General features: G+C 46.9%; 8 protein-coding genes and 1 long non-coding RNA gene across 55 annotated transcripts; 4 read left to right on the top strand and 5 right to left on the bottom strand.

The window, feature by feature from the left end:
• Nucleotides 1-3,954: 3,954 nt before the first annotated feature.
• On the top strand, nucleotides 3,955-8,733 carry LIF (LIF interleukin 6 family cytokine). 2 transcript variants are annotated; one of them, XM_026108136.2, is made up of 3 exons: nucleotides 3,955-4,310; nucleotides 6,179-6,363; nucleotides 6,678-8,733. In XM_026108136.2, the coding sequence occupies exons 1-3, from the start codon at nucleotides 4,292-4,294 to the stop codon at nucleotides 7,110-7,112; spliced, it is 639 nt and encodes a 212-aa protein (XP_025963921.1). In that variant the 5' UTR covers nucleotides 3,955-4,291; the 3' UTR covers nucleotides 7,113-8,733. The 2 variants fall into 2 exon arrangements, with proteins under 2 accessions (XP_025963921.1, XP_064378468.1); XM_064522398.1 differs by lacking the exon at nucleotides 3,955-4,310 and adding an exon at nucleotides 4,603-5,114.
• Nucleotides 8,734-17,091: 8,358 nt separating this feature from the next.
• HORMAD2 (HORMA domain containing 2) lies at nucleotides 17,092-49,423 on the bottom strand. 9 transcript variants are annotated; one of them, XM_064522402.1, is made up of 14 exons: nucleotides 49,361-49,423; nucleotides 47,303-47,391; nucleotides 46,106-46,250; nucleotides 44,685-44,748; nucleotides 43,573-43,609; nucleotides 42,168-42,188; nucleotides 41,329-41,355; nucleotides 39,865-39,932; nucleotides 36,798-36,949; nucleotides 35,773-36,026; nucleotides 34,808-34,916; nucleotides 33,623-33,687; nucleotides 24,769-24,831; nucleotides 17,092-18,296 (listed from the first exon to the last, which is right to left on the bottom strand). In XM_064522402.1, the coding sequence occupies exons 2-14, from the start codon at nucleotides 47,354-47,356 to the stop codon at nucleotides 18,189-18,191; spliced, it is 1,167 nt and encodes a 388-aa protein (XP_064378472.1). In that variant the 5' UTR covers nucleotides 47,357-47,391; nucleotides 49,361-49,423; the 3' UTR covers nucleotides 17,092-18,188. The 9 variants fall into 9 exon arrangements, 7 of the variants coding, with proteins under 7 accessions (XP_064378472.1, XP_064378471.1, XP_064378469.1 ...); XM_064522401.1 differs by lacking the exon at nucleotides 49,361-49,423 and adding an exon at nucleotides 49,036-49,178; XM_064522399.1 differs by lacking the exon at nucleotides 49,361-49,423 and having other exon boundaries at nucleotides 47,303-47,576.
• Nucleotides 49,424-50,063: 640 nt separating this feature from the next.
• Nucleotides 50,064-70,159, top strand: LOC112987979 (acyl-CoA dehydrogenase family member 11-like). Its single transcript, XM_026108148.2, has 14 exons — nucleotides 50,064-50,446; nucleotides 53,897-54,129; nucleotides 54,811-54,910; nucleotides 55,262-55,379; nucleotides 56,247-56,389; nucleotides 56,490-56,639; nucleotides 57,214-57,308; nucleotides 57,585-57,684; nucleotides 59,088-59,228; nucleotides 59,663-59,755; nucleotides 60,185-60,292; nucleotides 66,104-66,275; nucleotides 66,460-66,526; nucleotides 66,836-70,159. The coding sequence occupies exons 1-14, from the start codon at nucleotides 50,330-50,332 to the stop codon at nucleotides 66,960-66,962; spliced, it is 1,764 nt and encodes a 587-aa protein (XP_025963933.2). The 5' UTR covers nucleotides 50,064-50,329; the 3' UTR covers nucleotides 66,963-70,159.
• Nucleotides 70,160-73,926: 3,767 nt separating this feature from the next.
• MTMR3 (myotubularin related protein 3) lies at nucleotides 73,927-157,052 on the bottom strand. Of its 17 annotated transcripts, XM_064522413.1 has the most exons (25): nucleotides 156,873-157,052; nucleotides 132,202-132,310; nucleotides 130,661-130,737; nucleotides 126,004-126,114; nucleotides 123,631-123,711; nucleotides 118,760-118,847; nucleotides 116,820-116,897; nucleotides 116,343-116,432; nucleotides 115,620-115,736; nucleotides 108,510-108,592; nucleotides 105,937-106,103; nucleotides 102,904-103,000; nucleotides 100,769-100,882; nucleotides 93,860-94,065; nucleotides 93,508-93,639; nucleotides 91,406-91,517; nucleotides 90,109-90,304; nucleotides 88,573-88,758; nucleotides 87,002-87,172; nucleotides 84,644-84,789; nucleotides 82,539-83,955; nucleotides 79,997-80,107; nucleotides 79,376-79,464; nucleotides 77,742-77,768; nucleotides 73,927-75,304 (listed from the first exon to the last, which is right to left on the bottom strand). In XM_064522413.1, exons 7-25 carry the CDS (start codon nucleotides 116,820-116,822, stop codon nucleotides 75,133-75,135), a joined length of 3,636 nt encoding a protein of 1,211 aa, XP_064378483.1. In that variant the 5' UTR covers nucleotides 116,823-116,897; nucleotides 118,760-118,847; nucleotides 123,631-123,711; nucleotides 126,004-126,114; nucleotides 130,661-130,737; nucleotides 132,202-132,310; nucleotides 156,873-157,052; the 3' UTR covers nucleotides 73,927-75,132. The 17 variants fall into 17 exon arrangements, with proteins under 17 accessions (XP_064378483.1, XP_064378475.1, XP_064378479.1 ...); XM_064522405.1 differs by lacking the exon at nucleotides 118,760-118,847; XM_064522409.1 differs by lacking the exons at nucleotides 118,760-118,847; nucleotides 156,873-157,052 and adding an exon at nucleotides 156,252-156,436.
• A 6,330-nt stretch (nucleotides 157,053-163,382) lies between these two features.
• LOC135330225 (uncharacterized) lies at nucleotides 163,383-167,551 on the bottom strand. The gene is made up of 2 exons (XR_010392104.1): nucleotides 167,056-167,551; nucleotides 163,383-166,964 (listed from the first exon to the last, which is right to left on the bottom strand). It is a non-coding gene; the product is annotated as an uncharacterized LOC135330225 (long non-coding RNA).
• Nucleotides 167,552-167,620: 69 nt separating this feature from the next.
• Nucleotides 167,621-197,711, top strand: ASCC2 (activating signal cointegrator 1 complex subunit 2). Of its 7 annotated transcripts, none has more exons than XM_026108118.2 (19): nucleotides 167,621-167,765; nucleotides 170,585-170,680; nucleotides 171,830-171,988; nucleotides 172,379-172,549; nucleotides 174,341-174,470; nucleotides 176,427-176,494; nucleotides 178,235-178,345; nucleotides 179,268-179,380; nucleotides 181,131-181,205; nucleotides 181,784-181,891; nucleotides 183,497-183,565; nucleotides 184,302-184,376; nucleotides 184,653-184,839; nucleotides 186,451-186,665; nucleotides 188,353-188,472; nucleotides 192,093-192,317; nucleotides 194,168-194,279; nucleotides 194,842-194,921; nucleotides 195,447-197,711. In XM_026108118.2, exons 2-19 carry the CDS (start codon nucleotides 170,600-170,602, stop codon nucleotides 195,613-195,615), a joined length of 2,268 nt encoding a protein of 755 aa, XP_025963903.2. In that variant the 5' UTR covers nucleotides 167,621-167,765; nucleotides 170,585-170,599; the 3' UTR covers nucleotides 195,616-197,711. The 7 variants fall into 7 exon arrangements, with proteins under 7 accessions (XP_025963903.2, XP_025963909.2, XP_064378491.1 ...); XM_026108124.2 differs by having other exon boundaries at nucleotides 194,845-194,921; XM_026108119.2 differs by having other exon boundaries at nucleotides 167,628-167,711.
• Nucleotides 197,712-200,435: 2,724 nt separating this feature from the next.
• On the top strand, nucleotides 200,436-218,033 carry ZMAT5 (zinc finger matrin-type 5). 5 transcript variants are annotated; one of them, XM_064522422.1, is made up of 7 exons: nucleotides 200,436-200,539; nucleotides 200,847-201,087; nucleotides 204,800-205,050; nucleotides 206,855-206,917; nucleotides 207,051-207,131; nucleotides 214,119-214,230; nucleotides 217,801-218,033. In XM_064522422.1, the coding sequence occupies exons 3-7, from the start codon at nucleotides 204,924-204,926 to the stop codon at nucleotides 217,928-217,930; spliced, it is 513 nt and encodes a 170-aa protein (XP_064378492.1). In that variant the 5' UTR covers nucleotides 200,436-200,539; nucleotides 200,847-201,087; nucleotides 204,800-204,923; the 3' UTR covers nucleotides 217,931-218,033. The 5 variants fall into 5 exon arrangements, with proteins under 5 accessions (XP_064378492.1, XP_025963926.1, XP_025963928.1 ...); XM_026108141.2 differs by having other exon boundaries at nucleotides 204,803-205,050; XM_064522424.1 differs by having other exon boundaries at nucleotides 200,492-200,619.
• Nucleotides 218,034-225,533: 7,500 nt separating this feature from the next.
• Nucleotides 225,534-230,493, bottom strand: CABP7 (calcium binding protein 7). Of its 3 annotated transcripts, none has more exons than XM_026108117.2 (5): nucleotides 229,903-230,493; nucleotides 227,643-227,786; nucleotides 227,447-227,559; nucleotides 226,501-226,642; nucleotides 225,534-226,379 (listed from the first exon to the last, which is right to left on the bottom strand). In XM_026108117.2, the coding sequence occupies exons 1-5, from the start codon at nucleotides 230,009-230,011 to the stop codon at nucleotides 226,252-226,254; spliced, it is 636 nt and encodes a 211-aa protein (XP_025963902.1). In that variant the 5' UTR covers nucleotides 230,012-230,493; the 3' UTR covers nucleotides 225,534-226,251. The 3 variants fall into 3 exon arrangements, with proteins under 3 accessions (XP_025963902.1, XP_025963901.1, XP_025963900.1); XM_026108116.2 differs by having other exon boundaries at nucleotides 226,501-226,654; XM_026108115.2 differs by having other exon boundaries at nucleotides 226,501-226,720.
• Nucleotides 230,494-236,987: 6,494 nt separating this feature from the next.
• Nucleotides 236,988-276,061, bottom strand: NF2 (NF2, moesin-ezrin-radixin like (MERLIN) tumor suppressor). Of its 10 annotated transcripts, none has more exons than XM_064522429.1 (17): nucleotides 275,710-276,060; nucleotides 266,996-267,121; nucleotides 265,765-265,887; nucleotides 263,502-263,585; nucleotides 259,689-259,757; nucleotides 259,192-259,274; nucleotides 258,225-258,300; nucleotides 257,780-257,914; nucleotides 255,445-255,519; nucleotides 254,212-254,325; nucleotides 252,076-252,198; nucleotides 251,508-251,725; nucleotides 250,431-250,536; nucleotides 245,724-245,851; nucleotides 243,995-244,154; nucleotides 242,207-242,266; nucleotides 236,988-237,686 (listed from the first exon to the last, which is right to left on the bottom strand). In XM_064522429.1, exons 1-16 carry the CDS (start codon nucleotides 275,821-275,823, stop codon nucleotides 242,231-242,233), a joined length of 1,770 nt encoding a protein of 589 aa, XP_064378499.1. In that variant the 5' UTR covers nucleotides 275,824-276,060; the 3' UTR covers nucleotides 236,988-237,686; nucleotides 242,207-242,230. The 10 variants fall into 10 exon arrangements, 8 of the variants coding, with proteins under 8 accessions (XP_064378499.1, XP_064378498.1, XP_064378497.1 ...); XM_064522428.1 differs by having other exon boundaries at nucleotides 245,724-245,854; XR_010392105.1 differs by lacking the exon at nucleotides 242,207-242,266 and having other exon boundaries at nucleotides 245,662-245,854; nucleotides 275,710-276,061.
• Nucleotides 276,062-283,023: the final 6,962 nt, after the last annotated feature.

Genomic DNA, 283,023 nt, shown 5'->3' on the forward strand with positions numbered 1-283,023 from the left:
GGGGTGGCCCCGGTGCTAGCGGCTCTCTGGCTGCCACTGCGTGGCGCAGGGAGGGGGGATGGCCAGGCTTTTGGGGTGCCCCGCTGCGGAGGCTGGTCCCGATGAGCGGGCAAGCCTTGCACCGCGGTCAAGGAGCGCTGGCCACCCGCAGCAGAGCTTTTGATAGGTTCTTGGATGTAAAATGCAATTGCAAATCCAAAATCCTCATGGCTCTGCTCTCCTGGGCACGAGTGCCGGACCCCAGCGGGGGCATTGCATCCTCCTGCCGAAGCCCCTGGCTTTGGGCTGCCGCCGGCCGGCTGCTGAGGAGGAGGAGGGCTGCTGAGTCAAAAAAGCCAGGGCATGGGCCGGGCGGTCACGCGGAGCCGCGGAGTCAGTTGTTCCCTCCCGTGCGCCGGCTCCCGGCGCTGCTCCCGGCCCGCAGCAGGCCGCGCGGCCCCAGTGAGTCAGTTGCGGGCAGCATCGCCGCAGGCAGCATCGCTGCGGGCAGCATCGTTGCAGGCAGCATTGCCGTGGGGAGCATCACCGAACCCCGGGCGCTGCCACCTCTCCTGCCACCCGCTCCCCGGGGAAGCGTCGGCCTCCCCGGGTCGCGCGCCGCAGCCCCGGCCGCAGGAAGATGTCAGCATGACGCAGCCCCTGCCGGCCTGCTGCGCCACCACTGACTGCACCACGTCCCGCGGGCGGCTGGCGTCCCTGTGCTTCCACCGCTTGCATGGGCTTCGAAGGCAAGGGCTGAGGTAGGTGACCATGGCAAGCGGGATGGGCGCTTTGGGGGATGGCATGGGGGAACAGCTGCAAACCCACTCCGGGAGCTGCCCTCTGGCTCCCAGGGCTTTGCACCGCAGCACCTAAGCCAAGGTTGCAACCTGGGGCCACCCGCGCTTGCAAAACGGCCGGAAACCAAATCGCTTGTTGGAAACCCGCTCTGTGTGAGAGGGGAGCAATTCATTCGCAGCCAACAGGGCTGGTTCTCCAACCGCTCATCTCGAAAACCAGCCCTGGCTGCGCTTTTTGCCACGTGCAGCCGGGGTGCGCGCTGCGAGACCAGTGGTCCCGCTGCATCGTGCCGGCTGTTATGCCCGGAGGGAAGCTGATGTCAGGAAAGAAATGTGGCTTTGCCATGGGTGCCCTGGCGCTCCGAGCGCCCATCGGTGCCACCGTGGAGCAGTGCCTGTGCTTGGGGCTGTGGCAGGCAGGAGGGTGCCAGCCCACGGCCTCGCCACCCCAGACATGGAAAAATTGCTCCGTGAGTCAAAGGGGAATTCATTCCCCGGACTTATTCAATCCCGGGCTTCCCCCGCCCATGGGTCAGCTCCCTGGAGCCTTACTCAGGCTATCCTCGGCCCCCCCGGGGCGCAGCCCCCCAGCCGCGCGGTGCCCGGGCTGCTCCAGGAGCTGGCTCCGGCACGCCGGCCTCTCCGGAGGCCATGGCCGGGATGCTCCCGGTCCCCGCCGGCGGCTGCTGCCCCCGCGGCCAGAGCCCGACCACCCAAAGAGCTGGCGGCTGCACTGGGGACAGCTGCTGAAAGCGGCCGCCGGCTCCTGCCAGATCCTCCTTCCCGCTCGGGGCCCTGGCGCAGGATGGGGCCTCCAAAAACATCGATCCTGGGTGGCAGGGGGGCAGCAAGCACCGTCTCCTCCCCAAAGCGTAAATCGAGCCTTAAGGCTCCCGGGGCAGCCGGGGCTGAGCCACACCAGCCGGCGGTGGCTCGCCAGCCCCCCGGGCGGCGCGCGGGTGAGTCAGGCGGCGCGGGAGGCCGTGCATTCCTGCTTCCGCCGACCTGCGCGCCCGGCATGACTTCACCGCCCTGTCGGCCGCCACGTCTCCTGGCTGAGCCAGTGAAGGGAACAAGGCGACGAGGCTCGGGGGTTTCTCGCTCCGCCAGCTCGGAACTGGGGAGCCTCGGCAGCAGGACGGGGAGCCCGACGCCCAGAAAGCGAGCGCGGGCGGTGGGCTGGCAGTCGACGGCTCCGTCCTCCGTATGCTGTACCAGAGCCAACTGCATCCCCGGAGCTGCCCACGGAGCTTTGTGCTCCCTCTCACCCCTGTCCTGCCCTGGGCGGGGGGGTTGGCAATGGCAGAGCCCGTGGGGGGCATCCCCAGGGCGTTATGGGTGTATGAGTGAGGGCCTCTGCTGCGCTTGGCACAGCCATTCCCGAAGCTGCTGCTTTGCAAGGCAAAAGCAGACCCCCGGCAAGTGCACCCCATATTTCGATATAAGGCAGCACCAGTTACAAAGAAAAAAAAAAATCCGTGGTAAAAAATGCAGCACAGGCGAGGAAGCGCGGGGCTTTGCCCGGCGGAGGGGCTGCGAGGGCAGTGGCGTTCGTGGCACCTGCTCAGTGCCGACGGCCATGGGCGGCCCAGGCGGCGGCAGAGGGGTGCCCGTGGGGCGTCTGTCCCCCCCCCCCCCCGGTCGCCGCATGGCGCTGAGCCTCGCGAGCGCACTGGTAACGCGTGCGGACAGCAGAGAGCAGTGTTCAGCAGGGCAGCGGCGGCCGCCGCGGGCCCCGACGGCGGCAGGGCCCCGTGGGCCTCGCCGGGGCGGCCCAGCGCCTCCCGCCATGCTGCCCAGGCCCGTGGCTGCCCTGCGCCGGGGGCGAGCGGGGCTCCTGCCCCCCCTCATGGCGACCGGCAGCGCTCGCCCCTCGCCGCTGTCCTCTTAACCGTCGCCTTCCCACCCCGGGGAAGCCGAGGCGCGCGGTGGGTTGGCAGCTCGGACGCCGCAGCTGCCAGCCGCCCTCGTGGGCTGGGGGGGATGCGGCACCGTGGCCAGCCCTGTCAGGGCCTGCGCGGCGGCGGCGGCACCATGCGAAGGCCGCACGCCCTGGGGCCGTGAGCCGGCAGGGAGGACGAGACCCCCCAAGGGCACAGGCTGCTCGGGGGGCGACTGTGAAGGTGGGCGAAGGGGCAAGAGCCTGTGGCCCCGTCCCCCCCACCCGCCCCGGCAGCCCCCAGGGCGCTGCCGGCCCCTCGCCCGCGGCCCTGGTGGCTTTCGCGCTGCCAGCGCAAACAGGGCGCAAACTTGTCAAACCTGATCGAAACGTTCAGCCCGGCGTTCCCCAAAAGGGGGGGTGGTTAAAAAGAAAGGAAAAAAAAAAAAAAAAGGACGCCGTTTTGGAGAAAAACGAAAGTCGCTGTAACCTGGTTCTGGCCCGGCAGGGCCCCGCAGCAGGGGTTACGGGCTCCTTTCGCCCTGGGTTTTCGGCACCTTTTAGACGAGCGCAGCATCCTCCCAGGCTCGGGGCGACGGGGGCCGGAGGGGGCTGACAACCCCGCAGCGCAAAGGGTTAAGGCGCGCGCTGGGCCTGGGGGCCGGTCCGGCCTTGCCCACTGATGCTGGGTGGGTTTGTCTTTTTTTTTTTTTTCTTTTTTTTCCAAGCGGAAAACAGGACTTTTTTTCCTTCTTTTTGCCCCAACCGCAGCTTCGCGAGGGTGCAAAGCGCCCGCTTTGGTCGCTTGGAAAAGGATCCCCCCCCCCCGACACCCTGCTGCACAGGGGCACCCTGCCGCGGGGTCCCCAACATCCGCTCCGCAGCACCCATCGCCTCCCGCCTCCCTGCGGGGGGGGGGGGGGAGGTTATTCCAGAAAAACCTGAAAACCTGATTTAGGGGGGATTTTTGGGGGGATTTGTTTTCTCCGCTGGGGTGCCGCTCACTGAAGTGGGCAGCCCGCGGGGTGGCCGGGCCCGGCTCAGCTGAGGGGAATCACCGGGCTTGGGGGGGGACCCGGGTTGGGGGGGGGTGAAAGTGCTTTCGGAAACATGAGTCACGGCGTGAGCGCTCGGCAGCACCACGCGCGCCGTCGAGCCGCTGGCCGTCCCGTCCCCCCGTGCACCGCCCCCCGGGACGCTCGGAGGTTGAGCTGTAGAGCGGGGCGGGGGGGGGGGGGGGAAGGAAAAAAAAAAAGGAAAAAAAAATCCGTGCAGCTTCTCTCTTTTTTTTTTTAAATCTGCCCACTTAACCGACCCCCCCCCCCCCGCAGCCCCATGCGTGAAAAAAAACCACAATCCCGGTGACATCAACTTTATCAGAAGTTTATTTCTAAGAATCATTCACGATTTCCAAAGCCCTTTACTTCCTGATTTACAGTTTCAATACAAGTAATGATAGTGTTTCTCTGTTTCTCCCCCCTCGCCCCCCCCTCCTCCCCTTTCTTACAACACAGGCTCACTGGAGGACCGGTATATAAACCAAGAGGAGTCCCCCAGTATGAACATGAATTTCTGAAAACCTCTTCTGCCAGCATCAATCTCTATTAAAGTTGCTCCCGGGACACAGCTCACAATGAAGTTCATGCCGGCAGGTAAAAAATACCATCTTTGTCGAACCTATTTCGTCCTTTCCCCCTTCTCCCCCCCCCTCGCTTTTTAACTTCGGTGATGTTGAAATGAACACACGCACACTTTGTCTCCGGCGCTGCCGCTCGCCGCCGAGAGCGAACCCTCCCGAAACTTTGCTTTTGCCCGGGGTTAGCATCTCTGGGAATTGGCAGTAGGGAGCAAAAAATGCCTTTCTGGCGCGGTTCAGCCAACATCTGGACACTTATATAACTCGAAATATGTCCAAAAAGGAGGGGGGGGATCTTGCTTCTTCTTCTTTTTTTTTTTTTTCCCCTTTTTCTTTTCCTCCTCCCGGGTCTCTGGATGCTGCAAAAGGCAGGCGATTCTTGCTTAATTAGAGGCAACTAAGAAATGCGAGAAATGAGGAAGCTGCCAAGTGCAGACGGGGCTTTGGATGGAGCTGTGCCGACCCCGGCGGCGCCGCCGCTGAGGGAGTCGCCCAGGGCGGGCTGGGTGCCCGGGGAGGGGGGGCAGCGCCTGCCCCGAGGCCGTGGGAGGGGGCCCGTTGCCCGCCGGCGCCCCGCCGCGGCCGCTGGCACATGTGGCCGCTCCTGGCCTCGCTCTGCCCAGCTGTGAAATGGGCACAAGGAAGCGGGCGGGCCGGCGGGGAGGGTCGGCGAGGTCGAGGCCGCGCATGCCGTGGGCCTGGCTCCCCGGGGAGGACCCGGGTCGCCTCGCTGCCGTCACCACCGTCCGCGCCCTCCCTCCGCTCGCTGCGCCGCCACCGAGCGCGGGCAGGGGCGGGTAGGCGATTGCAACACAGCCAGGTAAGTCCTTCCCCAGCTGGGCACGGGCGTTGCTGCAGCGAGGGTAAATAAAGCGGTTATTGTGTTCGCTGGGACCTGCGGCAATGCGGCGGCTCTTACAAGTGCAGGCAATTTCGGCGCTCGCCAGAGCACGGGGCCGCTTTCGGCGCTGCGTGGGGGGGCTGGAGGGGCACAGGTCTCCCCGGCGGCACGCAGGTGTGATGTGCCAGCGGGCGCTGGCAGGGGGGCCGGTGGGAGGCCGGGATTGCAGCCAGTGCCGGAGCTCCGGGCTGGCACCCCGGGGCTGCCAGCTTGGGAGACCGCGCATTTTGGGGGGCAGTGCATCGCTCACACTCTGTCGACGGGAGAGACCCCCAGGGACGCCGGGCCGGGGTGACCCAGCTGCGCCCGGCTTGGCGCTCAACGGAGCGCTTGTTCGGCAGCCAGGGATTTGCTGGCCCGCGGCGCCGGCAGCTGCGCTGGCTCATCCCAGGGCTCCTTGGCGAGCGACCGCCGTGGTCATGTCGCTGCACTGGCTTCGTGGATGGGGAAACTGAGGCACGGCCCCCCCCAGCAGGGCCCCTGTGCGGCGCAGGGGATTAAAGCAAAAGCCCCGAGCAGGTTTCCTGGCTGGCACCTGGCTGAGTCAGCGGGTGCCAAAGCCGGGGTGGGGCCCCGCTCCCGCAGTGCCCGGCCGAGGATAACGGGGAGGAAATCGCTTTGCATATTCGATTCAATCTGACAGGCTGTCAGCAGGCGGTTGCGAAATGTGGGAATGCCAGCGGGTGCCCCACGGGGAAGGAGGGCAGGGGAATTCCTTCCGGGAGCAGAGCCGGCCCGCGGGCAGGTGAGGAAGCGGGGCCAAGCCGACAGAGCGGGCGGCAGCATGGGACCGCTGGGCGGCTGCGAGCACTTTCCCCGGGAACGGAGGGAAAGCAAAGTGGGAAGCAGAGGCTCCAGGCAAAGCCTGGCTTGGCGGCCCACCATCCGAGGTGCTCGGGGCTGGCGGCGCTGGCCGGGCGCCCAGGGTGCCCGTCACCAGGCCAGGGCCCTGCTGACCCTCCTCTCTCTCTCCCTGTGCCCAGGTGTCGTCCCCTTCATGGCCCTGCTGCTGCTGCACCGGAGGCTGGTGGCTGGCCGGGCCTTGCTGGTGAACGGCCCCGGCGCTGGCTGCCCCATCAACAGCTTGTGCCGCTCCAACGTCCATGAGCAGACCCGCAAGCAGGTCGCGCTGCTCAACGCCACGGCTCAGGACCTCTTCAGCCTCTATGTAAGTGCTTCTCGCTGCTTTGGCGCCCAGAGCAGCCTGCGAGCGGGGCTGCTGCAGGGGTCGGGGGAAAAAAACATGGAAGAAGGCAGTGGTGGGTCTTGGCGCGGGGGGACATGCTGGAGACATCCCAGGGACGCAAAGGTTGAAGCTGCTCAGCTGCAGCACCAGCCAGCCGGGACACTCCTGGGTGCTCAGAAAGCGGGTGCCCAAGCTGTGGCAGCACTGGGGGCAGGAGTTGCCATAGGGCAGTGACCTGAGGGACGGGGACAGGGCGAGCGGCCAGGACCCCTGGTGACGCTCGCCTGTCCCCCCAGCTGAAGTGCCAGGGAGAGCCTTTCAGCAGCGAGACAGACAAGCTCTGCAATCCCAACGGCGTCTACTTCCCCGCCTTCCGCGTGAACCGGACGAGCGAGAAGGAGGTCATGGTGGCCATGTACAAGCTCTTTGCCTTCCTCAACGCCTCTCTGGGGAACATCACACGGGACCAGGAGGAGCTCAACCCCACAGCCAAGGAGCTTCTCGACCGCCTCCACAACACCACCAAGACCACACGGGGCCTCATCTCCAACCTCACCTGCCTGCTCTGCAAGAACTACAACATCTTCCAGGTGGACGTGAGCTATGGGGAGAGCAGCAAGGGCAAGAGCGCCTTCAAGAAGAAGCAGCAGGGCTGCCAGGTGCTCCGGAAGTACGTGCAGGTCATCTCCCAGGCGGCTCGCATCCTGCTACCTCACCTGAGCCCTGCATGAGCGCCCAGCCCGCGGCACCTCTTGCCCCACCGCTGAGCCCACAAAGCCGCAAGAGGATTCAGAAAGGATGGTTGAGCCAAGACCCCTTCAAGAGAGACCTCGGTGCTGGCACCTGGCAGGGGGGACAGCTGACAGCAGGATGGGGACCGGGCATTCCTACATCCCCACCAGCCCCAAGCTTGCTGCGGGGCCACCACAGCGTTGCCTGGCCCCCAAAGGTCCTTCCCTTCCAACGGTCCCTCTCGCCTTCGTATTTATTATCTCCTCCTGCTCTCCCAGCCCTCCTGCCCTGGCACCAGCCCTCTCCACTGCTGCCGCACGCTTTAATTTATTTGATGCTCCACGGGGGCAGCCGCAGCAAGGGCGATGTCGCAGGGTATCCGTGACCGTGCTCTGGGCGCAGCAGCCGGGCGCAGGGCAGGTGTCCCGCGCCAGGCTGGATGGGCCGGTCCCCACGGGGTGGCCCTGTCCTTGCAAGGCCTGCACCGGCAGGAGGCTTTTTGGACCCTTCACTTTGGGGTCTTGTAAATTTTGTTAAAAACGGGGAGAATAGCAAGGGTGGGCCTCAATCGTGGGAGCCTCTTGGAGTCGGCGCACCGCCAGGAGCGGGTCGGCGAAGCAGAGAGTGACCGTCGGAAACACCTGAACCGCTTAGCCAAAAGCCTCCTCGTCCGAGGGATTCGCCCGCCAGAGGCCTGGATGTGAGTGCCAGCATCGCCAACGCACGGCACAAAGCAGCCACCGCTGGCGGCGTGAGGCCGTGCCGCGCTTAAGCCCCGCGTCTCGAGCGCCAGGTGCACGCTGAGAGGGAGCCCTGATCCGCTGCGCGGACGGGACCCCCCAGACCAGTGGCGAGCCGGGAGCAGGCAGCGGAGGCGCCTGGCACAGGACCACGGACTTCTGGGTGCCGGCACGGCCATGCCGCCACTTGCGCCTGGCTGAGAGCTGCCGGCCGCCTCCGGCGTGGGTCCGGAGCCAGCCGTCGTGGCCGTGGCAAGCCAAGCGGCTCTCCTGTGGAGCTAGGAAAAGCGCTTTTCCCCTCAAAAGGGGCTTGCGAAGGGAGTGCCGGCCTGTTTTGCGGGGCCGCGGCTGCGGGGCGGGAGTGCGGCCCCCAGCCCAGCGGTGCTCCTGCTGCCGCACGGTGCTGCGGAGCTCTTGGAGCTGGCACCGAGAGCCGCATCGGGGTGCCGAGGGTGGCTGGAGCCCCAGACGGCAGCCGGCAGCTCCCAGTGCTCCGGCTGACATGGCTGCAGCCTCGTCAGCAGGGCTCTCACCAGGCTTCGAAGCTGGGAATTTAGCCCGGGGCCTGGCGCTTTGGGCCGGCGCCCCACTCCTCTTCCTCGCTCTTCGTCCCAGCGCGGAGAGGGGCCGGCCGGGGGCCTGGCGACGCGGTCACAGGCTGGACTGCGAGTGCTTATTTATTTGCTCGGGGAGGCTGGCGCCACCGTGCGTGTGAAAAGCCCAGTGTCCCCCTACCCCCAGTGCTGTGACCTGGCTTTTAATAATGTTATTAATATAATAATTATGATAATAATAATTAATTAATAAGATTTGTGGTAATATATAGAGAGAAGTCTATTTAAATATTTATTTTTTTATACTTTTTTAAAAATAAACTCTCGGAAACACACTGTCTTGAGCTCTTCTTCGCCGGGGGTCACCCCATCACCCGGCAAGTGGCATCACCGCTGAAAAAGCCTTGGGGCCAAGCTCCATCCCCGGCCCGTGAGCACCTCCCAGGGCTGGGCACAGCCCACCAAGGCCGGTCCTTGCACCAGGGACTGTCTGGCCACCGGGAAATTTCCCCCCCGGGGCCAGAGCAGGAGCTGCGGGGTGCCGGGAGGTTGCGTGCGAGCGGAGCGGAGAGCGTTTTTGCAGTGCTCCGTAAATACTGGCGGTGCCAAAAGCTGCAGCACGGAGGAGCCCCGAGGCGCTAGCAAACCCCGGATCCCGGCGGGACGAGGCGAAGGGAAGTGGCTGTGTGTGTGTGGAGGGGGGCAGATAAAATTACAGCCACTTCCCAGACTCCCAGGCAGTCCTGGGAGAGGCTCGATGGAGTTTAGCCTGGGCCAAGACCACCTAACGGGCAGCGCGGGCCCTCGCAAGCGCCTCGCGTGGGGACGGACCGGTTAACAAGGGGCCGATTATCTGAGACGCCGGAGTGGGATGATGAAATTTTTTTCCTCCTCCTCCTCCTCCGGAGCCCTCGGGCCTCCCGCCAAGCCTCCCAGGCATGAGACAGCGAGCGGATGAGCTAAGATCCTGTGTGATCATCTCTCGTGTCTCGGAGGAGCCCCGGCAAAAAAAAAAAATCATTTAAAAAAAAAGGGGGAAAAGAAGAAAAAAGGAAAAAAGAAAAAAGGGAAAAAAGAGAAAAAGAAAAAAGGAAAAAAGAAAAAAAGAAAAAAAGGAAAGACAAAGAAAAAAGGAAAATAAAAAGGAAAATAAAAAGCCCCTCGTGCTTTCCCACTTTCCCGCGCGGCGCAGGACGGGGATACTGTGGGCACGGCACCAGCCCGCCCGGGGGCTGCGGCCACCCATTGCCGCCCGGCCCCGGCAAACCCGGGCAGCGCCGCTCGGAGCCGGTGGCTCGTGGCACTCACGGGCCAGCGCCCGCCACGGCCCATCTGGGTTTCTCACGATTGCTCCGAGCAGCCCGCCTCGAGCAGATGGCGAAAATAAATAAATGGGAGCAATCAGAGCCTGCTGACACGGGCCGGGCCCTCGCGCCAAAAAGGACGCTGGGTTCACTTCTCCCGGCGCTGGGTCATTCCCAGTTAAGGCTCATTAGCAGCCGCCTGGTGATTAACTCTTCCCCTCCCAAAAAACGCGGCTGCTGCTGAAGCGCGCGGGATCGGGAGCAAAACCGAGCAGCCGCACTCCCCGGCCAAATTCCCGCCAGGGTCAGGGCTGGATGCGGCCCTGGATGGAGGCAGGCCGGTACTGCGGAGCTGGGGCGCCGCGGCCGTGCTGAGCTCCAGGGAGGGGAGGGGGTGATGGAAGCGGCTTCCAATGACATCAACTAAGGCCGGATCCCACCCAGCTGGCGGTTCGGGAAATGGGGCCGGCGCTGCGCGCGGGATGTGGGGCTCGCGCAGGACCGGGTTGGGGGGGGGAATGGGTGCTGTGATTCCTCCGTGGGGACCAGCAGGCCATGATTAGTGGCTGCCCTTTGGACACGGGGCTGGGTGAAACTATTTTGGCAGGCACGGGAGCCAGCGGGGCTCCGGGGAGCTGGCCGTCCTGAGCAGAGTAAGGCCCTTGCGTCCCTGAGCAGCGCGGGCTCGGCAGCAGCGTACCGTCCCCCAGCCGCGGAGCCGCGCTCCGGCCCTGCCTTGGGGGAGCGCGGGACGTGCGGAGCCGCTCCTGCCCGCGGTGAAGTCAGTGCCGTTGCCTGGGTGTGACTAACTGACCTCAGCCCCCGGCCCCCGGGCTGCGTCATGTGCTTGCTGACTCTCGCCTAACCCGGCCAGCCGGGGCCGCACCGCTGCCCCGGGCCCCCGGCGAGACTGAACTCGCCCTCGGCAGGTGCCGGCTGCCTGGTGTGGGGGGCATCCTGCGCCCGCCTAGCGCCTGCATGCAAGCGCGCCGCTCAGCACGGGCTGCAGCCCCCCCCCCCGCGCCACTTGCCCACCCGCATGCATGCAGCAGCAGTGCCACGTGCTGCCAAGCACAGGCTGCAGCACCCCGCGCCGCTCGCCCGACCAGAGCCTGCATGCATGCACTGGCAGTGCCATGTGCTGCTGAGCACGGGCTGCAGCACCCCGTGCTGCTTGCCTGCCTGCATGCATGCATGCACTGGCAGTGCCACGTGCTGCTGAGCATGTGCTGCAGCATCCCGCACCACTCGCCTGCCCAGCGCCTGCATGCACTGACACTGCTGCACGCCGCTGAGCACGGGCTGCAACACCCCATGCCGCTTGCCCGCCCGTCACCCCGCTGTGGACAGGTCCCCTTGGTCTCTGCAGCAGCACCCGGGGAGCACCAGCACCCTGCATCAGGCTCTCCCTGCTCTCTCGCCACGCAGCCAGCCTGGGGGCAGTGTGTCGGACCTTGCCCTGCTCTTCCCCCAAAAGGTTCCCATGAGGAGTCAAGCTGCCCTTGTGTCCCCCCCCCAGGGTCAGGGCTGTCCCGGGCTAGCCGTGGGTGCAATGGTGATGGCAGCACCCAGTGACATCCCCCAGCATGCCAGGCCAGCAGGGCCGTCCCGGAGCGGACACCCCCAAGCCCAGGGCCGGGTCCTAGCAGCTCTCCGAGGAGGGAACGTGGTGTTCGCAGGGCTGGACCATGGCTGTTTCTCACCAGCTCAACTTGGCTGTCGGCCTGAGCACGGAAATGGGATCCAAGCCCGGCGGCGGCTGGGCGAGCACTCGGAGATGGGGCCGGGCTGCTCTGCCTCATCTTCCTCCCGCCGCCGGCGCTGATGGCAGGCGCTATCGCCCAGCGCAGCAGCGCTGCCGGATGGGATATCTGATCTCGGCAGCTATCTTCACACGGCTATCTCAGCCTGCCCCGAACCAGAAAACGTGGAAGCTGCTGCAGCTCCGGCTTCCCTCGCCGCTGATGGGGGAGCCCTGATAAAGCGCTCAGCGTGCAGAGGCTGATAAGACCCTGATAAGATGTACAGCATGCCAAGGCTCCCAGGCAGGCGCTGTCGGAAAAGGAGCAATCGTCCCAGCTCCTTTCGGCATGGCTGCAATAGCCGGGGAAGGAGAAGCCATAGGATCTCGTGCAACATCATACGTCCCTTACAGACCATTAGCCCGAAATGTTGCAGGACCTGCAAGCTTGAAGCTAGGTGAGGTGCATCTGCTTGATGGCATCATCTCAGGTGGCCTGTCCCGCCGTAGCCCCAGGCCGGGGCGGGGAGAAGGCAGGGCTCGGTGGGAGGATCTCGCCTGGGGAAAGGATTTGGAAGCTGGAGAGACTCAGCAGGGGCGAATGGTCAGGAGGCAGAAGCAGGGAGACACCCTGGCTGGATCCGGCCAGCCGACGGCAAGGGCTCCACCAGTGAGCTCCCGGCCCTGGGGACCGCACAGGCCCCAGGGCAGAGCGGACCAGCGGTGGCCTGAGGAGCCAGGGCCGCATCCAGGCCACGCGGGCACATCCTGCCAAAGCACCCAGGGCCTCTCCTGCTGCTGCGGCTTGCGGTCCTCAGTGCTGAGCAGCAAAGAGGGTCGTGACATCTTTGGCTGCACGCCAGCACTACTCTGAGGGAACACAAGACCCCACAGACATTTTTCATGCAGAAACAAAGAAGAGTCAGACAATTAGCGAACGAGGCGGAGATTTCTGGAGAAAGAAAGAAGACGGAAAATGGAAAGCAGGAATTTCTCTCTATGTTAAAGGGAGACGGCAGAAGAGACCAGCCGTGCGCGGAGCCCCACCTGCCCATCTCTGAAGTTTCCACCTGCTCTCCGTCCCCCCGAGGTTTCCAACCCCAGTGATTGGCAGGGTCTCCGGCTCAACCTGCGACACCACGCAAGGCCTGGCTGTGAAGCCAGGGACCCCCAAGCTGTGGGAGCCGGGGCTGGGCTGGGGCACCACACTGCCTCTTCCAGGTGCGCCAGGGACCAAACGCAGCAACGTATGGGGCAAGCCAGGCCACATGCGTGTCTCCCTGGCAAGCCAGGATTCGACCCGCAGTAAGGCCAGTCCATATTTTGGAGGCTGTCGGTTAACTCTAGCGAGGTCTGAGCCACACGCCAACCTCTAAGGACTTGGGAAGAGCCCGTTCAAGGTGGGAAGTGGGGCACGTCTTCGCCCCGCTGCCAGGGTGCGTCCCCCAGGGCCAACGTGGCCTGAGCTCGGCCCTGCCCGTGCCTCCTGCAGCTGAGCACTGGCTCTGCTGACCTCATACCGCGGATGCTGAGCATCCCCCCTCCCTGCGCCTGGGACACATTTGAGGGCCTGAGCAGCTGGCTCGTGTTAATTTGTGGTGCTACATGAAATACGTGCTTACTGGTCTACCAGATCTGGGTCTTGCTCTCTTCTCCCCCCAGACCAGCTCCTTCCATGTCGTTTCCCCGGAAAGCACCGTGCGTGCGCGATCGTGCTGCGCAAGCCTCTGCGCGTGCGGCGCTGCCAACCAGCTTTGACGAAGGGCCTGAGGCTGCGGAGGTGGGAAGCCTCCACACGCCCCACGAAGACAGGAGCTGGAGGGGGAGCGAGGCACGGAGGAGCACCCGCCCCGGCGGCGGGGTGGCAGCTGAGCTCAGCCTTTACTAGACATCTGAGACTCTACCTGCCGGCTGCTGCGGCCCCCCCGCCCGAGGCATAAACCTGTCGGCAGCGAGGCCTGACTCACTCCGCTGCTCCTAGAAAGATTTGTGCGCTGACACTGCTTTGGGCCCAGCCTCGCGTTGCCCGGCCCCACGGGGCGCCGTGGGGCGGGGCGCTGTGGGGCAGGGAGGGCGGCGTGGGGCCGCAGCGGAGCCCCTGCGGCCCCCTGGGGGCAAAGCAGCCTCCCCTTTGCTAATCCTGCTGCAAAGAGCCTTAAACCTCCCTTCAGTCCGGGCCTCCCAGGCCGCGGCCCTGCTCTGGCGGCGCTGGCGGAGCCGCCGGGAGTTGTGTGCGTGCTCGCCTGGCGGCCAAGAGGCAGCCGGGAAGGAAACGAGCCCCAGCTGCGCCTCTGCGCGGCTACCGTGACCGAGCTCTTCCCGTGCCGAGCTGCCCCGCTGGCCCGGAGCAGGGCCACTGCGAGCCGCGGCTTGACGGCTTAGAGACCCGCAGCGCCCCAGCCCCCCGCTCTGCTGCGCGGACCGTCGCAGTGCACGGCATTGCACGCATCCCCGTGCCGGCAGGGGAGCCAGGGGCGTCCTAGCGCTTGCGGCTCCGTTTATGCCTCTGCCTGCCTGCGCGCATCGGCGTTTGCGTGTGTGTGGCACTGCTTCGGGGCGCGCACGTGGGGGGCTCATCACAGCGGCCTTTCGCCTAAGCTCGCCGAAAATGAAAACGAGCCAGGAAGGGCGGCAGCAGTGGGACGAGGAGGCCTCGGCCCCAGCCGGAGTGGCCATTTTGCCCCGGTCGGGCTGGAGCTGCTGGATGTGCTGTGCGTGGGAGGTCGCGAGGACGAGGCCACACAGGCCGGGGTGCAGTGCGCGGCTCCGTCCCCACGGCCACGGGGCCCTCGGAGGCGCCTGGGCCGAGCAGGCCCCCCATGGCTGCCGCGAGCAGGCTCTGCGTGGGGCGGCCGCTCTCTGGGCCGGGCGGAGGCACCAGCCGCGTGGAAACGGCCAGCCCGAGGGCTTGAATTGAGGCAGCGGATTGGTTTTGGCAGTGTAAATCCCTTCCGGAGCAGGCAGGTTTTCCAGCTTCCTCATGGCAGTGGAGGTCCACGCCGTTGTGGGAGAGCGCCACGGCAGCTCGGCCTCTGCCGCAGGCTGCGGCTTGCGGAGAGCGTCTGGGGGGACAAATCGGTTTTGGCCCAAAAGCTGCTTTCCACAACCGCAGCAGAGGAAGCTGGGTGGAAAACAGGGTCAGGGCAGTCCCCTAGAAATATTGAAACTCCTCCAAAAAATAACCTGAGTTGACAGCTCCCTGCCCAGCCCTCCCCAGGCCCCATGCACACAGCGGGGCGGCAGCAGCCATCTTTGATCGTGGCAGTCCCCCTGCTCGCCTAGCTAAAAAGCCAGCACGACTCCTATAGTCTCCATTTCTGGAGGCAAATTCTGCCTGGGGGCATTCCCCTCCGCACCCCAAGGCCCCGAAAGGCAAGGCGGGAGCAGCTCGGTGCCCACGGTGCGGGGCAACCTCGGCGGGATGCCCCGGGTGCCGATGCGGCGCGGGCGGCTTCCCTTCCTGGGAGCTGGAGGGGAAGGAAACGCAGCCGCCGCGCGCCCCGGCGGGTGCCCGCAGGGCCGGCGGCAGGGCGCAGCACGCTGGCAGCCACTTCCGCCACTCTGTGTGGTGACGGGGCAGCCGTGCCGCCCCGATGGCGGGCACCGCGCTCCGCAATCCTGGGGTCGGTCCAGCCCTGGCTGCCGTGCGCCCTCCAGGGCTGGGAGAGGACGCGGCGGCCGTGGTACAAGCTCACGTCAGTGCCGTTACCTCCCAGGCCCCGAGCCCTGGAGCAGAGGCAGGATTTCGGGTGAAGTTGAGTGCATCTCTTGCGACAGGGCCCGGGAACGGCGAAGCAGCCAGCACCGAGCTGTGCCGGGCCAGGCAGGAGGGAGGAGAGCAGAGGCAGGACCCAAACGGGAAATCCTAGCTCCTTCTCCCTCTTTTCAGAACTATTGGTGCATTTATGTATTTTATACACATTAAAATGGGTTGCCAGCAAGCCCAGGGCATGGAGCCACCCCGTTCCCACCGCAGCAGGGACACCACTTGCCCCACAGCTGCCTGCTGCACGGCCGGGCCGGCTCTGCCCAACGTGCCGAGTCGAAGTGAGCTGGCCGTGGCCCCGAGGTCCTGCACGGGCTGACGATTTCCATATTCCCCTTCCTCATCCCCAGGTGCGTCTCGGGAAAGGAAGCTGCCACCAAGAACAGACTTGCCTTGCTCTCAGCACGGGGAATCTGCACCCTCGCTTTGCTAAAGAGTTGACTCTTACTCAGAAGGTATCAAGGCTTCTTTGTGAGCTGGTGCCTACTGGAGGGGCAGCTGTCGTGGCTGGCCTCCCTCTTCCTCCCTGCCCACGCAGACGGGTTAGTCCCTTGCAAAGAGCTGCCTGTTCATGTGTTTCCTCAGCAAAGGTATGTTCCTTGGCGCCGGGAATAGGCAAAATAGCAGGTGGGCCCCTGAGAACGAAGAGTATTTTTCCCCTCCTTCTTCTGCTTAAGTAGGTCAATCCAGCCCTCTCCATCTCCTGGAAGCAGGGACTAGGCCTGGGTGAATGTTATCACCGTTGTCCTTCCGTCCTCTCCAGAAAATGCCGGCAGAAGAGGCTAAAAATGCAGCCCCCATACACTACATATTCTACAGGTGCCTAGAGCTCCATAGGGAAGTGTCATCCCACAAATCCTCTACTAGCTATTTTTTCCAGCAGAAAAGTGGCTTTCCGAGGAATGGGCAAGTCACAAAAAAGACCTGAAACCCAGTCCCCTGAGTGACTCCTGTATGTTTTCACTCGCTCTTTTATCTGCTGTTACAGGCCAAAAACTCTTCTCGCCCAGCTCTCCCCAACTCTCACCTCCACACCTAAATCAGCCATCGTCCAGGCAAGCTGGGTTACGCACGGGGCCAGGAAGGCAGGGGATGGCCCATACACTTCCCTGGAATGCTGTATACGCTGAAGGATTTATAGGGATCAACCCTAATCTCCAGGATCACCAAATGCAAAGAAAGTGACTCTTTGTTTCTGGAGAAATACTGAACATCAGCAAAATTCTCCTCTCTCATAGCACCAAGAGGCGATGGATAAACCTTTTATTAGATCAAAGGAACACAGGACCTGCCAGATCAGACCTAAAGCCCATCTAGCCCAGCGTCTGCCTCTGGCCGTAACTAACACCAGATGTTCCAGAGGAAGGTGTAAAGCCTCCTGGCCACATGGATGCAAAATAATCTGCTCCATGCATGAGTTCTCTCATCCCATACAAAGGCACAGGAGCAAGTCCACGGAGAGGGAAAATAGATTAACATGCCCTGGATGGGTATTCACACCTCTCCTTCAAAGACCAGTGTTAGTGCGTAGGGTCCCTCTGCGGACAATGGAGAAACAGAGGAAAGATTTCCTTTAGCGTGATTCAGAAGAGTCCATCTCCACTCCGAATCACCCTGGAGAAGAGCTGCTCTCTGTTCATTGACCAAATAGGGAGTTTAGGGCTGATGATAGCCTTCAGCTAGACACCTCAAAGTACGAGTAGGTGAATGCTTCATCAGAAAGGGATTTGGCTTTCAGCTTTTGCTTCAGTGAAACATCCTTCTACAGGCACCTCTCTTAGATGCCTCCCTCAGATTTAAAATGTCACCAGAATATATGACTGAGATCCAGACCACAGACAAAAGTGAGACGGAGCCCAGTGCGGAATTTAGCAAAAAACCTCATTTATCAAAGCCCCGCTTCACAAGGCTCCCTAGTGATGTTCCAGATTAACAGACATAATTCTTAACAGAACTAAATATTTGCAATATTGGAAATTCCAGATAAGCATCTGATCACAGGACCTTGAAGATCTGAAACTGCTGCCACTGCAGGCTTGTGTGACCTCAGGTGAGTCACTTCCAGCTTAAATTTAAGCTTCTCCCTCCTGTCAAATGAGAATAAAAATGTCCAGCCTTCTTTGCAAAGAACCTTGTGATCTGCAGATGAAATAAGCAATTGATGGATTAATACAATTATTATTGGAAAGCAGATGAAATACCAGTTACAAAATCCCCAAAATCCCAAGGCTGCCCATGAGCAACGCTTCCTGCACCGGTGAGCCGCACGGCTCTGACGGCGACGTCGTAAAGCCCTCGTGACGTAATGAATCAACTGGCTGCCGTTGCCTCAGCGCTCCAGTAAACTAAGCGGCAGAGCGTTGGTAGAGAGCGACTTCAAAGGCATCCTTACATCAGCAAAGCCACCCGGAGCATTTCCGCCGACATGACCAGTAGCCTTGCAGGTTCGCGGAGTTTCACACACTGCGCTCCAGGAGCAATTATCACAGCACTTGAGTCATGAGAAGCCTCATTGACGGTTCCTGAGTACTTCCTTTGTCCAACGTGGAAGGATGCCCAGGCAGAAATATCTCACTTGCACATCTAACTCTCTTTCCTAACAGAGCGCTCTGTTGCTGGGCTATAGGGAATTTTTGTCCCGGGATTCTTGACGTGATCCTTTTCAGACAGAAAATCCTGACTCATGAAGCCATGACGTTGAATATACTGCTGTGTAAGGCCTGATACAATTAGAAATTTGGCACAGGTTTACTCCTAATCCAGCCAAGGAGAATATATGCATTTTTTTTGCTAACTAAATTTTTGCTACTAAATATTTTTATTTTCTACTTTTAAGTGAAAGGCATAGGAGGGAAGCCTTAGCAATGACTTCGAAATGAAGGTCACCCAAATACAGACAATGATGTCTCCCACTGGAGAGTTTAATAAGTCAAATGAAAAAATAACGGTTTTCCCTTTTTTCCTTTGCAATCAGTGGCCAAATATGCTGATTCTTTTCCGGAATGAGCAGCTGCCAATTTCAGAGAAGAAAAATCTCTTGTAGCCAAGTACCTCAGCTCTCACATCCTCTAGAACAGCCTGGGAAAAAGAAAATAGGCCAACCAATCAGCTATACGATTTCTGAACACGAGTAGGTAATGGCTCTCTGAACACCAACAACACGGGAAGCTTGCTTGCAAACTGGCATTTCTTTTAAAGCAGAAAATCAACACACCCATGTCAAAGCCTTGTTCACACTTGAACCTTCTTTACGGAAGTATTGGGGGGTTGACTGTGGGTCCGCTTTTGAAGTCATCCAAAGCTCTGAAGCACACAGAGCTTCCCCAAACTGTATGCAAACAGCAAGCATCTGTGGATGACCCCATCCGGCCTTATCCAGCAGCTAGAGAGAGGCTGAGAGCATTTGCTTTCAGGATACCTTTTTTTTTTTTTGGATATTCCTGGCCTAAAGCCTCATGTTAAGCTCTCTAGACAGTACTTTGAAAATGGAAAGAAATTGCTGTAGGGTGGCTGGCCCAATTCTTTTTTAACTTCAGTGTAATTCCACTACACCAGTAGGGAAACCAGGTAACAGCCAAGCAACCACATGCCAAAGGAAATACTTGGTTGTGTACAAGCAATTACGCTTCGTCTTGACAGCATGCTCACCAATACTTTCCATGTGTCTGGAATTTGGCCTGATTCAGGACCTCTTCACCATGGAGTAACACCATGATGCTTCAGGGAGCTTTGCCCTGTGCTGGTGCTGGGCTGAAGCTTTCTGCCCCGCTCAAAGTAAATCTAACTGGAGGTCACGGCCAAAAAGAGGTCCTCACCTCCTGCCAGAGTCTTCAAGGAACACAGCAGTTGTGAACTCCCTGTGCTTTCCATTCCTATTCTCTGCCTCCGACATGCAGCTAGGAATCTCCAAAGCCCTGCTGATTCCCAATTTTATGGCCTAATAGCAATGACCGATGGCATCTAATGCAGGATAGAGCTGACTCCACTGACTACGTTCCAGTCTTTTGCAGTTGTGTAGGTGGAGGGAAGATACTGGGACTGCCGAGCTGTGGCAGAGAGGAAAATCTTTTTTCCAGCTGAAGATATGCGAGAAGAAAAAAGCTCAGCAAAAATCTTGGATTCCAGGGTAGCTGAACTGGAACAGCAGAGAGAAAAAAAAAAAAAATCTTTTTGTGTATAAACAGAGCTCATTCGCTTTGGAAATGTTGCGCATTAATGCAACTGCAGCTTGAGATGCTGCTTTATTAATGCTGTGGAAGCATCTAGAGATGTCAGACAAGATTAAAGTGCTATAACAGTAGGTCTTGCAAGGGCTCATGAGACGTGGATCCTGCCCTGAAGGCCAGCACTCTGAGCTGGAGAAGGGGGGGGAGTCATTTAAGGTCACAAACAAGTGAAAGCCCCCACTGGGGCATGCACAGACCTCTCCTGAGTCCCAGTACTGTGCCTTACCCACTGGGGCATGCAGTTTCAATTTACTCTTTTGACTTAACTTTTAAGAAAAAAGTAGTCGGGGACAAAAAGCAACTGTCCTCCTTGTTCTCCTAACAATTCCCTAAACCATGTTTACATCTGTACCACCTGCTCTGGATGACATTCACGGTTTGGAGGCTGGCAAAGGCTTGGATAGATTGTAGCCAACTCAAAATGCCACTCTGTTTTCTAGAGACATCATTTTCCTGTGTTTTAGACAGTCCTACTCTCTCTTACTGAAAAAAGGTCTGTGTGTGATTCAAGGTCAATTTGCTGCACAAAGGACTTGGGTTTCCTGTTATCAAGCCTCGACTTTCATCAGAATAAACATCCCCTCGCTGCACGTCCTGTAAAGAAATACAAGTAATACGAACGGAATATATCATGAAATGTCTATAAAGGAAACCGCTACCTTATATCTGCCTACCACAGCTCCCTTCTCCCGTGAGCATGTGCTTTCCCAAAGTCCAGGGCAGGTCTCATGTGCTTTCTTCTAAATAGCAGTAATGGTCCTTAAACCTGCCTGCAATATGCTTAAGGGTATGTCTTCTCGGTAACAAGATCCCCTCCGTAAAAACATGTTAAATGCAGAGCTAAATCCACTAGCTAATGAGACAAGAAAATGTTTAGAACACATGTCGAGGGAATTATTAGCCCTTCCAAAATGAACCATGCAAACTAAGTGGTAGTATATTTAAATTAAGTTGTGCTATTTCTGTTACAGCTGGGCCATAGGATCCACTGAGATTGTGTTGAATCAATGGAAATTTTACAGCTAGTGTCTTAAGAGCTGTTTTTCTGGCGTCTAAATGATAAACTTCATAGCAAGATATTTAAAAAATGTCACCAGATGACCAATCGATTCACAGTTAGAACAGTATGTTACTGAGGCTCAGGGAAATGCCATGCAAGTATGTCTGGCACACAGATACGCAGGGTGGTGCTTCCTATGGAAAACTCCTATGAGACTTTGGAATCTTAGTCTCAGTTTAAAGGAAAGATATACATGCCCATTTGACTTAAATTAGCTTTGGAAACCACTTATGGAAAACGTGCCAGCTCAGATGCAAATCCCTTTTACTTACCTCGTGATGACAACAAAAACCTAATGAAACTTTACTCATCCATTACCAACGTCGACTTAGCGTAGCTACACGTGTGGGTGGGATGCCATTGGGGTGACTTTATGCTTTAAGTACAAAGATCTTGGCCCCCAAGAATGGCAACCTTGGGGCATGACAAATGCAGCCACTCCACTACGACAGGCCACAACTGCATACTTCACCTGCTGACTAACGGGGAAAAACGCAAAACCTTCGAAAAATTACCAGTCAAAATCCTGAGGTGGTAATCTCAAGGAATGGTTCTCCAGATAAAACGTTATTATTAGAATTATACTCATGAAAAGCACTAATTAACTTCTAATCACTTTCATAGCAAGGTATATCCAAAAAACGATCGCTTACTCGGAGAGTATAACAATATGATTTCTGTATTACCACCCCAGACAGAGGTCACTCCATTTTCCGCCGAAATCAAGGGCAAAACTCTAACTCTCTCGTTTCGAGTATGAAAGAATTTTCACTTCTCCTACTCATGTGTTATGTTTTGTTTCTTCTTTCTGCTTTCCTTACAAAACTGAAAGCAGCAGCGAGCAGATTAGATGATTTCCTAGACCACACGTAGCAGTGGAAACCCCTAAAGAATCATCAGTTTTCAGGTGAAAACTGAATATTGACACCTGTCCACAAGATTACTGTGCAGTACTAGAAGTCGGGGTTATTTTCTTGTTGAGGACATTATATTTAAGGATGTGGTTGAGACAATGGTAAACATTTTCCGTTTGACTTCGGCTTGACTTTCAGTTTGAAACACAGATACTACTGTTCTTGTTAAACACTATCCCAGAAATAAAGAACGATTTTTGGAAGCACTGCTAACCTGTATGCGGCTCAGCAGGTGTAAGGATATCCATATTGCATCAATTAAAAAGCCTGGGGTCATCAGAAATGAGAAAGGGTTCCTCTTCTCTGCTGATTTGCTGAAAACCCTGTGAAAGATTCACTTTCCCCTCACAGAACGTTCCCAATATTCTGGTTTTTAAAAATCGCTTGTAATCTTAATTGCTGTTCATATCTTTGACAGATCAAAGGGAGGATGTCTGTGATTCTTTGTATTACTCATTGTTATATTAGCACAAAGATCACATATTCATTTATTTTGGTTTAAGAGGTAACAGTCTCCTTTCACTGCACGCACATAATTACTGTAAGTATTCAAGGGACTTGCTGAATGATGCGTGGGGGGGAGGAGGAGAATCTTTGAAAAAAATTGTTCAAACGTAATTTAGTTCACTAATTGCCAAGGGACCGTTACTAACGAATTGCTTCTGTTTTATGTCAGTAGTGAATCAGGTTGACGATGTGTAACATACATTAAGTCAGTTAATGAGTATTAACTAGAAATGTGACTGAAACACAAGAAAAAGGTTTTTTACCTTTAGCTAGCCAAGCAGAATTGCTAATAAATAAAAGGATATGTGTAAGTGGCTTAGATGATTCCAATCTGCAGTGGAAAGACTTTTCTTAGAATCTGATGGTAACCACAAGCTTGTGGGAAAGAAAAATCAGACGCTTACTGTGGCAGTTCATCACAAGTTACTTTATTTCTAACCAAGCCTGAAATGAAAATGACTGAAAGTCATTACCGTAAAATAGCTGATTAGAAGCCAATGTGAACTGAGACAGTGAGTCTCTGGCCATGGGTATAAGACCAAGACACTTTGCAGTAAACTAAGCTGTGGATTTACTTCGTGGTAGCTGTGTGCACACTCTTACTATGCGGTAACACAAGATAGCTTACTTCACTTTCATTGCGGGACAAGACACTTTGCATTTTCCACTGTGCACAAAGCAAGTTAACGGACTAACTCGTTTGCGCAGCCATAATCACAGCCTTGTTTGTCTTTCTCATACGTGCACAACACAACAGTAGGACAAGCCTTTGGGGGTAGGCAGGAGGCAGTGGGCTGGAGAAGCATGGAGGTGAAACATTCTGGCAACACCAGGGCCATGGTTTCAGGTCAAGGCAGGTCCTGAGCTGCTGCTGTCCTGTGAAGAACACAGGCCTCCGGTGGATGTGCAGGCACGAGAACAAACATCATTACAAAATCTGGGCAGAGCGAAGATTTCTGGTTTGCTCTGGCATGTGAACAAACTGGCTTATTAGGCCACAGGTGCGAAAATGAGAACACAGGACTGAAAGTGAGGATAAAATGGGGAATTCTCATGTTCTACCTGTTTTGTGAAATAGGCATCAAGCCACAAAACCTGCCAGACACTGCTGCAGGCTCAGGGATAGTCAGTGGTCTGTCTGCCTTGGGCCAAGTAAGCACAGCTGTGGCACTGTCATTTGAATTGCAAGAAGTAACTCAGCCAGTTGCAAAATTCCATTGATCATTTAGGATTGTTCGACTTCAGAGTTCTCTCTACCCAGTCAGCCAGTCCTAGTCTGGCTTCTGATTCTTTCTTTGATGGCCAACTAGAGTAAAAGCACAAGAAAGGCAAGAAATCAGCAGCGGGGTTTACATGGAACTCAGCTAGTCAAGTAAGGTCAATCCACAGCTCCAGGGGCTTTTATCCAGTCAAGCAAAGTTTCACAGCTTCAGCAGTGAAGAGGATCCCAAATGCCTGGGGCCAATCACAGGGGCTGCCACAGCAGAAGACATCACCATATTAACAGTGATAGGGAACCCGGTATGTCCAGTGATGGCACTGGTGGCTGAGGTTCTTCAAGGATGTGCCTTAGACACTGTGGGTCAGATACTCAGCAAATAATCCTTACTGCCTTCTCTGCAGCTCTCTGACATACACCACAGAAGAAACACCTTACATCCAAAACCACAGCTGCTCTTCAAGCCCTATTCCTGCAATATCTTTGTTGCAACATCCCTGACATTTCAGATAGGCTACATTACTGGGCAGATTACTCTGTTGAATTCTCACACTTGTACTTCTCCATCACTGTAGGATCTGAACACTTTAGACAGTTGACACTGTGCTGGGAAGAGGGTGCATTTCATTACCTTCTCTGCAATTTCATATTTCAATATCTCTTTTGCTATGTGTCTAAAGTATTAGAAATGCTGTACCCTGAACAACTTTTAAAAAATGTGTAAGACCAGTTAAGACCATTTTGCTCCTCTCACTCCAATAATATCCCTTAGGTCTTGACAGAGTGCCAGGCAATCTACATGACACAAAACACAGTGCTCTTGCTCCAAAGTATATCTAAATCCCTTATTTTATTGCTGTGGATGTCCTTACCTGTATTTGCAGTCATAAGGTACCTTTATTAAAGCTAAGTTTTAAAAGTGCTGTATTTCAACATGATTTATATCGTGTAACTGTCTAAGCCCCTTGGTACGTGGTGGGTTGCTGCTTTAGAAATAAGCTGATAATATAGCCATAGCAACACTATTTGCAGAGTCAGAAAAAAACATTCAGCAACAGCAGAAAATGTGTATAGATTATTTTATCTCTGTGTTCAATATAGATAAAAACTCTTTTTCAAAAAAAATCTATGCTCCGGAAATAGTAGATAGGATGTCTAATGAATCATGAGACTTGTTGTTTGCAGGCATTAATTCCTCAGAGTTTATCTTGAAATGCTGCCATAATATTGATGACATATTGGCAAAGGACTGTCCAGCCACAGAGGAGCAAATTTAGCCAGTGTGGTGTGGAGGGTGTGGAGGGGGGTATGAGAAAGAGAGAAAAAGAAGCACACAGACACCATTCATATGGAATCATCAATCCTCAGCTTTAGAACATCAAACAAGTACTGTTGATCTACATTGTCATGACGATAACTATGCTTGCTGTCTCTTTGCAATCGAAAGTCCGTACTAGACAAATATGCAAAAATACATGTGGAATGTGGAGAGTTAAATATGAGAAGAGAGTAAAGGTCTTTACTAGTGAGATGACAATGAGAACTCGCACCTTCTAAAACGTATTGTGTGTCAGAACGAACATCATTTCCTGCCTTCCAGAAGCAGCTTCTCTGGTTCACTGACCTTCCTTTTCTTCTTGGGTCCTATTACCTCTTCCTGGCTAAACGCAAGGTTCAGGCAGCTTATCTGTAAGAACCATCAGAAACAGTGATTATTCTCACGGTACAGACTCCTGCTACATGAGTCAAGAAATACAACTTCCATAACTATAGTCTCTTTTTCTGGATGCTCTTGGGTTTGTCTAGTGTGATCCTGTTCTCCCCAAAAGCAATCAGGCAAGGAATCAAAACTGGAACCCTGAGAAATTAGGACTGTAAGATTTGTGAAAGCAACAGGTTCAGATCCAGGGAGTGGGAATGTTTTTGGTGGCACAAGGAACAGTATCTATCTCCCCACTGTTGAAAGAAATAAAAGAAGCAAGATCTTTGAGAAATATAACAGCTTATAACGCAAAAGCCCTTTTCACCAACTTCAGATAATCATACAAATATATAACAGAAGGGTGGCAAATTCCAGGTCTCTAGAAACAGCTTCACTGGAGGAGGCACATAAAGTACCTGTATTTGTACATTTAAGTCTGTGAAAAACAACTGAGCAAAGTAAGGTTTTATTCAAGAGGCTTAGCTTTTTTCTAGAAAAACATGAACCTCCCTCAAAAATATTTAGGGGCCTATGAATTAGAAAGGGCTAAAAAAGACTGATGTATATGTTAGAATACACATGGATGAGTGGCACAGCCAATTCAGACCGATGACAGATAGACAGACACCCAGATAAACAGGTGTTGGCTGCCCCATTCAATTGACAAACTCACTTATTCTCGTTATCACATTACATATTTGCGTTTTTACGGAAACAGTCTCGAGCTGTGGAGAGTAACCCGTGTTGCTGCCCTCCCAGCAAGGAGAAAGCACTCGGTCTGGCAAGGTGACCTGTTCTGCTCTGACTGGAACTAAACTAAAGGGATGCACCACAGCACATCACTTCAATTTTGCCTACAAAAGAAAGTTCATTTGGATTACAGTAAGGTGAGTAAAGAAGTAAATCAGTCCTAACAAAGTTCTTGTTCTAAAACAGGAGTACTTTATTCTGGTTTCACCAAAAACCAAGAGGAATCCTGTAAGTAAATCAGTATAAATGCAAGGAGTTAGTAACTCCTGTGCTATGCCGGAACACGTCTTGGATACAAGCACAAGGTCTCCAGATTGCAAAATGTGGTCATTATAGAACTCCACACTCACGTCATCAAGGCTTCCTTTCTATCTGTCCTTGGTATGAGGTTTTGGTAATCTCTACATAGCAATGGGCTTTCTAACGCGTGAAATAACACTGATAACAATTAACAGCAAAATAGTTTGAAACAGCCTCAGGTCTCCTCTCTATCATGTTTTAAACTGTTTTTCTTCCCCTTTCCCTCTCTTCCCTCCTCTTCACTATGAGCAACACGACAATATTGGTTAACACAGAAAGTACAACTTCCTTTCAATAAAAACAGAGAAAAATACAATCTGCCAAAGCGAGACAGGCAGATTCTGCTTCACATTGCAAATTCAATCTGCCAAATCTTCTAATGTCGTCCAAGCCATATTTGCTTGAGGAAACACTGATGAGTGGATCTCTGTGTTAGAGCTCCTGACCTGATATCCAGCTGCTGAAACTGGCATTTTAGGCAGTTATTTACTTTCCTCTCTTTGGCATCATTTTAACCGCCCTGCTTCCTTTTCTGAAGTCAACGGCACAGAGGGGAGAAACGCTGCATCCAAAAACTCTCCAGGGCTAACACAGCTGCGAGTTTTGTACACTGCCCTGCTGGCCACACAAGAAAGCAAAAGCAATGATCCCCAGTCTCTGGGCCCCAGTCACCTGAAAAAGATGACTCTCCTCCTATTTTAGTCTACACCGCATAGCTAGAGCTAGTGCTTTTATTACCTCTACTGAGGAACAGATCTTATGCAGCACAGCCAACTACCTGGTAAAGTAAAAAACAAGTAAAAAAGTAAGAAAAGTCTTGTCTTTACCAGGTAGTTGGCTGTGTTGCATAAGATCTGTCACCAACTGATCTAGGCAAGCACTATTTGTATATCGAAGGGATGTTGTTATACGTCAAATGCACAAGGTATTTCACTGAAGTCAACGTGTCCTGTCCTGCTCCTGCCAACTACAAGTTAGTGCAAATTCACATAGAAACGCAGAGCCGGGAACAGACCCCAAGTGCAACCTCCAGGTCCCATCCTTAAAACTACATGCTCAAGTTTCTTCCCCAGAACTGTGGCTCTAAATGGGATTATGTCAGATCCTATGCATGTTTATTTGCCTTTAACCAGAAAGTAAACCTCTTAAACAATGTGGTGAAAAGGAGGAAATCCCTCCCATTGATTAAACACACAAATCAAAGCCTCCAGAGGTTGATTAGTTCTAATTATTCACATGTACCGGGATGCCTGCCTTAGAATAACTGGTGGGAGAGCTTGGACTACATGAATGTTGTTTTTTTGTCTTACACAACCACCAAAAGTCCTCGGCTTCATGGAGGCCTGATTGAGCCAGATGCTGTAAAAGTACACAGGACCAGGCCCTGGTCCTCACAAGCTTACCCAGTAAAGGGACAATACTGACAACAGGATGGGGGGACAAGTCCAGATCAAGTAGCAAAGTCAGAAACAGACCTTCTACCTCCCGAGTCTCAGCCCAAGGCCTTGTCCTGGGTCTAGGCCATACCATGAACACATACCAAGTTTGAAACTCCTGTGTTTTATGATATTGTGATATGTGTAAAAATGTAATTTTTGCTATAGAAATTTTCAGTGAAATTACAGCTAACTTGTGAATCATACAAGTGTTACTAATTTCTGGCATAAAACTAACAGGACAGCTGCACATTGTCTGGAGAAGATATCAGGCTAAAAATAGATCAGACTTAGATTAAAGCCTTCCCAAGACAGACTGGTGGATGAAATAGTATGAGCAGACCACAGCTATATTGCTATTCTTAGATAGACAAAGTCAGGACCTAGTTTTGTGCTCTGCAGTTTTCTATCCCGTGTCCCCACGTATTCTGGCCAAAAATTTCCAGCATAAATTGAAGCAAATTTACAGCTCTTGTGACATGTGTTTTGCTTCCCATCCTATGCAGAAAAGCTAAAACAGCATAAGAGCATTTGACTGTGTCCCGTCTTTGTCCCTGGCCTGCCCCATGCTGAGGTTTGGCACTTTGCAAATTTTATGCCCTCAGCAGAGTTCCCTTTGCTGGGGATCTGGAGTTTTTAACTTGGTGAGGTACCTTGTAACTATCCTGACAAATTCGCAAGCACATTAATGTCAAAGGAAGTCCAGTTCCATCACCCAAGCCAGAAGAATAAGGGCAGTAAGAATAAAAGACTTGACTGGTGAAATAAGGCAAACTGATCCTCAGCTGTCACAGTAGCAAACAGTATCTGCAGGGGATGTTTATCATCATCAGGAAACTTTAATCAGGGAGAAAATGAATGCACGATGCATCCTGTGATTTCAGCTGCAGCTAACATTGACTTAACAGCACAGCAAATGCTTGCCACTTTCAAAAATCAAGCCAGTGGCTCTTTAAATTCAGTCTCCAAAACCTGAGGCATCCCTCATGAATGGCCTTTTCTGGCTAAAGGGCAATAATTGTTATCTACACACTGACAGAGTGCTGCTCCATGCTCACAAAACACAGCAAAATCAAGGTTCAGAAAGCTATTCTCAGTAGTGTCCAGCAAAAGGACAAGAAGAAATGGGCACAAACTGAAATACAAGAAATTCTGTTTAAACGTAAGACAAAACTTTTTTACTCTAAGGTGATCAATTATTGGAACAGGTTGCCCAGGGAGGCTGTGGATTCTCCATTCTTGGAGATATTCAAAACCTGACTGGACATGGTCCTGAGCAACCTCCTCCAGCCTACCCTGCTTTGAGCTCATGGGTTGGACTAAACCATCGCCAGTGGTCCCTTCCAACCTCAGCGATGCTGTGATTCTGCGAAGGCAGCGCAGAGGTTAAAAGCTCCAACGCAGGGCTCAGCACTTATCTCGTATCAGTTTCCAGAAAAGCTATTGCACTAACATCAGTGCAATGAATCCTGATTTTCATCTGCACAAGTGGAGGAGAATCATGCTGGTTAGCATGAAAGCCAATTTACGCAGGTGGAAGAATGAAAGGCACTCACTGTGGTGCTCCTGTGGAAACTTGCCACGTTCGTGTCCCCAGTAAGCCATGCCAAGACATCACTGCCTACGAATAGATGTGTTCCTTTTCCATAGCTCACTGTTAAAATCTCTGACATTCAACGTAATTTCCTTTCAGCAAACTGGAAGTCTCACAGACCTGCTCTCTATCTCACTGTGTTTCGTGTAGTGTTTAAAGTACTAAAGAACAGATTTTTACACAGAATGTAAAAAAAAAAAAAGAAAAAAAAACTTCAAAAATACCTAATGAAAAGCACACCAATCTCTCTCCTTTAAAACGTCCATCAGGGCCCTCAGTCAGACTGAGGGCTGTGTGCTAGCCATTCTGATTGCAGGACCACAACCCGATTTTCCCATATGCTTCCCAAAGCTGGAGGACTTCCCTTTATAAAGTTAAAGCATTGTAACTGAGGAGGTGAACAGCAATGGACACTCCTTCTGGCTATTAGGCTACTACCCAGCGTAGTCCCTCATGGGATATTACATCTGCCAATCTTAATTTATTAAGATTTCTCTAGAGGGGCTGGTTGCTAGCATGCACATTATGAACTTCATGTGAAGGCAGGCCGTGCAGAAGCTTTGGGTAATCCCATGGATGTGTCTGGGTAGCTGTCAGGGAATTAGAGGGCACAAGGGTTAAACCGCACCAGATCTGAACAAGGGAATGAGCTTCACCTTTGAATGAAGAGATCACTAGGAAACTGTTTCCTGTGCACTAGACAGGAATAACTCCTGCAAGGGATGAATGGCCCCAAGATACAGCTAAAGATCTGATGTGAATTGAGAGAAGCCAGGAATTTCCTGATCTCACTGTCTCACTCCTCCCAGAATGGCCTGAGCTAACAGGAAGGAGAGAGGCAAGCTCATCTCTGAATCTTTCTCTCTTCATTGTTTGAGTCTGTGTAGCCTCAGCTGTGTTGGAGGAGAAAATGTTCTGGGAACTTCTCATCAGATACAGTTCTCTTGATAGACAGTTAGAGATAAACCTTTCTTTTTTTTTCTTTTCTGCAAAAGTTCAAGATAATGACATTGCCACAGAAAAATGCTTTCCTATTGCTCTGCAAAAGGCAGACTTCACCCTTCTACTGCCTTCTGTCATGGCAATTTCAAAAGTGGTTTGCCTGGAAAAAATCAGACAACAAAGGTCTTGATCCTTAAGCTTATTGTGCAGTTGGATCCACTTGTGCTGACCTTTACAGTCAGACAGAAGCTACATACAATAGCAAAGCTCAGCAAGGGCATGAGAGTCTCCGTCAGGATGACCATGGCCCTGGGCACCAACAGGATGCTGACTGCTGGCAAACAGGACAGATGCTTCTCACAATGTGCTATCCATGAAAGACTGTGTTCACACCAGCTTCCATCCCTGACACAGTCCCTCAGAGGAAGAGGACATGGCCAGGTACTCAAGACACCTGCAATGGGGCTGGCTCTTTTGGGAGCACTAGCTGGAGGTCAGCCAAGCTATCCTCGGAGGTCTAAAGCTGCACTGATTTACAACATTTAGGCATCTGAATCACTCCCTAGACATCTAACTTTTAGACAGCTGCAGTTAAAGAGAGCTAATCTGTATGCTAGGAGTATGCCTACACCAGACAGCGAATTGCAGTGCAGAGACCCCTGAGCTACCCTCAATCAAAAATGTTATGTCCACACAAGGACAAGTGTCAACACAATTCCTTATGTCCCGAAGCAGTCTAGCAGCATAGGCATGGTCAGTCTAGCAGCATAAGCACGGTGTCTGGCCCTGGCTAAGGACGCCAGACGCTCAGCAGGGATAACTGACTTGCGCTGCGCTGATGCAGCCATACCACTTCCAGCTCTGGCAAAGGCTAAGTCAGAGGCAATTCAGAGCTCTCTGTATTCTGCTTCATCGGGCAGTGTGACCATGCCCTAAGGGCCACCCCAGAACTTCAACTCACAGCTTGTTGTGGGAGATAAAATCTGCAGAGGCATCCCCATGGTCAGCTTTTACTCATCTTCTAGTACTATTTCATTCCAAACTCTTTCCACTGGAACATGTTTGCTTACATGCAGACAAAGCTGACAAAAATCACTTTGCAGGACAAAAACATTAAAGGATTTACAAGAGGATAAAGGGGTGTGCCAAAATCTTCAAAAAGATATCTTCAGCTCAGTGCAGGACCCTATTCTCATCAGCAGACTTCTATAAACTAAATCAGTGGACAGCAGTTCCCTGTTTTACCCAGCTCTTCAGATTGCAACTCCTAGAATACCAGTGGAAACTAGCAGGACACATACAGATAGCATACTGGGCTAAATCCTTGGCTGATGCAATCAGAAAAACTCTACTGAAGTCAGCAGAGGTAGGCTAATTTACATGCTGGTGTCTAACTCTGGAAGATTAAGTACAGAGATGCTTTGCTGTGAAAGGGCAATCTCTCATTTGATCCTAAGTATCATCAATCATTAGATTGCAGATAACAAGCAAGTTGAGTACATGCAAATTCTTCCCCAATCTAAAAGGCCCTCTGTCAGAGTATCTCCATGGCCATTATTAAAGTCCAGTTACAGTTCTAACTGCACAGGAATGGCTTTTTCTCCTTTGGCAGATATGCGTCCTTTGTTTCTCCCATGTCCTACAGATAAAAATAAGCCTTTAATACATTAATTCCTGCTTTTTCTGAAGAGCTATAGGTCAGGAAGATAATGACCAATAAACTCAGTTCCAACAGTACAGTTTTTATTTTTGATGACCACGAAGCCAGGAAGAATAAAGCAGTTCACTTCAGACAAAGAGCAGTAACACGCTGGTCCAGATTTCCAAAAGCAACTTGGGACTGTGGCTACCACATTTTTTGAGTTCAGCACTTTCTGAATATCAGATCCCCACACAGGTCTCAAGTTATTGGACACTCCAAATTGCTTTAGTTACTTTTGGAAATCTTGGCCTCAACGTTTATGTTATGGCTCCAGAGAGCTTCTCTGAACACATTTACAGTCAGAAAATGGTATTGCTTTACTGCACTATAGTCTGGATATCAAGAAGATGTTCTGATTCACACTCCAAAAGGACTGCTTCTATTCATCTAACCTATATTTGACCCTGTCAGATAACACCTAACTTAGACTTCCCATCCACATTAGCCTGTCCTCATTTTTTAAGACAAACTACACACTCAACAGTTTGGCTTCCTGATTCAAGTGGAATACACAATGGTCATTTGTTCTACCTACTTCCTCAGAAAAGTAGAGAAAGTCCCTCTCATATGGAAAATAATGTTGAATTATAATTAGCAATGGCTTTACCATGATGTTCTGCACTTTCTACCTAGTAACCTGATTCAAATGAATCAAAATACTAGCCAACTTCTAAGCTGTACTGGTTTAAAAAATAGTATCAAAGAATCAATAGAGAAACCCTCTGCCGTGCAGAGGGCTTGGAATTTTTTTTTTAAAGTCTCTGGAAGCATACAATGGATAAAGTGACTCTTCCGTTTTTCAGTAACTAATACTGTTTCCACCACCTTCAGAAACTCTCACTATTGCTACCGTGTTCTAATGAAATTTGCATGCTGCAGGAGGGAGGTATCTGGTGCTCTGATTATAATCATGAGAGACCCAAAAGAATGTCAGAGCATGATTCAGTGGGACAACCATGAGTTACAAACAAAAAAGGCTCCTGTTTTCACACAGACGACAGAATAAACAATGATCAGAAGGAAACTGGAGGATGTGACAAAAAAAAATGTGGTTAAAGTTTGAAAAATACCAGCTTGGGCAGAGAAGTTCATTTCTAAGATCCACAGTCAAGGCAAATACTTCAGAGATGCCTTTTGAATGACACGTTAAGTTGCAGTCTCCAGTTGCTGTCTGGGTTAGACACCCCAGGATTCTTTTCAACAGAAGCAGGGAAAATTTTAGTAGGAATTTCCTACTCTCATTAACTTATCCTGTAGCGATGTCATTTCTGAACATCCAAGCTCACAAGATTTTCAACTAATTTGAATGGGAACAGGATCAAGTAGCAAGTCACTCCGGTGGGATTCAGAGATTTGCCCTGTCACTGAACAAACCTCTGCAAAAGCCCATGAATTTGAGCTCAGATTCTGACTCAGGGTTTGGCCTGGACAGTCTCAGGATGGAATTAATCTCACATAACTTTATTTATCTAAAGTTACATGTCTGGTCCATGCTAGTTTCCTGGGTTGCCTCAGTAACCACTGAAACAAGATCAACATCTCCAGGGGACGAGTCTTCCTACCCTACAGAGGTAGCCAAAAAGGGGTCAGATCCAATCGTACCTGTGACTCACACGTAAAGATAGTCTGGAAGCATGAGAGGAGAGGTGAAGACTATTTTAGGCAACAGATGTAACACAGCCCTCAACCCTTACATGCGGTGGTCATTTCAGAACCCTAATCCAAAAAGGCATACAGGTAAAACAGCCCGGTTGTGCCAATGATAAATTTAGTTTGCGTGCGTTATTCACAAGCGTCAACTCCAGAGAACAGTACAGAACTCTTGTACTGGATGTAAGAAGTAATTTGACCACAGAAAGTTTCTTCCTAAATGCTTCCGGTTTATATTTATGCCCCTATGCCATGACATTTCGTAGCCGTTATGTATTTTGGTACTGTGCAATAAATCTATGAATGTTATTTGAATCTTGTGCTGTCCTAGCTGACATAGTATCCCATGGCAATGAATACTACTTTACCTGGAGTATCTTAGAGCCACTATGACTTGCTCACCTGTGGAGATACCCCTGAGCAACACCTTTTGCCTGTCTCCTTTACTCTCGTCTTCTCCTCTCCACCTATAATCCAAACATCATATCAAAAATAGCTCTAAAGTTAAAACCCTACATTTAATCAAAACAAAATCCAGAAACATGAGTGAACCACTGTAGCAAAATCCCGTCCCTAATTTGAAATTATGTCACCTTTGTTATTAGACAGTGCAAACACTGGCATTTGATATATATTACACATATAATATACATATATTTACGTGTTTTACACAGGAATTTCAGAATAATGTCTCATCTGAATATGCAGCACATGAACTTGCAGCAACACCTATCTATTAAGTTGATACTTCAAATCAATTTTTAGCCTGGTTTCCTAAGAAAACATGGCATATGCCAGTACACACTCTGTGTAAGTGTGTGTGTCTGCACGTGTGCATATGGGGGAAGGAAGGGAGCTGTCCCCTGGCTGATAACTATTGACCTAATTAGGCCATTTTAACAAAATTTGATGGGGATCCCAAAGTCCCTAAGAGTTTCACGAAAGCAGGCAAGGCTTTAGAGGAGAGAGAACCCATAGTGGGATCTATACTCATAGTGGAAAATGTGGCAGTATGAGCTCGCTCCTTATTAGACATCAGATGATCTGCAGGAGAAAGACCTGAAAAGGTGACTCCATAGGTAGACCAGCTTCTTTATTCCACTGCTTGGGGATCCCAGGAATGCTATTTACCATTTTGTCACTAGATGGTATTGTTCCACAGGCTATATTTGAGCCTCAAAGGTCAAATGTAACATGGCATATCAGAAGCTAGATTTATTGAAGAGACAGAGAATGCTTTCTTCATGTATGTTTATGTTCATTTTCATATATAAATGGCATTAGAAAAATCAAACTGTAACAGCTAAAGGAAAAGAGCTTTGGTAAAAAGGTAGATAGTGTAACTCAGTACTGATGAACCATACATTTCCTTCATATCAGAAAAAACTGCTAACATAAAGAGGTGGAAAATTATTGATAAAAAATTGAATGTATCTGTTAAAACATACATGAGAGGCCTTTTATCATAGTTCAATCTGATCTGATACAAAATTAAAACAGCCTGACAAATTCTGTTCATCCATTTGCAAATATTATGCTAGGATGTTATGAGCACAAACTCCTTCACTTTCGAAACTGGGCCTTTACCTGTATCCCGAAGACAAAAAGAAGATGCTTCAGTTTTCCAGCCTGGATGCATGTCACTTTTGTCCTCTCCATGTTCACTTGAATATGCTCTGGCAGGGAGAGGGTTGTTCTGTAAAGCAAATGATGCTTCATCTTAATAGCCTGACCTAAAAAACATGCCTAAGTGGTAAATCCATGAACTCAGCACTAACAGAAATGAGATTTTCAAGACTCCTCAGCTCCCAGGTCTTTCTACAACCAAGCCAACAGAAGTCTTTCAGGAGAGAAATTTACTGAGAAAATTCAGAAAATTCTGACCTAAATGGCTTCCTATCTTGAGGAGTCAGTTACGCTGGGGTTTGTTCCCTGGCACTGACCACCTAAAATATCATTTTCAGATGTGAGCTACTGGTCCAATCGCTCTCTCTATCATTTTGAAGAAAGACACCACCAGGGGACAATTCATTCAAGCCTAACTTGATGTCTAAAGAAATGATCCTAACTGCCTGCTAGAGAGGCCTCCTCCACTAAGCACAGAGGGGGCCTAGAGAATTGTTTAGACATGTTTAGCTAAAGGCTAAAGGTAAGCGGAAGGAATCCCACCTAAATATACAGTGGAATGCCACTTAGCCCAGAGAAACGCCAAGTGGAAATGCAACACCCCTTGCAATTGTCTCCATTTTGCGCATGTCCGTGTCTCAGTGTGTATGCATGTCGTGTCTCTCTCTGTACAATCGCTGCCCCCTTCTGGGGAGAACATACTTGACTCACTAAGTCAGGGGAAATGCTGGGATGAAATTCACTTTATGTCTACGGATTTCCAGCCTCAGCATTCAATATGCTGTGGCACTGCTGCCCTATCACAAGCTGAAACCCTTATTAGGCAAGGCTACAACTTGGATTCTTAGAAAATGTTTCTTTTAAGGAGAGCTTTGTTAGATAAACTCTATTGCGCCAGTAAGAACTGAATGGAGCTATCTCCATACCTTGGGGCTCCCCTCCTCTTCCTCTTCATCGCAGTCTAACCCTTGATGGGAGATCTCAGTAGGGCCATTCTTCTGGAGCAGCCTGCTTTCAACTGTCCCCATTCTTTTGTTTTCAGTTGTTACCCTCACTTTCACGATGTGAAATCCAGTGGAGACTGACCCCACTTTCAGGTTGACAGGATCACCATCAAACAGCAGATTACTAGGGCTGCCATCTTCCTTAAAGCCAGGGGGCTGGTAACTGTCAGGAGTTACTACACAGGGAAGAAGAACCCACTGTTGTCAGAGAAACAAGTTCCATGTCTCTTTAATCTGCATACAGGACAAGTTTATACCTAGCTCAAGTAACGAGGCCAAATACTAAAAATATTCTGGTTTTTGGGGGAGGAAGAGGGAGAACGCAAAGGGAATTTTTACTAAAACAGATGGGGAATGCTCCATGTCTTTGTGGGGCTGTTATCTGGAAATGTGCTACAGTTTAGTGATCTTGCAGAAAGCGGCCTGTCTAGTGTTCAAAAGCTCAAGGGTTCCAGAGAGGGTTAAGGTCAAAGACTCCAACCTCTCTTAAGGAAAGGCTAGAAATTCTAGTCTACAGACTGTTAAGCAAGAAGTCAAATCATATCTCATAGTGACCCCTGTGTAGACTGAAAAAAAGAACTGAGCACATGTGGTCAAGAGCCTCAAAGAATTAATAACTTTAGGATGTTAAGACAGCATTAATGTTCTCAACTTTCTGGAGTAAAACCCATCTAACGCAGTATGCCTGTTCCTCACACTGCAGTGAAAGAGGGTATCTCCTTTTCCCGCTGCATGCCTGTACTCACACAGATGTTGAACCCTTTCTTAAAAAGCATCTGCCACCCCAGTTTGTCACCATTATTTCACACCATGTCTCACTGCATCAGCTAATACATCCTACGATTTCACCTTTCTATGTTTTATTTATTTTTACAGGGGCTTGGATTTATCATAGGAATTGATGGAAGGCGAAGTTTTCCCCACAGCACACACTGCTCTCCACCTACCATCATTGTAATAGAGGAGTTTCATGGTCAGGGTAACGTCATTGGGAAGCGGCCCGAGGTTTTGCATTAACAGGTACAGTTTACGGATCAGCAGGCTGCTGGCTTTTTTAACCTCCTCACTGCACACCCCATTCACAAAGTTCATTTTGTTGCTAAAAAAGAGTAACATAGTTGTTTGAAAAACCACCAACAGAGTTTTTTCCCCAGTCATGAATATTCAAGACCTAATTACAAACATAGGGCACCCACTGAATTGTCTGAAACCAACAGCAAAAAAAGGTACAATGCCTTTATGCAACTTCTAGATAAACAGGGAAGTGAAACAGGCTCCAATGATGGGGTGGCATCAGCAAAACAACAGCTCTAAACTAAGAGGCCCCGCATTTACATTTGAACAGACTTTGTAGCTGGGGCAATGTACCCCATTATACAAGCATCATGACTCACTTGTTTAAACATGATTAAATTGGATCAAAAGGACCATAAAACAAGTGCTTTTCACCTAAACAATTTGAGGAATGAGAGGAATGGGGTGAGAAGCCCATATAAAGCCAATTCATCACAGTGGCTGTTTTCAAGTCCATTTTGCAGTTTTAAGGGAAGTGAATTGCATGTCCTCACTTCAATTCCATATAAGAAAAACTAGTTCAGAAGCACATTTTTCAAAAGTGACTAAGGGGCATTCCTCTCACCTCCTTCGCCCATCCAAATGTCAGCTGGCTAGTCTAAGCAAGCAGTCTAGACTGAGATAAACGTACAACATGGTGGGATGAATCGCCCTCTGGAGGAGTTTGTTTCTCTTGACTACAGAGGGAAATTAAATGAGCAGCTTGTATCACACAGCTTTCAACAGTTGAAGCTGGACTAGATGAATCACTGAGTGACTAAAGAGCCTCAACTTCATTGACTTTCAATGAGAAAAGGCCTTAAAAATGTAGCTCCTCCATCACAAAAATGTCTTTGAAAAGCCATTGGCAGGTGGATGATACAGTATACAGGCCGGATGGACTCTAACACAATCATCCCAGTGATTATCCCAATAAGCAATCTAAGACAGCAGAAACAGAATCCTAGGGCTGAATATGACTAAGTCACTGGAAGGAACAACTTCATTAAGACTCATTTGCTCTTCTAGCTGAAGCTTTTAGGCTCATCATGAAAACTGAGTGGCTGTTGAGCAGCTTGTGTTTGCAGAGTAATAGGTTGTAGTTTGGTAGACTCCATACTGCCCAGAGCAAAACTCTTTGCTGAACCCACTGTGCTATTAAATGAAATCTTGTATGTTCAGAAATGGAGGAGAACTGCTGGTACATTAAGTGAGAGGACCAATGCTGGTTAACAACTAGGTCAGAGTAATGAGAAGAAACTAGGATTGTTTTTGACGCATCATCTTTGCAAGTCTTGAGAGCAGTGGGATGGGGATGGTAGGGGAAAAAGTATATGCAAAAACAGAGATGACACCTCCATAGGAATTAACAGGTGAGGTACTGTATCACTATGGGAAAAACATTGTGGATGTGTTGCAGGAATGGTGCCAAAAGGTAGAAGCTGGGGAACTGAACCTGGACTGCGATCCATGGTGAGGAACTCCTCAAAAAAAAAAAATATATATATATACAGCAGAAATCTTCTGGGAAAAATCTCCCTTTACCATGCAGACATGTGGATGTAGACAAACAAAACACAAAAAAGTGGAATGATTAACTCCAAGTTTTCATGTGGCAATAAACCTTGCAGGTATATCAAAGCAGTTTTATCAAACGAAGGCACTGATACCAACAACGACACAATCCTCTGATCAGCGGTACCAATGCCAAAATGTCAGTTCACTCATGAGTGCAGGTGCACACATGATACTGCAACAGCAGTGTCAGTCACTGAAGAAATGGACAGAGCCCCAGCAAAGAGGGCACAGCCCATTCTTGGTCAGTACTAGGGACATCAAGGGATACTGAGTTCCTTTTGGAGACTGTTGTTATTTCTAGGAGCAAATGACTGATCTGAATAAGATGGACCAAAAAAATATCAAAACACTCAAGAGTTATATATTATCTTTCAGATCCCAAAGCTCTCCTCTCTCCCTCTGTGTAGTAAGGACACTTGAAAGCAGCTTCAAAGCAGTAATAGAGAGTACGGTCAACAGGACACCTCAGATCCAGATACAATCCACACGTTTTTTCCGAAAAGAAAATCATTTTGATGGGTACAATGAACCATTTGGATGTGTTCAGAGAAAGAGTGGGAAATGGCACACTACAGAGGAATGTTACGGAGAAGTAGCTTCCTGATGAGCATTAAAGGCAGCAGTGCTCTCTTGCTGTACAGACAGGTTCCAAGGCCCAAAGATCCATCTTTTACCAATGACAAGTGCAGATGCAAACTAAAAACTGGCAAATTATTTTTCTTTGGTTATACCCAATGGCCATTGATAATATTTATTTTAAACTACACAGGGTTGAGGCTTACTAAACAGAGCTTTAAAGTATACAAAACGTACAGAGAGCCAGAAAGATGCAAAGAGCTGCAGCTTCCGGCCATACATTTTGCAGCTTCAGTTCAGACATGGCTGACTGAAGATCTCCCAGCTCACACAAACAAGACTGGTACAGCAGAATATGGATATGCAAATGCTCAAGGAAAAAATTCCTGGGTGTAGGATTTTGGCAAAAGTGATCAAACATGGAAAAGCTTCTTTTGAAAGCACAAGGCTCTCCTGACAAACTCAAAAAACACTCACTATTAGTTGAGACAGCAGCAAACTCAACTGTGCCAGTTTCTGCATCACTACACTGATTAGGCACAATTTCTATAAATTGTCCTTAATTCAGTTCTGATCTACTCTAAATTTCTTACTGTGCTATGTAACGGCATTTCTGTTCATCAGCTCAGGAGTTCATATCCTGTAGAGTGAATGTCCTCAACTCTGATGATATTTAAAGCTGCTTAGTGACTCAGACAGCTATGTGCTATATTCATAAAGGGCAGTTTCTTCTTCAAGTTTCAATAAAACTACGTTTTTAACTATGTTTTCACAGTGTAAATCTGAAAAATAAATCCAGACCATTACCTGATGATGTCCATCTGGGGCCCATCTGTTTTGTACTTGAATTTGAACTGATACAGTTCAGTCACTGTCTAGAGATTTCACAAGAAGAACAGGAAAAAAAGAAACAGGTCTCTTTCACTGACAAGTGTAAAAGACATGTATTGAACTTAGGAGTGTCTATCCTTTCTCGGCTTTATCAGATCACAGCATTAATTTAATGACATGACCAAAGCTTTAACCCAATTACTGCTTGCACAGCTTTTGGCAAATTTTCTTCACAAATACAACTTACCTAGCACTGAGAGAATCATGAAAAAATTACAAACTTCCTGCTTCCTCCTTCCACTTCCTCTGCGGGCTTCACTCCCTTACCTAAACCTCTAATGAGGCACTGGGGCCAGCTAATGATCACGATGTATGTGTCCTCCCTTACTAAAAGGAAAATGTGAGGCTTCATGGGTGGTGCAGCATCACAGGGAAGCCTGGCCTGGAGTCCTGTACAGAGGCAAGGGCCTGAAGGACTGTTCTTACTAGCAAATACAAAATTTCATAGTCAAAATATTGTAATTTTCTAAATTTCACAGAAATCTCAGCGTTTTCTGGGGGAGATAAAGAAAATTCTAAATGATTTTCCATTTAAAGGGAAAGGATTTGCTATGGCTTTAGAAAAGAAAGTAATTAGGAAGACTAATTCAACACAAGAGAAAGGATAGATCACAGTCCAATTCCATGCCTATGATTCACTTTTTTTCAGAGCCAATGAGGTTGATTAGTAGGAGCCGAGCTCTTAATTCTCCAGGTCCCCTTCACAAATCCCAGCCTCAGTAGCCATATTTTTGAGTTAAATTCTTTTGCTCCTTCCCCAGATGCTGAAGTAGGAAGCAGCAGAATCGTAATTAGGTAAGCAAAGATTCTGCAGCTGTTCTCTGTATCTGCTCTGTGAAGGCAGAACGGATGCAGAACCTCTGCTTATATATTACACTATCTAGTCTATCTTCCACAGGCTAAATGTAGACAAAATAGTAGAGAAAGAAACACACTGAAGAAGGGCACTGAAAGGCTAAGCACATGCACTATGTGACATATATATCCCAGTTCTGCAGTGCTTCATAAATTCTGTCCTAAACCTCCCTGCACCAAAAACGAGCTTAACTGCTGTTAAAAAGATGTTTCATAAAAGAATGATTTTGAACTTTCCATTTATTCTCTTCAGAAAAGAAACAAAATCTCGAACATGCCCATTAGCTGCCTGTTAACATCCCTGTCTGAGGCCCAAGATGGGCCCACAGCCTAGCGCCCAGTAGGAGTGTTTGATCACAATCCAGCTCACTGAATTGCCATTCATGAGTGAAAGCAGAAGAAGAGAAACAGGGTCACCAAGCAGCTATGTCAGGGTAGAATGTAAGCCTACAAGTCTATTCTGAATACAAATCTACTCACCCATGCCTTCTGCTGCCTCAAAGATTAATTAAAACTCTTTCTTACCTCCGGTTCCTTGGGATTGGTGTAAATCTGTTACAAAAAAACACAGTGAGTGCATTCTTCCCTTGGTTAACATGAACAGTGAGAAGCAATTAAACAATGCTATTTTCATCTTACAGCAGAGACTGTACTATCTGCTACACGTGATCAGAAAAAGGAATGGCTGAGAAATAGCCTTCTTCTATCAGCAGTCAATACTCACCACTTCAAAGAAAGGTAGAAGACACTCACCTGTGCAATTGTGAAGGAATGAGGTGAATTCCCATCCCAGTTCTCACAGGCAACTCTTCATGCCTGAGCTTTAACTACCCAGATTATGGCTCCCATACACAGAATACCTATCGGTGCTTTCCAAAGGACCGGGGCAAAAGACTGACAATGCAGTTGCTAATGTGTGGCTTCTTCAATATCAAAGACCCCAGGAACAACTTGCCCAAAACCTGCAGGCTGAAGAATTTGCTACAGAACTTCCTCAATGATGCCAGCAAACAGATTAATACAGAGGACTCTTATGGAGAGGGAAATGGAAAGGACGCATAACTCCCTTCTTCCAAGGATGGAGGCAAGAGCCTGCAGGAAGCAATGATGTGAAGCACGTGAAAGTGCTTCTAGGAGGTTAAGGATGCATGCAAGACCTCAGAGTCAGAAGTCTAACATACTCAGAAAACGTTCTCACACAGCCTCATATTTACCATATTTAAGAAAGGTCACTGTTCCATTAAAAAACACATACATTTTGACTTCCCTTTAAAAAAGACACAAATGGGTTGACACGACCTCGGCTCCATTATCTCTTTCAAGCACTGTGGACAAACAAAAATGACTTGTATTCATTTACTTACTGCTAGGACAGCAATATGTAACTAAGGAGAAAGAAGAAACAAAACACAAAGTTAAAATTAACCTCAGTGGCAAGGGGAAAAAAAGAGACATACCAAAATCTGTCTACATACAGTGAAGGAATAGATATATTCAACAAACCGGGAGTCAGAAAACTTCTTTATACAGATCCTTTATAGCACTGCATCAGCAACACCTAGTGGCCAGTTTGCTTGGCTTTACATGCAGTTTTGTAAGAAAATATAAAACAACTGCATGCTCACACTTACCTCTTGAGACTACTTCTAACAATCTCCAAAGGCCAATTTAAAAGGATTTTACAACAGCACCTATCCTTATTGAAGACTAATATAAGAGCCCTTCTGGTACCAGAAATCTCACTATGATGACTCTCACTTCCCTGCACCCTCCCCATTCTCTCTCAATCACCTATGGGTGTTCAGCTTTGGCTCTCAGGCATGAAACTCAGCAAAAGTATTTAATTTACACTATAGCAAGAAACTATGCTTGGGACTACACTTGAAAACCATCACAGAATAACCTCCACTAAATATCTCATTTTTTTCCCTTAATCCTTGTCAAATAACAATTGATTTATGTCTCTCAGAAATAGAGGAAGACTAAATCCCTCCGAGAACTGTCAGCAAGCAATAACCTGAGTTCACAACATTTCAAATTATCTCATCTAGAGCAACAGTTGTACTGATGTATAAGAGCCCATCTGATCATCAGTACTGAAACTAACACCACTTCATCTGATCTAGATGAGAGTCAGTTTGAGGAACAGTGCTGACAGAGATGACAACAATCAGCACTTTTTCTTCTACAGAGCAGTTTTTGTGTGAGATTCATCAAGGAATATGATTATTTACTAACTGATTCTGTCCTGAAGCTGGCTACATACATCATTTGATGAAATGCAGAAAAAGAATAAAATCTGAATGCAGCAGGGAAAGTCAAGAGGGTTGAAAAGGATGAGAAAATGAAAACAAGGGCAATGACTAAGGGAAAGGAGATGAAGGAAATCAGAAGCATGAAAGAACCTGTCTCAAGGAAAAAGGCATGGCGAGATATGTGCTCTGATTGGCAGTGCCTCCATCCAGACATTAAAGAATGCAAATGTAGAACACAGAACTAAGAGGGATCCCTTTCAGGCTGCAAATCACTTCATTCACTATGTAGGCAAGTCTGGAGAACAGCAGCAGCCATGATTCGGGCTCAGGGAATACAAACCCAAATCTTGGATGTATGAACTCAGGGCAGGCTCTTTTCCCTCAACCACAGTTGTAAATGTGTTTTGTGTGCATGCAAAATTACTGCAAAATACACAGCTGGAATGGAAATGCAGTTTTGTCCGTATTTTATGAGAAATCGGAAACTTCATTAAAGAACATGAAACAAACTTACATACTTCTTCTCCAAAGCATCAAAACAACCTTGAATCCTGCCAGGAAAAAACATGTTAATATTAACCAGCAATATTTATCTCCTGATCTGTAAACACAGACTCATTAGGTAGAGTTTAAAGTGCACATTTTCTGGAATTGAGGCTACAAAGCTAGTAACATCTTGGGCTTGCATAGTCCTTTCCAGTTCAATCATCAAGAATTCATTATCTTCCCTTTTGCATTTGTGCATTGTTTATATATCTAGGACCATATCCTGTCAGCCTAGAGCCCACTTAAATCCCAACAACAAGAAGGATCAAAGCCCTGCCAGTTGGCTCTAAGTGGCTCTCTGCTCAGTGCTCTATTTCAGCTCTCCAGACTGCTCTCCAAACGCTCTTCCCATTGGCTATGTAGAGAGCTTGACAGAAACTTCAGTCCGAACAGCCCCATGTGTCTGGCCTTGCAAATATTTATCTGACGTATTTTTTACAGCTGTGTGCCTTCTCAAAGTAGTAAATATTACAAGATGTAGAAATGGTCAGATATTTACTCTTAGAGTCAATGGATCCGCACCTGGATGTTTCCGGGGCGCAGCAACATCAGACAGTAACAAAGCAATATAAGTGCTATCTACCTTAGAAAAACGCTGTCTATGCTTCTTGTTGGGAATATGCTAACTCTCTGAAATACATTTTAATTATCACACAAGAAAGTTGTGATGTCTTAGATACACAATTTCCTGGGAGATAAAATACTGTACATAATAAAAAACATGTTAGAAGAATCACTACAAAAAAAAACCTAGAAAACATTAAACAAGAACAGAAACAATCTCAAGATTTTATTTAATCTCTCCCTACCTACACTGCCTGTGTGTGCTCTGGGGCCTGACCATGACCTCACTAAAGTCAACACTTAACAGACCTTGAACTCACATGATCTTTGTCGGCTAATTATGTCTTGCTTACGTACAAGGCCAAGCATACACGCTGCAGCAGTGGGAGTTGCACTGGCATATCCAATTGCACTACCGGGCACAATGTTTTCAAATTAAGGAAGAAGAAGAATGTGAAGGGTAGATGTCTTGCTACTCAGCACAATCTTGTCTTAGTTTCGCTGTTACTCACTTACCACTTGACTATCTGCAGTGATCCCAGACAGCTTTTATCTTCTCGGAGAATTTTTAGACAGAGGTCTGCAAAACCAAATTTAGCACATACTTAAAATCCTTATCACAGCTATTGGGCAAACACTGAAACTAAGCCAGCCACATCCTCCCTTTTTTGGATAAAAATGCTTTATCTGGAAGTTCTTCCTGAGCGGAAATGGTGGTTTTCCACTGAGTCCCAGGTGGGCTGACACAGGCTTACTGCTGCATTTGCAAATGTCAAAGACTTTCCTCAGATGCCCTGGGCTCTCCCAGAGAAAGTGCTAGAGTTATGGCTTAATTTCAAAATGCCAACAACTTCCGTTCTGTTCTCCTCCTCCCTTCTCCATTCCCATCCATTCTGGCATTTCCTAACAACACCTCTCACTTCTGCATTCAGTCTTCACCAACATCCGTAGGAGGTAAAGACTGTACTTAGAATAAACAATTTCTGTTAGTTTTTCCGTTGGATTCCTTCTGTTTTCAGACATTCAGAATTGCAAGTGGAAAACCCATCCTGCAACTGATAGAGCTTCCAAATGAAGAGATGATTTAATGACACCTTAGGATCCAACCAATGAGCCCTCAAAGGCCTGGACAGGCCAGATGTTAACATGCTTGCTAAAAAAGGCACTTGAAAGACCTGAAATTTGATTAGAAAGACTAATGGCCTTTCAGCTTAGGTGATCAAAAGCCAAGCTGAGGACATAGGATATCCCAAATAAGCCCACAATGTACATGTGACCAGGTTTCAGGATAACTAACTCCCTCAGTAAAAACATGGAAATGGACTGGGATGCATGGAGACACTTCGCACCCCACTAACGCATCTCACATGAACATAAAGACATGGAAAGCGTCATTAATTCTTGTGATCCTATGACAACAGAATCTTAATCTTAGAATAACTTTCTTTTTTTCTTAAAGCATTGACTCTCAAGCACATGCAGTTATGTGAGATACTCAGTTTTCAAGGAAAAAAGATTTAAAACATCTGCTCTTGATCTCTCAAAGAAAGCTGAAAACGTGAAAAGCAGTGGCTCAAAAATTCAAAGGCAAATAAAACATACCAACCACAAATATTTTTTAAAAACTACTTTTTTAACTCAGTCTACTGACTCTGGGGCCAGATGCATAGGATTGGCAACACTGAGAAATGATTATAAACCACTAGAAACACTAACAGAAAAGCCATGAGTTGCCAATAGCTTCAGGTTGTCTCCCATGCTTTCTCTCCGATGCAGAAGCATTGGCTGCTTCAAGAGTTGGAGAAGACCCATTAGCTGTCTTCCTACAATAAACTGAATTAAACATATACGAGCTTCTGGCAGCTAATCTGTAAAGCAGGTTACTGCTAAAAAATAGCAAGTGGGAACAAGAATTCAGCAAAAATTGAAAATGTTACCATCTAAATAGCGAGTTCCATATGAACTCTCTGGGAACAACCCTCTCAGGTATGTTATACAGGATACAGAGATAGCCAGAAGCTTTTTCATCAGCACCACAGACTGCTGCTCAGTAGTAATTTTGTTGGGGAACAACACTGATTCCTGAAAGAAAAGGGCAAAGTCAAAAATAGCACTGGTTTTAGTTCAGTACAGGGATCATACTTAGCAATGACGCTCAGCAGGTAGAAAGAGAGGGTAACTTAAAGAAGTAATTTTAACATTTCTCTGGTCTTCACATAATACACAGAGAGGATTCACGTCTAACATGGCTGGGATTAAATATTTTAAGGTCAGTTATCAAAAGATCTCACAAGATTTACCCAGATCCAGGCTGCTTTGGTCTCTCCCTCGCCCACTGTCACAGTGCTACATTCCCATCCCCTCCACTGCACTAATACAGGCACCTGTCAGAAAACCACCCATACAAAAAAAGCATATAGTTTTCTGCCAGCTTAGCTTCACAAAGTTAATTGGAGTCAAACAAGAGCCACAACTGGGACAGTGTTCACTGTTCATGCCAAAGCCCACTGCCTGCCACAGCTCTGGCTAGAGCTATTAGCATCTTGTTACAGGCATGAAAGACCTACTGCAACAGTGTCACTGGCACGGACAAAAAAATGCTTCTGAGAATTAGGGGTAAGAAGAAAAAGCACAATGCTAGACAGAAGCTTTAGACCTCAACAGCTTTGACATCTGACAGCAGACTCAGCCTGCTGACATCATGCATGGACTGAGTTCCCACAGCGGCTTTAACGCAGAATTGTACACAGTGCATGCTACAAACTGAAACAGTTAACCATGTCAAAGACTTGGCGGTTCCTGTAAGTACTAAACACTGTGTGATTTTTAACAGGGAAAATCTCAGCGGAAAGCATATTAAATTTAGCTCCTTTATTAGTCTGTTGTTTTTGTTCCTGCTAATAAAGCTCTGTGCACACCTAAAGAGCCCTCATTTATTTATTCAAATACACGTCAAAGCCGCAGGTCATATGCTGTATCTTCCTGGCTTCATTAAGTTGGAAATACCTGCTTTTTCATCCAACTAAGGGCAGTGCAGCCAACAGAAAGTGTTCTCAGCCCACAGGGCACAGACACGTCAGGCCCCAGCACCGAGCGCGATGCTGGTCAGCACCGTCCCATTTCAGGCTTTTTACCTTGGAGGATTTATTCTTTTGCCTCATCCGTAAAAGCTGGTGAGTGGCCATCATATATCGCAGACCTGCCTTCCACTTGCAATTAAAACCTGCAGAAAAACGGATGTGACACCTGGAAAACACACAGTCATTGAAATTTCTCATCTTCCTTAAAGAACCAGACTCTTCACTCCTATTCAGGTCTAAAAGCCGGCTGTCGGGCAGGAAAAGCTAAACCAAAGTAAAGCAAGGACACTCTGCGGTACTGCCTGAAAGCCTGTAGGGTGATAAAAATATATTCACGCGTAAACGATCAATAGTATTTTGAAATTCAGGGCCACATGTGAACCTGGTGTCAACTGGTGCCACTTTACAATGCATTTTTCATCTTCCAAACCACAAGTGCTACCTCCTACAACTACCAGAAAGCGTCAAGGGGGAATGAGAAGGAACTGGAAGTCTGCCAACGGGAGCCGGTATTTTAGCAAGGGTAAGCAGGATACACACTAACATCAATCTTGGCCAGAATAAAGGAATGGTTCTACCAAGATACCTTGAAAGAAAAAATGAGAAGCCCATATGGTTTTAATGAAAGCAGGCCTTGTTAAACATCCTGGATTAAAGAGGAAAATTTCCTCCTCGAGATTAGAAATCTGATCGGTAAAGGCAATGCTGTGGACATCACCTTTCTCCGCACTTCAGCAAGGTGCTCGATTTAGTCTGACATTGTGATTAAAAACTTCCATTAAATGGAATTAGCAAGGCACACATTAACTGCCTTGAAAAACGGTTCGGTGACAGATCTCAACGGGCAGTTGCTAATGGGGAGGCATTAATGAATAGAAACATCACTAACAGGCCCCCAGAGGAGCGCTTCCTTGCCCAAAGCCAGTCAATATTTCCGTCAACAATTAAAAGCATAAAACAAACGTGGCGGATTGATTTGAATAATGATCCCATGCACCGAACAGAGCGCGGTTATCCAAACAGTCAATTTAATCTCGTTTTGTATTTGTATGCGTTTAGCTTTTTTTCCCCCCTGAAAATCTCATTTCCATTTGTTGGCAGTCGTTAAAACATGTTGATCGGAACATTGTGACAGCTTTTATGCTAAATTTAGTACTTCATTTAGTAATGAGGATACATCATAGCTGTAAAAGCACATTTAAACAAATGCGCGGCACTAAGATTTTTAATATTTATATGTTAAGTATTTTAGAATTTTTTTTTCACTCATGATTGGTGAAGCACTCTCTGAACAGGACTGCAAGGAAACCGAAGTTATTATTCTAAAGTGAAGTTTTTAGCCAATGTAAGCGAGCCAGAAAGCTATGAAAATCTGCTTTCTCCAACACGCTACATTTAAAATTGGTTTGTTATACAGGGAAAACGATATCCCGGCTGGGCTGAGCTGTTTCTCGCACACGGCTTCGTGAAAGGCCCCAGAAGCACCAGCTCACCTCGCCACGCTCGCGGCTACCGGCGGCGGGGAGGAGCGGCGGGCGCGGCCCCCCCCGCCCCCCCGAGCGGCGCCGCGCGGCGCGGGCCGCCCTCTCCCGGCCCCGGCGGGCGGTGCCGCGCTCCCGCTGTTCGCCTCCCCGCCGCCGCGCGGTGGTAACCTGCGCTGCCTTCGCGGCCTGCTGCCACCGTCCCGACTGCAATATTACAGGCTTCTTTTTAACAATAATTAATTTTTAAATTGACGTTCAGCCCCAGCGGGGCCCCAGCCCTGGCCCCTCCCTGCCCTCACCCACCGGCACCCGCCGCCGCCCGCGCCGGGCCCCGAGCCACGGGGCGAGGACGCCTCGGAAGCGCGAGGAGCCCTGAGGCGCCGGTCCGACTCCTTGTGGCGCGGGGCCCCCCGAGGCGGCGGTCCGACGCCCCCTGAGGCGCGGGGCCCCCTGAGGCGCCGACCCGACCCCCCCCCCCCCGAGGCGGCGGTCCGACGCCCCCTGAGGCGCGGGGCCCCCCGAGGCGCCGGTCCGCCTCCCCCCCGCCGAGGCGCGAAGTCTCCCTGAGGCGCCGGTGCGACGCGGCCCGCCCGGTGTCCCGGGCCAGGCGGGGCGGCCCCGGCGGTACCTGAGGCGCCGGCCGCGCTCCGCCCGCCGCGGGCGCCGCCTGCCGGCGCGGCTCGGTGCCGCCCGGGCCCGGCAGCGCTTGGGCACGGCGCCTGCTTAAAACCGTGGCGCTGCCTTTATTGTCAGCGCGTCGCCCGGCGTTAGCTGCAGGCTTTTGATTACTCAGTGCCGAAAGGAGCATTCGCAGGCTGTTCCGGTGCTTCCCTAGGGAAAAGGAGCTATTTAATATCATCCTGACTGAAATTAAAGGCATTAGGGGTTTCATAAGAAGCAGATGCTTTCTGCATCTAGCACCGCAACCCCGGGCTCTAGCCCAGGAGGATGCATTCCTGTTTTGACCACTAACTTATTTACAGAATATCCTAGCAAAACCATTCCTTCCCTTTCCACGCATTTTGTCATCACGGAGGTGGGGAAATGTATTTTTCTCCTCTCTGCCAGTTTATTAATTGCCAAATTCATTGTCACAAGCAATTAAGTGGGGATCCCGGAGGGGACGCGGTACCCCAGCTCTGGAAAAGTCAAAATGGCTTCAGTGACTTGCCTGGCTGGTAGGAAGAGGCACTGTGTTCCTCCTACCTGTGTTTTTCCAGGCCTGTTTCTGATCTCTTTCCAAAGGCCTTTGGCCTAGTTCGCTGCCAAGAGCTGCTTCCAAACTCCTCCCAGGGGGAGGAGAAAAGACATAATTGATTTTCAAGGGTAACAACACTAAAACAAAAGGGGATTGGTGCTAACGTCAAGCCAGGGCTGGGCTGAAGGTGAAAGCGGCGAAGTGACCCCCTGAAATCCTTTGCGGAATCACGCTTGCCTGTCACTTCCCCCGGTGGAGGCCCAGCCGTGGCCGTTGGGTCGCTTTCTGCCTCCCGTCTGGGAGCGGTGCCAGACCCGGAGCTGTGAAGGGCTCGACGCACCCGCAGGGCAGGGACGGCAGGCTGGCATGTGGGACAAGTGAGCGTCCGGAGGTCTGGAAATGCCCTTTGCAACGAGAGAAACGGAGACCCTCTTTCGAGAGCAGCCCAAGATTGGGAACCAGTATTTGGAAGATGCTTTGCTTCAGAGTTACTTGAAAACACACCTTCCTCCCAAGGTCTGGCGTGTATGCTTGTGTTTGTGTGTGTGCACAGCAAAGCCTTGGCTGGTGTAGCTCTGTTGGGGTCTCCTTTTAAGACCATGAACAGAATGCTCTGCAGAAATTATCAGCATTCTTTAAAATTTGATTTATTTGAATCTGTGCCCAGGTGAAAACTCCTGTTGGGGCATGAACAGAATCAGAAAGGGCTCGGTAGACTCCTGGGACCGGTCTGGGTGTTGCAACAGGAGTGTTGTTTGGGGATTGTCGGTGCATGTGTTTGTGTGTTATCTGGTCACCCACAGGAAGAAATTCCAGAGAAAGGACTTCAAAGCGGGGATGCTTTCAAACTCCGCTATGGTCTTCCGCTTCTCTGCCCTGGGAAGAGGGGCTCTGGAGGAAGTTCCTCTCAGAAAGAATGGGGCATTGTCAGCTCAACGCTCAAGAGCATTTTGGTGTTTGCTCGTTCTCAACATCACTCATCAGCTTTTGGGGGTTGATTTGCGGACAGCGAGGGCTCTGTACAGGACTGCAAGGGTTGGGGCGAGACCCTGAGGTGCAGGTCTCTGTTCTGAGAGGTTCAGGTGGGTGCTCGTTTTGCCTGCTGTTCTCTGCTGTATCGGGTAGGTGAAGTCATCCCAGGGACTGCAATAAATTTTCAGTTTTCAAGGACCAGATCTCCTGGAGCTGAGTTTCACCTCTTTCTGAGATTTATTCCAGCAGAAGCACTACCATGACCTGTAAAGCCACCGGGTGAGTCAAGGGGGCTCTGAGTGATGTTCTTCCTGCCACTGCTCGGTCTCTGGGTGCGTGAGGCCTTGCAGTCTTGTGGCAGTAGTGGTGTGATGGCAGCTTTGGGAGCTTGTATTTTTCACAGCCATCACTAAAGACAGGAATGAGGCCTCCCTAAGCATCGCTGTGACCTTCTTGCCGGAAGATAGAAGAAAGAAGGATGCATTTGGGCGGCCAGGAAGATCTTCCCCCTAATCCGCACCTTTGCAGGAAGTGTGATTCAAATCTCTTGAAAAATGAAAAGATTGTTGATGTCTATCAGCAAGTCTGAGAGCTGCTCTCCACTCCTTCCCCATAGAGACAAGCTGTAAAATCTACCAGAAAATCAGCAAAATCTTCCTTACAGTTCTGTGTTTGGTCCCAGCGGGGCGGTGTTGCCTCGTCGTTGGAAGGAAGAGCCTTGTCTCTGCTCTCTGCCTCATGCAGCCCAGGTTTGTCTGCAGTCTGAGAGGTCCATGCGAATGCCCTCCCGTCCAGGAGAGCAACAACAGGTGAAGCTTTGTGTGTCCTGCTGAAGCAGACGCCTCACTGGAGGTTGATTCCTATCGTACTATTTGCCTGTGGCCAGTGGTAAACAAAAATATTTTCCTGGAATGGAGCAAAAGGTCTATTTTTTTTTAAGGTGTTCTCTGGATTACATAGAAGAAAGCGTCTGCTCTTTATGGGCACGGTTTATTGGTCTTTGATCCCTCAATAAATATGTTCTTCAATATAAAGGATCGTCTGTTTGCACTCTTGATGTATTTCGAATATACCCATCCCCAGGACATCAAAGCACTGATTAGGGTGAACAAGACCTCCCAGAAAATGCTGCTAGTTAATGGCTTGTGCCCCGAACCTGATGGTTTGCGGATGACCCTTCAGTATCCCGTTGTATGTTGCTTGGAGTGCCCAGGCTGCTGTGTGGGTCATTCAGTGGTACCAAACCTAGGAGCTCTGATTTTGTCCTCTGACCTCGGAAATAAACACATTAACCTGGGCAACACACTGCATTAAAAGGCTAAGTGCGGTCAGGGCAGGAACTCACAGACAGGCACAATATCTTTTTAGAAACTGTGTGTGTGGCAGTGAAGGGACTCTTGTAGCTTGAATTCACTGTAGTGTGCTGGTGGTTTCCTTGCGCTGTCTAGTTAGGAGCCTGGCACCATTTAGAGACCTCTTTGGTAAACTCATGTTCTTCTACCCAGCAAAAGCAAAGGTTCTTGCACTTCAGGGATTAGTGAAATCCATGTACCTTCGACTCTTAGACTGTGCCTCTAAAACAGCCTTTAGATTTTAGTCAAGGTGTGATAAGCATTGGAGGCATATCCATCCCAGTTGAATTGCAGCTAGAGCAAACAACAGGACTGCAGTATAAGCTACACCAGTTTGACAGGGAGCTCATGCATGTTTTTGGTTGTGTTGTGTTGTCTATGGCTGAGTATTTCACTGTTCACCTGAAAGGAAACTGCTTGGCCTGAGGTTTGAGACTTCTAAAGTACTAATCGGACAGTATGTGTTGGATCCTCATTACGCAGTTTGAGAGGCAGAGCGATGAAGGAATCAATCACACAGGATGTAATTTAGTGAAAAGTCAATACAGGGGGAAGCAGCGAAAGGAAAAAACAGTGTTTGTATTTCATCAACAGCAATTTAATGTGTTTTATATTTATGCTATTTGGGTATATCAACTAGGACATTCACCTCCACAATTGTTATACTTAGGAGGAAATGATCTTTTCTTGTGCGGATAGAGAACACCAAAAAGCATTCCTCTAATGAAAGCTAATCTAGATCAGCTAATCTAGATCAGGTACTTCTGTGACCCTCATTACAGTCTTGAATGTATTTACAAGGTCCAACAATGCTAGAGGTTGGATTCGTCTGACCTAATTTTAGTCGTCAGTAAGTCAGGTTATTTAAGTCTAGGCAAGTTCTCCAGGCTCTGGTCACAGTTAGGGAAGGGGAGCAGGTACCTGCAGAGGGCAATTCCTCTCCCACTAAAGCAGGGATCTAAGTCAGAATGAATCACTCTGCAGGTGCCCCTTTCTCTCCGTTAGCTATGGACAGGCTGCTCAGTCCCAGTCAGCCAGCCCTGGATAAAACAAAGGCAAATGAATTCTTATCCAGAGACATTAAGGAAGCTGGTTGCAGAGTGGAAACTTGAATCTAAACACCCAGGGAGCCAGGCTGAAACTCAAAGAGTTGAGCCATCCCTCCTCTTCTAATCTAATAAGCAGGTAACTACTGAGCCCCGGGGAAGTTTTCCTGTGTAGATGAGGGCTTTCCATTTTTGGCAGCTTTTCCCCCCAGAATTTGTATCCAGCAGTAAATCACAGAATCGCTGAGGCTGGAAGGGGCCTCGAGATCGTCTAGTCAAACCCCCCTGTTCATGAGTGTCTGTGTGACTCTGAGCCCTCTTACAAAAGCTCTTCTGACTTTTGTAAAATCTAGAGATGCTGCCCTTTCAGAAAAGGGATTCTGAAAAAAAAATGGTGACAGCTGAGCACAGCTGTCCCAGCAGAGGCTAAGGGACAAGCTGCTGTCCTGCTCATTACAGAACCACAGAAGGGCCAGGTGGCAGGAGATCATTAGCACCTCAAAACAATTGTGTCCCGTCTTTTGCCTTTCCAAATAAGACAGCAGGTGCCTTGCCTTCCAGGGATGTGCTGAAGGGCTCTTGTTGTGGCTTCGCAGGTACAGGAGGAGGTGAGTCAGGACCTGGAAAAATTTGGAAACCGTCTGCTAACGGAGATCAAACCTCTGGCACGGGAATGCGAGTTGAGTCCTCCTGTATTTCGGCAGTATGATGCCTGGGGGCAGCGGCTGGATCATATTATCACTTGCCCGGCCTGGAGGAGGATGAAAGAAATTGCAGCAGAAGAGGGGCTAATTGCTGAGGCTTACAAGAGAAGATACTCCAACTGGAGGTAACGGGGCGGTGGGAATGGGAGTGACTTGGTGAAGGCAAGTGACTTGCTGAATATCACTTGCTGGTTGTTCTTAGCAGGGTATATTCAGCATCTGGTAGGCATGGACTTCTTGTTGTATAATGGGTAACATATGATGCATGGATAAAGGCACACCTACTTCTGTATTGAACAGCAGTGTCTCTGTCCGCCGTAATGTTCCACGTCAGCAATGGTTAGTCATACCTAATGGCCTACAGTTGATCATCGTATTCTTTGATGTTGCTTTCCTGATTCTGGGGCCTGGCACTTCCCTGCACCATTCCAGCTTTACGTGCATTCATCGTAACACAACCACAGGTCTGGGCTTTTACTTGCAATTTCGTTGTATTCCAGCCTTCAGAGATAGCCCCAGATTTACTGTTCTTATGAACTGCCCTTAATGTGCACCAGCTGGCAAGCAGTGCCTTTCATTCAGCCCCTGCACTGGCAGTCCCACTGGGACTGAGAAGCTCTTCTGTTCCATTTCTTCCTGGTTGAAAGTTTCTGCCCTCTCAGAAATGAGTGGCCTGATTCTCACCCATGTTGCCTGTGTGCTTTCCCTCTCTCCCTAGTCAGGATATTTTATCCTCCTGCTGTTGAACTGCTGCAAAACTTCTCTGTTTTCAGTTGTCTTTTTTTTTTTTTTTTTTTTTTTCCTAGCCGTGTGCATCAGGCTATCAAACTGTACTTATTTTCAAACTCCTCTGGAGGTTTCAGCTGTCCTCTGGCCATGACGGATGGAGCAGCCAAAGTCATTGAGGTACGAGCTCCTCTGGTCTCTCAGGGCACAGCCCAGGCCCTGGCAGCGCTGGTTGGAGCCCAGGACACTGGCCAAGGCTCTGTCCCTGTCAGGACATGTGCCTTCCTTGTTCTGTGACTCAGTTCCATCTCCCACCCGCTGTGTTTCTCCTTCAGTTACAAAGTCCTTGTGCTTGCTTTTAGATTTACTTACAGCACTGAATACAACAATATTGTCCATTCTGAGCCTTGCAGGGATGCTTGTAGGATACACTGTTGTAAGTTAAGGGAACTGTTGTAATTTGGTCTGTGCAAGATACATCTACTGCAATAGGATCTTTCCTCTTGGTTTCTTTTCCCTCCCCCAAAACAGTCACTAGGTATTCCTGGATCTCTGAAAAATGCTTTTCACCATCTGACATCCCATGACCCCAAGAAGTTCTGGACTTCTGGCCAGTGGATGACAGAGCGCAGGGGAGGCTCTGATGTTGGTAAGGGTTCCTAGGTGGGAAATGACTGCAGTGGCAGCTGGCTGTGTAAGCGAGAACTGAGAAAATGAAAGGTGGGGGAAGCTTTCAAAGCCAGGTAGCTGATTTAGAATACCTCAGCAGAAGTCATGTAAATCTTCTAGATAGCTCTACCTTTTACCAACAAAAGACCCAACTCATTCTGTCCACCGATGCATGCAGTACACACACACACACATGCAGATGCAGAGCTGTGGTCCTTGCACAGATAACCCACGGATGTCTAGCTCTAGACAAGCAAGACATTCGGGCTCATCTCAGGTGGAACTCAGGACACATTCTTGGCCGCCAACTTCTGTTCCTTGGCAAGTATAGACCAGGATAGGCCAGGAATAGACGAGGAAATCTCAGAACTCCATTGCAGAGACAGAAGTGTGCAAAGGCAGTCACCTATATCTGATAAAACAGCAGTTGGTTTCCTGGTGGGAGAAGCAAAAGGGTCAGCTATGGAATAAAAGTTGGAGGGATGAGCATCATTGCAGGACTCGATTCCATAGGACCCTTTGTTGTTTTTGGCCATGGTAGCCCCTAAAAAATGGAGGAGCTAGATTATAAACCACTGTGCATTTTGCCTACAAAGTGCTGCCATTATCAGCTGTTAGCCTGGAACAACTGCTGGAAAGGCTCAGACTCAACAGAGTACGTTTTCTTTCTAGTACTTAACCCTGACTGCATCTTTTATCCAGGGTCAGTGAAAGAGATTAGCAGCTAATCCATATTTTGTCCTGATAGCAAGGGGTGATTTAAAAGAGCTTCTGCTTAAGCTAAAAATCAGCATTGATTGATACAAAAGTTCCCATAAAGCCAAGATCTCCTGCTCCTTTCTTGCAGCTAATGGCACAGAGACAGTGGCCAGAAAGCAGCCAGATGGTGCCTATCATCTCTATGGCTTTAAATGGTTTACATCAGCTGCTGATTCTGATGTGACATTGACCCTGGCGAGGATAGCGGATGCTCAAGGACATGTAAAACAGGTCTGTTTCATAGTGGAAAACTGAAGGAGCAGGGGTATGCTTTTACTTCCTTTTTTCATCGTAATAAAATCTTCTTTGCATGCCTTTTTAATGGCCCCAGGGTTCTGGAGGTCTGTCCCTGTTCTTCCTGAAGGTTCGAGATGAGGAGGGGAAGCTGAACAACATCAAAGTGCAAAGGCTGAAGGACAAGTTGGGTACACGCCAGATGGCAACAGCAGAGCTATGGCTAGATGGAGCTAAAGCAGAGCTGGTATGTAAGATTTCACCTTCTTGGGACTGGGCTGGCTTGGCATGGCAGACAACCCATGGGGATTTTGGCAATGATACCGACTGAGGAAGTCCCTCTCCCACTTCTGTGACTGGTTTTTCATTCCACAGAACCCTGCCCCAGCAGAGCAGTGTGTAGGACAGAGCTGTGAAGAGCTCAGGAAACTGATCTGAATTTAAAGTAATCCCAGGGGAGGGAAAACAAAACAAAAGAAAAAGTCATTTTAGGCTGGTTATTTCCCTAATCCAGTTGGGCCCAGCCACGGGACAGTTCTGTGTAGTGTGCAGGTGGGAACAAGCAGCCCAGGACCAGAACTGATCACGCTGATATTGTCTCCAAAGCCACCTGTCTGGTCATGCCAAAGACTTGGATAAAATGAGATGGCCATATTTTAAAGCAAGCACGTCTTTCTGGTGCCTGAGAACAGACAGAGACAGAGTGGGCAGCCTCTATCTATCTGCCTATTGACACATCTCTCACGAAGACAGATGTGCTTCAGCTTCCAAGGCCATGCAAAAGGACGTTTAGATCAGCCTTTGTTCCTTGATGCTTTCAGATCTCTGCAGAGGGTCGTGGAGTGGCCTCCATCTCCAGCATGCTGAACATAACTCGGATCCACAATGTCATTGCTGCAGTAGCTTCCATGAGAAGGTGAAGGCAGCATGGCTCCCTTGGGGCTGAAGGAGCAGCTATCAGGACAAGGGAACTTTGCAAGGCTTAGCATTGCAACTGATTGACGTGTTACGCTTTTGTGGGCACAGGTCTGGGATCCAGCAGTGCTGGAGAGAGTTGGCCTGTGGGTGATCTAGGCTGGCATGCTACAGCTGAGCAGGGTTCTTCCAATGGGAATGGCTGGAAGGGAAAGCTCAGGAGTGAAGAAGGAAGGTTGCTGGTCTAACTCCTTTTCGCTGGCTATATTCTCTCTAGGATGATCAATCTGAGCAGAGAGTATGCCCTTAGGCAAGTTGCCTTTGGGAAGCTCCTCAAGGACCATCCCCTCCACATGCAGACGATAGCCCGGATGGAGGTAAGGCTTCCTGGAGCTGAGCTGGATCTGTTGGTGAGGAAAGAGGACAGAGATTCATAGTTGCTAATGAGCGCAGCTGACCTGCCTCTGCATGGAACAGTTAGATGTAGCGGTCTCCTGCTACAGTGAGATGTATGCAACAAGAGATTGACATATTCAAGTGGGATTTGATCTGACAATTGACCTAGCTTCTCTGATGGATTTCAGATGATCTTAAATAACAATTACTTGGGAACTATTCTGAGAGGATTGCCAGAGTTCATGCATGCACTTACTATGCCACAACCTCTGAAGTTGGTCAGTAGCATCTGAGTCCAAACATTACAGCACAGTCTCCTAAGTTGGAGTTAACAGACTGTTTACTAAGACCATGGCAGACTCATCCAATTTGCCTGGTAGCCCATGCACCTGCAGATGGGCTATTCACTATTTGCAGCAGGCTTGAAGAATTCCTGAGGGGTCAAAACACACAGCCTAACTAGCCTTTGAGAGCAGTTCATGTTCACTGTGTGCCTGCACAGTGCTCAGTGCCACAAGATACTGAACCTGAGTACAGCCTCTAGGTGTGAATGTAAGACCATGAAGGACGGAGAGGTATGAATTGGCACTCTGGCTCAAAGAGGAATTTCATGTCTGGGCCTTAGATCACTGCAGAACATCTCACTGCTTTGCATCAACACTGAGCGGTAGCAGACCACTACTTCCACAGGACACAGGTGGCTTCCTACCCCTAACAAATCTTCAAAGAAAGGCACACAGTTCTGCACCTCTCCCCATCCAGGCGCTACTTCTTGGTTTAAGTAGTGTAATGCCAACACTTGTCCTTGGGCAGCAATAGGTCTGAGCAAATATTTAAACCCACATTTAAAAATCCTTTTGCAGAGTTGGAGGGTGTTGGGGGAAAGTAGTGTCACCCAAATATCTCAATATCCCCAAACTTCCCAAAGTTCAACTTGCCAGGGAAGTAAGTTGCTCAGCAAGGAATCTGCAAAAGACCTTACAGATCTGGTGCTCAGAGGCTGACATGCATGGTCTCATGTTCTTTATCCTTGGAAAGGATGTGGATTTGTGACCTGGATGCCTGGTGGGAGCTTTGATCTGGCTCCTGATAGGCCTAATGAAACGGTATTGTCTCTTTCCTGATACTGGACTGCAGTGACCAAGAGAGGCAGCTCCAGACTGCTGGTCTGCCTGGTCTATTTAGTATTTTATGCTTTGTGCTTTGGCTGCTGGGCAGTTTTGTCTCTGAAGTTGTGGGCCTGTAAAGGAGAGGTGGCCCTTTGCCCAGGTCTGAGTGTTGTGCATCCCTTCCAGATAGTGTCATGGCTCATCAGCAGATCAGGCTGGAATCAGTCCGAGTCAAAGGTCTTTGCCAGTGAAGGACCCCACTTCTCTGCCTGCAGGTGCAAACCCGAGGGGCATTTCTTCTGCTTATGGAGATAGTTGGACTGCTTGGACTTGTAGAAACCAACATGGCAAATGAGCAAGACCAGCTTCTCTTGAGACTGCTAATACCAGTAGCCAAACTTTACACTGGGAAGCAGGTAAGGAACAACCAGCTTAATCAGCCTGGAGTGGGTTTGTGTGGCACATTACTAACTTCAGAGCTGGAAAGAACTGTGATTAACGTAGGCAACATGAGGGATAGCAAGTGAAAGGTAAAAACTCTCCTGGAATATAGAATAAACATTTACTTCCATGCACAACCCAGGCTTTTCCTTACCTAGGATTGTACTGACAGAGAATCTCCTTGGATCTCCTCTCAAGATCCAACTGTTCATGCAGGTCCTCTCCCAGCGCTGCTCAGTCTTCATTCCCCAGCATGCTCCTCTCCTCATTTAATGAGCAACCTGCCTCAGCAAATCAATGGGATCCAGTTGGTCCCATCCCAGCAGGAACTGCCATGTGATATTGGATGTTTCTGGCTGCTTTCTCCTCTTGTGCAGTGTGGAACATATTAGCTCTCTGCATTTTGCAGGCTTCTGCTGTTGTTGTTGAGGCGATGGAGTGTTTTGGAGGGCAAGGTTACATGGAGGATACAGGCCTGCCAGTCATAGTCCGCGATACTCTGGTAAGAAAGCAGCAGGAGAAGCAGAGAAAGCTCCTTACTTGGAAGCCTTTGTGTGTCACATAATCCCTTCCAGAGTCCTCCAGAGCTGCTTGCTACATGCTCAAAGACACAGTCCTCCCCAGACTCACTCCAGCTGTGCCAGCTCTTTCCCAGTTGCCCTCCTGCTTAACCCAGTCAGCAGCACTGGAGGGGAGGAGACATGACTTGTTCCTGTCACAAGGGATTGTTTCTTAGCTCAGCAATGTAGCTGGGCCTCTAACACTGATCACTAATGCTCCTTTCCATTTGTGGTGAGGCAAGAAAACTCTAGAGATTTCCTCGATATCCCTTAACTCTGCCCCATATCTTTGTCGTCTCTCTTTCCCCTTTTATTGCAGTCACCTCAAGAGGCTCCTTCACGCTCTTTCCACAGTCTCTTCTACCCCACAGGTACTGTCCATATGGGAGGGAACAACAAATATTCTATCACTTGACGTCCTGCGATCCCTCACCAAGAGTCAAGGACAGGTGATGGCTGTGTTCTCCTCCACAGTGCAGGTGAGCCCACATCAGTAGCACCAGTCAGCCTGATTTGTCCCCTGTGAGAGTGTCATTTGCGATTAATACTCCCAGCTGAGACCGGTAGTGAATATGATCAAATTCAGTTTTAGACAAGTGTGCAGAAGGTGTCTCACAATTCTGCTCTTTAAATAGCACTTACAAAAGCAGAATGTAGGCAGTATCTGTTTTGGGATCCTTGTGTGCTGCAAAAAATGTGGATACTTTCATCTCAAACGGTGAAGTTTTGCATTATCAGAGTTCCTCATGACAGGTACCAATGTAAGTATATTTTTAACGTGAAAGGAGCTACCCTCCTAAATCCAGAATAATTTAGTGGTGTTGTTTCTTAACTGGAAAAACATTGTCTCTCCATGAATCTTGTTAAGGCCGTTAAAAATTGATGATCTCCCCCAAGACTGCTGAATTTTACAAGCATTTGCTAGGGCTACCCCTGCATGATGACTTGCTGCATTTATTCTACTGAAAAGATGGAAGGAGCCAGCCATCCATTGCTGCCTTTTTAGATATGCACTTCTCTGGCTTCACCTGCAGGCTGCTCTTTTATAGGTGCTCAGATGACAGTCATGAAGAGTTAATAGTCAGAGGAGCTCAGAATTTCATGAAAGTAGATGAGTATCAGCTGTCTTGATACATCCCTTAGTGGAACACAGGAACCAGTCTGAAAGGCATGAGCAGCATCTCAGAGGGTAGTCTCTCAATGCCTCCTTTGGGGGTTAGTTAATCCAGATATAGCAATTGAGATTACATTGGTGAGGAAAAGCAAGGAGATTCTGGGCATATGCAGTACTCGATTACCCTCTGCTTAGTCTTCATTTTTTTAATCCAAACAATGTGAGAAGTGAAAGGTCTGGGTCACCTCGCTCCCTTCAGCACTGACAACTGGCTGCTTGAAGATGATGGCATATGCAGCGATAGAGCAGAGATGATATCTTCACAGTAGGCGGGAGGGCTGTTTTGGCAGAAGCCTGTTGCAAGCCAGACTTCCCAGGGAAAGAAAGGAGACTTTGCTAAGGGTGAACGTAGGAGCAGATACAATGCAAAGCATGCCAGTAGTGCACAGTACAACAAAACACCAAATTCTTATTGTGGACTCTGGTACATGCAGTAGAAAGTTTTATCCATCCATCACATCTTTCAAGAACACAGTAGCAAGAACCTGACTCCTTTTCACAAGTGACTGCAATTGGCAACTTCTCTTGTGTTTCAAATCCACAAGTAAACTTTATTCTATACAGACCATCTCTCTTACCTTCGGAGATGAGTGTCATCTTACCATCCTCTCATACAACTTCTGTTAAAGGAAAAATACATGACACAATTTGTCTAACTGACAAAAAAAGCCAAATCCACTCATAAGCTAATGAGCATACCTGCTAATTAAAAAGCCAGCTGGTCCAGCTGTTGATAAAAAGTGGTTTACTCTGTCACTGAAGGTAATGGAGTGGGGCAGGAAAGGAGGGGGTGGTAGGCTCTAAAAATAACTTGGAAAGGAGCTGGCATCCACAGGCTTTCTCACTTACGCTAATTTAAGCTAAGTAAATACCCCACAAAGGTGCTATATTTCAGTCCTAGGAGCACTTTTTTGGTGTAACTCAGAGGGCCTCTTCAGACTCTGAACAACTGGGTAACTGGAGAAATGATAAAGAATTCAGCAACACGATTCAGAGCAAATAATTGAGCAGCTCTAACACCAAGTATAGACTTATTAATTAGCAAGCTCATAATGACTCTTGCTCTCCCATAAATCAAGCTGTACATGAGGCTGCAGGGTGAAGAAGCAAGCATCAATTTTAAAGTTCACCAAATTCCAGCAAGCACTGTGGCGTTTTCTGTTAATGTTGTGTTTAGACTGCCTCATTTCCACTGATTTTTGGCAACTGAGCAACCAGAATTAGCAGAGCTGGGAGGGCTGTGCTGATATATGTCATTCTGGATGTAACAGATCATACTTGGCAAGTTTGACTTGGACATAGAAGAAGCCTTTTCCCTTATGCCTTCAGCAGCCAGGCACAGGAAAGGCAGACTTGGAGGTATTTCTGCCTGCAATACCAGGGCACGCAGCAGCGTATCCCTGGCACTACTGAGCCAGCCCCACGCCGGTGAGAGCTGGGAGTGCCTCTGCAGCACGGGGCAGGAAGATGCTGAGTTTCTACACCAGAATCAGGGTTTCACTTACAGACGATACACAATCCCTTTCTGAGCTCTCGTTGTCCAAATTCTCTTGGCTTCTGGGAGCGTGGCTTTTTTTGAAACATCTTTACTATATCCATCTAGTGAGGAAATCATGTAGTCCTTCATAAACCTTATTATTACAGTCCCTTTCTTTTTTATTAATGCTTCTCAGAAAACTAGTACGGTTCCTTTTATCAAATTTCCGTCAAAGATCTGTCCGTAGGATTTGTAGCCAATGAGAGAGGTTTGTTTGGAGAAAGAAGCATTAGACTAGCACCTTGTTCTCTGAAAATCATTTCCTTCCCCTACCCCACTGCTACCAATTTCTGCTTTTATCTTCTGTCATTGGACTCTATTGACTGTGGGATAACAGAGGGCTGATGGTGCTGTGTCCACTTGGTTTTGTGATCTATGAGCAGTAATCCAGTGACGTGGTTATCTATCTTCAGAAAAAAGAAAATACAGAGAACTTCTCTGTCCTTTGCACAGTGTGGTTATGAGAAGCTGAATTTTTCTGGTTCTTGATACATAGGCAGGTTCATTGCAAGGAAGATAAACCATCCCATCCAGAGGTAATTAGCCTGCAACAACTCACAAGAACTCATGGCAAGAACAGGAAGGGTGAGAGACAGTCCTGGATTCTCATCAACCGTGCTGGGAGTTTCAGATGGATGCTGCACGGGGGCAGTAATTTCATGCTATGCTAAAATTGTATTAGATGGAATTTTGAGCCAGAGCAATGAGTGTACTTTAAAATTCAATTACAATCTCAAAAGGGACTCTAGAATAGCACCCATTTATTGCATTTTAGTGATTTCAGATTAAATTTGGTCACATCACAAATACAGTTTTCCTTCTGAATGCCAGTCTTGCAAACATCTTCCAGAGCTCAGAATCAACTGTCTCATGCATCAGCAACGACTATGTAGGGCTGAAACTCTATCTGTAAATTGGCTATATAATCCAAGCCACATGATAATGTTTTTAGGTCATTTTAAGAATATAACCACAGTTTTAACATAGCAGGAAACAAATCTAGGTTGTTAAAGTGAGACTACCTGTCTTCTTGAAATATTAATGTGAGGCTTGTGCTTCAAGTTCTGTTTTGGATGTTCTCCCTGTTGCTGTATTTTTAAATAGTCACAATTATTGTTTGTTCTAAGTAAAATGCGGTCTGTCTTGCTTGGTAGTCAACTTGTGAGAGCAAACAAATGAGTGACAGCTTAAATATTCCTGTGATAACCTGAAGGAATCAGAAATACTGAAGCTTTGAAGCTCAGTTGCTCTCTGATGACAATCAGAAAAGAACTGTACAATGAGCATGTTGATGCCATATGTATTTGCCTCCCCTCAGGAGGCAGGAATTGGAGCAGATCAACATGCAGGAGAGCAAAACAGGAGTTGCTTCTGCCTCGAACATCATCCCTGAAGCAGCTGTCTAGCCTCTCATTCTCAAATGCTTCCCCTCTCTCTCTTTGCAGTGGAGGATGTGGAAAAAAACAGCTTGATCTTTCAGAAGATTGAGTGCTTTCGGTTAGGAAAAGAATGCGTATAGTGTTAAAAAAGTGTCAATTATTGGAAAGAGAATATAGTCATTTTTGTTTCAGATTAAAACCGTGCTTTATACTACTTGATCTACACGGGCCAAGTCTTTAAACCTGGAAAAAACAAAGCAGTGTAAGATGTAGCAGCTCGTGCCCCAACCGTTAGCTCCGGGGTGCTGATAGAAGCACATATGTAGTCCCTGTGCTTTGCAAGGCCTGTCTGATGCTGGCTCCCACCCAACCTGCTGGGAACATGTTTATGCCTTTGGGGTCTTTGATCTTTGCTGGCAACAAGCTCCAAGCTACTTTTGAAACATCTTATTAGCATTCTGTGGGTTTGGAGAGTTCTTTGGACTTTATCTTGGCACTAGACCTAACTGCTTTAATGACGATGTTTTTGTATTCGTACAGCATATGCTGCGGGTATTTATTTACTGCTTTGCCTAGAGCACAGAATAGCATCCATTGAGTATTGTGTTTTTCTTGTATTAATAGTCAGAAAATACAGGGCAATGGTTAGGAAGGAGGTGTCAGGCATAGAAATATTACAGAAAACAAAACTGGATTCAGCTTTTGCAGTCTGACTCCCACTGTGCAAATAAGCTGTATTTTCTTGTACTAGCAAAAGGTTGCATGACCACTTAAGTACTGAAAGCCTCAAAAAAATCAAAAATTAGTTCTGTGCAGCAGATACTTATAGGCTTTAGCTTCATAAATAACCTGCAAATGAGACTAATTAACAAAAAGCACTTCCTACGATGTGCTACTTAAATATGTAACAGTTCAGTTTTTCTGTCCAAGGTAATCCTTTAGTCTTACTGTGTCCTGCAGAGAGACAGATTTGAATATTGTCTGGATGTCAGCACAGTGCATTAAGCTCCTGGATGAAGCCAGGGCCAATTCTGCACACCAGCAGCACTGGGACGTGCCGGGGCAGCCGAGGCTGGCAAACAGTCGTGGCCTACTTTGCTGCACCCTGGGAAGCCTGGTTGCTGCGACTGCTGCAGAGGGAGGACTCGGGTGCCGGAGGCTGGTGCCTGCTGCTCCGGTGAGAGCTGGCTGTTTCGCAGCAGTGGCAGTGGAAGCCCCTCTCTCTTATCTCTCCAGTTCCCCCCACGGCAGCAGGAGCGGCAAATCCTGCCAACCCACTGATCCCTCCTGTCAAAGCGTGTCTGAGCTCGGTGAGAGCAAGCTTTCACCTAAGACCAGAAGCTTTCCAGCTCCAAGAGAGCAGGCGTGCCATCGCTGCTCAGTGCGCGATGCTGCAGGGCTGCTCTGGGCAGGATGGCACACTGGTCTTGCTTGATCCCTCAAGAGAGGGCCTAATACTGCTACTGGGCAAACGCGGCTGGAAGGCTAACCTCTGCCCGTTGCATCCAGGCCGCTGTGGCCATGCTGTATGATTAAAGGGCAACTGTTTTGAGTCTCTTGGCAGACTGTCACTTGTGCTTTCACAAGATGTTTGAGACACTGGATAAACAAGCTGAACAGCAGCGTAGCTCAGTTGCGTGTGTGTGTGTGTGTGTATGTGTGTAAGCTTTTAAGCACAGTCAAGTTCCTGATTTCCTTCTATCAGGACAAAAGAATCGGTCTGATCAAATGAAAAGAGCCAGTCTCTTCTCTAAACACTCTTTTAAACCTGAATTTTCCTCTCTCAACGCAGCCCTAAGAACTTGGTGGAAGTGAAAATATCAGAATAGGGGAGGTCACATATAATTAAAACCTGACCCGGGTATTCAGTTACAGGATATTACACATACGATCTGGTCCCCAAGCAGAGCTGGAAAGGCAGCACGGTGATGGCCACATGCTGGGTCTGGCTTACAGGAATTTGCCATTCTTAAGGCAAGGTCGTGCGTTTCCTCTTGGCACGTCCTCTTCCGTGCTGCCAAGTGGTGCTCACGTTGCTCCATCTCTGGCAGCGCGAGTTAGAGCTGCCGTGATTTAAGTGTTTTCATTAGTATCTTGCTGCGTGCGCTCAGGATTTCATCAGCCTCATTTCCATGCAGAGGGTAAATATTCTGTAATTTTTCCCATGATTGGTTTTTGTTTTTTTTTTTTTTTCTCGCAGAGAAAACTGGAGTTGGCTTCTAGCACTCAAAAACTGGAACCTGCTGTGAAGCTCATGCGGGATGCCATCAGCAGTCTTGGGCGACTCGTTCAAAGAGCTGGCTCCAAAGGGGCAGTGACCATGGAGCTAGCAGCGAGAGACTTCTCCTACTCCCTAGCAAGGATCTATGCAGGTAGTGGGAACAGCCAGAATGATCGCTTTCAGTGTCCTGGTTTCCATGTTCCGGAGTGAAAAACTGAGTTTTAAAGAAAGCTCAGCCTGACAAACTGTTGAGAAGTAACAGCCAACCACTTTTCATTACCCTTTGCTGTTTTGGCTGCAGTCTGGCAATACTTACGTCTTACATTCTTTCACAGGAGCTCTTCTAATTGAACATGCAGCTCGGCCTGGTTCCTCCTCCACAGATGTCTCCACTGCTCGAAGGTAAGCAGAAGTCTTCTCTAGCCCTAGCCATTTTAGGCAATTCCTTGCGCAGTGCAGCCGGCTTTCTTTGCTCTGCATCGCTGAGAGAGCCAACCATCTGCCAGGGTGAGACCCCAAGCTTCAGTATCAGCTTTGAAGGAGACAAACAGCATCCTGAGTTGGTTACTACCAACATCGTTGCTTTTCCTTGCCATGGGGAATCTTTGTTCTGGCAGTGATGAGAAAGATCCCAAGTGGAAAGAACTCAAGCTGAAAGCGGCATTGTCTGTATTATGGGCCGTGGACAAATTGTTTGCATTCTCTGTACAGGTGGTGCAACCAAGAACTGTGTCCTGTAGCCACAGAATTAAAAAATGGCAGCTATGATGCTGAGGAAGCTTTCATGGACAGCTGCCTGGTGTACGATGGGAGCCCTGTCTCACCTAGCAAGCTGTGACTCGGCAGAGGTCCCTGGGAAAATCCATTCAAGCCTTTGCAAATGGAAAGCGTACGTTGTAGTGTTGCATCCAATGCAAGCTTTAATGACTGTGGTGAACCAATGATTTAGGATTAAGTGGAATAGAGAGAGAGAGTTCCCTCTTCAGGGCAGCAGTAGCTGTGTCTACATGAGTGTTTTGGTCCAGAGCAGGCAAACTATATTCCTTCTGGAGGAAACAAAACCGAAAGCTCTGCTATGGCTATGCACCAAGCATGCTCTGACAGAAGAGTGGAAACAGGAGGTCACAATCCAAAAATTGACACTTCAGAACAGCTTCAAATTACACGTATGGTGGGGATGCTTGATCCAAGAGCCAGAGCAAATCATTCTGAAGCAAACCACCAACTACATCAACTGCTTTGGGCTGAAATCCACTGCTTTTGAGCTGAATTACTTGCTAATGCAGACATAGCCACCGACATTCAGTCTGAGACACTGAAATGTTCTTTCCAAGTTTTAGGCAAAGACTGAGTGATCAAATGCAGATAATGACTTGAAGAAGCAGCTCTTCAAGTGCTAACTGGTGTTCATTTTAAGGAAAAGCAACCAAAATCAAACTGAAGCTGTTTAAATACAGAAAACTATAATTTTGTCATGTTCACTTTCTTGCTCTCCAATGCTGCTCCTACACGCTCTTTCACCCTGGCAGCTGCCCGGGGTCATTTTTTTCTTGACTAACCTCCATGGCTGTGGGAAGTTGGTCACAATTTGTGAATTTGGTATGTGCCATTTATACAGGCAGCCTCTGTGGGAAGTGTTGCACTTGGTTCAGAACCCCCAAACTCAGCGACTGCTCTTGGCAACTTGTTGGGTAAAACAGCAGCTTTGTAACCAAAATTTTCCGTTTTCTGAATCTTACCGAGCTATTGTTAAGCAAGCTAACTGGGCACTGCTTAGTCTAGCTGTGCTTTGGATTTTTCCTTTTACTTTCTACCTTGTCCCAAACCAACTTTGCTATGCTTTAAAATAAGCTGAAGTGAAGGCTTTACTTTGTAATGCCTGTCGTTAGGTGCCTCATCACTGTAAAAGCTGCTAACTCAGCTCTGTAGTCAGCTGAGACGGGTAACAAAACCGTTCTAAGCCTACTGCATTTAAAATACAGGATATGATAATTTGGTATTTACATCTTCATAAATGGTCGGCACCAACATCTCAACTCTACTGCACGAAGCTGCTCTGCAAAAGGTTGGGGGAGGAAGTAATTTCAATTCCATCGCACAAATTACATCAGAACTGTACGCATTGGTACTATAATTAAAGGAAAATAACTTTTGTCCTCCAGATAGCTTATTAATTTTCTATTTGTGTATCCTAATGATACAGCAATTCATACTGACATAAATTCTACTAACAATAAGTTCTAGATTGAAATCCAGTAATCCCCCATCAAAGCAAACACCTAGATACTGACTGCGTGCCTCTCCCCACGCTCAGCACTTCAGTCTACCTGCTTGATGTTATCCTGATGAGAAAAAGTTTAATTAGAAAGTTGCTAATAACAGAAGAAAAACACCGACAGAGGGAAGACAGTGGGAATATGTAACTGCAAAGAGCTATCAGCAACTAGGGTAAAGGGTGGGAAGAGACAAGAAAGGAGGCATCTTCTGAACACAAGTTATCCAACATTTTGCTGAGGCTAAAGCCCAGGGCTCCGAGAGAACCCAACTGATCACGAAGCCTGTCTCTGAGGAGGAGCATGAGCAAAAAGCAATGCCTGGAGAGGTATAGGAGCAGCAAGCGGATACTTGGTGGGCACTGTCTATTGCAGCTCAGGGGTCAGTGCCTGACCCAAGCGGAGCGTCCCTCAAATTGCACAAAGCATAGAGCTTTAGCAAGACCCAGCATTAATGGGCTTTTCATTGCTGCGTTTCTCTGTATTTGCTGGATGTGTTTTGGGGTGAAAAAATAATACTGGCTTTTGAAAAAATGTCTTACATTACTATAGCTGGTTGCTGTCAAAGAAAAAGGTCTTACAGGTGTCAAAACATAGAAACCCATCATGCTGTGAAAGATTAGTGAGAAGGAACAGGGAAGTTGCAGTTCACAAACCAGGCTAAGAATGGGAAAGTGAGAACCTTGTGGCTCTCACGCAGATGATGAAGTTAGCAAAATCCATCACCAGAAATGTATGTGGGAAGGGCAGAAGGGTCTAACGGTGTGTGACGGATACAACAGAAAATGAAAGTTATCCGAATTTAACCAGCACCTGAAATTGTTTGCAGAGCTGGCCATAGACCATCTGGAGCCTCCAGTCTTGCTAGGTGTTGGGCTTTGGCAAGAGCGATACCTTCCATGCTCGCTGTCAGTTTGGGCTTTCACGGCACCTCTTAAGTTTTACATACACTTTTTGAACACTGGAATTACTTTTTCCTACTATACAAGCTATGATTTGCCTAAAAATAAACCCCACAAACTGGGAGGCCTGCAAACGTACTGATACACAAAACACAAGGGACTGTAAACTTGTCACTGTGTAGGAAAATGACAAATTTATTAAGATCTAAATATTCACTCTGAGGCTACAGCAGAATAAATGCTGTTACAAACAAAGAAGCACTAGGGTCTAACACTTTATACTGCTGCTAAACAGCTCTCTGCTCTCATAGGTTTGCATGTTTTAAAACATTTAATGTTCTCAAAGTAATTAAGCAAGACTTCAGATGTCATTTTAATACAAATTCCACCAAAAAAATGTACAATCAAATGCATCACTGGTTGCCACTGCAAGATAAAAATCATTTAATAACATAACTATGGGAAATCAGTTTAAAAAACATATTTGTTAAATAGTAAGATAAAACTTTAGCAGCATTTAAAAAATTTGAAAGTCCAAAGAGTATGGTAATCTTAAATTGCGAAATGCAACACTCCGAGCTCCAATGCCTGTATGATGAGTGTAAAAGGAAAGGATGGAAGTTTATTATTCCTCTGCCTGGGAAATGGGATGTCTCCATAGTATATAGACAGTAAAACAGACAATGTTTGTACAGATGTGGCTGTATGTGAATCTTACATTTCTGCTTCCCTTTCCTTGCTCTTACGCTGGTGGATTCCCACTTTGACAAAGAACTGAGCTGAATTCTTAAAAAAGTGCAAACCCGAAATTACATGCTCCCTCGGCTAGATTTTGGCTGCCTTGGCAGACCTGATGTGCTCCTTCAGCCGTATATATGTCTGTAAAGGTACTGACTACCCCACAGGAGAATCACCAGTCTGTCCTTTAAAGAAAAAAAAAAGAAACCGACCGGGAGCAAACATAATTCCTAGCAGCACAGCTATAAAAACACCATCATGCGAGCGCTGCATGAACAAAAGCTGCATTCACTCACATTCCTTACTTGACTCAAAAAAAGAGCCTAAATTGCTGCTTTTGCTTTTTACTCAGAAAAGGTAATTCCACATAATCACTGAACAGTTTCTGAGTGATGCCAAGCAATGGGATCTGACTGAGGACAACTCCAAAGACTGCACAGACCCTGATCTGGATCCTGCATGTGGACAAATGTCAGAGAACCGACCTTCATCTAGCAGTGTCGGTATCTGCTCTTCTGCGTCTCCTTCCAGGGCAGCCTAGAATAACACTGCTTTTTACCTGACTCTCAACACTGCTACGTTCTCTCAATTCCTTGGATTGATATCCGGGAATAATTCAGGATCTACGAGATGGGCAAGTATAGAATAAGCATAAAATATCTGCATGCCCCATTTCCATTTAATGACCTCTGCATCAGCTCAGCTTTTTTGCACATGGTTGTTGCCCTTTGCAGCCTCGTAACGTAATTCAGAACGGTAGTTCAAAATCTCTCTCAACTTGGACTTTACCCCCTGGGGACAGTCTTTCCTGCTCAGCCAAGTGGTTCTTGACACCTTCTTCCCCTTCACCGCCAGATAACAATCCTTGCTAACTGGTGCCCTACAATGTCACTGCTTCTTAGCAGTTCCTGTTCCAATAGACGGCAGCAATGGGCCAGTCCCACCAGTAAGGAGCGGTTGAGGTTGCTGTTGTCCTACCCGAGGACGAGGGGGGTTTTCGGTTCTCAAAGATTGTCTTTCTCCCTCAGCCACTAATGTTTCTGAGACTCCTGATAAGCTGCACAAATTGCCTTTGTGTAAGGAGATCATTGCAAGAAAATCACAGTATTTAAGACAGCACAGAAGCTGCGTATTATGGCAACAGCACTACTGTCCTTTATGGACTTTTATGCTGCTTAAGAGCAAAGAGGAAAGGATGTTCGTTATGAAAAGCTGATCGCTGGGAAATGAATTTCTATGCAATAGCAGTTGTGCGCTCCTCTAGCAGAACTGCTAGACCGTCGGAAGGGCGATGCTTTTGACTTGCAGACCTGCACAATCACGGCTTTACGCGCTGTGGAAATTAAAAGTTCTCTAACTCCTTCTGACAACAGCGTGACAGAACCCTAGGGTTTCACTCAGTGGTTTCCAGGCGGAGAACATCCAAGAATTAAGTGCGAATGTCCAGGGCTGTGAGTAATGGTGTGCACATAAAGTCTATAGCCACTGCACTACAGAGTAATGAGTTACTGAAAAAGCACTTAGAAGTAACTCAGGTATGAAAGGAGCTATATAAAATCAGATTCTGGTGTATAATTGAAAGCCTGCTGTTCTCTTTGCATGTTCTTAACAGTGCACAACATTATATATGCTTTTTATTTTATTCTTGAAGCTGTAAATACTACCACCAGCTGTGATCACTGCTCTGTCCAAAACCTGCAGTATTATTTGATTAAATAAATACCTTAAGAGTATAAAGCAACTGTGTACCACATCTTGTGATTAGAACAGGCCTGTCCTAAAATAGCTCAGAGATGCTCAAGGAGTTCTTTAGTGCTCCAGAGAATTCAGGACAAATCCTTTCTCTTGACTTAAAATATGTAAGAAAAGAAACGACTGAAGGAGGATGAGCTTAGGTGATGGACATGCACGTGGTAGGCTGCTGAAACGAGCAAGCAATCCTAAGAAAATGAGAATAATCGGACCCTTGTGCAGGAGATTTTTGCAGGACAAACAGCAGTTGAGTTTTCCGTCTTCTGGGAAAAGATTAAAAGATATTAAACCTGAGTGAGTTTGGTTTGTTCCCAAAGAGCCACAGCTCCACCATCCAGCATTGAGAATAAGGCAGAAAGTGTGCAAATGAGAACTAAACTCCGATCTTCCCACCGTGCTGTCACTGCAGTGAACGCCAGCGCTTGCTCACTGCAGAGGATGGGAAATGTAGAGCTTCCTTTCCCAAACGTCACTGAAAGCAGGGGTGAATTCCCTGCTGACCTGGCCCACTTCTGCATTTGGGCTAGCATCATTGGATCAAGCTTTGACATATATGATGGTTAGTTAAGGGGAAGAAGAAAAACGAGGTACCAGGGAAGGTTAGATTCTCATACAGTTCTCCAGCCTCAAAGAAAACTGTGCTGATTGTACAGGACAGTACCTGATGGCGCATGTGGTTGGTGTCTTTTCCCTCTCCCTGGGATTGCTGCACCAGGGAAACCAAGCTTCGTATTTTTTCTTCTAAGTGTAGGAGCAACGGTTTGTTGTTCCTTGCAAAGACACACAGTGGAAAAAAAAGCAACAGGAGGACTGCCACAGCCTCCTTTTTCAAAGGCCTTGGTGTTTCTGCTGAACCTCAAATATATCCCCTATCAAGGACAGGAAAGAAAAATAAAAAATTAAAAAGTGTGTTAGCAAATGCTCCCATGCAAAATTCTAAACTTTATTCACTTTTATTTATATATTTAACAATTCTAAAGTATTTACTTCTTGCTTTGACAAAAATGAAAAATATAGGAGCACTTTACTCTCTTTAGGAGAGAAGGGTTATATATACAGCTATGGAGAGATACTGGTTCCTCCTTTACATACAAAGAAAAATAATATTAATAAAAAAGTGCTTCATTGATCAAAAAAAGACTAAGAGCTGCAAGCATTTATTCACACTGTACATCACAGACCCCAAAAACCCGTATCATACCCTCTTGGCACCTGTCGTTAGGAACTGCAGAATCTTAGACTTATTTTTGACTGTCCATTTGCACCACAAAACCACACAATGTTAGTGTGTAGAACTAGACCATGTCTCCTAAAATCAAACTTCTAATCACCCACCTCAGTGGAAAAGCCAGAGAGATAGGAGCTATATATTATCCTTTTCCTGTTCCAGCTGTCTCTGTTTTACCTGATACATTAATGCCTAAAGTTCTAGTCCAGGTATTTACTGCACTGTTTTAGGAACAAATACTTAGAGCTACAACTCCGTCTGCAGACCCTGTCATCGTCTTTGCTTTTCCTTCCTGATGATTTGAAAATGTTTTCAAAACATGTATCAGGGAAGATCCCAACATGCTCTATTACCAAATCCCCTTCCCAGAAGGACACAGGCCACTCTGCTAAACCAGCTTCCCGGACATTCATTTTTGTCTTGTAAATCTTCAGGTTACACTGCAGCAGTGTAATGATCCTCTCAAAGGGTGTGGGAAGTTTAAACATCAAAAATAAATTACCTGGACACTTCCTTCCCCATCCGATCGAACAAATATTCTACGATGGTTTTCTCTGTATGATACTCACTTTGGATTATATAATTCTGATATTCCACTGAAGGAAAGCACTCCTTTCCCAATACTTGTTAGATTTTTTTTGAGCTTTTCTATTTAAAACTTTCAAATACTCCAGCAGGATTCTTTGTTCTCAAGAGTATCACAAAAGAAGTTGTAACTTTGTCTCAGCAATAAATTGCGAAGCAGGATATTATCATATACATTTCTTCCTTGTCAGATTGCACTAAACAGGTTCTACCAAAAGGAAAAGGGGGTGAGTACCTAATGCTCTCATTTAGAAACATATATTCAAGATGTTTACACTTTAATGAGGTGACTTTATAAGCTTAGATGGGGGACAGACTTAGATGGGGACAGAAGGAAGAAGAGGAATCCATGATTTATTTTAGGTCTCTAATCCTCAGGCAGGATTTTCCTATCTGGAGTACACTGAATATAGATTAAAAAAGGAGGAAACATCCCAGGAGTATCGCAAACATCACTGCACTTCTCACAGACCGAGCCTGGTTAAAATACCAGCACAGCACAGTTGTTCTTCAGTTGCTTTGGATATTGTCATTAAGGTGCAAGTCTGATCAATAGTATGACAATTGGTATGAACCATGACAAGTGCACCGCTCCAAAAGTAGCTCTGCATTCTCAGTAAAAAATCCGACAGATGGGGCAAGGATAGAAGTCTAAGGTCTTCTACTTTCCCACTTGTTTTTAAATAATGAATTGCATTTACAGATAGAGGCGCCAGTGTAAAACCAATCTCAGCTCAGCAGCCTGTTCAGTCGCCTTCTTCTCACCTCTCCCAAACAAGCACACACTTTCCTTAGCCAAAGCTGTCCAGGTGTTTCCACTCAGAGCCACAGCTAACAGGGCTAATGGCAATAAAACACGTAGATTATATATGTAAATACAGAGCTGCTGAGTACGGAAATCTGTGATTGATTCCCCCTTCACGCAGTTGAGGATAACTAAGCCCACTCTAAGAACAGAGAGGGAGAGTGCTCTCTTGGGAAAGAGATTCCCATTTCTTCTAGCAGCAACAAGTTCCCAAACAGCAGTTTCTTGTTTGGAAGTAACAGGAGTGATTGAAAGCACTAGCATTGATGCTACAGATATTCACACTTTGCACACTGACTCGGGACTGATTCCCCTTTTCTCCTTTCCTCCATAAAACAGTCTGTCTGCAACACAGTTCAACAGTGGGACATACGGGGATCTGGTTCTGGGGCCAGCTCCCTTCCCACTTCACAATCTTCCAGCAAACAAACAAATATATATATATATAATTATATATATACACATACGCACGCATCACACACACACCCCCCCGCACGCACGCACACAAATAGGACAGAAAGGAAAGGGGGGAATAACTGGAAAAGGAGAATTCCACAATCCAGTGGTTCATCCTAGATTTCTGTCCTGCCGAGCAGTGTTCCATGTCCCAAACTCCAAAGTGCATGGCTTCTTCAGTCCTCCCAGCCTCCTCCCACCAAGACTGTGCGTGTCTGTTCGGGGAAGAATCAACACGGCTGTTCCCCTGTTTCTTCTAGGCTGGAGCTTTAATTTGATGTGGCAGTGATGGGTTTATCCAGTTCAAGATCAAGGCTGGTACTACTCGGGTGCAAGCTGCTATAGCACGATTTGCAGACTCTGCTGGGTTCAAAGAGCTGTTGACTCGGAACTGGCACCTTCTGGTTACAGCAACTGGAGCAAAACACATTTCCACAATTCCTTTGATCAGGAACAGGGGAGAAAGGAAAAAAAATATTAGCAGCAGTTTGATGATGTTACCCAAGTTCTAAAATTACACTATTCATAGGTGTTGTGAAGGGGTCACCCTGAACACTGCACTTATTACTCCCTAAATAACGGACTGCATGCAAAGATGATCTTCCTGCCCCAGTCTGTACGTTGTGTTACTCTCTTCTAAAACTCAAGCAGAGTTTTAGGGTACGGACACCAGAAGGGCATAAAAAGCAAACTCCGACACAGAATTACAGTTCATTAAACCTCTCTACAGCAACTGCCCATCTGCACAGCATTGGCTTGTGTCAAACTGGAGGGAACTTACCCCTCAGTGAAACTGGGCTACGCTATCTCCCATGAACTATATGGGAGCTCAGGCACGGTGCCAGTCAGTGTTGTCGCTGCTAGCTTGTGGGCATATGGCTGAAAGAGAGACAGCAAACAAGGAGCCTTCCTCCATGAGGAATCCATACTCAGATGTGGGGAATTGTGTGTTCTAGTCCCTGTTCATTTTTCAAGCTTTGCATTAAAGAAATATTGGATACTGCAGTCCTGGGAGAAGGTAAAAGTCTCTGTTCCTTTGCTCTTCTAAAAGCCTGTGTCAGTAACTATCAGTACAGAGACATTTTCTTCTGTTTCTTTCAAGTGAACTGTTGGAAGGTTTAAGCATGGGACAGATGATGAAAAAAAACCAGTTTTGGTAGATGCAATCCTTCTGTTGCCCCAACAATACAGTCCCTTTTGCAGTGTTCCCAGCAGTCCCACACTTCTGCATAGAGTAAATAGAGTCAACAAGGATCATGCAAAGCCATGAGATGGGCAGCCAGGTTCATGCTTAGAAATGTCAATAATGCTGCGGCAGGGTGAGCAGTCTCATACGCATTCTTGTCAGATATCAGTTGGTGGAGGCCCGCTGGCACATGCACCTCACAGGAGCCAAGGATAAGATTTAAATCTTGAAAATAACTGTTCTCTTCTTGCAGCCTCCCTCAAAACCTGCTGCTGATCAAGCTAGCCTGATGAGCACTGCAGCGCCCTGTCCTCCAAAACTCATCAATTTTTATGAAGAGCTCAGAACAGCACTTCAGGGACCTGAATTTTTCAAGTTTACCTCCATGCCTGATGCCCTTTTCATTAACTCTTTGGCATCAGGATTTTGTACCATTATCATTTTATGCTGGAAAAGCTTTGCTACTGCCAAGAGGCTGACAGAAAATTCTGCCTACATCCAGCAGCTTTGATTAATCCTTCATTGCCAAGAGACAAGATTTCCAGATGCTGGTCACTGATGGAGAGAGAATCAGCAAAGAGAAATTCCATTTCTCACTTCAGTGGGCTAATTTTCTCAGCTGTGCACAGCAACTCCTGGTTTCAAAGCTATACACCTAGCACTAAGAGAGTCACAACAGCTAGCCTTTTTGCAGTGGTTTTGAAGTCTTCTTAAGGACTCTGTTAGAAATTACTATCAGAAAAAACAGCAGGAGTGAAAACAGTTCAATGAGGTGTTATATAGAAAAGCCCTGCAGAAAAGCGGTTCAGTCATCCCACATCTCTGCTGCTGAAAGAACGATTATCCAGCAGAAACTTACTGTTGACAGATGAGGTCAAAAAACAACCCGAGAAATTAAAACAAATACTTGTTTGTTGTAGCTCACCAGCTTGCTAACACATGCCTGTTTTCCTTCTTGTTTTATTGCTGTTTTATTGTGATAGAGAGCAGCGTTTGATAACTGTTCTCCCACTAGCTTCGGAAAGCTCTGAACAACTCAATTCCTTCTGTCCTGGTGGACCTCTGCTTCACTTGAGAAATTAAAAATAGAGATGCTAAAACACAATGGAAAAGTGACCTTTCTCCTCTGAGAAAGGAGGCAGCCTCCCTCTGTTAGAATCATGATTTCTTACTAAATCATGGCTGTCTATCCATCTTTCGTAATACTAACCCTCTATCAGCTTTGCACTGCCTGTTACTGCCACAGTATTTTCACTCCTACAAATTAGTGGTGATTTTTTGTCAACACGCTGCACAGCTGTACTAGAATTGTTTGATAACACATGGACTTCTCCCACAATCAAGGCAAAAAGGGTAAGAATCAAAAATAAAAGCATCATGGCTAAACTTGAAGGCTAATCTCTTTTCAGTTAGAAGTGAAGCATTCTCTGTTACTCAAATGATTTACTGATGGTGAGTGTTAGCGTAATCCACATCACAGTTTAAGCTACCAAAAGCCAAGTCCTAAATGCCTTTTAGTAGAGGCCTGTTTAGAGTCATTTAAATCTAAACACCCAACAGATTGTGCTGTCCACCCACAACTCATTGCTAGTGATTTCTAGGCAAGTGAAAAACAAAGAGGGGGAACAAGTTAGTTTGGAGAAGTTATCGAGAAAATGCAGACAGACAACAGAGGCTGTTGTAAATGCTCACCAGATTTGATCAACACGTTCAATGTCCCTGCAAGGAGGGGAGAAAGAGCTCAGAGGGGAACTAGCAAAAGAAGCAAATAGTGGCAATGAAGGAAGCTGGATATTTTTATTCTGCTCAAGGCCTTAGAGTATGTGGTTTTCAACTCATTTTCACTCTCAGATAAGGTGGTGAGCGGACTTCAACCGGTCACTGGGCTTTATGGAAACGTAAACTATAAAAAGGTTTGCTTTTCTTGTTATGTAGGACACTATTCCTTTTTGGTCTCTATCATAAAAAAATCATGGCTTAATAAGGAGAACCTATTGAACCCAGGTTAGACATTTGAAAGACAAAGAAACAAAGACACTTAAGGGAAATTTGCAACAAAACTTGAAACCCTTAAACAATTTAACTGCTCATGGTGTTGGAGCTATCCCTGCACACTAGTTCTCCAGGGTCTGGGCCTAGAAAATATAAATACAGATGCTAAATGCCAGCATAGGGAAGCAAGGAGGCAGGGTGACAATGCTGAATGGGATACACTTCACAATGGATAACTAAATAAACAAACCCACTAGAAAAAGGACCAAAGAAAACATCATCTTAACTCTTCCAAAATCCTTCAGATATATATTGTACACTTAATAATTATATTTTTCATTTGAAGCCATAAGACATAAATAAATTTGCACAAACACACTGGACATGACACTTGGAAAAATCAAAACCATTCAACTTCTGTTTATTCTTCCCGGGGTTTGTTTATCTTTACAAGATGACTAAATGGAACAAAATATAAAATGGACAGAAACTAAGAAAGTTCCTTTTATTGCCTACAACTTCAAAAAGCAATAGAGCATCAAAATGGGATAACTGCCATTTACCTAAATGATAATTCTTTTAATCATTTTGTGATGTCCAGAATTCAGGAATAAGGTTTTCTTTGAAAATGTAACTTCAAAATCATATTCTCTGTCTTAAACTAGAACATGATCTCATCAAAAGGCAATTACCACCTGCCCTTCATTAAGCTCCTGCTACCAGCATTATCTATTGTGGCCTCTATGAGTGAAATATTTTGCAAAGAATAATCTAGTAACTTTTATTTCATGTAGGTGTCTCTTTCAGATTCTCTTACAAAAGTAATTTAATGAAAAGGGAAGAATGGTTAGAGAAGAAAAGCAGCAGTTTTTCAACCAGTAATAGAAAAAAAGATGCTATTCATATATTTGCAGTATTGAATGCAAAGTAGACAAGCCAGTATTTTTATTATTTCCACTGACTTTAAAAGCTGTGTTTGTAAACAGCAAACTGCCTCCAAATTCACTTTGAGGGGAAAAGGCTGGATATGTTTAGGCCAGGGTGGAGCAGACACCAAATATGGCTTTTGAAATATATAATCTGAATGCACTGAAACATAACAGGAGAAACTGTTCCATTTTCCCAAAGCTCTTGGTTCCTTTATTTGCTTCAGGAGCATAGATGGTCCTCCTACTCTGAAAGTCTTAGTTTGACATCCATCCTTGACAAAGGAACTATATGTCAAAAGAAAACCCTTTGCTAGTTTAAAAGCAGGAGCAGTGACAATTCAAGCCCTGACCTCGCCTCCCTGTTAGCTGATAGCACCTTCTGTCCTCTATCAATACACCAGTTACCTGCAGTGGTGCTTCCTGCTGGCAAGCCAGAACGTACTGTCACAGCCGTAGCAGTGTGCAGCGAGGTGGTCTGGAAGCCATCGTGTCACCTGGGAGAAATAAAAGACAAAGACATGTTGATCGAGGAGAGATCACTTGATTAGAAACGAAACCATCTCATTTGAGCTCACAAAGTCAAAGCAAAGCGGCATGAGGATAGTGTTTGTTCTATTTTAAGAGCACAAATGCAGTGTTGCAATGGTGAAAGAGGAGAGAGAAACCTTCCCCTTGAAAACTGAAACTAATCTCCCCTCAGACAAACAGAAACAAAGTCATAAAGCCCAGTTCCCTGCTTGCTTTCTGTCTTGCAAAAATATCCAAGAATATTTACAAAGCATGTGTCAGTGTAAGGCTCCTTTAGCTATTCATCCCTGCCACAGTTCTCCAAAGAGAGTTCAGACAGTTGATAGCAGAGGGTTCATAGGCACAGGTACTGATATTCAAAGTATGTGAGAGAAGCGAACGCAAGGGAGGGTTCACGGGAACTGCCATATGACCAAAGGAAGTAGTATAATTTGAATTATGAATATCCCATCCTACCGGAAGGAAAGAACAATGGATTTACAGGGATTTAGTCTGTACCTCTGTGTCCTGTTTATCCACCTGTTCCCAGCTGGCTTCAGAGAAAATCTCTGTGCTGCAGCGAGACAAGCAGTTCTGATCCAGATTGCTTTCCGAGTCGGGTATAGAAGTCTGTTGGCAAACAAACACAGCTGAACAGAACTATCCCATATTCCTACTTCCGTGCAAATAAAACTGGACAGTCGTGAGGGGGAATGAAAAGGGTATCTCCTGCTAGGAAAGAGCAGACTATGTTTATCGTGGAAGGCCTTATGTCATAACCACTAACCTCTGTACAATACACGTGGCGGCAAAGGCAAGAAATCCATTCTGGAAGGAACTACGAATGCCACATGTTGAAGCAGTTTGTGCGGTGGTGAACTGCAAGGAAACAGGTCTTTCCTTGACCCTCTGATGACAGCATGGTGGATGGTGGAATGGATTTAAAATCTGTGTGTTATCATGAAGTTCTAGCAAGATACTGGGTGATTAACAGTGGGAATCTAAAAACTACTCTCTGTGGCTCCAATTTCAGAGTCTCATTTCCTTCCCAAGGTTGTTTCACTTTCAAAACTAATACCAGTAACCCATACATCCTGTCGTCTGCACAAGTTCTAAAAAGATACCAGCCAAAAATCACACGTGGAAAACTAAGAATTTGAGCCATTTCCATAGATAGTTTTTGGGGGAATAATGCATCCTCAGTATAGTCTAGCCAGGTAGAACTGTATTTTAACTGACCTAAATAAAACTCAGCCAGCCCTTAAATACGTGAAAGGATCAAGAATTCTTTCTATGTCTGCTAGTGCCTCGGGAGTTATGGAAGAAAACCCGGTTTCTCCCAAGTGGAGGCAGAAATAGAAGATAAAGATCAGATCCTTTAAAGCAGTGGAATTTTCTAAAGGACACAGTGATCTCACGCCTAGCCCTACACTACAATTTGTGAAGGCCCTTAAAAAATGGAAGTATAATAAATTAAGCCAAAGCACCACATTTCTCTGAGGAATTCAAGCTCCTGCAGTGAGAGAAGTCGCACCGAATTTCAATGATGCCCAGCTGAAATGGATGCACAGGACGAGCACTTAGCAAATGTTAGTATTGTCTCCTCTAACTCGAACAGCCAAGAAGCCCCTCAATCTCTCTCTCAACCAGTGTACCTGGGACTATTCAGCACGTCTGCCACTTCTAACCAAATCAGGAGAAACATAAACAAAAGTTGGAAACCTCTTATAAATATATCATTTTTTTCAAATTTGCAGGCATATAGAACACATTATAATGTGCATGTAGGAAAAGGAAATTTGGGGTAAGCATCAGGCCAACCTCGGGACCTACAGGCCAATGCTGTGTTTGCTGTTCTGACATATAGGTAGATGCAAACTCTGAAGAATTCTCCTAAGTCTCCTCACCTTTCCCTTCATGTCCCTCTCCTATGCCTACCTGTTTCCTCTTCTTCTCTTTTACTTAAAAATGCTGGGCCTTTGGAAAAACGAGTTTTGCAGCAATCCACATAACTGCTTTGTGGTCAAAGGCCTCTAAAGGACAAGAGACTCTCCTACTTGTTTTCTGAATCAGTGTTACATCCAAGCAACAGTATAAGGCCAGCAACTGTACTTCTCTTGAAATTTTGTTCTTATTTATTAGTCGAAAGAAGAGGAGAAATTAGGCAAAAATAGGTAAGAGAGAAGCATTTAGGCCAAATTAAAAATTCATCCAACAGGAGACATAGAGAAAACTTGCTAGCTGTTGAGATTTTGTACTTGGAATTAAACTTACTTCATTTTAAATTTTTAAATTTTTAAATTTCTTTTGCAGCCACAACTACACAAGTCATTTAATCATGCTATAGAAAGCATACTGTATTTGAACCTCGCCTCAAACTTAATCTCTGCTTTGACAACTTCCAAGGTAGGAAAAGCACAAAGATGGTTTAAAAGACTGTTAAAATTCTTCCTTTGTAAAAAAAACAAACAAAAGAAACCCATGTTGACATAGGCTGTCACAAAAGCTCTTAAGTTACCCCAGCTAACAAGCCCTGAGCAGGCCATCTATCTGCCAAGGGGATGGCTTGAACCTGATGATCTGAGCTAACAGAGCAGCCACTGCTACGTCTTTCTTTCCCTGAGTGCACAAAGCACCAAAAGATCGGTCCCATCTTCTTGTCCCACTAAATGACATATTCACATCTTCAGAAAAGTATCTTTACCCTTGCATGAATACAACAATGAAACAAGTGTTTTTGGACACCCTCATTGGCCTTACTTCACAAGACATCCAAGTATGTGCAAGTTCACTGCAAAACATATATCTTAAAATAAACCTTTGCTGCATCAATGGTCAAACTGAAATACAGTGAAAATATCAGTCATCACTAATTGCCATTCGCCATGTATTCAGTCAGCTGCTTGCCATTTTCAGAATAACCTTGAGACTTTTATAAAACCTGGTATGCACCAAAAATCACTACCTGACCAATGAACTAAGAGCTGCCATTATAGTGAGGTCCAGAACCTGACTAATGGCCCACTGTTTTTAGCAGTGGTCCAGTTATCCTGTCACTTACCACTTCATCTCCATAATCACCATTGAGACGCAAGGAGCTATTCAGGAACTGGCTCTCCAACCGGCTTTTCAACTCTTGCACCTGTTTCTTCAAGGTCTCCACTTCCTGCTGATGGCCAGTTTCTATCTGGCGCAGGCGCTGCTGGATTATATCAGTGTAGACAGGCATCCCGTCATCATCCAGGTGACTTCTGGTAGGTTGGTCTGGGCTGCTGGCTGTCTGCTGCTTCCCAAGGTGACTAGACATCCATTTTTGGTGCAAGTTCCTCAAGTGAAACTGAGCAGAACTACAGCTAGCTGTAGAGACCTGCCGACTCAGAGAAGCTTTGATCCTACTGTCCTCTCCATTCACACAATGTCCGTTTGTTGCAGGATATTTCTGGGGAACTCTAAACCCCACAGGCTTCTCTGTCACCTTGTTCTCAGGCTCCAGCTCTCCATTACACACAATCTCATCTTTACATTCAGCTAAAGGCAAGGCACAAGGGGAAGGCATCGGGATGTGTGTGTTGCTGCTACTAGAAGTCCTATTTACTTTTGTTCCCAGTTTTTGAAGTTCTAGCATGCCTTCCCCCTCTGGCCTATTTTCAACAGTTCGAGAAAGTTCATCAGCACTGTTGTCGATCAGATGAGGTCTATGGCAAAGACCCTTAGGAATCAGCTCTTGCTTTGTTTCACTCTCTGTTAAGGTTTCAGTAGAACTTTCAATGTTGGATGTTCTTGCCTCGTGTTGGATTGTGAGAGCTAATGGAAGGCTGGCCTGTGGTGTATTATACAGACCCTCTGTTTCTCCTTGAAGCTTGCTAACACCTTCCTCCATGTTCTTTTGAGCATCTCTATTTACAAAACTCTCCAAAGGAACAGTCTGTAGTCCTTTCACCTGAGGTAACTTCTGGATAGCATTACTGAGATCAGTATGCTCATCCTGTTGTCCTTTAAGATCAGAAGCACCTTGTGAAACTGGATGTGGATTGGACACAGGATTGTTCATTACAATACCTTTATCCATCTCAGTCTTTTCACAGACGTCACTGACATATCCATGCAGATTTTCAGTTCTGTTCTCCTTATCCAGGGCAATCTCATCCTCTTTACCTACTGTCTCTAGGCTACCCCTTAAGTGCTCCTCCAGAGCAACATCATCTTTAGTGGCCTCTTGCAAAATGTTCTCCATCTGTCCCTCTGCCACGCCAGCTGCAACAGAAAGTTCTGCTCCAACTGGAGCCCTGCCTTGTTTGCTCAGGCTGTCTCCATCAAACGGATCATCCCCTGGGTTACCAAGGCTGCTCAGCTCCAGAGACCTACGGTGCTCTTGCCACTTTTCATTTAGGCTGGGATCGCTGCTACGTCGATTAGTTGTAGGCATGTTACTATCACAGGCTGTCGTCAGATTGTCAAACGATCTTGTCTTTGGTAACCTGTAAAGGTAAAAATAATCAGAATCCAAAGTTTGGGTATTTTTTTTTAAATATTTAGTTACCATGGTTTAAAAACTCCCCCCCCAATTAGGGCAGTAACAATCTGCTAACTAGTGGAGTTTTGTAAAGTATTATCTAGGAGCACATTTTGACTTTCTGTAGTACAAAGCTACTTCAGTACTTTCTTTGTTTGCCATCAAGAAAATATGTTCAACCAGACTTCAAACATTCCCAGAATAATCCCTTTACCACAAAGCACAAATGCTTATACGCTGGTCACACCTCCCATTTAGTATGTACTCAGAATCATCTTACAAAAAAGCAAAGCAAAGAAATAGGTACGCAACACAGAAGGAAAAGTCATGTACAGAATAAGTTCAAGATAACCAAATGAATGCCTATACCCCACAAGAATATAAAGAGTTACAACGCTATGTAATATCCAGAACTTAATTCTGCTTGCTAATCTTTTTTTCTGTTTTAATGCGTTTGTTACACTAGGACCTCTGAAACGTACAGCTTTCAAGACTGAAACAATGAAAGAACGCTTTTTGGTAAGTCAAACACTCCCGCAAATAAGCTTGTAAAAAATAGCCCCCTCCCACAATGAGTATTCTCCTCTTTATATCCCACAATATTCTTTGTTGATCTTACTTTACAGGACTGGATTTCTGGGCTCTAGGCTCACCTGCCCAGAGGCTGATCTTCAGGGCTAGAGCCTGGAACAGGGTATGGGGCACAAGTGTCATCAGCAGGTGTAGAGGGGGAAGAACATGGCAGGTAAACAGCACTCCAGAGCATTAGATTACGCACATGGCACACTGGATACAGCACCTGAGAGAGGAGAACACAAAGAACATTAAGAAATTTTAACCGCTCACTCTCAGAATGTAAAAGGTTGTTCAAATCTGACTGCGGTATTCTCGGCTTATTATTCAGCTATGCAGCTGGGAGGCCTTGCTAGATCTCTAAATAAGCCATGGCAGTTTTAATCAGTTACACTTGGATATATAATTATCTTTTCTTTCAGAGAAGGAGGCTGAGGCATAACAATGCTGGCTTTCAGCTTCTCATGAACGACTTACTGCAATGTGTTCTGTGCGAATCTACACCTTAACAACACCTCTGAGCAATTTAAACTGCTGAAGAATTCAGTGGCCCATTGTTACTGCAGAGATTTCCTTGTACTTTGAATTATACCATGCCATATGAGAGCTGAACTAATAACCTCTTTCTACAGGCTCCAATTCATCAAAGCTAACACAGCTTTTAATGGAAGCACTCGTATGTGAAAAATTAAGCACATGCAGAAATACTTGCTGAACAGGCAGAATGGTCTCAAAAGGGATTCCTTGAGTATTGAATAAGCTTTCTGTTTCACTTTAAAAACACCTTGGGTCACTATATTCCACTGTTTTCCCAGACATCTTTCTTGTGGAAAAGCAGAGGACAGGAGAGAAACAGCCAGATGAGCAGAGGGAGGGAATCTGGAATGTCTTGGTCTGATGGATGTTGCTGTTAAATTACTATGTTTTTATAACAGATGTGGCTACATCACAGAGGCACCTTATAAACACTGAAGTAAAACCATGAAGAAATGAATACAAGATAGGAAATTAACCAAACTCCTACATACAGACAAATTGTCCAAATTGGCTTAGTGTAGTACAGTGTAGTATTTACTGAGAACAGAGGCCAAGTCACTGAGACTGCATCTATTTTGCAGGATACAACATGTAAGGGCAGCCCCAAGGACAGAACAGCTATCGGTCTACACCGCTTCCTTTGAGGAGCACTCTCTAAGCTCCTCTTGGGCAAACTTGCTGGTATTCTCAGGGAAAACTTAGATGTAGCCACAGCTTTAAAGGTTCCCACAAGCTGTATTTATCTGCAATGTGTCTCAGGCTTCCAGCTATCACATCTACCTTATGATGACAGTGTCAGGTTGAAAAGGCTTGAAGGGCTCTGATGTAGCCTGCTGCAATGACAAATGGGATTTGCACACAGTCTGAGTGTAGGCTGCATGTATGCTCTCCAGAGGAGACAGACAAGGATACAGGGCTGATGTGAACAGAAAATTAATCTTGTTATTTTTATGAAAAATGTAAATATAAACTCTTACTAAGCCAGGTTTTAATTTTATTCTAAGGGACAATTAAAACCCACATTTATCATATGCAAAAGCATAGCATAGTCCTTACAGTTAGGTTTATAGTAGCTGGTACCTTTATAAACAAAAAGTGTTTAAATAATTTAAAAAAGTCTTTGCTGTCCTAATCATAGTGACATTCAATGACTGACTGTCTGTTCACATAGCATGCTCACCACTGCATCATGCCATGCCCATCATATCGCATCTCCATCTGAATGCCTTACATGCCCTTTTATCAAATACCCATGGAAAAATAACTGTAAGCCCCTTCCCAGAAGCTTCACTGAGCTATTACTGTGGAGCCAAGCCGAAAATGTGAAAGTATTAAGAGAAACACAGATATGCTAAATAACCTCAGTTACATTTTCTGTTTAGATTTGACATTAATACAGACAAAGTGTCTAGGTTTGTAGGCAATTTTATGACATTCCTCTGACACAGCTCAGTTCTCTAGAAAGGTCTATTTGACAAACACAAAAAATGTTTTTTGTTACAAAAAATAAAGCAAAATATTTAGTTACACAAAATATGTTTCTAGCATAGAGATATTCCTGAGGTTGCATTTGATATTCCGCAGAAGTCCACAGCAAATAATGTTATGTGAATATTTTAGTCTCACAGCTTTGCGTTGTGGAGTGTATACCATAGATTAAGCTTGAGTGAGTAAAACATAAGATTCAATAGACTGTTCGACAGTAAATACTGATGAGAAGAGCTGAGGCATTTTCAGAAAAATGTACTCTCTCTGCACTGTATTCATGATGACAGTGAAGCAGTATGTTTTCCCACTGCTACAGCTTGGGTATTTTCTTAACGTACATGTTTCTGAGAATATTATACCTGGGAGCCCCTAAAGGTACTCTCCTGACATGGTGTGGAATAAAGGATACATACAGATTCAGATTGAGAAGAGTAGAGCAGGTTTTTGAAGGCTTTATTTGCTGCCCGCAGCAAAGACCAGACAGAACAGGTCCGTTCCTGCGTGTGTTTTTCTCCTCTCTCTTTCGCATTGTTGCACAGGAATGTACCAAAGAGGCAAGAGTAGGTGTGCTGCACCAATTTGACCTGCACAGACCAACACAAATACAGTTATATGGCAGAAGATAGCAGCTTATGTAAGAATTAACATTCAGGCTTAAGAAGCAATGAATCTTTCCTTTACAAGGCAATATACCCCTTTTCTGAAGAGTGATACATGAATATACTTAGCATTTTTATATGCCTTCTTAGAAACTTAATTGCAAAAGAATTCAAGCATAATGGAATCATTTAGAATCATAACTAAAAAATTTGAGAAAAAATATAAAGGCAGAATATTTGTTCTACAATCAAGTAAAAAATTCTTGCTGTTTCAAACTCATAACCCTGGAGGATAAGGCAAAGAAGAAAATCATGATACATCTGTTATAAAACATTAATTTGACAGCAGAAAGGCAAAAAATGGTGGAGAAAAACATTAATTTCTGTAGGTTGGTATAAACGCACACAGCACACACATCCAATCTTGATCGTTATTTACTCCACACTCTAGACCCAGTCTGACAAAATAGCTTAACATGAACTTAACTGTAAACATAAGAATAGTCTCAATGACTTCAACGGCATTATTCAGATTTTAAAAAAAGACAAGTGCTTTGATACTTCAATAAATTAGGGGCCAGAACACCAAAGGTACGTTCACACATAGTTCCTGTAGATTAGCAGACTGCTAGGAAGTCAGTTTAAGCTTATGCATGTCATTTAACTGAGCTAAACTAGGACTGCACGTATATTTGGTTACATGGCTGAGCCAGCAAGTGGCAAGTCAATTAGAATTGTATAACTGTGCTTTAAATCTTAGTGGATGAGATACTTCATAAAAACTTGTACACACAGACCTGCTTTGTGCCCTTAAGAACTGATTTTGACAGTCCTAGGCAAATTTTTAATAGGACAGCTGTCCACTTCAAGAGAAAAAAAAACCCACAGCTGGCACATCCTACACATTTTCAGAAGAGAAATGTAAAACCTGAACGGAAAGGTAAGGGGGGGGTGCTTTTAGAGGAGTCTTCTCAACTCAAAACATAAGATCAAAGCAGGGGGAAGTTTATACTGGCAGTAACTATGATTTTTTCATGTCCTGTATATGTATATGTATAATACAGGAGTTATTTCAGCAATTGTGTGAGATTATTAAATTTGTGTAATTTCTTTCTTTCTTTCAAGTTTAAAGGGAGTCCTTTAGGATCCATAGTCCATAAGGATCCTGCCTCTGTTTCAAGAGTGAACAGACCTCTGGTTCCATGAAGTATACCAGTACTTTTGTCTGCTGTATTTGGACAGTTTTCGCATTTCCTTTATCAGGCTTCAGCATATCACAGGTAGATGGGAAAATCTGAAACCCCTCAGGGCTCCTAAGTATGTTAGTGCTGGGTACTGGTTTAGAAGTATTCTATAAAACAGCAATCTCTCAAGCCGCAACTCACAAGGAATGCTTCGTTAAACTCGAAAGAGCAAGGAAACTGCCTCTGGAGCTGATGGACGCAGTCCAGCCACTGTAAAAACACTGGGCAGCGCTCATTTAGGTCATCCGAATTCTCACCATGGCCACAGCGATCTGCAAACTTGTGGCCAAAATCCAGCCACTCTGTCTCCACTAGCACCTGGAAACCCTGCAGAAATGAAAGTGCAGATGAAAGTTTCTGTTTTTCCTTTGTTTCAACTACAGTTTTCTCAAACAGTCCGAGACTCGTGGAAATCACCTTGTTATTGTGCCCTCACTCAATCTGATCTCACTTCAGCATTAGCCATATTACTATCTGTACTTTTCTAGCTAATACCTCTGTGTTCTGAAATGGAGCAGAGTGAAATTAGGACAGATCAGAATTCTCAAGCTTACAGGAAAGGCAATAAGGCAGATTATTTATTCCTCAGTGACAAGCAAGAAAGATCCTGATATGAGACCTATCTCAGCAAGGCGGGAGCAAGTAGGAACTGCATTGTGCTCAAAACCCTCTGGATTATGGTAACCAAGATTTGGACAGGAGAAGAAATTTTAAAACTCTCCCTTGAAAATCATGGGCAGATCTTTCCATCATAAAAGAAAGCAGTTCACCCATGACAGGACATCCATATTCAGAGAGAGTGCTTGCCTGTGCATATACCAAATGTACAACTTTCACAAGTTGCATAAAGGTTGAATTGTGTGGTTTGTCCTGCAACCTAAAAGGGCAAAGCAACATTTCAAAATAGCGTCTAGGTTAGCACCTGAAGGTACACTTAGTCTTGCATAACGTAAAATAGTAGGAAGGTCTTGATTCACAGTGGGAAGAAAATTTGCAGAGGATGCTTATTAAGCCAATGGCTGTAATTCAGAGCAAAAATAATAGTTTATAGCTGAAAAGTCTGAACTGTCACAAGGCTGAAAACTCATTTTCCTAAATGTTTGTGATCCTTGTACAGAAAACTACAAAGGCTTTGAAGAGCAGTTTACTGCACAGTGTTCAGACACACACTTCTGTTCTGGACAACAAACGCATCTTGTGTGTGGGCTGGTAGATGGAATCTAGCCATCACATATCCCACTATGCTGAAAAGTGATGGAAGAAAAATCAGACTGAAAAAAACAAGAGAAATACAACTACATGACAAAGAACATTGAAAAAGTGAAACCAGAAAAATATGCAGATGAGAAATCTAGAAAAGAGAAATGCTTTGTATCAATGAGTGGCTGAGAAACTGAAATGGTGCTAGAAGCACTCTGTATTACATCCTCCCGAGCTAAATATGGGGAAGCACAATGAGCGGGCAGTTACAGCAAAGGGGAAAAACATAATCTGCTCTTGAATTACAGAATATATTTAACCCATATGTAACTGCACCTGCAGACTACTTTTGCCAAACTCTTGCTAGCTTTAATGCTTTTTCTAGTGGAAATAGCTGAAATCATTTATTCACAAACTTCCTTCCAAAAGAACCCAAACTCAATGATTTCTTCGTGCACTAACAGATGGTTTACAAACCTCTGTGGTCCTGTAATACGGATCTAGCAGCAATTTGGCCAGCGCCACTATCTGTGGGGTACGGTCCCAGCCATCTGAACAGTGCACCAAGACTGGTCGCTGGTCTCTGTCCACGGCATGAACTACAAGTAGCGCAGATTTCAGAAGCACCGATAAGTGCTGCAGCCATTTGGTACTTTCCAGAGCTGATAACCAACTAGAGAAAACAAAGGAGGACAGTTTTTTTCCCTTCTAAAATGCTTTCCGGTTTTGATCTTTGAATTTATCCAGTCAAAGAATAATCATTATTACACTCCTAAGCTGTGAATGTCATTCCTGAATATATTTTTCATTTACATCTTGTTAATGCTTTCCCAAATTTACAAGGAACAAAGCCATGCAGTCTACCTGAGGAATGGCCAGTCTGTGGTATGCTTGCTGCTAAGACCTGCAAGCAGTTTTAAGTAAAACTTCCACATGTGCTCCTGGGCAACCATTACTTTCAGCAGCCTCTTCTGCTGTCTCACTTCTTCCAAGCTGAGGATTCAAATTACCCAGCAGTATCACTGGCTGGCTGATCTTGGGACAACCCCATGTTGCAAGGAAAGGGTGGGACCTGAGGTGCATCTCATATCTCCCATCTCTCAACTATTCCTAGAGCTATGTCCCTTCTTGGCTTTCCAAGCTATGTGGCAGGTATCTTAAGGATCTCAGCCATATGAAGAATTTCACATTCAGTTTAGCAATTCTGGCCATTCTGGTTCTCCTTAAGAAGTGTGAAAGATTCTTAGTAACAATATCAAAACAAAGTATTAGGGGAAACAGGATTGATGTGACTAAGTGTCCTCATGAAGATCCAACCGCAGAAGCTCCTTAGATATTGGGCCAGTAGAGGCTAATTATCCTGTGGCATTGGAAGGCTAAGTCTCCTGAAAGAACACTATAAATATGTGAAGTTCATGGAACAACACTAGAATTTTTTGAAGGGGAGTCAGATTGTAAAGACTGAAGAGCAGGAAGAGCAGGTATGACTTGGTACTAGCACTGAGAACCCCACCTGAAAGTAATAACATTTTCAAAACGTATCAAAACTCAGGGCTAAATTATAATTTCATTATTGGCTCATTTTCTAACTTCACTTCAGTGATAATAAATCAGCAACTTCCTTTTGCTCAAATTCTGTGGAAATGAGAAATACAGCTAGCACTATTACCCAGGAAAGTTTGTAAGGGAACAAACATTGGATTTCAGTTTACAAACAGCAGCAAGAAATGCAGGAAGATGTAAACAAAGGCAACCCCACTGAATATCCACTTACTTTCCTGGATCTGGCATTTGTGTGCAGAGCAAACGCAGGGACTGAAAGCTCTTCCGGATAGAGTGAATGTTTGCCATCCCCATGAACACTACTTCACAGTTTGGATAATACTCTGTAGGGAAATGTCAAGAAAAAGGGAAGAAACTAAAAACTACACTAATTTTATTTTCTAAAAGAAGCTTTTTCATAAAAACAAACCACCACTACTGCTGTGGGTAGATGAAATAAGCTGTTTACCAATATTCTGTAGAGGAGAAGCTAGTACTTGGACTTCACCAGGGATTCCAGACATTACAACACAGGATAGCAAAACAGGAAAGAACTAGCAAAGTGTTTGTACATTTATTTTCAATATTTTACTTCACGTTATAAAAAGCAGACCACAAACCTATGGGAACAGTGATATTGCTGTGCTAAAGGTTCTAGAAAGTTTTTAAAAAGACTCAGAAACATAATAAAAGGCTGAGAAGCATAAATGACATTCAACTGATAATTTGTGCATGTTCTTAAATTTGATAAACTAAATTATATTTTCATATAAATTATATATTCCTTTTCCTAATCACTCAGAAAGGCTGAAAAGTTATATGATTTTATTCTGAGTTACTCTCTGAGAAGGGATGAGCAACACAGGGGTGAGAAATACTCAGAGAACACGGACAGAATTACTGAGTTTTCTTTCAGAGTTTGCTATGCTATATACTCAAGCAACTCAGCTCTACTGGGGATGCAGTTTCAGTATGGAGATGGTCCACTGGTCACAGGGAGCACCCATCAAGATGCAGAATTAGTTAATTAACTAATTAGATGGCCATTCCTAGGTTTATCTTGCCTCTGTGCCGATGCTTCTGTCTGCAAAAAATGATGACGTGATAGCTACAATGGCCTTTTCTGCGACAGAAAAGTCAGGATGTAGAATATGGCATATTGATTGCTTGCAAAAGAAAAGTTTGTACTCGCTTAAAATAGCATAATTCATATTATTTGATTTCTTAATTGTCAACCAGCCCAACAAATTCTGGCCCAAACCAGAACATCCTGTTGCTTAGGGACTGTGTAACTGCAGTCAGAATTGACTGACGGTCTCAGATAATTTAAGCATTTTTTGTCTTTTGCAAACTTGGCAATACCTGTAGAAAGTGTATCAGCAAAAAGGAAGCACTTCATGCAAATCAAATTTATTGAAGGTGACACTTAAGCTCTTTGGAAATTTCTTTACGAAGAATTCAAGAATCAAAATATAGCAGGAAAATTAAGCTTCTTGTGCAATCTGCTTTTCTGTTCTGAAATTTTACAGTGTGATAATGAGTTATTTTATAGTTTTGAGGTATTAAATAGAAAATTCATCTCTCTTCTTACTGGTGGCTATATATCAAAGTGTAGCTATTACAGCAAAGACCAAAATAGGAAAATATGGTTGAAATAGTTTTTTGCTATCTTATCTTAATTTTCCCTTCTGATATTTTTCTCTACACTCTTCAGCCACGGAATTTTAATAGGATGTATTCATATCCAATAGTGACCATAATATAATATCTTGTGTATAATATAAAGGATTTAGAAATGCCAAAGAATACAGAAAGTGATGAGTGTGAATGTCTTACAAATGCAAGATGAATCAGGATTTCAATTGCTTGGGTTATGGTATAAATGCTGAAAATTGTTGCATCTTCACAAAAATTGCTGAAACATTGTCTTCTGCACAACCATTCTGGATTATTATTAGCCTCTACAGTTAGTAGATTTTTTTAAAGCTTTGTTTAAGTTTTTTAGACATTAACAGACTGGACAACTTTGTCTCACTTGAGTTGATACACTTGACCTAGCGAGTGAAAGCTCATCAACATATTCCACACAGTTTAACATTTACTGAATACTGTTACCAGCTGATTTTATGCTCTGAAAAAAGAGACTTAATTAACAACTAAGCCTGTCCTTTTGAAGGGATTATGTGATAATGATCCAAAACTTTCATGTAGATGAATGGTACTTGCAGCCATGCAGTCTTTTAAATATGCAGTAGTGAAGTGTATCAGTGTAATTACTGTTGAGCAAATCCTTTCGATTAAGTTCATATAAAATTAAGAAGCACCACTGCTTACCTGGGCACTCACAGCCTCCACCTTTGGCTCTGTTAGCCACAGCTGCTGCATAGGATCGCGCGTCTAAGATCAAAAGCTTCTGAGGCTGTATTGCCAAACTCTCTGCTCCTGAAGCATTAGAGATTGAGGAATCTGTGGAAGAAAGGCAACCAAAGAATAACTAAAGGGATACTTTCGACATCTTTTACAACAATAATTCACTCAAGCTCAACAACATATATGCATTAGGCATACAGAAATCAGAGGATGCCTGAGTAAATACAAGGGATTTAATCTGTTACAGTACATACAGGACACTAAGCTCTTACAGAAAACTCTAGCTTTTTCAGAAATGGAATGGTGACAAACTTACCAAACTCCACATCAGAGAGATCCCCTCCATTGGCGAAATCTCTGGAACAATTTCCATTCATTATTTTGTTACTGTTGGACCTTGAATCTGAGGCACAGGCTTTGGCTACAGACTGGACAAGGTGTTCATCATCTGCATTCCTCCATCCCCACCAACTGACCTCAGGCTGTCCACAGCGGGAAATAACTGCTCCATTACTCTGATGCCTGAAAAAGAAAAGAACAATAAGAACAGTGGTGCCTACGCAGAAGAATCAGGATGAAAAACACAGAGGGCAATAGAAATTCAGTGGTTCACTCCAGCATTTTAATTCTTGTCAGGGATCTCTGTATCTTCCAGCAGTTATCCCCAGTCTGTGATTCAGAGGCAACTTCTTCGCTGTGCTTCCCTTCAAAACACTGACTGTGGCTGCAGGAAATTGAAAGTTAAAAGTCAAAGCTGAGGTCAGGAGGAGAGAACAAAGCATTTTCTGGATCAATACTGTTGCCTGTTGGCCAGTGAAAGCTGGGAACATTATAAAACACCAGATAGTCCTTCAAGGGGTATTCAACACCTGTTGGCTATTTAGGTCTACTGTTGTAATATAACAGACTAAATATGAAAGCTCAGTTTAACTCATGCTAATTTAAAAGCTAGAAGAAAGCGATTAAATGCCAGATTTACTTTTTGAGGAGCTTATTTAGTCAAAACATATCAGTAATTAAATCTGTGAAGGAAGTTATGATTTTGGTAGGAGATTCTGGCAGAATTTGGAACGCTTGCTGTCTGATGATGTCTAAGGGTGACTGAAACCCCACTTCTCTACGCTGATGGCAGCCTTTTCTAGGCATCATTTGTGAATCGAAGGCGACAGTCCTTGAACACTTTGCAGAATCAGGGCTCTGATAGCTAGAACCCACTGTGTGCTGGGTATTATTTCACTAGCTGAAGGGAAAACAGCCAATTTCTCAGGATGTTGAATAGCTGCAGTTTTACTCACTCTGAGGTTTGGTATTAGTGTCTGTTGGAAAGGAGTGGTCTTATACCCTTCTCAGTGAAAAAATTTGCTCAGAGAAGTTCTGAAAAACCAAACAGGAGAGTATAAAAAAGCCCAGGAAATTTCCCCCCTCCTAAATTCCTCAGTCCTGCCTTCTCCTTTTATATTAAAAAGAGTATTGCAATTATAGTATCACTGTAATTTTCACTTGCTGCCTCCATGCAGGCACATTCCACTGCTGCCAAGGGAATATGTGATTCTGCATTCACTAAAGCGTTTGCATCTGGCATTCACACTGTTCACACGTTCTTCTTGACTTTCACTAACAGTACCTTGCATTCAGAGGACCTCAGTCATGGTCTTACGACTTACCTTAGGCCACACGGCAAGTCGATGGTGTTGAGGAACAGAACACCTTGGACTTTTGCCTGCCTGTCTCCTGTTTCACTTGAAATATCCCACTATTTATCTGCACACTGTTTGTTTCTCCTTGATGTTAAATGACCTGCAGATATACATCCCTTTATGCCAAGGTGCCCTTAGGCAGCACCGTCCTTGCTCAGGAATCCCATCAGCATCCACAATCCGCAGGTTTATAAAATTATCCACCTGTCAGTAACTGTTCCTACGTGTTAAGATGTAGCAAAGGAAGACAGATCAGGGCTTTCCCGCAAGCAAACCAACCGACCAACCCAGCTCCATGTCGGCCAAAAGTTGTTTAATTCTCTCTAACATGGTAATTGCACAGAACAGTAAGGGCTATCTAGCATCTTTATGCAAATTTAAATTAAAACAGTGGACTTTGTCAGCCCTGATCAGGAAGAAGGCCCATCCAAACCCATAAAGCTTGACCTTTTTCTCTCACCACCCTAATAAATGCTCAGAGGGGTGTCACAAATCAGGTTTTAATTTGTCATCAGAGCTGTCCCACTGTCAGGTGCTCAGCAGAGCTACCTCTGCAGTGTCACTAAGGGAGCACAGCAGTAGGTGGCAGTGGCTGCCTCATGTTCACTCGAAAATGACACTAGCAATCCAGTAAAGGCTCCTTGTTGCAAAAACTTCAAATAATAAAATATTTTGTGATATCGGTATTTTAAGTATTTTTCATAGCTTTTTTGTAATTGTTTCAAATAAAATTCCTTTACTGAAAGGAAGCAACTAATGCTATGCAATAACGGACCCAAAGGAAAAGCAATCAGAATGGCACAGATGCCAGCCAGCTCCATGAAAAAGAAAATGTATTTCTATTGAAATGAATAGCCTGCCAGAGACAACTCTAATGATGTAAAATTAATTCAGCAGAAAGTGCATTTCAAGTACCACAATGCCACCTAGTTCCCTGGTGTACTTCCACAAATAACAAAAGAAAACAAAACATCACTATACATGTAGGAAATCTATTCTGAACATTTGAGATAAGCTCATTTACCTTCCCGTATGCTCTCCCTGATTCCATTACCACGCACCTGCAAAATCATTTTCATAGAGTCGTGAACAGTTATATTTTCATCTCCTGGTTCTTGCCTCCCATTTATATCATGAATAATAACCATTAGGCCAAAAGTTGAGTTCACTGATAGCTGTGAATCCCTAATATTCCTGAGCCTGAACAAGTATGTGATGTTCAGATGTATCAGCAGAAATTGTCTAACAATTCTATTTAGAGTAATGTTGGAGGCCTGACGAATCATACTCATTCCAACCAAACTCTCCACAGGAACAAAATAGCAAATTATTTGACTGTGATTCTTTTGTCTCTAGGGATAGATCCGAGGGTAAGGTGGTGTCATTCAGATTTCAGTAACTAAAAAAAAAAAAAAACCCAAAAAACCGAACTCCTCCTCTGCAAATTTCCTAACCCTCTTGAGACAGAGCAACTTACAGCCACCCTACAGAAAATCACACTAAATAACTATAGAGCCCATTATAAAGCACTGTGTGATGTATGATACACCTCTGCATATGCTCAATCTTCCTTGTGTTCAAACAACCTCTTGAGCCCAGCAATAAATCCACCAAGTCCCTTAAAATTACAACAGGGAGCACTAATAAGGGTTTGGATAGCCCACTGCATATCATTACTTAACTGCTAGTATTTGCAACCTAAAAAGTCATTACTGCAGTTCACTCCACTATAATTCAGCAGGTACAGTACACTGCAAATTTCTGTTTACCTTTGCTTCCTGTGCTGGCAAAAATGCTGCCTGCCTGGGTAATAACCTTCAACAGTGTGAAAGACAAAAAGACATCTTCAACACAGTTAATTTCCGAGGAGGTTCGCGTGACTTTAGCACAATGTTTACGTAACGCAGGTGAAGTCCTCTAAAGAGTCTTTACTTAAAATCCAAAAAGGCTTCTCCTATCATTGATCTTCTGGGAGCAAAACAAATAAACTACAGAAACTACATTAAGGGCCAGATTTATCTAGCTAAATACGTGCCTACATTTTCAAAAATGGTAAACCCCAAGGAAAACTGCAGAAGCTGGCTGTCAGGTTTGTTCTGGAAGTCGGTTCCTTTCACAAAACAGGAGCAATGCTTGGCAATTCAGTCTCAGCTGAGTATTTCTGAACTCTGGTGCTGAATTCAGCCTGTTCATCTTTTCAGGCTGTGCACACTGTCGCAGCTCTTGAATGCTTTACCAAAACGGACAATGAGTTGTTTGTGGCCATGTGTCTGTCTCTCTGGTCTCTCTCTGTCCCAGAGTCAAAGAAGTTTCTGGGATTAGTTATTGGAAGGGTTTAAAAAAATCATTATTACTTTTTTCCCGAGGAAAAGCAAAGAAAATAGATTTTGTGATCAGTAAATAACAAAATTAACAGTCCCCAAATCATCTTCAACAGATAAAAAACGCCCAGTGAGCTTGTGTCCCTTACTCCTCCAAAGGTAAGGAAAAAAGCTATTATGTTTACACATATATATATAAAGAAAACTACATATGGATTTCCAACCACATGGATCGCCGATAGCTGATTTGGGCTCTATTAGAGTGCACAATGATGAACTGGATGTCTTGAAAATCTATTACTAATTGTCAAGGTAAAAAAAAAAAATCAACAATGAGAAACTTTTCTCCCACTGGTTTTAAGATTACCAATGAAATACTATGTGGTCATTCAATGTATGCAGACTTAACGGAAGTGCAGAAAATTAAATGCTAGGGCTTAAATAATTTCAGTCCATGAAGTCTTCTGAACATTTAAATCACTTTCCCACAAATTCCCCCAGACTGCAAAGGACCCAGCAATGCCAATAAAGTGGTCTTCCTTTTTCTGAATAGTGGTGGTGATGGCAGGAGGGGTGCAACCCTGTGTAAAGCATGACAGGCTTGCAGATGAGGTGTCCCCCCCTTACTTAACAACTGCACAAAAGGCACAAAGTGGCCTGAAATGCAGTGTTCAAAGATGGATGCAAAACCATACATAAAATACAACTTATATATGTGTATATATGTGTGTGTGTGTGTGTATGCATGTTTATGTATGTATGTATTACCATAATAATCAAATAACTTACTTCTTAAAAATTCAGCCTATGCTGAAAAGCACTTTTCCCCTCACAGAGATGAACAGAGGATGAGGGCAATTCTGAACATTTTGAAAGAGACTATACTAACCACTTATTTGGAAGAGAAGGAGAAAAGGTAGAGGATGCAAAGATAATGGCCTGATGCCACAAGTTCATCTCTTCTCCCCTCATGGAACAAGAACTCTTTATGCCAGCTAAATGATGTTTCATAGCCTATTCTTACCTCTTGCAATCTTGCTCCTCGGACATAGACCATATAAAAATTCTGTCAACTTTACTGACCTGTAAATTTAGGCTGCCAATCAGAAGAACAGCTCTTCAGTGTCTCTCTGTTTAGAAGGAATGTGTGACTCACCAGACTTAATGGAATTATCAGTATTCGTTATCTTTTTAAACCATTAGTCATTTGATTTTTTAGAGAGGTTTTATACATTTTTGGGAGGATAAGTAACACCAGAACAGTGGCCAATGCATTAAATGACAGGTCCCAGAGTATTTGAAAAAAAGATGCTAAAAAATATTTCTCACTAAGGAAGCTGCCAAAAATAATATCTCAGAAAAGTAATTTTATCATGAAAAATAGCTGGACTCAGCATAAGGAAGAGACTGTCTGATTAAAACTATCTGTTTAAAATATGTAGATGTAGCTAACATGTACAGAGTTCTGCAGTCTGCATATGATGTCTCCCTTAAATCTCTTTAGGATCCTGCTGTGCATATACTGTGCAATCTGAATACTCGTTTCTCTGAGCTTCTCTACTGTGTGATTCTTCTTCCAAATGTCCAAGTCAAAACTAGAGAAAAAATGCAGGAGCATTTAGTAAGGGATGCTACCTATTATTCCTTCAGCTATGTTTATTTCTTCTTTTTACATTTTTTCATTTTCACATTGAAAAAAATCACGCTTAATTGAGATGAATGCCCTAAGAATGAGTTGTAGGAGATGCAAAGCTGTGTGTTCTCACAAGATCTGTTTGCAATTAAAATATATAAATCATTATTTACACTTGGAGTGAACATGTAATAAGTCTATCTCACTTCATATATGGCTTGACAAGGGCCAGTATGTGCAGCTATGCCACATTCTTGGAGCTTTGAATGGGAATAAAACAATAACGACAAAATAGGTTGCATACCAGAGGATTTTTTCCTTCGTATTGGGATATTCACCCCCACTGGACTACCAACGTGACAGAAAAATTCAGAGAAATTTTACACGATTTACTTAACTTCCTGACCTGTCATATCATCACCAGGCAGTTTTTATGCTAGTTACAGAAATCCAGGACAAGGAACTGAGTATTTCAAAGCATCATCATTTCCATGATAACTTTTCAAACAAGGCAAGGTTTCTAATTTTTATCCAAATAGATGTTATTATAATAAATGAAAGAAAGAAGCAGGCAATAGAAAGCTTTTGTACTGTGATAAAAATGCCACCCATCTAACAAAGAATTGTCCAGAAATATGAGGAAAAATAACTGTGTCTATGAGTCTATACGGTAAGATTCAGTATGGCACCAAGGCAGTCTGCACATCCATCAAAGCTCCAGCAAACAGGAGAAGGTTTCAGAAGAAACCTGCTTATGTCTTCAAACTACTTCCCTGAGGAGAACTTCTGGAGATAAGGAAAACGACAAACATAACCAGAAAGAAACAGCTCACTACCTGTTTAACGCTGTTAAATGCCCTTTCCCAGGTGAAACAGAACATCTATACATGCAAGTTGCAAATGAAGAGGAAAAGACCCCAGACTATCAGGCCTAATATGTTATGGTTGACTGTCAGTTAAACACAGGTCTAAACTTGGTTTCATATTAGGGCTCCCCTTTCATCCCTGTTTGACATCTAAACCGCTAGGGTGGTTTGTGTTTTATTGCAGGGTCTTGTTCTCCTGATCGTCCATACTACTCATAAGCTATACTGCTTCTGGGATCCTTCTGGAGTGGAACAACAGGGTCTCACCCCAGACAGAATCCCACAGTGCATGAATACCAGTAATCCCACAACGCATCAACTTTCGTACCACTCCAACAGGCAGCACAGAGGGGACTGTGGCAGGTTTTTTTGCCTCTTTCCAGCCTAGTTCTCCAACTCCACCCTGGCAGGTCCTTGGCCTTGATGCAACATCGCTCCGTATCATGTTACAAACGTATCAACATAGCAAGATGGAAGGCAGACCTCTCATTACTTTGAACACGTTGTAAAAATATTAATTTGAAGTATCTTTAACACTTTTGTTAAAATTTTTCAGGTTCGGGGAGGGGACATCTGGAACCCAGAGGAGAGCACCTAAGCAACCTTCATTACAAGCTGAGATTCCCATTTCCAACTTATTTCAGCTTTATTCGCTAGAACACCTCATTTACAGTCTGGTGAAAGCTGTTCCGTGTGTGAGAGCCTCACCTGTACACAACAGCAGGGATACGTTTCCAGGACCGAAAGCTTGCCACACTCTCTAGCTCTTTATCCGTGATCCAGGCGGGAACTATGATTTCCTGCGGGTAACTACCACAGAGCCTGTGAGAAAAGTGATGCAAAGGGTTGAACATAAGAAACAAAGAGCAGTTATAAGCTTCCCAGACCACAAAAATAGAGTATAAGCAACCTGACTGATGTTCATCTCTCAGCAAACTGTGCAATTTTATTAATTCCTGATTCACTGTATGTTAATAAACTTCTCTTTAGTAGACATAAAAAGCACTATGAACGTCAAGGTGCATAAATGCATTTCAGAATTTGAAGATTTAAGTTGGTGTTTCCTCAGGAAATTTGTATGTTGCTGATTTTGAATTCCAGCAGCTGAAATAAACTGGACTCCAGAAGAGAAATTCCTCATCTCTCAATGCTAAAGAATTCATCGCTCAGTTTCCTGGGTCGCAAAACACAGAAACAGAGCCATTCTGGGCTACTGCATTCAAGAGAGGAAACGTTCACTGGCTAATTAACCCCCTGTGCAGGCAGGAATCTGAATGTCCTGGCTTATGCATGAGTGGCTAACTGGCACTTGCCTCTACTAGATGCATCTCCTACTCTATAATTTAACTAAGGAAGTAATGACTGCCAAAGAATGCAGAGAGCCTGTATGAAGAGCTGGAACAGCGCAAGCAGTCAGTAGTGACTGCAACATATTGCTGAATAGTAAACTTCATCCCCAGTCCAAACAGGCAATAAAATGAACAGAATTATCCTACTGGACAGATAAGCACAATCTCACATCTGGACTGAATGCCTTAATTCTGACTACACAAAAATACTGTTTTCTCTGCTTAATCTAGTTCGAGGGAAACGTTAAGAATAGGACATAAAGTCAAAGGTTATAATTCTAACAGAACTGTATTCTGAAATAATAAAATGTCCTCCATTTTGGCTGTTCTTTCAAGCTAAGAAAAAAGATCTTTTTAACAAAACACAAGTAAAAGAAGTGGGAAACAACAAAAATCAACATTGTGTGCTGCTGGTTCTGTCTGGTTCCCACTCCTGGCCTGTAGACTGCAACCCGTTTTTACAGCTCATTCAAATGTAAATACACTAATAGGAGAAAGTCTTTAAAATGTAAAAGAATATCTCCTACACCTCTTGTATGTTACTAAAAAAAGAAAGTATTTTCCTGCTATGAGGTTGCATGAAGTAGAAGCACTTAAAAAAAGATGTATTTACTGCATAAGGAGCACAGACTTAATCATATGACTATGTCTATTCTATTCAGAAAATAAATAAATTGTCCTGAAAAATACTCGTTTCTCAAGTGCTGGCCACAAAAAGGAAAGAAGTGGGTTTGTGTCATCTTGCTTCCATATGACATATAAAGTTTTTTTCATTTTTCTTAAGTACTAAATATGTAAGGAATAGCTATTTTTTCTTTGCTAGGTTTGTTGAGACCTAGACAACCATTCTTGCAGGGTCACCAGCCATCAGCTGGAAGTCATTATCCTGCAAAGACAGTGGAATGAAACAAGTTTCATTACAAAGTTTAACTGCTGTTTCTGCACTGCACGGGATTAGGGGTCAGCCAGTACACTCCGTCCTCCCAGCTGTGAATGGAGAAACACCTCCATCTGCTTCAGCAGCAAAAGGAGAGGTCGTTTGCCCATGCTCTCAGAACTAGAGAAAGAGTTTTCCCTGTCACAGTTCCTGCTTCTACATGCTTGACCCTTCAAAATTGACTTTTTTCTAACAACTCTTTGTCATAAGTTAGAGAAGAAGACAGCTAAAAAAAGTTATTAAAAGTTCAATATAACTCTGCTCTGTGCTCACTGAAGGCTTTGCCTTCTTGTGTTAGAATACTTATTCTCTAGGAAGTCCACCAGCAAGCTCATTAAAATCTGGTATTTCTAAACCTACAAAAATTTTAACAGCTAATGTAATATTAAATACTATCTTAAAAGCACATTCATGCTATAAAACAGCAAAAAGTCATAATTCCAGCTGTCCCAGAGTTAAGGACTCCAGAACTTGGAAAAAGTTCCAGTAATCTCCTATAACAGAATTGGTGTTGTGAGATGACATTCGGCTGTGAATCAGCAGCCTATGTAACTTACTTGTATTTCTCATTGATGTTGGAAATCCGCCAGGCATTGTTCATATCAAAACCCATCCGCTCAACTTCATTTTTAAACCTTGAAGTTACGTGCTCTCCTGGGTGTCAAAGGCAGACAGGAAATAAATGTGAAATACATAGTAAGATTGCAAACTTTCAAAACAATTGGAGAAAGACACCACTGTATTCATACTTACTAAAAACGGAAAAGAGAAAGGAACTGTCCAAAAAGAAAACTGTTTACATTTCATAGCCCTATTCTGAAAATCTGTATCAAGCAAGAGTGCCACAGTTTGTGCTGATGGCTCTCACTGATCAACTCTTCAGAAACTGCAAAATCCATAAAGGACCTTTTCTCTGACATGACTAGTTTTTGTAAATTCCTATTAAAAAACACAGTAACGCTGCAGACCAGAACCAAGCACATCAGCAAAAGCAAGAGGTATTTAGAGCCATCAGCAATCTCAGTGGGAAAACGCTAGTAGTTTCTCTTTTCCAAAGTTGAGAATATTGTACGTGAATGTGAAGCTCTAGCCTGAGTGATATGTGAAAGGGTAATATACAGGACGTGGCCTGGAACTTAGGCAATCTCAATTTAATATGCAATTTCAGCCACCGGCTCCCTGTGTGACTGTAGGCAAACCCCATATTTTAACTTACATCCCAGTTTTCCATCTCTAAATCGGAGACTATTCTTCCATGACTTATAGCAGAGATATAAAGATAAAATGCATAAATGATTGTTAGGCATGAATATCAGTCACAAAGTCCTCGCAAATTCCTGGATTAATATATTAAAGGAACCGGAATGAGTTTCATTCATTTTCTGGACACGTTTTAAAAAGCATCTAAATACAGTTGAAAAAATATACAATGGCAGTAAATTATTCTGAAAGACAGAAAATCTAGAGAATTACAAGGTACTCAAGGTGCAGAACACGATACCTCGTACAGAATTTCCAGATTCACAAAGCTAGGAAACGTAATCTAATGAACGTTTGAGCATCACTAGATAAAACAATTCTGGAAGTCTGTTCATTGCCTGTCTCTCTAAATTACTGTTTCACTGTATCATGAGATAGAGCATCAATCAACAGGGAAAATCTATTGAAAAAATGAATGCTTTAAGTATCACACATTTCTATCATGTATTTCAGAAAATCCTTAAAGTTTTTAAATATGAGATATGTAAATATAGACACAGGTATCTGAAAATGTAAACATACCTGTCTGAAACCTAAATTTTTACACCTTACTAAAGACTTACAGATAAATATGGAAAAGCAGGTAAATTAAGAGTAAAGACAGCAGCCTAATTACAGGAATTGATTAACTCTGAAAGAGAAAAGCTATGATGTTATTCATCCCCACATGTCAGATTATACATTAAACACGATACTCTGCAAATCTAGACATGCTGACAACATGGACAATGCGCAACGATCTGCATAAAGGCAGGCTAACAAGATTATTTTTCTTACACTTTTTGAAAGGCAAAATGTGAGGACAACTTTTTGCGCAGGTGGAGAATATTCACTCTTCAAGATGTACAGTGATAAATACTTTGGACCTGACTGGCCATCATCACTTACTCCCTATACATCATGCAACTGATACAAAAGTATCATAAAAATGCAATAGCTCTGGCTCCTGGGTTGTGCTGCTTCTGCAGAAGGCTCCTCTCAGGATCACATAGGCACTGTAGATCGGCTTTACCTTTGCTATCACCCCATCAATTAGACTGGAGCTTGCAAACTATTTCCTGCTTCTCAAATGGACTCTTGGACCCTGCATGACCTTGGATTTATTATCTTCCAGCCACCTACTCATCAAGCATGCCAGCTCCCTGTTTTACAAAAGTTGGATGGTACCATATACTACCATACTATATTTGACCTTTTGTCAAGTGCAGAGGTGAAACTGTGACAATACATTCCAGCCAGGTAACAACCTCTGTCATGTTACTCCTCACCAATGAACTTTAATTTTTTGAACTTTTTATTGGCACAGCAGTATACAGCATGTTCTTTCAGCACAGAAGATAGGCTTCATTATCAGCTGCCGCGAGGAAGTGGTCATTAAAACTCGTGAGGCATGCTCAAGGACTCTTCTGGATAACAAATGAGAACATTAGGAATAGCCCCAGTCCTCAACGCTGCATACTGCTCATATGTTTTAGGGAAATATATGGAACTACAATTACTCCTATGCTGAAGACCCCGGCAGGAAAATGAAACATTCTGCTTGATTTCTCCCTCTAATTTTCAGCTACTCTGCATGTCATGAAATCACAGATTCTTCACTCCCTAAGAAACAAAACCCTAGCCTTAACATTTTGCCCTTTCCTACTGAAATGCTGGCATTTTGAGAAGGATTTTGAATCAAGCTGGATAATCTAGACCTTCCTAAGTATCCCAAACCAGCTCTCAGAAACAGAAAAAACAAGCTATATGTATTTTATGGACTGGTGCCTTCTAACTATAAAAGCTGATCTTGTGAGCCATAATTCAAATCACCTAATACACACGTTGATAAGATTTAGATTTTTTTTCACAGAAGGTGATATTTAGATAGATTTTGAAGAAATGTAGTATTTTATGCCTACCTATCAAATACTGGACTGCTTTCATGTAAAGAAATAAATTATAATGCCTTGGATTAACTTCTTCAGTTACATTCCCATGGATTTATTTTAACTGTAATTCACCTCTTTATAGGAGGATAATATCTACCGCCAGAAATAAGCAAGCCGCAGGGAAGAAAAAATTACTAATTCAAGACACATTATTTGATAGATACAACTCTGAAAAAAAATACTGATGTATAAAAGCCAATCAAGAAGTAAATGCTACATCATATCCTAAACTAATGTTAGATCAAAGCCTGTCTGTTGAGTAGGGAAGAAAAAAGAACCACATTGGTAAATACGTTACTGCTTTTCTCTCTCCATTTCTGGAGAATTCTGCATTTCAGTAATAAACAGGCAGTTACTAGTCAAAGCATGTCTGATGATACCCAAAGTGTTTCCACATACCTGGCCGACACAAATCCCCATGCTGCTCTTTTTCACTGGCATAAACCTCCATACACCAAGCGTGATAGGCAAATGAAAAAAGGTCTTCTATCTTCGAAGGTGGGCGGATGGCATTGTTCAGTCGCTTAAGCCAATCTTGACACTGCTCAAAAGTAGAGAACTGACACCTGTCCCAGAACCAAACATTTCTCTATTAATTTTCAGGCAAAGATGCCAGACTATCAGATCTGACAAGAGGATCTACGAAAACTTCTGTGAAAGCTAAAGATGAGAATAAACATGTTATTGAAAATGTAGTTCTGCTTCTAGGTACATTTTAAAGGATAGTAAAAATGAAATATTAATAAAAAATACATATATATGAAGTCAGATCAAACTGTAAGCATGAGAGCAATGTTCTGGGATTGTGAGTAAACCAGTATGCCTTACTAGTCATGAATGACTAAGATATTTCTGCACGTGTCCAGTTGAAAATCAAGGACAATATCACTGACTTCAGAATGCAAATTTCACACAATCAAACTCAGGAAATGTGTTGCAGCATCTTGCTGAATGGTGGTCTCAGATGGGAACTAAATCTCAAAAACATCACATACATTATACCAATGTATCATATTCCTGTAGGCAAGAATGCATTTTCTGAACAGTCATAGGAGAAACACCATTTGAATCCACCTAATTTGAGAACAATGAGGACAAATCCCAGTACCTGAAATTTTGCATTATTCCCCTATCTCATACGCTACGCTGCTCTTCCCTGGCCTTGACGACAAGCTGAAACACTGCTTATGGATCTCAGCTTTGCCTAATGTTACAGACTAACAACAAACAAAAAGAATATTCCCTACACAGGAGAGACTAATCTTCAAAGCAGTATATGAAAATTACATTAGCTTGTCTTTTCAAAGAGGATTCCTGGGCCCTCTAGAACAAAAGGGTGGAAATAAGATTAGCAATTTATTTTTCTCTGGCAGATTTCCTCAAGATTTTATAGTTATAAGATATGCACTGAGGATTTACATTCAGTTCAGGCTGTGTTCTACTGCATTCACGGTTAATGATAGCATCTGTGTTCTCTAAGGGCAGGATTCCTCACCCCCACCTGTAAATACCTAAAAGTCATTCAGTGGAAGGAAAATACATGTCGAACTCACGCAGTCTTAAGAAATGTGTCTAAAATAGTTGGGAGGAACTGCTGCCTGCAGGTGTTTTCTGCACTGACTATAAAGCGAGCCTAGACTACTAGCTTAAACTGGATAATTATCTTTTACATGGCTATGTTTAGATAAGATGCAGCTCACCCTAAAGACTGCATTTTCTTTCTAAGTACTGGAGTTTCTGCAAAAACTTGCAAAAGTCTTATAAAGTTGGTATTTTGTCATTTTCAACACTAGTTTCACTTGAGCACTATTACTCAAATTATTTTGTCCATGAAAAATAACATAAGCGTATTTTAAACTTGGCATCTTGGCCCCACACTTCCAGTGACCAGTGTCACCAAGTACCAATTCCCAGAGTTACGATTTTGAAGGGAATTTCATAAGGGAGGGGTTATATACAAATAATTTGTATTCGTTCTATGATTGAAGAGAAATGACAAGTTAATGTACACAGGAAGGCTGAATTTTCAATTGTCAACAGCTAAAAGTTAAGAGGAAGTTCAATATTTAATTCAAATTGAACTAAATATTACTTCTAAAGTAAAATCAGTTCTCATCAAAATACAGCATCTCAGGAAGCAGCTGGCCTGTTAAACACACTGAGTGCTCAGATATGGCTGGAGCTCATTTCATTATACAAAAGGTACTGCCAACAAACATTTAATCAAAAAGAAATGTTCCTTTCTTGTTAATTAAAGTTAATAGATCAACATTAGTTTCTCCAGGAGAAAAGTAGGAAATAGTAAAGCTCAAAGGCTTCTGGGGCTCTCTGGAAGAATGCTGAAGGACAGAAACAAATTCATACTCCCTTCTGCATGCTGCTGTCTGTTTTGCTCTGCTGGCTAACAGGGTGGGTTGCAGACCTGGCTCTACCTTATTGCTAGACTTTCTTTTTCATTAGGCTACCTATGTCTTAAGGACAGTCTCTGCACTCTCACAGCTGCTGGAAATGCAGAGTGGCTCATGCTATCCAAACTGAAGGTTTTATGCAGAACTGCACAAGCCCATACCGTAACTCCCCAAATCCCAAATCGTCATTAAAAGCTTTTGTCCAAGAACCTGTGTGTTTCAGTGGTTTATATCTGGTTTTATATTTGGTAACTAGCAATAGATCGTAAGGCAGGGAAAATGCAGTGAGACTAAAATTAATTTCTGAATAAAACAGGAATAGCCACTTAGGGTCAGACCGAGATTTTCTGCTACATTATATGGCAGCAAGCAACAGTGCAGACCGTATTACCCCTATCGTCTCCAAAAAATGCCCAGCTACCCTACACAAAAAGCATATGAGAAAATTTTGGGGTGGGAAGTAACCGCACAAAGCAAGAAAAAACATTTCGTTAGAATGTGACAGATGTCGGCAGCATGGGGAAAGCAAAGTTACGCCCCATTCAACATTCAACATAGACATACCTTATAACTTTGCAGTCTTTGCAAGTCAAATGGAGTTGAAATATATCACGGCACTCAACACTTTCTATAAGCTGTAATGGAACCTGCAATTAAAAAGATTAAATAATTTTATTTTGAGGCACTAACACTGCAATTTCTTGGCATACCTCACAAGGATTTATTATAGGGCTATGTGCAGAGAGAAAAGAGAGAAACAAAGAAAACTTCAAATACTGTTGAAGTATCTACTTCAACAGCTCTGAAGTGTATAGTACTACAGATCAGTCAAGTTCCTAGTTCCACTGCTATATAGTCTATGAACCTTTGGGATCACAGGAAACCAGCTGAGACCACATGTTGAATCAGGGAGAAGGTACAGCAGCAGTTACATATGTCAAGCAGCAGAAACCCACAAGCTCCTCTCTCAAGGAAGCATCATTCCTTCTCCTTACAGGTCCCAGTTCAGGGCTTTAGAGAATGTAATTTCAGATATTGGTGTCAAAAATGAAACGCCAAGCAGGATTCCCCTTTACAGGCTGCTGCATTATAGATGCTTGTTAAATGGATATACTCCATATTTTCTCTTTAGGAAAAAACATTTGGCCTGTGTAGATCAAGACTTGTGATCAAAGCAGCCATGTTTAGAGTAATAAAGCTGAATCTTTCATTTTTAAAGATGTAGTTACATGCACTTCTGTTTCATGGCACATGTAAGTAGCAGAAGCTTGATCAGGCAAAACATGTAAGTACACGCAAGTACATTTAAACATGGAAAGCAAGAGACCACAGGATGAAAATAATATGTTTCACTAATGTTTTTGGTACTTTACCTGAGGCAGCCAAATGTACATCTTGGTCTTAAATGAATAAAAGTTAGTACTCAACTACCTAGTACATAATTGTCTAAATTCCAAATGCAGTTAAAAAATTTAGTTAACATTTGTAACAAACGGGAAATGAAAAATTGTTTCAAATATTTATTAGAGATGATATCAAACATTACAGGAAGGCAATCAAACCTCTGTCACTGAGATTCTTCAGTACAAAGAGAAATGTTCAAATGCTGTTATTTCCTTTGTCATCAGAAGAAGAGGATGCAGAGACCTGACTCACAGCTGCACATCCAGTACTCCTGTCCACTCCAAAGTCAGAGTCCAGATTCACTAGAGCTCACAATTCCCCAAATACAACAGGCAGATATTGCCCCAATACTCATCTTTTATCCTCATCCTTCAGTCAGCCCTCAACCAAGAAGCAGTGGTAGACTCTCCCTAGCTAGAGCAAGCTCTAACCCTCATCTCCCATTATCAGCCAGGGTGGTACAGGTAAGTTGTTCTCCGTTCCTCTTCTTGAAACCAGGCCGTCAAGGAATATAAAATTCATGCACAAAACGAATAGACAAGATGGGATCTGATTTGGTAACCCAGTAGTTAGGGGATTCAGGTAAAGCTGAAACTTGAGTTTTAGTCATTGTCCACAGTTTTATTGCTGTTTTAAAACCTGTGATAGTCTAATATAATCTGTGATAGTCTCTGAGATAAGCCTCTATCTACAAAACTACAAACTCATAGACCCTCTCTACATGCCACCACTAAGCAGAACTTGATGGCAGTCACCCAGACCTAGCAGAACAAGCCAATGGCAAGGACAATATAATGAAGGCTCTGATAGCCTTGGATACTGGTGTAACGAAGACTAGATACGCATCACAGACAAGCACATCAGCGGTGCGGTTGCTCTAGTTAATCTTTTTATTTTAACTCGCAATTTCTTATGTTCCTTCTCCTTTTAATTTTAGCCTGCAAGGTAGAGGAACTATTGTGATAGTTTTGTATAACAAATTCAAAGACTGTAACGGATCTAAGATTGGAGAATCCTGTTCTTTGTTCCACACTGGATGGCCTCACACAATGAGTTACTTACCAGTACCATCGACTTACATGGCTTGTATAGGCAAAGTAAGACTAAAAGAACTGAGAATCTAGAAGATTGCCTTTTTTCAGACAAATGTTCCTTCTCTGTCAAAATTCGTTTATATTCAAGCCTTCTTTTATCGTGGTCCTTCCAATGTCCATCTTCGCGTAAGCAGCAGTTTTCACCATACTCCCTACTCCTAACAGCTTAGTTCTGTCTCCTGCTCCTATCCGCACTCTAATGACATACAAACTGTATTTCTGCTTTCAAGACCAACTCCTGCATCATTTTTAATTTCCTTCTTTCAGAGTCACTCTTTGGTCTATTCCCTTCCAATCTGCCCCCTGCTCAACAGCCATTCTTTTCTCTCTTGACAATCTACATGCAGATCCCCATCTACTTCCTTACAATCTGCTGTTTTTTCCTTCAGGGCAACCTTCGTATCAGTCTTTTTAATTTTCTTTTCCGGTCATAAAAATCTATCCTCTGATCCTCTTCCATTTTCATCTTTTCCATCTCCTTCCTGCCCATTATTCTTCTCCCAATAAAACTGTGTAAAATTATCTGCCTTTATCCCCCAATCTTTCCCACAGAAAATCTTCCATTTTCATTGTAATGTTTTTCAGGCTGAAGCATGCAGCAAGTCAGATATACTCAGTGCGGTTAGTTTGCTCGTTCAAGAGCCATCAGGTGTATTTGCAGGCACTTCACCATACAATAACGTCTGTCTAAATAACACAGTGGAGAAACAATCATTTGGGGGTTTATATAAACAAATGTGCGTTGTTAGCAAAGGCCAACCCTATCACACTATAGAGAGCACTGCAGCATCATGCTCCTGCAATACCTGTCTCTCAACTGTTTCTTCTTAAATTATCTCATTTTAAACACTAGCAACATTTTACAATGCCATTTTTTTTTTTAGTTAAATGGGGGGGAGTTGGAATTACTGGAGCTAGCTGTGATTTAATAGCAATATAAGATCTATTTAGAAAAATACACCTCTATATACCTCTTAGAAAAAGCAAAAGTTAGGTTTACGCTGCTGAAACCATCCATCCCATGGCTCAGTCCTTGGCTGCCAGGTCTAGCGGTGTGCAGTGCACCATGTCCATGTTGCTATAAGCCAGCCCCTTCTGGAGTGAATATGTTATATATGCTACTCTGTATACAATTTAGCCTGAGTCTCTCCTAAATACTATGTGGCATCCAGTGGCTTTTGGGCTCTAATTAGTAGTTTTTTGTGGTTTTCTTTGTTCAGAGCCTGAAAAAATGTCAGGGTTATGTTACAGACTGGTTATTTTTAATAACATGATGTCAAGGATATGTGTTGCATGACCCAAGGCACGGCAAAAAGACATCTGGAGGTGCTGAGGGTGAAAGCTCAGCTCAGAAGGTGTCAGAGGACTCGTCTGGTTGGAGGGAGTCAAATCCCTCCTGGGGCGATCCTTTCTGTTCAGCCTACAAGGAGTACCTGAAACAAATTATGCCTTGACTTACACCTAAGTCATACCTACGTTTTGTCTTAGAGGAAATGATTTAGTCTGCTCTCCGCTTTCATGACCAATCTAACTTACATGCAGTGTGGACAATCAGAGGACCAGGAACTGGGAACGAAGCAAAGACTGAGTTCAGTACAGACAAATCACTATCTTGATACAAAAGTAAGATGGGGAAAATACCAAATGAACCATCTTTCAATGAAAGATGAAGCAAGGAATGCTTATAGTGAAACTCATGTTATCCCCAAAACTGAAAGCCTTCCTCATCTTGCCAGTATGACTGTTTTTTCTACTGTGACCAAAATAACTCTTTGAAAGAGGCTGCATTCAAGTTTGCAGTTTCATAAACTACACTGAAATTTTAATTCCCCCACAAATGCATTTAGCTTAGAGGGAGCAAAATGATGAGACAGAAACACTTCCCAGCTGCAAAGTCTGACTTTTTTCTTAAGGAAAGCCAATCAACAGAGATCAGCCTGGGAACCAAACTTCTGATTTGCACTGAGATATCACTGTTGAGTCTGCATTTTTATCCCATGGATTAATAAAAGTCAACACTTTTGAAAGCCATAATCCCACCAATTTATGTGTGGTCTACTGGATCTTTTCTTTTTGCATCTATAATGCTGTGTTCCTATTACTACTCTGATCTAGGAAATTAACCATTGAAAGGATTCACGCATACAGCTCTTTTCTGCTGCGTTGCGAAGCGAACATTATGAACATTTAAATTTATTTATTTTCAAGCACAGGCACAGCAAATGATCTAGCAGCACTGTGCTACCTACTGAGGTTTCACAAGCATCATTTTGTCCACCAGTCTATTAAATTATAAACAAAATGAGAAGAGTAAGGCAAAAACCCAAAGACTAGGAATCCATTTTTAACTGGATTCCATTTCCTTTGTGCAGTTGCCCTTCCCAAGGTACAAGTAGTTGGCATGCAATACTGCTTTTTCTGGAGGTCCAATTCTACAGCTGCTGTGGAAGAATAACTTCCAGACACTTCAGAAGGAGGTGCCCATATACAACATTTGCAGATTCAGACACCAGGAATGTGCTCCTTTTAAGAGTACTGCAACACAGATACTTGCAAAGAATTCTCTCTCTGCCAAGGTGGGAAGGCTGTTAGCATGTCAAGTCTTAGGCAGGATACTGATTCTTACGAAAACCATTAAAAATAAAAAAACCTCCATCATTAGTAAACATCTATGCATTTTAAAAGAGGGCTCCTTATGGAAGCCAGGTGTTTTCTGAACAGTTCTAGGGATATAAATGCAGTAGGAAAGAAACAAGATGGACAGAAACAAACAGTACTCAGCTAAGATTTCATTTAAAATATCACCGTTTGATCAATAATTTTGATCAATAACAACCAAAGTGATTATTCCAAACTTTAGCAATGTGAAAAATGGTTCCTAATTATTTTATGCTTACAAGTATTCAGGCATATAAGTCCTGCCTGCCTTGGATTCTGGTCAGTAGAGTTCATACTGAGTTACTGGTGATGGTCATATATGGTTACAGAAAAATAATGTATATTCTCTTCTACCTCATACACTATTTAACTGAATCTTTCTGGTTAGTGATAGCTTAAGAAGCAGGACTAAAAGCAAGTGAGATATCAGATGAAGTGAGAGGCAGAATACTGGATATGAAAACACCAATGAAGCAAAATCAACCTAGTAATATTGACATGATTTTATGTACTCCTTCCTGACATAAACAAAGAATGTTTTATTTAAGAAAACATCAATTTTTGTTACTGCTCAAAAATATTAAACTGATAGCTCTTGAAAATGAATACCCCCTAATTATCCACGGGACAGATATGATAGTAAGGTCAGTGCCAGCATTTGTACCTTCTCTAATAAAGTAACTCAATTATTTCCTGGCATTCCTAAGGACTAACTCTTGATTTCTAGAGGTACTTTTGTTTCTCATGTCTTAGGTCTTCATTCTTAAATATTTAGTCTTTTGCTTTATCATTTCTAGTTGCCAATTTCATACAACATTCAGACTCTGAATTAAAAAAATCTAATTGTATAATTCATTAATAGATTTATTGTAACAGGTCCCTTGACAAAATCTCACCTTAGAATTCATATATGGATCATAAAGAGGAAAAGGAATCCTATAAAATGCACGCCCTGTAATGTATTTTCTCTCTGTTGCTAATGGTGTAAATAGATGCATCTGACTGGACTGCAATTGAGACATCCCAGCACCCAGCTGACCCTTGGCTGCCATTCTGATGCCTAGTGGCACTTACAGCTTAACTTTTAAGTCTCAAGTTATATTTCAGGACTGACTGTAGAACGAGAGAAGTGGAAATCAAAGTTATGCTACCTCTGCATATTCACATATATTATGTATTATCTCCTTTATAGGGTCAGCAGCTGAAGATAATGGCCCTTAAATTTCCAATTAATTTTCCAGTTCCCATTCCAACAGACAAAAACAAATGCCATGCCCAGAAAAATACCTTATTTGCTGAAAAAAATCCCTACATCATCAAGATTTTAGCACCTGAATGCTGTACACAGACATTCACTAGCCTAGCAGACATGTCTGATTAGCCTACTACTTTGACAATTCATGGACTAAAAAAGCACTTAATATGATTAATGATATCTATGACACAGGCACATTTTAAAGTCTATAAATAACATAGCTCTATGATTAGAGACAATGTAAAACTGTGTGAAGGTGTAGTTTTAAATAATTAGCAAACAGTATGTTTTTGCACAGTTAATAATTTGGCTCTTGCACAAAACAATAAAGGAATGATTTAAGATTGACATGGCATCAAAAATTAAATCAGTTATGTGCACAGGCAATCTAGGTGATATCCCTGACCACCGCGTCTCCTGTGTATCAGTCAAACATGGATGGACATCTGTCATTCTCATATTTTAATTTCCTTGCTTTTGGCAGCTTTAGAACAACATGTATCAGTTCTGGTGTTTTACACTTAACTCATGACTACATAGTTCAGAATTCATGACTGAGCGTTGGCAGCTGTCAACAACTAGTCAGTCATTCAGGAACTGTCTTGAACTATGGAGACTGGATAAAAATCCATCATCGGGAAAAAAAAATATGCTCTGATTCTTTTTTTGCTGGTTTTACCACAAATACCCACAGAAATATTTCTGAGAGGTGTATAATGTCCCAGCCGATTCCATATAATTCACAGATGGTATTGTAACTAGCAGGACTGCTGTATGTCATCAATATACTGCTGTAAAGGACTGCAGAATGCCCATTTAATTCATTTCATATAAATACAGTTTATCTAAATGATCATGAGTTGCTGGACATGTAACAGTTTTTAAAAAGGGATTCTGAGAGTAAAGCTTTTTAAAGAAATACATAAACATCTGAAGATGACATCCAATTCACAGTTCTCATGTCAATGACACTATGAAAGTACTGATATTATCAAACTTCAGGCATCTAACTTCAGTAACTGAACCTTTCCAGATCCGTATCTTGAAGCTTCCAACAATGTAGGAACCTAGCTTAGGTCCCAACTTTCCTTGGGAAGAGCCTATCTTTCTCTACTGACTATATGCAGTAAACGTGGTTTAAGCATCCATTTTCCATTACCGCTGACCCCAAAAGGCAGGTTCACTGTATGTTCATCCTTAGTTCTCTGATCCGGATTGTGTTCAGAATACCCGTATTACCATAGTAGCATGAAGGACACTTACATTCACAACAGACTCTTTGAATTTGATGTGAAGTCTGTAATTTGAAAGTGCAATGATGGCATCCTCTGCTCGTCCTACATACTCTGTACTCTCACCATGAAGTTCAATGAACGGGACCTTCAGAATGGGAAGAGAAACCTTTTAGAAAGCATTAACCAAAAACATGCACCTCCTGTAAATATCCACTCAGGGACATATCCTCAAAAAACAAACTGAAACACTGCTAAGGGCTTAGCTTAGCTATTATTGCTAAGAAGAAAAGTTTCTGGTAAGGTTGGTTCAGAGGTTAATTGTAGCCTTTGTTTTAAATGATTTCTCATTTTCTCTCAATTTTCTTGAGTAGTATGTGCTTGTCTGTGAAAAAGGTGAATTTTTATGAAAAATTTGAGCAAAACGTCTTCACATTTTGGCTAAGAGTCTGACCTCATCATTTATGATCTTACTCTTTACTTAATGGAGAGAGGCATTTCATATGGTGATTAAATTCATCCTAAAGAAGGCAAAACATGTAAGATGAATAAACTTCTAGGCTATTTGTCTCCCGCATTCACTAAGCAAGCCCAGATGACTAGCTAGCTAGTATGTGAAAACTTAAGAAGAAAATTTGTTTCTCCTGTAATTGTGCTGAATTGGGAATTAAAATTCTGTGGGAGAGGCTACTGAATATATAGCTCAATTACTGTTACAGTGATCTTAACTTGCAAGGAGCAACGTGGTGATTACCTGAAGGTTTTCATCCTCTCGGATCAGCTGCTTCCTGGGAAAAATCTGATTAGCCTGGATGCATTCAAGGCTGTGCTGAGTCTCTTCATCCTGAGAAACAAAGCTTTACAGTTAACTTCAGCACTGTCATAGACTTCACCACCACCCGGCAGCCTATCAACGACCAGTGACGCGCTCAAACAGCATGGACTATTTAGAGAATTCAGCTATCAAAAAGTTACTAACATTACCAAATTTACAAAGACAAGCACTCAAACAACTAAATATGGTATTAGAAACAGGTTTTCTTCCTGCAACATGATCAATAAAGTCATAAAAGAGAAGGATTTGTAGGAGTATTACAATAAAAACATTAGTCTGAGCCTAGTACTACACTTACGATTCTACAACCCCATATGTAAACGTTAATGCTCTAATGCTTTTCAGATATTAGCCAATTCTACTCTGTAACAATCCCTACAAAACCCTTTTGCTTACCATGACAGGCCCTGGATAGGAGGAGAAATCCTCGTCTTTACTCACAATACTTAGAGGCTCTTCTTCACTTATTAAAATCTGGAAAACCAGAAAAGTGTAAAGATGAAGACAAATTCATTTTCTTTTGGCAAATAAATACAGATTAATTTTTAAAGGTTGGGAATACAGCTATCAGAAAACCCCAAGCAAGCAGTAATTATGAAAAGATGAAATCCGTATAAACTAACTCTCCTGAGAGACAAAATGGTCCAAAAATGTGTCCGGTCCTTCTGTACATTCTGAAAAATCATCATTGAAGGTACTGCCAGGAGAATACTAGTCTGAATGTAGCAATTAGACCACTCTGTTTCTATCCTTTAAATTAAAACATTATCATTTTTCTAGATCACCCTGAATTTTCTCCTGAGTCACTTTGCAGATGGTGATTCACAAACATATAGGCTATAAAACCAAAGGGATTGCTGTGATCATTAAGTCTGCTATGTAACATAGGTTGCAGGATTCTCCTTAAGTAATTTTTTTGAACTACAGCATATGTTTTAGAAAAAAGATCTATTTTTTACCTAAATTGTTAGTGACAGGGAAGCCATCACGGTTTTAATGATTTGCTCCGTAAGTTAATAACCACATAGAAAGATCTGCTTCTTATTTCTAGACATAAAATATAACCTTTACTTCTTCCAGCCTCTGAAGATTATTAATATCTTTTCTGCTAAACTTAAGCACCCTTTATCACCACCTTTATTTTTCCCACATGAATATTTGTTACCTTTGATCAAATTACCCCCTAAATCTTCTCTTTGGTAATCAAAGAGACTGAGCTCCTGGAGTCTTTCAGAAGGTGTACTTTCCAATCTTTTCACAGTCCTCATAGCTCTTCTCTGTACTCTTTTCCAATGCATTAAACTCCACCTGAGCTGTAGACACTAGGACTGGACACAGAAGTCCAGCAGCTGTCAAAATAGTGCCAAACTGAGAGTTAAAGTTCTTCACTCTTCACCCATTTTCCCCTTTTTATCTATCTGCAGACGGCATTACCCATTTTGGCTACAACACTGCACTGGTTCCTCACTAGAGTACCCAAGTTGTTTTCACAGTTGTTATTTCCAAGGATAGAAGTCCACATCCTATAATTATGACTTTTTTCTATATGCTTGGACATATCAAGATACACATTTTCTTGCACCTACCCTTCCAAGAGCTTTCGATCACTCTATAGGACTGACTTGCACTCTCCACTAACAAGCCCCTGATCTTTTATCATCTGCAAATTGTCTGAAAATATTAAAGGGCATAGGGTCATGCAGTTTGTGCAGTCGACCCTATTAGGAACTTAACGACTGAACTGAACAAAAGAATTATAATTTAATCTTGAGCTCTGTCTGCTATTCAGTTTATAATTCAGGCAGGTTCTTTCTTTTTTAAAAATTCATATAGATATTTTCTGAGTTTTGCTATCTGCATCACATAGAAGATACAAAGTTAAATATAGCAATTGAGCACAGTCAGTTCTCAGGTCATATGCCACCCCACTTATAAATAAATTTGGAATTATCAGTGTTGTGGTTGACAGAGAAAACCATTTCAAATTCATCAGCCCACAGGCACAATGACACTGCAGGAAGTGCTAACTATATTCTGTATATCGTACAGAATATTTACAAAGGGAAAAGGAGCAGTAGATGGATGTATTCTGAGCCTAAAACATCCCACTGTGTAAAAATCAATGAGAAAGCACTGCACTGTCCCTGAAACCTCTTTTAAATACAAATATTCCAATAAACAAAATGCCTTTACGCTCCCAGAGCAGGCAAGAAACGGCATAAAAAAGCTTGCAAGGAGGTTCAAAATCCCACAGCTAATTGCAGTATCTAGAATAACACTTTGAAGGAATAGTGTCAGGGTACAAGCCAGAATAATTCTTAAACACTTATATCTACCGCATGAGACGTGGCGGTGAGCCTGAAGCACTGCCTTGGTTGTGGCTCTCACAGCTTTCCAGCAGGAGCAAGCCCAGAGTCCAGGTGACTGGGGGGTTAATTCAGATTAGGTTAGGAAAGTCCCAAGAGAGACGAGGCCCCCCCGTGCCTGCCTTCATAAGCACTTTTCGCTATCTCCTAGCCTGCTTCTGCACCGCCAGCCTCAGGAACCGGGCACCCACAGGGGCCGGGGGATATTGCAGGCAGTGATGGAGACAGGGCTCCAGCCAGGGAGAGGAGCAGGCTGAGTGGCAGCAGGGGTCTGGCCGAGAGAGGCCAGCAGGCAGGGGACATTTCTGAGCTGGGCGCAGGGCTGTTGAGCGATTCGAAGCCTGTATTACCTGCTGCATCGGCCACTGTTTCCACTTTTGTAAAGCTTGACTTGGTATTTATATAACTGAAAATATGAACTCAAACTAAAGCAAACCTGTCCAGGCTAGATGGAAAAACTTGGAATTCCCCGGCCCTTTATTTTTTACTAATTTCATTAAAACTATATGGCTCCAGGTACTAATAAACAAAACCCAGACCGGGTCCTGATAGGAGTCCATTAAACACCATGCTACTAAACAGAAAGCGCAATTCCTTAAGCATTTTCTGTATTATAAGGGGAAAAAATGTATTACTACCGGAAACCTCAATTTAGATTACAAAACTGGAGCTCGACAGCAAACGCATTCCACAGTAAAACATTATGGGAGTTTAAAAAGTTATAGACAATATTTTTCTAATGGATTATATTCTGTGCAACACAATGCAACTTTCTTCTGAACTTCATTATCACCGAAAAAGATTACTATTATTCACTGAACTGGAATATTATGTTTGCCTTGTGCTTAAAAATCATGACCATATTACACTAAATATGGATAAACTGAGGAGAATCTCAAACAGCAGCATATATGTATAATCGTTCAGGAACAGAAATATACGAAACTGGAGGAAAATATGAGCAGAACTGAGATGAAACTGCCACTAATTCACTGAAAAAATAAAGGAAATATTAGATATAAACAAAAAGGAAAAATAAAAACTAGAAGACTTGATAGAAAACTGAAAGCATCAACTAAGCAAAAAACTATCAATAAGGAAAAACTGAAAAACCAGCACAGAAATGCCCATGACTGCTGGAATGAAGGCGACTAAGCAGATTCTTTTAAGTTACCAGAAACCAAGGAAATCTAGATATGCTCTCTGCCAACAGCAAGATGAAGACAATATGATTGTTAGTATTGATTTTAAAAATGCAGAATTATTTAACAAATATTTTTGTTTCAAAAGAAGCAGGAGGATGAAAGCAGCTCCATACGACCTTCATATGAACATGAGTTCCCTCCGTAGCTGAGGAGAATACTTAAGGAATCACAGTGATTAAAGCTAAACAGGCCATAAATTCATCAGGTTTGACCTCTCGCATATCAGAAGTCACAAAATTTCAGCCCCTGTATTCAAACCAAGATCTTATGCTTGATTACAGCACAACTTGGTGTTTTATGTATGCTGTGTTTTGTTAAGCATGTCTTCCCCCCAAAATCTACTCTTGACTTGAAGATATCAAGAAATGAGAAATACAGCAGTTCTCTCAAAGGCATCTGGTTTTAGTTTCTAACCTTTGGTTCTGACCATATGTTTTTCAGATGAAGTGATGCACCTTTGTCCTTGATCTACAAGATTTAAAAAATGAACCTCCTGCTCCATGAAATCTAAAATGACGTCTGGCAAAGTAATAGGCTTATTTGTCCAATCGACCTCTGTCTTCAAGTTCATCTGTCAAGAAAAGGCACAGACTGGATTATCTTTGCAGCATAACCTGATATAATGAAGATTAATGATTCAAGAGAAGATGGGTTTAAGAACTGTCAGGCTTAACACAAATCTCCTTCTCCACCCATAAAGCAATTATTAATTTACACATACTTTGTCAAGCCTACAGCCAGACAGAAGAGGGATGAAGAGTAACAGCACGTGTAGATAAGTACCTCTAAGGAGGACATCTCAGTTACCACTTCTGCAGGCTGCTGGAGACGGGCTGTTGCCACTACAGCCTTCTGCAGCCAACTACCTTCTTGCCAGCACAGAGCCTGCTGCTCCAGAACCAGCGACCACAGTTGAAGTGGTTAAGACCAAGCATTTCCAGATCAGTCCATCTAGACGATTTAGATACTGTTTGAACATAGCTTTAAACACTGATAGTAAAGCCTTCTGAATAGAGAAAAAAAGACTACGCTATTTCAGAAAATTTCTTCAACTTCAATTAATACAGAAACAAACACCTCATTAAAAAGATGAGCTTTATTACAAATCTAAAGCATGCCTAGTGTCACTGACGAGAAGTTTTCATTTATTAGGCACTCTGATGTGACAAAATTGTTCTTTCACACTTTGGATTGGTTAGATATATCTTTGTTACAAGTTTAGTATACTAACCATCTCCATGTTAATAAAAACAGTATTAACTTAAAGAAATAGCTCTTTTAAAATTTCCTAAAATCCAACATGAACCATTAGCAGAGACTATTCAAATAACTGCAGAACAAGTTTCTTAATTGTAACTTGCTGCATTCAGCTGCAAAACAATTTCTGTTACACTACTGTGGTTTTTACATGAATGTGTAGAATTTCCCTTCTTTAAGTGAACTTTGGGAAAGTTGTGTGAGCAAAAATAGTGTTTTCAGTTTCAATTACGATTATCAGATATAAACTGTGATGTTGCCAAGGTAAAAGGTAGAAGAAATTATAAAACTGTTTCTAATAGAAATACAGTCTGCATATTCATGCTGCTTCCAGATGTTAATGAAATGCTTCATCACCTTACTGCTGTAACACAAAAGTATTTCTAAAAACTGCTGGCAAATACAGCGAGAAAGTATTTGTTAGAATAAAGTTTGTTGATTTGATGGAAAACAAATCCACCTGAAGAACTAATTCCTTTCTCATCACAGCAGCAAGCTGATCCCACTCGCCCCATCACCTCGTGATCACTAGATTCAGTGCAAGGGAGTGGAAGGAAACACACTACTGAACCGGGGACAGGGAGAAGGGGACCACGTCCCGTTCTCAGCAGCACCATGTGGTGAGACTGTGTAAATTAACTGTGAAATGACACTTGTAAACTCAATCCCTTTCCATACCAAAGCTTTCTAATCCATTCCTATCATGCAAACTCTTCCAAGTTAGTCATGTAATAGAAAAAGGAGGATAGTGATTTTGTGACAACTAGTAAGGGGATTTCTGATCTTCGCTGTAAAAGCCCTTGCCTTGGAGGTTACACAACGTAAAGGAAAGAGGACATGCTTCATATTGCGAACTCCAACAAGCAGCTCTGTTGAATTTTGCTGATGACAATTAATGCACCATGCCACTTTCAAAGACAGTCGCTATGAAATTTGATTACCGTTACCTGATTAAAGAAATCTATTTGCAAATTGATCCATTCCGTATTTTCTGAATAGCAGCTGAATGGAGTCAGAATTCTGGTTTTGTTTAACTACAGCTGACAAATCATCAGTTGTACCATAACAGCAAAACCACCTTCCAGGATCAAATGAAAATGTTCAAATAGATAATAACTGACCAAGAAAAAGTCCTCAAAAAAGGAACTCTCAAATTCAGGCTTCTATTTATATATAGGAGAGCACATAAACAGTAGATAGCTTATAAACAGTATGGTGAGAGTTGCTTGCATTGTTAGGAATAAAATTTTTTGATAAAAGTGCAGCCAAGAAAGGTTTATTAAGTTATCAGTTTCCTGTGCTATCCTTTCAACAGTAGCTTCACATGTATTAAATTACACACAAAAAAATAAGATGCTAGTCTTGTTAATTCTCTATCTTTACGTTCTGCTTGAAAGGATAAATGGTTAGTTGAGGTTACAACCTCAGAATCTGTTCAGCTAGTATAGGGATATCTTAATTACTTTCCATTATAGAATGTGCCATCAGGTCTAAATTACGTACATAATTAAAACTAGCATTAACCATATGTTCGCCAGAAATTCCAAAACAAAAAGATGATATTAAAATGATCATTTAAATTCATATATATTTCAATACAGCTGGATGTGTAACATATAGCAAGGAAAAAAAAAAGAGAGAAATTGGAGAAAAGATGAAGAAAAATGAAGGTTTCAAGTGTTTCACATTCTTCCACTGCCTTCCCCTTCCAAATCCTGAATTCCATTTATATCAGTATCATAAGCAAATTGAGTTGACTCTGGTGTCTCAAAACATAGCTATTTGCTGTGTCACAGCTATCCTGTAAGAGTTTTAGACTGGAAGCCAAAGATTTTGATAATGAAGCATCAGAAGATTTCTGCGTGAAATATTAAAGAGGGTGATCTTGCTTTAGCAAAAGATGCTTCTGTTACAGAGTGAAAACACTTCTTTCCTTTTCGGAGGTGGAAGGAAGTTATGCAGCGATGAAGATGAACACCCAGTTTCCCACCTTTCAAACCTTGACAGCAGGGTTTCCCTCTCTCCTGACATGCATTTAGAAGTAACTGAAGACCTTCCAGAAGTATTGACCTGCACAGTAACTAACAATATGGACATTTACACTTCACTCAGGAAATGAGTTGGTTGTGTGCTCACGTTTTCTGCACAATCGAGTCAAAATCTTTTTTTTTTAATTAAAGGTTAAAGGTGTTGGTTAGTAACCTTTTCTTTTAATTAAAGGTTAAAGGCTCTATTGTAAATTCCACAGCAGCAAAAAAAAAGCTTTTTGCCTAACATCTTAAAAACCACTTGATCTAATGAAGAGACTAATCTATAACTGCAGAATCCACTTTCAGCAGGTAGCTTGTCTCATCAAAATAATACAATTTACTAACTTACCAAAGAGTAGCAGACAACAAAACAGTCCTCTCTGTCCCAGAAAGCTTCAGACAATGCTCCTACAATACTTCACATTGGCAACTGCAAAGAAAAAGACAACATTTGAAAACATAAAGCTTAAATATAAAAGATACTTCTTTTTAAATAGCCAACAACTTGCACAAGAAACTCAACTGTCAGGCTAGTTTGTCCTAATTGGAGAGGAAAAGTAAAAAAATTACTAACTACCACATAAGAACTCATAACTATTGAGATCGTAAGACACCTAAAGGGGGAATTCAGCAACTGGATTCTGGCAGGCATGCCTGCTCTGGATAAGGCCTGACTTCTGGTAGGGAACGGTTCAGAAAACTTGGCCTTAAAGCAACTGAAATGTTTTTCAACACCCTTTGGTACAGGAAAGTGAGGAAACAAGCTATTTAGCAATGCAAGCTACAGGAGAACTCTTTTGTTGTATACAAGATCCAACTGCTTTTGTACTCTTCACAAGCATTTTTTAATTTTAAAATATATTCAGCTTTTTCTTTTCCAAAAAGTGGACAAAATCCCCCAATCAGTGGCTACTGTCTAAGTGCTTCGGGGCAGAGCTGCAAAAAAAAAAATCCAAGTGGAGAGTTATGCTCTTATGATACCATTCTTCCTAACCCCTCTCCGAGTTTCCAAATGCTGTACGTACATTAATTCCCCAAAAAATAAACATAAGTATTGTGTCAAAAATACACAATTGTCCAAAAAGTTGCACAGATAAAACATCTTGTTTGCTTCATGCCTATGCAGCCTCCTCAGCAGGTATTCACAGGCATCTTCATAGCAGCTGAACAAGTCATATGGGATACAAAGTTGCATATTAGAACACTCCAAACCTAAAATTAAAGTTCCTGGCTAAAGCCATCCCCAAAGCATGCAAGCAACCAGACCAACGGAATACCGCTCCCTTGTTTCCAGTACACCAGAAGATTTGCCTTCTACAATAATTTAGAAACTATCCCAATAGTACGCTGGACCTACGTATGCCTGGAAAGTTTAACTTATACAAATAAATATTCCTGCTACTAGTAGTTTCCTAGTACTCCAATGTGCCTGAAATAGTGGTAATTTTTACATTCTGCTCCATTAAAAAATCTCTATTTTACATTTGTTGGCTCATTTAGTTCCTATTTTATGACAGGAAAGAACAAAAAATGCTTTCAGTACACAAAAAAGGGATACACAATTTTAGGACTCAGGTAGTAAAAAAGGATAAAATGCCAACTTAGAAGCTTCATGCAAAAGGAGTTTAACATTTCATGCAGTGGCTGCACTTTAGGAAAGCTGTTATACAAATCTGTACGTTCAGCTACTATTAAAAAAAATAAAGGCACCAGGGAAGGTTCTGCTTTAACAGAGAAAACAGGAAAGGATTTAACATGCTACTAACGTTCACAGTTGTTACAGCCCAGAGGTAAGCACGAATTATGATTTTATAAAACAGTTTCTAAACTCATCATTTTGTTACCTGCAAAAGAGGTCAGCTATTTTTTCTTATGTCTCCCGCAGCAGACAACCAGCAAGCCAAATTCCAATTCCAACAGCTTTTATGGGTTAATGATCATTAAATACAGTGCAGGAAGCAAAAAGTATGCCGCTTTACTCTGGGGGAGCAGGTCAACCCGGGAACAAGTTCAACTTTACAACTGCTCCGGTGTATAATGTTGCCTTTGACGGGAATACCGAGCAAGCTCATTAAAAAAAAAGTTGTGCAGGCTATGCAATTCAAGAACAACTTTCTTCAGAGACACTTTTCGGACCAAGCCCACGCTCTCAAAACCGCACATTTAGGGTAGTTGGAGGGAGGCTTCGTTTTTGTTTCAGGTCCCAGAGAAAACCTTGAGGAAATCTGCAGCAAATTTTTCCTCGAATTTAACAAGTTCTGGAGGAACTCGAGATCTCCAGAGTTTTCTAGAGAAGTTTAAAAACAGAAAAAAAAAATGTCCCGATACGAGTGTTAATAATCCCACCTTATTTCTGCCAGTATTTGGAAAGGACTTCACAACATGCTCATTAGCATTCCTCTTGGAAGGCTGCTAGGCACAGATAAGCACCTCAAATGCTATTGCTTCCTAAGCAACAACTCATGCCAAAATTAAAAAAAAAAAAATTGACTGTTAGAAGAAGCATGCTACTAATGTTCACCGTTGCTAAAACCCGCAGATAAACATGAATTGATCTTACAGAACAGTTTCTAAAAGCACCATTTGGCTACCCGCAAAAGAGGGCAACGATTTTTTGGTAGGAATTTCACTAGCACCTCGCACTCGCTGACAGGAGAAGCAACCTCCAGGACTGCTGTAAGGGTTCAATTAACACAGCTAAGCAAAGCTCACAGCTCACTACCTCTGGGAAAAGGGACTAAACCTTCCCAGCTGCGTGCTCCCACCGCTTCCCTTGCATCGGCTCTTCCGTCTGTCTGATCCACGGTGAACGGACTCAGCACCATGACGGGCACTGGGAAAAGAGAGGAAAGGGAAGGGGACAGTCTCTTTTAGTAAACCCTACAAAGACAATCACTTCCGGAAAGGGAACAGGCTTTTTATCACCTTTCTTCCCTATTCATACCCAGTTTGTTTTTGTTTTTCAGCGCAGATATTGGGGTTCTGAAGGACACATTAACACTGTCCAATTTTAAATATCGAAGAAGTCATTGTGTTAGATAACTCTGGTGCTTAAGGTGATCCGAATTTGAATACTTAAGCCAAGCTTTCACTTTGAACCACCTTCCTGGGATCCCTCTCTCTATTGACTATTTAGGGAACTTTGCCGTTAGATAAACACTTAAATTAGGATGTGAATATCCACTTTGGCCTGCTGTATTTTCTTGGAAGATGCTATGGAGGACTGGAGATGTTGCACGATATAACACGCATACCACAATAGTGAAAACTAAGTAGTAGAATAATTAAGAGAAAAACAAATCTCCTTGGAGATTTTCCCAACTTGACTGGACGAGGCCCCTGAGCAACCTGAGCTGACTTCAGAGGTGCCCTGAGCAAGGCATAGGGCTAGCCAACCTCCAACTTAAATGATACTATGAATCTGTGCTAATGCTTCTGTTAATGTGGATTTAAATTAAATACAGGCAAATGGTTGGGAAAAAAACTCTCCAGTAACATTTTAACACACGTGCTTATTTAACGAAAGCTTGCAAAGCTGTCGCTTTAGTTTCTTAGCCGAAAGGGCATATCTAGCAAAAACAAAAAAGGAAGATCTGATAAACGTAAAGGGAAATGGTAGAAGAGAAGAAAGAGGGAAAGCCTCTGGAAAAAACAACCCAAATTCAGATCTTCTCTAGCCATAGGAAACGCTAGCCTCAGAGAAGCAGACAGAAGCAACCTTTTTTTTCTTCCGGCAGTCAGATATAAGTTTATTCACCCTTCGCTCAACTATGGCGTTTCTGCACTGGTTATGCCACACCATGTCACAACCTCGGTATTATGCAAGCGTGGCTTCTGATTCAAAGTTCTCTTTTTGTTTACTTTGTTCCCACAGAACTTAGCTTTGTAGCGGACAGACCTTCTCTTGCACCACACCATCACACGTTTCCCGTGCTGTGGCCCGTTTGCTCATTTTTTCCTTAGTTTTAGCTCGCATTTTGTCTACAGTTCTTCTCGTCCTCTCCTTCTCTTTTTGTGCTCCTGATCTTGGATTCTAACTTGTTTTCCTCTAAAGCTATTTTTACCCTATTCTTAGCAGTACTTTGTTCCTATTCCTTAACACGTTATCAGTTACACAGCACTTGGGGTGATGCGGTTGGCTTGCGACTGAGCTAAAAACCGCAGCAGAGGAGAGAACGTTGGCCCGCCTGCCCTGAACGCAGTCGCTCCCGCGGCTGGATAGTGCAAGGTTACTACTCTATACAAAAATTTAAAATACGCACATAGGGAAGGAGAAAAAAATGCTGACCTTTGGGGAGGTGTTTTCTGGTATATAGTCATGTGTCTTCCCCTGTATCAAATGCTTCCCAAGATTAACTTAGATAAATGAATTTCCAGCTTGGAAAGCAGTCGAACTTGAAGAAATAGCCATGTGCATGCTCACACATCACAGAGAATAAGCAAAGGGAACAGCCACACTGAATCGCATTTTCTCTTCATGCAGATGACAACCCCAAGTTCCACGTCAGATGCTATCCTGAAAACATCTCACCCCATTTTTTGTTCTACCCGTGCTTCTGTGCGAGTGACAAACAAGCAACCTTTTAATTACAGAGGTCCAAAGCATCAAAAACGTTTTGTCAATCCATGGCACTGCACTGACTGATAACATTAATGGTAGATAATTTTATTTTTTGTGGAACCTTTTCTAGGTAGGCATATTATTTACCTTCATCTTCCCACTCAGAACTGTCAACAAACCATTTTTAAAAGTAGTTTGACTAAGCTGATTATTTATCTTTGCATACTAGTTAAAAAAAGATCAATTCTCTTGCACTCTTCAAGATCTGAATTCAGAAGTGACTGTTGAAAAACAAAATGGAAAGTGTGTCAAATCTCAAACAGCAAGGAAAGATTCACATGACAGAATAATCAAGTAGGAGAGGCAGTAAAAGTACCACTAAGACTGCTACCAGCTAAGAGCTAATGGTGATAAAGAAAATTTGATCTTGCATTAGGAAACATCAATTTCTTCCATAAGTGATGTAAAGAAATAAACGTTAGTGGAGCTCTAGGTGGGACTGCAGTAAATTCCAATAAGTTGGAGATTTTTAAGAAAAGACATGTTGCTATGATTAAAAGATTCTGTATCAATATTCTCCTGGACTGATCTCAAGACAATCCAGGCCAAAACAGTGCAGCAAGCTGGAGACCAAAAATCTGAAGAAAACTTTGCTTCTTCTTGTAATGTTTCCAGTTCTTTTCTCTGAATTTCTTTTTTCATTTGGATGAGCCCCTCAGATCCAAATTCTGCAAATATGCTCCTATATAAATTGGGGTATAATTTACCTGCCCATGATGTTCTTCCACCAAACCACTGGAAGTCTGAAGTTTTGATTATTAATCCATTCCCTTTTTTCCTTTTCTTTCAATTACTTTGTATTTCTCAACTTTGCTTGCCTGACACAGAAAAGGAAGGTCTGCTAAGAAAGACGGATGAGCTACATGGAGCAGTCTGAACTGTGGAATGACCTGCCAAGATGGGATCTGAATTTGGTGTTCGCACGTAGGAGAGCTTGGAGGACGCACAACTCCCACCAGGGACCGGAGGCAGTGGAAACGGAGGGGTATCTATACGCTCTAGGCTAGAAAGGTGACCAGGTGGGTTGGACAGGGAAAATAATGATAAAACGTGGCCAAAAAAAAAAAATCGTGAAAGAAAGTAGGGCAAAGCTAGATTGAAGAGGTGGAACTGAAAGAGAAAAGCAAATGAGCAAGATGGGGACCAAGTAACAAAAAAATTCATTTGAAATGGCAGAAAAGCACCAGAAGGGAGTAGCACGCTCTTCGTACTTGCTTTTTGCCACTAATGCCCATATTGCCCATTTGCCATGCTTGCCAGAAGTCAATACTACCTCACCTTTTGCCTTCCCAAGGAGCGGGGGGGAAGCCAAAACAATTAAATCAAATTAAAACAGGGAGAAGAGCAGCTTGCTAATAGAAGCCTCTCAAACATTTTACTCATTCTCCCCAAACACCTATTTGGCCTTCTTACCTCCACCAGAGTATTTCTTTCTTTCACTTGGTCCTCTCTGTTACCTACATGAGTCCTGAAACATGGGAAGACATGGTTCTCTGGATATCTCAATATACAACGCCTACCAAGACAGACTCGCTATATGCCGCATTTCGTTGCCATCCAGCACAACCCTAGAGAGAACTGCAAGTCATACAAAAAGGAAATTTAGAAATGGGAAGACCTACAGGTGCCAGGAGCTGCTTGGTTTTGATGGAGTTTCAGCTTACACTCCCCTGAGATATTCTTCCACAGAACCACTTTAGGGCAATGCGCATCCAGTTACAGCTCTTAGCTCATAAGCATATAAATTGACCTCATTTGCACCATACTTCATTTTGGCAGAAAGCTTTTAAGACCTCTTTAACAAGCACCACTCAATGTTATTGCCATAAGACAATTTTATTTAAATACCAAATACATACTATGAATAATTCACATATTTACTTCTCAAAACATTAAGGGCTTTAAAGTTGCTGCAAAATGTCCATATCAGGAAACTCAGTCCCTCAGAAATCCTCAGTGCTATTCCTCTAATAAGTTACATGAGAACAGACAGGACACTACGAAAAGCCTCCGGTCTGTTATAAAGGCCTGTACCTAGAGGCTATTTTATTTTATTGCACCTTGCGCAACACTATTATAAATCACTAAAGCTTTAATCCATTAATGCTTAAATTGCAGAGAAAAAAAACATTTTTGTCACGAAGCCTGCTTGGGCAAGACACGCACATGCCATCGCTATCTATCCCCTGCATCTGGGAATAAAAGGCTGCTGGAGAGGCTTACTGGAACAAACGTGCACTGTGCAGTGCCTTACGCAGGCCTACCGTACAGCAGGGCCAAAGTCAATCACTCCATGCTAACCACACGCCAGTGCTTGGGAAAGCTGCGGCACACTCTAAATAAGCTTTTATATGTTTTTCTTTGAGTAGCCTGTGCTTACATATAGGCTATTTTCAAGAAGGTGTTTTTTCTAAAAACAAATAACCCACACACTCTACACTGGGGTTTCAGGTCCCTGAAACAAGCTGCGCCGTCAGAGGGGAAAGGATCCTGCTCCCATATTCCCCCTCCCCAAACTTACACTGACTGGCATTTCACGTCTCCGTGCCTTTGTTCAATTTGTGGATGCAACACAGAACTAATCCAGAAAGACCTCCACAGGATCAGACCGCAACATGGGCCAATAAGAGCTAGGTTATAGCACCGCTATTCTAGAATTTGTGGCTGCGGTTTGTTTTTAAAGCAGATGCTGACCAAAAAAAACCCACTGAAAGCAAATGCATGTCTTTCAGTGTTTGTAGAATTTGAGCCAACTTACAAATCACTTCGAATGCTGCTAAGGTGACTTTTTTTTTCTTCTTCTACTCAACTAATTTGCTTATCTTCCTTAGAAACCTGAAGGAGAGAGAGGAGAGTTTTTTGTTGCTGTTGTTCTTTTTTTTAAAAAAAAAACAAACTAAAAGTGCTATCCATGAAATATTAAAATAATGCTCATGTCAGCTCTAAAATGTGTTAGCATGAAGAATTTAACTTTATTTGTAGGTGCTACAGCTTAAACCTGTAAGAACTAAAAACGGGGTATCAATACCATGTACACATGAAAATTTGGTTAAGTCTCCTTTTGGTTTCAGAGATTTTCATAAGAGCCTTGCTATAAATGGTTTTATTATAGTGTTCCTATAGTGAAATAAAAATGAGACCAAGACCGAACAAAACACGAACAATCAAGAGGCCATACGGACCTTTTATTGGAGCTTAAATTCATGAATATTTTATTTCAGGAGAAAACTCTTTGCGAGATTAATGCTAGACAACACTAAATAAAAACATGTTCCTAAAAGCCCTTCACTACGATGCATGTTTGCTCCCAATCTTCAGAGTAAAACAGCTGCGACACTGTTTGGAGAAGGCCAGCGCTGAGGATCTGCTCCATCGGCCTATAGTGCAAACCCGGGCACAAGCACCTTCACCGCAGATGCTAGATTAAATCCAACAACAAGGTGAGGAAGTCTTTCAGATGCCACATGCAGATAGTTGACTGAACACTTCTGCTAGTTTACAGTCTTAATTTGTACCTCTGCAGCCAAACTATTGCAGATTTTGCAGCTCGAACACTGATTACACTCGAATAAGGCTAGTTCTTCACTGGAGCTATTAAACGTACAACCGCTTTCTGTACCAACAGGAAGAGAAATTGTCTTTAGGTATAATACACAGCTGTGATATTTCTGCTGGCCTTAATGAACTCATGGGATAAAGAGCTAGTCTCTTCCATCCAACCACGGGGACAGGAAGAGTATGTTTGATCACAACATTAGTAGCACTGTTTATTTACAGTATAAAGCTGTGTAAATACAAAAAAAAGCACAAGTCCAAATATTTTATTAGTACATGTAAAATAATCTTGGATCAATACAAGTTAACCAAATAATCCCATTCAAAGAGCTGACTTAAATACAGAGCCAACTATACATAGTTACAGAGTGAACTTTTATGAACTGACCAGCTAAATTGTACATTTTGGGAGTTAATGAAGGATCAGGCTAGTCCTTCCTAGGATCACAGAGAGGCCTGTTTGTTAGAGAACGGTGCAAATGCCTGTTTGGGCATCATCCACAAGACTACCAAGACATCAACAGCCTTACTATTCTACTGCTCACTTAAATAGCGTGCGAGTTTAGAAGGCAAAAGTTAGAAGTTCCGAACAGATAAAACAACGTGTGCTTATGCATGATAAGGAGAGCAGCAAGGGCTGGTTAAGGAAATACCACCAACTTACATGAGAAGAAGTAATTTTCTACTAGGTGCCCTTTAAAGCCAGACAACTGAATTACCAGAACAGGTTACTCTTCTCCTTACGTTTGAGCTGCCAACCCCTTCCAGACGAGGGGAGACTACTGCATCAATTCATTTGCAGCTTCAACGTCTCCAAACTCTTCACGGTGTGTCCTGTCAATAGTCAAGCTTCCTGCAGAGGGGGAAAAGACGCATCAATGTTAGCCCTTCCGCTAGGGACAAAAGTGAAGAATTTAGGCTCCCCTAGGTGTACGAAGAGGTTGCAACAGAACTCAAGCTGGATGCCTTCTCCCGTTAAGGAGGTTAGCTTCCTATATTTAGCTCTTAAGGGACAAACAACATCGGTTCGGTCAATCTGCCGGCACAGTGCCCCAGAGAAACCTGCTACTCCATGCCCTTCCTTTGGTCAGCTGATTCGATTCACTAAAGCCAGAGGAGGAAGGGACACCCACACAAAAACACAGAACAGCAAACGCTTTCTCCTACAATTAAGCAGCTCCAATATTCTCCAAATACTAAGGCAGTCATTTATTCCCGTTTTTCTCCATCTGTGAACAGCCAGTTACTTGCAGATGCGGGAAGCGTAATTACTAAACACTGCTCTCCATTTGCAAACTGACAGCTTCACTTTCATATAAGGGCTGGAACTGGGGCTCCATGACTAAAATAAGAGGCAAGGGAAAAAAAAATAGCCTTAAAGGGGATTGTGTAGATACATGCCAAAAAAAAAAAAAAAAAAAAAAGGGGGGGGGGGGCATTGAGGCAGCTGGAGATAACTGCATTTCAAACTACAGTGAGGAACTCCGAATGACCAGTCAAGGTCACACTTTGCTCTCAAGAGCCTAATCAAAAATTAAGGATTTAAACTGGTTTTATACATGCCCTCCTTTTACGGGGCAGATGTGGAGCAATCAGCAGAATCTTACGTTGCTTCAGGTGGCCCAAACAATTTAGAAGTGAATGAATTTAGAAGTGTGCTTCCATTTTTGTAACTGTTCTGAAGATCAGCTGTATACATGACGAGTGTCTAGTCTCAAATACAGAAGTCCTCGAACAGAGTTAGATCAATTTAATTTTGCCCAGCTGCAAAATTCATTCCTTTAACGGCACAAAAGCAGCTTTTTAGATGGAGCAAATTGGATCTGTTACATAATTTAAGTGCAGCAGCCCTGCAGCTACTATACCAGGGTCGCATGCTCTCGAACCTTCTCGTTCCAATTTTCGCATTTCAAAGCGGACAATAATTACGACTTCTTAAGAGGTCTTCTTAGACAGCCAGGAGGCTGGGTTCAGTCATGACAACTCCCTACAGATCTTGTCTCCATATAACTCTGATAATACCAAAAGTCCACAAGCCTATCAGTTTACACTGAAATTGCTTGAAAGTTCAGGCCCAGCAAAGGATTTTTAGATTAACAACATGCTCATCCTAAAAAAACTAAACAGCATGAAGCACCAGTTAAATATATTTAAGCACTCAGAGGCACCAAAGAGGATTTTTAAAGGCACGTATGTACCAAAACCACTGAGTTTCAGTTAGAATTGAAATTAAAGTCCGTGATAAAATGCAACTCAGCTTCTACTGAAGCAAGATTTGATATATCCCCAATTAATATACACCAGTCATAGATCAGTCTCTTCCCCTTCAATATTTAAAATTAAAAATCCATCGACCCAAATGTTCAATTTTCTTTAGCAGAGTATGAGCAGATGTTTGAATAAAGGAATCGACCCTTTATGGCGGCTTTAGCTCCTTTCAAATCAATGTGTTTCAATGGCTGATCAACCAATAGCAATGAGCTCCTCTAGGGAAAATAAGTATGGAAGAAGATTTAAGTCAGGGTTTCTTGTCTTTTGACTTAGATCAATCTACACTATAGTTCTGTAGAGTTGATTAGTTTTCACTTGAAAAAGAGATACGACTCCGGTATAATTTTATACTACAGGTACTTTAAAAAAAGTGACAAATTACTAGTGCAGGATAATAACAGGTGCCTGTATATACACATTCCTATAACAACTCAATGCTAGAAGCACCACCTACGGAGACCTTCGTCTGTGGCACTGAACTGTTGTAGGAACGTATCTGTACACAGACGCTCACGTTCTGGTGCAAACTAATGGGACTATACAGCAGACACTTTTCTCCACAAGTTGACTTAGCATGGATGGATCTAGGTCAGCAGACAAGAAACACTGCCTTCAGTCTTCTCTCTCACTTCTTTTCCCTAGGAAAACTCATTCTTTCTGGTTGATACAGAAAACGCTGAGAAAGAAAAAATACTAACAATACGTAAAAAACGCAAGTGGAATTAAGTCATTTTTAGGTGTTTTATCCTAGTACTAAGAAGACATTCACTCTTTTCCAGTGTGACTCAAAAACAAATCTAGTTCACTAAGAAAAGCTTGGTTATAACTAAAGAGAAACCGTCAATTCAAAGACACAAAAAGCTTAGGTTCTTCAGCAACTTTCCTGAAGTACAACGTATCCACATCTTACCCCCGCAGATATTATAAAACCGACAGCAGCTCAACAGGTAATTCTGTTATTGGTGGATCAGGTAAGGTAGTTTTAATTAAAAAAAAGAAAGAAAATCTATGTTAATCTCAAATGTTAATCTCAAATGTTAAACAAGATTCATATCAGTAAACAAGAAACTTAAGTTATCCACTTTAATCTTGTTTTGCACATGAACCTTTGTACTTCAGTAGCAGCCAGCAAGAAAATAAAAACTGATTTATAACCGTCTTTACACTGAATTTGGCATGTCTCCTTCAAGTTACAATTTACAAACAAATACAGGAGCAAGTGCGTATTAGTCCATGAGTCTGCTTAAAGCTGTGGAAATAGTGTAAACTATGCATTTTTTTAATACCAGAATTCCTACCTGTGACTTGTCTAACAAACAGGTATTGATCTTAAATAAAGTGCACAAAAGAAGCATGTCACAGTAAAAATTAAACAGGACTAACTAGACAAGTCTATTTTTATTCTTTAGTAGACGAGATTTCAAATTCAAGGATAACTAACTCAGTAGCTAAAGCAAGGTAGTGTCTGTACTTCCTGACTGCAAACTCAGATGCAAGTCTTAAAACCAGGAGGATAAAGTACTCGAGTTACATGATTTGTTCAGATTCAAAAAAGGTCAGAGAAGTTTTGTCAAGAAGGGACATACAACATAAATGAGGAGCAGTAAGAAGTCTAGTACTTGGTTTTAAGAGTCCTGATGTGTCATTTTGCCCCAGATGAAATCAGATAGCAAAAGACCTTGTCCTCAACTGACTACATCTAGTTTTATGACCTTAGCAAGCAGGATGAAGCTGTTGACAACACATGGAACAGCACTGAGAAGCTCTGTAAGAGGATTCGTGATTTCCGAAGCAAATCTTATGACGTGTCAAGTTTGGTCTACAAAGTGTGAACCAGGAAGGGACAGGAATTTCTTTCCCTTCCTTAAGTACAAAACTAAAAGCTGCTTGCAGGGAAGCTTGCCTTCAACTCTGAAAGGCATTTTACAGAAGGCTTCCTTCAGAAAGACTCAACACTACAAAAACTTCCAGTATTGAATTTAACAGTTACAGGAATAAGAGTCAATAGTCATTTACAAACAGCAAAAATTCTGCCTGTTTAACCCCAAGGAGAAAAGTATGAAAAACCAGGATAGATGTGCATGCACATACACACAAAATCACAGAATAATCTGGGTTGAAAAGGACATCTGGAGATCATCTAGTCCAACCCCCTACTAGATGCCGTTCCAATTAGATGAAGTTGCTCAGGGACTCGTGCAGCCATGTTTTGAATATCTCCAAAGACAGAATTTTTCTAGATGACTTTTTCCAGTATTAGGGTTGGAACCTTAAGAAAGCTTTAAGTTAGGAAAAAAACCTCAAAGGCAAAGGAAGCCTCCAAACTATGAGTAAAACTAGGAAGAACAAACAGGGATAAGAACAACGTTCAGAACATTTAAAGTCTAGCAGACTAAGCTTTTATTTCAAGAGGTTTTCCGATCGATGTAACACACAAAAATCTGCCTGGGAAACCAAGTTCTGGAAGCAAATGCTCAGAATTGTGATAAAAAGGTGAAAATTTGTAATTTAGATAAACAAGAGCTCACTGCAAGGACAGCCTTAGCAATCAGGCCTTGTATTACTGAAAGAGTTAACACAATTTTGTACATTTACATTCAAATGTCAGAAAATGACCAAGCTGCTTTGCTTGGGCAAAAGACTACATCCTTATGTAGGAAAGCTTACCTGGCAAGATTAATCTGTCAACAAAATTCATATAAAATATAATGTAAGTAAATGTTTTAATAGAAGTACTGCATCTGTGTCATTAGCTTGGAAATGCGGAATCTATAAGCTGGTTTCAGGTCCAGCTGACAGACCTGTTTTAAGAGTCTTCCCTCATGGGAGAGATTTCCAGAATAACCAACGAAACCCATGAAGCAGCACTTACTGCAGTAATTTGTATGCTCAGGCTAAAGAATTTAAACACTTGACATGAATCGAAGATGTTCATTTTTTCTAATCACCATTACCATGGTGCTGAAAACAGAACTGGAAAAAGATATGAAACCATGCCCTGACTGTTTTGATATTTCATTTTTTTCCATATACAACAGCTCAAGAAGTCTGAACACTGGCATGTAAATGCTTCTGTAAACGAAGAGATCCTTGATAGGGCTGGCATGCTTTGGTGATGGATTTTCAGACTAGGAGTTAAGGTTGTTACAGGTACTTGCGCAATAAAATAAATCCGGGAGACAAGCTGACAGAAGAGTGTATTAATGACACTGCAGCTATTCTCACCACTTACGTATGCAGGAGAATTAAAGCTGTTGATTATTATATATTGACATTAAGATGCCAAGTCAAGAATTCCTCATTAGGAAATACAAGTACAATGATCACTGGGAACCTTTAGTTCAGCTAGAGTTATGTATGGGCATCAATTCTCTTCTCCATCCTTTCCTTCCCATAAACTCCCTCCTCATTCAGTGCATTACATTGAACTGTTCTCTGAACACAATTATCTTTTCAATACATACATTTTACTAAACCTTATTCAGAACACCACACTGACTCTAAAGCCAGTCTTTTCCACACTGCTCACTTTATAGCACCTCTTCTGGTTAAGCTCCATGGTGCTTACCATACTTTAAAGATATTTTCCCACTGTCCCATATGGATAAGTGGTAGCACTGTATTTTTAGAAGGCTGAAGAGCTACGCATAGTGAAAGCATAAGGCATCAGAAGCATCTTCTAGTTTTGGCACCTGAAAGAGATGTCTAAAGTTAGTTTTTCAAGTATTTCTATTTTTTTTGTGCTCGGTATTTGTGAAACACAACTGCATTATCTGGGACTATGATTTGCAGAAGTGAGCACTCAGGCCTAGAGGTTGTATGTGCAAAACCAAGGACAAAACTGTAGACACCTGAAAGTTTCCAGTAACTTACTCTGCACCACAAAGCAAGACAGAGAGAGAATCTAGTTCTCCAAGATGAATCACCTGACTCACAGGACCACCATCTGATTTTTTTTCCCAAAGTTCCCATTCCCTCACCTAGTGCTTCTACAAGTATAAAGTAATTTAAAATCTTACTGGGCCATTCAGAAGTTCTGTTTTTTTTCCAGATGCTTAAGACAATTGCAGGCTTTCCTTGGAATGAACACAGTTATTATCCATGTGGATGAACAGTGATGCAAGTGCACTCACAGCAACATTCAAAAGATCAGACATTTTGTTAGGCATTTGAATTACTCCAGTCAGCATCCCGCCCACAAACAACTTAATCTGATTATATTAGTTTATTGGCTCAGTTGCACATTACAGAATAAAAACCTCTTCTGGAGGAAGATGAACCCCTTGGCAAGCCTTCGCAATAGAACAGCACTCACATTTGGTATTGTAGCTTGACCAACAGCCACTGACATTTATCAGGAATCCCAGGTCATCCAGGGCTCGTATTAGAGGCAAAATAAGTTGGATGCCTAATTCCTATAGCCTCGTTTAAAGTGTTATTCTTAACCCCTTAGCAAAGCAGGTAATCTCTTTTAAAGTTTTCTTGCAAAGAAAGTCTTGTTCTCAAGCTGACAAAATTATGTGCAAGGGGAGAAAGAGGGCAGTACACTAACATTTAAAAGATACACAATTTTTACACATGCTCAACACTTATAAATGAATGCTGCTTTCTTTAAACCAAAACTCTTCAATTAGTTTTCAAGCCAGTAAGCATAAAACGCTGCACGTCACCTCAGTGTGGCATCACTGCTACATGTGAACTACTTCTAGCTGTCTGCCATACCTTTAACTCATTTATCTTATCAAAAGGATGTCAGAAGTCTTATGCAAGTTCACCTCTAACATACTTGTTATCCTCCTAAAAGCCACTGAATGAAGTGCGAGTTAATGAATAACACAGCAGGAATTATTTCATTATCCCCATGGTGAAAGAGAGCCATCTAATTCTTGGATATGATGTCAGACTTGAGAATCAGCCAGTGGGACTTACTCATGCTTCCACTGCTCAATCAGCTGCTACGCTGGTGGTATGCCTAGCGAAAGGCTTGCAGACTGCACTGACAGCTCAAGCAAGGCTGCCAGAGCATTAAGACAGAGCTGCTCTGGTGGCAGCTTTAGAAAGCACTAAGGCAGCAAAGGAGTGAGGAACTAAAGCCTACTATTTTCTTCCACGGGAGGGAGGACAGGCGTGGAAGGTTTTTAGCAGCATGTCAGTGCAAGTTTAATGTATAGGTCTCACACAATTATGGAGATCGATGCGGTAATAGCATGTCAGCTTTTCACAACTTCCTCCTTTTATCTCCACCTTCAGAGAGCCTCAGCCCTCTCCACTCCAAATTACAACTTATCTCTTGCAATACTTAAGACAATCTGTCTATTGCACTCCATAAGAAACTCAAATTTTTAAAGAGAAACTGAAGTGATCTATAGATAGATCCTTTATCAGCAGTTGACAATTTTGTCAAACATTCAAAGCTAGCTCTCTTCCACTTACAGTTTAGGTTGACTAATGCTTTTCATTATAGAGCCTGACTCCATTTGACTTCAGGTAGGTGTTCATTCCCCTGTGAAAAACAAGGTAGCAAGGAGGGCAACTGCAAGAAAGACTTCCTCAATCCACTAGTCATCCTTTAGGTCCAAGACATTTGCCTGTAATACAGAAACAAGTTTTGGATGGCCTGAAGGGTTTGTATGTTCAAAAGACCGTTCGGCGAGGGAGATCAGACAGTTTAAGACAGTGTTCGAAGAGGTAATATTTTGTTGACTTCATGCCTATGGAAGTCCATTCTCACTGGTATTAGGATAGCTGTGCTAAACACTTGTCTTTCAAACAGCTTGACTCTTGGGATAGAGGTTCCCTCCTGCCCAAAACACTCCTCTGTTTTCTTTAACTTAAGCAAGCAAGCTCAGAGACAGAAAATTAAGGAAAGAACAGACATTTGAACAGTCCATACAAATCCATTACAGAAGCTTGCAAGCATTATGTACCACGTATTCCCCTCTAACAACTTGACTGTTCAGGAATAAAGTGGTACAGAAGTCAGCTGAAGAATATAAACAGAAGAAAAGTTGGAAACCCTGTGAGACCAAAGCTATAAGATGGACTTCTCATGCAGAGCAAAATGAGAGAAGTGTCTTGCTACCTTGTCATACCCAATGAAAGAGTCCAAAGCAAACTCTACAGGTAGTTCTCTCTACGTGGACTGCAGAGACTAAGACGCATTCCCTTCTGAAGGGATCAGATTTTCCCATGACCTGTGACTTACAGTCCCTTCTGAACAGCCATGCATTACTGAGTTTGCATAATGCTTCAAAAGCAAAAGATAATTGTACCATATTCTAAGCCATTCTGAAAGAAACATTATCTTCAAGGCTAGCATGTGCTGTTCTGTCAATCTCGCATGAGTGTGCGTGTAAGATGTATTCATTTTCAGGAATCAAGTTCTTGCATCACAATTACTGTCAAGAATGCAACGCTGAAGTATATTTAGAATGGTTCTCTTAATCCATTAGTTGGCTTCCATAATGCTGTCAGAGTGAATGCTTACAGAAATACTGATTTTATAAAGTCTACAGCAGCTTTAAGTTCTTCAGTAACGCTGCAAAAAAAAACATGCTTTTAAGATACAATATGAATTCCACAGCAGTATCTGTAAAACTGATACAAAATTAGACAAATTAAAAAACAAGATCAAAAATTGGCTTTGGGGCAAGTTTCTATTACATAAGTTTCCAAACTGGTATGGAGCAGCATCAGCACCCAGATCCACCAAAGAGCATCCTTCTAAGTGCCAAGAGCACCTGTGTGCAGGTAGAGCCTGAGCCACAGAGTAAGCATCTCCACACAGGCAGTCACTGTCAAAGAGCAAATAACTGTCTCAAGATGCTTAGCTGTATGGGTATGACTGCCACATATCAGCTGATCAGCAGAGCACACGGCTGTGCTTCAGCCTCCAGAGCTGGAAGTGAGTTCCTATAAAGGCAAACACAGAAACAGAGTAAGGTAAGAGACACAGGGTTTTGAGGCAGAGTGTGATTTAAGCGGGTAATGGGATAGAGCTGATGGCCTAACTGGAGAGACTGGAAGCTTAACAGTTCTGACTCAGTGATACAGCTTTAAATTTAATCACATGCTTATATGCTCCACTCAGTCAGAGCTATCCTTACTCAGGACATCTCAAATCAAGTGGTCAAAGCCTTCTACAGCTTTTCAGTTGGGTGCTAAGAGGTCACATTTACACTGTTTCTACAGCAGTCTCATTTGACCAAGTTGTCTTGCTGAGAAAACTGTGAAAACCATCTGCAGCCAAAGATCAGTCCTTACCAGATGTGTCTTTAGTGCCGTGCCCACAATAGCTGTTAACAGGAGCTGCCCCACCTGAGACTATCAATAAGACTCATCTCACCTAAAGCTAGATGCTTATATCTGACCTAGTCTCCTTTTAAAAGGCCTACTCCATCAGTCAGTAAGCCTGTACTAGAGACCTGCTTCAGGAGAAAGACATGCTGGATTCCTCTGACTGTCTCCCATTTGATGGGAGGATAGTGACATCTTAGAGTCTCCTTTGAAGCTTAAGCTTAAATACACCTAGGCAGAATCATTAGAAAGATGCAACGTCATCCAGATTCTGCCTGTGGAAGCATCAGTAATTAAAAACTTAAGTGGACACATTGCACACTACACTTTGATGTTCAAACTGAAGAACAAGAAGCTCAGACTTGCCTGTGATAAGAGAGCTGCTGTTCTCAACAGTTCTAAGGTCACTACTATTCTTTTCACACAACAATCTCTTTTTGCTAGTACAACGTATCGGTCTAAATGAGAGTCCAATATAAAACAGTTTTCCTATCAACACCCTTATCTTCTCCAAGCTTAAAGATTAAATCAAGTATTTCACTGCAGGAATTTCCACTATCAGGAAGTTGCAATAATGTTTCTTTGGTTGGTTTGTTCTCACAATATGATAACTCGATCATCAGTTTAATGCTTTCAGTTAGCAATCATTATTGCTTAGCAAAGGTAAATGCAAACAGAGACCTGGTAAGCACAAAGTAAACAGTACAAAACTAAGCTCAACTGCTTAAAGACAGCCTGAACACTTCACAGTTGCTGCAAGGGTTAGAAATATCCTCACACAGCTCTAATATGTATCAGAAATTCAAAGCCCTGATGTTCAGCACTTCAGAAAACAGTCACATGAAAGAGATTATGCAGTGAGGTAAAGATTCCGACTTTCCACTATATCTAGGCACTCTGGGGTTAGTAATGAAAAGGAAAGTAGAATAATAAGATAGGAAAAGTGAGACCGAAAATCTGGATGCAGTGTTTCCAGGATATATTCAAAGTTGCATATTCTCTCAGCAACAAAGTATAAATAAGCATGAATGTCTCTGAAGAGTCCACTGAAAGCCCAGAGATACTGTTCTTACAGGGCTCTTCTACGCTATCAGAAAGTACCTTCAATCATACTGTTGTTGTCTCACATGCTTCTGAGGGGAATGAGATACAGCATCAGGGATTCGAGGCAGGACAGTAATGAGATTTTCAGTTCTGGCACAACCTTACACGAGGGCTATCACAGCTGCAAGAAAAGTTTTTCTACTGACTTTTGTTGACAAGATTGAACTCTGAACTGTTCAAATAGATACCTCATTTTAAAGCGTCAGTGTGAGATGTTCGACCTACAGATGAAATCCTTCGAACTTACTACATACAGTGGAAGTGACCCACTTACGGCTTTCTTCTACTAAACAGTGAGTTTCACTCAGCAAGAGTAGCATGCTAAGAAAATAAGCAACTCGATAGACAACCAGAAAGAGTAATTCAAAAGTGTCAGTCTTCGCAAGAGTACTGAGGACAAAGTGCTTTTTGTTTCTACCCTGGAGATCTCAACAAATCAAAAATAGATTAAACGTGCTAGCAGACTGGCTTCTACCTCACAGACTGATACCTGATCTCCTATACGAGATCTGCCAGTACGCTGAAGCAACTTACACCAGTGCAAATACAGAAATACATACATTCCACTTTCGTTTTAAGAAGTTTGAGGCAAATCAGCATTACAATAAACTGAAGGGTAATCATTTTGCTTACAGTTAAAATGCAATAAAACATCAAAAATAGAAGATAAGGTCCTAACTCCATAGATATCAAGCAACATGAATAAGCAAGCGCTTAATCTTGTTATAGCCAGTAGGAGTATCTGCATGAGTAAGGTCACCAACGAAGGCTTTATTGCCTCCAGGAATAGGCTCTGAATTAGAGATTTGTTGTTGTACATTTATCATTTAACCTTGCTGCAAAGTTCACCAGCATTATTTGCAGCTCAGTAACCAAAACCAAGTTACTGAGTAACTTTTCAGTATGAAGTTTCAGTGTACTAGTTCTAAAAATTAAATTATATATGCAGACATCTTAACATCTACAAACCTATTAACCCCCTATACTATAATCCAAAACGATTAAACACATTTTATCTGTGGAAAACACATGAACATTCATCAACTAAGGTATCAAATCTTACCACAAATACCAAACAAAACCCAGCGATTCAACCGTTTCAGTCCGCAACAGATAAAACAGTTCTGTGAAAGGAATTCATCTGCTCCCACTTCCTGCATAAATCTCTAGTACAACTCAAGCTGACATTGGTAGTAACGGCTACCCTTTTCCATGGTTAGACCTTTCTATACCAAAAGTTCAGCCTATTATTCCAGATCTACGAGGCAGCCAGTGCAGACCTATTGCTCAGTACCTGTCCTAGGCTAGGCCACACGAGCACTGTTTTAAGCCAGCAAGATTTACTTCTGGATAGAAGCAGTTTTGGCTACAAAAGCAAGATGAACATCTGCAAAAGCACTCGATAGTTGCTTTACTTGCAGTAATGTTAATGGAGAAGTATCATACCAAAAAAATAATCTCCCTTAAGAATATTTCATAGAGCGGTTATGCTGAACATGGCACCTTAAGACTGCAAGTTAAACTCAAAAGATGCAAGATGCTGAACAACACAGAAAAAGCAACATCAGATTAAGAAGCAGGTATCTACTTCAAATCTGTCTGCAAGGAAGGCTGCGTCACTTTTGCGACAAGGAGTTAAATCCTGGAAGGAAGAGAAAGAACCACGTTTGAACTGCCATAAATTTGAGAAATCTTGACTCCTACCCCACCAGCTCAGTATTAGCAACATTTCCTTGAAAGCTTTAAACCAAAGAGCCCCAAAATATCAAGGAAGGCTATAATTCAAGCCTACTGCTTTCCACAGAAAAAAGCTGTTATTTAACCCTTCCAAATTGCAGCAGGCTTGAAGGCGGGGCAAACCTAACTATGCTAACTAAAAGGCTTATTTCTTACCTCAGAATTGTAACCATTAGACCCTTTCATTCAACCTACCTTCCTTCATCATCAAGCACTTCATTTTCAAGATCCTTTTACCAGGTTTATGCTGCAGTATCCACCCAGTCTATTTTGTTGAGATGAGACGCTAGCAAACACTTTTCCCCATTCTTCCCTGAAAAGAAAACTTGCATCTGATTTCAATTTTGCAGCCTAAAATACATCACCTTCAAGATGATAGTGCTGAAGTCAGATGCTCTTCATCTCAGACAGAAATTTTTGGAAGAATCTCCAGGATTTCACAGCCATGAAATCACCTGCAGATCAACTCCTAAATCCTAACTGAGAAGTGCAACACTGTATTTTACTCAAGGTAAGAAATAAAACTGAAGTAATTAAAGAATGAAAAAGGTGTAACAGGATAAACAGTTTTTGATTTGGTACAGATCGTGTTTGCTTCCTTCTGTTAAAAAATAACTACCTGCCTAGTAAGTTTGGAGTAACACACACCTTGGCATTTACAAGCGAGCTCTAGAGATGTAGAACATAGGTGAATGAGTAGGAGCTAGCTCTTTAGACAGCTGCAAGTTTTAACAGGATACATTCCTATTCTATACTTACACAGTTTAAAGGTTACAAAAAGCTCTAAGCTGGAGAAACAGATCAGCACCAGGCAAAAAAGCTTTTTATAACATAGCAAAGATGCTCTGAATGCCATTTAGAGGCTGAGCTGTCACTCAGCACAATCTACAGATTTGTCAGCTTCACAAAAAGAGATCAGCAAGTTAAACAACCCTTGTTGTTTAACCAGAACTCTTCAGAGTTTAAGATGTCATTAAAGTCCAGCACCTAGGTCATCAGCATGATTTTTCAATGGTTTCAGGTAAAGCATGTTTTTAGAAGTCACCTAACAAGCAGGAGATTCTTTGGACAAGTTTTAACCTATCCTTCCTTTCAGCATGTACAATCTTTGTCAAATCAGGCCCTTCAACACTCAGCATAAAGTCACCTATGGGAGAACGCAACTGCATGATGTGACTCAGTTTCTGCTGAAATATGGTGCTGACTGTGTTTTGTTTCGCAAACATTATGCATTGATTTCTGTTTTAACAAGTATCTCCATTCTCCCGAACAAGCTGTCTTTGAACCATCCCTAATATATTCTTAATCTTTGCACTTTAGTTAGCTGCAAATAGTTAAGCAGGTCTTCAGAACACTAACCACACACAGGAATCCTGTTCTTTCTCTAAAGTTTTCCAGATTCAAGCAGGAGGCCCCAAGTTCTAGAAAATAAGAACTAGAAGACTGGTTCAGGAGTTTACTGTCCAGCTGATTCATACAAGTTCCTAAGCTGACCTTCTGCAAAAGGTAAAAAGACCCATTCTGGTTATATCCTCAACTGCACCGCAAAGGTGTTTCACAACAACGTCTTCAGACTCCCCAAAATCTTTCCAGTAGTAAAACCATGGAGACTCACCTCCACAGCTGAACAGACCTGAGTATTCTCTGCACCTGCAGAAGCAGCCACTGCTCTCCAAAACCAGTTTGGAAATTCAAACTAGCTCTAAGAATTCTTTAATTGTCTTGGCAAGAGTCAGGATAAGAATTGTGGACTTCAAGCACATAAATCAATTTTTAGAGGGTTTTTTTTTTAAGCATTAGACCTTTCTTTAAGCTGTAAACTTAAAATTTAACTAGATTCTCCCTAACCTGGCTGCTTCCCTCTAACTAGCATTTCTGTTACAGTAAGTCTCCCCCCAAAAAAACTACACCGCTTCTTGCCCTTTTCATGATACAAGCCACATTCAGTAAGATTGACTTTTTTTGACAAGGCATGTTTTAACTACCTTATCACTTTTTATCATGGAGCAGTGAAGTCAATTTAGCTCAACAGTAAGTATGTTATTGAATCTGAAGCACATTTTTAGAAACTATTTTTTACCAACACACTGCTTGGTGTAGTGGGATTGACACCTTACCAAACATTTATGATGAGACTGAAAACTGAGGTTTCTTGAAGGAACCAGAAAAGACTAGAGTAGCTTTTGTAAGTATGCAGAGATTGAAAGCAGTCAGGTGGATTAAGTCACACTGAAATTTTGGGGCCCTGATATGTTCAAGTCCGTGAGGCTCAGCCCTACCAGGTCTCTAACCTGAATGGCAGTCAATTTGGGTCTACTAGCAGAAGCATACTAGAAGCAGTGAAGGAAATGCATTCAGCAAGGGCTGACCAGATAATCACTACATCCATTTGAATGGTTCTCAGAAGATACAGTAACAGTGAGGTATGCTTATAGGAACCCTCCGCAAAAAGGGATTTAACATTTCATGTATTAATGCTTTAAGCAGTTGCTCTCTGAACAGATCTCTCAAACTATCTCAAGAAAAGGGAGCATTGTCTATGAAGTGCTTTAAAGACATCAGTTGTGATTATTGCATGTGAGCATCACTGGACACATGGTCTGGTAGCAGGCAGTTGTACAGTCTGTAGGGAGAGACAATTTAGAAAGCTGGACAGTAACTCAGAATACTAATGTTTGGAAAAATAAGCTACATGGTACAATGGCACGCAACTCTAGTGAGCTGTGAAACTGTTTCCTCCTCAACCAGAACAAATGGAGTCTTATGCAAGAGGAAAAGTTGTCATACCTTAGTGCTGAATGAGAACACGGCAGTCGAAGGAGTGATGCAATACCGCCATTAATTTTAATAGGAGCACTGCATGGGCGTGACCCTCAGAAAGGACAGAAGCACCCGAGCTTGTACCTTAGACAAAGAGTTTATTAAAAAGTAGTCTTAGAGCAAGAAATAGCTCTTAGTGACCCTGTTACACCAATATTAAGTTTGTCAAATCAAGCAAAATCCTTTTCTCAAGGGCCACAACTCCACAGGCTGAGTGCTCTGCAAGAACACACCCACCAGTTCAAGTAACAGCCAAGGCAGTGACAAGTAATGAACTTAACCAACCTCTGCAGGTAAGATTCATATCAAGCAGGTTTCAAGATGAGCTTCCTACTCCAAGGTGAATTATTACCAACAGCAGATTTGGTGTTGCTCTTTTCTTTCATGTATTGCTAAAGAACTCCCATCCTTAGTCCCTTCTACTGTTAGGTCCCCATTAGCCTTTCAAGAGCTCATAAGAAGTGCCTATGCGATAAGATAAAAATATTGCAGAGAACTTAGAATGGCCTAGTAATTGAAAGCTAGACAGCTTTTAACCCAACCTACCAATCAATGCTTTAGAGGAGCAAAAGATAATTTGCTGGAGTAATGAGCTAACTACAGTGTCACTACAACTAGAGCTCCTCAATTATTTCTGCATTTCTTTCAATGCGAGTGAAACTGCTTGGGGAGAAGCAGGTTTCAGCTGCGGATGGAATCAATTACTGAAACTACTCCAAGCAAAGCTGTAGTGTTCTGGTGCTTAATGGACCAAATTGTGCAAAAGCAGCGCCAGTACTCAAGATCAGTATCTTCCAAATCATTGGAGCTTATCAGCCTCAGCTCATGGCTGTACTGCAGCATTTCTGGGTATCTGCTATTCAATATTCCATAAACCGAATGTTTTAGAAGACCCCAATGACATTCTTATCTTGTGCAGCCTTCCCAGTTCAGATCAGCATTTAGCAGTTACCTTCACCAAGTGTCAGCATTCACGTCAGCATTTAAAACAAAAATTCCAGCTTTAGACATGTGGAAAATATTTCGGATCTAGCTACTAAAACCTTCAGAACTGAAGTCAGGAAAAAGCAATGTGCCAGTGTCTGGAAGTGGTGTTACTGTCATGCAGTTAAACAAGAAACTGCTATTTTTTTTGAGCATATCTGCTTATGAATATTCAGAATTCTTCTATTTCAACAAAGGTTTGAACATAATTATACAGCTAGATATCCACTGATGCCCCATGTGGGCAGAGATTCTGAAAGAAGGACCTACAATTAGCCATACCGCTGTAGTTTTCCTACAAGGAGGGTCCCACACAAACACCCTAATATGTGGTTTGAGCATTTGTCGATATATTGAAGGTATGGGTATACTGCAGGTATATTGAAGACCTAGTCCTTTTTGTCATCAAGCTTTACAGCAGAAATACGATTTACTCATGGTGAGAAGTCTAACTGATCAGAGGCTTCCCCTTGGTTTTGCCAGAACATACAGCACCAACAAAATATTAAAACCTTACACATAGATCTGCCATACTGAAGACAACCATGTTGCTTCTCCCCACAATCTTATTTTACTCATCCGTTACGTACAGAGATGCTCTGCAGCAGTGAAGTACGCTAACTGAACACCTCCAAATCATGTGATACTCATACCCGAGTCCAAAGGGATTAAAGAGATTCCAGCCCAAAGCAAAAAAAAAAAAAAAAAAAAAAAAAAAAAAAAAAAAAAAAAAGCACACAAGCAAACTATTGTATTCTGCACTAGAAAACAACTATGCCTTAACCATAATCCATTAGCCAAACCTACAAGGAAAGTCTGGCAGGCCGCAAAATATTTACCTTGTTGCCATCTTCCCCCCTTTTCCTCAGAGTTCAGATTTTCCCAAAGTAGGAAAAAGGTACATTCCTTTGGGAGTTACTGAAAGAAAGGTTCACTGAACACAGATAAAGATGATAATTTAATTATAATGGGTATCCAACCAGAATATAATGCTCTGTTCACAGCAAATTCCTGCTACCAGCAGTATGAACAGCACTGAGAGAAAATTAAGAATCTGATTCTGTAAGGTTACTCGAGGCTTATGACTAGCATATCGACAAATCACCAATTAAAGAACAGGAACTCTTAATATTAACAATGAGCATTTGTTTAATAAGAATTTGTCATTCATTTGATTAAAAGGTTATCAACTTTTAGGAAGGTGCACAGTGCTTAAATGGAAACAAAAAAGTGTTAAGGCAGAGATAATCAATCACATTAAGTAGGCTTGATTTGCTTTCAACTTCCACCTGTTGAAGATAAATAATCAAAATAACCTAGAAGTGCAATAAACTCAGTCAATTCAGTCAAGTTTCTTGGGCCAAGTTTAACAACGCCTACTTACACTAACATATTTGTTCTCAGAAACTGAGAAATGGGATTGGCTTGATCAGAGAAGTCTATCAGACCCTAAAAGATTCAGGATGACTATGAGACAAGCTTACAGGTAGCATGCGACAGTGCATTACAACTACTGATCACTATTAATAACAGTAAAGAAAACTCCAGCAGAGTTTTCTACTCAAGAAAACTCAGGTGGAATAATAAAAGCAAAGCTACCAGCTCAGGAGACTCAAAGAGGGCTTCTACTCTATTCAAACAACAGCAAGCTTCGACTGCAGAATGGATAGAACAATGTTCTCAAATTAATTTGCAAGCAAAGTCGCCTTTGGGATATAGCAGGTGAGCTTTTATCTCGTAGCTTCTCATTTTGGATCTGTTCTTTGTCAGAAGGTAGACAAATATTTCAAAGCCTGAACTTAAGAATGCACAGAACAGTAAAAAAGAGTCAGCTTTGATAAGAGCAGTTTTGAAATTTAGAGAAAACACTATGAAGGTTGGAGGCAAGTGAAACAAGACAGTTTTCAGTTGCAACAAATCCAGAATTCGGTTTCTGAAAAGGTCTGGAAGCAAACACCTCATCAAGGATGCAACAGTCATTCCTAATTATACTGTTTGACAGAACTTCACAGCATCTCATTTTATCTCAGGTTTCAGTTTCAATGATAGCAATTACAAGCTTACAGATAGCAATGCAATAAGCAAAGCTTTCACAGGTACACATTTAGGTCAATTACTATGACCAGAGATTAAATCAGACAGCCGTAGCACCTAGCTCACTCCCTTCTGTGATCTACTTGCAGGGAAAACAAGTGAAGCCAGGCTGCCAGTCCCCTACTCTACCCACCAGCTAAGAAATCCCAGGGAAATGCTCTCCACCAGTTCTAAACCAAGTCGCAACCACTTACTTCCACATGGAACTTTGGACTTGATAAACTCATTCTGGAAATGTGTAGTGTGGTGGTGTGACAGAGATTAACTCTACATCAGTTAATAAACTGGATCATTCTAATATCTGTACGTCAAAATTGTGGCTTCACTACACAAGTACTGAGGTAGCTGCAGAGTTATCTTACCCTTGTAATATCTGCTTTAAGACGTTAAAGGTAGTAAGATGCTGCAACCATAAGCAGTTTGTTCCACACTGTTATGTTAGGTGCAAATAAGTTGTTCCTTAGCTCTCTAGATGCTCAGTCTTTTTGTTACCATATCTTCAATTCAATCTTCAGTTACACTCACTACCCTAATAATTCCAGCTACATTTTCTAAAGACTGAACGATTAAAATTATTAAAATCCTCATAACCCTCCTCCTCCCCTACAAGAGGCTGTTAAGACTGCTGTTAAGAGCATACACAGGCATTTCTGTCCACTCCTCACACAGATGGCAAAGAGCACTTCCCCCTAGGCACAGAAAACAGCATTAGAAAAAAATGTTCCATTCTGCCAAGAGCCCCCCTTTTTCCAGCTGACACTGCAGTCAAAAACTTCTATTACAAACATAGGAAAGGAGGATCTATTTTTATTTCTTCCAGAAGTTCTGCTCTTTCAGGTAACACTATGGAATTAATACTTTGAATACAGTCCTAGTTTCGAGTCCCAAAGTTAGAGAAGTGAATGGGGCCCAGAAAAGGGCAACAGAAAATGGTTCTAACTGTGTTTCTATAAATAATGCTTATACCAGTGCATAAAACTCAAGATTAGAGAGAAAAATTGCAAAGACTTAATTATGGCAACGCAGCAGTTTTCCTCTACAATTCAGCTTGGAGTGTATTACTTCCCCTTGTACTGCCACGTTCTAGGAACTGAATCTTGTACAGTACCAGAGACATCAAAAATATTTAAAGAAACTAGACTTGTACATACAAGAGGTCTGTCTCATCCTACAAACAGGCACCTTAGAGATCTCCAATTCAAGCTATCTTCCCCCCCCCCCAAAAAAAATCTCAATTAAAGCATAATGTATAGCTCTCCACTAGTTTTCCTAGAGGAAAACCTTTCCACACTCTTAAAATGGAGAAAGAAGGACAACAGGCAAGACATTCCTCTGTAGAAGTCTTATTCACATGGACAGTGTAGTCACAGCATGGGAGAATCAGATATAGGCAGTAAATTACTTTGACAGTGTTGTTTCCTTGAACAGTAGGAAGCTTTTGAGATTAAAGTGACAAAAGATCTCTCTTTTCCAATTCTTTTCCCAATAATGGCTAAGCAAAGCAGAATCTGATAGGCCAGATCTTGCCAATCTACTAGGGAGAGCAGCAGCAAAGAATAACTTAGTTCTGAAATAAATCTGTGATTCAAGAAGACCAGCTCACAAGCTACCTGAAATTCCCTGAGTATGTTCAACCTGGAGTCTACTAGGTGCCTGCAGCTGCAGATCTGTGCATCTGCAGAAGTGCTCCAGCTCAAGAAACTTAGCATCTAAATCCTGCTTCAATCCCAGAGGAACTAACGGGTATGCTGATCAGCCCAAGTCTTCTCAGGGACCTAATCCAACAGACAGAAAAGCATATTTAACTTGATATTTTCTAGAGCCAAGTTAAAAAGGCAATCACAGCTTCCTATTTTAAAGCTTAGCCAGGAGAAGATATAAAAGACAGTGCTGTAAGAGCTTTGAGAATGTGCTTGCCCATGAAGTAGAAAGCTCTCCTCACACCAGAGGTCACAACTCATTCTCCCCAGCAGGCCCCAGTCACCACACTACGGGCGATTATGTGGAGAAGCAATATCCAACACTACAGAGGTCATCACTCTGCAGAGAACACAGGAGTGATGGGAATAGACAGGGAACACACAGGAGCACAGAACAGACGGGCTGACCAGGACACACAACTGGAGGAATGAAGACCGAGTTAAAAATCAAATTTCAAGGATCAGAACCAAAACATGCTCTCTTTCCTACCCAGGTATTCATCTTCTAGAGCTTGACTCAGCCTTCTCATTCCAAGAGTTTAATCATTTGAACACACCTCTCTCTCCTTCCTACAACAGAGCTTCCCAGTCAGGATGGGGGTCTGTTTTAACTGCCCTTCCAAGTGTCCCCCTCTTCCTAAGGAGCCTAGGACTAACATCAAATTTCTGATTTCATGCTAGATTCAAGCTAACTCCATAGGTGACAGAATAATTTTCCAAGCAAAGCTCAGGGTTCACAGCTAGCATTCTAATGCCTCCCAAGACACCGAACAGCTAAAACCCAGAAGTTGACCACTACCACTCTACTCATGCACTGAAGAACAATTTAACGAAGAACTGAAGTCGCACAAGTCAGTGAAAGCATCAGCTAGATCAGCCTCTAACAACCAAAAACAATCAACAGCATATGTAGCCTTTTAATTTTGGTAATGTCCATTGCAATGAACACTGGAAACTAGTGAGATATGGTGAACGAGGTAAAAAAGATGACCTCTTAGGCTTCTCACCTACTAGCGTTTCTTCAGGGCTCAGTTTCTGTGACTTCTTGCCCACTTTCAATTGCACGGCAAAATTATAATTTAAGGTAATTTTGTAACTGCATTTTTTTATTTCACTTGTTTATTTAAAAAGCATTTTTAATGCTACTTAAGATCTAGCAGCATGTGTTACTGAAGTCACTATTTAAGCTATTAATTTATCATAGGCTCGATCAGCAGCTGGTATTGCCACTTCCCTCCACGCCATCCTATCAATGCTGCTTCACAGCTCTTCGTCTTCCTTCCTATCTGAAAGGGAAAACAATGGACTAATTTCTACAAGAAAAAAAAAGTTCCACTAAAAACGTAGTACAGTAGCTTTTACAAGTGTAGATGCAATACTGCTTAACAAAGTCTATTTAGTTTCAAGTCTTTGGAAATCCAACTTTCCCAAGGATGGGCAAGCAGAACCTGTGAAGGCAGTCTTGTTCAGATTTTTTTTTCTTACCAAAATTTGGAAGAGTTCCTTAACTACGTGACAGCTACTACAATAGCATATAGTTGCCTCACTCATGCATATTCACACAATTTAAGAAAAATTTCAAATTGGATCATACCAAGCTTACTTTGTTGCTACTATTGACAGCATTAACATCCATGTGGAGGAACAATGTCTTAGAAATATCCAGTTCCCTCCCTAGTAAGGCCTACAGAGCATACTTCTAGCCAACAGTAGCAGTTAACTGCTTTACTTGCTCTCAGTTTCACATGCAAAGCCAACTGCTGCTTTCTAAACTTTAGATTATGGGTCTCAATAAGAGCTATTTCAGAAGATGAACCAAAGCTAGGTATCAGCAACTATAGTTTTGAAAGTTAAGCCTTCAGCTTCAAGAAAAGCACTGTTTTTAAACCAATTAAAGAATGAACATCAGTGACTCCAGAAATAGCTTATGCATTTCAATTAACATTCCAGAAACGCTTTTGCTTTGGTCTTCTTCCCTAGCTCACTTTGCTTAGTACAGATCTGCAGCTCCAGCATTTCCAGGAGCACATTCCTATTTACTGAATGTGAGTAGAGCATCCCGAACTCCTACATCACCAAAACAATCCAAGTGCACTTCATAGCGGACTGAAGGTGAAAGGTACCACTGATTTCAACAAGATAACACTGCACTTCCCTGCTACTACAGGTTGCTCTTCCACCTCCGACTCTGATCAGCAGAGACCGATTGAAGGCCTTCCTTATGGGATAAAACATCTCCTCTACAGCCCATTGGTGCTCATTTCCTTTACATCACTACCAGAAACTATTAAACAGATTAGGGGAAAAACAGGTCTACACCGTTAACGCTCTAGGTTACAATTAGGATCCTCTGACACCAAATACATTGTTAGCAGTTCTCCACTAGCCCAAAGCAAGGGGACAAAGTCTCAGCTGTTTCTCTGTTCTCAACTGGGTTCTGAACAAGGACAGTGGACACCAAGTGGTCATGTAGTTTGTGACCTCTGCCCATCGCACAAGCAGCAGACACACAATAAGCTGGGATACATGCAAGTCAGTACAAGGATGTGAAGCAATCCTTCACAGTTCGAGGGTTAATATTTCCAGGATACAAGTGAAGTTGTAACGCTTTAAGAGCTGAGGTCCTCAGTTCTGCGCTGGGCACAGTAAGCCTTTCTAAGAAGTCAGCATTTCAAGTTCCTGAACTAGCACTAACCTCACCTTTAGATCTTTCATGCAAGCCACTCAATCACCCTGTAATTTTGAAGCTTCACAAAGATAAAGAAATCACCATTTTTTAACCATCCTGATAATTATGAGCAGCATGATTTAATTGCCGGGCATATTCCAAGTTTTCCTGAGAGCACTGGGAAGATGTAGCACCACCCATCTAGAAGAGGGAGGGAACTGCAAATCAAAAAGCTCATTTCTCAGAGAGGTAAAACCCATGTGGGACCTGAAAGGCAAGTCTTTATACCATCAGCTACTCAAGCATGAGAGATATGTGCAGAACAATCACACACTATGGCAAAAACCAGGCTTAGAGAATTTAGTACTTAGAAGCTTATTTTTAAACAAACATTTATATAAGCCACCTTTCTTCAATTCAGTCAATTAAAGCAGCTAGGAAATAAGTGCAAATCCAAATACCTTGAAATTTAACTCTATTTTAAAATATTTGATAAGTACTATTGCACTACTTGGAGACACATGCTCTGGAAGACATTACTAATTTTAATCCAGTAGAAGAGTCCTGTGTTCATAACCAGTTATACGTCCCCTTAAACAGTTACCAGAGCAAAACCAGCCATCACATCCCTTTGTTCTCTGCAGCTGAAGAGATGTTAAACTTTGTAGCAGATGCTAACCTGGCTTCATCCAATTCCCTCCACAGAGATTCATCTCCTTGCTGCAACAGACTTGCCAGGCCTCTTGCCCTCACTCCAGCAGCCCCACAATTCCCTTCTCCTCTTTCACAAGTTAATTATCAAAGCACTGCATAGCCATATTCCTCCTAGTCTTCAAAGGCTAAAAACATACTTCTTTTCACCATCCCATGTGAAGTGTAGGCTGAATGAGATCTGAGATAAAATATTGTATTCCCTAACTTCAGAAGCTTGGGCAGGTTCCAGTTCTACCTCCTGCAGCTGTGGACAGCCATTTTCATGAAGAATGAGTTTTGTCAAACCAGCCTCTTCCACCTACTAACTGTCATTTCTGGGTTGCATAGCATAATATTTCTTAAACTGGCTAACACTGAGATTTTAAGAGTTTCTGGTGCAGACAGCTAATAGTGATGGACATTAACAGTAACCTTAGATAGGTATCTATACCAACACTGCCAGCAAGAGAACTAAGCTTGAAACTCAATATATGACTCCTATAATTCTTTAGTTTAGAGAGGAAGTATTACAAGGCCACCTTTTAGTACCATTGCTCAAAAAAAAATATCCCAACTGTTCAACATTACTGTTTCTGCACATTTGCCCCTCCTCAAAGTGACAACTCAGATACACTTCTCACTGCAACATTTTAGAAACCCAGGCCCCACCTCTACTTATCTGCAGAAAGTTTCAACACTTACTGCTCACAGTATTTCCTGTGCTATGAAAGAAAGAAAACACTTTTTCCATCTTCCAAGAACAGTGTGATCAGCAGCAGTTGAAGCAACGTGGAGATCAGGTGTCAGCCTCCTCTCCTGAAGTTACTAGGAACAGTCCTTCATAAGATTCCCCCCTTCATCTATACCAAAAACACTGTTTTCAAATGCTAGCGCACGTGCGTCAGCAACAGACCAAAGGTACCTCAGTCCTTTAACTAAAGCTCTGAACGTGACGTGTTTTGCAAGAAACCTACCATATTTCCTTCAGTCACACAACCATCTGTTCCCAATGGACTTACCTAGGCATTCAAATACTCCTTGATTTTCACCACAAACCCAAGCTGTACCTCTGTACTCAGCACTACTTGACATGATTCATTGGACAAGCTCTTTGCTTCTAAAGGAAAGCCTTACTACACGTGGTTACGCAGGCTCATCACACAAGGAAAACTGGTGACAAGTGCAAGGACAGGGGAGGAGTGCACGTCAGATGTGCAGTCAGCAAAAGAGTTACAAGCTCAAACCCAGCTTTCTCCCCTGTGAGGAAGGTGCATGTGAAAGGAAACAAATCTGTTTCCAGTACAGAGAGCTGAAGAAACACGAAGCCTTATTTGCAGGGAAAACCCTCCATACAAGAAAGAACAGAAAAGCGGCAGCTGCAATAGGAAAACTTAAACTCTGTGGCGGGGAGCAGCAAAACTACTTACCGGACAAGAGCAACATCTGCTCACGTTGCATCGAAAGAACAGGTCTATGGAGCGGGACGTGGGGAAGAGGCACGAGTAAAGTCCCGCACAAAACCCGCGACGCTCCCCGCGCCGCGGTGCGGAAGCGCAGGCTTTGGCCCCGCACAAGGACGGCGGAGCAGAGCCGACGGCGCGTCAGCAGGGGCCAGGGAAGCCACGCGCGGCGGCCGGCGGCGTCAGGAAACCCCTCCGCTCCGCGGGACCGGGCCGCCCCGCGGGAAGCACGGGGATCTCGCAGGCCCCGGTACGCGCCCCGGGGAGGGGAGCCGCAGCGAGGGAGGCCGGCGCCCCGCGCCGGGCCCGAGGGATGCGCCGCCGCCCGGGCCGCCTCCACCCCCGGCGCCGCGAGCAGCCCGGTGGCAGCGGGGGAGGCCACGAAGCAGCGGAGCGGGCGGAGCGCGCCGGCCCGGCCGCGCGCGGCCCCTCACGGCGGCCGAGGGGGCGTGCCCGGCCGCGCGCCGCGGCCCCGCCGCTGACAGCCCGCCGCCGCCGCCAGGCCGCGGCCCGCCGCCGCCGCCGCCGCCGCCGCCCCCCGCACACGGCCTGGCCTGGCCGGGCCCCGCCGCCCCGCCGCCTCCTTACCGCGGGGCAGGGCATGGCGCGGAGCTCCCACACCCCCTCCCGGGGCGCGGCCTCCTGCCTCGGCCGGGGTCGCTCGGCTCCTCGCTGCCGCCGCCACCTCCTCTCACAACCACAACAACATGGCGGCCGCACGGGACGCGGGCACGGCGGGGCCGGGCGGGCGGGCGGGCGCGCGCGCGCGCGACGCCTCCTCCCCCCCCTCCCTCCCCGGCCGAGGGGCGGGGCCTGGCGCGCGCCCATCGCCGCCTCCCCCCTCCCCCCCTTCCCTGGCAGGGGGGCGGGGCCTGGCGCGCGCCCATCGCCACCGCCGCCTCCGCCTCCTCCTCCTCCTCCACCCCCCCAGCCGTAGGGCGGCGCCGCGGCGTGTGGGGCGCTCGCGGCGGGGCCGGGCGGTTTCGGGTCGCCGCTTCCTCGGGGGGAGGCCGCGGGCCTTCGCCTCGCCGCCGCCGCCTCCTCTGAGGGACAAGGTGGCGGTTGGGACGGCGGCGCAGCCTCGTTTCCCCCCGGGCCCGTCTGCCCGCTCCCTGGGGAGGCGGCGCGCGCCCCTTCCTCAGAGCGCTGCTGGGCAAAATGGCGCCGCGCGCCCGGCTGCCCCCGAGCGAGCCCCGGCGCCGGGGGCCGCAGACGGCCCAGGCGGGTCCGCCCTGCCCCCGCGACCGCTTCGCCGGACGGGGGCTGCTGCCGGCTTTGCCAGCGTGTGGGGTCGGCAGGGGGTGGGGGCGGTCGGGTGTTGGGAGCCGGCGAGGAGCTGGGGGAGCCTGGGCCTGCGCCGGCCTTGCAGCCACACCCGGCACTGGAGGCTGCAGTGGGGGCTCCTCCTCATGGCTCCTCCACAGGAGCTGTCAGAGCCCCCCTAGGAACTACAGCGTGCCTGCCTAAACCGCCCTTGCGGCGGAGGCTTTCCCTCCTTGCTCTTGGGACCTCCAGCTTGGCCGTGAGGACGTGTGTGGCCCCTTGCCATGCATGGACACGCTGTCCCAGCCACCCAGGGCAGCTTCTGCGGCGTGAGGTAACGGCAAGCGGGCAGCCAACCTGAGGAGAGAGCCAAAAAATACATGGAAATGGGGAGAAAAGCGATAACGCAAAAGGGATGTGAGTGCTAAGCAGCAGAAAGGCACAAGAAAACACGAGAGGCAAATGGCAGCTGTAGCGGAGCCCAGCGCAAGTAGCAGGATGGAGGAGGCATTTTAATTTCCAAAATGAAGCTTTAACTAGGCCTTGCAACATGCAGTTCATTTTCAGCAGCAAGGTCTCGATCTATCAGATTTGTAGCAAATCTCTGATAATTAATGCTTTATTTTATACAGATCTTTAATCGACAATATAGTATGTAGGTCAGGCTGTACTTTTGGGAGAGATTTCCACCTGCTCCTTGTATTTGCCTTGATTGGAAATGAAATGCTTGCTTGCAGGTAACTATAAAATGGACTCCTAAATTATCCACAGGACTCCCCCTCTGAGTCCAAGGCTAGTCATAGTTAACAGATGGGACTTCAGTCTGTCATTAAGTCATGTTTGAGCTAGAAGTAGAATTAACATTCAGAGAGAACAATACAAACTGCAGGATCCCGGTGTCTTTAAACTCAGCTATATGCCACGCAGTGAGTTGTTTTCTATTTAGCTCCCTTGGTCAGGGACAGTAAGCATATGAAAGGAAGTTAATTAGCCCCTCTAAAGGGATTTTTCCAACAACAAACCATCATCAAAATGCAAACGTGATCTGAAAGTCAGTATATACCTTTAGAGGAACTTTGGAAGAAATGCCAGTAACTGAAGGAAAAACTATTCCTGGCCTGTTTATCCCCAAAAGCGATGAAAAAACATTCAAACAGTATAGCTGTGTCTGGAAAGGACATGTGTTGACACCATTAGGAAGCAGAACATGAATCTTGAAAACTCTGTATTAAATGGGCACCTTTTTCAGTATGCCTGGAAGGAGATCAAATATGACGTATTTCAGGACAGTGGATCCTGGAGATCTAGGGCTTTTGTACAGTATAACCTGCTGGTAGCTCCTTCTGCTTCATAGAGGGAACTAGCTGGGGTGCTTCCACTGACTGTCACTGTGACAACAAGGATAGAGGGAAAGCTGTATGGTTAAATACGTTGCATGGAGTCTCCCCGTTTCTTGTGTTCCAGTCTAATTTTTAATAAATTTTAGGCATGGCCCCATGTTAAGTAACTGTTTTGCCTTTGTCTTCAGTAGAAACGATGATCGATGATTGGGGCAAAGGATGATAGCTAATGAGAATTATTGTATAGAAACGGAAATTACTGTATCCAGAGGGAGAGCAAGACCCATGGGAACCTGACACACGCAGCACAGGGAAGAGGGTGCTCCCAAGGCAGAGGCTCTGACAGACCTGGAACGTGTTCACACCCATCCGGACCAAGGGTTTTTAATTTGTCGAGTTGGAGGTGGTAGTGAATTACTAAGGAACTGCTCTTGCGCTATCTGTTTTTAAGCAGGAGGAAGAAAAGCAATCCAGTCATTAACGCACCTCTTAGTCTGACATCAAGAGTGTTAAAAGCCTTAGAAAAAATGTAAAGGAAAAAGTATTTGGAGACAGACAGGTAAGTGGAAAATAAGGTAAAATGCAACATAGCTTTATTACAGGTAGATTACGTCAAACGAAGCTGACACCTTTCTTTGAAAGGATTATTGTTTTCTAGACGGTAGACAATTTCTAGCCAATAGATTTACTGTAACTGGATTTAATAGGATATTAAATGCAATGCCACAAATCAAGTACATAGTCTATCTGGGAGCTATTTGGTAGGTAAGAAACTAGCTACAGGCAACTGACAGTGGTTTGGGTGAAAAGGTAGACTGTGAGGATGGAGCTGAGCCCTTTAGGAAATGCTCTGGAGTTAGACTATCAGCAGGTTCAAAAATGTATTAAATTCATGGACAACAGGTCCATAAACAATTGTTAAAAGGAAAAGGCAAGAATGTTGCCTCTAATATGCAACGTGGATGTGGGGATTGTGAAAGGGAGGGATAGCAGGAAGTGGCAGGGCTCCTACCTTCTCCCTGAACAGCATCTCTGACTGCCGCTCTTGGAGACAGAGTACTGGGCTAGATGGAGCATCAGGCTGGCTCCGCAAAGCATTTCTTATTTTCTTTTGATCTTACATTATATTTCTCAGAAAGGCCTTGGAACAAAAGGTAGGAGTGAGCTGATGGCATTTGCTGATGGCACAAAGTTGGGAGGCACCAGCCATACAGAAGGACTATCTGTATAGCTGGGATATCATGCAGGAAGAGTTGGATAACATTGAGTGCTGGCACATAAGAAATGGGATGAAATTTAATAGTGGAAAGTACAAGGTCATGCACTTGGGAATTATTAACAAGAATCTCTGCTAGAAGCTAGAGCTCATGAGTTGGAAATGACAGAAGAGAAAAATGTGGGTGTATTTGTTGATCTCAAGATAACTGAGAACTCCCAATATGAAGCAGCTCTGAGGAAAAGCTTATATTGCTGAGATATTTTCTGGAGAAAGAGAAAATGTTAATACATACAGAGCTCTGCTGCAGTCCTCTCTGGAATTATCAATGCAAGTCTGGTCACTTTTAATTAAGGAACACAAAATGTGAGGGGAGCATAATTACTGGGTAATCCACAGTTTTTCTTATGTAAGGATTTTTAAATAATTTGTTTAGCCTAAAAAATGAATGCTGAGAAGGGATACAGTGGCTCTTTATGAATCTCCAGGGAGCAAACACAAAAGTAAACACATCTCCCTTAAGAGCAGGGGTGATGGTGCTGTAAGAGCAAATGAGTATCTGGTGGCCATGAAAAGTCTGGACTGAAACAGGAGAAACCAGAGCTTCCGAAGGCCAGAGGCTTTGGATCATCCTTACAGAGCAGCCTTCCTGTAAGGTAGTTGCCACCTACTGCTGAGTACAAAACCTGAAGGCCCAACAAGTCCTTTCTAGACCTGTCTTACTGTTTGAGGCAAAGTCACTGAGCTGCTAGTTGGCCTTTTATGAAAGAATATGGGATACCTGGTGTGGAATATCTGGCTGCAGCCCAAGAAGTTTCGTTTAGCTATTGGCTGTATTCAGTAAGAGCACATTTAAAATCTGCACATGTTCAGGGCAGAGGCTGGCAGCATGCTGTTCTGGATCATCCTGCTCTGGTCCCTCAGATCATCTCCCCACAGGTGCTTGCTGTTGTGCCCTTCACAATCTACGGTGCAATCCTTGAGTGCTCCTGCACCTTGCACAGTGAGAAATGGCAAAAATCTACTTGTCTTAGGCACTTTCCTGACCGTGTTACCATCCAGTAACCTTTAATATGCTTCCCTCTTGTAACCCAAACAGATAGCCAAACTCAGGTTTTGCAGGTAGCTTCCATTACAAGGAAAAGCTGATGGTAGCGATAGATTTTTTTTTTTTTTTAAGAGACTACACCAAGTCCTGATTCTGTAAGAACAGTGGGATCATGAAACATGGGTAGTTTCCTTTCTCAGGACTCCAGCCCGTCTCCTGTTCAAAAGCAACTCTCTTGATCCTTTCTCATTTTGCTTCTTTTGCCATCTTTCACCTCATCGTGATGTTTTATGTCTTTTACTCTCTGGTTTCTTTTTTTAACCAATGCGTGAGCACACTGCTGCACTCAAACCTGTCTCTGATCATTGTTTTTACACTGAGCTCATCTTTGTGCAGGGGCTTCCATTAATTCTGCTGCTGTCAGACAAGCAGTTATTTCATCATTCATTTAATCAAAATGGCAGGTGGTGAGGGCATTAAGGTCAGCACAGTTGTGTGGCTACCCCGATCAAAATGCACTGCACGAGAAGCACCCAGTCTGTCAGTCATCCTGATAGGACCCAAAACATGGATTCTCTGAATGACTCCCCCCTTGAAAAGTAGAGGGTAGATGATTAATTTTAAAATAATGAGTTTTTTATTACTTACATATCATTTTTGCAGAACATTTTCAAACAGTCTTGTTTTAATATTTTTTTTTCTTGTAATATCCCTGTGTTAAAGCAGGATGTACTATTACTGACGCTTCGCGAAAGGTAAACTAGCACAAGGAAGTTGTCTTGTCCAAGGCTGCACATCGAGATTATTATCACAGGACTAACCAAATACAAAGCTCTGGGGTCTCTGAGAACCTCAAGTTCAGTGGAACAGCTACGGCATTTTTGAGCAAATACTGAAAATGGCTTTGGGGACTATGTTTCCAGGTGGTAGCGCAGCAGTCTGAGCATGGCTCAGCATGGACGTGTGAGCTAGCTGATGCATGAGAACCCAGCCTCATCCCGCAGATCAGCTGAAGATTTAGTATGCCCATTTGTGAAATGAAGTACAGCACTAGATTATAGGACTTGTATTGAGCGTGATAATTCTGCTTGGTTTTGTGAGCACAGAGCTGTCCTCTGTAGATGATGAATGACACCTTGTTTGTGCAAGGCATTTCTATGCCTGCAAGTAAAAGCAGAGGACATCAATACCGAATGTGTACTAGCAGCTCAGTGTAGGCAGAATCATAGGATATGTCAGCTTATATTATTTTCTTACACCTAAAATACTGATAACCCGTATTGTTTGCCTACTGTGTTAAAAATAGGTAAAATGTTCATAGTATTTTCTACTGAATGTCTGCTGTTTGGAAAACTTAACTGACACAACCTTAAGCTGTGTTGTGTGTTAAGTTACTACCACAATGCCGCCTGATAAATGCCTTTAATAATAAAGCACATATATTTTTCCTAATGAGCAGCTTTTTATAGGCCCTTCCTCCTGAAGTTAAGTAGTTGTTATTATTATCCTATTATTACAAATGAGAAACACAGGGCAAAGAGAGGCTAATGATTTGCTCAGAGGAGCTGCTTTAAGTATTGCTAGAGATGGACTTCCAAGAATTATTTTAGCTGATAATTCTTTATCACATAAAAATACGCCAGTACCTCACTCAGGACTGTGCCCACTGCGATAAGCAGTTGCAGGGAGGAGAGAGTTCCCACCCACAGGAACTTGCACCGCTAAAACTCTCCAAAATTGAGCAACTCCTTCGTTCCATGTGCCAGGCAAATGTCCCACCAGCCTTTCGGTGGCATTCCTGCCCCAATGCAGAAGCAACCCTATACAGAGAACAAACTCGGAAATACCTTGGGCCATCCCTGGTGTCTTGCATTAGTGACCAAGATAAAAAAATACCTGAAGATGAGACTCTGTGCTAAGAATATACTTAGAAAGGGTTAACTGGAGAGTAAGAGAAAATTGAAAAACTACTTAATTATTGTAGGCTCTATCAGGTTTAATAGTTTAATGATAACACCTCTGCTTTTATAACTGTCAAGAACATGCTGCTGAAGGCTTATAGCTTCCATTAATCCTTAATAAGCTAAAATAGAAAACATTAAGATAAAATGTAAAAAAGGAAAATGTGGCGTTGGGGTGAAAAATTGCAAAGGCCAGGGCTTCATTGTTCGATCATTATTACTGTAAATGCATTTAGCCACATAGAAAATATAATGACCAATTTGCACAACTTTGCAGTTTAATACTATGGTTATGTCTTTATTTAGATTACCTTGACATTTTCCTGTGGTCATTTCATAACTCTTATGTTTTATTTATATCTGTATATCTAAAAATGTGCTTAGAAGTGACAGTCTGTCGGGGTTTCCTTTGCTCTCAGACCTGCGTATAAACAGCATGTGGCCAGGCTGCTCTCTTCAGGCTTTCCATGATTTCCTTCTGAAAAAGAAGAGGGAACAGCAGGTGTGCCTGGCCCTGTTTGCACGCGGGGAAGGTCACTTGGCCCAGTAACAGCTGAGATTACTGTGCGAGTAGGAGAAAAGCAGCTATCATCTGCAACCATAAAGCAAACCACGTAGCTATTTTAAACAGCCCCCAGACTGCCACTGGGGCCTTTCAGGCCGAATTTGAGAAAATGCAGGAACTTTGAAAAACTTAGATCTGGTCAAGAAACAGAATGCTATATTGTAGCTTTCAGGACAGACCTACAAAAAAAACCAGACTGACCTCAAATAGTTGCATTCTTGGGGTAGTGCCAGCATTTCAATCCTCCTCTTGGTGCTTTTTACATTGCTTGAAATTAAAAGGCAGCTTTTGTGTCTTATCACTAGCCAAGTCAGGAGTGACCTTACCACAGAAACAGAGTCAAGGAGATTATTAGTATATATCTGTCAAAACACTGACAGTGCTACCGGAACCAGGGCACTCTTCCCAGGCTTTGACTTGTGACATCTGATAATCTTCATAGTTACATTCTGCACCAAGCAACTTCCACCCATCCATGAATCGTCTCAGAAGAAAAATCCTTTTTAATACAAGCTTTCTTTTTGAAAAGTTCTTGTCTGGAGAAATTCTCCACTTATGATCTGTTCCAAAACCCACTTATCCAATAATTTCAGAAGACTTTGGATCAAACTTTGAAAGAGTAATTTGCGGTAGACCTCAGCAGCCTATAGGCTGTTTTTAATGCTCTGCCTTACCTATGCAGTAGGGGCCAGGAGTTAGCGTATGCTGTTGGGACTTGAAAACTGTGGTAAGTGAAAGGCAGTTTTTCTTGTAGATTTGCATTAAGGTTTCAGATTTGACTTTACTGTGGGGAAGTGTTAAAGGTCCATTGCACGCTGCACACAGATGAACAACTGCACTTTTTTGTTGACTTGCTTAAATTCTATTCATTTGCCAGATTTAATCTGCAGAAGTAACACATACAAAAATAATTATGTAACTCAGTTATACATATATAGTTAATATCTCTAGCCCTTTGGTCAGAAGCCCCCATAGCTTTAGGAAATCAAGCACACAATACACAGCTGATCAGGTAACAAAAATAAATAAATAAGTAAAAGAGGAACAGATATGCAGAACGGCTCAGTGGCACATTCTAAGCTCACTGGATCACTTGGAGTCTCTCCACCGCTTCTTTGGAAGAAGGTTGGCAAAGAAGGGGAAATAAACAGATGCCTTTCCAGAGGATCACGTTTCAATCGCCAAATATTACCCTCCCCTAAACAATCTTAGCAAACTTTGAATCTGGTATACTTACTATAGTTTCGTCCTGCTAACTGTTTTGCACAGCATGTTGGTGCTGAGGGTCCAGTCTGAGAGCCAGGCTTGTGTATGTGACGTTTGAGAAATAAAAACAGCAAGTGCCTAATTCATTTGCAACAATTAATAATTCAAATGATATGACAAAAGAATGGTTAAAATTGCAGGTTCACAAACAACTCGTCAGGACATTTAAAGTGCAAATCGACAGTACTGTTCCGAATGTGAAAAGCCACAGAACCCATCCCTGCCGTGTCCTCTCTAGAGGGAAAACGTCAGCACGTTAATAGCTAAATGTTGAATGTAACAGTGTCGTGAGGGAGAATAAAGCGCTTTCCTGGTGAAGCTGACACAAGCCCTTCAGGGGTTTAGCCCACTCCACGTTGTTTCCTCCCGCGGTGTGTAAAATGCAGGATCGTGGGCATTCCTAATGCTATTACGTACAAGTAGGCAACGGGAAGTGGAAATGCTCCGGGATAGTATTTCCCCGAGGGTTGGACTGGGGGATTGGGAGCTGGAACCTGGTTACATTCTCATTCCCAGTTAGCCACATGAGCGTGGGCATGACACCATTTCTATTTTAGACTATTTTAACAACTAACCTGAGATTCTAAATTTAGAAGTTCCCTATAGTCAGTGAAGAAAACTGAGATACCTTAGATGAGATACCTAAATTAGATGCTTAGAGGGTACAAATCCCCTGCTCCGTCAGTCTTTCATCCAAAAGGTGATTAAAGCAGGTTGCAGAACGTCTGATTCCTACGGTTTTAGTGTGTTATAAGCTTGACTAATGTAATCTGGTCTTAAGCTCAGTTGCGCCTGTATTGACAAGAATTATAGTTGCTCTGCAGTGTCAAACTGGTCATATACAGTAATCTCCTTAAACAGCAAAGAGAAACCAACGCTTAAGAAACCGGTGAGTGGAATTGTAGAGACTCCTGATTATAACAGGCCCTAGTTGTCCTCGTGGGAAGCACTTCCCTGTGTCTCTTCCATTAAAAGGATGTGGGAGACTCATTTTGCTTTTGGACTCCAACTCCCTTTTCATATGCAGGCCTTTAGAAATGCACATTCGTGACTTTGTTATACTGGTTTTGTCTTGCTGGGAGAAAGCACACTTGGAAATAGTCTGGGTGTCCTCAGTACGGACGAACCATCAGAAACTTCTTAGTTTTGAGTTGCATACCAGCTCTCTCTGTCATCTGGAACACATCTTTCACCTTGCATGTGTCATTTTATTTAGCTGCAAAATTAAGTTAATAAGATCTACCTCACAAAAAAGGTGACCAGGTTAGCTAGTTAGCTTAACTAGCTGGTTATCTTTCAAAGGAAAAATACAATTGCATTGTAAGTAGCGGCTTTTTACCATCACAAGATAACATTGTGGATAAAAGTCATGTCCAAAATATATTTTAAAAGTTACCTTTCGTGTTTTTTGTGGGATCATGTAACTATAGATTTCCTTCCTATCTACTGAGTGGTCTTTTACTGCTTAAAAGAAAAACAGTGCTACAGCGGGAAGCAGTATAGTGAACACTTCTCCCTGGCTTTGGGCTCGTCTCCACAGCAAAGTTTTATTTTATACAATTAAAATGTAATTATACAATTGAAACCTGGCAGGGACTAAAAGTGGTATTTTGGGTTTAGTTTAAATCCTTTCCCAAACATTAAGTAAAAACGCCTGTTTTATATGGCAGTGAGCATCTCTCCGCAGCTATTGTAGCATAACCATGGCAATTTAAATTCAGCCCGTAGCTTTTATTCCTGTACCTGCTCCGTGTAGACAGGCCCTGAGCTCCAGAGGGGAGGTCAGAGTTCTGCGGTGCCTCTGCTCCGGGACGTGTTAGCGTTTAACGAGGTGGCTACCTTCGCTCGTCTCCTCTGCTCGTCTCCCCTGCGCGCTGCCGGGCTCGTTCCCTCCTCGCAGGTAGGCCGCGCGCAGTCCAACTCGGGGCAGTTCGCAGAAGCACGTCGCCGTCCTCAGCGGGGGGGCAGCAGCCCGAACCTTGTTATGTTGAATGCATTTCAAGCAGTGTTGTTCAAGCAACCTTTTGAAAAAAAAAAAAAGAGGATATACTAACCTACCTCATCCGTCTGGCAGATGGGGGCCTGGTTTTGTGCGGCGCTGGGGGGACATACTGCAGTGGCACAAGCATGGGGCGTCAGGCAGTGGCTCTGCCCCCGCACGCCGGCCACTCGTGGCTCGCCTGCCGCCCCGGCCTCCACGGTGCTGCCCGGCGTGCCTGGTGTGCCGGGGCGCGGAGAGAGCCAAGGGGGACCCGCGTCACGGGCGGCAGATCCGACATTGCGCGGTGGCACCAGCTGGGCCTCGGCAGATCCCGCAGGGCCTCGGCGGCGCTGACAAGCCCTCGTGGGCACCGGCAGCGCCTTGGGGACGCTGACAGACTCTCAGGGGCACTGGAAGGGCCTCGGTGTCACCGGCAGGGCTTTCAGGTCACCAGCAGACCCTCGGGGTCAGCGATGGGGTCAGGGTCACCGGCAGGGCCACGGGCCACCGAGGTGCTCGCTGTGCCCGGCACAGCCTTGCGTCCCCAGCAGACTCCCGGTGTCACGGCAGGAGCCTCGGGCGCCACCGCCCCCGACAAGCTGCGGCGGCTGCAGCGGGGCCCGGGACGCTCGTAGGGGCGGGGCCAAGATGAGGACACGCCCTCTCCGGCTCCGGGGGCGGGGCGTCCGCGGCGCTCGGTCCCGCCCCCTCCCGCACTTCCGCTCGGCAGCGGAAGGGCCCCTTGGCGGCGGAAGTGGGGCGCCGGGCTGAGCCGAGGTGGCGGCCGGTAACGGAGGTGGCGGGCACGGGTGCGCGGCTGGGGCGCGGGCAGGGCGCCGAGGTGAGGGCAGGGCCCGGAGCGGCGGCTGCTCAGGTCGTGAAAGAGGGTGGCTGGGGTGTGCGGGCCGGTATGTGGGGTGTCAGGGCCTGGGGCCGGTGTCAGCGGCTGCAGGGGGTGGTGGGGCTGTGTGTGGGGTGTCAGTGGCTGCAGGGGGTGGTGGGGCTGTGTGTGAGGGGTGTCAGTGGCTGCAGGGGGTGGTGGGGCTGTGTGTGAGGGGTGTCAGTGGCTGCAGGGGGTGGTGGGGCTGTGTGTGGGGTGTCAGTGGCTGCAGGGGGTGGTGGGGCTGTGTGTGAGGGGTGTCAGTGGCTGCAGGGGGTGGTGGGGCTGTGTGTGAGGGGTGTCAGTGGCTGCAGGGGGTGGTGGGGCTGTGTGTGAGGGGTGTCAGTGGCTGCAGGGGGTGGTGGGGCTGTGTGTGAGGGGTGTCAGTGGCTGCAGGGGGTGGTGGGGCTGTGTGTGAGGGGTGTCAGTGGCTGCAGGGGGTGGTGGGGCTGTGTGTGAGGGGTGTCAGTGGCTGCAGGGGGTGGTGGGGCTGTGTGTGAGGGGTGTCAGTGGCTGCAGGGGGTGGTGGGGCTTGTGTGTGAGTGGTGTCAGTGGCTGCAGGGGGTGGTGGGGCTGTGTGTGAGGGGTGTCAGTGGCTGCAGGGTGGGGGGCTGTGTGTGAGGGGTGTCAGTGGCTGCAGGGGGTGGTGGGGCTGTGTGTGAGGGGTGTCAGTGGCTGCGGGGGGTGGTGGGGCTGTGTGTGAGGGGTGTCAGTGGCTGCGGGGGGTGGTGGGGCTGTGTGTGTGGGGTGTCAGGGCCTGGGGCCGGTGTCAGTGGCTGTAGGGAGTGGTGGGGCTGTATGTGAGGGGTGTCAGTGGCTGCAGGGGGTGGTGGGGCTGTGTGTGAGGGGTGTCAGTGGCTGCAGGGGGTGGTGGGGCTGTGTGTGAGGGGTGTCAGTGGCTGCAGGGGGTGGTGGGGCTGTGTGTGAGGGGTGTCAGTGGCTGCAGGGGGTGGTGGGGCTGTGTGTGAGGGGTGTCAGTGGCTGCAGGGGGTGGTGGGGCTGTGTGTGTGGGGTGTCAGTGGCTGCGGGGGGGGGGGCTGTGAGTGTGGGGTGTCAGGACTGGCAGCGTGCGCGTCACTCTGGCTTTCCCCCTGGTTCTGCCCCTGTGTGTGGCGTGGGAAATCCGGCGGAGGCAGCGCTTTTGATGCGCTGAATATAAGTTTCTTGGGGAAAAGTTTGATAAGTTTATCCTTTGCCTGTGCTGGCCGTGTCTGAAACTCTCAGGCTGTCAGAATTAACTATGTCCTCACAGTTTAGACCGAAGCTCGTGGGTAAAAGCATACGATAGCAATCTTGACTAAGTCTCTGTTGTGGCTGTTCCGTACTCAGGTTTCTTCCTCTCTCCACCTGAATAAGCATTGCGTCTGGGGCTGTCTCTTCCGAGATGTTTTGGACTTGAAATGGAGATTTGGGTGCTTACCAGATTTGAAATAAGACAGAAGCTATTTTTTTGTCCTTCTTACAAATACATGCTTGTACGTGGAGTTTTCAAAATGACGCTAGAAATTATAAGAGCAAAATTAGTTATATGATGAGACATGAAAAACAGGCTAGTTTGTTCTGCTCGTAAGAGTGTTTTTCCAAATGAATTATTTATTGTTAAAATCTTGAAAGTGCTCTTGTCAGTATTTTAATTTTTAAATTTGCCAGGAAAGACGCAATTATTTAGAATTGTTGAAGCTGTGCAGCATGTTGGTGTTGCTCTAGTGTAAATTTTTTTTTTTTAATTTTCATGAAAAATTGAACTAAAACCTTAGATGGTGTGGGTTTTTTTTTTTTTTTCCTTAAGAATGCAGGACCAAAAATCTGGAACTGAAAATCGTAGACTTTTTCACTGGCTGTCTAAACCTTGTCCCTGCTCTTGAATCTTCATTGTTCAGCTTTAGAAACACTTCTCTCGATTTATATGTGATTCTGCCCAGGCAATGTGAGTGCAATTTAATACGCATGTAAGGACACTTGCGATCTTAGATCTTAACAAGAACATAACTTATAGTAACATTTCACATAAATCATAACAGCACTATAAAATTCCTGACAAATTAAAAGCTCTGCTAAACTTGCAATTTTCATTTTTATTAATATTTGAGGGGGGTTTTGACAGTGCACATAATAGTGTATGTTCTTTTGAATTACATTTACGATTAATTTCAGAAAGTTAAGTGAAATATTGCTGAGCCTATAAATGCTGGTGAAGACTAGAGGATGATTTTGTGAACTTTCTTCTGGAACACGTGTGGGAAATTGGCAGGGGAAAGGAAAGTTGCATTTCATAGCCCACCCTATGTTTTATTTTTAATGTACGTTATCAGAATAAGTAGTGAGTGAATCTATGACGTAAGAATCAAAAATATTCTTTTAATAGTATGCTGGCAGGATGTCTTTTTTTGCCTCTCCAGCTTGTAGTGTCAGGAGACAGGCTGCAAAAACAGAGTTCAGCACCAAAACAGTGAGTTCTGGTTCAATAATCAGAGGTAAATATTAAGCTCCCATGTTAAACAGTGTCCCAAAATGCTTTCTGTCGCCCCTGAAGATGTCTGCGGTGTCTCAGTAAGGATCAGGAATGAGACTATAGCACCACAATACAAGTGTCTTCTGAGCCATGCGCAGCTTGCTCTTGGGTGTTCCTTGAAGGCTTGGCATTCGGGTGGTGTTTAGATTGTCTTTGCATAAATCTGTTTCCAGCCGCGGTGTTTGTGTGTTATAGTAAGGCTGTAACCTGTTGTGTTATGCTCTCGGTCTTATAATGCTGCTTTTGTTTTTGTGTTTGCTATGGACAGGAATAAGTCATCACGATGCCAGCCTTACCACTGGATGAACTCCAGCTTACGGAAAAGGATCCGAAGACAGGGAAGCTGAGGACTTTACCAGCCCTGGTGAGCTGTGTTTTTCTTGAAAGCCAAACAAGACCCTCAACCAACAGTTGTTTTACTTTGAGACTTGGGCAAAACTAGCCCTGGGCCCAGGATATAGTGAGATTTGAACGGCCTCGCTGGCAATGAAATTGTTTTCTTCTTGTGTCAGTGCATTCAGATAGTTCTGACCTTTTTTCTGATGTGTCAATGAAAACTTACTGTGTTCAAAATCTATAGCAAAATGTGTTCTAGAACTTCTTATCCTTCCAAGGAACAGCCTGACCAGCAACGTAAACTTTGCTGTAGCGGAGAGAACGCTTTCTGAGCTTTTGCAAGCTCTGTGTGGAAGTTTAGCTCTGAGCTATAGCCCTGGGATCAGTGTGTCCGCTTACTGCACCTGTAACCTCCTGCCCTGTGGAGCCACAGGGTGAAATCAGAAATCGGTGCCTTGTGTGCTTGCGTTGCTATGCCTGCCTGTGATATTACATAAGAGCATTCAAAACTGTGCACAGAATAAAATCCACAGTGATCCCTTTTTTCCCAGAAACAAGAAGGCATGGACCAAACTTTCTCCCTGGCATGTTGCAGAAGTGGGATCTGCTGTTAATGCCACCTGCCATGAGGAGGTTCCCCTGGGCAGATGGGTGGGCTGAGGCAGAGCTGGAAGCTGCTGCTGGCTGCTCAGCGTGATTCTCTTTCTAAGACGGGGGTATCTGAGCCAGCTGTGTTCCCTTCTCTTGGGAAGGACAGTAAAATGTTTCTTCTCTGGATTTGGTGGTCCAGAATGTTGTTCAAGAACCAGCTTGGAGGAGAAAGAGAGCACGGGAAGCATTTCAGAGGCATGGCATTAAGCTGTTGCTGTTTGTTTTGAAAGTGTGCGAGGATCGCTTTGCAAGGCTTTCAGTTAATAGAATGCAAGGAGCAACATGTGCTCAATTATGAAGGTATCTGAAAATATTACTGAAAATTATGAATGATACAAACCCACTGATCTGCCGCCTTTAGATATTAGAAAGTGGGAAGTTGTCAGGGAGCTGAAAGACAAATGTAAAATGTTTTAAAGTGTAATTTTGTATCGGTTTCCTAAAATTCTGTAGGCAGGGCAAATTGTAAATGTGGATTCCTGTTGCTTGGTCCATGTTTCTAATACAGTGTTTTGGCTTTCTGCAGTGTCCAGAAATAAAAGCAGATCGGTCTTTTGTGCTATATAGACCACCACCTGTTGTCAGAGACCCTGCCTTAGTGGAAGAATTCTTGGAGCGAGCAAAATTCATTGCAAATGATCTGGACTGGCTTCTGGCTTTGCCTCATGACAAATTTTGGTGCCAGGTAATACTGTTTTGTGGGTACTGAAGGAAAAATAATAGTATAGGTGCTTGTAAAAGCCACGAACTTTAAATTGTGTTTTTGATAAAGACTCTCATATGCCCACTATGTCATTTGTCAGGCATTTTCATTTTGATTACTGCTTTGACTGCAAAGAATGTAATATTTCCCTATAGTTTTCTGGTTGTGGATTTCTAAAAGAGTTTTCTTGGATTTGATGGACATGTGAATCATTTTAGCATCTTTGAATGTTTTGGTTTGCTTCTAAATTTAACTGCGATGCCTTTGCAACTCGCACTTTATAAGACTGCTGCTCGCTCTTACAGTGCCTGCTGCCACCTGTGAATGTGTGGCGTTCCCTTCTCTCCATTTTTTTCTCTTTTGTTGTATAAGGTGATATTTGATGAGACACTTCAGAAATGTCTGGATTCCTATCTGTGCTATGCCCCTCGCAAGTTTGATGCATTGTTGGATTTCCATCCAGAAGTGAATGACATGCAGAAATGTCTTCATCGGAGTGTCTTTCTAACCTTCCTCAGGATGTCCACTCACAAGGAATCCAAGGTAAATATTTCTTTGTCTTGCAAGCGCTCTGGGCTGTATGGCTTAGAAAAATAGGCAAGAGGAGAAATTAATCCTGTTTCTTGTTTGCATGTCCTAGATGCGTTCTTCTCGCTGCCTGTTTTTGGCAGTCTGTTTCTCTGTATGGAGATGATAACCACTCAGCTCTGAAGTATGTGAAATATGTAATGATTTCTTGGGAAGGGAGATCCAGGCAAACCACTAGATAATAACAGGGTAGCGACATGTGGCACTACGATAGAATAGAATAAGAGGAAAAAAGAGTAAGGTGGCCTTCGTATGGCTGCATGGAGCATGAAAGGCTGTTCAAGCCACCAGTAGTCAAGTGTTTACTCCCTCATTCTGCCTCTGTCTGTGCCATGCAGTGTCGCACAGCCTGTGCTAATACTGGTCTCTCCTTGAACTTTCTCCAAGTTTTGGACGCACAATGAAATTGCTCTAAATTACTGTTTTCTTGGCATCATAATTAAAAGACATACTCATGCGTAATTGCGTGAGTGCAACTCCCATGAGCAGCTATGGAATTTTCACAAGGCCCTTTGGGCCAGATGAGGCAACTTGTGTTTCAGCAATTTACTCCCTTGATATCCTCCTTGGTTTATTATATGCTATTTAGTGATTGTACTGATTTTTCTTCATTATCATGATGGTGACATTTAAGACATTTTGAGGAGAGGTCTTGGAGTGGGAATTGGAGGACTAGGGAAGGAACAAGTGAAAGGAATGCTGGAGCCTGCAGTTGGCATCCCTTCAGCAAAAATACTCGACACTTCTGTGGTGCCTTTCATTCCAGGATCTGATTAAACCTTACTACTCCAGTGAGGCAGACAAGCATTTGAAACAATTTTATAGTTGAGTAACTTGAAAAGAATGAATAGTCTGTTGTTGTGCAGGCGGTCAGCAGGAGTTCTAGAAAATGAACCTAGCCAGCCTAAAGCCCTGTCCCTCTGCTTTAGTAGGTAGAACATGCTTACCGTGCATCTACTACCTTGCACTGTGATTAAAAACTTTTGCCCTCAGAGGCAAATCAGTCTTCTAAAAATCACTGGCACCAGAATTGCATTTTACCTTGCCTGCTTCTCCATGTCGGAGATAATAGATTTTTTGTCACCAAGAATATTAAAAGACATTCCTTGAATGTTACAAGTCATGTGTTTGGGTGCAGTGTTTGAGCAGTCAAGGTATAAAGCTGCGGTTCAGAAATCTTGGGTTTTCTTCCTATTTCTTTCACCAATGCAGTCATCGTTGGTGCCTTGATTCTACCTTATCAGGCTACCAATAACTTCAGGCTGTGAGTTCATGTGTATTTTTTTGGTGTCAATGCCAGTTAAGCTGTTCCTGCTCCTGAGCAGACCCCTTATTGTGTGAGCCCAGCTGTTTATTTGCCAACGTAGCGAGCCAGATTTGGGAACTGAAACAACTCTAAATAGCCTTTTATTTTAACTGTTAGGTCAATCAGTTCAATTCAGAGTGCAGCCCAGCTGCGTAAGCAGCGGTGCCAGTCCAATGGGGTGGATGGTGTAGTGGCAGTGGCTAGCAGCTGGGAACGTAGGGATAGAGAGGGGTCTGCAGGAGCTGGTGTAGGGACAGTTGCTGCCTTTTATGAAGCAGCACCCTTAATACAGCTTTGAGAGATGTTTTTAAAAATGTCAATTTAATGTTGCAGTTCCTGCAGAGTAAGATATGGATTATCCTTTAAATTATTATTTTATTATTAAATACTATTAAATACTAGATTTGATGTAAATTATTAAATGATTTTTTTCTTTGTAGGATCATTTTATCACTCCCTCTGTCTTTGGAGAAATTATTTACAACAACTTCCTGTTTGACATCCCTAAGATTCTGGATCTCTGTGTCCTTTTTGGAAAAGGAAATGGTCCCCTGCTCCAGAAGATGATTGGTTAGTTAAAGCAAAGGAACAGCTTGTTGTGTTTAGTCTTTTGCTTACTTGTGAAATGGCAGGCAGTGAGTGGGGCTTTATACTGAGGCTACTGGTCTGAAAACAAGCTGCTCAACACCAGCTAGCATCTGTAATTTCTTGATAAGATTTTTTTTTTCCCCTCCTTGTGATCTTCCTTTATGTCAAGGAATATATTGTGGCCTGCTGTTTAGCTGTCCTGAGCTGCATTGGGGTTAGGCATGACCCGGGGTTCAGTCATGCCTCAGCAGTTATTTCCCAAACCAACTAAAAGTGCTCTCAGTCACTGTAAGCCATGAGGGCTCTGTAATATCCAGGTAGAGAGGGGAAGGGGCAAAGAACTTTACTTCTGGGCAAGGAGGGAGGAAGGTTAGAAGATGGGGCACAGTCCAACTGCTGATACGAGTGTTCTTGTTCCCAGAGCTGGGAGCTTAGTGAAATCTGCCGCAGGAATTAGTTACTGGTCTGTGAATTGGGAGAACGTGAGCCTTCAACGCAGACATTGATTTATATAGTGCCTTCAAAACCGCAGCATACTTCAGAGCACTGCTCAAGTGGTGTGTGTCCCTAGATATCTCTGTATCCACGTAGACAATCTTAGCAGCAAGTGCCTATTAAGCAACAGCTTGGACAGCCTTGGACATTAGAACCTGCGTAATGAAGAGAGGGCATATTTGTTTAGATTCTGTATTTATCCTGTGCTCTCTTCACAAGGGAGCTACCTGTGGTTTTTAACATCCAAGTACAGATGGAAGAGTACCTAACCTTGGATTAAGTGAGCTGCTCTTCCTAAATTCTAACCCAGTCAGTCTGCAGTTCATATAATGAAACTTCTTCCTTCCTTTGGTAGTTATTTTTGTCTCCTTTCCAAGTTGACTAACATGAGAAGCACTAGAGATCATGTGACACAGCCTATCTGTACAAGATTTTTGCCAAATTTCCAGACCGAGAAAAGCTTAGATAAGCTGTTGAATTTTTGAATGCTGATCACTTTGTCCTTTTTCAGTAACTTGCACTATAAATTTGCCTGCTAAGCCTCAGAGGTAGGAAGAATGTGTAACCAAGATGAATACTTCTCTTTCAGATGTGAAGTTAAATTATCTGTGTCTTAAAATATTCTGAAGAAGACCTAAGTGTATGAAACCTCGTTTGAATTATACATACCCTTTTAAGTGCAACACACTAATGCTGCGTGCAAGTGACCAATGATTTGTTTACCTGATTATACGTGTTATGTTGTCACAGTCATGGCATGAGCAATTCTGGTGTGTAATTCATAACTTCATAAACTTTAGGCTTTTCTCAAGGAATAAATTTTTCTGAGACAGTCTCGTAATTCTTACCCGTGCTCTGTCCTTGCTGGGGAACTCTGTTAATTTTCATAGTCTGAACAGTAATTCACAGGAAAAGAGGCAGCCTCTCTAATACTTGACCAGGATTTATGATACACCATTACTCAGTAGCGTATTTTGTAATGATAATGAAGTCCTAGTAATGTAATAGTAGGTATTACTAAAGCCTCATTACCTTTAAGAAATATTCTACAGAACATTTTCTAGTGCTTGCTGGACTGTTATCAGTAATTAAAAGTCAACTCCAGTTGTCAAACAAAGGAACTGGGAATGTTTAGTATTTACTTTATTCATTGATTCCGCCTCTGGGGCGTGAATCATCTAACATCTCGTTTGCTCTGCTCTGATAAGCATATTCTCATTACTAGTCCTCCAGTTGCACTGAATTGTTGATGGGCGAGCTTTCTAGGAGGAGGCACTGTGCATGCGTTGGGCAGAGATTCATTACTTAAGTCCTAAAATGTTAGTAACGCTATCTGGAGAGGGGGGTTGTTGGTAATGCAAGTACATCTTCCAGTGCAAATTTGCCTGTTAACATGAATGTCCGAAATCATGGGAAATGGTCTCTTTCTCCCTCTCTTCTCAGAAAATATCTTCACTCAGCAACCGAGTTACTTCAGTGACCTAGATGAAACTCTGCCCACTGTCCTCCAGGTAATGCTGTTCTGCTTAGCCCGGGGCTCACATTTCATCTAGGTTACAGTGTGGGGTAGTTTAGAGGGAGGAAAGGGGCAAATGTGATCAGAGGCAGGCAGAATGTATTTGTTATTGCTTATTTTATCTATCTCATGCTAATATGGGTCAGGCAGTTTTTGAACCTTTCTCTAAAACTATTGCTGATGACTGATTCTTGTTACCTTCCTTCTGCTTCTGACATTGCCTTTGCATTAGTCTTGAGGAATTTTTGTTATGCAGTTCGAATACAAAGTAACTATTCTTCATGTCTGGTCCTGTGCAGGGGAGGCATTGAAACTTAAAACAACATAATAGAGACTGTGAGAAATAGCTAAGGCTTGACATAGTAGAATGTGTGAGTTCTAACACTGCAGGTCCTTAGGAGTAAATGAAAATTGGAAGGGATGCATTGTTGCCATACAAATGATATCAGCACCTCTCTATTTCTAAGCTTTCATTTCTATGAGCAGTTCAAATCTTCCCCAGACTCAATAAGCAGGATTCACATTTAACCTGAAGGTAAATCAAGATGCCTTGACATCTTTGTACCATGAAAACGTCACGTTTATGTCCTCAAAAACCTCACCTGTACCCAAAAATAAACAAAGCCAAAAAATACTTTTTACCCCAAGACACACTTAATGTCAGTTGGCTTTTTGAAAGTTCACATTCTTTTTTCTTTGCATGTGTTAAGAAACTGCTAGAGCTAAATATAAGAGGTGATATCATATAGTAATAATATTCATATATTATTCTAGGATGCAAGACTAAACTTTGAAATGAATTACTGGGGGAGGGCAGCAAAGATGCTGTTTGTTTGTGATATACCGTGTCAGAGCAGCTTCTCTACAGGCCTTTGGTTTCTTTACAGTGTATTTTGTTAACCATTGCAGAGAGATACCAGTATATCTCAAGAGTGTGCTTGTAGTAGCTCAGAGAAGGCACATTGTCACTGATCCATAAAAGTACGTGTTTACCCCATTACTGAAAGGAGTTGATACTGGTGCAGGTTAGGAGCTTACATGCACTGTGGAAGAGTAATATTAACCCAAAGTACTTAATGTCAATACTTTTAGCCACCCATCCACATGGCTGTGGAGTAAGGCTTGGCTAATCTCCTAAGATGCAAATGTAGAGGAGCTGCTTTTAAGTTGGTCCTACGTTGGTTAAGTTGATCCTAAGTTGGCTAGTAGTCCTGAACCTAATTCTGTCAGCCTCCCCCTAGACTTTTCAATTATATCCAAGAGCCACAAAATCTGTCCTGCTAACCTCAGAGGAGAGGGCAGGAAGAGCTTTGGGAGCAGCTCATAAGCAGTAGGTGATGTTAACTTCCCAACTGTCCCATTGCTCCCTTGCAAAGAGGGCTAGTCGGATCCTAGGTAGCCTCGTCAGTGTTGGTAGAATTTGCTGATTTTCTCACATAGCTAAGGATTGGCATTAGCCTGCAGTCCCTGTCTCGGCACCACCACCCTATGCAGCACTTGAATTGCTTGCAAGTCACGTGCAGTTCCAGAAGCCTGGTGTGGCCCTTCCTGCCGTAGCCTGCAGGAAGCCTGCAGCTTTCAGCCTACACGACTCTGTGTTGTGTGGGAATAGCTGCATCTCTCTCCAGCTGAACCAAGTGATCATAGCATAGAATACTCTTATATTGCTATACTACAGGATAAAGCATGTTCCACTGCTTTCCTCTCTCGTAACGCTTCTGCTCTGTTGATCTAGGTATTCAACAATATCTTGCACAAATGTGGCTTGCAGTGTGAGGGAGCCTCTGCTGAGCCCCAGAAACTGGAAGAAAGAGTAAATGTGACTCCTGGGAACATGCCTCTCCAGGTAGAACTGTTACTCAGTGCGCTAAACTGTTTGTAGGCTGAATAGCCTGTGGCACAGTAAGACCATGGAGAGTCATTCTGTCCCCAAATACTGATGTCTCATACAGCACATGGTTCCTTGTTATTGTTTCACTGTTCATCATGTGACTTGTTGATAAAACCTTTCCACCCTGAGTTTGTTGTTTTGCTCTTGTGCATTTCAGTCATATCCACTGTGTTGTGGGTTTTTTTTTTTTTTTTTTAGAGCTTTGTAATTTTTTTCCCCCACTCAGTTGGTAAGTAATGTAACAGAACCTCTTACAGAAGTCTTAAAATAACCCTGGAAGTGATCAGAGTTGATATTTTCTTCAGAACTGTCTGTTCAACAGCAGTGGACTTTACCTTCAAGTAATTAAGAGGTTTTATTGTGGTAGCTGCTGTACAAGTGCATATTGAAAGACAAGCCCCATCTCAGCGAGCATACGGTCTTCTACAGAATCTTAGTCATAAGGACTGTATGTGGGAATTGTTACAGCTACCCTGGAAACGCATCTTACACTGAAATGGACCACAGAAATCATCCCTTTAATTCCTGTACTACTGCTGCACAGTGCTTCCAGCTAGATTGGCAAGAGTATTATACATGGAAGATTTATGGAGGGCAAACGCTACTATCCAAAGCAGGATCTGATGAGAGTTCTCTTTATTTAATAGAATCTTTAATGAGAGTGAGCAGTTGGGATTGCATTATAGATCTGTAAAGCACAGATGCTGTCGCTGTCTGCCTCTGTACCCAATCACACACAGTGTGCATGTGATTGATTGCAGACTTTCTTCCTGCAGTTAAGAAAAAGGCTTAGTCTCTGTTAGAGTGCGTTATACTGTGTTGCCAGGAAAGCTTGTGTGGCTTTTTTTCCTCTCAGTAATTGCTCTTTCTCCCTCAGGAGCTGAAGGATATTGTGCTGTACTTGTGTGACACTTGCACGACACTCTGGGCGTTTCTTGATGTCTTCCCATTGGCTTGCCAGACCTTCCAAAAACGTGACTTTTGCTACAGGTACCTCTCAGACTGCAGACAGAGCTTGTCTTGGTGAAGTGGAAATACCAAGTGTGCTGCTCTGTCCTGTCCCCGCGCCTTCATCGTTGAAAGAATTGGCAGATTAAGCATAACTAAAGACTGTTAGGTTCACGCTGATGGGAGTACGTAGACTGCCAGTAAATCAAATAAATTATTGTAAGGATACCTAGAGTGGGCTGTCAGCTAATTCCCTTGTCTAGCTGGGCCACAGTGGCAATGAGTCAGGAGCCGAGATGGTCACAAGGCCCAGGCAGGAGTGTGTTTCCACAGAGGCTGCAAGTCCTTGAGTGGCACTTACCCGGTTTGCTCCAGGTGTTTTAAGCCCTCACCTCATCTTGTACAGTCTTGCCCTAACAGCCTCCATTAAGGATAAACTGAAATGTTAATTTTGTCCTTATTCCCCCGTTTGCTTGTTGCTATGAATGAGCACTCGTTGAATGAGCCTCTGTTTCCAATCGTGTTGCAAACCTCTGAAGTCTTATAAACTCTGAGTGGTTTATGGGCCACAGGTTGAATAATACTGCTCTAGGATGTGCAGGTTTCTGTCCTCTTTGGATGTTGTTGTCAAGTTGGTTATTGGAAGAAGAGCAGATTGGCAGAGCACTGGTGGCTGTTTGGATTGGCAAGCCACGCTGCTTGCATGCTTGGTTACTCAGAGAAGGAAGGCCTTTGCTTTTAATTCTGTTGTTGATGTCAGAGATGTGCTAAAAAAAGTCCTGATCTTTGTGCGGTGGGACAGCAGCAACATTTTCATTACTTCTCAATATGGACTAATCACTGGGTATTTGGAGTGTGGGGAGGAAAAACTGATTTACATGTCATCTTTTTGGCACCTCTGTGAGCCTGAATCAGTCTGTTGGCACTTGCTAATCTCTCTCCCTAAATGAAAGTATGAACCAGCTTCTGCTATGTTGCCTCAAGGACACCCATTTAGCATGTTTGGCTCTTATATGAGACATGCACATAATGTTCCTAATGGAGCCTCTGCTTCTCAGTTCAGTAGGCTTGGCTTTTGGGCAAAGCGCTGTAAACCATTAGTTACAGCATCTAGCTGCTCATGAAGCAGGACCTGCTGTTATTGCATGAGGGCAAGTTTCTCCACGTCTCCTGGTGCTTTGTCCCTGAACGGAAAGGGTCTGTGTGAGCTGTCTGGCACGTAGAATGTGAAGCTGGACCAAACTAACTTTTTTGTTTGTTCGTTTCTCCCTGCCCCAGTCCTATTGAAACATCCTCTTAAGCTTTTGCATATTGAATACCTCCATCTAAATGCTCATGTAGAGCAGAGACAAATAGCAAGACTTCGCTGGAAATCATATCCTGTTTCATATCTGATTTTTTAGTACAGCAAGATAGAGCTTTGGGGATTTTGGGGTGGGAAGGGGGTGTCTTGTGATAGACTCGAGTCTATCATCTCTTTGCAGGCTGCAGATTTGTTTGGGATGTTTCTCAGTTGGGCAGATCATTCTTCTGTTCAGTAGCATGATGCTTTTTAAATGCATTTCTTTGGCTACAACTTCAAAGATACCTTGATGGTTTCCTTAGAGCGCTGCTCTTTGCCTATCACATATTTGCTTGCTTGTGTTTCAGGGGAAAAATAACAAAACAGGGTAATACTAATGAGGACTGCTAGTGAGGAGAATTTAATGAAATTAACCATATGACTTACTTTTTAGCAAGTGATTTTTGAAACCTAAGTTGAGAGTTACTGTTTTGTTGTCCTTTCTTACAGATTAGCTTCGTTTTATGAATTGGCAATTCCTGAGCTGGAATCTGCAATTAAGAAGAGGCATTGTGAGGATAACAGGTGAAAATGTCTGAGAAGGCTTGCCTTTTCAATGAGGATCTCCCAGGGCTTGTTAAAAGAGCACTTTGTGCTGCTTTGCCCACCTCTGCAGTCCTTCTACCTTTTTAGGCTGCTTCAAAGATCTCTGAAGCTTTCTAATTCCTTTCTAATTAGCTTTTCTAATTCCAAAAGAACTTTCTTGGGCAGTGGGGTGACTAATGATTTCTTTTACTGCTCCCTAAGAAGAGATTTGATGGGAGATGTATCTTAATCGTAACAGAGTGCAAAAAGATCAATGATATCTCTATGTGAGCCTGGTCTCATGGCATTTTAAAGTACAGACTATGCTGATACAGATGAGATATCATTTGTCTAGCTGTCAGGTCAACTGGTGGCTGAGAGCAACTTTGTTTAGAGCATGGGTTTTGCTTAATCCATGATTATGAAATGGCTGTAATCTCTGGTCCTTGCAGCAAAGAAACAATTCAGCTAATGAAATTCCTCCTGTAGAGGGATTTCTCTGCAGAAAGGTGTGTGTTAGAGAATCAGATTTCCTATGCGGATACTAACAGGGGTTTTGTTTGTTTTCAACTCTGAAGTGTTTTTGCTGATTTGTGGAGGAGAATTTCCCATTCCAGGAAGAAGGTGATGGAAGCTTTTCACATCGTTATAAACCAAATCTGTCTACAGCCCATCTTAGAAAGCAGGTATTGGCACTTGAGCTCTTGAGTGGTGGTAGCCAATTACTTGATTGCCATCAAGGAGAAAATTATTCCTTGGCTTCCAGACTTACTAGAGGAAATGAACAGTTACTGCTATTTGTTTTGGGGTCATGTCCAAAGACTTTGGCAGAGATCAGAAGTCTGTTGTCCTGGATAGCAGGGAAGAAACTATGTTTGATCCAGAATTGATTTGGTGAGCTGTGTGTTGACCCTGCCAAAGCAGGATAAGGTCATGGTCCAGTGAGCATGCTAACCTCACTTTATGCCCATATTGCAGCTTTTAATGCTGTGTGGAAACCTTTGCTGAGACACCTTAATAAAAATGATGCATCATTAAAGATCATTGAAAACAGTGTTTTTTAACTGTAGGTACTGGTGCCTTAGCCCAGTTCTTCCCCCCCTCCTATTTTGAAAATTGGTTTGCTAATAAGAAATACTTCTTATCTATAATTTGCGAGTAATCTCAAAATGAAGGCAAGTATAATTATCCTTGCTTTGTAAGTGGAGAAATTGAGAAGTGAAGTGACTCAAAACCATGCTGCATATTGAGGGCAGAGCCAAGAACCTGGGTCTTGATCGCAAGGCCAGTGCTCTGTCGTCCTGGGCTATCTTTGCTCCTGTATTCAGTATGGATTTTGTAGATTGCTGGTCTCTGTGGCTCCTGTTCTGCTAGAATAATTTTCATGGTTTGATATGAGTAGAGTTGTCCAAGAAGACGAAGAAGGTCTGTTGGTTAAATTGCTTATGGATTTGCTGGATTGACTTGCTCTGTGACTTTGGTTAAACCACCTAATCTGTCTGTGCTACAATTCTAATTCTTAAAGTGGTAACAGTAGCCTTGCCATACCTGAGTGTTGGCTCTCTGCACTTGCTGGAATATTGAAAATAAAAATGAAGCAAAGACTGTAACCTTTTCAGATTCCACAGTATTCAGGACTACATATATATATTTCAGAGAGATAAAAAGAACAGTAAAGGACGGGTCCAGAAACTCATTCTCAGTTTGGTGGGAGCTGAGGTTACTGTGAAAGTGATGCTTCCAACTTCTAGGGAAATGCCTTTTCTTAGTACTGATCCACTGCAGAGGGCGTTCTGTCCTGCCTCAGCCCTGTGGCTTGATGCATCAGCAGCAAGGGGAAGTTTAGGTGTTGGAATGGTTGCAGTAGGAGTTTGCTTGGCATATATTCTTGCATAGGTGAGCATATACTTTCTGGGAGGTTCAGTGGTATAATCCCAAGACATATAATACTGTGCAATTACAAAAGCTCTACATATCCTTTTCTGCTTACTGCAAGTCTGAGACGTCAAACTATGGTTTATAAAGTCTGTCAAAAGTTTTAGAATCCTAATTATGATAAGGCTTCAGATCTAGCTCACTGAAATATTTGCTGAAGCCATAAAAGCTTGTTTCCATTTGACTGTTTGTTCCTATGGAAGCCAAGAAGTGGCCCGAAATCTGATTTCAGATGGGATTTTCCCATGATGTATGAGCGTTACTAGTTTGGCCAGTGAGGCAGAATGTAGAGATTCTGTGATGTGTTATGCTCATCACTGAATTTTTCACTCTGTTGTGCCAATGTTTTTTTGCAGTTGTGAGAATATTCAGCCTTTTATTGAGGAATTTCTACAGATCTTCACTTCAGTGCTTCAGGAAAGGAGGTGAGTCTGGCTGAATGAGACCCAAGGGGAGGGTCAGCTTGCCTTCCTCTTTCATTCTTTACAGCAGAATTGCCCAAGACATTATTATGAGGCATTATAATGCATTTGGGAGTTATAAATCATTCTAACTAGTTGGGAAAAACTGCTGGGAGAAGATTTCAGATTGTAGTACAGACTTTATTGTAAAAGTGAGGAGGGTGTTGCGTGATGTTGGAAAATGTTGTATTCACTGTTTTTAATCCGGGCTTGCAAAGTGGAGGTTAGTGATTTAGCTATTACAGCTAGTTTGACAAATTCGGCCATTATTACTAATCTCTGCTTTTCAACTGGGGTGACCAGACCACAAAGATACTGAGTGCCAACACTGAAGATGGAAAGCGAACAAGTGACAGAGCTGGGAATCAGATCTTATGTTCCTGACGCTGCTGTCCTTCTGATCATGTTCAAAGCATAAACCATATTTTCTCTTTAACAGGGCACTGGGTGGTGGATCATAGTATCATAAGGAGTGTTAAAACTGGCTGTGAGGGGTTGGTGGGGAGTGCTGCAGTATAGCAGGAGTAAAATCGGACATGGCAGTGTGTGCTGGAGTTCAGTATTGGGTGTAAGAGGTTGTGTATGTTCCTACCTGGGCAATGTGAAGGTCACATTGCATAGTAGCAATGGCAGCATGTGACAGCTCTGCAGGTGATTTACTCCTGAATTCAACTGATTAAGCTTGCTCCTGCATTTTCAGATTTCTCCGTGACTATGACGAACTGTTTCCTGTTGAAGATGATGTCAGTCTGCTTCAGCAAGCATCCTCCACATTGTATCCTTTGCTGTCAAGAGGTGTGCACCTCAGTGTTTTGCAAATCTAGCTGCTCTTAGATTCCTTCACTCCCGTGGCACTTCCTCCGCTACAGCCTCTGGTTAATACTGGCAGGAAGCAATGGAAAGCTTTCTTTTAGGAAAAAAAGGGGGGGGGCAGGGGATGTTGGTGTAGGCATGGGCTTGGGAGTCACTGAAAACACGGAGCTACTTCATGGTGCAGTCTGAGTTTGTCCATCTCTAGAACATGAGAAATATCCTTAATGCTGTCTCTTAGAGATGAGACCAGGACAGCCTATATCCTCCAAGCAGTGGAAAGTGCATGGGAAGGAGAAGACAGGAAAAAAGCACAAGCTGTTAAAGATCCAACACCACTAGCAGCATCTAATGCAGCATCAGCAAAGGTGGAGAACAATTCTGAGGATCTGGAAGAGCTTGGGGCTGCGTATGCATCGGAGGATGAGGTGAGTAGTATGGATGTATGGATAACTGTATGGATAGGACTGGGTTCTGCTCTCTCTGTCCTTACATCATTTGTTTGTGAAGAATGGATTGGTTTGCTTGGCTTTTGGGCTGGTGTGAAATATAGTCTCCCTTCTTGCCTTTGCTAAGTTTCAGTGCAGGCCCCTGTGCCCCATGGAATGAGAAACAAGCTACATCCTAATACACAGAATGGTTGAGGTTGGAAGGGACCTCTGGAGATCATCTAGTCCAACCCCCCGCTCAAACATGGTCCCCCAGAGCTCAGTGCTCAGGACCGTGTCCAGGTGGCTTTTGAATAGCTCCAGGAAAAGAGACTCCACAGCCTCTCTAGGCAACCTGTCCCAGTGCTCTGTCACCCTCCCAGTAAAGAAGATTTTCCTCATGTTCAGGTGGAACTTCCTGTGCTTCGGTTTCTGCCCGTTGCCTCTTGTCCTATTGCTGGGCACCACTGAAAAGAGTCTGGCCCCATCCTCTCCACACCCTCCCTTCAGACACTTAGACACACTGATAAGATCCCCCCTCCCTGCCCACCTTCTCTTCTCCAGGCTGAACAGGCCCAGCTCTCTCAGCCTTTCCTCCTAGGAGAGATGCTCCAGTCCCTCCATCATCTTAGGAGCCCTTTGCTGGACTTGCCCCAGTAGCTCCATGTCTCTCTCTTATTGGGGAGCCCAGAACTGGACGCAGTATTCCTGATGAGGCCTCACCAGGACTGAGTAGAGGGGGACGATCGCCTCCCTTGACCTCCTGGCAATGCTGTTCCTAATGCAGCCCAGGATACCATGTGCCTTCTTGGCCAGAAGGGCACACTGCTGGCTCATGGTCACCTTGGTGTCCACCAGGACTCCCAGGTCCTTCTCTGCAGAGCTGCTTTCCAGCAGGTCAGTCCCCAGGCTGTGCTGGTGCCTGGGGTTATTCCTCCCTAGGTGCAGGACCCTGCCCTTGCCTTTGTGGAACTTCAGGAGGTTCCTCTCTGCCCATCTCTCCAGCCTGTCGAGGTCCCTGTGAAGGGCAGCACAGCCCTCTGGGGTATCAGCCACTCCTGCCAGTTTTGTATCATCAGCAAACTTGCTGAGGGTGCCCTCCGTCCCTTCATCCAGGTCACTGATGAGCAAGCTGAACAATATTGGACCCAGTACTGACCCCTGGGGACACTGCTAGCTACAGGCCTCCTGCTATGCTTTGTGCCAGTGGTCCTGGCTTTATCATTGAGCAAAGTGCTTCTAACTCCCTTTGGCTTACGTTTCCTATTGCTGTGGTTTGTTCAGTTACTGCATTTCATCCCTGCAGTGTGAAGGTGTGTGATATTTCTTAAATACACAGTCCATGCATTATTTGAGGAAGGGGTTCTCCAGAATATCCCAGCTGACTCAGGAACAGACATAAGTAGGTGTGCACCCAACTCTGTGTCATAAACGTTGCACAGTATAAACAGCTTAGCTGATTTCTCTTGTGACTTTAATCTCTGACTTCTCTGTGTTAAATCCTGATAACCCAGACTGCTCCTTTCCCTCTTGCATTGTGTGTACCTGCCTTCTCTCAGCTGCTGTCTCTTTCCAGTAATGCTACCAGTTCTCTTTGGTGTGTGTATATAGTGTGCCAGTGCAGCGGCTGCACCCACTGCCAAGGTGTCAGGAGTGGAGCTGGACTCCCTGATCTCTCAAGTGAAAGACCTGCTGCCAGACCTTGGCGAAGGCTTCATCCTGGCCTGCCTGGAAGAGTATGGTTACAACACGGAGCAAGTAATCAACAACATCCTAGAAGATAAGCTGGTGCCATCCTTGGATAAGCTGGAGCGAACAATGCAAAGGTGTGGGTCAGGATATCTAGCACTGCTTTGATGCCTTTTGATTTTTGTTTGTGGCTTATCATTTAACATCCTTCCTGTTGAAGGTTAGAAACCTGTAGAGCTCTAAGAAGTAGCACGTGCATTTTCTTGGGGTCGATAGCTGCCATGAGAGCTTCCCATTGCCATCTGTCACTAACTTGCTGCTCTCATTCTGTCCCTGCAGAGAATGGGAACGCTCAGTGTTCAGTGTTTCGATAACAGCAGAGGCTGGGTCATATTTTGTAACGGAGACAAAAATACTTGCCCATTAAACACTCAGACCCATTAAAATTCCATCGTGGGGGACACTGGCTTAGTCTGGGTGGAGCAATAAAATATTGTTGCCTCCAAAAGTTATTTTGCAGCAGAGGATGGGGTCATAGATGTTAACGTCCCAGCTGTCCTGTAGGAAAGGGCATTTCAAAGGGACTAATTCAACTGGAATTCAACCTGCAGGGCAAAATAGGGTATTTGAAGGGCTTCTGTTTTGGGCTGAAGGGCTTCAGTTGAAGTCACGTTGGGGAGCGATTGGAATGGCAATTCAGATCCACTTTTATCTACCCTTTGACAAAGTTGCCAGGCTTTTGCTTGCTTCTGCGTTGTATATGGAGTGTAGGAATTGTAGCTGGCAGTGGAATTGAGTTGTTTTAGTTGTCCGCAGCTGCTAGCATGTGCTTGTAGTACAGCAGCAGTTTCTGACCGAGTGTCAGGATGTGAATGTGCTGTTTGCTCACATTTCATGGGAGACTGGGCAGACTGTCTCATTGTTGCATTAAAAAGGAAAGCATCTTTATCAGAAAAGCAATGTTGTAAAAAATCTTGGTTTGCAACAGTCTTAATGCTCTCAGTCAAATCTGCTGACTTTGGCACGAATGATGTGAAATGTGCTTTTGGAAGATGCTTTTTTGTTTTGATTTTTGGTTGTTTTTTTTCCTCTGCTAGTACTGCAGAGGCAGCAGTTACAGAATATAGGGCTGGATTTTTTTCTTGCCTCTCTCATCTTGAAACAAAAGTGTCAGTTGAGTAGCAAATGCAGAATTTTGATTACTGCTGATTTTAGAAGTGAGCACAACAGCATTTTCAGATGCCCAGCTGAGCTAACAGCACCGGCAAAATGAATGTAAAGATAATGGTCCTTTGACTTATAGAAATTAAACAAGCGTAACCTGGAACTATGAGGCAGAATTAAGAAGGAACCGTAGGGAGATAAATATCCTGAAATCAACAGCAGCAAATTATTGGATTTTTTTCCAGCATGTAATTCATCATACTTAGTGTTGGCTTTACCGAGTCACTGTTTTGAGACCAGGCAGTCTGTTGAATAGTCCACGTTCCTGTTTGGTTTTACTCATTCTTAAATGAACAGCAGAATTTTCTTCTAGCTTTCTGTACATTGCTTCAGTTTCCCCACAAAGATAAGCCTCAAAGACTGTGGCTTTTTCTCAGACCAGTGCAATGTAGTGATGATGCATGTATTATGCTGCAGCTGTGAAATGAGGGGATTGTAATCTGTGACCCAGTCAGCTGGCACCACAAAAAGTGTCTCGGCATGCTGTGGATGACTGCGAGATTGACGCAGAATAAACGAGGCCATAGAAAGGAGAAGACTTGGTCTTCCTCGGCTTCACTTGTGTTTTCATTTTCTCTCTTTCTCTCTCTTTAATTACAGACAGCTAAAGCCAGACCCTACTCCTCTAGTGACTTCTCGCTACAATGTTTTCCAGAATGATGAGTTTGACGTTTTCAGTAGGGACTCGGTGGATGTTTCTCGGATACAAAAAGGCAAGCGGTGAGTATTGCCCACCCTTAATTAACCCTGTCTGTCAGGAGGAATAAATATCTGTGAACTTGCAAATTTACTTCTGTTACAGGCCTCCTGCAGGGTTTTTTGGGATGTTTCTATGGCAGGAGCTAAGGTTTACTAAAAACGTTTCCCACCTGTTTCCTTTTTTTTCCTGGGAAAGTAAAATAAAGTACTGTTAGGGATTTCAGTTTAGTATTTTTTTTTCTAATTGGGTTTCCTCTGTATGTGACTGGAGACTGCTCTGCCAACCTCATTTGTAATGGCTGGCTCTTGCTTCTTGGTCTCCATGTTAAATTTATACTGAAAAGCAACCATTTCTGCTACCCTGAGATCATGATTCAGAACTGAGATTAAGTAATGATTTGTTTTAGATCCAACTGAAGTATCAATATCCATCTACTCTCAAAATCTGGTAACACTCAGTAACTTTGGCTTAGATTCCTTTTGTTGCTCCTGTTGCTGTATGCTTGCTGCAGAACGGCATTTACTTTGCTTTTCGCCTAGCTTGGCATTTTGTTCTGTGCCACACCGTGCAAGTTTTGGTTAGGGCATTTGGTATTGCCTTGTTGGCTCCCACTGAAGCTAACTGTACCTCAATAATACGGTTGATATGTTTCAGATCACTTTTTAAACTCTTTTTTCTAATCAGCCAAGTATGATCTTTATGTTGAGGTATCTTTACATGGAATGTAAGTGAAAATCTGGCCGCAGGTTGGACCACGTGATCCTGGTAGCTCCCAGTTAAGGTTTCAGTTGCAGAGCTGCATCAAACTGTCAGAGGGAGATCACCTCTGTCCCAAAGTCCAGTCAAACAGTTTCTCAGCAGCAGCACTGTAGCATTTATACTGGCTTGGCTGGACAAGAAAATAGTTTCTTTTCTGGCCAAAATAATGACTTCCGAAGCGCCCATAACTCAGAATTCACGGGTACAGTCTTTCTCCCTTCTCATGTGTTTCCCTGCTTGTGCAGGTGCTCAGAGCTCCTCATCTGCCCTCGTCCAGTGCACAAACGTGCTCAGCTATCTCCCAGCTCCACCAGAGTTGGTTTTTTTGTGTGGGTAGCTGCGCAAGGCTGGAGACTACTGCTCAGATTCAGCACAGTGCCTCCAGTACGCGGAATAATGCAGCTAGGAGGTCCCTTTGCAGATCACCTACAGAGCTTCCTAAGTTGCAAGTCATCCCTGAGCAGGGCTGTGGGACGCTGCTCCTTGCCATGTTCCACCTGCTTCCATGGCTTTGCCCGTGTGGCTGCAGCCAGGGAGGTTGTGTCACCTTCTCCAGTTGTCACACCACTTCTTGAGAAAGCTGTCATCTCTTCTGCTGTACTGTTGTGTGACCTCTTGGGATTATGCTCCCATTAATGCTGCTGTTCCTGGTGTATTTTGGCCTCCCTCAGGTTGTCTTCATTTCAAAACAGTTGTTTTACATGGAGAATGCTCTCTTTGCAAGACTCCGAATACCTTAATATTTATTTTTTAAGTTTTTTTTAAAAACCTGAAGGTAACTAGCTGGGATCAGCTTATGTATACCCTATGCCCAAGGCTGACCATATCTAACTATATCAAAGGGTAAGCTATAGCACCTCGTTCTCTCTAGGATTTAACGTTCAGAGCTCCATAAATATGAAATGTGTTTTTCAGCAGTAAAAGTGTAACTTCCTCTGTGGTCCTTGTTTTACAAGCAAGAAACCTCATGCTTTACCCAAGCTTCTGGATACTAGAGTTCTCCTAGCCTAGTTTGAGACCTGCATTGGATTCTAAATGTAACAGCCTTTCCCTTTTGTCTTCTGTCTTAAAATCTTTTCTCTCCAAATTGTGCTTATGCTTAAAATGCTGTTACTGCTAAGCATGATGTTGCAGTAATGCTTAAAGAGCCAGGTCAAGTTGGGTCCTGTTGTGCTTGCTGCTCTCCAGATAGATATAAACAGTTTGGGGCAGGGGCCATTAATGTGAAGGAGAAAGCCACACCAGGATGAGAAGAAAAAGCAGTATGTGGAAATGAATACAATAGGGTACACGTGATTCTTTGCCGGTCCTAAAAAGTGATCAGTGCTGCCTCTGCCTGTCCAGCCGTAATCACTAGCTAAACCTGACTCTTGAAGTCAGAGCATGTCCTGAACACCACGGGACTAGAATTATCCCAGTATTTCTCCTGGAATCGGTGCCTAACACAATTCATTGCAGCACCTCTGCAGTCATCAGACCAGCTCAACAGGAAACAATTACCAAGTGTTTAATTCAGTCTCACGCTGAATACTAACTTAAGATGTTATCCAGCCTAGGTATGTGTGAACTAACCACATGTTTTGTAGGGTGCATTTTGCGGCTAAGTTCAGATATGTAGTAGAATGTGTCATGGAAGAGAGGGGAAGCAAATGTATCTCTTTTGTTATCTTGTTCCTAACAAAAGGTTCTTAACAAAAATCAGCCTTCTTAGATTGTTTTCCCAGTGCTTGCTGGAACATCACACAAGCCTGGCCATCCTTGGTTCACTGAATATATGCCTCGGACAGATTCTTTCTCCAGTAATATTCAGATCCCAAACAGATCATTGATGCAAGTTTCTCCTAGACTTTGAGAGCTGCAAGGTGTCCTGGGAATACTTGGAAGTGAAATTCCCCATAGCTTTGCTGTAAGCGCTCTTGGTTGGTGAACGCTTCAGTTTCACAAGACCTTGTTTGCTATTTAGATGTAATAGGTACTTGGCTGATCTGAAAAATGGTACTTCAAAGAGTTTAGGCTTGTGCAGCTTGAGACATAGCGTATCAGTGGCTGTTTTTTAATACCTCTGTCAAACTTCTGTTTCTTGGTTTTCCCTCTGTAAAATGGCTATAGTTTACTTGTCTCCTCAATGTTTTACAAATTGTGTTTAAGGGTTGTACGTGCAGTGCATTGAGACAGGCTGGATCAGAAGCACGAGTCTACCCTTTGTTCTGCTTTTCATTCTTAATCTTGCTTATTCTAATCCTTACTTGCCGCACGAGTAACTTTTTGGCTCTCCCCATCTGCCTTCGTATTTTGCATCTCATGTTTACGAACTATGGTTTTTGCCTCTATTGGAACGCACGTGTCCGTGCAGCACCTACTCGAATGCAGCCCCGGTCCCTGATTTGCAGCTGTGCGTGCTACCGCAGTGAGACAGTACTGCAGCATGGTGTTAGAGGGCACTCTGGGCCTAGAAGAGCTGTCTCGTAGCTGGGAGTCTTAGCCCTAACAGCTTGCCATTCAAGATTCATGGGACTTTTTATGTTATTTGGATCTTGGCCAAACTGCAGCCTCAATATAATTGTTTGGCCTCTTGTAAAACCTTCCTTTCTGTCTCAAATGACAGTGGCAATCTCCAGTTCCTGTTCTTATCTGCTGCATAATCTTGCTGGTCTTCTGTTTAAAAACTGCTCTGTTCCATGCCAGAAGTGGCTGGTTTTAGTAGCCAGAGAAACATTACATCTCAGGGGGGAAATAGGTAGGCTTAAGTAGTGCTTGCAAAATTTGAGATGAGGCTTCTATTGCTTCAGCTTTCACTTACTAACAGGAAAAAAAAATATATGGAAGATCTTGACACTGCCTTTCTGTTTCTACCGCTCCCTTTCCATGCTGTGATGTGCAGGAGGGAGAAGGACACAACCAGGAGTTTGCTGAATGACAAACGCCTGATTGCTGAGCAGAAGGAGCGCTACAGCCAGTACAGCGTGGTTGTGGAGGAGGTTCCTGTGCAGCAAGGAGAAGCTCAGTTCTACAAGGAGGACTATGAGGACGAGTACGATGACACTTATGATGGAAACCAAGTGGGGGCAAATGATGCCGACTCAGATGATGAGCTGATTAGTAGGAGGTAGGTGCTGTGGCTTCAGTGCATGGGAAGTTGATGGGAGCTGCCACCTAGAGTTATCTAATTTGCACAGACCTCTTCAACACTGGCTTTCATTCTGCTTCTCTGTGAGGATGTGGGTGCTCCAAACCATCCTTTTTCTTCTGCTACTATTTTCTCTGTAACATGCGAGGAGGGAGATTTGGATTTCTTTCTCCCCTGTTAATAGGGAGCTTTACCATGGCATGCATGAAGGAAGTTCTCTCAGTCTTCCACTTTCTTTGCCTGAGAGACTTAGCTATTACTTCAAGTCAGCATCCAGATGTAAGGGGACTTTGTGCTGAAACTTGCACACAGCAGTGCTTCTGCCCGTAGGATAATTATCCTCCAGGAGAGGAAAATGAGCTATTTTGAATAATCAGGCTTAAGTGTAACTGGGCAATGTGAAGTAGAATGACTGATTAGGAAGAAAAACTTAATTTGGAAAAGTGTATGACTAGACTTTTATTCCTTGCCAATCCCATCTGTCATCTCATGGTGATACCTGGAATTCAGTCTGCGATGGACTGCACACACTCTCCAGAACAACTGACAGCAGGAGGCACTCAGCATCCAGGAAGCGAAGGGTTAATTAGCGATGAGACTTGCAGAATATTTATTTTAGAAATATGACCCAAAGATAGAAAACCATCTCTTTAAAAGCTGCCTTAACATTTCTGAAAGTGACCTTCTAAATTCTGATATAATTTATAAGAGCACTTTCATGAAGCAGGAATTGTTGTGTATTGTAAAGATGTCACCATTTCTAGCCTTAAGTCAAAATGCATCTTTGGGGTTCCCTTTGTTCCCTTTTTTCCCCCCTCTTTTCTCCCCTGTAAATTGTGGTGAGGCTTCCATTTAAATCGTTTTTTGTGGTTTGCCTATAACAGTGTGGCACTCGAGTCCTTCCCCCCTCTTTCACCTGCACAAAGGAGCTCAGTGCTGTCTGCCTTCCAGAGAGGCTGTTCCTTCCTTCCGGAGGAACTGTTAATGGATGCTGAAAATTAGACCTATAGATCTGGTGTAAACAGATGCTCTTCTGATTTTACGTTTATTTTTTATATAGTGGAATGGTGGATCTAAATCCCAACAGAACCTCAAACAAAAAACAAAACAATCCCATCTTCCCCCCCCACACACACACACACATTAAAGAAGAGCTATAGGAATGTTCGTGTATTTATTTATTTTTTTTCTAGGCCCTTTACAGCACTCTGTATGTCCAGGGTGAATCATAAAGCTTGATGGATTTCTCTAAGTATTTCCCCCTGGATGAAACTGGGACAGAGCAGTGAAACTGGAGCTTAACCACTGATCAGTCGTGGTAGTTTTAGAGAACAGCACTTTCTGCGCATCAGTTTGTTTCTGGCTGAGTTTAAGCTTGAGGTGTGAGGGTTTGTCTTTGTACAATAGATGCTCCCTAGCTGGTGAGCTAAAGCCTAGCGAAGTGTAGATAAAGTCCAGAGCTCCTCACTAATGCTTTGCAGATGTGTCCGGCTCCCCTTCTCCTAGAGGAGACAATTGTTTTCCTGGAGAAATTCCCTTGTGAGGTTTCAGGTTTTTTCCTGACCTGCTACTTTTTTTTTCTTTTAATTATATTTTGGTAACAACTTCCTAGTGAACATTCTTCAGTGAAGAACCTCCATGCATGCTAATCGCACGTTAAAGGTGTCAGTAGCTCCTGGGTATGTCTCCTTTCAGAAGAAGGAAGCCTGTGAAATTTGTGGATTCTAGTTCTTGAAAGATGTGATGCAAAATGAAAAGGATATGCTGTTCAGCGAAATGCTTGTGGCTGTGCCCTCTTCATCTTTCATTGTTCATGTCTAAATTCTCAGGCCATTCACCACTCCTCAAGTCTTGAGACCAAAAGGACAGGAGGATGGACAAGAGGAGGAGGAGGAGGAGGATGAAGAAGAGGAGGAGGAAGCCGAAAAGGAAAGAACTAAGGTGACATTTAAGTTTGTGGTTGGAGTTGCATTAAGATTTATCATACGTCTTATCTGCTTCACCTGTTAAGTGTCTTCCAGGGATGATGTGGAGGAGGTTTCCTCTTCCAAAGCATGAGCCTTTTAACCCTAGTATGGCGACCGAGCTGCTTGTCAGAGTGGCTAGTTACTTTTGCAGTTGGCTGGACTGTGAAACATCCCGACTGCAACTCTCCACTGCCTCCCAAGTTAGCCCTATAGGAGCAGTGACACTCCATGGAGAGGTTTCTCTCTCTTTTATTCCATAGACAGAAAGCTTCTGTTGTCATGGATGTGCTGGAAATAGTAATGCTGATGGCGCTGCTGCTGGAGGTAGCATGTGGGAAGAAGTCTCATTCAGATTTTCTGCCAGGTTTTGTGTTTAGAGCCTCTGAAACCAATCCTGCTGGCTTGGCCAGAACAGATCAATGGACGATGAACGGTCTCTCCATTCCGTGGCACAACAGAATTGCCCCTGCTCTAGCCCATTGAATAATGCTGATGAATTCACTACAGTGCTGATGGATTTTCCTTCCTTCCCATAGCAGGACCATTTTGTGCAGGACCCAGCTGTATTGAGGGAGAGAGCTGAAGCCAGACGGCTATCTTACCTGGCAAGGAAGGGGTAAGTTGGGATCTCCCTCTGTTGGAGGAAACCTTGGCTCTGCTGTAGCTAGCAAGTGGCTTGCTACTGACTTTAATGCATGAGGATGTACCTGTCCCGTAGCATTCCTGTATGCCAGGGTCACCACCGCAGTGTTGTTAACTTCCTTGCCCAGCTTTTACTTCACTGCTGATGGTGTCAAATGAATAGGACAGGGTAATTGCCTTTATCGTAAGTACAGCAGAAACCTGTGCAAGATAGGATCTTGGCAAACACAGCTTCCCAGAGCTTGAACAAGTCCCACGAGGCTGTCAGGAGAGCGTAATTGCTGGCTGTAGCTGGCATACTCAATGTGCAGAAGGCTGGAATCATTGTGTGGCTGTTTCAGCTATTGCAGAAGCCTTTCGCAGCTCATGCATCAGTGAGCTGAGGCTCAGAGCCGGATGGCTGAACTCCTCCCACCCAGTCTTTTCTCAGGATCCATGTATTTTGTTCCCCAAGTGTGCAATGTGCTTGTTCTGATGTTGTTTTTCCTGTGTACTCCAGGCACAAGCACGACAGCTCCGCTGTTGTTGGGAATGCGAAGGGACACGGGCAGAACCAGGAAACAGTGCAGGAACGAAGGAAGAAGGAAGCAAACAAAAGCACAAGAGCTAATCATAATCGACGGGTCATGGCTGACAGAAAGCGGAATAAAGGCATGATTCCTTCCTGAAAGACTCTCACCCCAGGTGTTGCATCATCGCCAGTCCTTGGCGTAGGGGACAGTTGTGCTGTGTTCCCTTGGCCCTCCCTTAGCTCAGGGGACTGGATGTTGTGGTTCAATACCTGGCACTTCATCTCGCTGCAGAATTGCACGTTCTGTGGGAGGGTTGCCCGTTCATGAAAAGGAACTGCCCACCAGGCAGATTGTCTGCTGTTCAGCTCACAGAGAGAAACGTATATGACAATAGGCCACACCTCAGATGCGCTGGACAGGCTGCACGAGCTGTACATTTCCTTTTGTACTATTTATAATTCGGAGAACTTTATTTTTATACTGGCTCCTCATGCCCTTGCTGCAACTACAAGGGGGCTTCCAGGCCACGCAGCTGACAGCTCTGAGAGCAACCATGTGAGTTGCAGCAAGGCTTCCCTGGAGCAGCCCTCACAGCTCTCTGCTCCACTGAAATGCCTTATCCTGCAGGGAAACTTGAAGGTTGATAGGAAAACACTCGGGCTATTCCAGTTGCCGACAGACACTTGGGAGTTCAGGTGAATGAGAACGTATCATAAATTTCTGTCCCTCAAGTGAGGTGTGTGAAAACAGAACATGCAAATAAATGATTTAAATCTTTTAGTTGGTGTTTTTAGGCTCTTAAAAACTCTAATGATCTTTAAGCTAGAGGAACCTTAACCAACCCTTTACTGTGCTGTGTATCTGCAGGCAGCGAAATTCGCTTGCTGTTTTGTGTTGGTTGAGTGAAGTGAGATTTAGCCACAACCACTGAGACTACAGATACTTGAAAATCGGCATTAAGGTGCCCTAAGCAAGATGACAGTAGTATGGAAATCAGAGTTGAAGGCAGCAGGGTCAGAGTCCCTGGGGAGCTGCCTCCTCAATAACTGCTTGTCACACTCGGTGAAGCAGAACTGCCCTGATCATCATGTTTGCTGTTAGGAAGGCTGGGAGCTAATAGTAAGTAACAGTTTGTTGCTGCCGAAGGGACTTCTCTTGAGGACCATCTTTGTTAGAAGTCACTCCCTGCATACTGAGACCCAAATTATTGAGTTTACTTTGTAACCTATTTGTAAGGTGCTCAAAGGCCATGGCAATAGCTGCTATGCTGTTCAATTCATTCTTGTCACAGAGTATCAGCCCGTTTTTAGAGTGCTGTTTGCATCATGGAGACTAAGGTAAATGGGCTCTACTTAGCCATTTCCCCTGCCTTCCCCCACTGTGTGTTTTTCTAGTACTGCCATATAAAGCGGAGCAGACAAAGCTGCATGTGGTTGTCATCCACATGCTGCATAAATTAGCACTAGATTTTGTAGCGTTAGAGGTGTTGTTTGGGGGTTAATCTAGTGCTGTCTGCCCCTTTTCAAATGCTGCAGGAAAGCTTTTGTAATAAGCTCTGTGCGCACGTACCTTGCTGCCTAGTTTTACGCAGAGGGCGGGGACTACATGGCTATATGATTAGTACTGCTGCCAAACACGATTGTGCTGGAGCTGTTTTCAAAAAGTGTAGAAATGACTATCACCGTTATGCAAATAAGATAAAGTCCTGAATGCTGTGAGGACAAGATTTTTCTCTGCATATCACTACTGTCCAAGCCCCTATGACAAGGCATAGGAAAAAGGGAATGGCATTTACTTCTCAAAATCCCCTGCCAAAGGAAATTACTCGCCAGGATAACTAACTCCCTACTCTTCTATAGCTACTGTTCTCTGAACTAATAGCTTCATTTACTCTCTGCTAGCCTTCACTGCTCTCTTCCCCCCTCCTAATACTGTATTCATCTTTGGTTCTTGCTTCTAAAAAGCTGCAAATCTCTATTACCTGCTCAGCATAGCATGAAGCTATCAGCACTGCAGACAGAACTCATAGCAGGGCAGGCAGTCTTATGTTGCATGACATTATCCCAAGGAAGTTTAAACCTTTCCTCCTAAGTGTCTCTATAAAAGCACAGCTGGGACTGTGAAGGCTGAAGTTGGTTTCTGCTCAAAAATAAGCACAATGTTTCAAGTTCTCTTAATATTCTAAGAGTAAATGTTTTACTCCTCTGAGACCCAGTTACAAACCCAATAAAGCTTCTTTCATTATCACAGGCTCTAATGTGCCCCGTCTCATCTACTGCTAAAATTCCAGTTAGATTGTTACTAGCAAGAACATAGTAAAGAGGGAGAAATGTGGCTTCTAGGCTGTACAGCATCATCAAGTTTGGAGTAGGGGGAAACAGCATGAGTCACACTCAGCCCAGTCTTACTACAGCCACTGAAGAGCCCAAAGTGATTCTGTTTTAATAGTCTCATTACCCAACACAGCATCTTAATAGCCTTGCCTGGCAAAGAAAGATGTTTGAAATGACCACAAAGAACAGCAGGGATGGACCCTTCAGTGAAGTTGCTGACAAAAGAGTTGCTCTTTTCTGTGATAGTCAGCTGTGAGTTAGAGCAGGAGCTGCAGAGTCAGCTGTAAGGGTGTATGCTCATTACAGACCTAAACAATTCCTGTCTCAGCCACTCTGCTTTGAGCAGAGCAGGCAAGCCTGGTAAAAAATTCAGGCCATCAAGCCACCTTTTAAGAGCAAGAAGACACAAAGAGATAGGAAAAAGATCTACATCCTGTTTCATTAAGTTTTGGACGGGTGGAAAATTACACACTGCCTCCCCTTTCAAGTACCACTCAGCCCAACAGGCTGAAGGGTGCACACCGCTGCTTGAGGAGCACGAATACAACAGTTCAGAGGCTGCTGCGGCAATCCTCTCACTGGTTAAGATGAGGCAATACTATCTGTATTACAGCTTTAATAGGATGACAGACCAAAAACCAGCAGTCTTGCTGCAAAAAGATGACAGAGCACTGTAAGTGATTTTATAAATTGCCTTTCTTTGAACAAGACTAAAAGAAAGTAGACGGCTTATGCCTGGTAAGAACTTTAACCTATGGGCCAGCAGCCCTCTAAATGCTTTCAGGTCTTTTACACCATCCTGAAAATAGTTTGCTTTCTTAGTGTCCTGAAAATGAGGTTTAGGGCCACATTTAAACATTCATTCTCTGTCTCCTAGATAAGAAACTACAAGCAGAGCAAAGGAAAGTCAGATGAACACATAAGCATGAGACATGGGCTAAGAATTTATTTTTTAACACAAGTTTCAAAACAGCAGCAGAAGTCCTTGAGTCCATCTAGTTCCCATAGCAGTAGGTGGCCGATATACTCAGGCTTGGAGTTGTTCAGGCAGGAACACATTTCCATTTTGGCATAACTGGCTTCAGGAGATCAAATCCTTCTCTGCAGTATCTTTGACCACCCCAGGACACATCCCACTGCTGAGCATTTCAGTCTTCACTTGTCTCATACTTGTGCTTGATGTGTTTCCACAGTTTCTGCACACCAAAAACAAACAAACAACCAACAGCCAGTCACCTTAGCCATCGCTTCAGTGGTTCTGGGATGAAGACAAAGTTTCACTTTAAAAGTATGAGTATTCACAAAACTGATGTCAGTAACAGGAAACAGCAGAAGGAGAAAACAGAAGCTGTATGAAAATACATCCCTAAATTCCACTAGTGTAAATGACATCTTAGGTACAGTCATCCTGTGCTTTTCTACTGTGACTGAGTCTACCCTGTTCCATAATAGCTACAAATGATCTGACACAAGGGTTTCAGGATCCAGGGTTTTTTTTTAATCCCCTAGGGATAAAAGCACCTGCTGATGCTGCTGTGCCCGTTTCCCACCCCATCTTTACAAGACCTTGGAGAAGCATGTGGATGAAGTCCTGTATGTAAGGCTGCAAGGACATGGCAGCCATGCAAGTGGCCTTCAAGGCTTTTATAATAAACACAGAGGGAAGCCACAGTCATTCTGCTTCTCCTATTCTCATTGCTCTCCTATGCTGCAAACCAGAGATTATGAGAGTATTCCAATCCTGTTGCTTTAGCTTCCCATTCAGACCAGAGAAGGCATTTCAGCCAGAAGAGATTCAGGACAAACACAAGAATCCTTTTCCAGGCACTGAAATCTGGTAGGAGCAGGACTCACAAAACTGCTGCGCAAGGGCAGGGGCACTCCACACTTTTCCCTTTCCTGCAGACAACCCTTCAGATTTTCAAAATATATTATCTTTCCTCAATAATTTAGATTTCAAACACTGCTTATGAAAACATTAACATATAGAAAATTTATGCTATAACTAAAAAAAAAGGGGGGGGGGGTGGTGCAGAGCTCCAGTTCAGACATGATTTTAAGTTGGCTTGTAACAACTGACTTACTAAAAAAGGGGAGGGAGAGAGACAGAGTGTTCCCGGTCTTGCTCTTACTCTGTTTTCCCAGCCTTCCACTGCTCCTGGCTGGTGCTCACCCAAGCCCTTGCAAGCTAGTTCAGGGTGGCGAAGCTGGCATTTCCCACAGCGTTAGTTTTTGGCCTGCCCGATGGCTCAGGAGGCCGAAGAACAGACATACAGCACAGGGCCAGAGCAGCAGCGCCCTTAAGGCGACCTCACCACACCGGGCCTCGGAGGCTGCCGCCCAGCTTTAAGGGGCCCCGCCGCAGGCCTGGCCGCGGCCCAGGCGGGGCCGCCTGACCTTCAGGCCGGGACGCGAGGCCGAGACGCGCCGCGGCGGCCTTACCCCGTGGTTGAGGTGCTCGAAGATGGCGTCGGCGCCCTGGTCGAAGGCGCGCTCGAAGATCACGGCGCCCAGGACGATGGTGAGCGCGAAGGTGGAGGTGCGGCGGAAGAGCGCGCCATACGCCCGCGCCAGCAGCACCATCTTGCCTCGCTGCCTCCCTGCCTCCCTCCCTCCGCGCCTGCGCGGCCGGCGCTACGCACGCGCACTGTCACCCGCCCCGCGCGCGGGCCGCTGGGAGATGTAGGCGTAGCTCGGCGAGCGCTGGGGCTGCCGGGAGATGTAGGCGCGGCTCCGCCCGGCGGCAGGTGAGTGCCCGGGCCCGGCGGGCTCCTGTGGCCAGGGCAGCTGCAGAGCCGTGAGCGGGCGCCCCCTTCCCTTTTCTGAGGTAAAATCAGCCGAGTTGCCCCAGGCTCGTGGGGCAAAGGCCTGCCGCGGCGTCCAGGGGAGGCGCGGGGAGGAGAGCGCCCTGGGACGGCCAGGCCCCTCGCTCGGCCTCGCGGCTTTGCCTCCACGCCCTTCTCGTCCGTTTGGGGAGCGATGTGAGGGGTCGTTGCTGCTTGGATCAGCTGTGAGTGACTGTAGCTCTCACTAGTATAACTCCTTTTCTGACAGTAAGCCTCATTAGCGGGGAGTCACGCGAAGGAGGTGAGCGTCGTCGTTCCTAAGTGTTTGCAGAAGCGCTGGCGTTTACCACAGAGGCCTCGGGAAGAGAGTGAAGTTGCACCGAAACAAAGGAAATCCCGTTCCTGCTTGCCCTCCTCTGTGCACGTTTCTTTTATCTTGCTGTTTAACCTCGGCAAGGATAGAGGGACCACGTTGCCCAGTCTGATCTGAGCGCTGGTAGGAAAGAGAGGTAAATCTGGGTTTAGAAAGGGAGGGCAAGCATTAAAGCCACGTTACAAAGAAGTAGGGGAGGGGGGAATCTTAATATTGAAGTCTTCCCCCAGTAGGACTTTTATTAAGTTCGTATCTATATCGAATTTCAGAACAGATCCTCAAGTGACTGTTGTTCTGTTGTTTCATTTGTCTGGGCTGTTCAGAAACAGTGTGTTTTCTGGCCACGTAGTCGTTTTTCTTTATTTGTTGATGTTTGGGGCTCTGCCTGCAGCTGCTGTGGAGGTTAGTGGGATTTTGGGGGCAGGACAAAGCTTCCGCTTGGGCTGGAAGCACGTGCAGAGGCTGGAAGGTGCCTGCTGTAGTCAAATGGCCTGTGGACAGTGGGAGTTTAATGCCCCACCCCTTAGGCAGGTCCTTTGAAAAGCTCAGTTATTCTCCTTCAAAGTTAACTGCTAGGGATTGTCTCTAAGGCAAATCTTCCTGATAGCCTATAAACTACTGCCACTAGGCTGTGTTTGTGTAATGGGTAGCTTGATGTTAGTCCTGAATCAAGCCCGTGGCTCCGGGTTTGCGCAGGGCATAACGGAGATCAGAGCCTGGCCCTCTGTCCTTGTGACAACGCTGGCAGAGCCTGCTGGTTTTTTTGCTTGTTCCCATAGAGATATGAGCACATTTAAATTGGCAGCTGAGTATCATAAGCTTGACACTTGGATTTAATTAACTTCACATCTGTCTGGATGCCCAAAGTGGCTGAAACGGCCCTGAGCCTGGGCTATAAGACAGCAGGAAATTGAGGTCAAAGCCCAGAAGCAATTTTCAGGGTTCAGCATGGAGAAAATCAGTTACACCTAGACAAAAACAAATCTGCCATATGCTCTTTCCTGGGTCACCTTCTTCCCTCTTTCTGGATTCCTGTCCACGTCTTGGGAAGATCAGTGAAAGGACCCTTGGAGAGTCCTAAATAAAATCTCTAGCTATTAGAGCACAATGTGGAATATTTTGGCTGTCATTTGAGAAGAGAAAAATGTAAGATTATGAGTATGAGATCATGTCTTGAGTTTTATCAAGCACCTAGGATACATGAGTGGAACACATGCTAGACATATTAGAACATGATATTTCATAAAAAAGGTGGCTCCAAAAGGCTTAAAGTGGAGGATTTTTCTTTAATAGTTTTAAGCATCAAGGTAGAAGACAAAGCCTCGAGTTTTGTATTTGGATTTATGCAGAAGGACTTTTAAGCTGGCACAAAGCCTGTTTGAAATCATTTCTGGCTGCATATGGGTTCAGGGGCCTATTTGCCTGAATTCAATTGCAAATTAGGGTCTAAAAATGTTAAAAGGAAATGGCCAAGCTGAAATAGTTCTTTATAAAACAGCTACACTGACTTTATTTCATAATGACTAAGATGGATTTAATTAAAAAAATTTCTGTTTTTAACTGAATAATGCTCTTTGTTTACTGTTTGAGCCATTTGGGAAAATGGAAATAGGTTAGTCAGTACTGCTTAGAAACAGCATTTATTCCTGCATACTAGTTCAGTGCAAAATGCTGTGGATTGCTGATACTGCAGAGAGTTGTTAGAATCCAGCCAAAATAATCCGTGCAACTGAATTCTTAAAAAGATGGAAATAAGTATTCAATGTAATCTTTCGAGGGGGGATTTCTGGGAGAATCTGATGCTCCTTTAATTGCTTTTTTTTTTTATTTATTCCGTTCGTCCTCTGCAATTGCAATTGCTATGAGAATTTGGGAGCCAGCCCGTCTGAGATGTGGGATCTGACTGCCTGTAATCTACAGGAGTTTTCCCCCCTTTTTGTCGGGGAGGAAGGGGGAACTAGCGTCTGCAATTATTGGCATCAGAGTGATGAAAGTAAAAGTTTGAAATATGAATTCAGAGGCTGGCTGCCACTGTTTTTTTGCGGACAGAATTCCCACTGAGGTCTGTGGAAACTTGGGGGGGGACCACTGCAGAATCTCATTTATTTTCCTGATGCACAGCAGCTGCTCCCGTGGAGATGGAGTGCAGGAATCAGTAGCCGAAATGAGAAGCTTTTATTTTATCAGCAGCTTCTCAGGAGACCACGACATAAGATGTGAAAGGGATTTTTCAATACTTAATAGCCAAGGCAGATCCTTCCAGTGGGCCCACATGCTGGAGACTGAAGGTTACAGCATCCCTCCGGATTCTAGTGGCTGTTGGCTGCCAAGATGCAGCAGGGCTGGCTTCAAATCGTCTACAAAACTTGGGGATGATCAGTAAAGGATGAGAGGAAGTCATGGGTGAATGTGGATTAAGCAGTGTGTGGTTTTGATTTCTTGGGCTAGAGAAGCAAAATTTCAGACCTCAAACCCTACAGAGTTGACTTCTGGTTGCTCAAAAACCACAAACACTTTCCAAGCAGGAGCCAGATCTAGTTTTGTTTCTAGGCAAATGAGTTTGCCTACCTGTAGTCTAATCGGAGGGAGATGGCTGGGTGATCACCACCACTGAATAACCAGGTATTTCACCTGGAGAACAAACAAAGGACCTTAAAAGAAGTGACCTTAAATTCAGTCGAGTTTCTCTGAACGTTCTGCCTTCAGCATGAAGGTTTGTAAGCCAGTTCAGAAAGTCAGAGAACATTTCTGGTCAATGCGCTGCACTGGATATGGATGGAAGCGGCTGCGTATTAACTGGTGGCATGAAGCCTGAGAGATTTCCAGGGACTTGATTTTGAAGCAGCAATTCTTGGGAGTGGGGGAAGGAAGGGACTTTGGCATGCTTGCCTAGGAGGTACCAGGGTGGATGGCTGACAAGAAAGCTTGGCAGAACCGCTTTAGCTCAGCTCAGCTCTAGGGATTGCCCATTGCTGCTGTTATATTGCCTGTTCCTGCTGATTCTGAGGAATCTTTAGGTAGGCTGTGATTGATTCTGACCCTGATTTATTTATAAAATCTTTATTTCTTGTGCTGGTCTCCATGCCATTTTTTAAATGCATTTGGCTGTCAAAGTGTCTAAAACTGGAGAATTGCTTTTGGAGTTTATCAACCAGCCTATCCATCTTTGGCATTTGTAAGCTGCCCTTATATCACAAAGGAGAAAACTTACAGCTACCTCAGGGAAAGCTTCTGCATGGCACCTCCAGCAAGGACAGCCCATGGGAGCAGGGCTGCACATGGCTGTAAGCTGTTTTTTGCTTCTTTTAGTGTTTTTAATGCAGTATACCACTTGCAGTGCAAAGCTTGGCAAGAGCAGCTGGTTTATCCTCTTTGAGGAATTCCTGAGTTTCCTCCTTACCTTGCAGAGATGGACATGGGGGAATTTCCTTCCTTTTGTGGGGCAGCTTGGGGAGGTTGGCTGTGGGCCAGGGTTGAATTCCTGGGGCCCCAGCTGGAGGCTACGGCGTGGGCCTCCAGCTCCTCTTGCTGGCACATCAGGTGGTTTCTGCTGCCATCTTCCCTGGTGTAGTTGGCCCCTTGCCCTGCTATGGTTGGGAGCACTTGACTCTCTGGGATCTCTGCTTTGTCTTATCTCCATCACACTCAGGGAAGGAGAATTTTTCTTTAAGCAGAGCTGTTCTGGCTTTGTGTAACAGAGACCAAAAATGGAGATACAAGCCTGCTCACCCAAGTATGTACAACAGATACTGCCTTGCCGGTCTGATGGACAAGAATATATACTATCAGGTCTCACCTCTTCCTCTGTCTGCCAACCCTAAATGATTTGAGTTCTTCTCCTTTGGAAGCAGGAGCTGTAAATCTTGGATCCTTCAGCTTGTGCTTCTCCATCACCGGGGCAGACATGGCTGGGTGCTGAGGAGCTGTCTGATGGTTCCCAGGCCACGCTGATGCTGTTTTGCCGGAAGAGAGATGGGGAAGAGATACTTCTGTGATTACTGTGACAGGTCCTTTCAGGACAACCTTCACAACAGGAAGAAACACCTCAATGGAGTGCAGCATCTCAGGGCTAAGCGAGTCTGGTATGACCTGTTCCGAGGTGGGTACCACCAGTTGTCTGCCACTTCCTTTCTGAAACTGGGGAGGTGACAGATGAGGCTGGGATGGGCGGAGGGGGAAACTAAATCAGCACAGGTAATTTGTATTCACGATTGTATGTGTCAGTGAATTGTGGACTTGATGTGGTCGCTGTCGGGCTGTCTCAGAGGCAGAACCCTCATGTAACTGGATCTGGGAAGGGCAAATTTTTGACATCAGCTGGGACTTGAAATGAGGTGGAAGAGCTTAGGAGGCTGCCTTTGAGAGCGGGAGCTGCAGATGAGGCTCTCTTGGCAGCAGTGGCCAGGAGACCTGACAAAATGAAGTGAGCTATAGCTTGTGAAGGTGAGTTAGGCTCTGTCTGCAAAGCAGAGCTGATCTCTGACGTGAGGAGTGCAGGGTAGGGGTGTGCATGCATGTGCGTGGAGGAGGAGGGCTGGAAGGCAATATGTATGCACACGGTGTGGGAAAGGGTGGGAAGCTGGTAGCAGGTCTCTGCACAGGATGGAGGTGTCACTTCTGAGGGTGGCTGTCAGAGAGGTTGAGGATGTGGCAGTTTGATTGGAGATTCCAAGAAGGTAACGGGATGGAGGTAGCAGCTCAAAGCACTGGCTTGCTCATGCCCATGCTAGCAAGGGCGAAGGAGAGGAAGAGGAGAACTGGACGCACTGAGACTTTTTGCAGAGGGGGAGATAGTTTGGGGGCTGGAGGGTGCATCAGGATGGGCTGAAGAAAAAGCCCTGTGTCCTCTGCCTGTTTACCAAGATTTTTCTCTCCTGGATCAGTTCTCTGACTTGGCTCACCACACCATTGCATGAGTTCTAGTGTCAGTCCAAAGGACGTAGAGGGACTACGTGTCTGAGAGAGCGGGCGGGATCATGTATATTGGCAGCTAGCAAAAATTTTGTTTGTGTGAAATTGTGAAACCACTGCTTATGTGTTCCTTTTCTGCCTCCCTGGTTCCTTTGGGTGAGGAGTTGCAGGCTGTGTTCATCTCCTGGCTAGCTAGAAGAGGAATACCCTGTAGAGGTGTGGGTGGGTCTGCTGTCTTCTTAATAGTACGTAGAAGTTTGCCAGATTGTTCATAGTAGCTAACTGTGGAGAGACCAACGGCCGCAGCCCAGCAGAGTCCTGTCTGGGTTGGTGATGGCAAAGAAGATTGCCTAATACTTTCCTTCTCAACAGACTGCCACCTTTGCTTTTTTGGGTTTTGGGGTTTTTTTTAATTGATACAATTCCTCATCCCAGTCCTGGGTAGGGGGTTCATCTCCTTTTGTCTCCAGTCTTTATGGCCTGGCATCAGCCAGTGCAGATTCTTCTACGGTCTGTGGGAGCTGCTGTATCCTCGAGGCTCGCTTTCCGCAGGACACCCCCAGGAGGCGAAGGGCCATTTCACTGGTGTCCACTGGAGACTTGGCACAAAGTCCTGTGAGTCCTGGCACAGCCTTTCTGAGAGCCCCGTTCGCCTGCACGGTCTTTCTGTGCTGCCCAAAAGTGCTGTGGAGTCCTTGCTTTTCTGTCATGCTTCTTTTCTTGCCACTTGGACAGGGAGAAATCATGAAGCAGAAAGCAAACAAGCTGATACTTGCAAGCCAATGAAAGCTGAAGCTAGGGAGTGCAGATAGGGACTGTTAACTATCGATTTTTCTGTAGCCAAGTTTTCAGTTGCTTAAGTTCTTGGTTATTGTGGAAAATGGCTTCCTATCAGGCAGCTGACCTGTGTAGGACCATATCATGATATGATGGGGCATTAGTGCACAAGAGACCTTTACGCTGTTCTGTGGTTTGTCCTTTGTCTCCCTCAGATGCGGCTGCTATCCTGCAAGAGGAGCAGAGCAAGAAACCTTGCCGGAAGTTCCTGCAGACAGGTCAGTTCTTTTGAGGTAGAAATAAGTGCCTGAGCAGTGGAGGAGTAGTGGATCAGCCTCGGTTTGCATGCACATTTATGTGGGAGGACCTTGTGCATGCAGCTCTTACACAGCTGTGTGGCTTTTGTTCCAGGACAGTGTGATTTTGGGTCCAACTGCAGGTTCTCCCACATGACGGAGCAGGACCTGGAGAAGCTGAGTGCCCAGGTGCAAGGTAAGTCCTGGAACAAGAAAATGTCCGGGGATCTCTGAGGAACGGAGTTGCTGCAGGGAGCGTGGGCTGCAGAGGGGTGCAGGAGGAATCGGGCAGTGGGGGTCTGTGGTCCTGTGCTGTGCGTGTGCAGCAAGCTGAGCGTGGATCCCTCCTGCCTGCCTCTCATTGCTGTGTGAGCCTGTGGCATGGCTGTAAGTGCTGCATTTTTCCAGATGCTTTCTGTTTTTTATCTGCTGGCACAGACACAGGCGTAAAGAACTGAGCCATGCTGTTACCACTTGGCAGCAAGCATCTGAAGCAAAGTGGGTTTTCTGAGCCCTCAGGGTTTTGCTCAGTCAGGGAATAAAAACTGTCAGCAGCAGAGGGCACTGGTACATCAATTCCCCTTAAATTTATAGAGTTGATTTTCTCCTACCCTGCTACTATTACCTGAGAACTATTGCTTGCACTCTTGGGAAAAGCTAGCCTGCTATCAGTTGGGTTCTTCTGAGGAGAGGACAGGGGGTCATGGATCTAGAAATGTCCTCTGCTTATGTGGCTTAGGATGAATGTGAAGTTTGGTCAGAAGATGACTGGCATCTTCTTACCTGCTCTGAGTCTGGGGAGGTCTTTTGAACTTTTTTTTAATCCTGGGAGGGCTGCCTCCTTGCCCTAAAAGGAAGAACAGCTCTGTTTTCTGTATAGTGTTTGTTGCTTCTGTGGCTAGAGAAACTATGAGTGAGGTGTTGTTGAGAACTTACCGTAGAATAGTTGAGTTTGGAAGGGACCTCGGGAGACTGTGTAGTTCAATCCTTCTGCTGAAAGTAAGGTCAACTACAGCAGGTTGCTCAGGACCATGTCCAGTCTGGTTTTGAATCTCTCCAAGGATGGAGACTCCACAACCTCTCTGGGCAACCTGAGTGTTTGACCATCCTTAGGATAAAAAAAATTCTCTGATGTTTAAATGGAATTTTCTGTATTTCAGTTTGTGCCCGTTGCCTCTCATCCTTTCAGTGAGCACCACTGAGAAGAGTCTGGCTCCATCATCTTTACTCCCAGATACTTATGCACATTGATAAGATTCCCCCTTGATCCTTGTTGTCTCCAGGAGAAATAGTCCCAGCTTTTTCAGCCCCTCCTCGTATGACAGAGGCTCCAATCCTGTAATCGTCTTCATGGCCCTTTGCTGGACTCACTCCAGTGAGTCCATGTCTGTCTTGTACTGGGGTGCTAAATACTGGACATAGCACTCCCGTTGTGGCCTCACCAGTGTTGAGTAGAGAGGAGAAGTCACCTCCCTTGACCTGCTGGCAACACTCTTCCTAGTGCAGCTCAGTTTACGAGCTGGTCTCTGGCCTGTGTGCCTGGCTGAAGCTAAGTGGTGTTTGCCGGTAGCCTGACAAGAGCAGGCTGTTGAAAGTGTGTGTGTGTATGTGTGTGTACACTTGTGAGATTTGGGAGTGTGTGGGTTAGCGATTCTCTCCCGGCCTTCAGTGGGATCAGGTTGGGGAGGCAAGGCTGGAATAGGAAGGAGGAAGGTGCTACAAAGCTATCCCAGCCCTCGCTGCTGCTGAGTCAGCGCGCGAATCCCCAAGGCAACTCCGTGAATCAGTTGCTGAACGATGCTGGCAGTCAATAGAACCCGTCTAGTTGAGCTGCATGGGAAACAGCTCTCTGGCGAGCCCTTCTCGAAGAGGCACTGCCCGGCTGGCAGTCTCGCTGCTTCTGCTCCCCACTGCTCACACAGAGCCTCTCCGTGACCCTTCTCCGCTGCAGGGTTTAAGTATTGGCTCCCGGGAGGTGGCAGGGGAAGTCAGGCTATTTGCAGGAACTTGTAGAATTTCCAGTCATTGAAGGCTGTTTATTGCAGGGAAAGTGAAGGCTCTTTGGAGCAGAGCGGAGCTGCAGGGGAAGGGGCTGGCAAGCTCTTCCGCACTTGGGCAGGTTTCTTTGCCAATTACACTTGTTATCGATTACTGACTTCTGTCAGATGGGTCGGATGTAAGTGGAGAATTGGCTAGCGAGAGCGCTGATTCCTGGGAGATTACTTGGAAATCTTACTTGGATACTTGCCTTTATATTACCAAGTCAAACATTTAATTAAACAATTACACTTCAAGGAGCAATGGCCAGGGGACAGCAGGGTGTCTCATCATTGGCTGCGCTAACTAGAACGGGAGTGCCCGGTTGTCGAGTCAAATCCTGCTCACCTCCCTCGCGGTGTTGTTCCGTGGGAGTCCTGTGTGAGCCAGGCGAGCTGGCTGAGGATCACATAGACCTCAAGATCTGATCAGCTGAGCCTGTGGAGAGCTTGAAGGGATTTGGTGGAGAGAAGAGCTCAGCAAGGGGTTGGTGGAACAGAGGTGGAGTCCATAACATGGCAGACTGGGCAGAATGATCAACGGCAAATGCCAAGCCACCGTTAGATGTGTCATGGGGACTTTTTGCCGTTCCTTAAGCTGTTGAGGCATGTGTTCCTCAGATGGTGAGGCTTAGGGTGGAATTTAGGGAAGACTATCTGGTGGCAGGAAGGATTACAGGTTGCATTAGTCATACAGGAGACTGTTGATCCTTGTAGCCTGTCTGTCAGCCACCTCCGTAAAGAATGTCCTTACATCCATTAGCATCTAGTCCTGGTGTTTCTGTACTACAGGGCATTGCAGGCCACTGCCAGTGAGTTGATACAGTACAGGATAGACCAGTGACCTGGATGAAACTGCCTTTTACTGAATTGTCCATGTCCTCAGAGATTTCTTGTCCAAACACTGTTCTGAACCCGCAGCGCCTGGGCGATTTTGACAGGCTTGCAGCCCAGGGTGGTCTGGCTGCACAGCCTGGGATTTGAGATGAGCTGTGGCTGCGAGGATGGAGAGCCTGAAAGCTCCATGGCCCCCTTTCTGTTTTGGGCAGAGCCTTGTGTGACCAAGCTGCAGATGGCGACACTCTGCCTGTAAGGTGGTAAGAGGGCAGTTTCTTGGTGGGTCGCAGTGCTGCTTAACTCTGCTTCTCTCTGCTCTGTTGTGTGGGTGCAGAAGCACAGGAGCTGGCAGGCTGCTCTGGGCCTGGACTCCGCTTTTATCCAGGGGCCATGATCAGAGACTTGTCTCCAGTTGCTTCAGAAAAACATGCAAAGAAATCCTGTAGTAAAGTGTTACGGACCAGCCTGTCTAGAAATCCTGTAGTAAAGTGTTACGGACCAGCCTGTCTCTTAACCCGTGTTCAGGGCTGGGCTTTCCTAGAGCATGGCAAAGCCCTTTCTGACTTTTTCTTTTTTTTTTTTTATTACACTGCTAAGTGCTGATGGCACTTCTACATCATGTTAATATTGAATCTGTCCCCAAATCCCTGTTAAGTGTTCGGTGGTGGTAGTTCTGTGGCAGCAAGTTCCCTTCGCTAATGATGTGCTTTGTTACAGTCAAAAGAATTGCTACCTTATTTTTAGCGTTTGGCCTTTTTAATGCAGGCAATTCACAGTGGTGTTTTTGTTAGCCTTGTGGGTTAAACAGGAAAATTTCTGGACCATTTGTTGCTTTATGCTAGTTTAGAACTTATCCTCGTCTGTCTTTGGCAATTCTATGCCCCCTGCAATATACTCCTAAAGAAGCAACAGTTTCCACCTTCAGCAGGGAGAGAGGCATGTTCCCAGCTGTTACCGCATCAGCGCATTAGTCTTCTGCATCTGCTGCATCATTCATCAGTGAGACACTTCCAGACTGTCATTTTAAGTACAGTCATGTCAGGAAAAGTCACTGTAAAATTAGCATCTGCTTGCTTAAAGTTATTGGCTCCCTGCTAATCTGCGTCACTTCTGCCTGGAGTGTTGACACAAGGCAGCCTCTTTGGTTAGCTCCAGCTAGCCAGAGCTGCTGGGGGAGAAGAAGGGCACAGTTGGGCGAGTGTTTGTGCAATTCAGACAACACGAGTGGCCCTGTTGGGGGTAACTGTTGTCGCCCAGTTTAACTTGGTCATAAGCTGGACAAGGAGCGCTCTCGCAATTAATTGCCACTTCTTGGCTGTGGGGCAGTAACTTCTGAAGCCTCTCGTATTGCAGGGCCTCATCAGGGTCTCCTCTGAGAGCCTGCTGCTGTTCATGCGCTCCTGAGGAGAGGCAGAGGAGTTTGGGCTGCTCAGGGAAGGAGACAAAGGACTGCACATAAATCTGGCTCCTGGGTGACCTGCTCGGTGCCGAAGGTTGAGGTTCTGGCCTGGTTCTTCTTGCGACATACAGTGGTGCCTTGCTCAGGAAGATGCATCTTGACTCCTTGGGCCAGGCTGGGTATCCCACCTGAGGCACTTTGCAAGCCAAAAGCTGATTTTTTGTTTTTTAAGTTTATTTTATTTTAATGGAGCAGACTTGTGCTAAAAGTTGCACGGGGAGAGAAGGTAAATCTAGACTCCCAGTCCGGCATCGTTAGAGCGGCACTTCACTGACTACAGCTGCTCTTTTAATTGGCTGTAATTAGACTTTGGAGCAAACACCCCAGTGAGAAGGAGCGGGGCAGGGCCTTCACACCTGCCTGGCTGCTGCCGCTGCAGTCTGGCAGGCCGTGCGATCATTTATGAGGGGATTAAGGGCTGGTAATTGGGTTTCAGGATTAGAGCCTGGATTATCTAACGACATTGGGGGAGCATCTCCAATCTGCTGGTGGTTTTGGTGGTCCCTGGATGGGGCACGTGTGCTTCAGGGGAGGATGAGATTAGAGATTTGCCTTTTTAATGGGCACGTGTAAGGAGGGTAGAGCCAGAGATGTCCGATACCTGCTGCCTTATTTCTCTGCCTGAGGTTTTGGAGCAGTAACTCGTGGATCTGAGTGAATGGGTAGCCAGCTGGATGTCTTTCTAATCTGGACACCTGGGGCCTCATTTAGGCCAGTGTAAATCTGGAATCATTCCACTGCAGCCGGTGAGCTCGTTTGGCCGAGGGGAGTGCTGAGAAAGTGAGCTGGGGCTGCTCGTGGCTGTGGGCCTGTGTCTGAGGTGGCACTCTGGGGACAGAGGCCCCTTGGGTCCCTGCTCTGAACAGAGACGCTTCAGCAGAGTCCAGCCTGTTCTGCCGTGGGGCATGAGGTGGGATGAAATGGAAATGCCGGTAGTAGGTAGAGGCAGGAGAGCTTTTTCTCTGTGATTTTCTTGCCTGTCTTATTGAAGCATCTCACAACCACTGCTTGTCCACTTGCTGCGATAGGAAGTGCCTCAGTCACTCGCTAGTTGGAGAAACCTGGGACAAGGCTGCTGATTTGGGCCAAGTATTGGTCTCTTTGACCCTGAATAGCTCTGCTGGGGCTTTTCTCCTGGGAGCAACTGTAGGAGACCTGAACTGTCCTGCCTCTAACTCAGATCCTCATCGCTGGGTTGCAGAGCAGCACCTGGACTGCAAGGACTGCAGCAGGACTCCTCTGTGGTGGCAGAGAGTGCATCGTCACCCCCCGCAGCAGCAGTAGATGAGAAGGCTGGATGACAAATTATCCATCTCCGGCTGCTCATTGTGTAGCACATTTCTGCCATCCTTATTAATATTCAACAGGCAGATGAATAATTGGTTGCCACCGCTAGAATGAAGTGATCCCTCACTCTGCCCAAGCAATATTAATTTCACACCCTGTCTGGAAACGTCTAATATTTTGCTTACACATGTGATATACGTTGGGTAGGTGTGGTGCAGGCTCCTGGTGGGCATGGCTGCTGGTGACTGTCACCAGCAGTGGCACTGCCAGCGGGTTGATGCCTGAATGAGATCAGGGTTCCCCCAAGGTGCTTGTCCCTGGAGGGTTTGATGACGGGGGTGTATCAGGCACAGCTACCTTGACTTCCTTTTTATTGATACCAGTGTGTGTTTGTTTTTTAAAGCATCACGTTCCCTTTTGTTAGGTGGGAACTTTCCACCAGACTGGAGGCTCTAACAGTGCTGAGCATCTCTCCAGCCAGCTCAGGCTGACGTGCCGTCAGCAATACGACCGTGTCGTTTGTGTCAAGGACGAGTGCTAGACCCTGTTGTGTGCTAGCGTCCCTTCCTGCTCTGTCGGTGGCGTTGAGAGGGACTTTGGGCTGGGGACTTTGCTAGCTGGACAGCTGAGGATTTCTCCACTGGGGGAGGGATTGGGTGAATGCTGGGCTGCCCTTGCTGGCTCTGTGCTAGTCTGCTGGGGGAGGACAGTGGGGGGGCCTGAGGGCATCTGCGCGCCTGGCAGAACAGCCCCACGCAGCCCTCAGGGACGCAGAGGGGTCACAAGCTTGAAGGACCTGAGGCTGCTAGACATTTTGCTGGGGCCGAGCTTGGCAGGCAGCAGGGGTTTCATTGCGGCCGCCGCTCATTTGCAGCGTGCTTGGAGCAAACGCAGGCAGGCGTTCCCCTCCGTTGCTGTGCTGCACACTGCTGTACCCCAGACCGGTGGGGCTGGAGCTGGGGTTTTGCACCTAGCCTGAGCAGGGTTAGGCGACAGCTCTGTTTCTGCAGGAGCTGAGGACATGTCACGCAGCGTGTGCCTTAAACAGATCTGACAGCGTCTCTGAAATCTGGTCTCTTGGTTGCACACGCACTCTGAACCTTTCAGACTCTCGCGGCCCGCCAAGTCCGCATTGATCAGGACAGCCGTCCCTGTCACTCCCACCTAACTGGGCTGTGGTGGCAGGGTGCTTCCTGCCAGCTGGAGGGACAGGACTCTGGAAAGCGTTCAGGGCCTGGGGCGAGTGGAGGCTGTGTGGTTCAGGCAAAGATGAAGATGATCCACCCCGGGAGGGAGATGTCAGGCTGCCCTCAGTTAAGTGCCTAAATTGCCACTATGCTCACTGGCTTGGTTCTCAGTCCCCGGCTCTGGCTGGGTGGCACTGTCAGCCGAGAGAGGCCAAGCATCAGATGGTGGCTGGGCAGGGGAGGAGGAGGAGGAGGAACAGCTACCATAAGGAAATTGCAAACTCTCAACTATAAGAAACTACGCAGGGTAATGAGCAACGGGTTTAATGGAGTGAGAGGACTGCAGGGCAAGCGTCTGATAGCGCTCTCTCAACTAGGGGAGCAGAGATCGAAGGAGCTGCGGCAGGAAGGAGCAGATGTCCCACTTGGCACCATCGAGGACTGGCTGGAGAAGAGAGCAAAGAGACTGAGTGCAGCTCAGAATAACAGGTACCGTGGCTGGGGAGCGTCCTTGCAAGGGCTGTCTGCCACTTCTGCCAGACCGCGCGACGGGGATCCCGCGAGAGGGGATAGGAGAAGGGGGCAGGTGATCAGAGCCTGCTGCCCACCTTGGTGGGACCTCCCGAGCTATCGTTAACACTCGGCCTGCCAAAGCTTTGCACCTGCTCTTGGCACGCTGCAGACGCGCGTACAAATCCGGCCTTGACGCACACATCAGAGATGCATGCACGTGTCGCCCCATGTGCAGGGGTGAGGAGCCTGGCCTTGCTGCTTGTGACGGCTTCCCGAGGGAACACAGGCAGAGTGGTACTCCGGCGCTTTTTGCGGAGCACACGGAGACGCCTGAAAGGACAGGGCCACGGTGATGCTGAGTTATTAATGCCCCGCGTCCAGTGACAGGAGCCTGGTCTCATCTGTTGACAGCTTCCCCATCCTCTGCGTGCCCTGTCTGCACATCTCTGCCAGTCCCAGCTTTCTCCTTTGCCAGTGAGAGGGTGGAATTAGCTCCTCCTCATGGCATTCGGACGCCTGCCGGTGCCTGCTGTTTTTTCGCTCACCTGACTGTGCCGCAGGCTTAATTGGATGACATTTGGGCAGGTGCCAAATCTCTCTTTTGTTCTCTTTCTGTTTGCTCCTGTCCTCTCTGTGTTTGGTCTGGGCAGGATCTTCCTTCTGGTGCCTGTCTGGGCTTGTTGCTTTCTCTTTGCTCCATCCATGAGTGTGGCTGCTCTTAGCCCTGCAGTAACGCTTACTGACAGCAGCGACCTTCCTACCCGCCCCGTACCCTTCACTTGCCCCGTTCTGTTCGTCCTGCCCTTGGAGATTCCCTCAGAGAGCATCTCTACACCCAGCAGAATTGCCAGTCCTTCCTAACTGTGTGGTCTTCGCTGCCTCCATCCCCTCGCAGGCAGGCAGAAGACCTGGGATTTCTAGGGTTGTTGCTTTTTCACCCAACTTCTCGGCACCTGTGGCACTTGCTACAGGAACTTACCACCAGCTCCTCAAAGGCTGCTCTTGCCGTGTGTGGCCTCACCAGTGTCTGTCGCTACCTGCTCTCTTCCCCCCTGGTGCTCCCCAGCCCTGATGTTGCCCTTTGGAGCAAATGTGGATTTAGCTTTGGCTGCCGAAGAGCTGGCTTCGCACTGCCAGGGTAGAGGGGCTGTTTTAGTGGGGTCCCTGTGCTTCTAGTGCACGGGGGTCAGTGTTCCTTCTGGAAATACTTTTAAGGACAGGTAGTTCTTTCTGCAAACCTTGAGGTCACTGAAATGTGGTGGATCTCCGGCAGGATCTAACAGTGCTTTGGGGAATACATGGTTGTGGAAGATAACCTGCCCAGGTGCTTCCTTACCTGGCTGGTAACTTCAGTAAAGGCTGTTAGTCTGCACAAAACAGGAGTAAAAATGCTCTCAGGGGCAGTCGGCTCCAGAAGAAGAAGGGATGCTAGAGACCCAGTTCTGTCTTCTCTGGCAGCACCTAGTGGAAAGGATTCAAACTGGGATGGAAAAGGTCCTAGGAGCACGGTGCTCCCAAAACATGGTGGGGAAGCTGTTGCTGTTAATAAGCCTCAGCCTGTGAGTGGATCTGAGTCTCTGTCCCTGCCTTGCTGGGGGTTTTCTAACCGGAGTTCTGGCAGGCAGTCGTAGGTGGAAGTTACTGCCTCTGCGCGGCTCCAAGTACGCCGCAGTGCAAACTAGAACGCCGCAATGGGCTAGCAGTGGGCGCGCGGCCAGCTGCTGCTTTGGCTGAAGGGTAGCAGTTTCTTAAAGGTGCTAACTTCAACGCCGTTTGCTGACTGTCGCATGAGGTAGCCCCGCGGATGGCAAATTGCCGTGCTGCCTTCCCCCCATCGCCTGGGCAGCCGCTCCTCCAGCCCAGCTGGCTCAAAGGGACAGTCTTCATCCGGAAGCCTCTACCTGATCCTTGTTTTCTCAGTCGTGCAGTGCCGTTACTTTCTGGAGAGCCGGGGTGGAGTTGGACGGAGTTAGTGCAGTTCTCTTAGCAGAGGAGCTCTGCCAGGGTGCAATTGATTTTTTTTTTTTAAGTTGATTTCTAAAGGAAGTGGAGCGTGTCAGTGCATGTGAGTCTGCACCCCTGCCACCATTGCCTCAGAGCCCACTTGCGGACTTCGGTCGGATTGAAAGGGGGGGCTGAGGCCTTGAATATACCGAGTTACTGCAGCTTCCATGAAAACAGAAGTGGGTAGAACAGAGACTTCCCATCAATACCCCCCAGAAAGGGAGTATTCACAACTTACTAGACACTGGCAAATCCACCCGGGACAGCCCGTCTGAGTGCTCCAGCTGTGGTTAAACCTTTTGACAGCGCTTGTATCTTATGAGGCCCCGGGGAGTCCGACACCAGCCAGCGTCCTCCCTATTGATTAGTTCTGCTGCTCGCAGAACAGCTCCTTAATTGATAGCTGTGGCTGTTGCATCTTGCAGCGTGCCTCGTCCGGCTCTGGCCCCTGCCGGCCTGCTGCTGCCCCCCTGCCTGCATGTAACGAAAGATTTGCCTGCCTGCAAGGAAAGCCTCTGCTCGCTGTGTCTTAGCAGGCTTATCCTCCCTTCTGAAGAATCTCCACTACGGGGATGAGCCCTGGACCAAATGACTTTGCTCCGTGCCAGGAGCCTGGAAGACACTGTGCTCGACTGCTGTAGCTGGCTTTCAGCCACCTTGTAAGCCCTGCAGGGAGAGGAGGGTGCTGCTTCCCCGGAGCATTATGCAAAGGAGTCTGATTAGATTTCTCCCAGTGTAACAATTAAAAAGATCCATTGGGATCAGTGGTAGAGACCTGAGAAGCTGGAGCGCTGCTGTCAGGGCTTGCACTAAAGAAAAAATGAGTGTTCCTGTACTGAGGAATTAATGGAAAGGGTACGTTTCCCACGAATTTAAACCTGGAGGTGCTGGGGTAACGCTCCCTGCTTTTGCACTTCTTCGGTCCTGTGTGTTGCTTGCAGCAGCCTCAACTAATAAATGTGAGGAGGAGAGAAAGTGTCTCCCGGGCTGTTAGCTGGAGGAGAAAGCCTGTTCCCGCTCGTGAAGGGCACTTCAGTGAAAACACCCGGCTGCTTTGGCAGTTCCCCTCTTTCCGAGGGGGTCCTTGTCCTTTGGGAAGCGCGCAGCTGGCTTGGGATTTGGGCCGCTCGGAAAGCGAGCGTGCAGACAGCTGCTCGTTTTGTTTGCTCTTGTCAAAACTCAGCTGGGTGGAGAGCTGGGGGCGGAGGGGAGCGGGCCAGCCCTGCGCTCGCTCGGCCGGCGGCTGCTGTGCCCGGGGCTGCTCCCGCCTCCCCGCTTGGAGCATCGCTCCCGAATTCGGTGGCGGGCGCTAAGCAGCACTGGCTGTTTAAATGGGCCGGGGGCGGGGGTGTTACGCAAGCAGTTCTGCCGTTGGATTTGAGGGGGGAATATGTGCTCGTTGAGGATCAAAACCTTTTGGGAGGTCGGTAGCGGAAGGGGCGCTTAGCTCAGCCCTTAAGGGGACCGTAGCCCCTAGCGGGACGGTGCTTTCCAACGGCCGCAGCCGCAGCTAATCCCCCTCTGTCTCCCCTGCCTCTGCAGCACTCTGCCGGGGAAACCCGCGCCTTTCCAGTACCCGCCAGGCTGGCCGGCCGCCCAGGACCTGCCGCCGTCCCTGCAGGCTCCCCCGCCGGGGGGCTGGCCGCTCCCGCCCGGCCTGCAGTGGGGCTGAGACCCCCAGCGGCTGCTGTGCTGCGCCTGGGCTTCTTATCTGCTCCCAGAAATGGATTATTTTGTAGATGTTTTTATATTAATAAAAATCTTCTGTGCCTGCAGCATGTGTGATGTGCCCTTTCTCTTTGCAGCCCCCCGGGGGTTGTCCCCTTGCTGCGGGAAGGGGGCTGGGGGCTCAGCTGGGGCCGCCTGCATCTCCCAGAACAGCAGCCGTCCCGCAGACCCCGTCGTCCGTACCGTGCCCTGCGCGGCAGGCTCAGGGTCTAGGTCCACGGCTGGTGCTGATCCAGATCGGGAAAGGAAACTCGAATTAGGATTTTAAAATGGGTGTTTAAAATCTCCACCAGCGTCGTCGATTTATTTTTTGCCTGTGAAATGTGATGTGTAGGACTGCTTCGGTTCAGGTGCCGCTGCTGCTAATGAAGAGCTTGGGGAGTTGCTGTGAGCCCTGTGCTCCTGCTCCCGCCATGCGGAAGGGGAGAAGCAAGGAGGAAAAATTATCCCAAGGTTTCTCCTTCTCCAAGAAACTAAGTAGAAAGGGTCAATGCTGAAGGGGCAAAAGGGGCTCGCTGCTTGCTGTGGGGGCTGGCCGGCCAGGGCTCCTGCTCTGGGGACTGGTGCTGGTGTTGAACAAATGCAAGCGAAGGGGCACGGAGGGAAGCTGCAGCCCTTCTGCTTGCGGCAGGACTGCTCCGAGCCGGGAGCTGCGGTGGCTGCCTCGGCTCTGCTGCACAGTTGTGCTCCCAACCCGGCCCATGCCGAGGGCAGCTGTCACCTGGGCTCCTTTGCTTTCTGCGCGGGTACCAGCTCGGGGGGATGGCGAAGGGCTTTGCTTCCCGCGGGAGGTCCTGCTGGGAGCGAGGGCTCAGCCGTGGGCGCTGAGCTGGCCGGCTGGGATCGCTGTGCCCTCCTGAGAAGGGGAAAGAGGAAACGGGTAGGGAGCTCGCTCCGCCTGCCCCGCGCGGCTCCCCGGCCGGCCAGCGTGCCTTCAACATCTCTGCTTTAGCGGGTTGGATGGGCTGCCTTGACGGGAGAGATGCCGGTGCTCTCGAGGCACCGTGCCCCGGGGCTCTGGTACCGCCAGAGGCAGGCTGAGCCTGCTGCAGGGCTGCTACAGCGGGAGCTTCGTGGAGCCAGCTTTCCTCACCAGCATACAGCAAACGCAAGGCAGAGACGAAGGCGGCTCCTTGGTGCCGCTCGGCTTGTTCTGCAAGGCAGGTAGCCGCTCAACCCAGCCGCAGAGTCGCGGCTCGCCTGGGAGATCCCAGCCCCGAGCAGCACACGGTGCCAGGGCATTTCGAGGTTTGGCTGCGCGCAGAGGCGGCGGGTCCAGATTCGTGAGCGGCGCGGGTGGGAGCCAGCTGCGTTCGGCCAAATCCCGTCCGGAGAGCCGTGGCGCTCGCTGCCGGGCGCAGCGATACCCCGAGCTGCAAGCAGGGCTGCGCGGCACAGCCCAGAGCCGTGGCCTGGCACCGAGACGGACGGGAGCCCAGCCGCACGGCGGCTCCGGCGAACGTCTTCCCACCGCCCGGAGCGGGATGCTGGGAGCGCCGTCGCTTCCCCAAACCGAGTGCCTGCCCCCCGGGGGGAGGGTGGCGGGCAGGACTGGGGGCTCCCTTTTCCCTGTCCCCAGCTCCGTTCCCCCTGGTCCTTTTTCCTTCTGCTGGCAATTCACCAGCAGCCCCCGGGCAGCTTGCCAGTGGGGCTTGAAACAGGCAGAAAATGAGAATTTCGGTTGAAACCAGAAATGTAGCTGCCACCTTTCAGCCAGGACCGGGAGGCCCTGCTCCACCGCCACAATGAGGATGCTGCTCGAGGATGCTGCTCCGGCTGGTCCTGGCAGGAGCTCGTCGCGGCTCAGCGGCTCCTGCTAACGTGCAAAAAGCACTAAAACCTCTGGCGAGCAGGTTCCCGCAACAGGCGCTGGGGCAGCCAGGGCTTTTGAATTAAAAAAGTTTTTTTTCCTATAAAAGCCTGCGTGAGCTAGCGCTGGCAAGGGCCACCCGGTGAGCTGAGTGCCGCCCGTGGCCCCCCCCCCCCCCCCGAGGAGCCTCTGCGGCCCTGTAGCTCCCCAGCCCCCGCGGGATCCCGTAAATCACCGGCTTTTACGGCGGCGTATTTTACAGCGCGGTGTCGGGAGATGTAACGCCGCCGTGTATCACTGCCGGGGATGGCACACAGCCTGGCACGGGGCTGGCTCGCTGCTCCAGCTCCTGGGGGGGGACGACGGGGCGAAGGCACCCCGAGAGGCCCCCCTGGTGCAGGGACCGGAGGTGCCTTGCCCCAAGCGGTGATGGTGCGCCGAAGGCCGTCGGCAGTCGCGTGAGCCAAAGTGCCTTTTGCGGAGCGGGAGCAATTTGTCAGGAAGCTTTTAGGGAAATGAGCAGCTCCTGGGGCCCTGCCAAGGCGCAGCCCCGCTGGGCTCTGCCCCGTGTCCTCTGGCAGCTCTTGCTGGGAGAGCGACGGGGACAGGGATGGGGATAGGGATGGGGATGGGGACAGGGATGGAGACAGTGAGAAGAATGGGGACAGGGCTGGGGATGGTGATGGGAATGGTAATGGGAACAGGGATAGGGACAGGGATGGGGATGGGGACAGGGATGGAGACAGGGATGGGGATGGGGACAGGGACAGGATTGGAGACAGTAAGAGGGATGGGGACAGGGCTGGAGATGGGGACAAGGATGGTGATGGGAACAGGGATAGGAACAGGGATGGAGACAGTGGGAGGGATGGGGACAGAGATGGGGATGCGGACAGGAATAGGGACAGGGTTGGACATAGTGAGAGGGATGGAGATAGGGATGGTGATGGGGACAGGGATAGGGATGGGGACAGGGATGGGGATGGGGACAGGGAAAGGGTTCGAGACAGTGAGAGGGATGGGGACGGGGACAGGGATGCCAATGGCAATAGCAACAGGGACGTGGACAGAGCTCAGGCCAGGCCACGCTGCTCACGCGGTGCTAGTGAGGGCCAGATAAGCAGAAATAATCTTTTCCAGGCTCTTTTTTCCCTTCCTGCCCCAAGATGCCAGTCAGCGGTGCGGAAACCTCAGCAGTGCTGAGCCCCTGCGTCTGCGGCGCCGCCGCCGCCTTTGCCCCCGCCAACGTTTCCCGCGCGCCTGCCCCAGCCTGCTGCCACCAGCCTCCCTTTTTTGCTGCTACGATGCTTTTAAACCATCGCTGGAGTTTATTTATTTATTTATTTATTGCCTAGTGAGCATTTAATTAAATTAGCGCGGCGCGGCCTCGGTTGGCAGCACCCGCTGCGGCGAATGGCCGCGGCAGAGCCGTGCGAGACCGGCGCGTGGGGAGCCAGCGCTGGGGCCCCGGGCTCTTCCCTCCCGGAGCTGCCCAGATATTTCCGAATCTGGAGCTGAGGTTTCCAAACCTGCCTGAAGAAATCTATTCTCCCAATTCCCATTAAAATTAATTGAGTGCCTTTGAAAAGCTGAGCTTGGGGGATCATATTATTCCTTTTATCTAATTTTTCTTTTATGTCATTGTATTTTCTCGCAAATTAAATTGTCCTCTTTTTTTTTTTTTTTTTAGCTCCTTATGTTTATTCGCTGGGTCTATAATAGACCTGGTTAAAAATATATACACATCTCTGAGGCCACGTGTTTTCCTTTGAAAATGCCAGTTGTTAAAAAATCAAAACTTTCCGCAGGGAGACGGATGAATTTTCATTACGGGAGTGGAGCCTCCCCCACTTTCGATGGCAGCCGCGATGATTTCGTTGCCGCGGAGCACTTCCCGTTTTCATTTCTCATTTGGATGTTGGGATCAATTTGTATGATGAATTAGAAGAGATTAAAAAAAACCCCATGACCCCCCCCCAGCGTGAGCCAATAGCTCCATTTCCCGGCCGTGGCGCGGGGTGAGCGGCACGCACTGATTGCAGCGGTCGCGGCAGGTGACGCCTCCAGCTGGGCCCCCTCGAGGGGAGTTTCACCTCGAGGTGAAACCAAACCTTTCTGCAGGTCTCGTTGCCTGCTGGGGCTCACGGTTGCCTTCACCAGGTCCGAACATCCCTGGCCACCACCATTTCAGGTCTCCTGGGAGCACCTGCTTCTCCGTGTGGGAAGGGATGCATGGGATGAGGCAGCCGCACAGTGGCCCTGATGCCCCGGCGCGTCCGGCGTGAAGGCAATCTGCTCGTCGTAGCCGCTCGCTGCAGGCGCTGGTGCTCTCAGAGCGCTTTTTCCCCTGTGAGGCTCCATGTGGCCATCGAGGGATTCGGCAAAGTGATTCGTCCTTTTCTGCCTCCCTGGGGAGGTCAGAGAAGGCTTGAGGTTGGAAGGGACCTCTGGAGATCATCTAGTCCAACCCCCCGCTCAAACACAGTCCCCCAGAGCTCAGGACCGTGTCCAGGTGGCTTTTGAATAGCTCCAGGAAAAGAGACTCCACAACCTCTCTAGGCAACCTGTCCCAGTGCTCCGTCACCCTCCCAGTAAAGAAGATTTTCCTCATGTTCAGGTGGAACTTCCTGTGCTTCGGTTTCTGCCCGTTGCCTCTTGTCCTATTGCTGGGCACCACTGAAAAGAGTCTGGCCCCATCCTCTCCACACCCTCCCTTCAGACACTTAGACACACTGATAAGATCCCCCCCTCCCCGCCCACCTTCTCTTCTCCAGGCTGAACAGGCCCAGCTCTCTCAGCCTTTCCTCCTAGGAGAGATGCTCCAGTCCCTCCATCATCTTAGGAGCCCTTTGCTGGACTTGCCCCAGTAGCTCCATGTCTCTCTTGTATTGGGGAGCCCAGAACTGAACACACTACTCTAGATGTGGCCTCACCAGGGCTGAGTAGAGGGGTACGATCACCTCCCGGCAACGCTCTTCCTAATGCATCCCAGGATACCATGTGCCTTCTTGGCCACAAGGGCACACTGCTGGCTCATGGTCACCTTGGTGTCCACCAGGACTCCCAGGTCCTTCTCTGCAGAGCTGCTTTCCAGCAGGTCAGTCCCCAGGCTGTGCTGGTGCCTGGGGTTATTCCTCCCTAGGTGCAGGACCCTGCCCTTGCCTTTGTGGAACTTCAGGAGGTTCCTCTCTGCCCATCTCTCCAGCCTGTCGAGGTCCCTGTGAAGGGCAGCACAGCCCTCTGGGGTATCAGCCACTCCACCCAGCCCACCCTTGCTCCTGCCCAACTGCTCCACACATGGGGAGTCAGAGCAGCCGAAAGGCATCTGCAGCCACAGGAGCCCACGAAGGAGGTTGAGAAGAGCCAGGATGGGCTGACCGAGGTGTCATGCCCCACCAGCTGAGTCAAGCCATTACCTTGTGTGCCAAGGTACCTGGCTGTGGGGAGAGGGGGACGGCAGTGCATGTTGCATACCTTGGTGCTAGCAAAGCCTTTGACATGGTCTCCTGTAGTAGCCTTCTATAAGATACTATGCTATAAGATGCTGTATAAAACACCAAGGGCTGTATGGTGGTTAGAAGAGAGCCTGAGCCACCAGGCTTGAATGGTGGTGATCAGAGGTCTAGCTGGTCATTAGTGGTGTCCCTCAGGGAAGGGTACTGGGACCAGTGCTGCGTATGAGCCTTATTAGCAACCTGGACACTGCATGCTCTCAGCAAGACTGTGGGTGACACCAAATTCATAGGAGAGGTTGCTACATCTGGAGACAGGACTGCTCTGCAGAGTGTGACGGGCTGGAGACATGGGCTCACGGAAACCTCACGAAGTTCAAAGGAAGCAAATGCGCAGTCTGGCTCTGGGCTGCCATACCCCGAGGCAGCAGGAAGGCCAGAGCCAGCTGGCTAGAGGGCAGCTTTGCAGAAGAGACCATGGTGGGTCTTGGGGGGGGGGGGGACAACACGCTGACCAGGAGGCGGCAGGGGGTCCCTGCTGCGATGGCCACCTTCATTCCAGCTGTGTTAGCAAGTGTGCAGCCAGCAAGTCGAGGGAAGAGACTGTTCCCCTCTGTTCAGCCCTGGTGACACTCGTCGGGATGCTGGGCTGGTTTGGGGCTCCCCAGGACAAGCCATCGCCATGCTGGAGCGAGTCCAGCGAGGGGCATCGAGGTGGTCAGGGCCAGAGCACAGGGTGCTGGTGCATAGGAAATCCCAGCGAGATACAAAGAAGCTGGTTTTCATCAGGAGCAGGGTCCAATTCTGGGACAGGGTCCTAGGGAGGCTGTGGGGTCTCCATCCCTGGAGACATGGGGAGCTCAAGTCGCCAGAGCGACTGGGCAAAGTCCTGAGCAACTGGGCCTGCTCTGAGCAGCCTTTTGGACCTGAGACCCTAGAGGTGATCGCAATCACCCCGTCCCAGCTGTGTTCCCCAGACCCCAGCTCCTGCCAAGATCCAGGCACCAAGTCCCCTAGGCATGGAGACCAGCCCCCAGCCCCCAAGCCCCTGCCCAGACCCTTCCAGCTCCACCGGTGCCTGTCGGCTGGTGTTCCCCCCATTGCTGGGACCAGAGGCCTGGGTGACAGGCTCTGGCGATGCCCTCCCCCAGATCTCCCTGCCCATTGCTCTCACTGCATGTTCTCCTGTCGCCGGGAATTTGCTGCTCCGGCCTAACGGTGCTCCCTGGAACTGCCCAGGGTTTTACTCACAACCTCCGGCTCTGCTGCTCTAGGAAGCGATTTGGTCCTTTCCATGGCCGTTTGGAGAGGAGGTCTGCTCTGTAAGGAGAGAGGAGGCTGCAGCTGCGAACAAATCCAAAGTTTAGTGAGCTGCGGGGCTGAGCGGGCACCCGACAAGAGCGCTGCAGGCTGTGGGCCAGCCCTGACGGGGCAGGAGGAATCGGAGCTGCCAGGCTGCTGCCTCCCACACCGGGATGCGGCACCCTTGGGTCCCCACTATGCCTAACCGGTGCCTGTCATCCCAGCACCCTTCATCCTGGCACCCTTCATCTTGGCACCCTTCATCTCAGTACCCTTTGTCCCATTGTCCTTCATCCCATCACCCTTCATCCCAGCACCCTTCATCCTGCCACCCTTCATCTCGGCACCCTTCGTCCCAGGGCCCTTCATCCTGGTGCCCTTCGTTCAGGTGCCATTCATCTCGGCATCCTTCATCCCATCACCCTTCATCCTGGCACCCTTTTTCTTGGTGCCCTTCATCCCGATGCCCTTTGCCCCAGCACCCTTCGTCCTGACATCCTTCATCCCAGCACCCTTCATTCCGGCACCCTTCATCTCAGCACCCTTCATCCTGATGCCCTTCATCCAGTCACCGTTCATCCCAGCACCCTTTGTCTTGTCACCCTTCATCCTGGCACCATTTTTCGTGGTGCCCTGCGCCCTTCATCCAGTACCCTTCATCCCAGCACCCTTCATCCCAACGCACTTCATCCTGGCATCCTTCATCCCAGCACCCTTCATCCTGGCACCCTTCATCCTGACACCCTTCATCTCAGCACCCTTTGTCCTGGCACCCTTCATCCCAGCACCAGGTTTTCACCATCCCGTGGTTTCTCCCGCGGTGCCAAGAGCCTGAAGAGCCCAGAGCAGTTTAGAAATCCCAGTTTTATTTTGCGTTGGAAACAACCAAATGGGAAGGAAAAAAAAAATCCAAAAAATGAGAAATGAACCCAAATCTGAACCAGTCTGGGGCCCAGTGGACGCTACATACAGGCTCGGGGGGGGGGGGGGGGCAGGGCATTTCGGGTGCCCCCAGGGCGTGCGGCAGCTCCGCACCGGCTCCGGGCCCTGGGCCGCCTCTTCCCAGCAGCTCATCTCAAAGTGCATCGAGCAGAGGGCAGCATCGTCAACCCCATTTTACAGATGGGGAAACTGAGGCACGGCATGGCCCGGGGGGGCCGGCTGCGGCGCCGCGGGGCGGGGGGGGGGCCACGATTGGGGGGGCGGTGGTGGCAAGAGGTGACATCCAGCCCTTGGTAGCCAAGTCCATGCAAACGCTCCGGTCTCGGAAGAGGAAACATCTCGCGCGTGTATTGCTTCCGGCACCATTTCGGTCCGGATCATAGATACAGAGACTATATTAGCGTTACATCCGGCGGGTCCGGGGAGCCGGGCAGAAACGCCGGTGCCGTTTCGCCGCCCGGCTCGGAGGGAGGGCGGGTGGGACGCGCGCTCCATGCATGGTGCATGCACTTTAGTTATTTTTTTTTTGGTAGAGTTTTTCTTGTTTTGTTGTTTTTTTTCAGTTTCTCCGGTTCTTTCCCAAGGTTACACATTCTGCAAACAGCCATGCGACGCCCCGGGGCTCAGCATCTTCCCCTGCACCTTTTTCTCCCCTCCTGGGATGCAGATGGTTTAAATATATATATTTTTATATATATTTATCTCTCTGTCTGTCTTGGTGTGGCTGCCCGGAGGCGGCGGACCCCGGGGCAGGCGCCGCTACTTCATGCCGCTGCGCAGCACCTGGTTGGCAGCGATGAGCATGACGCTGATGATGAAGGCGATGGCGAAGGCGCAGATGAGGCTCTTGCGCACGCAGGTCTGCCGGATCTGCTGGCTGGAGCAGGCTGCGGGCCGAGACGGTGGCCCGTCACAGCGCCGCCGGCGGGCTGCTCCCGGGGACGGGGACGGGGTGGGGGGGACACGTGTTTTGGGGTGCCCGCGGCGGGGGACGGGGGACCCACTCACTCTCCACGTCAACGGGGCACTCCTGGGCCGTGCCCAGGTGGCTCTCCTCCTCCGTCATGATGATGTTCTCAATGTCCTTCATGGAGAGGTGCTCGCAGAAGGTCTCGTAGAGCAGCCGCTTCAGCTCGTCCACCGTCAGCTTCTGCATGTCACACTGCGGGAGCGGGAGGGCACGGCGGCCTCGCTCCGGGGACGCCGCCGGGGATGCCCCCGCGCCACCCTGGGGGCACCCGCGCGCGGATGGGCGCTGCCAGGGCCGCCACCCGCCTGCGCCGCCCCCAGCACCCTTGGGTGCTGCCTTTTGGCTGCATTTCCCCCCCCCCCATTTGTGGTCGGGAGAGGACTGTTGCTTTTCCGCCTCCTTGCTTCCCTTCGGAGAGCGGGATTGCTGCCGCCGGCAGAGGCACCGGCACCCTCGCCCGGCCCCGGAGTGTGGCCCCGGGGGGAAAAGCCCTGCACCAGCCCCACGGCTCCTGCACCAGCCCCAGGGCTCCAGCGCTGGCCCCAGGGCTACTATCCAGCCCCAGGGCTCCCATCCAGCCCCGCAGCTCCCATCCAGCCCCAGGGCTCCTGTCCAGCCTCAGGCTCCAGCAGTGGCCCCATGGCTCCCGTCCAGCCCCACGGCTCCTATCCAGCCCCAGGGCTCCTATCCAGCTCCAGGGCTCCTGCACCAGCACCACGGCTCCTATCCAGCCCCACGGCTCCTGTCCAGCCCCACGGCTCCTGTCCAGCCCCTGTCTCCCACGCCGGCCCCAGGGCTCCCACCTGGCCCTCTGTCTCCTGCGCCGGCCCCTGAGGTTCCCACGCCGGCCCCAGGCTCCCGTGCCGGCCTCAGGACCCCTGTGTTGGCCTCAGGCTCCCATCCAGCCCCGGGCTCCCACACCAGCCCCAGGTTCCCACGCTGCCCCAGACTCCCGCCTGCCGGCTGCAGGCCGGCAGCTCCCACCTTCCAGAAGACGGTGTCGAAGTCTGTGCCGTGAAACTTCTCAGGGATGCCCGAGGTGGACAGCTTGGGCCCCAGCAGCGTCACGAACTCCTCGAAGTCCACCTGGCCGTCACCTGCGGGAGGTGGCCGTCACCCCCCAGGCCCTGCCCCGAGGGCGCCAGGGGCCGGGAGCCGGGGGCGGCGCGGGGCGTCCTACCGTCCATGTCGAGGCGCTGGATGATGACCTCCAGCTCCACCTCGTTGGGCATGTAGCCCAGGGAGCGCATGGCCGTGCCCAGCTCCTGCTTGGAGATGAAGCCGTTGCCATCGCGGTCGAACACCTTGAAGGCTTCGCGGATCTCTGCGGGGAGGAGAGATGCTGAGCCCGCCGCCGCCGCCGCCACTGCCACCACCGTCCCCAAAAGGCCACGGCAGCCTCTGGTATGGGAAAGGCAACGGTGGGGTTTTTAATGCCTGGGGGGCTGTGTGTGCACGGGGCCGTGTGCATGTGTGTGCAGTGGGTGGTGTGCACACGTGTGCAATGGGTTGCACATGTGCCTGTGTGAGCAGCTGTATGCAAGGGGCCGTGTGTGTGTGTGTGCAATGGGCGGTGTGCACACATGTGCTATAGGCTGCACGCATGCATGTGTGAGCAACTGTGTGCATGAGTGTGCAAGGGGCTGTGTGCAGGCGTGTGCGATGGGCAGTGTGCCCACATGCAATGGACTGTGAGCACGTGTGCAAGGGCTGTGTGCATGTGTGCGAGGGGCTGTGAGCATGCATGTGTGATGGGCTGTGTGCACATGCGTGAGGGGCTGTGTGCATGCGTGTGCAAGGGCTGTGCGCACGCGTGTCTGATGGGCTGCGTGCGGCGGGCACCTGTGGGTGCAGGCAGGCTGTTAGGATGCTCTGCGTGTGCAAGAGCTGCGTGTGCACCCGATGGGACGTGTGCGCTGAGGGGGTGTGCAGGAAGCCATGCCCACATGGGAGCACACACACGCACACACACACACACACGTGTGCATGGGGACCAAACCTGCCACAACCCCACAGCCGCTGTCCCACGACCTCAAGACGAGCTGTGCCCCGGCTGTCAGGACATGCATGTGCACACGCTGCAGCGAGGCCGTGAGCACGACCGCATGGAGCAGTTGCACGCACACCAACACAACGTGCAAGCGCTGCTGCCGTGCACAGGCGCATGCTGCAGCGAGGCTGTGCACACGCATGCACACACGCACCCCCCCGCTGCAGCGGGGCTGGGCCACCGCACGCCCTGCGGGGCTGCTGCACTTGCGCGTGTGCACACGCACTCTGCAGCGGGGCTGGGCACAGCTCTGCACTGACGCCGTGCACGCGTGCTCATGTGCACGCTGCAGTGAGGCCGTACACACGCACGTGCATGCACACCAGCGCCCTACAGTGAGGCTGCACCTGCATGTGCACACATGCTGCAGCGAGGCCGTACGTGTGCGTGTGTGCACACGCATGCTGCAGCAAGGCTGCACGCACGCACGCACACTGCAGCGAGGCCGCACGTGTGCACACGCACACTGCAGTAATCCTGCACACGCACGCACGCTGCAGCGAGGCCGTACACATGCATGCTTGCACACGCACGCTGCAGCGAGGCTACACACAAACGCCGCAGCCGCCCCGTGCCTCAGTTTCCTCCGCTGCCGGGCCCCGGCGCTGTCCCCAAGCAGGGATGAGCCGGCGACCTTGGCCTGCCCTTGGTGCCAGGGACCCCCCCCCGCAGTGTCCCCCCCCCCCGCCCCGGCCCAGCGCTACCCGGCTGCCCCCCCGCCTCTCACTCCTTCCTTCCTTCCTGCATTCATTCATTCATTCATTCACTCATTCCCCCCCGCCCTGAAACGTGCACCCTGTGGCTTGCATGCACCACTCTCCACCTGCGTGTGCCCCAAAAGTGCCCCCCCACCGCCTGCAGGCCCCCCCCGAACTGAAACGTGCGCCCAAACCATGCAGCTGCCTGCATGCACCGCGAAAAATGCACAGCCCACCTGCATGCACCCCCCAAATGCACCCCCCGCCACCTGCATGCACCCCCCCCAGAATGCACATCACCTCCACGCACCCCCCCCAAATGCACCCTCCGCCACCTGCATGCACCCCCCCCAAATTCACACCACCTCCATGCTCCCCCCCAAATGCACACCCCGCCACCTGCATGCACCCTCCCCCCCCCGAAAACGTACACTCTGCCACCTGCGTGCACCCTCCTAAATTGCACACCACTTGCATGCACCCTCCCAAAATGGGCCCACCCCCCCCCCGCCGCTTGCCCCCACCCCAACGCGCACCCCCGCGTGGGCGCCTGGCGCGTGCACCCCACCACCTGCGCGCACCCAAAACGCGCCCCCCCCCCCCCCGCCCGCGGGCACCCCTCCAGCAGCTGCCGCGCGCGGGGGCCCGGTGCCCCCCCCTCGCCCCGTGTTCCCCCCCGGCCGCTGGCTCACCCTCCAGCTCGTCCTCGGGGATCTCCACGGGGTGCTGCTCGGCCAGGAGGTTGGGCACGGTGTAGATGCCCCGGTACATCAACGCCGCCGTCACCGGGTGGAACGGCATCTTCGGCGCTTGCCCCAAACCGTCGCTTTTAAGCCCAAATTCAGCGCGCCCGGGCGCCCCGGCCGGGGCACCGCTGCAGAAGTTCGCGGCGCCGCTTCCCGCACCCCCCGGCGGGGCTGCTGCGCGGGGCAGGCCGGCGTGGCGGGACGCGCCGGCGGGCTCAGGGCGCGGGAGCGGCGCCAGGCATGACCAGAGACCAGGGTGAGGGGCGCCGGCGCCTAAGCCCCCGAGGCGGCCGGCGGGGCGCCGGGGCTCGCCATGCCGCCGCCGTGGCCCTCAGAGCCCCCGGCTGGCCATCGCATCGCCCGCTGCGGCCGGCATGGCGAGGTGGCCCCTGCTGCTTCTTCCTCCTCCTCCTCCTCCTCCTCGCCGGGCGCTGTGCTGGCTCGGCGCTAAGTTTCCCGGGCAGGACTCGCGCTCCAGACTTGCTCGCCCGGCTCTTCCCTCGCCTCTGTGCAGCGGCGCCCGCCGCACGTACCGTACACACATGCTCCCCCCACTGCCGAGCGGACGAACATCCCGGCGGCGGGGAAAAAAAAAAAAAAACACCCTCGCGGAAACGCAGCGGGAGCCCCGGGTGCCCCTCACCGCCCTCCCGCCTCAGGCCTGCTGCGGGCAAGCGAGCAGCAGAGTGCAGCTGCTTTGGGGCCAAGCGCTTGCTTTTGTGCCCAACTGCCCCAGGTCCATCTGGTGTTTCCAGGGAAAACCGGCCCCGGGGTTGCAAACGCTTCTCGGCCGGGGGCGATGGGATCTGGTGAGTTCGTCCCACGGGAAAACAGGGTGTGGGAAAAGCACAACCAGGTAGCATGGAAAAAAAAAAAAAATCCCTGCCGCCCCACTGAACCCTCTGCTCCTTCCCCTTTGTGGTTATTCGAGGGGTGAATTCGCTCCTGAAGTGCCAGGCAGCCCCTCACCCTGGCGTCAGGCGCCTGCCGGGCTCTGGCTGCCCCAAGGTGAGCAGGAATCGTGGGCCCGGGGAGCGGCGAAGGCCGGACGCCAGCACGCCGGGGACTTTCCCTAACGCCTATTGGATTTAGCCGGGCGGGATCCCTGCAAAGCCACGTTTCCAGCTCAGAAAAATGTAATTTTGCAGCCAGCACCGCGACGGCCGGGATTCCCGGCTGGAGCTGGCCCCACTCCCTCGCCGGCTTGCACCCGGGGGGATTCGCTGCCGTCTAATACTGTGGTTAAGCCCAGGGAAGAGCTTTGCCCTCGCGCCTCCTCTGAGCCTGGCAGCCTTTGGGGCTGCCGGTGGGCAGGGTGCGAAGCCCAGCGCCGCAAGGCTTCCCGGTGCGGAGTTTCCTTAATAAACCCTGTGCAGAAAAAAGGAGCGCCGCAGCCTGAATTTTGCCTCCCTTCCCCAACGCCTCTTGGCCTCCAGCGAAGCGTTGGCGCGGCGGCCTCGGAGGCAGGGGATGGCCGTGGGGCGCCTGGCATGGGAAACCCACCGCCGTGGCCGCCCAGGAAAAAGAAAAATGGCAAATGAGTAAAAAAAGAATGAAAAAAAGAAGGAAAAACCAGCTGGATTAAAAAAAAAAAAAATCGCCTTTTTTCCTCGCTGCTCAATTTTCCCCTAGGCATTAGTGGCGTTCCCTCCCAAGAACTCACCCTTTGCCCATCCGAGGCTGCCGGGTGGAAAACTCCTTAGTTTTCGAAGTCGAAAGCAAATCACCAGCTAAACCCTGCAGAAATAAGGCGACAGCAGCTTTGGGGCGGTTTGCCCTGCGCCGCCACGTGCCGGCGAGCCTGAGCGCGTTGTGTCCCGTGCGGCGCTTCCCGCGGCCTCCCTGAGCGCAGGAACCGGGCCGCGGCCCCGGACAAAGGCGGATTGTTTGGAAAAGGGCGGCGGGAGAATGAGATGTAAACAGTGGCTGGATTGCATTTTAACTTGGGGTTGCTTTTCCCTTGGATCTGGATAGCGAAGCAGGTCCCACGCGGGGGGAGCCCCGGCTGCCCTCCCGCCTGGCCATCCCCTCAAATCTCAGTTTCTCACTGCACTCCCAGATGCAGGACTCCGACGGGCAAACGGCGGCTTTGGCATCCCCCTGCTGCCGGTTATTTTAGCCTAAAAAGCCCGCGATTGCCAACGGATTTACAATCCCACCGCACCAGCATCTCGCTTTTGGGACACATGCGGATTTTTCTCCTGGTAATTATTTTCTTGGGGCTTTCGGCCGGCCTAGCCGGCAGGTGAATGTCACCTTTCTCCAATTTCCTCCTTGTCCTTCCTGCCTCCCCCCGAAAGCGCCGTCCCCCTGACATTGGGCTGTCGGCAGGCTGGCACGTTAATTAGCTGATCCTGGTAACGAGCGGGAGGGCCAGACCTGGCGCCTTGTGCGTTATTTGCCCCCGTGTGACGGGTTAGCCACCTCGCCTCCCAGCAATCCCTCCTTTTACCGGCTTTGCCTGACTCCTTAGTCATCCAAACATCAACATCTTTATTTCTTTTTGTTTAAGAAAGATTGGGAAAAAATATATAAAAACATAAAAACAGGCTGGCACAGAGACCATGCTGATTTATCTTTAATTTAATCTTCACCTCCTCATTTATTAATGAGCCTGCTTTCTCTGGCTCATTTTCATGCTCCCCTGGCAGAGCTGTAAATGCCCTTCGAATTCCCTGCTGTCCCTCTGCCGAGCAGGAATTCATCCTGCTTTATTTCTTCCCTGCCCTTATCTTATCTTGCCAACTTAATTTGACTACAGATTTGCAAGACGTGCCGCTTCCCTGTTTCCCTGTTCAAATCCCCACTTCGCCCTGCAGAGGAGAGAGCAAAAGCAGAAGTCGCCTAGTCCTGTCCACAACAGCCTTCCAAGAGCAAAGGATGGGGATCGGCCAAGGAAACCCCACCGGGATGGGGATCAGATGCGGGGAGTCCTGCCGGGATGGGGATTGGATGGGGAAACCCTGTTGGGATGGGGATCGGATGGGGAAACCCCACCAGGATGGGGATCAAATGGGGGGGGGGACCTCACCGGGATGGGGATTGGATGGGGAAACCTTGCCAGGATGGGGATCGGATGCGGGAACCCCTGCTGGGATGAGGATCGGATGGGAAACCTCACCAGGATGGGGATTGGATGTGGGAAAGCCCCACTGGGATGGGGATCAGATGGGGGAAACCCTGCTGGGATGGGGATCAGACGGGGTAACCCCACTGGGATGGAGATCAGATGGGGGAAACCCTGCTGGGATGGGGATCAGACGGGGTAACCCCACTGGGATGGGGATTGGATGGGGAAACCTTGCTGTGATGGGGATCGGGTGGGGGAAACCTCGCTGTGATGGGGATCGGGTGGGGGGAACCTCGCTGTGATGGGGATCGGGTGGGGGGAACCTCGCTGGGATGGGGATCAGATGGGGAAACCTTGCTGGGATGGGGATTGGATGGGGATGGTCCTCTGCGATAGCACATTGATGATACCAAATGCGCAGTGGGGATGCGAGGGGCCGTCATCGAGGGTCATGTCATTGTAAAGTCCTTCACTGGCACCGCGAGGTGCTGGAGGCAAGTTCCACCTAATGCCCATTATAGCAAGAACATTTTATATACATATATATGTATATGTATATGTATATGTATGTATATATATATATATATTTGATGCATTTGCTTCTTTCCTGCAGCAAACCCCCAGGGCCACGTCGATCTCCCCACAGTGTGGCACCAGCCCCATCCCACCAGCACTGTGGTGGGCCGGCTGTGCGGGGCTGTGGCTGCAATCGCCGGCCGTTTCCTCCAGAGCAGCCTGTGCGCAAATCAGTTATTTTTAACGACACCAAGAGTTTGCAGGTGCTGAAGCGCTTCCCCAGGGCAGGTCACGGGGCAATGTCCAGCCCCAAGTCCATCATGTGGTTCCTGCACCCCGTTGTGTGGTCCTCCATCCCTCTGCATGGTCCTGAACCCTACTGCATCATCCTGCACCACACCACATGGTCCTGAACCCCACTGTATGGTCCTGCACCCCACTGCATGGTGCTGCACCCCACCGCGTGGTCCTGCATCCTGCCATGCGGTCCTGCACCCCACCCCATGATCTGGCATCCTACCACATGGTCTTGCACCCCACCACGCAGTCCTGCACTCCACCGCATGGTCCTGAACCCTACTGCATGGTCCAGCACCCTGCCAGGTGGTTCCTGCATCCTGCCACATGGTCCTGCACCAAACCATGTGGTGCTGCACCCCACTGCACGGTCCTCTACCCTGTCACGAGGTCCAACAGCAAAGCACCCGGCCCCGCAGCCTACCACGTGGTCCTGCACCCCGTCACACAGTCCTGTGCCAAACCATGCAGTCCCATACCCCACTGTGTGGTCCCGCACCCCGCCACAGGGTCCTGTGTCAAACCACATGGTCCTGCATGCTGCTGTGTGGTCCTGCACCAAACCGTGTGGTCCCACAGCCCATCATGTGGTCCTGCACCCCTCTGCATGGTCCTGCACCCCACCGTGTGGTCCTGCATGCTGCTACACACCTTTGCCTCCTTAACTGGGCCAGGATTGATGTTCTCCTTGCAGAACATCACTGCGCTTTGTAAAAGGGCCCAAAGAGCCGCCCACAATTTATGGTCCTCCGGCCCTGAGAAAACGGCGCTCGGAGCACTTCCACGTGCTTTTTATTTTATGGCATCCATATATCCTCCTGCGTGGCCTCCTCTGCCGGCGCTCGCGTTGCCCTCGGCCCTGCAGCCCCCATGGCCGCAGAGCCCCTGCCGAGGCGCCGCTCCTGGCTCGCTTTGGGCGTTTGAGGGCAACCGCCAGCCGAGAGTGCATGGGGGGAGATGCACCGAGCTTGCCAGGTCTCTGCTGTGAGCGCTGCATCCCTCTCTGCTGCTCCTTCCTAGCCACCTTCTCCTGTCTTAATTTGAGCCTTCCTCCCCACTGCTTTTCTTCCTCGAAGGCAACGGGCAGGGAGGAATAAAGGCGGTAAACAGGCTGGAGCCGGGAGGGAGCGAGGCAGGGAAAGGACGGGGATGCCAGCGTGCGCTGGGGTGCCAGCCACTGTCACCGTCCCGGCTCTCCACTCGCTGCTGCCGCTGCATGGTGACTTTTTCGGCGATGCTCCTGCAGGATATAAAACGGTGGTTCGCAGGCAAACGCACCTCCCTCGTGCGAAGGCAGTGCCCTGGTGCAAGCCGCTGGCCCCTCTGCCCACTCGCTGCCTTCCGCGCACACGCGTGCTGGCACGCGGCACCCTCCCGCCGGCCCCAGCTCTGCAACCGCTCTGCGAACGTGGCGCCGCCGCGCACGGTCACCGAAAGCACCGAAAAGCCAGGAGTGGCCGGGGGGGGGGGGTGGCGGGGCTGGGCGCGGGGCCCTGGCAGCAGGGTTGGCACTATGAATTATGCATGCCGGCAGCGCGGCGCGACGGGCGACGGGGCGAGAATATCAAGCGGGAGCGCGGGGACGGCTGCGGGGACACCCGGCACACATGATGCCCCGGGGACATGGGAACATCTGGCAAAGGGGGCCCTGCAGCTGCCCGGGGACAGGGGGATGCCTGGTGCATGGGGACACGGGGCACAGGGGGTCCTACGACATCCCCGGGGACACCTGGCACACAGGCACAGGCTGTGTGATGATGGCAGCAGAGCAGTCCCACGTGTGGCTCTGGGCCCCCCGGCCGCCTGCCTGTCCCCGCTCGGTGGGGCTGGGGGTGCCGGGGAGCAGGGGTTTGATTGCATGGGAAACGGAAAAAAATCAGGGATTCCCTGGGGGAAACATTGCACTTTCCTGAGCTCGGCGCTGCCAGGCGAGCGGGAGCCAGTGCTGCAGGTTGCGCGTCTGCACAGAGCGACGGCTGTGAGCGCGCAGGATGCAAGCGCTCCGAGCACGTGGTGTCAGGAGAGCGCGATGCCATGAGCGTGCAGGGCTGTGAGCGTGCAGGGCTTGAGCGTGCAACGCTGTGAGAGTGCAGTCTTGCAAGTGTGTAATGCCATGCACGTGCAGTGTTGCAAGTGTGCAGTGCTGTGAACATGCAATGTGGTGAGTGTGCAATGCTGTGAGCACACATGGTGCAAGTACACAGCCCTGTGAGTGTGCAATGCTGTGAGTGTGCAGGGCTGAGAGCGTGCAATGCTGTGGGCATGCACAGTGCAAACGCATGGCCCTGTGAGTGTGCAGGGCTGTGTGCGTGCAATGCTGTGAGCACACAGTGTTGTGAGTGTGCAATGCTGTGAGTGTGCGGGGCTGTGAGTGTGCAATGACATGAGCACGTGGGGCTGTGAGTGTGCAATGCTGTAAGTGCACGGCCCTGTGAGTGTGCAGGGCTGAGTGTGCAATGCCATGAGCGGTCAGTGTTGCAAACGTGCAACGCCGTGAGTGTGCAGGGCTGCGAGCGTGCAACGCGTTGGGGGAACAAGGGGCACCCCCCACACCAGAGCCAGTGCAGCTGCTCCTACCGCCTTTCCCTGCCGAGCCGCAAAGGGATCCTCGGCCCCGTTTCCCGGCTAAACCCCCCCAAACGGCGGCTCTCCCTCCTCCGCAGGCCCCGGGCGCCGCTGCATTATGCATAGCGGTGGCAGCCGCCACTCCGGTGCTGCGTTTGATCCCGGGAAATCAGGTCACCCCCCCGCCTCCCGCTTTTTATGCGGCAGCCCCAAAATCTTCCCCCTTGGTGCACGGGCACCCTTGGGAGCGCAAAAGCCAAATCCCGGCTTCGCCCAGCCCTACAAAACACGGGGAAAAGCTCCCGAGCCGGCCACTTGGGCGAGGTAGTCGCTGCTGGGGGTAAAACCACGCTCCCACCTTGCCCCGCGGGCGTGCGGAGTTGGTCTTGCTTTGGGTGACAGCGGTGGTGTCCGGCGTCGCCTCTTCGCCCTGGGCAGGTCTGGGTGCAGCGCCCTGGGGCGCTCCGGCTTGGCGTTTTCCCGCGCCGTGGCCGTGCATCCCCGGAAAGCCGCCCACCCCCGGCTGCTCCGGGCCATCCTCCCCTCTCCCCCCCTAGAAAGAAAAGCAAAACACCAAGGCGGCTCAGCGACCCCTCCTAGTGCATTGAATTTTTATTAAAACCAAGGCCAAAACCCGCTATTTCTCGAGTACAACGATCCCCGGGAATAGAAAAAAAGGCTTCGAATCCGCCCCGACCGCGGCAATGGGTTTCGCGGGGGGAGGCGAGACAAGGCAGCGAGTGTTTAAATAAAAGGGCCGGGGGCCGTGCCGAACGCCGGGCCGCGGCGCCGAGCCCCCCCACTGCCCCCAAGGGCCGGATTTGGGAGCCGCTGAGGGGCTTTACCCTGGCGCCGGCCGCCGCTTGGAGCCCGGCCCCAAGTCGCCCTCAGCTTTGTCACAGTTTGCAGGGAAAAAAATGATTGCATGGGGTTGGCATGGGCTGGTCTCCCGTTCGCTGGCCCCTGGGGCTGGCGGAGCGAGGAGCAGGAGGAAGAGGAGGAAGACGCGACAGCTCCAGCATCCCCCAGCCGCCGGCCTGCAAAAGCCCGGAGGGCTCAACAAAAAAAAAAACCATGCAAGAAAACAAAAAAAAAAGAAAGGCAAGGAAATGAGGAAAAAAAACCCGAGGGTGCACAGGGCAGGGAGGAGGATGGGTGAGCCCGGAGCTGGCGCTGGTCCGGCGGCGTCCGGGAGCGGCCCCCGCATGCGTGTCCTCGGTAGCGGCGGGTCCTAGAGCTCCTCGAAGAAGGCCACGCGGGACTGGGTGCTCTGCAGGGTGAGCTGCAAGAGAGCAGAGGGGCGGCTGAGCGGGGAGGGAGATGGGGAGCAGCATCGCTGCAGAATTGAGCCCAGGGGCTGGATACGCCCAAGGAGCCCATCCTGTCCGAATCGATTGGGATCGGGGCCGAAAGCCCGGACATGGGAGCCGTGGGCGACATCCCCAGCCGGTGGAGAAAGCCCAAACATCAGCTCTGCTCCTCTACTCCCTGCCCCAGCATGGAGGAGGCTCCTGCAAAGCCTCTTGCATATAGGCTCCTTCGATTTTTACCTGCCCTGAAGGCAAAATCTCAGTCCTGGAGCAGCAGATGCTCCACTTTACCTCCGAGCTCCCTTGTTTTTGCAGAACAACCTCCGTAAAGCTCTGAAAGCCAGGAAAGCCCAGCCGGTAAAACCTTTCCTCAGCACTGGAGAAGCTGCGCTGAAAATGATACTCCAGGTAGGAGCCGCGACGCCGTTTCCTAAGACCCCTAGCCCAAGAAGAAACCGCGCTATCAAAACACAGCCCCTGAAAGGAGCAGTGCAAGCCCAGTGCCGCCTTCCAGCCAGCTGCTCCATCTCGGCACATTTTTGCCAGCGCTAAGCGGGAAGCTTCGTTTCGCTGGACTAAGCCACGCTGCCCAGCAGGGGCTGGCAGTACGGTAAGATTTAAGCCCAGCGATGGAGCTGCAAAGTGGTTTCCCCGCTCCGGCACCTTTTCCAGCCTCTGCCAGCCCAAAACACCTAGAGGTGGCTTTTTTAAGAGCAAAGCCAACGCAGCTTGTGGCAATGCACTGCACCAGCAGCCGCGCTCCCACCCTTGGCTGCAGCCGCACAGGTGAATAAAGAAAGTCAGAGGCTCCCGGCTCCGCAGTGTCCATCCAGCACTGCTGCTACACCGGTCCCTGAAGGAAAACTCCCTCCCTCTTTTTTTTCCCCCCTTATATTCTCAATTTTCCTGCAGCACTGTGCCCCACGGCCCTCCCCAGCATCACCTGGGCAGAGCCCGGCTGTGCTGCACCGACCGATAACACCTCGCGCTCCTGCCACCGGCTCCACAAATAAATATATCTGCACACAAAAATTAATAACAGAACATTGTGCACGAGCCCATTGCCAAGCTGGAGGTTTCTTGCAGCTTTGCTTTTACCCAGGTCTGGAGGATTTATTTGATTTTGGGGGGGAGAAACACCCCACAGCTCATAGCCAAAGCCATTTGAGAGCAGCTAACCCAGTAAAGCACAGGCACGGTGCTGCTGCTAGCACAGCAAAACAAACGTGGGAAAACCCAAACCCCCTCGTGTGTCCCGGTGCCCGGGAGACCTCAGCAAAAGGGATGTGAATCGGATCCATCTGTTCCCCCCTTCCCCGGACGGTGCCAGCCACCCCCGCTTCCTTGGCAGGGGGGTCTGCTCCCTGTCCAGCAGCCAGGAGCTTTGAAGTAAAAGCAGCCACCTCCATGCCAGCGTCACAGCCCGATAGCAGAGAGATTATTAAAGAAAATTTCATTTCTTGGGCATTTCCGTGTACGACTGTGGCTAGGCGCCCTGCTCCCATGCCGCAGGGAGGGCTCCTGGCCCTACCGGGCCATAGATCAGGTGCTGCAGCCACTAAAGCCTCCACGTTCCCACCCCGGCGCACACCGTAACGGCCTTCCCCAGCCCCTGGCCCTTTCCACCAAAGTTTATTTTGGCAGCGAGAACCTCCCGCATCTTTTCGCTGCCGCCCCCTCTCCCGGTCTCTCTCACTCCCACGCTCTCGTTTCTTCTGCTCTTCGCAGCCTGCAGGGCTTTGATGAGGGCAGGTAGAAGAGAGACGCTGACGCCGCGCGCTGGAAGGAAACGCTCTTTCAAAGGCCGGCCCAAAAATAGCTGACAGCCCTGGCGTCTCCTGCTTTCCCTTCGCTCCTCGTAAACAAGGAAAGGAGGCCGCCGGGCCCCGCTTGAGCCGCTGGGGAGTTGGGCTCCGAGGCAGCACGGAGAAGGCAACACCTCGCCTGCAAGCGGCCGGCGAGAAATAAAGCACCGCAGCAGGGTACGGCCTCCAGCCACGGACACGTGCGGGCGAGCCCAGGCAGGATGCTGCCTCCCGGCCTTCGGAGCGCTGGGGAAGGCGCTTGCTGGCCAAATGCCGCCAGCAGTGTCCTGAACGTGGGACCGGACCCACCTTGGTGCAGCCGAGCCTGCTCTGCGCCCCTCGCCTCTGTCCAGCCCTTACTGTCGTTTTGCCCAGAGCAAAGTATTTCTTGGGCTGGTCAAATCCTTCCCAGGAGGCGGCCCGGGGGCAGCGTGACAGCCGCCTCCTCCTCAGCGGAGTCCACGCTGCTCCGTCGGCCCAGCCGGAGCGAAGCAGACCTGCTCCACGAGAGGAGCCTGTAGGTCCCAGAGGAGAAGCCCAAGAGGCTCCAGGAGATCTGCAACCACAAGGAGACCCAGCCAGAGCTGCTGAAGTCCTTAAGGGGAACCCTAGCAAGGTACGAGGGACCAGAAAGCCAGGAAATGCAGACAGAAACCTCCAGGACATCCTGAGGGCTCAGCCACCTCATGACACTTGGTGGCACGTAGGAAGACGGTAGAGTGTTGTTATTTGTGGCCCAACAATGCAAGAAGTCCATGCTGGCCTATTGCTGAAAAATAACTCAGGTTTGCAGTAGCTCACCCAAACTCCTGCTGTATTTCCCGAAAAGCCCCAAACGCCCCAATGATGGATGAAGCCTGCATTTGCCGGCTTTCCAGGACACTGCTACACCGTGAAAGGACGGGATTAGCTGGGAATGGCGCTGCCAGCTTTGGCTCTCCCCATCCCAGATGAAGGACGAAGCTGCCTATCTGGGAGCAGGAGATTTGCTATGTGCCAGGATCCTTCAAAGGGCTTAAATTCCGGTAATAAGCATAACACAGGGCAAGAAGAAAGCAAGGGGAATGAAAGGCCTGCTTGTGTTCATGTCTGTGAGCAGCAGCCCATCCCAAGAGAGGTTTCCACCAGAGGACGTGAGGACAAAATGGGCTTTTTTCCTATTTTACTGCAGTGTGAGCGGCAAACCCTGCCAAAGCCAAGCGGGCTGGAGGGGCTGAGCCAGCCCATGCCAGCACGGCTTCTGGAGGAGGTAATCCGTTTAAGAAAAAAGCATTAGCATGTTAAAAGTGTACTTAAAACCAAAAAACTTAGTAGGTGTCTTTGAAGGCAGGCGCCAAAGACACGGCATCTGCAGCTGGTCTGCTTTCAGCTTGGGGCTCACTAAACCCTGCTGGCACACAAGCACCACGGGCCTGGAGACTGCAATCAAGAGCCAAAAAAAAAAAAAGCCAAAAAAAAAAGAAAAACACCCACCCTTCCCCAAACCCATCTTCTCTAAGGGCATGCAAGTCACTTCTCCGCATACACCCGAACCAAAGCCAAATACTTGGAGGAAAGCAATTTCTGGGAAGGACAGACAGGGTGTTAACAGAGCAGAACCCACCAGCGGACACAGGGAAAGGAGCGGTGTGTCGCAGTGAAGCCCGGCACAAGTTACCCTTGGGACGAAGACAGCTTTGGAAAGTGCTTCGCTAACACGTCTCTGCCAAGCTGACGGGTCCAGCCGCGCTCGTCTGCTTCCTTCCCGCGCACAGACGCTACCGCTTTCCCAGGTGGGTGCTGCCAGAGAGTTGGAGCAGACACTTCCTCAGCCAACGCTCAGACTGGGAAACCGTCTCCCCCAAGGACCTGGCTGAACTGCAGCAATTTGAGTCACTTAAAAAGGGGCTGGTGCCTGCGAGCCCAGGAAAAGGCACTAATTTGGCACCCAGGGACACAGGCAGGAAACCTTCCCCATTTCCAATGGCTGCAGCTCTTCAGGGCTGTGGGCAGGAGAGGAGAGCCCTGAGCTGGGACAGGCGCCCACAGCAGTGGCAAACACCCAGCCGCGGCTCCCCAGAGCCCCCCGGCTGCAGTCCTGCTCTAGAAACCCCTGCGGATGCTGGCTGTCCTCGGCCGTCTCCTCTACATAGGTCTGCTACTTCGCCAACAAGCAAAGGCTGGTTTTGCACCCGCATGCTGCCCTGCTCTGAGAGAGAGGTGCCAGTTTCTAACTTCTTACGGCAGTTTCAGCAGCAGCACAAGAGAGGGAGGCTTGATGCCATTGGTTTTGCTTTTTGAAATCCTGACTTTCCTTCTGCAGCCAACAAGGGGGAAGGCCCTGCTTCACTTCGTTAAAGAAGTCTCCAAAGGCCACCTGGTACCTCTGCTAGCGTCCCAGCCACCGGCAGCGGAGCAAAACCAGGCGTGTTTAATTATTTAAGCATCCACACCTGCCAGCTCAGCTCCCGATGAGGAAGACACTCCCCAACGTAGATGATCAGGTGCAAAAGCGAAGAAGCAGTGAATGTCAGTGACAGAGTGAGAGCCAAGCAGGGTGCTGAGCGCCGGGAAGCCAGCTCGGGCGAAACGCCGGGCCGCGGCACGCAAAGAGCAGCATGGGGCTGGCAAGTGCAGGGCAGGTCACAGGCAAGCGCATGCATGGGTTAGCGCCGCAGCCAGCGATCCCACCACCGCACGCAGGGTACCTTGGCGTAACCTGCTCGGCAGTCTCAAATGCAGATAGGTCTTCTGCCCTGGGCTTGAGGCTAAACCGGCAAAATAAAACGAACAAAACAAAGTCCTCTGTGATACAAGTAATGGCAGGTCATTTGTGCAATCTGCAGGGCTCGGCCAGAGCGCTGAAACACTCAGCAGTTTTTCCAGTGGGGCAGAGGGCTGGCGTTAGTTAAGCACTGCTAAACCCCCATCAGCTTCTCCATTTGAGGCCCCTCGAATTGCCCTTTCCAGCACAACCGGACAGACCAAAGCCATCCCGACAGCAGGAACGAAAGCAGTCCGCAACTGTATTCTCCTGTGCTCTGCTATTAGGTAAAAGCCTTTGCTCCTGCAGTGGAGATGCGCGAGCCTCGGCCCCCTGCAAGAGCGTGGGGACAGGACAAGGCACCAGCTCCAGTGGAGCAAAGACCGGCTGCGTGGTCTCAATTACGCAGATGGTGCCTTGACAGATGCCTGCCTGACCGCCTCGCCACATCGAGTGAGACAAACGGGACCGTCAACCCTCTACAAACTCCTCTCAAAAGCTCCCGGCAAAAGCAAAAGTTTAGCATTTTCCGTTTCAACCGCGGACGCCGTGCATGGTGACAAAAATCTAATGGGAGCAGAAAGGTTCTCTGATTTTAAGATGACAAAAGGGGCTGTGAAGATTTTTATAGCCCTCCCGCGGGAGGCACAGGGACTCGAACAGCTCCGGGCTAGCGCAGGCAGACCTGGAAGATCTGCTCACTGCATTTCCCTGCCCCAGTTCAACAATCAAACTCCTAACCGGAAAGTCAGCACAAATGGGTATTTTCAAACCCCGTCAGATGTACCTCTCTGCTGGGACTAGTGGAAAGACGAGGATTTGTTTTTCAAAACCTGTTATCGTCACCCTGCCAAGTGTGCCACCCAGCTGCAGGTTTCCGTGTCTTTCACGAGAACAGTCACTGGGAAGAAGCCTGGGCAAAAGCCTTTTTAGGTGACGGAAGCTGACCATTACATCCCACCATGCAGGTTAGAGACTTATCACTGGCCCCTTAGTACAACGAGCTCCGCTGGGAGAACAGCAGAGCTGCCAGGCAAAAGAAAAAGGACTGGATGCAAAACTAAAGAATGAATTTTCTTGAGACCTCGTGCGTGCGCGATGCCCATACTAGCAGAACCTGTCACCCTAACTTTTTGGCCCAGTATTAATTGCAAGAATATTTAGAGAAGCAAGTGGCTGCAGGGGCCACAGCATAAGGAAGGGACAAGTCACACAGCTGCACTAGGGAAAGATCTTGCCATTACGAATTGCAGCTTCACGACAGGTTACTTAAGAGCAGACTGAAAGAGAAGAGGAGGTTTTTTCTGCCTATAAATCAGGAATGCTCTCCCCCTCGTTAGGCACCAGCCAAGCTCGAGTCTGTTCCCTCATAATGTATTTACGGTATGGTTGGAACAAGGAGTTAGGGCTTTTCCTGCTCCTGGGGTCACTAGAGTAGCAAACCTTCTCACGGTATCTCTGCCCAGCTTTTGTTAAGATTCGAACCTCCGGGCCTTTATATCCCTTCACTCAGCACTGATGAGCCAAACTGGCCTGCGGCAAACAAAATGGAACCCAGCAGCAGCTGAAATTCTCTGCGCCCCGGTTTGGAGCTAAACAGCCCGTGAAGAAAGCCCAGATCAAACGATTTTATTGTAACACTGTGCAAAAGCTAAACCGAAGGGAAGTGCAATTCTGTAGTGGCTTTTAAAGGGTTTCATCAGGCAAGATATAAACTGGAGCCCTCGGATACCTTTTTAATAGTGTTGTGCTTGCTGTTGCCTCGGCTGGTGTTCTCGTTGTGCAATATATCCAGCGCCGTCTCTCTCTCCTTCAGCTTCAGTGCTTCGATCTCTGTCTTCAGCTCATTCAGTTGCTCTTGCAGATGTTTGCTTTTCTCCATGTACTCGACCCTAGCGCACACACAAAACAGACCCGAGGTTAGCACCAACTGTCTGCACGCAGCTATATAATACCACAGCTGCCAATAACGGAATCGTAACAGAACACCTCAAACCCTACCCCCCCAAATCTTCATCACTGGTTTATAGCATACACTTAAGCTACCCTGAGCAGTGATTTGTTCATTACTGAAAAGAGGACCTAGACAGCTGACCCTAGAACCAAACTGCAAGTCACATTACTATAAAAATATAGCCAGCCAAGGACTGCCAGATAATATTTATAAGTCTCCCCCCATCTTCAGCTGAACCTGCGCCATGACTTAGGCTAATACTATGCAGCTTCTGTCTGTAAGACCCTGATTTAAGTACAGTTCCTCTACTCTGCTGCTCGAGCTCTCTCAAACCCTGCTCCCAAAAAAAAAGAGCATGAATTCTTTCAGGCCACTTTCCGAGGGCACACAACAAACCCAACGCATGGACTTTGCATGTTTTAGAGGGATTTAGATTATGAAAGGCGTGGGAGCGAGCGCTGCCTCCAAAATATCAGGCATCCTTAAGATATGCTGCATCTCAGAGACAGAGGGCTCCAAAAAAATCAGCTGCTCTCAGGACTCCTGGCCTTAACTGCTTTCTGCGATGAGGCACCTACCAGAGGGAAAAAAAAAAAATCCCGCTGTGCTAGTCAGTATTGGCAATTAAATATGAAGATTTAAGTGAAAGTGCCAGCACACTAACAAGGACCCTTTCAGAGGGTGGAAATTTGTAGCGAAGTTTATATCAGCACCTGAGGAACGAAGAGCACTCCCGGAGAAGTCAGCGAAAACACGCTATTGCTTTTACCACGCGGCTGAGCCGAGATCTTCCTGCTTAGGAAAGTGGGATGCCCTAGTTAGCAGCCTAGGTATAGAAAACAAACAGGGATCTTCCTGCTATTTGCAGCTTCAGTCTTATTCTTTTCAGCTTTAGGAAGAGCTTTTAACATTCGTCCCTAAACCAGCGCTCTGTTATTTCAGACGCAGGAGAGGGTCACAACCAGAGGCACAAAAACCTGTCCCATGGGATCCGGGGGAGTTTCCTTCAAGCCCCAGGGAGTTTTGACCGCAGCGTTATGGCAAATCCCTTCTAGCTTTGTTCTCCTACCCAAGGGAGGGAGCATATTATTGCTAAAGAGCTTAAAATTCAGTCTGCTTTGATTTCTGCTAAATTTAGAGTTTCAGAGGCTGCGCTCACACCCGCAGGAAAATGCAGATCAAAGCCCACAATCACCTCCAAGCTTGCCTGCACACGCTTTTTTATACATAAACATGCCCCAGGCTCAAAGAAAAAGGGGTTAAGCTCTAACATAGGACTTTCGCTATCCAGCTGTTTTTACGTGGCCTGGACATACCGCAAACGCACAGACGCCAGCCTCAGACAGCCCAACGCACCAGCCATTGAGCTGCTGTTAACAGATTTCTCCCCCTTTTGCCTCAAACCAATGCTTATGTAAAAGTTGTGTTCAGCCCCACTACGGTACCGTTTACTGCAAACGAGCCAGGTCGGTACCAAGGCCCAATGGATGGAAAGCCCGCCACGTACTTCTCCTTCTCGATTTCCATCGAAAGCCTCTTCATGTCTGTATCCTTGAAGTCAAAGGAGAGGCTCTCACTGATGAGGTTGAAGCTCGGCAGGTCAGTGGGCAGCGCTGTCGTACTGGAGTTCACAGACTGCTAAAGAGAGAGGGCAAATTAATCACTTTTGGCCATGCAAGTGTTTCTGTCCATACACGTTCTCTAATGGAAGGGTGAAATTGGAGCAATGCTGAAGCCCACAGCACAAGGAGCTGCTTCCTTGTACTTTAACAAGCACAACCTGTTGCTCACGCAGGTAATAACATACTTTTTTTGGAGCTGAGTGTATTTATGTTGTGCTGAACTGGAAGGATCTCACTATTTGCACCGGGGAAGGGACGGATCATGTATTTTCCTGAGGCAGCAGGGCCCACAATTTCTTCTTCTTGAAGCAGGTACGCAGGCTCAAACTTCCCGCAGGACAGATTAAGCGGCTATTTTTCAGCTCGTGATCTTTTAATGCAAAAGCTGGCAAGTACTTCACGGACTGTAGGAGCAGAGAAGCAAACAAGTCTCACGTCTCCAGCACTGGACAGGGCCTGCAGACCCCCCTCTCCCTTCCCAATTTGCTCCTCAGCCTCCAGCTATCGCCCCTCCAGGCACCTGCTCTTAGCGGTGGTAAAGTGGCAATTAAACTATCTGCCTTCAAAATCTACCACCAAAATTTTGTCAAGTTCAGGTGTTATCACCACCCATGTCACTTAAAGCAGTGCTGGCCAGAAACTGCCTTTTGGAAGGCATTTGGCAGCTCTTTAAGAATAAATTACATTAAAAAAGAGCGAGCTATGAAGGGGGTCAATGTGTGACACTCATGTCCTGCACTCTGGTGCTCCCGAAAGTGCGATCAAAGGACAATGCAATCCCAAGGGCTTAACTTTGACTGCACTTTTGGTAAGGCACACGGAGATGTGCGATACACTTCTTGCTTAGCAGTGATTTGCAGTTCCACTGCTAGATTTGACTGCAAATGCAGAGATAACACAGGGAATCACTTAAATCTCAGCTGAATGCAGGCTGTGGACATTCGTCCTCCTGCAAAGAGCTGTGGTATCTCACCCGCTGCCAGGCCCTTGGCTTTTCTCTTTGCCTAAATAATAATAATAAAAAAAAAGACCTGGCTTTCAGTCATAAATTCTGTCGCTGCTCTAATAAATGGGCTCATTACCAGCAGAGGAAGAGCTTCCGGACTTAAATTATCACTTCTGCTCTTGCAGTACGTTAGAGGAGGTCGCGAGCTGTGGCGCATGCCAAAGGCAGCCCAGTGGCTTCAGACATCCACGGGTCCGAGTCAGAATGGCTGCTGGCACACCGAATCCTTATTTGGTTATGAAAAATACCGTCCAGCTCTCAAAAGGGCACCCAGATCTGCCAGATTTGCTCTGTGCAATAACGTCCCTTGCCACCCGCCTCGAATCTGCAAGCAGCCCAGGCTCAGCCCCACCTGAGTACGCTCAAGCAGGATGACACCTCCTTTCCCAGCAGAGCCAAAGCTGAGACACTGCATGTTACAGCTAATGTAGACTTAAACTACAAGGAAAACACTGTTTCTTACCCCATTTTCAATTGCTGCCAGCAAAGACTGCAGCTGCATTAATTCTGCAGCGTGTTGGGGAAGGGGCAGCTGAGGACTGAAATCCCGGTGTCCAAGGAGAGGGGACAGAACCGCCCAAGCGCTTTAACTGCATCGCATTGAGCTAAATAACCACAATCACCCTGCTGGCCTTAAAACACCCTTTAACCATTTTTCAGCACGAGTCTACGGTTTTGTGTTAAAAATAAAAAAAACCCAACAGCATCGTCATTGGAGTAGGAATTGCAGGTGCTGCAATCATTAAGTCCTCACTGCAATTTGTCAGGTTTACTACAACCACTCACTCCCCTTTTCTCAGCGCCGCTTTCACGAAGCGGCAAGAAATAGGGGAAAAATTGGTGAAGCAGTCAGAGCTCGGAAAGAGCTCTCAAAGGCACTCTGGAACAAAGCGTTTCCCTGCCATTTGCAATAATCCTGCAAATCTTGCACATAACACCAACAATCTTCTTCAAGGCGCAGCTCGCTAAGGGGACATGGATTTTTTTCTCTTCTGCGTTTCCTCAGCTGGCACAAACTGCACCCCTCCAGCGCTGCGCAAAAGCGATTCCCGGCAGGGCGCAGAGGCGAGCGCTGTGCTGGCAGCGGCCGCCCCTCCCGAGCACAGAGCCAACAAGCCAGAAGACATGGAGGAAGCACCAAGCAAGGCCCGGCACGAGGCTTCCCCGCAGGAAGAGCCATCTGCGATTGCCAGCGCCACTCCTTTGCTGCGTGGGGAATTTGGGCAAGCCTGATAACTGCTTATTATTTCAGGTGAGCTGAAGACAAGGTGACGGCCTTCAGACTTGCCGCGAGCAGGACCTGATGGGCAATGAAGACCATGAGGAGGACACTGAAATGAGATGTATCAGGTGGTGACTACGGCAGTGACGACGTCAGGGTGAATCACTGGGACAAGAAGGGCAGACGGGATTGCAGTCACTGAGAGACACGGATTCACATTCCCTTTCCTCCTCCTGCATCAGCTGCTGAAACAGCTTGGGCTAAACAAGCTTTAAAGAGCCGGTTTAAGGGACAGGAAAGTCAGCAAAAAAAATATTATTTTTAAACTGTTTCTTGCCTTTTCTGCAGCTCATCCCCCACTCCTCCCTTCCTCTTGCTCGCACTCTCTGGGAGGGATGCTCTGGCTACCTCTCAGTGCCGGGGGACTGTGCAACTGCAGCACCGGGATAACAGGAAAGAGCAAGCTCTAAGTTAAACCCTCATTAAGGAGGGGAGGAACTGGGGTACGGCGCAGCTTGGCAGAGCTGCCGTTTGCCGGAGGGACACCAGCCTCCCAGCAGCAGCTTTCCAAGCGCCTCCATCCCTCGGGCCGCTCCAGGCTCATTCCCTTCCTCTGCCTGCGCGTGCCCCGTCAGGTCCCTCCGCACCGCCGGTGGATACAAGCTCACCCAGCACTGGCTTGCTCTGTGCTGTGCCAGAACACATTTCAGAGCACATCGCTCGCCTGCCCCTGAACGCATGCAGCAGGAGAGAATTGACGCAACGACCACATCCACAGCCTGCTGAGCTTGGAAAATAACCGGGACTGAGGCCGTGGGATATGGTGCTCCTCCCTGGGCTATGAGAGGTGCAGGAGAGGACTCTACCACGTAACTGGGGAGGGGGGAAAAAAAAAAAAAGAAAAAGCATTTTCCTTCCCCGTCCGGCCCTGGCAGATGTGTCCAGGAGGCCAAGACTCTCGCAGGAAGGGAGAGGATGCAAGCACATGTCTGCAAGCAGCACAGATCCCCTCCAAGAGAGATGCAGCTGATGGGGTGGATTTTTTTTTAGGATTTTAGGCAATCCTAAAAACATTCCCCATAATTAGCCTGTAACGCCACAGGCAGGAATACACTGACGACCATGGGCAGCCCCAGGGATTTACACAGCAGAGCTCAGCAATCGCGGCTCTGCTGCTTTGACTGCAGGCGGACACAGCAGCAGGAGGGAGCCTGGACCTGGAAGGTTTCTAATAAGGCTGCTCCACCCATGTGCAAGCTTAAAGAATTAAAGGACTGGTAGATCCCAGAAACCCAGTGACTGGCAGTAAAACAAGGGCACTCAAAAGACAAGGTTTATGAAGCACCAAGGCAGCTAGACCTGACTGAGAGCCCCTACGCTAGAACTTTTTTCAAACACTACCATGTCTTAAAAGCTTCTGAATATTTTTGCAGGGAGCTTCAGAGAATCGGGATGAACAGTAACTTCATCTCAAACCCTCTTCAAGCTGCTCCCTACAGCTTTTGGGAGGAGAGAGGGAAGGAGCCTGCAGGTACAAATTAAAACTTCAGTGCTGGATGGCTCGATAACTCCCACGTACATCTGTCGAGTTTATTGCCAAAGACGTTGAGCTCTTCCCCCATCACCCCGCGGGACAGAGAGACAACAGAGCTGCCAGGCACAGCAGGCGGGAGCTGCCGGGAGGGGAGCACTGGGGGGCTTCCGCAGGCCCCATGGTACCATTAAAAATGTTGAGAAAAGGAGCTGCCAAACAGACTCAGAGCAACGGTCATTTAGTCTGGCATTTGGTCCCTGGCAGCAAGCAGGGCCAGATGCTTCAGAGAAAGGTGTGAAACCCTCCTCATGGGCAATCACAGAATTATCTACCTGCAAGGAAGTTTTTTTCCAGTGCGTAGATGCACAGTGCCTGGCTGAGGCCTGAAGAATGAATTTACAGGTTCTGAACAATGTTCATCCTATCTACCAGGAACAAGGACATACATTTCATCAGTATTTAACCCTATTTTAAAGGCTATCATTGAGCTGGGAAGCTCCATTGGCTAAAAAAGCATGGCTTTGGCGTATTTGTTAAATTTGGTTTAAAATTTGCTGCCTTTTAATTCCACCGGCAGCTCCCTTGCTCTTGTAGGATGAGGCAGGGTAGATGGGAAGAAAGAAAGAGCAAAGTGGTGTGCCGGGCAGGGTGCCTGGATGAGGAGGGTGAACACTGCAAAATAGTTTTGAACACCTGCTAAGCAATGCAATAAGACAGCTCATACCCCCTACGCTGATGGAAGGGAGCCACAAAGACACGAGACTCCTCCGGGCTACAGAAGAGGTCACATTTATTGGCGGGAAACGGATGACGACGCAGATCGCTCTTACTGTGTACGAGGACTTGCTGGTGATCTCCAGAAGCTTCTGCTTTGCCCTCCGCTCAGACTCTCGAGCTTCCTGAAGGTCTTGCTTTAGCTGATCAGCCTCCTTCGCCCTGCGAAGCAAAACAGCAAGGATGGTGAATATCAGATCAAAATGGAGGAACGAGAAGATGGAGAAGCAGGATTACAGTCTAGACATAGGATAGGTTTAGGTCTTGTTGCAAGGACAGATCTCAACTAAGAGATCGTTTGAGCAAGGGAAACGCTGGAGCTGCCGACACATGGAATATTTTAAGTCAATAGCACGAAAGTCCGATACGTAGGAGGGCAACTCTAACACTACTATTTCCCCTTGAACCTTAAGGGCTCCCAAGAATCCCCTGCAATGGAAAGCCAAAGGACAGAGGAAACTTCTGTGCTGGGTTGAAATCTGAGGGGAGATTTCGCAAGTCAGTGATCACAGTAGAGAAGAGACGGACAAGGACAGCGTTCACATGGGGCTGAAACCGAGCATGTTTGCACAGAAAGGATTAATCTGTTGGAAGGAAACGAATGTGATCTTTAATTTGCTCACTGTCAAACACACCGTGGGACCTGGTTCTGGCAGCAAGAGGGAAACACCAGTTTTAACACACAGGACTGTGTAAGTGAGGGAACCCTCAAGGCTGGTCTGAAACAGAGGCCTTGTGGGTGCGTAGGAGAACCAAAAAGCTGAGAGGGAAACACGTGGACGAAGGGAGAATAATGAATGTAGATCTAACATCCAGGGGAAAAAAAACAAACAAACCAAGCGTTATTAATGTTGTCAAACACTCTGCTGAATGCAGTGGGTGTTTGCAGAAACCATCCAAAAGCAGAGCTGGCTTCAGCTGCCACTGCCGGGGTGCGAGAGGCGCAAATGGCAAAACGGAAAGGAACCGGCCGAGCCTTGGGGCCACTTGCCATTGCATGGACACAGGAAGCCACGGGCTCGCTGCAAACTGCCGCACGGACTAACTTGAGGCATGAGCCGCTCTTTCCCTCATTTGCCAGGAGAGGGTTGGAAAGCAAAGCACGGAGGCAGCTGCAAGGTTTACCCGCTGACCTCCGCTCAGACTCCTCGGCCATTTTCAGTGCCAACATCTCTGCCTCCAGCACCTTCTGCTCCATCAGCCGTTTCTCCTCCTCCGTCCGGATGGCTGTGGCTTTGATTCGCTGCATCTCCTGCTCGGCCTCGGCTGCTTTCTGAGCCAGGAGCTTGGCCTCCTCCTCTGTGATCTGGGCCTTCTCAGCCAGCAAGTCTGCTGTCTCTTCAGACCTCATCTGTGAATTAACGCACATTAAACCATCAAGTGTGCTCTGAATGGTGCCCCGAACATGCTCACAGCCTCCAGCACAGGGCCTCGAGCTGCTTGCTCTGCACGGCCTCCATGGCCTGGGGAGTTCCCTTCTGCTTTCAGGAAAGCTGCAGCTTTTTGTGGAGTCTGTGCCCAGGCTCTGCCCCAAATTGTTCTCCTGCCACAACAGGCCAGTTGGACAAAGCCAGCTCTGCCCAGCTTCCTGCTCACTGTCCACTGGCAGTGACAGGAGCATAGACCGAGGACATTCACAGTACGCCTCCGCCATGGAAAAAGCCAGCAACAGCTGCCGCAAATCACCTCCCGGAGACCTACCAGAGCCTCGTTGGCCATTGTTGCCTCCTCCTTTAACTGCATCAGTCTTCTCTCCAGCTCATCCCTCGTCCGCTCAGCTTCTTCCCTCATTTGCTTCTCTCGGGCCAGGCGCTGCCGTTCCATCTGGGAAAATGGGGTCAGGGAAAGTGAGAAATGACGCATGTCAGGAAAGCTTTTTGCAGGACAAGAAAGGGTCGCTACTTGGGGGTCAGAGCGCAGGACTGCATCACATCCTCTGCATCGATCTCCACTCGACAGCACGGAGACTTCAGTAAACGGAGGAGGCTTGATCACACTCATCACACGATAGCAAGCATCCTGCTGCCTTGCAGAGCGGCATTCCCAACATATCCCTGATTTGCTGTTAATCTGCGGTGCCGCCAGACGAGTTACCTGCAGGCGACTTGCTGGCTGGGCATCGAGTCCCCAGATAGCATCCTCCTGCACTGATTCACCAGGCAAACTCAAGCACGTCAGGTCCCAGGTGCTCCAGCTATATCTGGAGCTACTTAAACAAGTTGAACAAACACCTTAAGGGCCAGCTGAAGCTCTCCCCGAGACAGAGTGCGCCAGAAACCTGCCATCTCTTCCCCAAAGAGGCTGACAAATAAATATGGCAAGACACATTGCTCTGCTCCTTGGACACCAACTGCATTCTGGAAGCAACCACTGCTCTAGCAGCTCCATGTCCTTCTGTGAAAGGTTCTCTTCATCCATTATCATCATGATCCACATCCTTCACGGGATGGCCACAAACAGAAATCGTGTGGGATCCTGATATGAGGGCTGTTTGAAAATCTTTTAACCACTGCAGTTCCTGGGGAGGATGGAGAGGGCACACTAGAGAGCATGGTGGCCACCTCAGGAAGGGGCTGCCTAACAAGGAGCCTGACACCTCTTGTTCAGCACAAGCGCTTGAATTTGAGAGCTCATGGGACATGATAAACTCCTACTCAGTCTCACTGCCCACAGTCACTTTCCTCACCTCTCCCAGCAGCCTCAAGAGCCAGCTATGGGCAGGATTTCAGTTTGTGCTTGCGTCATTCAGCTGCATCAAAGAAACCCACAAGACTGTAACACCTGACCTTGATGCCACCAGCACTTGGGCATCCCATTGCTCCTTCCAAGGAGGACCTCTTGTTCCACAAAGGACGAGTTCTCGCTGCCCAGAGGAATCCCTGCTGGTGGCAAACGGTGCTTCCCCAGCGAAGCCAGGGAGGTTTCCCTCACGGGAATCCGTGTGCTATCCTCCCTGACCACCCCAGAAGCTAGAGGAAGGAGAACTGCTTCAGACAAGCCACGTCACATCTCCGGCCCAGCCGAGTGCCTCAATCCCACTCCAGCACCATGCAGGCACCTCTGCGGACATGCCCAAATCCAAGGGAAGCAGGTTAATTTAACAGCCCCTTGAGTGCAAGAACCTCCTGGTGCAACTCTCCACTTTGGCTTCTGCTGCTGCTATCTAGTGGCTTTACTGCGCAAGGGACATTTATATTCTACACAGCAGTGCTCAGATTAGCTGCATGAGCTTCAGCGAGCAGAAAAGGTCTAGGAGCAGGAAACAAGGATTCCTGCAATACAATTTGTTGATAAGCGCTCATCAGCTACATGCTGCTACTGCCAAAGAGCTGTCTGGGCTGACCCACAGCAGCTGAAGGAGACCAGCACCGATGAGCGTGCAGGCTGCACTCCCCGAAACACCGGCTTGCGTTTTGTCATCATGCGATTAGAAAACGAGGCAAAGAACTATGGTGAAACACATCTTCCCCCTCACTGCCCCGCTTTAATTACGACCAGCTACTCCATGCCTCGATGACTTTCCAGCTATGGAGCCCAGGAGTAAAACCAGGACAGGAAGGATGAGCACATGCTTTCGGGACAAAGCGTAGCCTTTGCCTCCCAACTTTGCTCTGAGCATGGGGGCCGGACCCTGGCAGCCAGGCTGCCATCAACCTACGGAGCCAAGTCAAGAACAACTGGCAAGAAGGGAGCAGGCCACTAAAAATGAGATGTTCAGTCAGACCTTCCCTCAAAGCTGCTCTATGCAGTGGATGTCACTCTGGAGGCCGTTACTTCCTGAGCACATTTGCATTTCTCATTTTGGCTCACAGACAGGTTATACAAGATGTCTCTCACCTGCTTCCTGGCTTTCTCCTCCCTGGCTTGCGCCTTCATCTGCTGCACCTCCAGCGAGTCTGCCTTTCTCCTCCTCATGAAGAGATCGTGATTCCCAATACACAGCTGGAGAATCTGCTCCGGGAAAGGGCAGAGAGCAGAGAGAAACTGCTGTGACACGGTGACAGCGAGGTGGCTCATGCTCCCGACACAAAGACCTAGGACTGCTCTGGCTCAGTGCTCGTAGGTACGTTCAGCCACTGATCTCAAACTCCACCAGCTTTGGCACCTACATAAGGAGCCCAGAGCTGCGGCACAGCTTAATCCCCACGCCAAACATCATTTCCTTGGCTACTGGCTCTTTACAGAGACCATTTTCCTGCTGCATGTGCTGGTAGCACAGCACAGTTTTGGCAAAAACTATACCAGCCCCAAGGAGGCATTAGTTCCAATAATAAAACAGACTTCTACAGCTTTGGCCACTTCCCCAGTTCTTCTCACCCCGCCCCCCACTTTTCTTTCCTTTTTTTTTTTTTTTTTTTTTTTTTTTTTAGGGTTTGTAATGAACTTGCACCTTCTTCAAACAGGATGTTTAAAGCATTGTGGTAAAAAATAAAAAAAAGAAAACCACTTTTGATCTTGGGCAGGACCACACAGGAACACAAGGTTGATCAAAACCCTTCTTGGAGGCCTTCAGATACCTCTGCCGAAGGGTTTTGAGCACTGGTGTAGTTCCCTCCATGGAGCAGAGGGCCAAGAGAAGTGACGATGCTAAAGGGAGGTTAGCAAAGAGTGGGGTGTACGCAGGGCAATAAAAGTCGAGATTACTTTTCCATAACAAAAATGAGTTTCTCAGCTCCAACTCTTTTCTAAGGGCCTGATTCACATGTCCTCCATCCCACAGATCATGACCAATCTCCTCCAGAGTCCCAGGCATTATGGCACCACGAGCCTGGTGTGCTCGGGAAGAACAAGACCCGCAGGCAGGCTCTGCCTTTGCAAAGAAGCCCCACACTCCCGTGGCGTGCGAAGCACAGGATGGCCCATAGGGCCAAAGGTCCCCTGCCTCTGATACGCATGAGGAACATACCCCTTCTCCCTTCTGAAGACCCCCGGTGCTGCTCGGTGACAGCGTGCGACTCCCACGTGCTCCCTCTGACAGCTCGAAGGAAAAGCCCCAGAAGAACATCACCTTGCACCACCTACAGAAACCACCGCTGCAGGCAATAAGAATCACACTGTCTGCAGACTTACCAGCTTATTCACACGCAGCTTTGATGAATTGAATTTAAAAACATCGATCTTTTTGTCCAACGGCTTAATTGTAAACTGAAAAGGAAAGAAAAATAAAAGGAGAAAGAGTTATCAGGGAGCCAGGGGTTTAATCAAAACGCAGCTATGGAAGTCTTACCGAAAGCCCTGGTTCAGAGGAGGTCAGCTATGCTGGACAAACACAGCCGAGAGCTCTTCCTGTGGCTTTCAGCTGAGCAAGAGAACTAGTATTGAAAGCAACCAAGAAACAATTTTTCCCTTAGTCCAAAAAAATGCTAGTGCCATGCAAAGCAGTGAGAGAGCAGCCACCTACAAACTGCGATGCCCAATGGCTGGGGCCCTCTGCAGAGCACCTGGCACCAGGCAGGGGCAGCTCAGCTGCCTCCCAAACCAAAACAAGATACTGCCCTCCTGGGAGCTGTAGGGAACTGAGAACGTGATGTCTGCACGGAGGACATTGGAGGAACCAGCTCAGTGACCCAATGGATGGGAGGAAGGTTGAATGAGGAATGTAAAAAGGGGCGCAGTCATCCATCTCATGGACATCTCCACTTGCAAGGGCTCCCTGGCAGGATTTTTCCTGTGTATTTTGTTCTCCAGAAACTCAGACATGTTACCAGACTGCTCTTCTATGTAAAATGTTATGCCCTTGCTCTGACTTGTATTTACACTTCATGAGCCAACTGAGCAGCTTCAGCCATGTCCTGGGTTCACCCTCGTCAAAGTATTTCCCCATAACGATTCTCTCGAGAGGATTTGGTGGCACCGCCATATTCAAGAGTTTTGGCAATACAGCCCCTGGAGAGACAGATGACTCGGGACTAACAAGAGGATAATTTGGGAGATTGAGTGCTCTGCAACGCTGCGTTTTTTGGAAGGCAGGCACATACTCCATCACTCCCCCACAAACTACAAAAATAACCAGCTGAAGAGACAGCGCCGCAGCAGGCAGTCTGTATCCATTAAACCTGGCCTATTTGTCAATACGTTGTGCTGCCTGTAAAGGGCTCGGCAGAACGCACCCCGACAGTGTTTTGTTTTGTCAGTTTAAAAGCCAATCTTTCCAGGCTTTCACATAGGCAGGCGTGCACGAACGTCCCTGGACTTTGGCTCCAGCACAACCCACACGAGTCACTGCTAGCAGCAGTGAGAATACGCTAAAGAGAAGTTTTGGCTCCATGTAACAGTTGATACTTGTTACGGTAGATTAAACACCTCTGTTGTGTCAGTGTAGCTGTCATGCCCGGCTATTAGCTTGTTTACTATCACGTCAGCTCTACTTGCAGTCACCTTAGCACACAGATTATTGACCTGATGGAAGATGGCAGGTCTTTCCCCCAGAGAAAGATCTTTTACTGCCTTGTGTCAAGGCCTGGCGGCAGAGGCTTCAATCCTAAGGTTTTGGAGGCAAAGTGCGATCAGGCAGCTTTCACTTCACTGACCTGTTGGGGCAGGGTCGGGGGGAGGCTTTGGAAATGGTTAGCTGTTTTGCTACGTTATAGAGCGTTTTAGTTATAAGGAGGAAAATGAGCGAGAAGAGCTGCACCATGGGCTTACTCCCTACAAAACTTCCCAGGACCTACAATAAATGCAGCTGGTGAGAAACCTTTAGCTTTCACCCTGATCAATACCATGCTTAGACTGGAAAACAATTTAATTAAAAAAGCTGATTTTCTTCCTTACCATGAAGGCAGTTAGTTTTCTCTGGGCAGTTCTCACAGACTGAAAAAATCAATGGATCGGCTGCACTTCCACAGCCCCTTTTCCTGCTGTCCTCAACTAGGTTTGGTGGCCAACAGTTCAGAAGGAGATCTGTATCTTTATTCTGGGTTTAACAGAAGCCTATCCAATAGCAGGCTTAAATTACTCAACCTCCTAAAAAAAAAATTCCAGGTGTCATGCCCAGCCTGGCAGTCCGAAAGCTCAAAATGATGTAATGATACAGCAAGAAGCAAGAGCTCCTCTCACCAGGAATACATTTTACTACATTTAACAATACAAGAAGCCTCTGTGCACTAAAACAGGGATCTCACCTTCTGAACTTTGACACTTGGGCTAACCACATCAACAGCAATTTTGCTTTTGAGTCAATTAAAGAGAGGGTTTATACATACTCTAGCAACAGACAGAATAGCTCATGGTTGACCTCTTGCATGCCCACTTCTGGAAAATTTCAGAAAGCCTTAAAATTAAGGTTTCTATTGGAGAGGCTGAGCTTAGCTAAGCTGGCGAGAGGAAGCACAGCAGAAAGAGGAGCTAAGAGGAATCGTTTCAATTGCAATCATGGTCCTAGGGGAGAAGGCAGATGTAGCCATACCTCTTTATCACTGTAGGAAATATTCCGGATCTCGTTCCAGGGGAAGGAGATTTTGGGGGTCAGCCTGTTGTCTGGGTCGTAAATGTGAAGACCCAAGGCATCAACTCCAAGCAGCAGTTCAGTGCCCTTTTTATTCTACAGAGGAAAAGAAAAGAGCAGAAAACCCTTTTATTTGACTCGGGGATGATTTGACATGAACTGAGCCACTGCGAGCTTCCCCCAGCCGTGAGCAGTGACCCCACAGTGCTGTGTGTTAAAGGTGCTTCTGCCTCCCAGGCAGCTAGAGGCAAATTGTACCGCGGTAGCAACTTTCACAGCACACTGTGGCCACCTCTCGCATCTACAGGCTCTCCAAAGCTCCTCCTGTGCAATCTTACAGCAACGCAGAAGACTAAGACAAGAAGCTCAGCACGCCTCAAAAACATGACCCGCCACCTGCACTCACCCTAATTGCAAAATAGTTCACTCCATACATCTCCAGGTCCTGAGCTATCTTCAAATACTCCATTTCAGCTTCATCTCTGTCAGACAGAAGAAAAAAAAAAAAAGGCAGAGGTAGAGATGTTTGCCAGCATCAGAGAAAGTGAGACAGCTGCTCTTTCTGATCCCAAGCACACACAATGCATTCAAACTCCGACTGTCTCTACGGTGTAGGTCAAGCCTGTATTGGCTGGCAGGATCAATAAAGACCGGCAGCAAATCCAAGCTTACAGCTTGCCGGCATCTTAACGGCTGTTAATGCCTGCCCGTCACAATGCAGCATTTCAGGCCCTGCTTGGTTCATCTCCCAATCCCTTAAACAGAAAAAATAAAATTCTAGATAGGAGTCCCTGCTTAAAAACAGTCCTAAATTCCCCCTGGGATCCCATCAGTGATCAGTGGGCAGCAGGGCATGTTCAGAGCAATCAGAGTAAGCGCTTTGCCCCTCCTGGGTCTGCTTCAGGTTTGCCAGGATTAACCCTACCCACAGAATGTCCCACAGGTGCCCTGTATTCCCGCAGGGACAGGGTTTTACGGGACAGTTTATTTCTGCATGGGAAAGGAAGTTAAATTCTACAGGCTAAAATGTGAGCTTGATATATTCCAATCCTCACGAAATTTTGCAGTTTAACTAGTTCTGGGGCAGCACTCATAGCTGAAATAATGATATTGAAACAGGATCGGCCTGGCTTTACATTATACATTTGCCACGCTGCTTGGCTGGGAAAAGGGAAAAAAGTTGCCAAAGGAGGTTCCCGTCTCAGGCAGCACAAGCCACATTTTCACTGGATAAACCCAAGCTCTGTCTTTACATTCCCTTCTGTCCAGTGCAGCCCCTGGGAAGCAGTTCACAGAGCTCATCCATCGCCTGCCAAAGCTGCTGAGACCCTCCGGGCAAGAGGACTGCCACAAAGCCGCAGGCTTGTGCTCACCTTGCTCTGCCGCGGTGCTCGGCGTACCAGGCCGTTATTCGCTCTTCCCACATCTCCGGAGTCATCTGGTAGAGGTTTATCACCTGGGACACAGTGGGAAAGAGACCTGGTCACACTGCTGCCCTTGCCAGCCTCCTCACCCAGCAAATGAGCCAGAAATCCCTCAAATGTCCCCTCCCGAGCATCCTGTCAGCCTGCCAGGCTGATGTCTCCTCTCCATCGGGCGTGCTCAGCCCGGCTCTTTCATTCCCCCGCGCTCCCATCATCCTGGGGTCTTGCAGGATGGAACCAGGAAACCCATTGGAAAGAAAACCCATGCTGTATTTGCTTAAAGTATTTCAGGAAGCAGTTGAATTCTCCTCCTTCTGTGCATCTTATTGGACCAGTTGCCTTGCAAAGGGAGGCAGAACCACAGACCCCCTCTTCATGACAGGCTTCGTCATCCAAACCGCCACCAAGCCTGGAAATTCGCCCTCGGGCTCTGCCGAGCCCCTTACCCTCTTCGGCAGCAGCTCCTCCTGTGCCAGGAAGCCTCGCTTGTGCACGTTGGGGTCGTAGTCGCCGTACTGAAAAGAAGCACAGACACTGTGCTGACACCGCGTTCACAATATGAACCAGGAGAAAGAAAGAGAAGGAAAAAAATAAAGAAAAAAGAAAAGAAATTGCTTCACCCTTGCAAGTCAACCCTGAGGGATTAACTGGGTGTACTTCTGACCTGGTAGGTGCACCTAGTAATTCCTTATGCTTGTTTAGATTTAAATCTTTTTGAGCATCGTGTAAAATGATTGAGAAATAAAACTGCTTATTAGCAGATTCAAAAGCCGAGGGTCCCTGCGGCGCGTGTGAAAATGAACTTACCTCCCGCACAGGGTGGGAGGGCAAGAACCGACTGGAAACCAGCAATGCAAATAACCTAGCAAGTTTAAGAGGATGATGGACGCGAGGCATGTACAGTAAGTGCTGCGATTTTCATTAATCTTGCGAACGAGACTTCCAACACAGCACTTCCCAGCTATACAAGACACAGTACTGCTTTCTCAAGCCATTTTGCAGGGGAAACCGCCTTTCCCTCCCTGCTCTTCTGAAGAGCCTCACAGCTCAGAAAGTACAAAATAGCAACAGTCTTTAACTGAGATCAACACAGCCCCGGTGCTCATGTAAAAATTCAGGAAACTTTCCAAGTCCATCTCCTTTTCATGCCAGGACCATGATGTCACTCGCTAAAACCAGTGCTCAGCATTACCAGCCCATCCATACGTCCTCCAAGCAGCACAGTGAGCGACGTTTCATACCAGACAAGCAGGGATTAAAGGCGCAAATATTGATCTGGAGCCAACGCAGATGCAAAGGAAGCACGCGGCAATCAGCACCGACTCAGCTTTCAATTCATATAACAAAAACGCTGCAGATTTCATTCAGGAGGGTGCTTGGCTGTGGGCAGGTGTCTCTCCCCCAAGGCCTGCAGGTGCTCACCGCAGGGACACAGTGCCTGAACCCATGGCGAAAGGGAGCAGCAGTGAAAAAGCAGCACTGGCAGAGATGACAAAACTCAAGTAACCTTGGACAGGCAGAAAACAAATCACTTCGGGATGATAAAAAGAACAGCAAATAGGATTAATGCGATTATTTTTTGTTGTGATCTGCTGTGAAGATCCAAGGCTAAGTATGGATTATGCGATTTTCATGTCGTGAAAATACTGCTGCGTCCCAAAGGAATGTTTGTACCAAGAGAGGCTGGATGAGAACATTAATTATTCACAAGTTGGGGGGGAATCAACAAACAGCCCAAGTATTGCAGTATATGTTGGCTCAAGTGATTCGGCAAATATATCTTTAAAGCCCTTTTCAATTAAATCATTATTCCAAAACTGTCAGGGAAATTTAGCTCTTGTTAATTGAGCTGTGTGATTAATATTTCTGTTTACCCGTGGAAGTTGTCTTCACATCATTCATACACCTGGCTTACGTTGCCCTGCATAAATATGGGTATATTCAGTTCCAAACTATTAACGCAAAGTATTCGCTGTTTTGGAAAAAAACAAAAAACAAACAAAAGCTGCCTTTCTGGGTGCTGAAATGCTGCATAATTTGAAAAGGCCTGCCCCACAGCAATGATTTGCATTTAAGGAGTAAGAAAAGGGAAAACCTCTTGAACATTACCGTTTTCCTGCAGGGAAGCGTTTTTCACTACAGTCTACGCCTCTTTTTGCCGTTTAAAACCTGAAACCCCTCCAACACTCAACAGCGGTGTAGGTGGTTTGAGTGCAAGGCTAGAAGGGAAAACATACAGCAACTCCCCAGACGAACACAGCGCTAGAGAAAAGAAACAAGCTTTTATTTTTGTCCCCCACACGCTTACTTTGTTATTTCAGGTAGGTGGGGAACGGCAGTACAAACCAGCCTTGCTCTCAGTCAGACTTCAGGTTGGACTCTCAGGCTACTCCAGGTGCAAACACCGGATGCAAGCCTATGTCAGGCTGTTTTGCCTCTAATGACAGAAATTAGCACGCCATTAATGAAAGTGCAGTGCTTGGTGGCCACCTTATTGTCCAGAAAGGATGCCTGGACCCGGGAAAGGACACTGCTATCCTGTGTCACTGGAAGGAGACGATCTGCTGCAACACCTCTTCCCAGCTCCAGATCGAGGATTTTGCCTCTAGCTTCCTCTTACGCTGGAAAAACTGAGGGGGAAACCCAGCCTGGGCCCTGCTTAGTTGAGAGGGGCTGCAAGGAAAAGCTGTGCCTGAAGCAGACACCAAGGTGTGTTAGCTAGGACAAAGAAGGGCATCCCTTTCCCATCGGATAACCTCTCTGAAGAATCAAAATTTGCGGATGAGGAAAATCACTCTGATTCCAGCTGCCCCCTCCCAGAACAAGTGAATATAGAACGAATCAAGGGTGCCCTTGAGCCCAAAGCGAGCAGATAAGCTGCAGGACAAGGCAACATGATAGTGCAGCTATCTTGTACCAAACTACAGCCCATTCCTGATCAAGTGAACAGGAGCCATCATGGCCACAAGTTCACAGGGCTCAATATTTATCCAAGGGTTTATTCATTTTGGCAACAGAAAAAGTCATCCTCTACAGATCTTCAGCTCATTGGGTCACAGGAGAGAAAGCCAAGTGACTGTTTGTTCATGCGCTCTAATACAAGCGATGAATGTTTGATGCAAATAGAAACATTTTTAGAAACCACTCATTTTTCCCTGGCTCATGAGTCTCTCTCACAAAACATGTTTTCATTGATATGAGGAGAAAACATCTCTTTCTAGTAAACTCAAACATTCATCATCAAGCAATACTGTTACATGCCACACAGCCCTTGGACAAAATTGGGCACGGATTGAAGTGCTATGAGAAACATCAGGCAAGCTAGGAAAAGCAAGTATGAAACACTGAGGACTGGATTCACGGAAAAGGTTCAGTTTTCACCTCTTCGGGCAACAGAACCAAACTTCCTCTCCTGCATCTTCAGTGCTCAGCTACGAAAGCCCTTAATCCAGTGAGAGTTATGTAGGTATGGTGATAAACAGCTCTGAGCTAAACCTCTTCTCCTACCTGCTATAGGAACATCCCTACCTCACCCCTCAGGCTGCTCCTGCTATCCCAGGAGCTGACCTACTACAAGCTGTCCAAAGCTGCGTGCTTTGGATTCAAAAACAGTGTTCTTTTAAATAGGTCCCCAGCAAAAACTCTGACTCTGGGTCTGGTGCAGTAGCGTTCATCCAAGGAAGGGGAAGACTCAATGACCACAGAGCTTTTCACCTGTCTGGTGAGGCCAAACACCCATGTTCAACCACCTAAGGTGCAGGGAGAGGACCGAAAGAGTCCTCCAAGACTGCAGTAACATTAGCACAGCAAACTGCCACACACAAAATAAAGAGGTTATCAAAAAGACAGGGAGTATCCTGGGGAAGCAATGGAGGCATTAGTCCCATGGCTGATCTGCCTCTGGCTGCAAGGGTGAGAGCAGGGAGAAGATCTAAAAAATCATGGGCTACAGAACCTCCTCTGCTCCCAGGCTAACCTGCACTTCAGTAGGCTGCAGCTCCTAAGCTGAGCACTTGTGAAAGAACCCTGTAAAGAGACTGTAGAAATCTGCCCAAAGTCAGAAGGCAGCCAGGAATCACCGGTGCAGAAAAGGCAACTTGCTAGTGTGGTTCTGCCACTTCCAAATTTTTAACAGTTTTCCCTGTCTTCCACTTGCTCAGGAAGTGGATGTACCACAAAGTACCTTCTCGGGAGCAAAGCTACCCACTGCCTGATGTCCACAGGTGGCTGGAAAACCTCTCTGCTTCCTCTGCACCTACCTTGGCTTGGACAGCATAGGAAGCCAGGAGCACTGAAGCCTCAGGAGGGCAATAGATCTTCTCATCCAAAATCTGCTTCTTTACCTGCACAGAGCAGCAAAGGACACATAACGGGTTTAGTGGGGCCGCGCAAAGCACGACTGTTGCAGCAGATGGCTGCAGTTTGTTTTAACTACGGCTGTCAACCAGCCGGTTAATGGTTTTCCTAACAGCAGTTACAATTCAGGCCTGGGAAATCTCTGAAGGGAAGAATGCAGACTTTCGCAGGCTGCCTTCTTCAGACAGGTTTGCAAAAAGAGCTAAATTTATACGTGGAAAATGGCAGAACCTACATCCCATCACTAAAGGCAAGGGGGGAAAAAAATCTCATGTGTAAATACAGAAATAAAACCTCTTCAGGCATAAGCTATATGTTGGAATGACATCCACATGCTGCATTAACCCCCCTCCAAAAAAAGTTGGTAGCTCATTCTCTGAGCACACAGAGGTTTTTTTGCTGGGACATGCAGGCCTCGTTAGGAGTCGGTGCGCACTGGCATTCAATGCAGGCACTCTCCAATTCCCCCGAGCACAAGCAGAGTCATGGGTCACCTCCCGGGGCACTCCCAGGAGAGCCAACGCACAGCTCCCACGAACCACTGCTTTATGTTGCCTGGTTTCTCCGCAGCAAAAAAAATTAAACCTGTCATGTTTGATGTTTTTTGTTTTACACACTTAATTTTCCCTGAATATAGATTAAAAGAAAAAAACAGAACAAAACAAAACAAGCACTCTATTTCCATGGGAGGCTTAAACGGATTGTCGCAGAGATACAGTAAACGCTGATTTGAATTTATAGCACGTGTTGTGTTCTCAAAGTCTGTTAAAACTTAATCACAGATGATGTTCTTCTGCGTTAAGATAAATAGGAGAGCTTCCAGGCGTACGTGTGCTCCTGTTTCCCACGTGTTACGGGAACGCAGCCTCTTCTCATACTATCAGAAATCCTAGCAGAAAAGTCATGGTCTGCATTTACAAAAATGCAGTTTTCACTGCTTTTCCTCTGATTTTTCTTAAACATGCCACAAGTATTTTTCCTCATGAAGGACAAAGCCTGTGGCAAATTGGACATTTAGAAATATCTGTAAGGAGACAGTGGAGCACAGAACAGAGCTGGGAAGTTTAACAGAAGTATTTTGCATTTAGAAGCTCTTTAGCCCTGAAGACCAAAGACCAGCTTTGGAACAACAAGGAGCATTAAGGGGCAGTGGGGTCAGTTTAATTCTCATTTCAAGAGGGGAGGGAAGGGGGAGGCATGCTGAAGTTGTATTTCCAAGAGCTTTCAAACCCAGGTTGCCTCCACTTTGGTGTAACAAACCTAAGAATATAGGCACCCATTATTTTTAGAAGCGTCAGATGAAAAGCCACGTGCTTCGTTGGAAGTGGCTGAGACATCCCCATCACAACCTGGGACCTGACTAGGTCTCTGCTGCCTGTAACTTTCCTGCCTGCAGTGTCTTTTGTGAGTTCACACGCCCCTTTACAGGAAATTTTTTCAGCAGCTTGATATTTGCCTGAACCAGAGAGTGCCTCTGCTAACAGGGCTTCATTTCTCAGCTGAGCTAATTCCCCAGGACAGAAGATGGTAGTGTGCTCACAGCGAGCCTCAAGAGCCAGTCCCCACACTTGCCAGGCACTTAATGTGTGAGCACGTGTGACAGTGGGACAGCTGGCACCGGTAGGTTTTCCCTCCTACTCAGCTTTTGCCATCAGCTTCTGATTTGGTCGTGCTTCTGGGATTTTCTTCTGCTCCAAATATTTGGAAACTCTACTGGGAAGAAGTGAACCTCACTGAGCGGGAACAGGCTGATTGCACTGGCACCTTTAAGGTGGGATTCACGTTTCACCTAGCAATGCTCTCGGGTGTAAAGGCAAGCGCCATCCGTGCAAATGACACTGCACTGCAGGGAGGAGGGATCTGAGGCCATGTCCTTTGCATCCAATAGAGCCATTTTCCTTAGCTACAACACATCGATATTACTAATCACCAGTTTACTAAGTCTGCAAATCTGGGCACCTGTTATTGCTCCATCAGACAAACCACCTTTGATCTATTTTAAAACATTTTTGTTACAGTTGAAGACAGCTCCTTTCAGAGCAAGGACGAATGTAACCATGAGGGGTCCAACGACCTGCTCAGAACCTGCAACCTTCCTGCACTTCTGCCCGTCCTGGCTTCTGGCTCCCTGGAGATAGGAATAGGGTGCATTTACCAGGCTCCTACCTGCAGGAAGAACAAGTGCTGGGTGATCTCCTGGACCAGCTCCTCCTCCGCATTCTCAGGATAAAACTTGGCCAGGAAGTGAAAGGTGACTGGCTCCTCGGTGGGAACATCATGATCCAGCACCTGGGGGACACAAGAGCCCTTCAGCTACCACTTCCGGCCTCAACAGCGCTGCTGTCTCTTGCAGCTGAGACACAGCTCTCCCGTTCCAATTAGCTTTTGTCAAACATTTTCAGCACCTAGGATGCATGAACCGAGCTAAGTAGCCCAGAAACCACAGTTAAAAAAAGCAACAGAAAAAGAAAAAAAAAAAAAAAAAAGGGAAAGAAAAAAGGCAGATTTCTGACATTGATAACTATGCAAAAAACAAATGAGGCAGGAACAAAGAGCATGAGGAATAAGCTGCTTGCGCTAAGGCAAGGCTGATCTTAATCTGTTGTACACGTGCTGCCTGTCCTGCTCCTCTCGCAGCAATGCTCGGTCCTGCTCTGCCACCAGCAGGCTCCTGGGTCGCTCCCTGCATTGCTGGATAGCAGCATTGCTCCTTGCTATCTTTCTCCTCGTGCTGGCAACATCCAGCTTGGATTTATCTTAAGCTAAAACCTCAGCGCGACATGAGGGATTCGCCAAGACTTCCCTGCCAGTCGCAATTACTGGCTTTTCTTTTTTTAGCGCAACATCATCTGAGTGCAAGCAGCACCACATCCAGCACTTCTCCAGCTAAGCGTTCATCAGCTCAGGGGGGATTCCCTCCCGCATTTCCCTTGCCTTTCCTCTCCATTCTTCCTCTTCCCGATCTCTTTGTGCATCTCTGACCACAACAACCAAGCAGGAAGAAGCCAAAGTGTAACCTCACTTTTCCACTACCTGAGCAATATTCCAGAAAGCAAGTTTCTAAAAGATTTGTCATTTGGGAGCACATGAGAGATTCTCTAAAAGAAACTATCTGGCCTCATTTACGTTCAGTCCCCTCGAAGTCTGGCATCCCAGCATGACTGCCTCCCAAAATGCCCTAAGGGGATCCGGGTGAGCAGCCTCACAGGCTTGGAAGGGATTAGGGGAAAATCCCATCTAATTCTTCTCATTTTGACTTATAAATGTAGTGGTTATGAGGTTTAAATGCACTTCTCCCAGTTCACACCTAATACAACCTCAGGTATGCCAAAAGAGAGGAAAATATATCCTCCCTTCTCACCACGCACAACCTCGCAAGAGGAAGGTAAGCTCCAACCTTCTTGTCCATTTTGAGCCAAGCCACCGTGTCCTTGATGGTGTACTGAAGGCCAAAGAACCAGGTTTCCCGGAGTCCCAGCGTCCTGCACACTAAATCAAACAAGTCCTTCCCCTTCCACTTCACCTGCAAGAGAAGAAAGAGGAGGCAGAGCTGTAAAGAGGGCCTTCAGGACTTCTTTTCTGTTCAGCCAAATCCACCCTTTTTTACCTCGCCATATGCGTGCATCCTGCAACTTCATCTGGGTTTGAAAACATGAAAGAGGCATTTAGCAGAAATAAGAAAACATCCCAACCAAGGGCACTTTACATCCTTCCATCTACTCTCACTTGTACCTTACCACCTCCTCCTGCATTTGGGAACTGAAACGCGATTTATTTTCCTCTGAAAATGCCCTCAAGGGCCCACATCTACAGCGTCTCAGGACAGGAGCAAGAAGCTCACTTCTTCTGACAACCCATCAAAATTCAGCAGTGGATCCGATGGGAGACATTATTTTGGTTCCTTTCAAGTCATGCACTACTATAAGCAGCATATAGTCACCAAAAAAAAAAAAAAAATCACTCTTAACTGCCCTTGGGTAACTCTAATGGCTCTAAGTACAGCCCCAGGAATCCCTGCACAACCTTGCAGCTGCACCAACCTTGTTGCTGCAGTTGGTTCTTAAAAACAGGAGCTTTACGGAGGCAGAAAGGTGAGAAGGGACAGAAAACAGAGGCATCTAACATGCCATGCTCCTGCTGTCACCCGCTGCCACCTCGGGGGCAAGGAGGAGCAAGTTCGGCAGCGCTGCAATTATAACCCCCCTAATTTCCCACGTTTAGCTGTCCTCCAGTCACTGTGATGAGCTCTGTCTTGGCACTGGACGCTGCAGACCGCAGATCCCTTCCGGGCCGTTATTCCAGGAGGGGGGTTAATTCATGGGTTCAAACTGGAGCGTGACAGACGTTACAGCGGCTGTTGTGTACCATTCCTGCAGGCACTTAAAAAAGGCTGCCAAAGGGCTGTTCCTTAACTAGGATTAAACTGCTTTGCATAAAGCATTGTCGGCTTTTCTTTCTCTTTTTTGAAAGCCAATATTTCAGCCTATGGGTCAAATGGCCTGGTTGGCGCTGGCGTGACACGTGGCTGCCACCCATGCCGGCAGCGGGGAAGCAAACGCAAGAATCGGCGTTTCCAGCTGGGCTTCACCCTCCAGCCCCAGCGAGGGCCTCCCAGGTGGGCTTCCCACCAGCTGCAGACTACAAGCAAATTTGCCCTGGGGCGACTTCCTGCAGCTCTGCAACCCCAAATCCTCATTCATCACACTGCGCTAACGCAATTCAATGATTTCCTTCCCAAAAGCAAGTCTGCGGTCAGTCTGGAAGTCCAGCAGCGAGCACTAAAGCACATGCACTGTGCGTTCATCCTGTGATTTCAATATGGGTGCGGAAATATTTTAACCGATTGCTTCTGTGTTAGATTTTATACCATCGCTCTGTTTTTGCGCCCATGTGCTACAGTGCAAATACATACTTAAAATTCTTGACTGCACAGCATTGAAGTTCCCAGCCATAATGTCACACCTGACCGTGCCGAATTCCCTTTATTAAATACTTAAAGTGCAACAGCAGCCACCTTTATTTCAGCGTATGTGATCTCACTCCACACCTTGGTACTTAAAACAACGATCTGCATTCAAGCGGCATCTTCTGACAGCCGAACTCCAACTGTTTTACGGACCTTCAGGCCCTCAGCCCGCCTTACCCCTATTTCACAGGCCACGTCTCATTAACTGTCACACTTCTGGCCGTAAAACACGCAAGAGAGCCCTGTGGGCACGGCGAGGTGCAGAGACCCGTTGCCTGAGGCTGTGCAGAGAAAAGCCAGAAAGCGGCCGGGTGCCGCCACCTCCCGGTCCTTGCCGATTTTGCAAGCGATTACAAGCTCTCCAGAAGACTACAAAAAGGCTCATCATGGAAAAATTCCCTCTCAGCCATCTGCCAGAGCAGTTGCCACAATGCTATAATAAAGCTCTGTCTCCCAAGAAAAAGCTACGTGAAAAAAACCCTTAATCTGGCACGCAGCCATGGTAGTTTTGCTGCCCCGCCCAAGGGTGCCAGGTCACCTGCAGCGCTCCTACATCCAGGTCTGGCTGCCAGCAGCATGATTTTGTCTTCTCCTGTTAGCTTGGTCTTAGCACGGGCTGTTTGATATATTTTGCAAGCCCAGGAGGACTGCGTGGACGCGCTGCTTTATGAACTGCGGATGGGCCCCTGGGCAGCTGTTTTGCAGTGCAGGAATTTCTGCTCCTTGCTAAGCGCAGAGCACGTGTGATTCATCAGTGGTGTGGGTTTTAAGTATATGCTGAGCATTTCCACCGCAGCAGCCGCCTGCCGGAACAGGGTCCTTCCAGCCTGGCTTATTGGCATCATCTTTTTCTCCAGCGGAGATGTCAGATTTGGCAGCTATTAACAGGGTTTGGGTTATTTATTAACCCACACCAAGAGTCATTTCCAACGCAGCTGGGCAATTTATTTCAGCACTGTGCCTTCCTGTCGGAAAGCGCAATTGCTCCTTGGGTAAAGACGATCTATATGCCAGCAACCAAAGCAAGCAGCAAGTTATCTAGTCGCCCATGGGTGCCAAGGGTCGCACAGCGGGAGGCCAAGCACTACAAAAAAGGGGTGCTGGGACACGAGAGGGTGCAACCGTCCTCTCTAAAGCTCGACCTTGAAGAAATGGTGAACATCTATTAAAAAAGAATTGCAGTAAAATATTTTAAGGAGTGCTGAAAACGGCTCTTCAGCTGACCAGATCATTTTATTAATTTTAAGTGCTAATTTGATGCTTGATGTGAAATAAAGAGAATGGAGGTGCTGTTTGGATGTCGTTATGGCCCAAAAGACCAGAGAAGTGGGAGGGAGTCCTGGGAAGCTGTGCTAAATCCTTACATATTTCCTTTTAGAAGCCTTACAGAAAAAACAAGCTTTAAGAGGGGGATATGGCATCTTTGCACAGAAAGAGAGAGGGAGCTGGCAGAAAGGAGGTGGCAGGGCTGAGACCAGAGGCTGAGCGGTGCATTCCTCCGACCAGCACCTGAAGGAGAAAAAGCCAAACAGGTAGGCGATGTATGCTCCTCATCCCATCAGAGGATGCCCAAACAACAGTTTACAGCTCAAAACGAGACAAACCCAAGCCTGCAGACTCTATTTACCCTTCTGAATGATAACAGCAGCACGACAGATCCCCATTTATTTGGATTTAAAGCCCATCGAGAGCAAACAGAGAATCCAATAATCGCTATCCTTTCATTTTCTTAAATAAACAGATGTCAAATGCTTTCAACTGCCACTTACTGAGCCACAAGATGGGACTGTAAAAGTTATTTTTATTTACTAATGCTCCATGACAACTCGATAATGAGCTTTTAATTAAAATCTATTTCTGTTAACCATGAAGGAGGCCAGAAACGCAGCCAGGCGTAACGAGGCAGATGGTGCAGCTGAGCACGTTTCTTGGTGGCTGCCCGAGACGGAGCAAGGCGGGTATGAGGGAGGACAGGCCACGGCGCCTGAGGCTGGCACCAAAGTGAGCGGCGGAGGGAAGGGAGCCAGTGACAGCCCAGAGCATCGTTTCCAGGACTTACGTTTGGGCTGTGCAATTTAAGCAGTCATGTAGCGATGTGATGCAGGGGAAGAAGCTCCAAGGAGTGGCGAGAAGGACCTTGCTCCTCCAGGGACCTCCCATCTTCTCAGGACGAGGCTAAAGACGCACTCAGGTCCCACTGGGGTGCCTCTGCATTGCTGCCGCAGAGGCTACGGCATGCCCGCAGTGATCCTCTGGAGCTTGCTGCTGGGGAGAGCCGAGCCGGCTGGAGTTCACGACGCTCAGCAGCACGAGAAAAAAAGTTTAGCCTTGCCCCAACAATGTGCAAGTTTATCGTTGAATGACTCAAAGGTAAACCTTGCATGCTCTCAGGTGCTCGTCTGCTCGTTCTAAGGGCTGCTTGATTTTTCCAAAAGTGCCGCCCCCAGCAGCCAGGAAATCGTTCCCAGAGCTGCTTCCCTGCTCCAGTACTTCCAACTTGGAAATCCACCTAGCTGAAAGACACCATCTGTACAAAAAAAAGGTATTAAAGGGCATCAAAACTGGAGTAAACACCAAAAGAAAAAGACATGTTTCTGTCTCAAACGTCTTCCCGCCTTCCCCTCTGCATGAACACGCTTCCTCTGGATTAATCACAAAGGCAGGGGACTGACAGCATTTTTGAACCTTCTCTGTCTGGAGGCAATTGGACAGCCTGGAGTTTAACAAGCTTAAGAGATGCTGCAAGGGGACACGTGTGTTCTGGAGCATGTTTTTGTACACAGGGCGCAGTCAGGAAGAAGTCAGAGAGGATCCATGTTCTTGTGCAACTTGGACACAGCACAAAAAGGGGATGCAGAACCAAACTGCAACAAGCAGGAGAGGTCTGAAGAATTAATTCCCAAATGACACAGTCAGAAGTCGGCAGGATTTCTGACTTTTTTTAGTGTAAACCTCCTCCAAATACAAATTCAAATGAGAAAACCTGCCACTTCCCATGTTAAAAAAAAAAAAAAAAAAAAAAAAAAAAAAGCAGCAGCAAAAAACCATCAGTAGCAACCAAATGGCACAAACTCCTGAGCACTTCCAGAGAAGTGAGACAAGATCAGGGCAAGGGTGCATGAGGAACCCAAATGCCACCTTGCCATCTGATATCCCAACGGCTTACTGAAGATCGCTTTGTAGCCAAGAGGATTACTTTTTGAGGCTTTTTCAAATAGCTGCTACTGCCCACAGATTCGTCTTTTCCAGGCCAGCCTTCTGCCGGCTTGCAGAAGCCCAGCAGGCTCAAAAGAGGCCACTTATTATTAACATCAGTGAGAAGCTGCGAAACGATTAACTAGGGATGACGGAACCTCTACACAGCCTCTCCCAAGTATTCACAAAGCTGAGGGAAGTTGCCTCATGCCCCGTTTGCTTCCTTTGCCTTTCAATTTTGGGCAGGGACAAGACTGAGGTCAAAACCACCCCAATTTCTTGCACCTGCTCTTACTCAGGAACTTCTATTTGTCATCAATGCTATGAAGATGGCTACAGAGAAACAGCCTTCAGGAAAGGTGCTGTGGCCCCAAAGACAGAGAACTATGAGCCCAGCTGCAGCCGCTGCAACAAGAAAGGAGCAAAGACACACACGAGAACGAGACTGGGGCTTTCCCATCAACCAGGCAGCTTGGGTCTTGGCAGGGGGAGGGGGAACTGCACCTCAAGACACATGAGGAGAAAACTTGGCCACAGCAGCTCATATGCAAATGAGATCCTGGTAGAGGAAGAACATGGAAAAAAACCTCAGAACATCTGGGTCCAGAATACCATGGGACTAAGCTATGCCAGAGATGATGGAGAGCAGACTACCTCGTCTGGAAGACAGGCCAGCAAAATTACCTTCGCCACATTGAGTTGGGCTCACCAACTTGTTTTGGTCAGGGCCACCACGAGCACTAGCAGAACGTACCACCAGAAAGCAGCAGCCGCAGAGGAAACCGTCGGCAACGGCACCCCGCAGCAGTATCAAAACCCTCACAATTCAAATACCACACTCCAGCAAGCTCCGATTTGCACTACTGACACTTAAAACAACTTCCCGAGTCATTCCTTGGGCAGCACCCAGCATGTCACTGTATTCATTGCAGAAGAACATCAACCCCCAGTGCTTTTTGGGAAGCTTTCTCCTGCACTATCCTCTGAGCACAGAGAGCCGATGGACAGCACGAGCCACTTGCAGGTGTCCTTGGAAAGGTGCAGCCGCTGGGAACTGGTTTAACACAGCAATATTAAGAGCCATACAAATGTGTATCATTTCTCGAGATGCTATCAATTAACTAGGTGCCACACTCAGGCAGCTATAATGGAAACAACAAAGAGGGAGACACCGACTTTACACCTTTAAGATATCCCCAAACAAACTATGAATCTTTAAAGTGAAACCCCAGCTGTGATTATTAAGTTCCATCACAGCGTTAGAAAAGATTAAGATTTCATTTCTGCAAATTATTTCAGATTTAGGCTCCATTTAGGGACATTATTTGCAGAGCAGACAGATGCAAAGCAGGTTTAATCTCCTGAAATGCACAGCTGGGAATTCCTACAGAGCAGATTTAAAATGAACCCATTACAAAAAAACGTGCCGAGCAGAGCAGGTGAGCTTAAGCCACTCGTTGTACTTCCTACCACAAAGGAGTTGGTTATTGCTTATCGCTTCTTCAGCCACACTGGCTCAGCTACGTCCACCAGCCTGGCCACCCTCAACATCCTGGGTCTCTGCTGGCATGCCTTCAAGGTGTTAGCAATGTCGCAGGGCTGGGAAGTCCAACTCGTGAAAACACGGAGTAGAGAGCTGTGGAATGAAGTATATATATATGTATGTGTGTGTGTGTGTGTGTGTGTGTGTGTGTGTATATATATATATATATATTTATATAGATACACACACACACACACATATATATATATATGTATAAAAGATCAGTTGTATTAAGGCCGCATAGAAAAGCGGGAGTGGAGGGGGAGGTGCAGCGGTGGCTGCCTCTGCTGCACAGGGGGAGAGGACGAGGATCCCAGAAGGCAGAGGGGACGGGGGACACGAGATGCTGGTGAGGAAGGATGCCACGAATCGGGCGGCTCTGCCCGTATCGCAGCCTCTCCTCACCAAGGGATGGCAGCCCCAGCACCAGCAGAATGCGGGGAGGTCGCTGCATTTATCGCAGGTCCTGCAGCCGGAGGCAAACCAAAGGCGCAGCTGCTGCTCTGAGGGACTCACGGCCTTGCGGAGGAACTGCCAGCCCCTCGTTGCCTGCTGCTTCCATCCCACTGAGGGGTGGGAGGCGGCTGGAAAGCAGCAGCAAGGAGAGGGACAAGTACGCGGAGGAGCAGCCTGCAAGCGGCAGCGATACCCTCCATCCTCTGCCCCGCCAGGCTCACTAGGAGAGGCTGGCTCCTCTACAACTGGAGCGCAACGCTAGCAATCCCCAACTCCCCCTCGGCACGTTCAGATGGGGCGGCCGCAGAGCAAGTGGACAGATACGCAGCCAGGAAGCTCAAATAAGGCTCCCACCTCACCTGCACTAGGCACGGTGTGAAACTGCCCGTGACCTCTCCACTTTGCTCAAATTTTCCCCAGTTCAAGCGCTCCTCTGCGCTGAAGGATGACAGCCGAAGTCCTGTCGTGTCCCTCGCTGGGGGAGCGGAGCAGGATCCCTCCTGCAGGCTCTCAGCTCCTTCCTGTGCGCAGGGAAGCCACTTGGCAGCAACAAGCTTTTTGAGCAGGAACTTCCCCAACGAGCCATCTTCAGATGCACGAGTAACACATTCAAACCCGACCTGAGCGCACTACGTCCCCGCGTCACAAATACTCGAAGCCCCACGTGAAGTGACAAGTGGCTGCACCATTAAAAAAGTAGTATTGTCTTGTCTTTATCATTGGCAGCCTCAGGAAAGCAGGTGAGAAGCGAGCCAGAACACCTCTCCTGGCAGCGCAACAGTGGGAACCTCGCACTGCTGCGGGTGAAAATAAACCCTTAATCCCTGGGAACAGGAGGAAGCCCCGCAGAGCTGACAACACATTTTATCAGCAAGAAAGTTTGCATGGACAAATATTCTTTTGGCTTACGGGCACTGGAATTACAGCAAAATTTTGACCAGATGAAGAGCCTTTCTTTTTAAAGTAGTTTAAATTTTAATCTGGGTAGAGTTGGCTTTCAGTTATTACATGCCCAATCTAAAAGCCCAGCTGATCATGTAAAAACAGCAATTACAAATTAGGCTCCTGGGGGCTGATATCAGCCCCTGAGGGAAGAGCGCTGAAGAATTATCAAGGGCCAGAAAAAGAAAGTACCAAAGAAAAAGAGAAGCAGAAGAGAAGTGAATATCAGAACACAATCCTGTGCCTTCCTGAACACATTTCACCCGGCGGATGGACCTAGTAAGTCATAGAGCGTGTGAAAACTTTGTTTTCATGAGTGTTTTAAGTTGTACCCTTGTAGATTTAAGCCTTGGCACCCAATATAACTCAAGCCCTAGTCTCCTCATGAGGGCTGCCAAGCAGCAAAATAAATCCGAGGTACAAGCAATCCATTTTCCTTCTCTGATACCTCCCTAAAAAGTTTTCTCTGCGGACTTTCCATGTCTGGCCTCAGCAGGAATGTAATACACGGCAAGCGTGAGAGCACCCAGGCGCGGGGGTTTGCCCACGCAGGGCAGCGGCGGGGGCGCCGAGCAGCAGCCTCCCCGCTCTGGGTGACAGCCCAGCGCTGAGCTCGCGCCTGCCGCTGCTCCTCGCCGGCGGAGCAAGCCCAAACCGCAGCCGCTCGCTCCGGCGGGAGAGGGGCAGCGGGGTGGGAGTCCGCTCGCCGCGGAGGAGCTGCGGCCTCCGGATCTGTCGGAGGGCCTCGGGGCACCCCAGAAACCGAGGCTGCCCCAGGGCAGGCGGCAGGGCCCTTCTGGAGGCGATGGCCCCCAAAACGAACGGCGAGAGGCGGCGCGGAGACGAGCGGGGGCAGCGGGCTAAAGACCCCCCCCCCCCGGGGGGCTAAGGAGAGGGAGAAAAACCCCCAAAGGGGCAGGGCGACCCCCGCCCGGCGGCGGCCCCTGCCCAGGGGGCGCCGTGGCCCCGGGGGGGGGGGGGTAGGAGGGGTCCCGGGGGGGGGCGGTACCTCGCAGCTGAACTCCATCTCGGCGTCCATGGTGACAATGCGCACCGTGAAGGTCTTCGGCTGCTTCCTCTTCAGCGAGCTGAAGCTCATGCGGGAGGCGATGGCCCCGGCCATGGTGGCGGCCGGGGCGGGCAGGGCGCGGCTGCTCAGCACTGCGGGCCGCGGCACCGGGGCAGGGCCATGGCGGCGGCGAGGGAGGGGGTTGGGGGGGCCCAGGAGCGCCCGGGGGCCGCGCAGCGCCGGGCCGAGCTGCGGCAGAGCCTGCTGCCCGCGGCGCACCCTAGCCGCCCCGCTCCGCCATTGGCCCCGCGCGCGGGGTCGTCCCGCCCCTTCGCTGCGGGTCGCGTGGCGTCACAGCCAGTAGGAAGCCTGCGCGCGCCCTGCCGTGGTCTTCGCTAGTGAGGGACGGAGCGACGGCTGTTTTGCTTGGTTGAGATGGCCGCCACTCACAGGAACGGGGCGGGCTCTGCCAGAGCGCCGTGCAGCTCCCCAGCAGGGTAGGTTGAGAGGCAGCGAGGGCGGCCGGGGCGGCCGCGACGCAGGCGGCGCCTGGCGGCGAGGGGGACTGGGCGCCACACGGCGCGTGGCGCGCCCTGACGTCAGCGCAGCCTCCGTGCGCATGCGTGCGAAAGGGGCACTAGGACCACGCAGTGACTCCCGGCACGGGTTTCTGTCCCGGGATCTGCATGGGGACCCTGCGCCGGGGCCTGCACTGAGGAACTACGGGGCGGGGGGAGGGGGACGTGGGGCGGGAGGGGGCTGTTGTCATGGATGAGTGATGCACTTCACTCGTAGGAGAGAAGCAACAATGTGTTTTATTGAGCTGAGACAGTGATTTAATGAAGTTCGATAGCAGACAAAAGTGGCAAGGAGACCCTCCCGCTGAGTCGTGAGGCTCGGAGTGGACCCCCTTGCTTTCCAGCCTCCTTCTCAGAGTTCTTTGCATACCAGCTGTTTTCGGGTGGGTGCGTGCTCAGTTTGTGCCGGGCTCTGTGGGCTCATGCTGGGCTGTATGGGGCATATGGGCCTGTGCTGGGCTCTACAGAATCATATGGGGTCGTGCCAGGCTCATACAGCTTAGTTTGGGCCCGTGCCAGAATTTATGCTTGTGCGGGCCTGTAGCAGGCTCTACGGGCCTGTACGCTTTCGTGCTGGGCTCTCTGGGGTCGTACAGGTTCATGAGGGGCTGTATGGGCTAATACAGGCCTTTGCTGGGCCCTGTGGGCTCTATGGGCTCATACGGGTTCATGCTGGGCTCAACGGGCTAGTACGGCCTGTGCTGGCCTCTACGGACTCGTATAGCTCGTACGGGTTTGCGCCAGGCTCTGCAGGCTCGTACGGGTTCGTGCCAGGCTCTACAGGATCAAACAGGCCTGTGCCGGTCTCGTATGGGCCTGTGCTGGGCTCTGCGGTGTCATACGGGCCCGTGCTGGGCTCTACGGTGTCATATGGGGTTGTGCCAGGCTCTATGGCCTCACAAGGCCTGTGCTAGGGTCTACGGGCTTGTACAGGCTCATGCTGGGCTCTACAGGCTCATAGAGGCCTGTGCCGGGCTCTACAGGCTCTTACGGGCTTGTGCCAGGGTCTATGGGCTCATACTGGGCTCTACAGGTCGTACAGGCCCATGCCAGGGTCTGCGGGCTCATACGGGCCTGTGCGGGGCTCCATGGGTTCATGCTAGTTTGTGCCGGGCTCTACAGCCCCATAGGGCCCCGTGCTGGGCTCTATGGGCTCGTAGAGGCTCATGTCAGCCTCTGTGGGATCGTACAAGCCTATGCCGGGCTTTGTAGGCTCATACAGGCCTGTGCTGGGCTCTTTGGGCTCCTATGGGCTTGTGCTGGGCTAGTACGGGATCATGCCAGGCTTTGGGCTTGTACGGGTGGTATGGGCCTGTGCCAGGCTCTACAGGCTCGTATGGACCTGTGTCGGCATGTACGGGCTTGTATGGGCTTGTGCCAGGCTCTGCAGACTCAAATGGGTTTGTGCTGGGCTCTACAGGCTCATACGAGCCTGTGTCTGTCTATGGGCTCTTACAGGCTCCTGCCAGACTCTACGGACTCTTACGGGTCCGTGCCAGGCTCTACAGGCTCATACGCGCATGTTCCAGGCTCGTTCAGGGTCTTACGGGCTTGTGCTGGGCTCATTCAGGCTCGTACAGGCCTGTACTAGGCTCTATGGGCCCGTGCTGGGTTCTGCAGGCTTGTATGGGCTCATGCCGGGCTCTACGGGCTTGTACGAGCCTTTGTTGGGCTCTACGGGCTTGTATGGGTTTGTTCCAGGCCCCGCATGGGTAAAATTATCTGTTCTCTTTTGTTTGTTTGCGGGCACCGGTGAGGAGCAGCAGGAGTCAGATTTCTTGGTTGCTAAGTTTTGTTGCTAGCAATAAGGTGCCTTTTGGCGGAGATCACAGGAAGGACACAGAGCAGGTCTCTGTTACTTCTTCTAAGCGAAGATAAATGGTTACATATTCGGTACTTTATTTGCATTACCAATCAGGTCTATCGATGAGTCTTTCTTCTACCAGTCCCCTTGCCATGTTACAGTACAAGGTTGTTACGCACCAGCCTTTAATGGTTTATCTTATAATTATTCATTAGCTGATTTTTTATCTCTTCTGGTGTTTCCTTTGAACAACTTTTCTACCGCTGGCTGAATTAAACCAGTTTCTTTGCAGTTCTTTAACTTTATATGAAAAAAAGGGGCAAGGCAAGGTCAGCTGAGATGTTGGGCTCGCAGGGCACAAGACTTTGCATGTGCTTTTCTGCAAAACTAGAGCATAGTTCAAATTTATTTAATACCTGCCAGTGGCCTATTAGGGCCTGATGCGCAAGTGGCCTCATAAGAACAAACAGCAGCCATGGGCCTGCCACCGGCCTATCGGGGTCTGAGGAACAAGTGACATCGAAAGCACAAATAGCAGTTCTTGTGAGGTAATTCTTGCCTCAGGCCCTGATAGGCCAGTGGCAGGCCCATGGCTGCTGTTTCTGCTTGTGAGGTCACTTGTGGTCAGGCCGTGATAGAGCAGTGGGAGGCACCTGCCTGCTGTTTGTGGTTGTGAGGTCACTTGTGTGTCAAGCCCTGATAGGGCAGTGGCAGGCCAAAGGCTGATGGTTGTGGTTGTGAGGTCCCTTGTGCCTCAGGTCCTGATAGCCCAATGGCAGATACGTTGATGATGTTTATACTTGCTAGTTCCCTTCTGCCTCAGTCCCTGATAGGCCAGTGGCAGGCGCATGGCTGCTGTTTGTGCTTCTGAGGTCACTTATGTGTCAGGCCTTGATAGGGCAGTGTGAGGCACCTGGCTGCTGTTTGTGGTTGTGAGGTCCCTGGTGCCTGAGGCTGTGATAGGGCAGTGTCAGGGATATGGCTTTTGCTGGTGGTTGTGAGGTCCCTTGTATCTGTTGCCCCGATAGGGCAGTGTGAGGCACCTGGCTGCTGTTTGTGCTGGTGAGGTCAGTTCTTCCTCTGGCCCTGATAGACCAGTGACAGGGACATGGCTGCTGTTGGTGCTTGTGAGGTGACTCCTCTGTCAGGCCATGATTAGCAAGTGCTAGGCTGCTGATTCTTCTTGTCAGGTCAGCTGTGCCTCAGACCCCACTAGGCCTTTGCCAGGCCTATGGCTGCTGGTGGTGGTTGTGAGGTGACTTCTGCCTGAGGGCCTGACAGGCCAGTGGCAGGCCAAAGGCTGCTGTTAGTGGTTGTGAGTGTTACAGAAGGTTAGGCTCGCCAGCCACCATAACAGGGTCCGACCCTACGTTCCAGCTGAAAAGTTCGGAGCCAAATCAAAGCAAATGAAATAATTAAATTTTAATAACGCGCATGCAGTAATTTCAGCTCGAGCTGGGTGCCTCTGAAGAGGGACCCCGAACAAAGAAATCCCTGGGCAATTTTAACTTTTCAATCTAAGTGCTCCACCCCTCATGCGGTAGTTCAGACCACTAGTAATATTCAGGCCTGGAGTCTCCCATTCCTTATTGGGTCTCATTGTTGTTTCTGCTGTTTCTGCTGATGGATGTGCCTTCATTCCTTGTTGGGTCCCGCCGTTGTCTCTCAAGGTCCTGACGAGGAGGAGGTAATTCCAGACCACAATAATTTACGCTGCCCCAGCAGTGAGAGGCGGCTTTCTTCCTCAAGGTCCTGATGCCCTGCACAGGCCTTATTTCAAAGTCTTGACATCCTCCCTTTTGGAGTGTGAGACGGAGGAATGCAGACTGCTTGTAACTTCCTTATCTTCCCCGCTTGAACCAGCTCTGGGGCCCTTTCTTACTGAACTAGGTGAAAGTTCCTCCTGTTATCTGAGGGTGGCCTAAGGCTTCAGCAAATTTAGTTCCTCATGCTAAGCAAGTTTTCGATAAGTTGTGCTAAGCGGCTACCTCTAGACAGTTTCGGTTCAATAAGTTCCTTAACACTGTAACCAATCACAGGGAGACAAAAGTATCCCACTAATTATGGGATTTTTAGTGCATGGGCCAAAGGCAGGGAGAGGAAGAGATAAAGATGAACCAAAGAGGAGACAGTATGGGAAATTGGAGAGGAGGGGTGATGAAAGAGAGCAGTGTCATGTACACTTCTACGGCTCTGCTCTGCCCCTAGTTACTGCTCTGCTTGAAGGTGGGTGTGGTGTTTGCCTTTTTGCAGCCATGAGAAACTTCCCCAGCATCTTAACCTTTCCAAGATGAAGGTGAACAATCCCAGGAGGACATTCATCAGCTCCCACACATGCATGCCTTCTGCTCCCATGGCCATGCGTGTGACTAGTTTACTTCAGCACATGAAAGCTCTCATGCCCTTTCTAGGAAGTCAGTATGCCAGGATGCCTCTCTGAAGTGCCTGCACTCTTAACACACACAGCATGGTGGGGGGAAAAAAGGGAGAAGAAAAAAACAGGACAAATTAGAAGTCTGTGTGCAGTTACAAGGCTATGATTGGGATCACAGGAATGTGCTAGGATAGCTCACAAGACTGGAATGCTCTGATCGGTGCATAGAGGGTCTTTAGCAAGGACAGGCTGGGAAGGTGAGAAAGCGGAGTTGCCTTTGTGTGTGAGAGCAGCAGCAGGCCTGGAGCTTTGCTGGGATGGGTGCGCAGGCAGCTGAGAGATTATGGGTCAGGATTAGTGAGCAGAACAAAACTGACAAAACTTAAACATGAAAAGGAAGTGTACAAGAGATGGAAGCAAGGACTGAGGGCCTAGGAGGAATATAAAGACATGGTCCGAGTGTGCAGGGATTGATCAGGAAACCAAAAGCCCACCTGGTATTCAAACTGGAAAGGGACGTTAAGGGCACAAAGAAAGGCTTCTACAAGTTGTGGGATGCGCCAATAGAGGGACATCTGGGATTCTTTTGGAATCCAGGGCTAGTTTACTGAACTCGAGAGATCATCATTTGTTCAGTGTGAGAACTTATTAGAGCTAAGAGGTTATAACAAAGCTAAAAGTATAGCAAAGCTAGAAATATAACAGAACTGAAAAAAAATATATATATCAGAGCTCTACAACTCAATCACAAGTGCATGGTACAGCCCCTTATGGGCCACCCTTCTGGTATAATTTTCCCTGGTTCCTCCTCACCATGCTATTGACAACAGGGGCATCGCTGCTGATGGGTCAGTCCACAGGTCAGCTGACAGTGGGTCCAGGTCCACAACAATCTATGTGGCTTACTCTCTTTTATAGCCAGCCACAATGCCAGCCCACAGTTATAGAAAAGCAGTGTGGCCTCAGTCAATAACAGTGCGCACATCAACGGGAAATGTCCTGTTCAGGCAACAACACTGCTCAGTGGGTAAGGATACATCCATTAACAGGTCATTCTGAGGGGAATGGTTCCACAGCACCTAGATGTTTATGGTATGCATCTGCAGTGTCACTTCTCCTTTGTCTGGTCTTGTCAATCATAGGGTCACAGCAACCCCACTGTGGTGGCTGCAGCCGTGGTGCAGCTGGGGTTCATTAACTCCTGGGAAGCACCCCAGAGCAAACCCCCCTTCTATGGGCTGTACCATGTGGAGTCCCATGCTTGCCTGTGTGATGCCTATCACAAGTACACAAGCAGGGTGAAGGCTAGGGTAAATGCTAAATGGAGCACAGGCCCTCATGACAGAGGACACAGAAAAGGCAGAGGTACTGAATTCCTTCTTCACCTCCGTCTTTACTGGTAAGACCAGCCCTCAGGAATCCAAGGCCCCTGAGATCAGAAGGAAGTCCAGAGCAATGATTTGCCTTGGTAGAAGAAGATCAGGTTAGGGAACATTGAAACAAACTGGATCTACACAAGACCATGGGCCCCAATGGGATGCATCCACACATGGTGATGGATCTTTGAAAGATCGTGTTGACTTGGAGAGGTTCCTGAAGACTGGAAGAAAGAAAATGTCATGCCTATTTTCAAGAAAGGGAAGAAGGAGGATCCAGGAAACTACAGGGAGGTCAGCCTCATCTTGATCCCTGGAAAGGTGATGGAGTAACTAATCCTGGATACTATTTCCAGGCACATGAAAGATAGGAAGGTGATGGAAAGTAGTCAGCATGGATTCACAAAGGGGAAGTCATGCTTATTTCACTTGATAGCCTTCTATGATGGGATGACTGGCTGGGTAACTGAGGTGAGAGCAGTGGATATTGTCTACCTTGACTTCAGTAAGGCTTTCAACACTGCCTCCCAAAACATCCTCATGTACTAGCAGATAAAGTATGTGCTAGATAAGTCGTCAGTGAGGTGGACTGAAAACTGGCTGAAGTACCAGGCTCAGAAGGTTGTCGTCAGTGGCATTGAGTCCAGCTGGAGGTCATTCACTAATGGTGTCACTCAGGGACCAATACAGGGGTCAGTACTGTTTAACATCTTCATTAATGACCTGGATGATGGGACCAAATGCCCCCTCACCAAGTTTGAAGATGACACAGAACTGGGAGGAGTGGCTGATACACCAGAGGGCTGTGCCACCATTCAGGGGGACCTTGATAGGCTGGAGAAACGGGCAGAGATGAACCTCATGAAGTTCAACAAAGGGAAGTGCAGAATCCTGCACCTAGGGAGAAATAACCCCATGCACCAGGACAGGCTGGGGGCTGACCTGCTGGTAAGCAGCTCTGCCCTGGTGGACACCAAGGTGACCATGAGACAGAAACGTGCCCCTGTGGCAAAGAAAGTCAATGATACCCTGTGCTGCATTAGGCAGAGCATTGCCAGCAGGTTGAGGGAGGTGATCCTCCTCCTCTACTCCGAATGGGTTAGGCGACATCTGGAGTGCTGGGCCCAATTCTTGGCTCCCCAGTACAAGAAAGACATAGATTTATTGAAGCAAATGCAGAGG

Source organism: Dromaius novaehollandiae, chromosome 17, assembly GCF_036370855.1.
Source record: "Dromaius novaehollandiae isolate bDroNov1 chromosome 17, bDroNov1.hap1, whole genome shotgun sequence".
Lineage (NCBI taxonomy): Eukaryota > Metazoa > Chordata > Aves > Casuariiformes > Dromaiidae > Dromaius > Dromaius novaehollandiae.

Excerpts from the sequence above, each read along its gene's own strand:
- ASCC2 (XM_026108118.2), top strand. The coding sequence starts at position 170,600 with ATGCCAGCCTTACCACTGGATGAACTCCAGCTTACGGAAAAGGATCCG. Across the intron at positions 172,550-174,340 it reads CCACTCACAAGGAATCCAAG|GATCATTTTATCACTCCCTC; the intron begins GTAAATATTTCT and ends TTTTCTTTGTAG. Across the intron at positions 174,471-176,426 it reads CCTGCTCCAGAAGATGATTG|AAAATATCTTCACTCAGCAA; the intron begins GTTAGTTAAAGC and ends CTCTCTTCTCAG.
- NF2 (XM_064522426.1), bottom strand. The coding sequence starts at position 275,823 with ATGGCCGGGGCCATCGCCTCCCGCATGAGCTTCAGCTCGCTGAAGAGG. Across the intron at positions 245,855-250,430 it reads CCAGCAAGTCCTCGTACACA|CAGTCTGTGAACTCCAGTAC; the intron begins GTAAGAGCGATC and ends CTCTCTCTTTAG. Across the intron at positions 237,687-243,994 it reads AGCACAACACTATTAAAAAG|CTCACCCTGCAGAGCACCCA; the intron begins GTATCCGAGGGC and ends GCTCTCTTGCAG.
- CABP7 (XM_026108115.2), bottom strand. The coding sequence starts at position 230,011 with ATGCCGTTCCACCCGGTGACGGCGGCGTTGATGTACCGGGGCATCTAC. Across the intron at positions 227,560-227,642 it reads CCAGCGCCTCGACATGGACG|GTGACGGCCAGGTGGACTTC; the intron begins GTAGGACGCCCC and ends CACCTCCCGCAG. Across the intron at positions 226,721-227,446 it reads TCGACACCGTCTTCTGGAAG|GGTGGCGCGGGGGCATCCCC; the intron begins GTGGGAGCTGCC and ends GGGTGCCCCCAG.
- MTMR3 (XM_064522404.1), bottom strand. Across the intron at positions 93,640-93,859 it reads TCTCTCTGATGTGGAGTTTG|ATTCCTCAATCTCTAATGCT; the intron begins GTAAGTTTGTCA and ends TTTCTTCCACAG. Across the intron at positions 77,769-79,375 it reads AGCAGGAAGCACCACTGCAG|GGACATTGAACGTGTTGATC; the intron begins GTAACTGGTGTA and ends CCCTCCTTGCAG.
- LIF (XM_026108136.2), top strand. Across the intron at positions 6,364-6,677 it reads AGGACCTCTTCAGCCTCTAT|CTGAAGTGCCAGGGAGAGCC; the intron begins GTAAGTGCTTCT and ends CTGTCCCCCCAG.
- ZMAT5 (XM_064522422.1), top strand. The coding sequence starts at position 204,924 with ATGGGGAAGAGATACTTCTGTGATTACTGTGACAGGTCCTTTCAGGAC. Across the intron at positions 205,051-206,854 it reads CTGGTATGACCTGTTCCGAG|ATGCGGCTGCTATCCTGCAA; the intron begins GTGGGTACCACC and ends TGTCTCCCTCAG. Across the intron at positions 207,132-214,118 it reads GCTGAGTGCCCAGGTGCAAG|GGGAGCAGAGATCGAAGGAG; the intron begins GTAAGTCCTGGA and ends TCTCTCAACTAG.
- LOC112987979 (XM_026108148.2), top strand. The coding sequence starts at position 50,330 with ATGCCCTTTGCAACGAGAGAAACGGAGACCCTCTTTCGAGAGCAGCCC. Across the intron at positions 55,380-56,246 it reads CAGGGGAGGCTCTGATGTTG|CTAATGGCACAGAGACAGTG; the intron begins GTAAGGGTTCCT and ends CCTTTCTTGCAG. Across the intron at positions 56,390-56,489 it reads CTCAAGGACATGTAAAACAG|GGTTCTGGAGGTCTGTCCCT; the intron begins GTCTGTTTCATA and ends TAATGGCCCCAG.
- HORMAD2 (XM_064522399.1), bottom strand. The coding sequence starts at position 47,446 with ATGAGAAATTTCAATGACTGTGTGTTTTCCAGGTGTCACATCCGTTTT. Across the intron at positions 36,950-39,864 it reads CCCCAGATGGACATCATCAG|CAACAAAATGAACTTTGTGA; the intron begins GTAATGGTCTGG and ends ACTCTTTTTTAG. Across the intron at positions 34,917-35,772 it reads AAGAGGAGGGGAGCCCCAAG|AACAACCCTCTCCCTGCCAG; the intron begins GTATGGAGATAG and ends TTTGCTTTACAG.